A 288,358-nucleotide genomic window follows, 5' to 3' on the forward strand; every position below is an offset into this window, starting at 1 on the left:
GCCTCATCGGAAATAGGCCTCATCTCGCCTGGAAGGGAGAACTTCCTGGATTTTCTCGAGTTGCGGCAGGTGTTCTCGAGTTACGACGGGGACCTCAGGGACCCGCCCTGGTGGCCTCAGGAGAGGCCAGTCCCCATGCGAGTTGCTAGGGGGCCACTCGGGATTCCTCTCCCGTCGATACCGGGGCCAAAAACCTTGTGTGGAGTCAGGGCTGGAACCGAGGATTCCTCTCAGGGGCTGACATGGATCTTTGGGTACTTCTGGAGTCTCCCCAGGGGAGTCAGGCCTCGTCTCGAGTGGGGGCATGCACGTGCGCTTTCCTTCCAGGCTGTAGCAGCAATGTCACGCTTCCCGTCGCGTGGATCAAAGGATCTGTGGTTTTCCCTCCAGGCTTTCCCTCGAGGCTTTCCCACAGGGCTGTCCCACGTGCCACCGTGGTGTGAGTCGATCCTCGGCGTGAAAGATGAGCCAGTGCAGGGCAAAGAGGTTCCTCTGGAATGGACTGAGACATCTGGGGGACTCTTGGAATGGTGGTACGACCTTGGAGTTCCTCTCGCCTTTCCTGTTGAGAGTGCCTCCTCTTGAGATGCGACGGGAACGCCGGGAATTCTTTCCCGTTGAAAGCAGGGAAAGGATCCCTCATCTCGAGCTCCGAGGGGGAAACGGGGCTCCTCTGGATGTGGGCGGAATCATCGTGCTTCCTCTCGAGTGGAGACGGGTATGGCGGTGAACTTCTTGAGTTGCAGCAAGGGTGTGAAAGACCCTTTCGAAGTTCCAGAGGTTAGGTGTCATTAGTCTCCAGACGCCTCATCGGAAATAGGCCTCATCTCGCCTGGAAGGGAGAACTTCCTGGATTTTCTCGAGTTGCGGCAGGTGTTCTCGAGTTACGACGGGGACCTCAGGGACCCGCCCTGGTGGCCTCAGGAGAGGCCAGTCCCCATGCGAGTTGCTAGGGGGCCACTCGGGATTCCTCTCCCGTCGATACCGGGGCCAAAAACCTTGTGTGGAGTCAGGGCTGGAACCGATGATTCCTCTCAGGGGCTGACATGGATTTTTGGGTACTTCTGGAGTCTCCCCAGGGGAGTCAGGCCTCGTCTCGAGTGGGGGCATGCACGTGCGATTTCCTTCCAGGCAGTAGCAGCAATGTCATGCTTCCCGTCGCGTGGATCAAAGGATCTGTGGTTTTCCCTCGAGGCTTTCCCTCGAGGCTTTCCCACAGGGCTGTCCCACGTGCCACAGAGGTGTGAGTCGATCCTCGGCGTGAAAAATGAGCCAGTGCAGGGCAAAGAGGTTCCTCTGGAATGGACTGAGACATCTGGGGGACTCCTGGAATGGTGTACGACCATGGAGTTCCTCTCGCCTTTCCTGTTGAGAGTGCCTCCTCTTGAGATGCGACGGGAACGCCAGGAATTCTTTCCAGTTGAAAGCAGGGAAAGGATCCCTCATCTCGAGCTCCGAGGGGGAAACGGGGCTCCTCTGGATGTGGGCGGGACCATCGTGCTTCCTCTCGAGTGGAGACGGGTATGGCGGTGAACTTCTTGAGTTGCAGCAAGGGTGTGAAAGACCCTTTCGAAGTTCCAGAGGTTAGGTGTCATTAGTCTCCAGACGCCTCATCGGAAATAGGCCTCATCTCGCCTGGAAGGGAGAACTTCCTGGATTTTCTCGAGTTGCGGCAGGTGTTCTCGAGTTACGACGGGGACCTCAGGGACCCGCCCTGGTGGCCTCAGGAGAGGCCAGTCCCCATGCGAGTTGCTAGGGGGCCACTCGGGATTCCTCTCCCGTCGATACCGGGGCCAAAAACCTTGTGTGGAGTCAGGGCTGGAACCGAGGATTCCTCTCAGGGGCTGACATGGATTTTTGGGTACTTCTGGAGTCTCCCCAGGGGAGTCAGGCCTCGTCTCGAGTGGGGGCATGCACGTGCGATTTCCTTCCAGGCAGTAGCAGCAATGTCATGCTTCCCGTCGCGTGGATCAAAGGATCTGTGGTTTTCCCTCGAGGCTTTCCCTCGAGACTTTCCCACAGGGCTGTCCCACGTGCCACAGAGGTGTGAGTCGATCCTCGGCGTGAAAAATGAGCCAGTGCAGGGCAAAGAGGTTCCTCTGGAATGGACTGAGACATCTGGGGGACTCTTGGAATGGTGTACGACCATGGAGTTCCTCTCGCCTTTCCTGTTGAGAGTGCCTCCTCTTGAGATGCGACGGGAACGCCAGGAATTCTTTCCAGTTGAAAGCAGGGAAAGGATCCCTCATCTCGAGCTCCGAGGGGGAAACGGGGCTCCTCTGGATGTGGGCGGGACCATCGTGCTTCCTCTCGAGTGGAGACGGGTATGGCGGTGAACTTCTTGAGTTGCAGCAAGGGTGTGAAAGACCCTTTCGAAGTTCCAGAGGTTAGGTGTCATTAGTCTCCAGACGCCTCATCGGAAATAGGCCTCATCTCGCCTGGAAGGGAGAACTACCTGGATTTTCTCGAGTTGCGGCAGGTGTTCTCGAGTTACGACAGGGACCTCAGGGACCCGCCCTGGTGGCCTCAGGATAGGCCAGTCCCCATGCGAGTTGCTAGGGGGCCTCTCGGGATTCCTCTCCCGTCGATACTGGGGCCAAAAACCTTGTGTGGAGTCAGGGCCGGAACCGAGAATTCCTCTCAGGGGCTGACTTGGATCTTTGGGTACTTCTGGAGTCTCCCCAGGGGAGTCAGGCCTCGTCTCGAGTGGGGGCATGCACGTGCGCTTTCCTTCCAGGCTGTAGCAGCAATGTCACGCTTCTCGTCGCGGGGATCAAAGGATCTTTGGTTTTCCCTCGAGGCTTTCCCTCGAGGCTTTCCCACAGGGCTGTCCCACGTGCCACCGTGTTGTGAGTCGATCCTCGGCGTGAAAGATGAGCCAGTGCAGGGCAAAGAGGTTCCTCTGGAATGGACTGAGACATCTGGGGGACTCTTGGAATGGTGGTACGACCATGGAGTTCCTCTCGCCTTTCCTGTTGACAGTACCTCCTCTTTAGATGCGACGGGAACGCCGGGAATTCTTTCCCGTTGAAAACAGGGAAAGGATCCCTCATCTCGAGCTCCGAGGGGGAAACGGGGCTCCTCTGGATGTGGGCGGGACCATCGTGTTTCCTCTCGAGTGGAGACGGGTATGGCGGTGAACTTCTTGAGTTGCAGCAAGGGTGTGAAAGACCCTTTCGAAGTTCCAGAGGTTAGGTGTCATTAGTCTCCAGACGCCTCATCGGAAATAGTCCTCATCTCGCCTGGAAGGGAAAACTACCTGGATTTTCTCGAGTTGCGGCAGGTGTTCTCGAGTTACGACGGGGACCTCAGGGACCCGCCCTGGTGGCCTCAGGAGAGGCCAGTCCCCATGCGAGTTGCTAGGGGGCCTCTCGGGATTCCTCTCCCATCGATACCGGGGCCAAAAACCTTGTGTGGAGTCAGGGCCGGAAACGAACATTCCTCTCAGGGGCTGACATGGATCTTTGGGTACTTCTGGAGTCTCCCCAGGGGAGTCAGGCCTCGTCTCGAGTGGGGGCATGCACGTGGGCTTTCCTTCCAGGCTGTAGCAGCAATGTCACGCTTCCCGTCCCGTGGATCAAAGGATCTGTGGATTTCCCTCGAGGCTTTCCCTCGAGGCTTTCCCACAGGGCTGTCCCACGTGCCACCGTGGTGTGAGTCGATCCTCGGCGTGAAAGATGAGCCAGTGCAGGGCAAAGAGGTTCCTCTGGAATGGACTGAGACATCTGGGGGACTATTGGAATGGTGGTACGACTATGGAGTTCAACTCGCTTTTCCTATTGAGACTGCCTCCTCTTGAGGTGCGACGGGAACGCCGGGAATTCTTTCCCGTTGAAAGCAGGGAAAGGATCCCTCATCTCGAGCTACAAGGGGGAAACGGGGCTCCTCTGGATGTGGGCGGGACCATCGTGCTTCCTCTCGAGTGGAGACGGGTATGGCGGTGAACTTCTTGAGTTGCAGCAAGGGTGTGAAAGACCCTTTCGAAGTTCCAGAGGTTAGGTGTCATTAGTCTCCAGACGCCTCATCGGAAATAGGCCTCATCTCGCCTGGAAGGGAGAACTTCCTGTATTTTCTCGAGTTGCGGCAGGTGTTCTCGAGTTACGACGGGGACCTCAGGGACCCGCCCTGGTGGCCTCAGGAGAGGCCAGTCCCCATGCGAGTTGCTAGGGGGCCTCTCGGGATTCCTCTCCCGTCGATACCGGGGCCAAAAACCTTGTGTGGAGTCAGGGCCGGAACCGAGGATTCCTCTCAGGGGCTGACATGGATCTTTGGGTACTTCTGGAGTCTCCCCAGGGGAGTCAGGCCTCGTCTCGAGTGGGGGCATGCACGTGCGCTTTCATTCCAGGCTGTAGCAGCAATGTCACGCTTCCCGTCGCGTGGATCATAGGATCTGTGGTTTTCCCTCGAGGCTTTCCCACAGGGCTGTCCCACGTGCCACCGGGGTGTGAGTCGATCCTCGGCGTGAAAGATGAGCCAGTGCAGGGCAATGAGGTTCCTCTGAAATGGACTGAGACATCTGGGGGACTCTTGGAATGGTGGTACGACCATGGAGTTCCTCTCGCCTTTCCTGTTGAGAGTGCCTCCTCTTGAGATGCGACGGGAACGCCGGGAATTCTTTCCCGTTGAAAGCAGGGAAAGGATCCCTCATCTCGAGCTCCGAGGGGGAAACGGGGCTCCTGTGGATGTGGGCGGGACCATCGTGCTTCCTCTCGAGTGGAGACGGGTATGGCGGTGAACTTCTTGAGTTGCAGCAAGGGTGTGAAAGACCCTTTCGAAGTTCCAGAGGTTAGGTGTCATTAGTCTCCAGACGCCTCATCGGAAATAGGCCTCATCTCGCCTGGAATGGAGAACTTCCTGGATTATCTCGAGTTGCGGCAGGTGTACTCGAGTTACGACGGGGACCTCAGGGACCCGCCCTGGTGGCCTCAGGAGAGGCCAGGCCCCATGCGAGGTGCTAGGGGGCCTCTCGGGATTCCTCTCCCGTCGATACCGGGGCCAAAAACCTTGTGTGGAGTCAGGGCCGGAACCGAGGATTTCTCTCAGGGGCTGACATGGATCTTTGGGTACTTCTGGAGTCTCCCCAGGGGAGTCAGGCCTCGTCTCGAGTGGGGGCATGCACGTGGGCTTTCCTTCCAGGCTGTAGCAGCAATGTCACGCTTCCCGTCCCGTGGATCAAAGGATCTGTGGATTTCCCTCGATGCTTTCCCTCGAGGCTTTCCCACAGAGCTGTCCCACGTGCCACCGTGGTGTGAGTCGATCCTCGGCGTGAAAGATGAGCCAGTGCAGGGCAAAGAGGTTCCTCTGGAATGGACTGAGACATCTGGGGGACTATTGGAATGGTGGTACGACTATGGAGTTCCACTCGCCTTTCCTGTTGAGAGTGCCTCCTCTTGAGATGCGACTGGAATGCCGGGAATTCTTTCCCGTTGAAAGCAGGGAAAGGATCCCTCATCTCGAGCTCCGCGGGGGAATCGGGGCTCCTCTGGATGTGGGCGGGACCATCGTGCTTCCTCTCGAGTGGAGACGGGTATGGCGGTGAACTTCTTGAGTTGCAGCAAGGGTGTGAAAGACCCTTTCGAAGTTCCAGAGTTTAGGTGTCATTAGTCTCCAGACGCCTCATCGGAAATAGGCCTCATCTCGCCTGGAAGGGAGAACTTCCTGGATTTTCTCGAGTTGCGGCAGGTGTTCTCGAGTTACGACGGGGACCTCAGGGACCCGCCCTGGTGGCCTCAGGAGAGGCCAGTCCCCATGCGAGTTGCTAGGGGGCCACTCGGGATTCCTCTCCCGTCGATACCGGGGCCAAAAACCTTGTGTGGAGTCAGGGCTGGAACCGAGGATTCCTCTCAGGGGCTGACATGGATCTTTGGGTACTTCTGGAGTCTCCCCAGGGGAGTCAGGCCTCGTCTCGAGTGGGGGCATGCACGTGCGCTTTCCTTCCAGGCTGTAGCAGCAATGTCACGCTTCCCGTCGCGTGGATCAAAGGATCTGTGGTTTTCCCTCCAGGCTTTCCCTCGAGGCTTTCCCACAGGGCTGTCCCACGTGCCACCGTGGTGTGAGTCGATCCTCGGCGTGAAAGATGAGCCAGTGCAGGGCAAAGAGGTTCCTCTGGAATGGACTGAGACATCTGGGGGACTCTTGGAATGGTGGTACGACCTTGGAGTTCCTCTCGCCTTTCCTGTTGAGAGTGCCTCCTCTTGAGATGCGACGGGAACGCCGGGAATTCTTTCCCGTTGAAAGCAGGGAAAGGATCCCTCATCTCGAGCTCCGAGGGGGAAACGGGGCTCCTCTGGATGTGGGCGGAATCATCGTGCTTCCTCTCGAGTGGAGACGGGTATGGCGGTGAACTTCTTGAGTTGCAGCAAGGGTGTGAAAGACCCTTTCGAAGTTCCAGAGGTTAGGTGTCATTAGTCTCCAGACGCCTCATCGGAAATAGGCCTCATCTCGCCTGGAAGGGAGAACTTCCTGGATTTTCTCGAGTTGCGGCAGGTGTTCTCGAGTTACGACGGGGACCTCAGGGACCCGCCCTGGTGGCCTCAGGAGAGGCCAGTCCCCATGCGAGTTGCTAGGGGGCCACTCGGGATTCCTCTCCCGTCGATACCGGGGCCAAAAACCTTGTGTGGAGTCAGGGCTGGAACCGATGATTCCTCTCAGGGGCTGACATGGATTTTTGGGTACTTCTGGAGTCTCCCCAGGGGAGTCAGGCCTCGTCTCGAGTGGGGGCATGCACGTGCGATTTCCTTCCAGGCAGTAGCAGCAATGTCATGCTTCCCGTCGCGTGGATCAAAGGATCTGTGGTTTTCCCTCGAGGCTTTCCCTCGAGGCTTTCCCACAGGGCTGTCCCACGTGCCACAGAGGTGTGAGTCGATCCTCGGCGTGAAAAATGAGCCAGTGCAGGGCAAAGAGGTTCCTCTGGAATGGACTGAGACATCTGGGGGACTCCTGGAATGGTGTACGACCATGGAGTTCCTCTCGCCTTTCCTGTTGAGAGTGCCTCCTCTTGAGATGCGACGGGAACGCCAGGAATTCTTTCCAGTTGAAAGCAGGGAAAGGATCCCTCATCTCGAGCTCCGAGGGGGAAACGGGGCTCCTCTGGATGTGGGCGGGACCATCGTGCTTCCTCTCGAGTGGAGACGGGTATGGCGGTGAACTTCTTGAGTTGCAGCAAGGGTGTGAAAGACCCTTTCGAAGTTCCAGAGGTTAGGTGTCATTAGTCTCCAGACGCCTCATCGGAAATAGGCCTCATCTCGCCTGGAAGGGAGAACTACCTGGATTTTCTCGAGTTGCGGCAGGTGTTCTCGAGTTACGACGGGGACCTCAGGGACCCGCCCTGGTGGCCTCAGGATAGGCCAGTCCCCATGCGAGTTGCTAGGGGGCCTCTCGGGATTCCTCTCCCGTCGATACTGGGGCCAAAAACCTTGTGTGGAGTCAGGGCCGGAACCGAGAATTCCTCTCAGGGGCTGACATGGATCTTTGGGTACTTCTGGAGTCTCCCCAGGGGAGTCAGGCCTCGTCTCGAGTGGGGGCATGCACGTGCGCTTTCCTTCCAGGCTGTAGCAGCAATGTCACGCTTCTCGTCGCGGGGATCAAAGGATCTTTGGTTTTCCCTCGAGGCTTTCCCTCGAGGCTTTCCCACAGGGCTGTCCCACGTGCCACCGTGTTGTGAGTCGATCCTCGGCGTGAAAGATGAGCCAGTGCAGGGCAAAGAGGTTCCTCTGGAATGGACTGAGACATCTGGGGGACTCTTGGAATGGTGGTACGACCATGGAGTTCCTCTCGCCTTTCCTGTTGACAGTACCTCCTCTTGAGATGCGACGGGAACGCCGGGAATTCTTTCCCGTTGAAAACAGGGAAAGGATCCCTCATCTCGAGCTCCGAGGGGGAAACGGGGCTCCTCTGGATGTGGGCGGGACCATCGTGTTTCCTCTCGAGTGGAGACGGGTATGGCGGTGAACTTCTTGAGTTGCAGCAAGGGTGTGAAAGACCCTTTCGAAGTTCCAGAGGTTAGGTGTCATTAGTCTCCAGACGCCTCATCGGAAATAGGCCTCATCTCGCCTGGAAGGGAGAACTACCTGGATTTTCTCGAGTTGCGGCAGGTGTTCTCGAGTTACGACGGGGACCTCAGGGACCCGCCCTGGTGGCCTCAGGAGAGGCCAGTCCCCATGCGAGTTGCTAGGGGGCCTCTCGGGATTCCTCTCCCATCGATACCGGGGCCAAAAACCTTGTGTGGAGTCAGGGCCGGAAACGAACATTCCTCTCAGGGGCTGACATGGATCTTTGGGTACTTCTGGAGTCTCCCCAGGGGAGTCAGGCCTCGTCTCGAGTGGGGGCATGCACGTGGGCTTTCCTTCCAGGCTGTAGCAGCAATGTCACGCTTCCCGTCCCGTGGATCAAAGGATCTGTGGATTTCCCTCGAGGCTTTCCCTCGAGGCTTTCCCACAGGGCTGTCCCACGTGCCACCGTGGTGTGAGTCGATCCTCGGCGTGAAAGATGAGCCAGTGCAGGGCAAAGAGGTTCCTCTGGAATGGACTGAGACATCTGGGGGACTATTGGAATGGTGGTACGACTATGGAGTTCCACTCGCCTTTCCTGTTGAGAGTGCCTCCTCTTGAGATGCGACTGGAATGCCGGGAATTCTTTCCCGTTGAAAGCAGGGAAAGGATCCCTCATCTCGAGCTACGAGAGGGAAACCGGGCTCCTCTGGATGTGGGCGGGACCATCGTGCTTCCTCTCGAGTGGAGACGGGTATGGCGGTGAACTTCTTGAGTTGCAGCAAGGGTGTGAAAAACCCTTTCGAAGTTCCAGAGGTTAGGTGTCATTAGTCTCCAGACGCCTCATCGGAAATAGGCCTCATCTCGCCTGAAAGGGAGAACTTCCTGATTTTCTCGAGTTGCGGCAGGTGTTCTCGAGTTACGACGGGGACCTCAGGGACCCGCCCTGGTGGCCTCAGGAGAGTCCAGTCCCCATACGAGTTGCTAGGGGGCCTCTCGGGATTCCTCTCCCGTCGATACTGGTGCCAAAAACATTGTGTGGATTCAGGGCCGGAATCTAGGATTCCTCTCAGGGGCTGACATGGATCTTTGGGGAATTCTGGAGTCTCCCCAGGGGAGTCAGGCCTCGTCTGGAGTGGGGGCATGCACGTGCACTTTCCTTCCAGTCTGTAGCAGCAATGTCACGCTTCCCGTCACGTGGATCAAAGGATCTGTGGTTTTCCTTCGAGGCTTTCCCTGGAGGTTTTCCCACAGGGCTGTCCCACGTGCCACCGTGATGTGAGTCGATCCTCGGCGTGAAAGTTGAGCCAGTGCAGAGCAAAGAGGTTCCTCGGGAATGGACTGAGACATCTGGGGGACTCTTGGAATGGTGCTACGACTATGGAGTTCAACTCGCTTTTCCTATTGAGACTGCCTCCTCTTGAGGTGCGACGGGAACGCCGGGAATTCTTTCCCGTTGAAAGCAGGGAAAGGATCCCTCATCTCGAGCTACGAGGGGGAAACGGGGCTCCTCTGGATGTGGGCGGGACCATCGTGCTTCCTCTCGAGTGGAGACGGGTATGGCGGTGAACTTCTTGAGTTGCAGCAAGGGTGTGAAAGACCCTTTCGAAGTTCCAGAGGTTAGGTGTCATTAGTCTCCAGACGCCTCATCGGAAATAGGCCTCATCTCGCCTGGAAGGGAGAACTTCCTGGATTTTCTCGAGTTGCAGCAGGTGTTCTCGAGTTACGACGGGGACCTCAGGGACCCGCCCTGGTGGCCTCAGGAGAGGCCAGTCCCCATGCGAGTTGCTAGGGGGCCTCTCGGGATTCCTCTCCCGTCGATATCGGGGCCAAAAACCTTGTGTGGAGTCAGGGTCGTAACCGAGGATTCCTCTCAGGAGCTTACATGGATCTTTGAGTACTTCTGGAGTCTCCCCAGGGGAGTCAGGCCTCGTCTCGTGTGGGGGCATGCACGTGCGCTTTCCTTCCAGGCTGTAGCAGCAATGTCACGCTTCCCGTCGCGTGGATCAAAGGATCTGTGGTTTTCCCTCGAGGCTTTCCCTCGAGGCTTTCCCACAGGGCTGTCTCACGTGCCACCTAGGTGTGAGTCGATCCTCGGCGTGACAGATGAGCCAGTGCAGGGTAAAGAGGTTCCTCTCGAATGGAATGAGACATCTGGGGGACTCTTGGAATGGTGGTATGACCATGGAGTTCCTCTCGCCTTTCCTGTTGAGAGTGCCTCCTCTTGAGATGCGACGGGAACGCCAGGAAATCTTTCCCGTTGAAAGCAGGGAAAGGATCCCTCATGTCGAGCTACGAGGGGGAAACGGGGCTCTTCTGGATGTGGGCGGGACCATCGTGTTTCCTCTCGAGTGGAGACGGGTATGGCGGTGAACTTCTTGAGTTGCAGCAAGGGTGTGAAACACCCTTTCGAAGTTCCAGAGGTTAGGTGTCATTAGTCTCCAGACGCCTCATCGGAAATAGGCCTCATCTCGCCTGGAAGGGAGAACTTCCTGGATTCTCTCGAGTTGCGGCAGGTGTTCTCTAGTTACGACGGGGACCTAAGGGACCCGCCCTGGTGGCCTCAGGAGAGGCCAGTCCCCATGCGAGTTGCTAGGGGGCCTCTCGGGATTCCTCTCCCGTCGATACCGGGGCCAAAAACCTTGTGTGGAGTCAGGGCCGGAACCGAGGATTCCTCTCATGGGCTGACATGGATCTTTGGGTACTTCTGGAGTCTCCCCAGGGGAGTCAGGCCTCGTCTCGAGTGGGGGCATGCACGTGCGCTTTCCTTCCAGGCTGTAGCAGCAATGTCACGCTTCCCGTCGTGTGGATCAAAGGTTCTGTGATTTTCCCTCGAGACTTTCCCTCGAGGCTTTCCCACAGGGCTGTCCCACGTGCCACCGTGGTGTGAGTCGATCCTCGGCGTGAAAGATGAGCCAGTGCAGGGCAAAGAGGTTCCTCTGGAATGGACTGAGACATCTGGGGGACTCTTGGAATGGTGGTACGACCATGGAGTTCCTCTCGCCTTTCCTGTTGAGAGTGCCTCCCCTTGAATTGCGACGGGAACGCCGGGAATTCTTTCCCGTTGAAAGCAGGGAAAGGATCCCTCATCTCGAGCTACGAGGGGGAAACGGGGCTCCTGTGGATGTGGGCGGGACCATCGTGCTTCCTCTCGATTGGAGACGGGTATGGCGGTGAACTTCTTGAGTTGCAGCAAGGGTGTGAAAGACCCTTTCGAAGTTCCAGTGTTTATGTGTCATTAATCTCCAGGCGCCTCATCGGAAATAGGCCTCATCTCGCCTATAAGGGAGACTTCCTGGATTTTCTCGAGTGGCGGCAGGTGTTCTCGAGTTATGACGGGGAACTCAGGGACCCGCCCTGGTGGGCTTATGAGAGGCCAGTCCCCATGCGAGTTGCTAGGGGGCCTCTCGGGATTCCTCTCCCGGCGATACCGGGGCCAAAACCTTTTGTGGAATCAGGGCCGGAACCTGAAGATTCGTCTCCGGTGCACACATGGATCTTGGGGTACTTCTGGAGTCTACCTAGGGGAGTCAGGCCTCATCTGGAGTGGAGGCATGCACATGCGCTTTCCTTCCAGGCTGTAGCAGCAATGTCACGCTTCCCGTCACGTGGATCAAAGGATTTGCGGTTTTCCCTCGAGGCTTTCCCACAGGGCTGTCCCTCGTGCCACCGTGGTGTGAGTCAATCCTCGGCGTGAAAGATGAGGCAGTTCAGGGAAAAGAGGTTCCTGTGGAATGGACTGAGACATCTGTGGGACTCTTGGAATGGTGGTACGACCATGGAGTTCCTCTCACCTTTCCTGTTGAGAGTGCCTCCCCTTGAGATGCGACGGGAACGCCGGGAATTCTTTGCCGTAGAAAGCATTGAAAGGATCCCTCATTTCGAGCTTTGAGGGGGATACGGGGCTCCTGTGGATGTGGGCGGGACCATCGTGCTTCCTCTCGAGTGGAGACGGGTATGGCGGTGATCTTCTTGAGTTGCAGCAAGGGTGTGAAAGACCCTTTCGAAGTTCCAGAGGTTAGGTGTCATTAGACTCCAGACGCCTCATCGGAAATAGGCCTCATCTCGCCTGGAAGGGAGAACTTCCTGGATTTTCTCGAGTTGCGGCAGGTGTTCTCGAGTTACGACGGGGACCTCAGGGACCCGCCCTGGTGGCCTCAGGAAAGGCCAGTCTCCATGCGAGTTGCTAGGGGGCCTCTAGGGATTCCTCTCCCGGCAATACCGGGGCCAAAACCCTTGTGTGGAATCACGGCCGGAACCTGAGGATTCGTCTCCGGTGCTGACATGGATCATGGGGTACTTCTGGAGTCTCCCGAGGGGAGTCAAGCCTTGTCTCGAATGGCGGCATGCACGTGTGCTTTACTTCCCGGCATTAGCAGCAATGTTACGCTTCACGCCGCATGGATCAGAGGATCTGTGGTTTTCCCTCGAGGCTTTCCCTCGAGGCTTTCCCACATGGCCGGCCCACGTGCCACCGTGGTGTGAGTTGATCCTCGGCGTGAACGAGGAGAGAATGCAGGGAAAAGAGTTTCCTCGGGAATGGACTGAGATACCTGGGGGACTCTTGGAATGGTGGTACGACCATGGAGTTCCCCTCGCCTTTCCTGTTGAGAGTGCCTCCTCTTGAGATGCGACGGGAACGCCCGGAATTCTTTCCTTTTGAAAGCAGGGAAAGGATCCGTCATCTCGATCTACGAGGGGGAAACGGGGCTCCTCTGGATGTGGGCGGTACCATCGTGCTTCCTCTCGAGTGGAGACGGGTATGGCGGTGAACTTCTTAAGTTGCAGCAAGGGGGTGAAAGACGCTTTCGAAGTTCCAGAGGTTTGGTGTCATTAGTTTCCATGTGCCTCATCGGAAATAGGCCTCATCTCGCCTGGAAGGGAGAACTTCCTGGATTTTCTCGAGTTGTGGCAGGTGTTCTCGAGTTACGAATGTGAACTCAGGGACCCGCCATAGAGGCCTTAAGAAAGGCCAGTCCCCAGGCGAGTTGCTATGGGGCCTCTCGGGATTCCTCTCCCGTGGATACAGGGGCCATAAACCTAGTGTGCAGTCAGGTCCGGAACCTGAGGGTTCCTCTCCGGTGCTAACATGGATCTTGGGGTACTTCTGGAGTCTCCCCAGGCGAGTCAGGACTTGTCTCGAGTGGGGGCATGCACGTTGGCTTTCCTTCCAGGCTGTAGCAGCAATGTCACCCTTCCCGTCGCCTGGAACATAGGATCTGTGGTTTTTCCTCGAGGCTTTCCCACAGGTCTATCCCACGTCCCACCATGGTGTGAGTCGATCCTCGGCGTGAAAGACGACCCAGTGCAGGGAATACAAGTTCCTCTGGAATGGACAGAGTCATCTGGGGGACTCTTAGAATGGTGGAACCACCGTGGAGTTCCTCTCACCTTTCCTGTTGAGAGAGCCTCCTCTTGAGTTGTGACGGGAACGCCGGAAATTCTTTCCCGACCAAGCAGGGAAAGGATCCCTCATCTCTATCTACCAGGCAGAAACGGTGCTCCTCTGGATGTGGGCGGGAGCCTCGTGCTTCCTCCGAATGAAGAAGGGTATGTCGGGGAACTTCTTGAGTTGCAGAAAGGGTGTGAAGGACCCTTTCGAAGTTCCAGATGTTCGGTGTGATTAGCCTAGATTGGAAATGGGCCTCATTTCTCCTTGAGGGGAGAACTACCTGGATTTTCGCGAGTTGCGGCAGGTGTTCTCGAGTTACGACGGGAACCACTGGGTCCTGCTCTGGTGACCTCAGGAAGGGCCATCCCCATGCGAGTTGCTAAAGGGCCTCTTGGGATTCCTCTCCCGTCGTTGCCGGGGCCTAAGACCTTGTGTGAAGTCAGGGCCGTAAACTGAGGATTCCTCTCCGGTGCTGACATGGATCTTGGGGTACTTCTGGAGTTTCCCCAGGGGAGTCAGTCCTCGTCTCGAGTGGGGGCATGCATGTGCACTTTCCTCCTGAGCTGTAACAGCAGTGTCACGCTTCCCATTGCGTGAACAAGGGATATGGGGCTTTCCCTCTAGGCTTTCCCACGAAGCTTTCCCACAGGGCTCTGCCACGTGCCACCGTGGTGTGAGTCGATCCTCGGTGTGAAAGACGAGCCAGTGCAGGGAAAAGAGGTTCCTCTGGAATGGACTGAGACATCTGGAGGACTCTTGATATGGTGGCATGACCCTGGAGCTTCTCTCGCCTTTCCTGTTGAGATGGCCTCCTCTTGAGATTCGATGGGAATGCCGTGAATTTTTTCCCGACGAAGCAGTGAAAGGATCCCTCATCTCGAGCTAAGAGGCTGAAACGGGGCCCCTCTGGATGTGGGCGGGTCCCTCGTGATTCCTCTCGAGTGGAGAGGGGTACGTCGGGGAACTTCTTGAGTGACAGCAGCGTGTCAAGGACCCTTTTGAAGTTCCAGATGCTACGTTTGATTAGCCTCAGGACCCATCGGGGAAATGGGCCTCATCTCGCCTGGAGGTGAGAACTTCCTGGATTTTCTCGAATTGCGGCAGGTGCTCTCTAGGTAGGACAGGGACATCAGGGACCCTCTCTGGTGGCCTCAGGAAAGGCCTGTCCCAATGCGAGTTGCTAGGGGGCCTCCCGGGATTCCTGTCCCGTCGATGCCGGGGCCTAAGACCCTGTGTGGATTCGCGGCCGGAACCTGTAGATTCCTTTCCGGTGCTGACTTGGATCTTGGGGTTCTTCTGGAGTCTTCCCAGGGGAGTCAGTCCTCGTCTCGAGTGGGGGCATGCACGTGCGCTTTCCTCCCTAGCTGTAGTAGCAGTGTCACGCTTCCCGTCGCGAGGATCAAGGAATCGGTGGCATTCCCCTGAGGCTTTCCCACGAGGCTTTCCCACAGGGCTGTCCCACGTGCCACAATGGTGTGAGTCGATTTTCGGCGGGAAAGATGAGCCAGTGCAGGGAAAAGAGGTTCCTCTGGAATGGACTGAGACATCTGGGGGACTCTTGGAATGGTGGCACGACCCTGGAGTTCCTCTCGCATTTCCTGTTGAGAGCACCTCCTCTTGAGATGGGACCGGAACACTGGGAATTCTTTCCCAACGAAGCAGGGAAAGGATCCCTCATCTCGAGCTACGAGGGGGAAACGGGGCTCCTCTGGATGTGGGCGGGACCCTCGTGCTTCCTCTCGAGTTGAGATGGGTATGGCGGCGAACTTCTTGAGTTGCAGCAAGGGTGTGAAGGACCCTTTTGAAGTTCCAAAATTTAGGTGTGATTAGCCTCGATGCGCCTCAGCCAAAATGGGCTTCATCTCGCCTGGAGGGGAGAACCTCGTGGATTTTCTCGAGTTGCGGCAGGTGTACTCGAGTTACGATGGGGACCTCAGGGACCCGCTCTAGTGGCCTCAGGAAAGTCCATTCCCCAGGCGAGTTGCTAGGGAGCCTCTCGAGATTCCTCTACCGTCGATGCCGGGCCCTAAGACCTTGTGTGGAGTCGGGACCGGAACCTGGGGATTCCTCTCCAGTGCCGACATGGATCTTGCGGCATTTCTGGAGTCTCCCCAGGGGAGTCAGTCCTCGTCTCGAGTGGGGTCATGCACGTGTGCTTTCCTATCAGGCTGCAGCAGCAATGTCACGCTTCCTGTCCTGTGGAACAAAGGATCTGTGGTTTTCCCTCGAGGCTTTCCCACAGGGCTGTCCCACGTGCCACCTTGATGTGATTCGATCCTCGGCCTGAATGCCGAGCCAGTGCATGGAAAAGAGGTTCCTTTGAAATGGACTGAACGTCTGGGGGACTCTTGGAAAGGTGGCATGACACTGGAGTTCCTCTCGCATTCCTGTTTAGAGCACGTCCTCTTGAGTTGTGATGGGAACGCTGGGAATTCTTTCCTGACGAAGCACGGAAAGGATCCCTCATCTCGAGCTACCAGGTGGCATCGGGGCTCCTCTGGATGTGGGCGAGACCACCGTGCTTCCTCTCGAGTGGAGGCTGGTATGGCGGGGAACTTCTTGAGTTGCAGCAAGGGTGTGAAGGACCCTTTCGAAGTTCCAGTGGTTAGATGTGATTAGCCTCGAAACGCCTCAGTAGAAATGGGCCTCATCTGGCCTGGAGGGGAGAACTTCCTGGATTTTCTCAAGTTGCAGCAGGTGTTCTCGAGTTATGACTGGGACCTCAGGGACCCGCTCTGATGACCTCAGGAAAGGCCATTCCCCATGCGAGTTGTAGGGGGCCTCTCGTGATTCCACTCCCATTGATGCCGGGGCATAAGACCTTGTGTGGATTTAGGGCCTGAACCTGAGGTTTCCTCTCCGGCTCTGAAATTGATTTTGGCTTACATCTGGAGACCCCCCAGGGGAGTCAGGCCTTGTCTCGAGAGGGGTCATGCATGTGGGCTTTCCTCCCGAGCTGTAGCACCAATGTCATGCTTACCGTCACGTGGATCAAGGGATCTGTGGCTTCCCTCGAGGCTTTCCCACGAGGCTTTCCCAAAGGGCTGTCCCACGTGCCACCGTGGTGTGAGTCGATCCTCGGCGTGAAAGATGAACCAGTGCAGGGAAAAGGATCCCTCATCTCGAGCTACGAGGCAGAAATGGGGCTCCTCTGGACGTGGGCGGGACCCTCACGCTTCCTCTCGAGTGGAGACGGGTATGTCGGGGAACTTCTTGAGTTGCAGCAAGGGTATGAAGGACCCTTTTGAAGTTCCAAAATTTACGTGTGATTAGCCTCGAGGCGCCTCAGCCTAAATGGGCTTCATCTCGCCTGGAGGGGAGAACCTTGTGGATTTTCTCGAGTTGCGGCAGCTGTTCTCGAGTTACGATGGGGACCTCAGGGACCCACTCTGGTGGCCTCAGCAAAGGCCAGTCCCCATGCGAGTTGCTAGGGGGCCTCTCATGATTCCTCTCCCGTCGATGCCGGGCCCTAAGACCTTGTGTTGAATCGGGACCGGAACCTGGGGATTCATCTCCAGTGCCGACATGGATCTTGGGGCACTTCTGGAGTCTCCCCAGGGGAGTCAAGCCTTGTGTCGAGTGGGGGCATGCACGTGCGCTTTCCTCCCTAGCTGTAGCAGCAGTCTCATGCTTCCTGTCACGTGGATCAAGGGATCTGTGGCTTTCCCTTGAGGCTTTCCCACCAGGCTTTCACACAGGGATATCCCTCGGGCCACCATGGGGTGAGTCGATCCTCGGCGTGAAAGACGAGCCAGTGAAGGGCAAACAGGTTCCTCTGACATGGACTGAGACATCGGGGGGACTCTTGGTATGGTGGCAAAGGATCCCTCATCTCGAGCTATGAGGCGTAATCGGGGCTCCTCTGGTTGTGGGCAGGACCCTCGTGCTTCCTCTCGAGTGGAGACGTGTATGTCGGGGAACTTCCTGAGTTGCAGCAAGGGTGTGAAGGACAACCTGATAGTGTCGTCTCCTTGGAGCCCAGCTCCATTTTTTTTTTGTGGGGGGAGGAGTCTTCTGTTGGACTCGTCCTCTTGCGCAGTTGCTCCTCTGGGTCTTCTCATGTCTTCACTAACTTTAAGGCCTGACACTTTTTGATTGTTTTTGTTTTCCATGAGAGGGTGGATCTGAGTAACCTACCCTCCAATCATCAAAGCAGAACTGTGAATGAATACATGTCTTTTATTCCTTCAAGAAGCCATGCCTTAGGAACCAGACCCTATGCTGAAGCTGAGGGGTAAATGTGCCCCAGCCAGTCCTGCAGCCCCAGCTCCCTGAGAGACTGCATTCTGGGTCCTGACTCACTGGAGACAGTCAAGGGTACCATGTCCAGGATGTGGAGAAAGCATGCTTATGCCAGCACCCCATGTGACCACTCCTCTTGTGTGGTGCAGACATGGTCAGCAGGAACCACAGAGCAGAAATGCCTCCCTGCAGACCCTTTCCCAGGGACTGAGCACTTTGCTGTCCTCTTCAGGCGCCGTCCAGGTAGAGGGCAGGCGTGAGCAAGTCAGGGTCAGCCCCCAGGGCAGTCCCAGCCTGCCTCCTCGTCCACGAGTATTAAAATGAACCCAAGGATGCTGCCAGAGGTTGGGGAAGGACCTCAGGAGCATTCTCGGCCTGCACACAGTAGGAACTCAGCAGGACTGTGCCCCCGGCCCCATGGATCACTCAGCAAATATCCTCAACCAAGGCTCCTATGAGATGACACGTTCAGGTGACCCAGAAAGGGGCCCTGTCTTGCAACTCCGGGAGCTGGAAGGAGGGTGGTCCTGGCGCTGATCAGAAGGAGGGGATGAGGCCCACCCCATGCCAGACGCTCTCCCTCCCGGGGGGCACGTCTGTCACCTAAGCAGAGAGACTCAGCCTGGAACCAGCCTTTCAGCTCACACCCACGTAGGACCCGGGTGCCAACAGGAAGAGCAGGCAGGACCCAGGGCTGCCAAGAATGCACCCGGTCCTTAGGGACAGACCAGCCATCACGTGCCTTGAACACATTGGAGGAGAACACGGCCTCTCCCACAGAGCGGCCCTGGCATCAGAGGCCCTCCGAGTGGTGGTATTATCCTTAGAGCTGAGGAAGCCGAGGGCACAGTGGGGAGGTTGACCAGTCCCCTGTGGTGGTCAGAAGTCCGACGCAAGCTTCCCACCAGGGCTCTGCGGCTTCCTGGCCCGGCGGTGCTCGGAAGCCATCCTGTGTGTCCCTGCCATGTACACACGCTCCCCACAGCTCCTGCTGGACCATGAGCCAGTTGGGGTTCACACACAAGATGGCATGGAAGCGCGCCCACCACCCTCAGGCCTGAGATGTGGCACCCCTAATTCCTTGATGGCAGTGACGGGGCCCTCTGGGGTGGGTGGCAGCTGTGGGGTCAGGGTGGGTTGGGGAGGTGTGCTGCCCGGGAGCCCTCTGGGGGGAGCTAAGGACCCCAGGCTTGGCCTCATTGAGGCCAACCTTCCAACAAACTAGGAGGCTGCCCTTCAGCGAAGATGGGTGACTGTGACATATAACATGGCGGCTCAGGCAGCCGTGGGGACGAATAGGGGCCCTTGGCATCCTCGACCACAAGGAATCCCCACGGGGACGTTTTTGCTTGTTCTGTGATTCCCTTCTTCCTTCTAAAAGGAAAGTGCTGGAAACAACTATGGTGAGGTCGCTGTTCCTGTGAGTTGAGCCAGGAGTGGAGGTTTAAGCCAGTCCAGTCTGTGCTGGGCGAGCCTCCCCTTCCCCTCCCACACCTCGGATGGCACAGACCTGGTCACTCTTCTGGGCCTTCTTGGTTCTTTAGGAACTTTAAGGTATGACATTTGTTATTTCTTGTCTTTGTCCAGCATTTGGCGGCGGTCCACTGCAAGGGCCCTGACCCTGTCCTCTCCCCGAGCCCCTTGGCCCTTCCCAAGCCCACGCCCACGCCAAGACTCAAGTCCCCTGTAGTTCTGTGGCCTCCAGACTCCCCACCCGAGGCACCAGTCCGGCCAGAAGCCACCGCTCTGGGGCGTCCTGCTGGCGGAGGGGACCAGCATCTTATGGTTTCTTCCTGCTGGGAGCAGACTGCTGTCAGGCCAGGCACCAGGGTTTAAAACATCCTATATGTGTAAGAACGAGGACATCCCATACGTCCACCGAGTCCCACGACCCTTTCCCAATCCTGCCAGATGTTTTACTTGGAGGGACCCTGTGGCTTACATAAACAGCTGAGCGTGTTTTCCCAGGGATGTGGCCCCGGCACTGCTTCTTGACCACCATCGAGAGAAATCTCCATGGACTCGGAGGAATATATTTTGGGTCTTTGCATGTGGCTGAACAGAACGCATAGAAATAAACGGGAGCTGTAACAGGAAAGACGGGGTTGGCCGTATGGGACCATCCATGGTCATTCCCACTGCCCCATGTGGTCAACCCCGCGCCCAGGAGCCCCCAGGCTAGAGGCGTTGCTGCCTCTTGGGTCTCGGTGCCTCACGGCTTCCTATGGTAGGGGAAGCGGCTTCCAGCTTCTTTGCAAAGAGAGTCTGTGCAGGGGTGGACTTAGCGGCTTCAAGGTCGTGGAGATATGGCATATCCTCTGCCATGGGGTTGGGCGGGGATGCTGAGAGCACCAAGATCTCCCCTCAACTGTGAAGCAAGTCACATATGGCAAAGATTTGCAGAGGAGCAATAGATGGTCTCAGAGAGGCTGAGTCACTCGCCAGAGACAGCACAGCAGCAGACCGGGACTGAGACCCCTGTCGTTTAAACTGCGGCTCCCTCCAGTGCCCATCTGACCTGCCCCTTGAGGGCAGCAGGAAGATCTGGGCTTCCCCGGCCTGAGCGCCCATGCCTGCCTCCCCTCGTCTGTGCTGGGATGTGTCCATTCCCAAACCCATGCGCTATGTCCCCTGGCCCTGGGCTGTCATGTCAGGCTCCAGGTTCCCTGCAGGAGAGCCCCACGCCAACCAGCACACCTTGGAGCCCTGCTCACCTGTTCTCTGTGCCCAAATGTCCTGATCCTAACTGTCTTCTTGAGGCAGCCTTAGGACTGAAGTCCTGGAGCCCTGCTTCTTCGAAGCTCCCTGCACCAAGCCCAGTGAGGCTCTGCCCGGTGGCCTCACGACCAGTATGGTGGTTTGAGTGGTGGCCCCGAAAGCCATCCATCCTTCCACAGCCTGCAAATGTGACCTTATTCCTATGAATGGTCTCGGCAGATGGAAATGATTTACTGACCTCTGCACCAAATCCCCCGGGATGGATGTGGACCCTAAATCCAATGGCAGGTGTGCTTGGAAGAGAAGAGGGAGTGATCTGAAGCACAAAGCCACCCCGGGGAGAAGGTTTGGCACATGGACGCAGAGGTCGGGGTGATGTGGCCACAAGCCCAGGGAGGCCTGGGGTCCCCCAAGAGCTGGACCAGGCCAGAGGGACCCTCCCCTGGAGCTTCTGGAGGGAGCTGAGCCCTGCCCGCACCTTGATCACAGGTTTCTGACTCCAGAACTGGGGGCGAATGAGTTTGTGTTAAAGCTGTCCAGTCTGTGGCCAGTGGCTGCAGCCACCCCTGGACACTGAGAGTGAACTTGCCGGATCCAAGGTGAGAACAGTGGCAGGACCGGCCCCTGACCCCCACACACAGACACACAACCTTGTCATGAGGTTAAATGAGTTAATATGCACAGATGCCTGAATCAGGGACTGACACTTGGACCTTCGCCCCCTTCACCTCTTCCTCCTCGTCGTCATCTCTGTCATTGTTAGGGGCCCTCATCCACTCATTCAGTGGACCCACAGTGCTCCTGCACAGCCCTGATATGAGCAGCAAGGCCAACGAGCTGGGAGGCTCCGCACAGGACTCACCCTGCCTGCTGGGGCCACGTGGACAAGGCCTGTGCTGTGACACGGAGGCCCCGGGAGAGGCTGGATCCTCTGGTCGTGGGAGTCACGGGGGCGTCAGCATCAGAAGTGGAGGGGTGAGCCGGGTTCATTCACGGGGGTGCAGCCCTTCATTCAAAGTGGGGGAAGAATGCCATGTGTCACCCTGTGTCCGGGAGGCTGCCCTTGCCCTGGTGGGCTGCAGGCACAGCCTTGGATGACCAGGAGTCTGCATCTCAGTAGGGGCCGAGGCTGGCACTGAGTGAATCTTCAGTGAGGTTTTTTTCCTTAAAAACCATGCCAAGTGACTTTGGCTCCATTGCTTTTTGCCAGATACCCAGAATGACCCCAAGAACTTTGTACACTCCAAGGGTGGTGACTGGGTGTGGAGCCCAGCACAGACCTGAGTCAGTCCTGCCCTGCATCCCACACCATCCCCCTTCCATGGCCTGGCTTTCTTCTGCCAGGACCTTCAGAATGGTGGAAAGGCAAGTGTGGCCTCAAGCTGGGGGCCCCAGCGTGGGCTCCTAGCCCCTGGGGGTCCCCTTGGGACACCTGGGGGACCATAGTCCCCACTGCCGTCGGGCAGCTCTGTCTCGGGAATGTCGAGTTTCTTTGCTTTTCTGTGTGATGCAGCACCCAGGGGTGATTGGGAAGTCTGCTGGTGTTACATGCTCCTGCCTTAAATGGGGAAACATTCTTGCTGCATTGACGCTGCTCACTCAATGCTGGGAATCTGTTAAACACAAATGGCAAGGGGAACAGAGGAAAACAGAAAAAGAAAAATGGAGAGTGGCTTGGTTGCTTCAGGTCTCACATGTGATTAAGAGAGTGTACAGCCTGCACATGAACCCGAGTTCCCACACCTGCCAGCTATAAGGTGCCAGGCCCTGATTTTAGAACCCTAGCTTCACTAAGCAGTCAGTGACAGAGACAGTTTTTGTGTATTTCAGGTCTACACTGTGATGACTTGATGCCCAAAGACATCATGCAATGATTGCTCAACATACGCATCACCTCACACAGTGAACTCTGTGTGTGTGTGTGTGTGTGTGTGTGTGTGTGTGTGTGTGTGTATCTTTAATGTTCCTATAATCCATGGAGAAGGCAATGGCAACCCACTCCAGTACTCTTGCCGGGAAACTCCCATGGACGGAGGAGCCTGGTGGGCTGCACTCCATGGGATGGCTAAGAGTGTGACAGGACTGATCGACTTCCCTTTCACTTTTCACTTTCATGCATTGGAGATGGAAATGGCATCCCACTCCAGTGTTCTTGCCTGGAGAATCCCAGGGACAGGGGAGCCTGGTGGGCTGCCGTCTGTGGGGTCACACAGAGTCGGACACGTCTGAAGTGACTTAGCAGCAGTAGCAGTATGCTAGTCTTCGAAAACAAGGTGGAGAGTGTTCCTTGTTTACCCTGAGAGTTCATGTGAGATTGCTGTTTTCTTCCCTAGATTTTTGGAAGAATTGATTGACAAAACCAGTTGGTTTCATTGCGGGGAGGCTTTTAATTTCAGATTTAGTTTTTTTCATGCAAATAACATTTTCTGATTTTGTATGTCTTCCTGGGTATGTTTAGGTAAGGCATTTCCCCTTTGCTAGGCCCATAGACTTTCCTATGAGTAAGTGGACTGTGGTTCACACTATCTTTCTTTTCTGTAAGATGTGTTGTGCCCCGTTTTAAAGATCCTTGATACTGGTGATATGTGCTCTGTCTCTTTCTCTAACCAGTCTCCCTAAGGGTTTATCAGGTTTATCGGTCCTTTCAAAGAGCCGACGTCTGGCTTGTTTAAACAATTCCCTGTTTGCCCTGTGTTTCCTCATTTCCTGCTCCTTTTCTCCCATCCACCTTGTGCTCCACTCGCTGTGCTTTCTGTCTGGATTTTTGGGAGGAGGCTCAGCTGATTTCGGCCTTCCTTCTTTTCCAGTATATGTGTTTAAGGCTTTAGGTTACCATCTAAACATAGTTGGCTGGGTCCCACACGTTTGAATATGCCAAATTTTCATTATCTTGTATGTAAAAGTATTTTCTAATTTACATTGTGCTTTTTAAAATTATTATTCATGAAAGTCTACGAGAAGTCTGTGATTTATCTTCCCAATGTTTGGGGAGGTTTTTCTGGTGACCCTTTTTTGATCTCTGTTAATTCCATGAAGAGCCCCGTCTCGGTCTTTAGGGGCTACTGTTATGAATACCGTAGACCAGCTGATAAACAACAGAAAGTTGCTTCTTATAGTACCGGAGCCTGGGAAGTCCCAAGATCACCAGCAGGTGCCGCGTCTGGTGAGGCCTGTTTCCTGGTTCCTAGACTGCCTGCTTCTTCTCCCTGTCCTGGCAGCACGGGAGCCCATTCCCTCCTGACCTGAGCTCTCCCAGAGTCCCTGCCTCCTGGTATCATCACCACATGCAGGGTGAAATTTGAGGGCACATAAGCCATCAGCCCATTGCAATCCGTAAGTATACCCTGCATTATCTCAGTCCTCTGAAATAATTTGAGCTTTCCTAAGGGCTCAATATATATTCATTTTGTTATATGTTCCTTGGGCTCTTGAAAATAATATCTATCAGTGGGAATGCAGTGTTACTTGTGTATCAGTTAGATCAGATTTGTCAATCATAATTCAGATTTCGGTAGCCACGTTGAGTAAAGCAGAAGTAGGTGAAGTTACCTGTAATACATTTTATTTTAACATTCCCAAAATATTGTCATTTCAGTGTGTAATCCACCTGATAAAACCTAATGAAATATTTTACATTCGTTTTCTCATGCTAAGTCTTTAAAATCCAGTGTGTGTTTCAGGCTTGCAGCACATCTCATTGTTGAGCCAGACACATTTCAGGTACTTCGTGGCTGCAGGTGACGACGTCCCAGGGAGCCCAGTTCCCCGAGAGATGTGTCTTTAACGTATCCCACTGCAATTGTGAACTTGGCTGTGACTGCTCTTCTATTTCTGTCAGTTTGTATGTATTGATGTTTTGAGGTTATGTTATTAGGGACATTCAGATTTAGAATCCTCATCGTCTTGGCAGACTGGATTTGCATGAGCATGAGATGCTCCTCTTTATCACTAGTGATGCTTCTTACCTTAGACTCTCTCTGACAGTGATGTTGCCACGTCAGGTTTCTGCCCTTGTTCGCCTGGGCATCTTTTACTCTCACCTGTCTGTGGTCTTCCATCTTAATATGTGCCTCTGGGAACAGTGTGTGGCTCTAATCTTAATCAGGGTGACGCTTTTATCTTTTAATGAGGACATTTGCTCTGTTTATAACTTTGATGTTTCCGTCCGTAGACACCGTGTTGCTGTGTGTTTTCTGTTTGTCCCACCTGTTCCGTGTTCTTTTCTCTTGCCTTCTTTTAGAAGGATGAGGTGTTTCTCTAGTTCTGTGCTCCTCTGCCAGGTTGGTGGGTGCACATTCGCAGACACAGCCTGTGTTTTACATTGAAGTCTAACTTAGTACATTTACTGCCTCCCTGACACGACTGTTTCCTCCTTGTCACTGTTATCCTTTAAAACTTTAGATATATTGTCGGCGTTATCATCACTGTAGCATTAATATTTACCCTGACAGTTACCTCATTGTTGGTCTTTACTTGTTTTTTATATTTCAGTCAGAGACGACTTTTCTTTCTCCCAAAGCACTGCCTTAATATTTTTTTAGTCATGTTGTGGTTGATGAATTGTCTCATTTCCATTTGCCCTACAAGTCTTTATTTTGCTTGCACTTTCGAAGAGTGTTTTTGTTGGGTATCGAATTCCAGGTTGGTGGTTATTTGTTTTTCAGCATTTTACAGATGCCAGTCCATTATCTTCTGACTTCCTTTTTCTTGAAAAGTCAGCTCTCAGTGTTGCTGTGCCATTAAAAGCCACAGCTTTTTTCCTCTGAGAGCTTGAACATTTTCTTCTTGCCTTAGGCACCTGCAGAGCTGCTGAAACCAATGTGTGGTTTTCATTTTTGAGTCAATGCTCTGATTCTTGAAGCAACTCTTGCCACTGTCCCTGTCAGTCAGTTCAGTTGCTGAATATCTGACCCACTGCGACCCCATGGACTGCAGCCCGCCAGGCTTCTCTGTCCATCACCGATTCCTGGAGCTTGCTCAAACTCATGTCCATTGAGTCGGTGATGCCATCCAAGGATCTCATCCTCTGTCTTCCCCTTCTCCTCCTCCCTTCAGTCTTCCCCAGCATCAGGTTCTTTTCCAAAGAGGCAGTTCTTCACATCAGGCGGCCAAAGGATTGGAGCTTCAGCATCAGTCTTTCCAATGAATATTCAGGACTGATTTGCTTTAGGATTGACTGGTTGGATCTCCTTGCAGTCCACGGGGCTCTCAAGAGTCTTTTCCAACACCACAGTTCAGAAGCATCGATTCTTTGGCGTTCAGCCTTCTTCATGCGCCAGCTCTCACATCCATACATGACTACTGGAAAAACCATAGCTTTGACTGAATGAACCTTTGTCAGCAAAGGAATGTCTCTGCTTTTTAATGTGCTGTCTAGGTTTGTCATAGCTTTCCTTCCAAGGAGCAAGCGTCTTTTCATTTCACCGTCTGCAGTAATTTTGGAGCCCAAGAAAATAAAGACTGTCACTGTTTCCGTTGTTTCCCCATTTATTTGCCATGAAGTGATGGGGACGGCTGCCATGATCTTCATTGTTTGAATGTTGAGTTTTATGCCAGCCTTTTCACTCTCCTCTTTCACTTTCATCAAGAGGCTCTTTAGTTTCAGCCCCTGGAGGCATTTCTTATTCCCCTGACTGTCTTTTCTCCACCATGAGGGGCCCCATTTATAGTTTTTAACAATGTAGTTTAACAACGGGTTCCTTCGCTATATTCTATACTTTTTTCCCTCATATATATATATATATATATATATATATATATATATATATATATATATATATATTTTAACCGATCTATTCCTCAGTTCACTGATCCTCTCTTCAGCTACATCCAACTTGATGTGAAGCCCAGAGACTGAGTTCTTAAATTCAGTCACTGTTATTTGAAAGTTCTAGAATCGGTTTTGAGTCTCAGAAAGTTTTCCTTTTGTCAAGTATATTTTTGAACTGGTGAAGTTTGGATCTGATTCCTCTAGCATACCTCTGATATGCTGATACACATCAGATACCTCTGGACCTGTTTCCATTCTTTTTCTCTTGGTCTTATTTGTTGTTACACCCTTATTTGCTTTTTTGGTTGCATGGTGGACATTATCTATGGAAACCCCTAGAATTTCTGGTGATGCTATCTTCTCCAGAGGTTCCTCTGATGTAGACCTCTAGTGAGGACAGAGCTGTCTGTTCACTCAGGGTCTGAGTGACTTGAGGCTGGGGTGTCTTTGTAAGCTGAGTCTCAGCAGCCTTCACCCACCTTCCCCCCCTGACCCCAGGGAGGAGCCCTCCAGCATCTCCATCTGGATGCCTGGGGTGCCTCCCATGGCTCCCTCCCTTCTGGGCCGGTCCTGAAGCCCACCGTCTGTCTCCCGAGCACCACAAGGTGATTGATACTCAGCGCTCAGCCGGTTTGGGCAGAGTGCTGGGTATGTTTTCTGTGCCTCCCGTTTCTTGGGGAGCTCAGTCTCTACCATCCGGACTGACTTGTCAGGCCTGTGGTTGGATTTTTGTCTTCCCAGCCCAAGGAAGTGTCCAGAGCTGTTAGCCAGTCCCCTCTGCTTGACTTTTTCCCTGCCTTTTCTTCCCAGAGTCAGTTTTGTTCTGATGCCCCGAGGGAAGGAGCGGCCCTCTCAGTCTCCAGCTCCCTCACTGGGCTTTTGCTAACACCTATCCTACTCAAACTCTTCCAGAAAATTGCAGAAGAAGGTAAACTTCCAAACTCATTCTATGAGGCCACCATCACCCTAATACCAAAACCTGACAAAGATGTCACAAAAAAAGAAAACTACAGGCCAATATCACTGATGAACATAGATGCAAAAATCCTCAACAAAATTCTAGCAATCAGAATCCAACAACACATTAAAAAGATCATATACCATGACCAAGTGGGCTTTATCTCAGGGATGCAAGGATTCTTCAATATACGCAAATCAATCAATGTAATTCACCACATTAATAAATTGAAAAATAAAAACCATATGATTATCTCAATAGGTGCAGAGAAGGCCTTTGACAAAATTCAACATCCATTTATGATAAAAACTCTCCAGAAAGCAGGAATAGAAGGAACATACCTCAACATAATAAAAACTATATATGACAAACCCACAGCAAACATTATCCTCAATGGTGAAAAATTGAAAGCATTTCCCCTAAAGTCAGGAACAAGACAAGGGTGTCCACTTTCACTGATACTATTCAACATAGTTCTGGAAGTTTTGGCCAAAGCAATCAGAGCAGAAAAAGAAATAAAAGGAATCCAAATTGGAAAAGAAGAAGTAAAACTCTCACTGTTTGCAGATGACATGATCCTCTACATGGAAAACCCTAAAGACTCCACCAGAAAATTACTAGAGCTCATCAATGAATAAAGTAAAGTTGCAGGATATAAAATCAACACACAGAAATCCCTTGCATTCCTATACACTAATAATGAGAACGTAGAAAAAGAAATTAAGGAAACAATTCCATTCACCATTGCAACGAAAAGAATAAAATACTTAGGAATATATCTACCCAAAGAAACTAAAGACCTATATATAGAAAACTATAAACACTGATGAAAGAAATCAAAGAGGACACCAATAGATGGAGAAATATACCATGTTCATGGGTTGGAAGAATCAATATAGTGAAAATGAGTATACTACCCAAAGCAATTTACAAATTCAATGCAATCCCTATCAAGCTACCAGCCTTATTTTTCACAGAACTAGAACAAATAATTTCAAGATTTGTATGGAAATACAAAACACCTCGAATTGCCAAAGCAATCTTGAGAAAGAAGAATGGAACGGGAGGAATCAACTTGCCTGACTTCAGGCTCTACTACAAAGCCACAGTCATCAAAACAGTATGGTACTGGCACAAAGACAGACATATAGATCAATGGAACAAAATAGAAAGCCCAGAGATAAATCCACACACATATGGACACCTTATCTTTGACAAAGGAGGCAAGAATATACAATGGAGTAAAGACAATCTCTTTAATAAGTGGTGCTGGGAAAACTGGTCAACCACTTGTAAAAGAATGAAAGTAGATCACTTTCTAACACCGCACACAAAAATAAACTCAAAATGGATTAAAGATCTAAATGTAAGACCAGAAACTATAAAACTCCTAGAGGAGAACATAGGCAAAACACTCTCAGACATAAATCACAGCAGGATCCTCTATGATCCACCTCCCAGCATTCTGGAAATAAAAGCAAAAATAAACAAATGGGATCTAATTAAAATTAAAAGCTTCTGCACAACAAAGGAAAATATAAGCAAGGTGAAAAGACAGCCTTCTGAATGGGAGAAAATAATAGCAAATGAAGCAACTGACAAACAACTAATCTCAAAAATATACAAGCAACCCCTGCAGCTCAATTCCAGAAAAATAAACGACCCAATCAATAAATGGGCCAAAGAACTAAATAGACATTTCTCCAAAGAAGACATACGGATGGCTAACAAACACATGAAAAGATGCTCAACATCACTCATTATCAGAGAAATGCAAATCAAAACCACAATGAGGTACCACTTCACACCAGTCAGAATGGCTGTGATCCAAAAATCTGCAAGCAATAAATGGTGGAGAGGGTGTGGAGAAAAGGGAACCCTCCTACACTGTTGGTGGGAATGCAAACTAGTACAGCCACTATGGAGAACAGTGTGGAGATTCCTTCAAAAATTGCAAATAGAACTACCTTATGACCCAGCAATCCCACTGCTGGGCATACACACCGAGGAAACCAGAATTGAAAGAGACACATGTACCCCAATGTTCATCGCAGCACTGTTTATAATAGCCAGGACATGGAAACAACCTAGATGTCCATCAGCAGATGAATGGATAAGAAAGCTGTGGTACATGTACACAATGGAGTATTACTCAGCCGTTAAAAAGAATTCATTTGAATCAGTTCTGATGAGATGGAAGAAACTGGAGCCGATTATACAGAGTGAAGTAAGCCAGAAAGAAAAACACCAATACAGTATACTAACACATATATATATGGAATTTAGAAAGATAGCAATGATGACCCTGTAGGCAACACAGGAAAAAAGACACAGCGGTGTATAACGGACTTTTGGACTCAGAGGGAGAGGGAGAGGGTGGGATGATTTTGGAGAATGGCATTCTATCATGTATACTATCATGTGAGAATTGAATCGCCAGTCTATGTCTGACGCAGGATACAGCATGCTTGGGGCTGGTGCATGGGGATGACCCACAGAGATGTTATGGGGAGGGAGGTGGGAGGGGGTTCATGTTTGGGAACACATGTAAGAATTAAAGATTTTAAAATTAAATTAAAAAATTAATTTAAAAAAAATGAAATCTTGGATTGTGGCTGCCTAAGGACCTCTTTTGAAATGTATTTAGCTTCTCTAGCTCTTGGTAGGCTGACCCACAAGCTGCTTGCATCTATAACTGGTAGTGGGGAAGCCCCAGGTGTCTTCTCTCATCTGAAGCCACATGTAAAATTTACAGTAATTATATTGATCATCTTTGGTACTGGGGTAAACAAGAACCAGCGGCCCTTGCTCATTACCCACGACTGTGTTTCTGATCAGAATCCCCTGCTTGCCTGGGCTGTTTCAGTGCCACTTGAACTTGGGAAGAAGGTGGGGCAAGCGGCCCATGCGGCCTGGGGACAGAGGAGCCAGTCTGCCCTCTTCCCTTGCCCCTGCCGGCCCAGGGCAGGCCTTGTGATGACAGGCGGCTGGTAGTGGAGGAGAAGGCTGAGGAGGAAGGGGTTGCATGAACTGTATTCTGTGATGTGGTCAGGTGTGGGTTTCCTTTTTCAGTGTGAAAAAATGACTGCTTTGACTCTTCTCTCCAGTTTCACTTTAAGGTTGAAAATGAAGATTTTATCCTTAAAGTTGAGCACAGTGATTTTACAGTCTTTTTGAAAGCAACAGTTGAGGTTTTCAAAAGACATCTCAGAGAACTCTAGCAGATAAAGCGAAAAAAAGAGAATGTGTTCAGGGTGAACTGCAGGCAGGACCCCAAACCGTACTCTGTATCTTCCAGAGTCTGTAACTGCTGAGATGGGTGGATATGGGGCCTCAAGCCCCCGGGGGACGGAGGTCCTCAAGTGACAGCAGAGACCCCGGCTGAGCCAGAAGCAGTATGGCCTGTGCACTGGAGAGTGGAGAGCCGCGAGGCTGGGAGTGGGGCCAGGAGAGGGGGTGGGAGACTCGGGCGTGGAGGGAGGGGCAGCACCTGGCGGGGTCTGGGAGGCGCTGGCTGTCGCGGCTCAAGGCAGGGACACCCCTGAAGCTCCACCGTGCAGCCCCCACGGGGCAGAGTTGTCTGGCAGCCCAGGGTCAAAGTGAAGAGGGCGAGTTCACAGCAGATTGACCGAAGCCCTGTACCCACTGTGAATTCATTTTAAGTGCCTGGAGCGAGGTTGGTCAAGCCCTTGCTGAGCTAGAGTGAGGGAGTCAATCAGGGAGGACGGAGCTCAGGGTGAGTGAGGGGCAGCTAGTGCAGTGAGTCCTTGTCACCCGGGTGGGTTCTGGGGACACCCTTGAGTTCAGTGGTGCCCTTTCAGTAGCCTCCCTGGAGGCTTGTTTGGGGGCTAGAGGAGGCAGAAGCCCACTTAGAAGACATGCTCATTCCTAGTGGTGGTGGTTTCTGAAGCAGTTTCTACTATTTGGTTCGACTGTGAACCAGTATCCTTGCAGGGTCATGTTTGATGGTGGGCCTGAGCTGTGGGCACAGCCTTCCTTCTCCTGCACCCCACACTCATCTGCCATCTTTTGGGCAGCCCCTCCCCCCTCTCTGCACCCTTGATGGTGGGCCTGAGCCCAGCCCCCGTGTTACCATGGAGCCCCTTATGACCCAGTGGGTTCCAGGTGCCAGGCTCCTGGGAGACGTGCTGGAGGCAGAGCCTTCGTGCCATTTCTTCTAGAGACAGCAGCGCTGATGGTCATAGTGTGAGAGTGGTGGTCCTAGTGTGAGAGCAGTGTGTCTGAGAGTGGTGTGTGAGAGTGTTGTGTGTGAGAGTAGTGTGTGAGAGTGGTGTGTGAGAGCAGTGTGTGTGAGAGCGGTGGTCGTAGTGTGAATAGTGGTGGTCGTAGTGTGAGATCGGTGGTGATAGCTCGGGTGCTGAGGAATCTAACCGTGAAACAGCAGTTGCCCCTGAGTGGGGGGCTGCCCCCATCCGCGAGGATGGGTCGCAGGAGGGCCCGCCTATGGGCGCTTTTCCAGTGCTGCATCCCCAAGGCAAAGGCCAAGACAAGGAAGAACTTGGCCTCGGCCCAAGTCCTGGAAGCAGAGCGGCCTGAGGTGAGAGCAGCCGGGGGCTGGGCCTGTCGGATTGGCCTTCACCCGGTGAAGCGTTGGAGCTGTGTTTCATTTTGTTAGCATGGTTGTGGGCCCTGCCGGCCAGGGCGTTTTGGCCTTCTGGGCAAGATCGACCCCAGCAGGTTGACCTTGTAAGTGGTTGTGCAGGGGCTGCGTGGAGGACGGGCGGGGGCCCCACAAGAAGGGAAACACTGTCTGGAGGAGTCACTGGGGCACGTGGATTGAGCTATAGAGTCAGTCCTTGAAGCAGAAAAGCTAAGCCCCTTAACATCTCCCATCTTACAAAGCACAGAACAGTGTGTCCAGTATCTTAATGACAGGTACCTGCTGCTTATGTGTATAACATACACCCTCATAGCTTCACATGTCTACTACATGCCTCTTAACAAGTGTTGGGCAGTGTCTAGACGCTGAATACTCAGTATGTAGTAGGGGATATGTAGCCCAGGATTTTTTTATTTGTGTAAAGAAAACTAGAAGAATGAAAGATGTGGTTCAGTTTGAGCAAGTTCACCATGTGGACGGCACCGCGTGCATGAAAATTGTGATAAAATACATAAAACATGAATTTAACATTTTCTCCAGTTTATTGAATGACTGGGTGACTTCAATGGAGTCAGGCTAACAGATGGCCTTGGGGTGCCATCAGCCTTTTTCCCAGAGGAACACTCCAAAGCCTGATGGCCTTGTAGATCTTCCCTTTCTTCCTCACTCTTCCCAGCGGTTCTAGGTCACTTGTCTGTGTGTCGTTTAAGAATCTCTTTATCCACTTTGTTGTTAGGTTTATGTTTAGGGAAGTTTCTCAGACGTTCCTGGGTCTTGAGAAGCCAGGCTTGGATTCCGGGTTCTCCCCTGCCGCATGCCTGCCAGGTCGAGGTGGAGGCTGAAGGCCGGTCTGAGTTGTGGTGGTCTGTGTGGTCTTGGGGTCAGTGGACCCCCTCTTCTCTGGAGGGGCAGGGAGACCCTTTGTGTGGAGCCTGGAAAGACTTGACAGGGTCAGTCTTCAGAGTCTCACTCTCTTTTTAATTTGTGTTTGCATTTAGTTACTTACCCATTTCACTGTTTTCTAGGAGTTGGCAACATCTACGGAAGAACTCAATATATGCTGGGAACAGCTTCTTGCAAGAGAAGAAGAAATAGCTCTGCTGAAAGCAGAGAGGAATAACATCATGGTCAGTAGGGGAATTCTCACATGTTGACATTTGCCCCTCGGGGGCCACCGCTGGGCTCCGTGTTGCTGTCTTTAAACTCTGTCTGGTTTTCAAGTCATTTTTCACATCTTCCCATGGAGCAGACCAGGGTGGATCAGTTTGGGGTTCTCATACTTTTCTTCAAATTTATGATGAGAGCTACTATAATTTTAGTACATTTAAGGGGGGAGTTCTCTTAACCTACAATTTTGTCCATGCTACAGTTTGTGTGGGGTCTTAGTTCCCTGACCAGGGATTAAAACCCATGACCCCTGCAGAAGTGTGGAGTCTTAACTACTGGGCCACTGGGGAAGTCCACTCTAACTTTAGACTGAAGTGGCGGGATTCCGACTTGCCTTAGCTACTTGCCGGAAGGCTGTAGCATGAGGCTGAGAGGGGTTGTCGGCCCTGAATTCAAGCATGAGGTTGACGGTGCTCCTTTGGCCCTGCCCTGCAGCTGCTGCTGGAGCACCTCGAGTTCCTGGTTTCCCGGTATACACCGTCCCTCCAGACGACGGCGGGCAAGTGGCAGGCGCAGTCCCCAGTCGGCATGACCAGCGAGCTGAAGGTGATCAAGTTACTGAAATCACTCTTTGAGCACCACAAGGCCCTGGGCAAGAAGGTACCAGCCACCCGGCCATCCTGGATTTGTACACTTGCAGCCTTGTTAGGTGGATGATGCATGTATTTATGTAACTAGTTGACTTTTGAGCTTCTTGAATTCTTGTAAATACTTTTTTTCTGTAAGAAGTCAGAGTTTTATATGGTTAAAAAGTGTTGCCTACATGTATGCTCAGTCATCTCCGAGTCTTTGCGACCCTGTGGACTGTACCCCACCATGCTCCTCTTTTCCTGGGACTTCCCAGGCAAGAATACTGGAGTGGGTGGCCATCATCTACTCCAGGGTATCATCCTGACCCAAGAATCGAACCTGCCCTCTTGTACTGCCAGGTGGATTCTTTATCATAGGTCCACCTGGGAAGCCACCAGTTAAAAAGTATTAGTTGGTATAAATGTCTCAAGATTTATTATATTCTGTATATCAATTTGCAATTAAAAACTAAATAATAGAATTATTTTAGGATAACATTTCTTTCCCTCTCAAACTTAGAATTTAAAGCTGTTAATAAGCAGATTTTTTGATGTGAAGATCAATGAGATACATTAAATGTATTCTGTTATAGTAGCCGCGTATTAGGGTGAGTATACAATGGCAACCCACTCCAGTACTCCTGCCTGGAAAATCCTATGGTTGGAGGAGCCTGGTAGGCTTCCGTCCATGGGGTCGCGAAGAGTCAGACACTGCTGAGCAACTTCACTTTCACTTTTCCCTTTCATGCACTGGAGAAGGAAATGGCAACCCACTCCAGTGTTCTTGCTGGAGAATCCCAGGGACTGGGAAGCCTGGTGGGCTGCCATCTATGGGGTCGCACAGAGTCGGACGCGATTGGAGCGACTTAGCAGCAGCAGCAGCATACACTAAGAAGTGCACTCACGTATATACACACATCAACACACGAGGAGCACTTGAAAGGTGTAGTTTGTTAGAAGAATTAGGTGCCACACATAACAAGGTAAGTTGGATCATTCATCGTGCAATTTCAGTTAGTTCAGTTCAGCTCAGTCACTCAGTCGTGTCCGACTCTATGCAACCCCATGAATCGCAGCACGCCAGGCCTCCCTGTGCATCACCATCTCCCGGAGTTCACTCAAACTCACGTCCATCGAGTCGGTGATGCCATCCAGCCATCTCATCCTCGGCCATCCCCTTCTCCTCCTGCCCCCAATCCCTCCCAGCATCAGTCTTTTCCAATGAGTCAAGTCTTCCCATGAGGTGGCCAAAGTACTGGAGTTTCAGCTTTCGCATCATTCCTTCCAAAGAAATCCCAGGCCTCATCTCCTTCAGAATGGACTGGTTGTATCTCCTTGCAGTCCAAGGGTTTGTCATTTGTATCCTTTCATTTTAAAAAAGTATGAAGGCTGTAGTGGTGGACATCAGATGTTCTTTATCTTTCTGATTGAGGACCAGCCCACCTGGGTTATTTTAATGACTAGTAAACTAGACTTGTGGCTCAGAGCTGCAGGATCTCTTAAGCACCCCTTTGTCCAGGAGGAGACAAATTCTGACTCGAATCACCTGGTTCTATTCGAGATGGATAGCATCACCATGTATTTTCTTTTTATGCTGTATTTTCAGTTTTGAGTTGAGTTTTTCCAAATGGAGTTTTGCTGTCTTTACTTATTTCTTTATTCTGATTCAATGTTTTGGTTTTCACTGATGATTCTTAAAGAGAAGAATAACCTGAAAAAGATACTAATGGATGGGGTGCTTGATGTAAATCACAAGCAAGAAAACATGCCAAGCGCCAATAGAAAGGCATGTCCTCGGTTTCACTCTCTGTCTGGTTCTCGTCTTACTATCCAGTCTGTGCGGGGCTGTTGAGACCTTTCACCAATGCATCATGTAGGTCTGAGTGGCTGTAAGGGACGTGTGAGCTCCAGAGCGCAGAAGGCAGTTTTGACTTCACCGATTTCCCGGAAGTGCTGCGTTCCCTCCCTCCCAAAACAAGGCTGTCTAAGGTTTCCTTTCCCCCATTAGAGAACCCGCGACGCAGACCTGGCTCCGGTGATCGAGCTCCAGGAAATCATCGAGAAGAAGTCACGGGAGCAGAGAGAGATGAAGGACCGCCTGGCAGCCCTCTCTGCCCACGTAACAGAGCTGGAGAAGGACCTGGACACGGCCAGGAAGGACCTCCTCAAGTCCAAGGAAGTAAACGTGAAACTACAGCAGGACGTCCGTGAAGTGAGTGACAGTGGACGTGTCTGTTGTCCTGAGGCGGAATGTGGGTCCCTTGTTCTCCCCGTGATCTCAGCCTTGGCATGGCTGTGTGAGCAAGAGCAGAGCACTGGCGAGACCGCCACTGGCTGCCTTCCCGCCTCTGCGTCGAGGTCTCTAGGGTAGAAGAGGCCTGGTCCAGGCGGCCCGTTGGCAGTAGACTAACATGGCTGTGCTGCACCCTGGGTGTGGACTCCTCATTTCCACAAGTTCTAGGGGGCCTAGTGTGTTCCTTTTTTAAAAATTCATTCATCCACTCATTCATTTATTGGAGTATAGTTGCTTTACACTGCTGTGTCAATTTCTGCTGTACAGCAATGTGAACCAATCATATAAATATATACAAACACACACACACAAATCTCCCTGTGTTTTAGGTTTCCTATCCATTAACTTCACCACAGAGCACTGATAGAGTGCCCTGTGCTGTTCAGTAGGTCTTCACTCGTTGGTGACTTGATGCATAGTATCAGTAGTGTATATATGTCAACTGCAGTCTCCCAGTTCATCCCCCTACCTGCCTGCTGAATATATTCCCAATGATGCTGAAATTTCCTTCTGATTCACTCAGGTGAGTCTGAACGTCTGTGGAGCCCATTCTCCCGGAGAGATGGGAACATGCTGTGTGGGATCTGCTGAGGCAGCTTGCCTGGCCATCTTCTCTAGTTTTCTGAGGTTCCACTCCTTGAAAGGATGTGTGACAGTGATACCAGTGGTCAGACAAGTCGAGTGGCATTTGCTCACCCTCAGATCCTCAGGCCCGTGCTGTGTAACCAGGCAGAATCAGGATGTTTCTGGCGGTCGTGTCTGCTGGTGTTGTGATTTATGAGAAGCTCCCTAACGGTCACTGTGAAAACAGAAGAGAGCTGGGGGCTCAGGCCTCCTCCCGTGAGCCTCGCCTCTCCTCTCTGTGCAGACAGACAGTGCCCACCCTGCCCCACCCCTCCCCCATGAGACTGTCTCGGAGTGCACCCCTCCAACATGTGGTACAGCAGGTGTACTTGTTTAGTAGCTCGGTGTGAGTAATTCTGTGTGAGAACTCAAAACAGAAATATTTGCACATGTTTGTATAACGTGTTCACACTACTCTTTGGCAACAGGAGGAGATTAGGTGGCAGAGATTAATACACAGAGAATTCTGGAAAAAGCGTTTTTAAGACCTTGCACTTTTCATGTTAGGACAACATCGGTTACTTAGTGAGCACGGAGGGACCTGACATGGATTTTGAGCCAGCGGACAGGAGTCGCATCGGCAGCAAGCTCTGCTCCTGGTTTGAGCGTTTCCTACATGTGGTGTAACTGCTTGAGAAGAACTAGGCTTGAGAAGGCTGCTCCCAGTTGTGTAACACGTTTACTTCTGTTTCTACTCATTAATATTCTTATTTAATTTTGAGGAAATTGCATGAGATTTTTCCAACTTTTACCTGAGGAAATGAGCCTCAGAGCTCCCAGTAGGATCTGTTGAAGGTCCCTCCCTGTTCTGGGTCAAGCCCACCTGTATGGTGTAGGAGACAGAGATCCTCATTTCATGCCAGATACCTTCCCTTCTGGAATTCTTGCAATGACAGAGTAGTTTAGTGTACTTTTTGTTTGCTGGTTGGGTTTATGATGTAGAAAAGAAGCTTGGTAAATCGAGTGGCCAGACAGACATTAAGACAGATGGGTTCCATCGTGGCAAATGTGACATTTGAGGTAGGCGCGTTTTGGCTCACATCTCAGAAAACTGCCATGTCTAGGACTTTAATTTTGAGGATGCTAATTTTATGTTTGATTTGAAACTTAGGATTTAGTCCAGCTTTTTTACTCTTAATTGTATCACAGTATTCTATGATAATGACTTACCTTTTCTCCTCTGCAATGCCTGGTGTAGGCTATGGCCCAAAAGGAGGACATGGAGAAGAGAATCATTACACTTCAGAAACGCTACCTCGCTGCACAGCGCAAAGTCATCTCTGTGCACAACCTCGATGATAAACTTGAAAATGAAATCGCAAATAAGGATTCTATGCATCGACAGGTAATGGCTTTTCCTGAACTGTGTCTGACTTCTGTAGTAGTGAATACTGAGGAAGGAAGGTAAAGACCTTTTCATGTGACTCCCATGTTGGAAATCAAGTCTCAGTGTAAAGTTCTTATGACCCTAAAGTACTGCGTTCAAAAGTGTGGATGTACATCATGATAAATCAGCTGTACTGAAAGGAAATACATTTTTTAAAAATTGAGGCTGACTGCAACTTACAGGTTTGAATTATTTGGGATTTGGGTTAACCATTTTGTGGAATTCCACTCCTGACTCTTGTTTTACTTGACTTGAATCTGTTGGCTTGTTAGCATTTTTCCTGAAAGAGCAGAGAGCAGCAGGGAACTTCACAGCAGCTGGCTGCCTGTTGGGAACTGGGTTCACTGTAACAAAAGGCAGGTTTAGAGCTCCAGTCTGATTAGGGTTTGTACTTCCTGTGGTTTGGTGAGCTTTACTTGCTCCTGTTCCTGTGTGGTCTCACATAATCAGGACTTAATCAGGAAAACCAAATCTGGCTTCTCCAAAACAAAGTGAGTCAGTCTGGTGTGTGAAAAAGTGTATCATTGGCCCCACTACAAAAATAAAATACTAGAAAGCCATTGAAATGTATGATGTGGAATGCTAATTAAGAGCATTCTGATATACAGAATAATGGCTGTAAAAGGCAAATCAGAAAATACTACGTTGTTGTTTTCTGAGGGTTTTAAAACACATCTTATTGTTTATGTATGTATATAGAGTAATACACACACAGAAAAAATAAGAAAGCTGCTTAGAAATAAATGCTAACCTCTCAGGAACCCGAGCGTATAGATCATTTCATTTTTTTTTTCTTTTAAAAAAAAAGAATCTGTCTAAATGTTCTACACTGAAAGTTTTCAGAGTAAGAAGATCTGTTAAAAGAATAATTATGCATTTACAAATATTAGTTGACTGGCATTTCCCCAGGCACACTCTGATCAGGTCTGTATTTCAGAGGAGATGAAAGCCATATTTTGGCTTACAAGCCCATGGCCGTCTGGGTTGGTAGGGTTCCCTTCAAATGATGATTCTGGTGATGTTTTAAGAAGGGTCAGTACTGACCCTTAACTTGTCAAGATGAATGAATAAGCTTCTACAGAAACCTGATCTTCTTTAATATATAAGAACTTTTTTTTTAAGACTTCTTTGGAGACGTTTAGGAAGAGCAAACACTCTGGCAGGAGGTGTTCTGCCCACTGAGACCAAGCCCAGGAACACAGAGAGAAAAATTACCGTGACGTGGCTTCCGAAGCAGAACTAATCCTGTAGACACACGCATTTAGGTTTTGTCTCAGCTTACTAACAATGGCAGAGGCTACACCGCTTGGCCCATTTTGATGTTCTGCTCTCCCTTTGTAGAAGGAGGATAAAGACCGACAGCTGCAGCTGTGCCTGGAGCTGGCAGAGCAGAAGCTGCAGCAGATGCTGACAGAAGTGGTGGCTGAGCTGGCTCAGCGGGGAGCTGCACTCTCCAAGATGCTGCTCTTGGTCCCCGGGGGACGGGCACGGGGAGGGCCTGTTCCCTTGTTGTCCCACTGTGCCCCTCCCCATGCTGCTCAGTCCGCAAAGGAGCGCAGACGCAGGGGTCGTGCTGCCCGTCTGAGATGGGAGTGCTCCCTGAGTGTCGGACAGTCCCCGCTCCCGTGTCATCCCTAGGTTAATTTCCCTCCGGTTTTGTCCTGTGCTCTGTGTGTCCCCAGGATGCTTCAGCTCCGAGTTACTGCTGCTCAGAGTTCAGTCAGCAACTCAAAGCCTAGCAGGATACAGAACGAGAAAAATCCCATTCTCGTTAAGAGATGGCCAAAATAGCTCTGTCATGAACAGAGTTTTAAGTCTTTATTCATACATTGTTGAATAAGTCACAGCGGGGCACGGTGCAGACCCAGGGCCCCACTCCCAGCTTGCAGTCCCCGGGAGCCCATGGGTGAGAGGCCACGTCCAGGCGACGTGGCGCTGCTGGGGATATGGTGCCCACAGCCAGCCAGCCACCCCGTCCTTCTGGTGGGAAAGGTGTTGCCTTGCACTGCTGCTGGGCACTGGCTGGGCATGGAGAGGCGGGTCGGGCCTGTGCTGGCCTGGCTGTTGGAGCTTTGCCTGGAGCTCAGGGAGCGCCTGAGGGGCCGGCCGGTTTCCTGAGGCGGGTGATGTCCTGTGCTCGCAAACCCTCCCCAAGCAGGGTCACTAACAGCCGCCAGGGGGCGCCCTTCTGCCTGTGATCTTCTCCTCAAGGGCTGGTTTCTTCTCTGCCCTGGCATCTTTGCTGTCTGTCCCCGGTCGGCCTTGTAGTCTGAACTTTTGTCTTCCAGAAGCTCTGCCACTAAGGAGGCGAAACTGTTCGAACTTACCTCCCAGCTTAGGAAGGAAGAACGTGTGCCCTCGTGTGTCCCGTGCTTGCCACTGCCTGCTGCCCGCGCTGGCTCACCCCAGGCAGTCTGAGGAAGGGGCCTGGGGCCAGGGGGAGCACCTCTCCTCTCACGAGCCGGTCACCAGCACCCTCTGTCACCCACGTGTCACACACGAAGCCGCGCTGGCTGCGTGAGCAGGCGTGCGGGTGTGCCCCCCGTGAACCCAGGGCCAGTGGTCCACACAGAGCATGGCCTGCTTGCCGCCCCTGCAGTCACAGCCCGCGTGCCATCAGGACAGGGTCGTTGAGAGTGGAGCTGACACTGTTCTTGGCTGACAGGCGGGAGAGAGACACAGCAGCATGGAGGAGAGGGGCGTGTGGGCCGGAGACGCGGCTGGGCAGGGCCGGCACTGCCTTTCTCTGCCGCTCCCGTCTCTGCCGTCCAGTGTGCATGTGTGGCCCTGTCTGCTGATCCAGGCACCCAACCTCGGGAGCAGGGCCAGATGTGGTCGCCCGTAGGTGGTGGGCAGGGGCCAGGGGGTCCCCACTCTCAAGAAGGACGCTTGTTGCTCTGACCAGCCAGGCCAGGGAGCTGCTCAGCATACAGTTGGACCTTACGAGTGTCCCTCAAACCTGAGGGAGCCAGCCCGAGGCCCGTGAAATGGAAGGCATGGTGCCCAGATGTGGAGGTGCTTGCCTCGGACGTGGCACTGGAGTCCCACATGCCAAACTGCCGGTCCAGATGTGGGGTGTGTATGTAGGATGGCTGCTCCTAGGCAGGAGGAGAACCGAAGTTGCACTGCGACAGAAGACGCTCCAGGAAAGGGCGATGGTGGATGCTCGCATCAGAGAGCCCTGAGAGTGGTTTCCCGGAAGGGTTGGCCACACAGCGGTACCTACCATCCAGGAAATGGAGTGGGGATCCCAGGTCCAGCCTCAGGGGTCAGTACTATCCCCACCATAGCAGTGTTCTTGGGCCTGGAGTGCAGAGCCTCACATGTGGGCTCCCAGGGGGCTGTGGTTCTGACTCCCATCATGAGACCTCAGTGAGGCTCCCTCTCTGCTTAAGTAGAGGGCTCAGTGTCTCCCGATCAGGGGTGCACTTCCTTACTTTCAGAACTGCTGCTCAGAGGCTGTTGAGATCGGGGTGCTGTTTATGACTAAGCCAATTCAAAGTAAACTTTTGTTTTGCTTTAAAAATATTTGAATGCTGATGCCTTATGCCTTCATGCTAGTCAATAAGCGTGACAGCATCCACAGGCAGTGTGTAAAGGAACAGACATAGATGTGTGCCCGCAACCCTTCCAGAAAGCGTTAGGCGGAATCACCAGTGGCCCCTATGTTACCAGCCGCTGTGCTAGAACATTCTTCTAGGTCCACCCTCACCCCTTCGTTTCTTTCTTAGAAGTTTATTTCTGGGGCTTTGCTGGCAGTCCAGTGGCTGGGAGCCTGCCTTGCAAGGTCAGGGACGCAGGTTCGATCCCTGATTGGTGAGCTAAGATTCCACGTGCCATGCGGCAATCACATCAAAGGAATCGCTCGTGATGCAGCTAAGGCCCGATGCAGCCAAATCAATAAGTTTAGTTCAGGATCTTTTATATAATGTGATAGAAAAGATTGAAGCAAGTAAAAGCAAGCAATCTCATATTCCAACTCCAGCCATCTCTCTTTTTATTTGCTTTGGAAAATGTCTTAGAACCTCTATCAGAGCAGCTCAGTGGGCAACAGTCTGGTTGAGGTTCAGGGAAAACCTGTCCCAGCTGCACCGGTGCCCTAAAGACGAGGCCCAGAACCTTCGCCGAGGTTGACGCTTGGGCAAGGCTTGTCTGAGAGAGACCCATGGTCACTACAAGTTCTGCGGCACATTTTTCCCCCACAAAACCCATGATACCCACACCTCACTAGAGAGCTCTCTTCACCCTGACCTGTGGGCTGGCCCTGAGGTGGAGATAGTTTTGGCTCAGGTTTGAATGTTACATGTGAAACCTGCGCCAGTTTCCTGAGTGACCACTGAACTGCAAAAGCTGAAAGCAAGTATAAAGCAGTTTCACTTACCCCAGGGACCTGGCCTCCTTGGATCTAGAAGATCAGTCGGGGAAGGAGGAGTTTTTCTGTGTACAAGTTAGTGTTAACAGTTGTCATCCGGCTTCGTGCCGACACTTCGCTCTGGGTGCGAGGTCCACCCCTCATCCCGAGGTGCTTTATGCTTTCAGACAGGAGAGTAGCCATCCCGCAGTCCACGCAAAGTCTGTTAAGAATTGACTCTAAAGCACTGTATGTATCTTTTTCAGAATCCTCTCCTATGGGAAGTTGAAAATGCAAAAAAGCATTTAGAAGAAATGCAAAATGACAAGGTCCTTAAATCTCTAAATCCTTTAGAAATGTGTTAAGAGCTGAACTGAGGCGGGTTCACTGTTACAGTTACTGCAGATGCTTCGCGGAAGTGGAGTTACATTTTCCTTATGGCTAGTCCACTGCTGTAACATGTATAGCATTTCTGGTTTTGAACATTGAATGTGATTTGCATTATAGGTGGATTTAGAGTGTGTGGCCATTGTGTGTGGTTCAGAATTCTAAGTAGTCCTTTCTGGGTTCACCCGAAAGCTGACACAAAGCATGAGCCTTTCATGTGGACAGTGCTGTCCGTCAGAAAGATAATACGAGCCACATACACAATCTAAAATTTCCTAAAAATGAGCGGGCTGCTTTACATGCTTTTTTCACTGCGAGTCTTGAAATCTGTGTGATTTCCACATCGAGCTTTGCACCGGCCTGCGTCACATCCTCAGTGTGCTGCACAAGGCGAGTGACTGCCGTGGCCAACAGCGCAGAGCTGCCAGGTTGAGTCGAGTGACTCGGAAACTTGGCCGTTTGACTTGTTTTACCCCGTGAGGAAGTGAAGTGGGGTGTAGAGGAATGAATGTGAGCAATGCCCAGGAATGAATGTGAGGTCCATGGAGACAGTCTAAAGCAATGAGAGGAGTGAGGGCAATAGAGTGAGTCCTGTCCCCCACCACCCGAACCCCGACCCCAAGTCCAGCTTCTCTCTATAGACTTTGTTGTCGTCAATGGCTTGCCATGTTTCCTCCAGAAGCTTTTCTACACCTGAGATGTGACTTCTTATTCATTATGGTTTATAAGGGTTAGTATTGCTCTGAGTGTTTCTATTTGCTATGGAACACTTAGAGTACAATTTCTCAGAATGAAAATGTTCAAAAATGTGCGATTTTAAGGCGAGAGAATGGAGAGGATGTGCTGATCGGGCTGATGGGGGTGAACCCATAGGCAGCTAGTTCGCCAGAGCGGAGCAGGAATGATGGCAGGTGGTCCTGGAGCCAGGAAGAGGGGTGGCCCAGCCCTGGGGAGGGGTCGTGATGAAGACAGAAAGCGAAGGTACTGGCCATGGGGGACAGGGAGCAGGCAAGCCAGCAGCTCGAGGCTGCCCCTCTGTTGCTTTGAGGTCATCTCTGGGAAAACAAGGCAGGACCTGGGTGAGAGTGGGGCGGGGGGAGATTTGCGGAGAGAAGGGTGTGAGGTGTGAGAGCGGGAGGGCGGCACGGGGCCCAGCAGGCACTCTTGCATGCGTCTCAGATGACAGAGGCACCCTTGCGGTGTGTGGGGCCATCCCCAGAACAGCCCGAGGGCCTGTCCCCTGAGAGGAGAGCCACGGGAGGCTGGCCCTCCTGTCCCCTGGCTGCCCCTGCTCACTCCTGCCTGTGCGTGTTCAGACCAGCCTGGAAAACGGAGGGCTGGCAACCCACGAGGACGGCACTCCTTGGCGAACTAGTACCAGTGATGACCGGTGGGGTGGACCCAGTGGCTGCAGAGCTGAAGGTTTTTTGTTTTGTTTTGTTTTGTTTTTTTCTAATTTTCCTTCAGCCTGGCTGATGGAAGCAAGGATATATTTTTGTAATTTTCGGTTTTTGTCTCTGAGTCCATCAGCCCACCCTTGTGAATAACCTCATAGGATTGCCTTCCGTCCAGGCTGAGACCTGAATGTCACCAGGCCATCTAGGAACTGGATTCTCCTCCTGCCTGTTTCTTCAGTACTGCTCGCTTAAGAGATGGCAGTGTCTCATAAGCAGGGCCCATTTGTCCAAAGTCAGGGCTTCCATGTAAAATTGTGTTCAGTTCCTGATAGACTTGATGTGCCCAGAATTTTGCTGACGAGACGTGGTCCTCTCATGCCCAGGTGCAGCCCCTGAAAGATCAGGACTGGGAGCGCAGGCACCAAGCCAGCATGCTGGCCAACGTGGGCCAGGTGTTCAAGAGTGACAAGGGCGTGTCAGACGGCATGGGCAACCAGGTCACCCTTTTCAGCGCGCCCGCTCTGCTGTCGCCCAGCGGCCAGACCGATGCCAAGACTCCGGCCGGGAGGATTCAGAAGCAGCTGGACAGGATCAACGAAGAAAGCTGGTGGGTGCACCTGAGCCCAGCTCCCCGGAGACTCGGCTTCTCTGAGGAGCTGTCTCCTGCTTAGAGAAGTCTGAGTGTTCCATAGTGAGAAAACTGACTTCAGGTCTGCTTCAGGAATTTTCAGTTCTGAGATTGCCCTTGATTATAGAGCTCAGTCAGCCAGGGCTTTCTGTCCACAGTGTGGTGTAAGCACTCTGTGGGGTGGTGTTGTGGGGTGTCCCCCCCTCAGCTCTGGGCCCCAAGGTGGGTGAGGTGCCGAGGTGGTGTCCCCTGTGGCCCGTGCACCCTCCAGCACTGAGGGTTCACCCTCGTGTGTCCCTTGGAGCCTAGTACGTTCTGGTGAAAAGCCACCTGGTACAGAAAAGATGGGGTTCTGGGCTTGGCAAATTCCCACTCAGATCTGCATTTCCCTTTGTAACTTAATACATTGTGAAGATTGGCTTGGTGTAAGACAGTGATCCAAGGACATGTGTTTGAGTTTTTCTCATCTCATCAGTATATTTAAAATGTTTTCTTTAGACCCAGTCTTGGCAGTTAGAACAGTTTACAAAACAGGATAGAACCCAAAGGCCCGCCTGTGGTGAGCAGGGGGCCCTGGGTCTGGGTACAGCCGGGTGGCTGGGGCCCTGAGGCCTGCCTGGTGCCACACCAGCACAGCTGTGCCTCCTGTCCCGAGTCCACGTTCAGAGTGGCCGCAGGCTGGTGACCCTGCACAGGACCTGGCAGAGCTGCTGCTCAGATTGTTCTCATCACATCACCCCTGCCCGAGGTGCCCGTTCCTGCCGGTCGAGTGTGGGGGGCTCGGGGAAAAGGCAGGGGTGAATGGCACAACCAGCAAACGCAGATGGTGCCGCCTGTACTTTTGACGCTGAGACAGACTGCTTTGTGGGCCGTGTTTGAGCACAGACAAGCTCAGAAAGATTGTCTTTCCTCATCCCCATAGGAAATTTGGAACAGTTATGTGTTAATATTTTTATTTTTAGAGCAAGTTGTCAGGTAAAAATGATTTTTCCTTATGAAACAAGTTGACTTGATGTAAATGGTAAATTCTGTCCATCAACTTGTCAACAGTGAAAAACTTTCAAGATGTATAAGTAGAAGTGAAACTGCAGAGTTTACTACCTGTAAGGATCTTGTATTTTTATGGGAAAATCATTTTATTTGCATAATCATGCATGTAATCTGTATATAAAATCATCCATGACACATTAGGGGAGAAGAGCAGTAACTGTGAATTCTAGGTTAATGCAGCACATTGACCTGAATCCAGAAACTCACACAAAGCTGGTGGAGAAATTCATCAAGTGATGCGTTTGTACATACACAAGCTTAAAACAAAATGAAAAGTTCAACTCAGCACTTCATCTGGTCTGGAGACTTGTGTTTAGAAACTCCAGCATGCTCGTGAATCGCTGTTTTGGTTATACGGAGTTCCGGATTCCCAGTGGAAAAGATCTGAGGCACTGACGTGCATCTCTGCCCTGAGAGCAGGGAAGGTAAAGGTGGTCAGCTTCAGGTATCTCCTCACAGGGAGTAACCTCCCAGCCCCCATCAGAATGTTAGAGTAAATAAGTCAAATCAAACGTGAATGATGAGGGGCCACTTTGTAAGACTCAATGATAAGTTATTCTCAGTTTGAGAATATTCCAAAGAGGGAAAGCTGAACCTTTTTGCTGAGATGTTAATTGAGCAACTCTTCCTGGAATTTGCTAATCGTGATACAGAATGCAAGCCCACATTTGCTGTCCAGACATGTTCCTCTGCTGACAAAGGCAGGTGATGATTTTATTCTGTTTTAGGTTGATCCAAAAAGACAAGGAGAACACGGATCAGCGGGCGGAGGGGATTGAGAGCAGGGTGGGCAGTGGGAGCTTCAGCAACCTTCGGCGCTTTAAATCCTCGGACTCCCTCAACCTGGATTTCGCCTCCTCACATGCCGGCTCCTTCCCGCCCAGCAGAGGGCGCTCCATGCCCGAAAGGAGGCAGCCCAGCCCTGAGCCAGAAGAAGACAAGATGGGCTTCATGACTCTGGTATGTGTCTACCTCCTCCCTGCCGCGTCCCTCCCCGAGCACACTGGTTTTCTTTTGTTTGTTTGTTTTTTTCTCTTTTTACCCAGAAGAAAATCAGGTACGTTTGCTACCCTCAGAGGTCTAAGATTTTTAAAACTGCCTAGTCTTGAATCGGGCTTCCCTAGTGCCTCAGACGGTAAAGCGTCTGTGTGCAATGCAGGAGAGCCGGGTTCGATCCCTGGGTTGGGAAGATCCCCTGGAGAAGGAAATGGCAGCCCACTCCAGTATTCTTGCCTGGAAAATCCCATGGACCGCGAAGCCTGGTAGGCCACTGTCCATGGGGCCGCAAAGAGTCGGACGCCACTGAGCGAAATCATTCCATAATCACACAGCGACAAATGAGTCTTGATATTTGGACCCCTGGCTTAGGAATCTCAACTGGTCTGCTGGCTGATGGGCCTGGCCGCGCGCTCAGGCCAGCTCTGCGTGTGAAACCAGGTTCAAAGCCCGGTGCCCCAGGGCCCCAGTGAAGAAGTCAGGCTTCCTCACTCTTCCGAGTCTGAAAACGGGATGACGACCTAGGGCTTTCGGTGACAGAGTGTGCGGCTCTAAAGCACATGTTCCAGCTTTCTTCCATGTTTAGTTTAGGTTTTGCGAGTGCATTGCTGTTTACCCCATGAACTCATGTTTACAACAGTCTGCTTTGTAACTGCACTTGTATTTTCACTTTTTTTTGGTTACCACCCGTTTCATGTTAGCTGCATTGTTAGTCGGCATATAATTAAATTAACTGTGAATCATTTAGCGGCATGTGAAGTGGTAACTAGTCCATTTTGTGGTCTTTGGAGACACTGTTTTTATAATTTGCATCGTTGGCTAATTAGTTGATATTTAAAATTCTTTGACGATTTCTCTGTAGTTTCACGATTGATTTCTTTCCGAGTGTTTGTAAAAGAACAGTTCTGTATATTTTGTCCTGCTGTTGGAGTTCTCTGATGGTGTGTCTGCTTTCATCATTGGTTTTGATTTCCTGGCTCATTCTGTTGCCTGCTCAGTGATTGTCAATCAGACCCCAGCTTCCCACCACTGCCCCGCCTCGCCCCCGAGGCTGCAGTTGACCCATCCATCTGCCCTTCCCCGTCCTCCCACCTGCTCTGGTCATAGCAGTGCTGTGGTCCACAGCAGGCGTCCCCTTAGTCGGGTTTGTGCTTTGTCTTCATGTCTCATCAAATGGTGTTTTTCCCCCATAGCAGTAAGTTTGAATTAGCATATCACTATGCAGTTACAACCATAATGTAGATGGATCCTAAACCGCATATCATGTGTCATTCATAAATGAGATTATCTTTACCTAAAGAAATGATCTTCTTAAGTGTAGAATTAATGGACTTTTGACACAATATCCTTTCTGTGTCGGTGCTTGTTTTTAAGACTATAAATCTCATCAGCTTTTGCACAGTGAATGTCTCTACTAGACTCTTTAAAAAGCATCTTCTATGGTTAATAAAATGTAAAGACTGCACCTGCTATTATGCAAGCTTTCTTTCTTACATATTTTCACAGGGAACCTGCTTTAATACATTTATTTTGAGAACTTTTAAATCAAATTCTAGGTAAGCATTTTATGTTAATATCCAATAGGTGGTTTGATTTGTTCAGTGTTCAAATAGGTATTATGGTAACTTCCTCATCAGTTAAATTACTATTTTAAAGTATAACATGTTTTTTATGAAGAGAACCTAACTTATAGAGAAGTTTGGCTGAGAATAGACAACTGTTAAGGGGCTTTATTGTACAGAATGCTGTGCTTTAATAAATCATGATGTTGTAATAGAATTGTATCTTCCTGAGTAATAATTTATAGTGTTTCTCTAGTAAATCTTGAATAGCTTATTTAATTTCTGTGGTCAAAAGAAATGTTCTGTTTCCAGTTACATGTTCTCTAAGTCTTCATCTCACTTATATGTTTGCCATCATTTTTGCTATACTGTGTTTGTCTGTACTGATTCTTGAATTTTTAGCTTCAAAGTTGCAAGAAATCTGGTTTCTCTTCATTCCTTTGCATGCATCTATCAGCCTAGTGATTTAAGAAAGCATTGTCAAAAGGTAAACTATTTAGTAATTTAGCATGCCTCTGTTTCTCTGTGAAGTATTACAGAGTCCTTATCATTTTACATGAATGAACACTTTGTGGTTGTGTACTGGTGAATAATTGACATTTTAATGGAAGTAATGAAACTCACCCACCACTTAAAGTATGCTGATGGTTCTGTTGGAAATAGGTCATTTGATGGGACAATTGTAACAGTTTGCCCATCTCCCACTTGTTTGCCTTCTAATCATCTCATGCTTATTTATAATAGACATAGTATTATTTATTATTTTAAAATTTGTCTTTACTTATTTTTTTGGCCATGCTGCACAGCTTATAGGATCTTAGTTCCACAACCAGGGATCATACCAGTGTCCTGGCAGTGAAAGTGGCAAGTCCTAACATCTGGACCACCATGGAATTTCCGCTTAGAGTATTTTTTTAAACAAATGACTGAATCAGAGCTATAGAAGTTAGATTTGGGGGAAGCCAATTTAATGACGGTGGGTAGCAGTGTGCAGGAGACTCTGTGCACCAGGCACTGTGTGGAGTGCTTTCCGAGTCTGTCATCTAATCCCGCAGACGCCAGGTGAGGTCCAGGCTGCTGTTATCCCCATTCAGCAGACAGGGACACTGAGGTTTAGAGAGGCTGAACACTGTGCCCAGGCTCCCACACCCAGCAGTGTGGTTCGGACTGGTCTGATCAGAGCCTGGACACTTCCTGTGGTGCCGTCCAGCCCGCTTTGCTCCAGAGGCTCTCGTGTCCATCACGGCATCCCTGATGGAGGGAGCTCGCTGCCTCTCCCGTTTGGTCACTTGGTTGAGCCCCTGTTGTTGGAGTCCAGTGCCCCGAGGGCTGGCCTTCCTTGTCCCTCTCCCACTCCCAGCCCGCTGATGGAGCACTCCTGCAGGACTCGGGCAGCTGTGCTCCAGTTCAGGCAGCTCAGTGCCCGGGAGCCCTTCTGCTGGGCACAGCAGAGCAGCGCCATCACCCTGGGGTTGGTGACCTGGGTGTGCTGCTCGCCCGCTCTGTGGCCTGCTTTGCCCTCCTGGTAAGTGAGGACACGGCACCGCCCATCCTAGTCACGTGGGCACCAGTGGGGCGGCTCCCACCCTGGGGGAGGGCGGCCAGGCTGCGGACCCAGAGCCTTCCTTAGGAGGAGGCCCGGGGGAAGGGGCTGGCCATGGTCCCTGACTCTAAGGCAGGTGTTTGTCTCCACTGAGTCCATAGTCAACCCAGGTGTGTCACTTCCCTGCTCTGTTCTTTGTTGTTTTCTGATTTTTATAAGTGCTTATTTTAACTTGAATTTGAGATTGATCCCTGTTCAATTCCATGTGGATAATTTCTAGCCTTTGTAGCCTTCTGTTGTCTGAGGTTTCTTGGTAGAGGTCAGGGGAGGGTGCCCAGTTTATCCAGCTGCTGTTAAATGAGTTCAGCTGAATTTTGCACTAAGTCACTTTGTTGTCACCAAGCTCCTGTGGGGCTGCGTGGGATCAGTATTCTTTACAGAATCCCATTAAAAAAGGACTGGTTAGTTGGTTAAAACAACACACTCATTGTTTATAAAAATACTTGCCATGCATGTTTCCTCAAACCTCCCCTGCTTAACCACACACCCAAATGTGTAAGTGAGACCTGTCTGGACCCCGAGGGGTTCATCTGTTCCCCACACTATTGCCACCAGTGTCTTTCCTATCTTCAGACCCAGGACTAGCGGAAGAACTGGGAGTCCAGGCGAGATCATCTTTTTCCTTTTTTTAATTAGTTTATTTTTTAATGGAAGGATAATTGCTTTACAGAATTTTGTTCTTTTCTGTCAAACCTCAACATGAACCATCCATAGGTACACATACATTCCTTCCCTTTCAAACCTCCCTCCCATCTCCCTCCCCATCCCACCCCTTCTAGGTTGATACAAGATTATTTCTTAGTGAAGACCTAGGAGAGCTTCATGTAAACCCCAGGGAGCAAATGACACTCAAACTGGGTGTAAGCACTTCAGTGTGTAGCCCCCGGTCTGTATGTTACTGAGAAATACAAGCCAGACATATGGTGTTCGCATGGAGGGCTTAGGTACCTTTTCTGTGTTTAACTTGTCGTCCTGGGCTCAGTAACCTGCATCATCACTACAGATGATCTTGGGTGGTGGTACAAGCTGTTTCCTTTCCTCCTTCAAATCGAAAGGTCTGGATGGCTTTGCTGAGAGGTTTCTTACTCTTGCTAGTGGTGCTTATGAGCAGCATCTGGCGATGAGCACAGTCCTTTCATCAGGGCAGTTCATGCCATGCAGGGTTCACAGTGCTGGCGTGGCTCTGCTGTCCTGCCTGGCAGGGCCATCTGTTCGCTGGATTTCAGGGAGTGCAGAGCCCGGCTGCAGGGAGGCTCCTGTCCATGGTCTCTGCAGTCAGTGGGGTGCTCTCGCTGCTCCACGGCCCCGCTTCTCTTGAACAAACAATCCTTTAAGATGGCATTAAGCTAGAACAAGGCATTTTTTGTACTTGGCGGATAGCATAGCTAATATATTTTCAAGTTTAAGTTTCTGGTTATAATGTAAAGCCTGTGTGATTGCCTTTTTCGACACAGTCTATTGTTAGCCAATTTTACACTGACCTCACTCCCTCAGCTGCCAGCCATACAGGAAGAGGTAGAAGATGACACCATCAAATGTGAAACCTCGACCTCCACCTCGATGCGGTCCTTTCGGCTGGACCGGCTCACGGGCTCACTGCGCACAGCCAGCGATGAGGATATCAGGGACGCCCGCAAGTAAGGGGCCTGCTCGCCTCGTCGTCAGTTTCAGGAGCCCTGTGGCTCTTGTCTTGAAAGAGTTGCAAGGATGGTTGTAAAGGAATCCCACTGGATTCGGTTCCTGTGTTTAGTGGTGAACTTCAGGTGCTGGGGTAGAAGAGCTCAGTGACCTCAGTGATTTTAGAAAACATCTGTCTCTACGTGTTGACTCCCATGGGAGGTCTCTTCCTGCTCTAGCTAGAGGTCTGCCAGGCCTGGGGCGCGTTCCTGATGGTTACGACTCCATGCCTCTTGGCTTTGCTCTTGAGGGTCCCTCCCTTTTCCTCAGGGGTCTCCTCTCAGGAGACTGTCTGTCCCCTCCTGTGACTGACACTGTCCTCATTCAGAGCCCAACCTGCTGAGCTCCCGTCGTGAGCCAGGCAGCACTTGTTGGAGGGCACATGTGGTCACCTGCCCAGCAGCCCTGCACAGTGACCGTCGCTCTCCTGCCACGGCCGAGGACGGTCACTCTGCAGGAGGTGGGGGGGAACTGCCCAGAACTGGGGAGCTCGCCTTCTCTGGGAGCATTGTCACCTGCCGAGCAGAGACCCTGAGGGAGGGTTGGGGCGCCCTCTGTACCAGCTCGTCTGGAGTGAAGACCTTCCTCCTTGGGGGAGGGCTCCAGTCAGAGAATCTCAGCTTCCTGGGGCCATCGGTTGTGGCTAGAAGCCTGCATCGCTCATGTGGAGTGTGGTTGGTGAAGGAGACCCCACTATCTGCTGTGAGGTTGAGGCGTGGGTGTTGCTAGGTGTCCGGTTCTATCAGTAGGTCTTATGGAGGGGTGTGTGTTTGCACAAGGGTGCCAGTTAAAGGTCATTTTCTCTTCCCGAAGCACGACAGGCTCTCAGGACGGTCTCGGGAGCAACCCCAGCAACAGCAACAGCATCCAGGACTCGCTGCAGAAAGCCCCAAAGAAGAAGGGCATCAAGTCCTCCATCGGTCGTTGGTTTGGCAAGACGGAAAAGGGCCGGCCTGGACACACCAGCAAGGAGGCGTTAGGACCAGGTGGGTGCTTCCCATTCAGAGGGAGGAGGGTCTGCGTGTATGTCCCTTCTGTGTCTCCCCCACTGTCCCCACGAGGCTCCTGTCACTTACGCTGGGTGTCCTCCTGGGAGGAGCGGAGGAGGCGTCTGTCTTCTCTAGGGTCCGAGATGATCAGATCAGTTGATAAGTAGATGGGTGGACGGGTGGATGAACAGATGGCTGGCTGGATGGGTGGGTGAATGGAGCATGGAATGAGTAAAGCAGATGCTTACTCCGATGAGAAACGTATTCTACGAAACGGGTTGAGTAGGAGCCGGGCAATGACTGTTTCCTCCAGAACAGTGACAAGCGTTTGGAAATGGCCTAAGTGCTCATCAGAGAGGAGTGAGGTACAATCTGTGGGCACCCCACAAGGAACAGCATCCCCTCCTTCCTGCCACTTTCCCCATCCCCAGGAGCTCATGAGGGGTTCTGCCCATGCCCCCCCACCCCAGCCCACAGCCACGCAGGTCCTCCTGGGGTCTCCTCATCACACAGTGTTATCATCAGGCCCCCGTCTCGCTCGGTTTCATCTCCTTAAGGACAGGGTATGTTCCTGCCTCTTCAGCCAGATATTTGTTGAGTGTCTTCTTTTTGCTGGGTGTGGGATTTACAGGGTGAGTAAAACAGATGTGGTCTGGAGCACAGTGAAGGGAGAAGAGAGAAAAAGGAGCAGATTATTCAATGCTATCCCTCTTGTTAGTAAATACAACACTGAGCTGGATGGTGCATTGATTGTATACCAGATGCTGTGTGTGCCCCTTACCAAGCAGGTGCTGCCACCTCCCGATTTACAGGGGAGGAGACAGTGATGGTCACGCGGTGAGGCAGTGGTGAGGGCAGGTTCACATCCACGCAGTGGGACCATGCACTTTGCCGAGCCCCAGCCACCTCTCTGGTGGATGCAGCAGGAATGAGATGGTTCTATGGCATCACTGATTCGATGGACATGAGTTTGAGCAAACTCCAGGAGACAGTGAATTACAGCAAAGCCAGGAGTGCTGCAGTCCACGGAACGGCAAAGAGTTGGACACAACTGAGTGACTGAACTAAACGCTGAGTGTGTGCTAAACTGCTTCAGTCGTGTCTGACTCTTTGTGACCCCAGGGACTGTAGCCCAGTAGCTCCTCTGTCCGTGGGATTCTCCAGGCAAGAATACTAGAGTGGGTTGCCATGCCCTTCTCCAGGGCATCTTCTCAACCCAGGGATCGACCCCACATGTCTCGTTATCTCTTGCAGTGGCAGGCAGGATGTTTACCGCTAGCGGCACCTGGAAAGCCCCAGGGAACGCTGACAACTAGGAAATGCAGAAAATCAGGGGGCTGCTCCTAAGTTAAACTGGAAGAGCAGCAAGCACAGGATGAGAAGAGGAAAACACACGAAGAGCAACAACAGTGCCGACAGAGACAAGCCGGGATGTGTTCACCCACAAAGAAAGTATCTATGCCATTCGGAGGAGGAGCCCACCAGCCCTTGGAGGGACAGTCGGAACCGGAATGAAAACCGAGGCCATGGTCAGCAGTGCCCACCCACACGGCCTGAGTGGCATGGTGTCACTCACCGGCTTCCTGTGTCCCCAGAGCTGCTGGAGTGACATCTGAGTGCTGAGGCCAGGCAACGTTCCCAGGTGAGCTAAGGCATCCCTGCTCTCCTTCCAGTGCTGCTGTGGGGCTCTCTGTGGGCGGCCACCCTCATCGCCTGCTCTGCCACCTGCTGGGGCCCGGCTGTCCCCCTGGGATCCTTTCAGCCCTTGAGCTTGGATGTTCCCAGCCCTCTGCCATGCCGGACTGGGACACAACTCAGGACTTGGGCTTGAGATATCAAGGAGACCGTGAATCTGGAAGGACACAGCCCTGGGGCCCTGGAGTGACCATGTGAGAAGAGCAGGAGAGCAAAGCCCCCTCGGGGAGGCAGCAGAGCTGGGGAACGTGCCCACACCCACCGCTGCCTCTGGCACAAGTGCCTCTTCTTTGCCTCTCCTTGGCGTGAAACAGACCCCAGCTGCTGCTGCTCTGCAGGTGATTCCTAAAGATGCACATCCTGCAAGAGCTATTGTCCCGCTGCTCTGGGGCTGCCTAAGTGTGCTCAGGAGCGTCAGACAAGTGGGGCTGCCACGCCTGATGCTGGGGGAAGGCCTGATGTTGGGGGAAGGCCTGATGCTGGGGGAGGGCCTGATGCTGGGGGAAGGTCTGATGCAGGACTAGGGCCTGATGCTTGGGGAGGGCCTGATGCTGGACTAGGGTCTGATGCTGGGGGAGGGCCTGAAGCTGGACTAGGGTCTGATGCTGGGGGAGGGCCTGATGCTGGGGGAGGGCCTGATGCTTGGGGAGGGCCTGATGCTGGGGGAAGGTCTGATGCAGTACTAGGGCCTGATGCTGGAGGAGGGCCTGATGCTGGAGGAGGGCCTGATGCTGGACTAGGGTCTGATGCTGGGGCAATGTCTGATGCTGGGGGAGGGCCTTATGCTGGGGCAGGGCCTGATGCTGGGGGAGGGCCTGATGCTGTGGGAGGTCCTGATGCTGGACTAAGACCTGATGCTGGAGGAGGACCTTATGCTGGGGGAGGCCCTGATGCTGGGGCGGGAACATCTAATGCTGGACTAGGGTCTGATGCTGGGGGAGGTCCTGATGCTGGACTAAGGCCTGATGCTGGGGGTTAAACATCTGATGCTGGTGGGAAGGTCTGATGATGGTGGGCAGCCTGCTCCCAGATGTACACAGAGTTGTGATTATAAATCTCTCTGAGAAATCTTTTTTTCATACTTTCCTGACCACCTTGCTATGTTCTTTTTTTCTGAAGCATAATTGCTGTGCAATATAGGTTTGATTTCTGCCGTACAGCAACATGAATTAGCCATAGGTGTACGTGTGTCCCCTCCCTCTTGAATCTCCCTCCCACCTCCCCCTGCTACATTCTTGTTTCTATGGATATATGAATAATAAAGACTGTTGACAAAAATAACATGAAAAGCTCCCACACACAAGTGTGCACATGTACACTCCCTAGTGCATCATTCGGGTCCACGTCAGGGTTGCCCTCGGCCACCCCACCCTGGGATCCACGGTGAGCCTCGACACCTGCACTTTGTTCCCACCCTCGGCCCGCTGCCCATGCCTCAGCAGCAGAGGGGCCCTATCCCCGCAGGTGCTGAAGTGATGGAGTCCCTTGTCTCTGAAGCCAAGGACATGAATACCAGGTTGGTTGTCCTTTGGGGACACCTATACTTCCGCCTTCTAGCCTTTCCATTGTATCCATCCGTTTCTCTTAACAGAATGTCCATGTGATGACACGGGCTCCCATTACCAGCTCTGGTCTGTTCTCATTGAGAATACACTCAACACTCTTACCCTCGACACTCTTTATTGGCAGTGGGACATTTTGCTTCAGTACTTTATTGAAAGAAAGCAATAAATAATACTGTGGTAAAAAATAGTTCAAAAGTAGACTGTACATACTTTGTCACATATTCAGGAAGTTCACAAAAGATAGAAAATTAGAATGTTAACAATGAGTTGTACAAGGAAAGGCAGAAGACACATGTAAAGAGACATGCCGTCTGTGTCTGCTGAGATATCAGCTGCATAATAAGGCACCATGACCTGAATGCATCTCTTGCTGGCTGCTTTAATGTGCTGCTGAAAAAGTAAAAGTTACATTTGCTACTTATACTATCCAAAATGGTTATGTCATCAAAATCTAAAAATGTATGCCTAGGTCCATTCTTTAAACATGTTTACAAACAGATGTAAAAAGATGATTTACATCAGAAAAATAAGGCCTTTGTCAGAGCTGCACTATGCTGTCTGTCTGTCGGGGATGTGGCGTCCTCACTGTCCAGCTCGATGGCTCCACAGCGGGTGCAGGGCATCGCGATTGGTCCTCGAAGAGTCTCACTGGAGAGGAGGGATCTGGGTCCACAGAGACTGGGTTACAGGAGAGATTTTCATAGTCGTCTCCTAGTTATCCTTTCAGCCCAAATTTCATTAGAAGCTCACAGTTAACACCCAGTACTTTTAAATGGCTTCATGCTGCAGACAAAAAGCATTTCTTCCCAGAAACAAAGTACAGTTTAGGTCAGTTGTTAAAATACAACAATTGGTTGAAATTCAGTTTGCTCATTTCAGAGTGATTGTTGGAGAGCTTGGTTACATTCTGGAAGGATAATGCACACTGTCATGATGATTTTACAATCGCAGTAAAACCCCTTCTCTCATGGCTTAACATTTAAAAATTAAACAAGAATAATGACAATAAATGTATCATTTGCAAAAGCCCTATATTTGTTCATAGGATTTATACAGACAAGTATTACAGTACAATCATTTGAAAGACTAAAATCAGGTATCAGAACATGAACTGATCTGAAAGGATATTCATAGCCTGGATAGACAAGAAAAAGGAAGTATATAAATGAAGTCATAAGTTTACATAAATATAAGAAACATTAAATTTTAAAATATTTTCTCTATGGTATTCATGAATTTTTCACTAATTAAAAACTCTAATAAAATATCTTATGGTCCATATAACAAGTATTGACAGATTAAAGATTACATCAAGTTCAAAATGTAGCCTTTGTCGTATTCTGGACGCTGTATAATCACCTACAGAAGTAGTGCGGGTAAACTGGAAACAAACACATAGACGAGTCAGTCCTGGGATGGCAGCTGGTGCCCGAGCCCCTCCTCTCCAGACACCCCACCCCACCCCATTCTGGGCTTCAGCTGCTTTGAGAATTCAGAGAAATGTGAAGGACCAAGCAGATCAAGGAGAGAACTCTGTGGCTGACTTTATTCTGACATAGGCTAAAAGCTGCTGGTAAAAAAACTTAAAACCCAATCCAGCTTTCTAGCTGAGATGTGAACAGGACAGAGCAGACAGCCTCCTGCTCTCAGAGTGGCTCGAGCAGGGCTGGGCTCCCGGGCTGGACCCACCAGAGGACCGCCCAGAGCAGCACCTGCAAGGGAGGGTGGCCCCTCAGCGGTGGCTGACCCCCATATGCCAGGGCACTTCTGTGTTAAACACTGGCCTCTGGATGAAGAGGCCCAGGGCAGGGCAGCCATGTGAACCCTGATGCTCTGGGCCCTGTTCCCTCTGAGAACATGCACGCAGGGCATGGCCAGCAGCACTGCTGCTGTGGGAGGGACACCCGTGTGTACGGACGCCAGGGAGACTCGGGCCATGTTTTACAGGATAGGTAAGAGCACGTATTAGTGGAAATTACCCTAAAACTTGGTGTTTTAAAACTACAGCCTTATTCTTGTTGTCCAGTCACTCAGCTGTGTCTGACTCTTTGTGACCCCGTGGACGGCAGCATGCCAGACCTCCCTGTCCTTCACCCTCTCTCAGAGTCTGCTCTAACTCACGTCCACTGAGTCGGTGATGCCATCCAACCATCTCATCCTGTCGACCACTTCTTTTCATGCCTTCAATCTTTCAAGCATCAGAGTCTTTTCAAGTGAGTCAGCTCTTCCCATCAGGTGGCCAAAGTATTGGAGCTTCAGCTTCAGCATCAGTCCTTCCAATGAATACTCAGGGTTGATTTGCTTCAAGATTGACTGGTTTGATCTCCTTGCTATCCAAGGGACTCTCATGAGTCTTCTCCAGCACCACAGTTAAACAAAGCATCAGTTCCTCGGTGCTCAGCCTTCTTTATGGTCCTACTTTCACATCCGTACTTGACTACTGGAAATACTATAGCGTTGACCAGACGGATCTTTGTCAGCAAAGTGATGTCTCTGTTTCTAATACGGCATCTAGGTGTGTCACAGCCTTTATTACATCACCATTTCTCATGGTTCAGTGTAGTTTGGTTCTCTGATACTGAGTCTCACCAGATTGGGGCTGTGGTCCCTTCAAGGCCTGAATGGAAAGGACGTGCTTCCAAGCGTACACATGAGGTGGGGGCTGGATTCAGCTCTTGGGGGCAGTTGGCAGGAGGCTGTCCTTTGTCCTTGTGACGTGGGCCTCTCCGTTTATTGTTTATTGTGATGTGGGCCTCTCCATTTATTATTTGTTAGTCACTCAGTCATGTCAGACTCTTTGCAACCCCATGGACTGTAGCCTACCAGGCCCCTATGTCCGTGGAGTTCTCCAGGCAAGAATACTGGAGTGGGTTGCTATTTCCTTCTCCAGCAGACTTTCCCAACCCAGGGATCAAAGCCAAGTCTCCTGCATTAGCGGGTGGAGTCTTCATGGCTGAGCCACCAGGGAAGCTCAGTCCTCTCCATATGTGTGTATGTACATGCTAAGTCGCCTCAGCTGTGTCCGACCCTTGGCAACCCTGTACGAGGCTCCCTCTGTCCATGGGATTCTCCAGGCAAGAATACTGGAGTGGATTGCCATGCCCTCCTCCAGGGGATCTTTCCAATTCGGGGACTGAACTGGCCTCTCTTGGGTCTCTAGCAATGGCAAGCAGGTTCTTTACCCCCAGTGCCACCAGGGAAGCCTGGGCCTCTCCATAGGGCTGCACAAAACATGGCAGCTTGTTTCATCAGAGCAAGTGAGCGACTGGAGGTGGGGGAAGTCACCATCCTTTTACCCTGATCTTGAGACATCCCACTGCTTCTGTTGATCCATTTCTCGGGATTTTGTCTGAAATTCTGACAGGTCTGAGATCCTACTTCTGAGTTAATGAGTTACCTTACCACAGTTATTTATATAAGTCTTTATGAGTGTGCACGTATACCTGGGTAGCATGTATTTATACCAGTATGCAAGTGTATATGTATGCATACAAACATACATGCTAGCCAACTGTATACACACCAGCCCGTCATGAGATCTCTGGATCAAGCATCAGACTGTTTCATTGCCGAATAAACGTAGCCCTGGTTCCCCGCAGGGGGAGAGGGTAGAGGCATGTGTACCTGTGTGTGCAATGGGGTTTATGCATAAATTCCAGGTTATGAAACTCAGAGCTTAAATAGATGGCTGACACATCTGCTCCTGCTCTCCTCCTCAGTAGGAAAGATCCTGTATTTTCTTCTGGAATAGAAACAAAGCCTCTTTTGGAGGAAAGAAGCCTAGAATGTGAGTACATGGCCCTGATCGGCAGGGGACAACCTCTAGCCCCTACAAGGCAGTAGCCAACCTCTCCCTTCTAAGGCGTGTCAACTATTTGTGCTTGTTGCATGCTAAGTCGCTTCAGTCATGTCTAACTCTTTGCAACCTATGGACCTTCGCCCACCAGGCTTCTTTGTTCATGGGATTCGCCAGGCAAGAATAATGGAGTGGGTTGCCATGCTCTCTTACAGAGGCCCTTCTTGGCCCGGAGATGGAACCAGCATCTCTTAGGTCTCCTACATTGACAGGGAGGGTTCTTTACCACTAGCACTACCTGAAAAGTCCTGTTAACCCTTCAAACAGCCTTTAAGCAAAGTTGGCCACAATCTTTGCTCAAAGAACTTAAACTTTAAGCAAATCTGAAAAATGTCATGTCCATTTTATAAATTGAAAATAATAGGATTAAAGGCCAGAAATTTGTCCCCAGTAGTAAAGATAAGCAGGGTGCACACAGTCTCTCTGCCTGGATATTAAACATTCACTCTATAGAATTTCATTAAATACATATAAACTTTTAAAGATTCTTTGACATCCCCCAATAGTTTGAGTTGGACAAATAGAAAATACAAAACTCAGTTTTTGGAATAGATTCCACACAATCGTGAAGTGACTTTTCACCCATCCCTTTCCTGGGTCCTGAGTCATCTTGGCCTTTTTTTTTCTTGACTCCTCAGACTCGGGTTTTACCGTGTCTCAGCACTTGAGTGTCTTCCTCTGGATTCTTTTGTCTGTTCTGTCCTCTTGGGCACACCTCATGCTCTCCCTGCTGAATCACAGCAAAAGGTCTCCAGCTTTGACAGCTGTTTCTGTCCTCCATTATGCTACCATCCCACAGGTGTCTGGAATCTTCCTGATGCAAACCACTTCCCAGGATTTCCACCTCTCCCTCCCTGGAGAGTGTCCAGACAATGTCTAATGAAGCACTTGGCTTTTGCTCCATTCTCTGAGTTGCTGAAACCATTTCCACACAAACGATCATTTTAGTCTACCTCTTAGCCTTGTTCAGTAATCATGGATTTTAGAGACATTTGGGCTTCCTCGGTGGCTCAGATGATGAGGAATCTGCCTGCAATGCAGGAGACCTGGGTTCAACCCCTGGGTTGGGAAGATCCCGTGGAGAAGGGAATGGCAACCCATTCCATTGTTCTTGTCTGGAGAATCCCCTGGACAGAGGAGCCTGGCAGGCTACAGTTCGTGGGTTGCAAAGAGTTGGACACAACTGAGTGACTAACACGCATATAGACATTCATGTGACAAAATGTTTTTGTAGTATTATTCAAATGTCAAAAACTTCAAAATAATTAAAATGTTCCCAGTGGGATTCTGGTTAAGTTACTGGTGTTAGACCCATACAGTATGTTAGGGAGTTATCAAAAGTAACATTGTAGCAAAATAATTAGTGAAATGAAAAAGTGTTTAAAAATGTTTAGAGGGAAAAACAGGATTATTAATAGTAGTTACCTGTGGTGGTTTTAAGGCAGGTGCACAAATTATTTGATCTTTTTCTTTCAAGATACATAGCTGAACATGGGGTGCAATTAGTGACCCATCTGTAATCATGAGGACATGGCAGAGGTGGCTATCCATGAGCAGCTGCTAAAACTAGCATCTTTCTTCCAGATCGAAGGGCCAGCAACAAGCCATCACAGCAAACAGTTCCTCAGGACAGTGCGGTAACCATCTTTTAGGTCACGCAGCCATGTCAAAGGGGTCCCTGTCCACGTAGGGCATTAGGCCCAGAGTCAAAAGCTAGCTCCCACAGCCTCCCTCTGAAGGCACACAGGTCACTGGCACTGGAGAACTCGTTATTAACCAGACTTTCAAGGGCCATCCACCAAACCCGCCTGTTCTCATTGTCCCCCAGGCAATGACAGAGTCCATGGGGAACACGTCTCTGCAGACAGCATTGTCTGCGATCTTAACTTGAAGTGTGTCCTCAGCGACACGGTTCCTAACAGCCACATCTTGGTGGATGACTTCTCTGCTGGGCAGATGGCTCATTCCTCAGGCAATCTGAACAGTCATGTGAACCAAGTCTTGTTGAGAAACCGCCTGTGGATTATGGGCCTCAACTAATTGGCGTTGCCATAAAAACAATCTAAGATTCCCCCAGTTCATGTAAGCCAATATCCCCAAGGGCTTTTCTCCTTCTATACACACCCTGGTGACAGGAAGAAGATTTCTGTGATGGAGACCGCACAGCTTACAGCTCTCAGTGAGCATCATTGTCACCAGAATTTCAGAACTTGATCTTTATCCATCTTTACAAATACTTTCTTTTCTTTATCTGGATCTTTTTCTTTTTTTCCTTTAGCCACAGACTTTATTGCTTGAATATTTGCAACTATTATTCTATACACTTTTAATTTCTTCCAAAACTCTATGCTCCATATTTGCTAGGTCACTTCACTCTCCGTTTTATTCTACATTTCCATAAAGCAGTGTTTCCCCAAATCACAATCTGCCTGGTTGTGTATTGTTGCTGTTCAGTTGCTAAGTTGTGTCTGTCTCTTTGTGATGCCATGGACTATAGGCCACCAGGCTCCTCTGTCCCAGGCAAGAATTTCCCAGGCAAGAATACTGGAATGGGTGCCATCCCTTCTCCATATTTGGATCTTTTTCATCTACTAAGATCCCATGGAAAATATGCTCAAAAGTGCCTTATTGAAGTCCATCTTTTAGAATTATCCTCTCCCTGAATATTGCAATATCCTTCACCTGAGCGCTGGCCTCCAAAAGAGTGACACTTCTCAGGTCGTTCTTCTGTCTTCTACCCAGCTTGAGTGAAAATAAAAACAAAAAACCAAACTCTGTCGCTATGTCAGATACGATATCATCAACACAGTTCAGAAGTGACAATGCAAAACAATTTTTTTTAAACAAAAGCATGTTCATTATGCAATCTGAGACAAAGTGCAATCAGGAGGGAGCCTGATTATACTTTAAAAGAAAATGCACTCGGGAGTGAGTCTGGAATCAGAATCAGCTTTGGTATTTGTTGGACTGTGATCCTCAGCCACTTTTGCCTAAACACACAGAATGGATGGGTCTGGTGCCCTGTGTGCTGGGCTGCAGGCCCAATTTCTTAACACAGGTCAGATGAACTGGGCCCACCACCCCTGTGCTCAGTGGGCAAAGCTGAGTCGCTCTCTTGTCCTCATGGGGCTAGCGGGAGGGACTGACTGAAGACAAAGTGCCATGGGTTACACTGCAGAGGGGTGTGATGCAGGAGAAGGGTGCCGATTTTATTGATGGCAGCCCCATCCACTTCTTCTTCCATCTTCCTGGCTTCCTCCAATTCTCCTGGATTTAACACGAATTAACCTCAACTTCAACCCCTTACCTAGATTTCTCAAGAATTTCATGTGTGTATAAATAGGAGGAGGGAAAAAAAAAATGAACCTTTTTTGCTGTGCTCAAAGACTCAGCATAAAAATCCTGTTTTTAAAACAGAGTATAGCACCAGAACACTACACCTTATTCCCTTTCATTTCCTTTTATAATAGTTGAAAATCACACGAGGTGCTTTGACCAAAAGTCAAGCTTGTTCTAGACCTGTTCAGTTCAGTTTAGTCGCTCAGTCATGTCCGACTCTTTGCGACCCCATGAATTCCAGCACGCCAGGCCTCCCTGTCCATCACCATCTCCCGGAGTTCACTCAAACTCACATCCATCAAGTCCGTGATGCCATCCAGCCATCTCATCCTCTGTCGTCCCCTTCTCCTCCTGCCCCCAATCCCTCCCAGTATCAGGGTCTTTTCCAATGAGTCAACTCTTCTCATGAGGTGGTCAAAATACTGGAGCTTCAGCTTTAGCATCATTCCTTCCAAAGAACACCCAGGGCTGATCTCCTTTAGAATGGACTAGTTGGATCTCCTTGCAGTCCAAGGGACTCTCAAGAGTCTTCTCCAACACCGCAGTTCAAAAGCATCAGTTCTTCAAGGCTCAGCTTTCCTCAAGGTCCAATTCTCACATCCATACATGACTACTGGAAAAAACATAGCCTTGACTAGATGGACCTTTGTTGGCTAAGTAATGTCTCTGCTTTTGAATATGATATCTACGTTGCTCATAAATTTTCTTCCAAGGAGTTAGCATCTTTTAATTTCATGTCTGCAGTCACCACTTGCAGTGATTTTGGAACTCCCCAAAATAAAGTCTGACACTGTTTCCACTGTTTCTCCATCTATGTGTCATGAAGTGATGGGACCAGATGCCACGATCTTAGCTTTCTGAATGTTGAGCTTTAAGCCAACTTTTTCACTCTCCTCTTTCACTTTCATCAAGAGGCTTTCTAGTTCCTCTTCACTTTCTGCCATAAGGGTGGTGTCATCTGCATACCTGAGTTATTGATATTTCTCCCGGAAATCTTGATTCCAGCTTGTGCCTCTTCCAGCCCAGCGTTCCTCATGATGTACTCTGCATAGAAGGTAAATAAGCAGGGTGACAATACACAGCCTTGACGTACTCCTTTTCCTATTTGGAACCAGTCTGTTGTTCCATGTCCTGTTACTTCCTGACCTGCATATAGGTTTCTCAAGAGGCAGGTCAGGTGGTCTGGGATTCCCATCTCTTTCAGAATTTTCCACAGTTTATTGTGGTCCACACAGCCAAAGGCTTTGGCATAGTCAATAAAGCCAAAATAGATGGGGTTTTTTTGGAACTCTCTTGCTTTTTCCATGATCCAGAGGATGTTGGCAATTTGATCTCTGGTTCCTCTGCCTTTTCTAAAGCCAGCTTGAACATCTGGAACTTCATGGTTCACATAGTGCTGAAGCCTGGCTTGGAGAATTTTGAGCATTACTTTACTAGCGTGTGAGATGAGTGCAATTGTGCGGTAGTTTGAGTATTCTTTTCCTTGCCTTTCTTTGGGATTGGAATCAAACTAACCTATTCCAGTCCTGTGGCCACTGCTGAGTTTTCCAAATTTGCTGGCAAATTGAGTGCAGCACTTTCACAGCATTGTCTTTCGGGATTTGAAATAGCTCAACTGGAATTCCATCACCTCCACTAGCTTTGTTCATAGTGATGCTTTCTAAGGCCCACTTGACTTCACATTCCAGGATGTCTGGCTCTAGGTGAGTAATCACACCATCATTTTTATCTTGGTCGTGAAGCTCTTTTTTGTACAGTTCTTCTGTGTATTGTTGCCACCTCTTCTTAATATCTTCTGCTTCTGTTAGGTCCATACCATTTCTGTCCTTTATTGAGCCCATCTTTGCATGAAATATTCCCTTGGTATCTTTAATTTTCTTGAAGAGACCTCTAGTCTTTCCCATTTTATTGCTTTCCTTTATTTATTTGCATGAATCACTGAGGAAGGCTTTCTTATCTCTCTTTGCTCTTCTTTGGAACTCTGCATTCAGATGCTTATATCTTTCCTTGCAGATGGTGATTGCAGACATGAAATTAAAAGATGCTTACTCCTTGGAAGGAAAGTTATGACCAACCTAGACAGCATATTCAAAAGCAGAGACATTGCTTTGTCAACAAAGTCTGTCTAGTCAAGGCTAAGATTTTTCTAGTAGTCATGGATGGATGTAAGAGACAGACTATAAAAACAGCTGAGCAGAGAATTGATGCTTTTGAACTGTGGTGTTGGAAAAGACTCTTGAGAGTCCCCTGGACTGCAAGAGATTCAACCAGTCCATCCTAAAGGAAATCAGTCCTGGGTGTCCATTGGAAGGACTGATGTTGAAGCTGAAACTCCAATATTTTGGCCACATGATGATGAAGAGCTGACTGATTTGAACAGACCCTGATGTTGGGAAAGATTGAAGGCAGGAGGAGAAGAGGATGACAGAGGATGAGAAGGGGATGACAGAGGATGAGATGGTTAGGTGGCATCACCGACTCAATGCACATGAGTTTGGGTAAACCCCGGGAGTTAGTGATGGACAGGGAGGCCTGGTGTGCTAGGGTTCATGGGGTTGTAAAGAGTCAGACACGACTGAGCCACTGAACTGAACTGAATAGATACACAGATGTAGAGGAAGGACTTGTGAACTCAGCTGGAGAAGGGGGGGACAAATTGAGAGAGTAGCATTGAAACATAGCCACTACCATATGCAAACTAGCTAGCTAGTGGGAAGTTGCTATATAACATAAGGAGCCCAGCAGGGAGCTCTGTGACGACCTAGAGGGTGGGATGGTGGGAAGTGGGAGGCAGGCTCACCAAAGAGTGGATAATATACTTATGGCTTACTTGTGTTGTTGTATGAGGAAAACCAACCAAGCATTGTAAAGCAGTTATTCTTTAATTAAAAATAAATAAATACAATCTGAAAACTATCATTCAACACATATGCAATGTCATTAAACCTATATGGGATCATCTTCTCTTCCTAGTTGTTTTTCCACTATAAGTACTTATAAATGTCATTAAAGGTTTTGAAAATATGATTTTAATATCCACACAGTATTGCTTAATACATATACATAAATACTGAAATTTCAGTCTCGACATAGAAACATAATACCAAAAAAAGTTTCCATTCTAAACTAAAGTTTGCATTTTAATTCAGCTTAATGAGAATTCCTCTGAAGATCTAAAATTCTTATGAAAAGTAAATTATGTGGAGTCCTTTTTGCTTTCATCTGTTATACCTTATTGTCATTTATTTCTAAGGACTCTTTGACTTTTGACATTTTGTATTTGACTGTAATTTTTGACTGAGAGAAAATCTTAAATTTAGATATTAAGAATGTCAAAAAGTAGTCTTGTAAGTGTGAATCGTTCAGTCATGTCCAGTTATTTGTGACCCATGGACTGTAGCCCACCAGGTCCTCTGTCCAGAGAATTTTCCAGGCAAGAATATTGGAGTGGGTAGCCATTCCTTTCTCGAGGGGACCTTCCGGACCTAGGGGTCAAACCTAGGTCTCCTGGGTTGCAGGCAGATTCTTTACCATATGAACCACCAGAGAACCCTGACTCTGCTGTACATGGATGTAAAAATCCTTAAAAGTATATTAGCAAACCAAATTGATGAATACATTAAAAGAATCATACACTATGATCAAATGTAAGTTATTCTATGCCTGCAAGCATGATTTATGATCTGCACATCAATCACTGTGATACACAATATAAGCAAAATTAAGAATAAAATCACATGATCTTCTCAATAATTGCAGAAAAAGCTTTCGACGAAGGGTAACATCAATTTGGATACAATCTCTCAGTACAGTGGCTATACATGGAACATACTAAAGGGTATATAAGACAAGCCCACGGCTAACATCCAACTCAGTGGTAAAGAGGTGAAAAGTGACAGTGAAGTCTGTCGGTTGTGCCCGACTCTTGCCGACCCCATGGACTGTAGCCTACCAGGCTCCTCCGTCTATGGGATTTTCCAGGCAAGCGTACTGGAGTGGGTTCCCATTTCCTTCTCCAGGGGATCTTCCCAGCCCAGGGATCCAACCTGGGTCTCCCACACTGTAGGCAGATGCTTTACCAACTGAGCCACCAGAGGTTTTCCTGAAAGATCAGGAAAGAACAAGGATGTCCAGTCTCACCTATCTTGCTCATCATAGCAGTGGAAGTGTCCTTCCCAGAGTAACTAGGCAAGAAAAGGAAATTAAAGGCATCCCCATCAGAACAGATGAAGTTACACTGTCACTATTCTATTACAACAGGATTTATATGTAACCTTAAAAACTCCACCAAGTAACAACTATTAAAACTAATAAACTCAGCAACATAGCAAGATATGAACCATTAGAAAGAGAACAGAACAGTCCCATATACAAATGCATCAAAACAAAACAAAACAAAACAAAACAAAACAAAACAAAAACACTGAAATAAATTTAACTGAGGGGCAGAAATACCTGTACAGTCACGGGCTCCAAGACCTAGAGTCTGGGTTCAAATCCCAGTTCACCCACTCACCTGCAGAGTGACCCAGGGCAAATCACACAATGATCTGAGGCTCAACATATTCAACTGTAAAATGAACACAAAACCAGTGTCTCCTCCCAGGGCTGTGAAACTCCAAGGAAATGCTTATTTAGGCCGAGGGGTTGGAGTGTCTCCAGGAGCCTCTCCTTGTATGAAACTCCTTTAGAACGGGCTCTCCTGATCCTGTGGGCGAGGGTCAAGGGTAGAGCCTGGGAGCGGAACGGGACTGGACAAGGACGAGGACAAAAAAATACTAGTTCTGTGTCAATGAGGGAAGCCACCTCCTTTCCAGATCTCAGAGTGGGGCCTGCACCGAGGGTCATGCACAATCAGAAGTGATAACTCTGAACCCCCCACAGCAGGGATGGAACCTTCCTGGCAAGAACCTTCTCTCTGGTCCAGGCTCCAGTGTGACGTAGTGTTGCTCCTTGAGTTCTCCATGTCTCCACCAGGCAAAGAGCTCTTGGGAGCTGGAGGTCTATTAAACCACAGGGGCCTGAGGGTCAGAATGACACAAGGACGGACAACATTGAAAACTAGCTAAATTTTTAAAAAATGACAGAAGTACAGACGAGGCAGGGGATGAGAAGCAGAAAGACTGACGACCTCTCAAGCTTTTAGCAGAAATATCTCCACACCAGCTCAGCAGAGCCTACAGGAGGAAAATATAATGGAAAAGCAAGCTATGGATATATCTCTACACTGCTGGACCCAGAGATCCAAGTCCCAATCCACCGACATCGTTCTGCATATCCAGACACCAAGAGGAAGAAACACAGACTTTGCCTTAGGAGGTCTCAGCCAGACTTAATATTGGGGTTGCTGAGCATGGTCACATGGTCACTATGGACTCAGACCCTCCTCCATGCTCACATCCTCTGTTCTCACAGAAACATACACGGTTCACTACAGAGAACCCTCTGAGGGTACTTGTGTATACTAGAAACTGGCAATGGTGAAATGCTAAGAAAAGATCCAGAAATGGAAACATGCCTCTGGGGAGCTCTACAAATTAAAAAAAGATCTGAAGCGCTTGATACTTGGCATTTTTAAAAAAGCTTTTTTAATATGCAAACCCAGAAAGGACATTTCCAGGAGAAAGGACAAAAGAATCATCCCACTGGGGCAATTTGGTATCCATATGGGAAAGTAAGTTGGATTCCTACCTCACAAAACACCACCAAATTAATTAGAAAGATACTAACAACCAAATAGATTTAAGGGACTAGATCTGATAGATAGAGTGCCTGATTAACTCTGGACTGAGGTTCGTGACATTGTACAGGAGACAGGGCTCAAGACCATCCCCATGGAAAAGAAGTGCATGAAAGCAAAATGGCTGTCTGGGGAGGACTTAGAAATAGCTGTGAAAAGAAGAGGAGCGAAAAGAAATGGAGAAAAGGAAAGATATAAGCATCTGAATGCAGAGTTCCAAAGAATAGCAAAAAGAGATAAGAAAGCCTTCCTCAGTGATAAATGCAAAGAAATAGAGTAAAACAACAGAATGGGAAAGACTAGAGATCTCTTAAAAAAATTAGAGATACCAATGGAATATTTCATGCAAAGATGGGCTCGAAAAAGGACAGAAATTGTATGGACCTAACAGAAGCAGAAGATATTAAGAAGAGGTGGCAGGAATACACAGAAGAAGTGTACAAAAAAGAGCTTCACGACCAAGATAATCACGATGGTGTGATTACTCACCTAGAGCCAAACATCCTGGAATGTGAAGTCAAGTGGGCCTTAGAAAGCATCATTATGAACAAAGCTAGTGGAGGCGATAGAATTCCAGTTGAGCTATCTCAAATCCTGAAAGACAATGCTGTGAAAGTGCTGCACTCAATTTGCCAGCAAATTTGGAAAACTCAGCAGTGGCCACAGGACTGGAAAAGGTTAGTTTTCATTCCAGTCCCAAAGAAAGGCAAGGAAAAGAATGCTCAAACTACCACACAATTGCACTCATCTCACACACTACTTAAGCAATGCTCAAAATTCTCCAAGCCAGGCTTCAGCACTACATGAACCGTGAACTTCCAGATGTTCAAGCTGGTTTTAGAAAAGGCAGAAGAGCCAGAGATCAAATTGCCAACATCTGCTGAATCTTCAAAAAAGAAGAGTTCCAAAATAACCCATCTATTTCTGCTTTATTGACTCTGCCAAAGCCTTTGACTGTGTGGACCACAATAAACCGTGGAAAATTCTTCAAGAGATGAGAATACCAGACCACCTGTCCTGCCTCTTGAGAAACCTATATGCAGGTCAGGAAGCAACAGACTGGACAGGGACAACACACTGGTTCCAAATAGGAAAAGGAGTACGTCAAGGCTGTATATTGACACCCTGCTTATTTACCTTCTATGCAGAGTACATCATGAGAAACGCTGGGCTGGAAGAAGCACAAGCTGGAATCAAGATTGCTGGGAGAAATATCATAACCTCAGATATGCAGATGACACCACCCTTATGGCAGAAAGTGAAGAGGAACTAGAAAGCCTCTTGATGAAAGTGAAAGAGGAGAGTGAAAAAGTTGGCTTAAAGCTCAACATTCAGAAAACAAAGATCATGGCATCTTGTCCCATCACTTCATGGGAAATAGATGGGGAAACAGTTTCAGATTTTATTTTTCGGGTTCCAAAATCACTGCAGATGTTGACTGCAGCCATGAAATTAAAAGACGCTTACACCCTGGAAGAAAATTTATGAGCAATGCAGATATCATATTCAAAAGCAGAGACATTACTTAGCCAACAAAGGTCCGTCTAGTCAAGGCTATTGTTTTTCCAGTAGTCATGTATGGGTGAGAGAGTTGGACTGTAAAGAAAGCTGAGCACTGAAGAATTGATGGTTTTGAACTGTGGTGTTGGAGAAGACTCTTGAGAGTCCCTTGGACTGCAAGGAGATCCAACTAGTCCATTGCAAAGGAGATCAGCGCTGGGTGTTCTTTGGAATGAATGATGCTAAAGCTGAAGCTCCAGTATTTTGGCCACCTCATGCAAAGAGTTGATCCTTTGGAAAAGACCCTGATACTGGGAGGGATTGGGGGCAGGAGGAGAAGGGGACGACGGAGGATGAGATGGCTGGATGGCATCACGGACTTGATGGATGTGAGTTTGAGTGAACTCCGGGAGATGGTGATGGACAGGGAGGCCTGGCGTGCTGCAGTTCATGGGGTCGCAGAGTTGGACACGACTGAGCGACTGAACTGAAATGAACTGAAATGAACTGAAATGAACTGAACTGAATTGAACTGAAGAACCAACGACTGAAAGAAAAACTTTACAGAATTTCGAACAATTTTGGATGAAGGAATATCTTTTAAGTTCAGGTATTGTTAATTTACAATAATTTGTTTGTTTAAGGTGTATAGCAAAGTGATTCAGTGATTCAGCCTCTCAGGTGCTTCCTTGGACAAAATGCATTCCCTTTGGGAGGCCCGTGGGCCATGCCCTCAACTCAGAACAGCTAAGAATCCTGAATATGCAAAGCAGCATGTGGTGGTGCTTGTGGGGGTTTTTAGACTGAATAAATTATTCTAACATGATACAAGTACCAAGCCCAGAGGTCAAGAGAGGATCTCATAACCTATCTTCAAACAGAAGGGCCTGCTCCCTTGAATGTGGGTGCGTGAAACAGTGCTTGGGAAGGAAAGAGGTGTGTCATGAATATTTTGCCTGCAGAGGACAAAGTGGTGTGTAGAGAGGATGTGCAGGCACGTCCCAGGACACTGAGCACACGGACACAGTGACTGGACTCTCAGCCCTGCTCTTGGGCATCTCACTGTCTCCACCGCTGACACAGGGGGAGCAACTCACCCGTGTCCTGGAGAGTATGGTCACGTGACCTGAACCTGGCCAATCGGTGTGTTCTATCCCTCCTGGCCACCGTGATTGGCTCAGGACTGGTGCAGTGACCAATCGGGGCCCAGGGCCGGGCCTCTCGCTGGAAGCGAGGGAAGAGGAGCTCGCCTTCTGCCAGAAGGGGTGGGGCTGGGTGAGGTCAGGCTCCAGCAGTGGGAGGGGCGTGAGGTCAGCCTGGGGCAGTTGGTGACCTTCCTGAGCCCATGAGGGCAGAGCTGCTGGCCTGAGAATGAGGGCATTGCTGAGCCCAGGGGTTGAGAGCGCCAGTTCCTGCTGTGGTCCCAGAGCTCCACCTGAAACCGGAGGGAAGCGGTCTGCCTGTGAGTTCTCTCCTGCTTGCCTGTCAGCTTGTTTGAACCATGTTGGGTTTTCTGTCCAGCTGGCTAAGTGGAGACCCTGGAAATGCAGCTGTGTGGGTTTTGGCTGGCTTCAGGGAAGAAATGCCAGATGACACTTGGAGACGCCAGTTTAATCTGGATTCAGGTCATATCTCTTGAAAATGAAGTGAAAGTCCCTCATTCGTGTAGGATTCTTGCGACCCCATAGGCTATACAGTTCATGGAATTCTCCAGGCCAGAATACTGGAGTGGGTAGCCTTTCCCTTCTCCAGGGGATCTTCCCAGTCCAGGGATTGAACCCAGGTCTCCTGCATTGCAGGCAGATTCTTTACCAGCTGAGCCACAAGAGAAGCCCATGAATACTAGAGTGGGTAGCCTGTCCCTTCTGCAGTAGATCAGGATTCCCAACCCAGGAATCAGACCTGGGACTCCTGCATGGCAAGAGGATTCTTTACCAGCTGAGCTATCAAGGAAGCCCAGTATCTCTTAAGGCCAGCTATTCATTGATATCTCTTAAGGCCAGCTATTAATTGTAGGATTACCCTAATTAGTCTTCACAGGATTAAGGTAGCAACCTGCTAAGGTAGCAATCGATGTCTTTTTTCTAGAGGACAAAACTGGGGCTCAGAGAAGCGGGTAACAGGTAACACAGCTACAGCAAGGAAGTGTGAACCTAGACAAACTCCCCAGATCCTGCTGTTAGAACCCAGGGAAGCCATATGGTGTGGCTTGTCCATGTGACAGGGGCTAAGGCACCCAGCCCACACTGGATACTGTGGGGACCTGACTCGGTAACTGCTGTCTGGAAGCTCTGAGACTCACAAAAGCAATTTGCACTGAAGAGAGGAAGGACACCTCCCTTCATCCGCCCCACCACACCCTCCGGGTTCTCCCATACCCTGCCCCATTTCTCTTGCTTTGTGAGGGAATAAGACTCACACTCATGTGACCACATTGGCTGTCCACTGTTCACGAGCTACCAAGTGGAGCTGCTACAGGAGAGGCCATGAGCCTTTGCCCCTGAGTACCTCTCTTTCCTTTGCACCGTGGGAGCCCTCCTCCACACATGCACACCAGAGGCCTTTTCTGAGACACGTAGGGACCCTCCCTCAGTTTGCAACAGGTTGCATCCATCGCTGTCCTTTCAATGCCTCCCTTGAAACTCAGCTCATGAGCTCCTTTGTCTGCATTGTGGCCCACCTGGCTGCCACGGGAGGGACAGAGCTGACAATGAATCCAAAGCTTGAATCTCACAGCCAGGAATCTGTGTATAAAGGACCTGATTATTCACACTGTAGAGGCTGTAGTAGGTTGCAGGGATCCGTAACCAGGGCTTAGGCCAAAGTGACTCCACAGCTGTTTTAATGCCTGGGGAGGGTTCTGGCTATAGTGTGGGTGGGGTGAGTCTCCTGAGGTTCTGAAGGCCCCCTGTGTGCAGGTTCATGGTGCAGAGAGAAGAGAAGGTGGAGTCCTTCCCTGGAGGTGGTCACAGCTCATGGACGAGCCAGACAGGCAGGCAGGGCTCGATAGCACCTGAGCTGCCTTCATGAGTGAATGGTGTGGGGGCAGAGGAAGAGAATCAGGTCTGCTCCCTTATGTGGTGCCCAGGGCAGGTTGTCACCAGAGTAAACACTTACTATGGTGATGACCATCACTGCTGTCTGCAGAGGGTTTACACTGGTGTGTGTCTACATCTGAGCAGTCAGGACGTTGCTAAACCACACTGGCCATGGGCATTGCCTCTCCTTAGAACTTGATATGTTTCGTCTCTTCCTTACTGAACATTCATTGCCAAGAGGGTTTTGGGGCCACAAGGATGTTGGGTTTTTCTCTAGCTTTGTCTCATGAGGGATGAGTTTCTGGTTGTTGGTGTGGTTTGTTTTTCCAGCTCCCTTTCTTGGCTTATTTTGTGAATTTGTTTCTGCCAGAGGAAGGGCTTAGGATCTGGCTTCTGGCTGAGATGTGACACTTACCACAGCAATGCCGACCTGGAGATCATGACCACATTTGCCAAAATGGCTTTGTTTTGCAGAATACATCTCGAAAGTACCTACACTGTCCTTTCAGATACGCAAAGGCTATTTGAAATGAAATAAAAAACAAGAATTCTCAAGTTGACTCTTACAATATGCGGGGAATCAGAAAAATCCCCTGGAGAAGGGAAACACTACCCACTCCAGTATTCTGGCCTAGACAATTCCTTGGAGTGTATAGTCCATGGGGTCACAAAGAATCAGACAAAATCGGATGACTGAACAACAACAGCAATGGTGTCTCACCATTTGTCAAACAGAGATACCAACAGTATTTGCACGACTGTGTGCATGTTCAGGTGCTCATTCGTGTCCAACTCTTTGCAGCCCTGTGGCCTGTAGCACCCAAGATCCTCTATCCGTGGAATTTTTCAGGCAAGAATATGGAAATGGATTGCCATTTCCACCTCCAGGGGATCTTCCCCACCCAGGGACTGAACCCAGGTCTCCTGCATTTCACAATCTACACTGGCTGGCGGGTTCTTTTCTGCTGAACTGTCTGGGAAACAACTCATTACCTCACTGGGTTATTCTAAAGTACTTCACTTAGAGTCTGGCACTCGGAAAGTTCTCATTGGTGATGTGAATATTCAGTCATGTATCATTATTGCTCATATGATAATGGAATGGCCACGCTCACAAAGGAGAAAGAAGAGCCTTTCCAAGTCCAGTTAAATCCTTCACCACACATATCTTCTTTAAATCTTCTGACTTTGAAATAAACATCAAGCATAAAGACATTGGTTATGGCCACCAGGAAAGATCGAGTTCTACTAGGAAGTGACGAGGCTTCTTCCAGTTCCAACATGCATGTGTTGTTTCCCCGGCATCACCCAGCACTTCTGTGACAGCAGCTGGGGGTCCTGCAACTTAACTCAGTGTGGACCCTGCCTATCTGGAGGTAGTTCCAGACCCCACAGGTTAAAGGCCCAGCCCTACAAGACTCTCCCCCCACTCCAGCCATCATTTGCAAGCCCAGATTGTCACCTGCGCTCTGACCCACTGGCTACCCGTTCAGAGGTTCTAATGACTTTGGGTTCTATTAATTTTTTGAGTGGTCGCAGAACTCAGAGAAACATGTTGCCTAGTAGATCACAGCCTTATTGTAAAAGGTAATAAACTCAGGAACAGCAGATGGAGGGGGATACATAGGACAGGGTGTGTCGGGGGGGGGGGGAGGCACGGAACTTCACGGTCTCCGAGCCTCACTTTCCCCAAATCTGCATGTGTTCCTCAACCCAGAAGCTGTCCAGACCCTGTTTGGGGATTTTTATGGAGGAGTCATCACACAAGCACAATTGATTAAATCAGTGGCTGTTGGTGACTGCTTCAACCAGAAGCCCTTTTGGCTTTCCCAGACATGGTCAGGGGAGGAGCGGGGCAGAGGAGGGACCGGAAATTCCAGTCCTTAACCATGTGCTTAGTTGCCCTGGCAAGCAGCGCCCCCCTTTGGAAAGGAGGCACTCTCCGAAAAGCCACCTCATTCACCTAACAAGAGACACCTTGACTGCTCTCCCCACTTCGGTAATTGCCAGAGTTTTAGGAGCTCTGTGCCAGGACAGGGGGCAAAGACCAAGAATGTATTTCTTATTATTAATACAAATCACAAGGTCACGGTGACCCCAAACATCAGTGATAATTTGGTTCTATAGCTTAAAAGTTTTTCAGCAGTTGAGTGGGCTTTTTTAAACAAAATTTGGGGGCCACACCTCGAGGCATGCGGTGATCTTAGTTCCCCAACCAGGGACTGAACCCACTCTCCCTGCATTGGAAGGCAGAGTGTTAACCGCTGGACCACCAGGGAAGTCTCTGATTGGGCCCTTTTTAGGTGAAACTGTTATTGGCATAAACTAAATGGTTCAAGATTTCAAAAAGCTGGAGCTGAGCATGAGCCATCTTCCTGTGGGTGTCTTCATATCATTACCGACTTTTCCATGGCCCCTGCAACCCTCAGCTTTCCCCTGAGATGAATCAGTCCCCAGGAAGCCTGTTGCCTGCCCCTGCTCGAGACCAGAGTCTATTCAGCTGCCACTGGGCACAGGCAGCGTGCGGGGTGTGTGTGGGTCCACTCCAACCTGAGTAGTGGAGAGATGTCAGGGAAGACTCATTCCCGGGTGTGCTCTGATTACAAGAAGTGAGAAGGTTTGGCGAACAAAATAGCCTCGGAGAGAGCCCAGTCACACTACCTTGCCCACTGTGAAACAAAATTGGGGCTTCTGCATGCTTCCCCGGGGAGAAAGAAATCCATGGACTCCACTAGATACTCAAACAATGACCTCCAAAAGATGAAGAGTCTTAAAGTGGGATTTCTCAGCCTTGGTGTTGTTGGCATTTAATATCTTGCAGCATTCATAAATGCAACTGAAAATGTCCCCAGATGTCACCAGTGTCCCCCGGGCCCAAACATGAGGGCCAGCTGGACAGGCTGGACCAGGAGCAAGGATGAAGGAAATGAAAGTCGCTCAGTCATGTCTAACTCTTGGCGACCCCATGGGCTACACAGTCGATGAAATTCTCCAGGCCAGAACACTGGACTGGGTAGCCTTTCCCAGGAGACCGAACCCAGGTCTCCTGCATTGCAGGCAGATTCTTTACCCGCTGAGCTCCAAGGGAGGCCCAAGGGAAGCCCAGAAGCAGGGGTGGGGGGATGCAAAAGGACAGGGAAGCAAGAGCAGTGGGGGCAGATAAGCAAGTCTGCCCTCCTGAAATGTCTGCTGGCCCAGTCGTCTGCAGTTATGACTGGGCAGGGTGTGGAGGGCACAGGGGCTCAGAGATGTGTGACCCCCTTTGCTCCCCCTGGGCCAGCAGGTGTGTGAGGCTGAGCCGCTCTGAGGCAACATGGGCTTTGAGCCCCACACAGATGGGGCCCCTGTGTGCAGCGTGAGCCTTTCTCCCGAGTCAAGAGGTTTATTGTTGAGAAGACATCCGGTTATGACCGGGGGAAGACTGGCCTGGCTGAGGTAGCGGTCGATTGGTGGATCTTAGGGACACAGAACATTGAGTGTCCCAGGTGGGGCTTCTGATACCGACGACCACAAACTGGGGTGGTGGGGAGGCTTAAAACAATACTAATCGACAATCTCCCAGTTCTGGGGGCCAGAAGTCTAAAGTCAAGGGTCAGGAGGACCAGGCCCCCCGACCTGGGCTCTGGAGGAGCGTCACTCCCAGCTCTTCCAGTTTCTGGGGCTCCAGGTGTTCCTGGGTTTGTGGCCACATCCCCTAAGCCTCTGCTTCCTCCTCACATGGCCTCCTCCTCTCTGTGTGTCTCTTCTCTTCTTATAAAGACACCCATCATTCTGCATAAGGCCCACCTAATCCACTGTAACCTTATCTAACTTGATTTCCTCTGCAATGACCCGATTTATGAATAAAGGCCCCCTGGCAAATATGGGGAGTTGGGATGTGGGTGTCTCTTTTGGAGGGCACCATTCACCCCGCTACAAAGCTGAGTCTTTACACACAAGCAGTTATCCCAGGAATGGGGGGAGCTCACGCAGGACCCTTCGAGTACAGCCATGGATGGGTGTGGTTGGAGAGCTGAGCAGGGCAGGTGGTCTGGTGGGGACCAAGCCTTGGCCTGGCTGCCTCGGTGCAGGGTCCTGGGGTGTGCACGGAAGCCCCTGAGGTCGTCAAGATGCAGGTTCTGACTTTTAGCAGGTCTAGGAGTGCCCCCACAGTGCGCTTCTCAGCTGGTCCCAGGGTGTATAAACTGCTGACCCTGGTCCATGCTTAGAGGTGCGAGGAGCGTGCAGGCCTGTTTCCCAGGAACTGTCAGAAACTTCCCCAAGGAAGCCCCCCCCCCTCCAGTGTCTATGCAAGTCCCCAATCCCCTGTCCAGTGCCCCAGATGTACCCCAGGCAGAGACCCATACACAGCACTGGGTGCCTGGGTCAGGAACCCAGTGGAGGGGGAAGTGGTGGGTCTGGAAGAAACATGCTCATAACTTTGCGTATAGGATGGATGGAGGCTGAGCCTGGCCAACTGGCTGTGACCACAGGTGACCCACTTGCCCCCCGACCCTCCACCAGGCACCGTGGGCCCAGAGGACCTCAGCTTAAAAATTGCTTCCCCAGCCACCAACGAGAGGGGCCCTCATTGTCAAATCAGGATCTGACCCCTTAATCCAGAGACGACCCCCGAAGTCAGTTTCACACATGAGGGTCCAGGAGGGATGTCATGTCAGAGACCCCTGGGACAGTAGACAGGATGGAAATGGTAGGAAAAGGTCCTGGAGGCAGGTGGCCCAGGCCTGCCTTCTGCAGGAGCGCCTCTTCCGCCCATTCCCCACTGCTCTGTCCCTCCGATGGCTGTGGGGTTAGCGGCCAGGGTTCCCAGGAAATGGACAAGAGCAGCTTGTGGGCCAACATGTTTCCTTGTAACTGAAACCCATCAGCATTTTTCAAGGGCAGACTCAAAGCCAGGGCATTATGTATGTCCACTGGTAATTGCTGAAAAGCCACACAGGAAAATCCCGCCTATGTACTGGGGGTGACCGAGGCCCACACCTCCCTGATGTTGAACTTGACTCCGGATTTGGCCAATTGTTAAGGCCGCAGACATGTGAACCCTACAAGGTCAGTTTGCTTTCAAGCTGCCGTTCAGGGCTCGCCACCGCACCCCACGGCTGGCAGGCTGTAGTTTCTCCTCATTCCTTCCCGGAGTTGGTGTGGGCTGTGGCGGTATCTGTTTCCCGTCTTTTGGATATTGCTTTTTGGAAAAGCAAGCAAGCAACTGCCTACTGGAGGACGGGAGCCACCTCCACACCTGACTCCAGGATGGCTGGTCAGGCGGTAAGGGTACCTGAGCTCCCAGAGGGGCTCAGACCCCACACAGCCCGTGTGGCCATGTGTGCAGGTCCAGACCCAGCCCGGCCACTTCCTGAAGGCTGAGCAGCCTCAGGCAAGTGGCTTCCCCACTCGGGACCGTGGTTTTTCCACCTTAGAATGGAGGGGCTTTAACCTGCTGGGGGGTGGGCAGGGTTGCCTTGGACATGGGACAGGGGAGAGGGGCATGTTTCTTGCAGTTTCCAGCTGAGGCTTTGTGGGCATGAGCTGGTGTCTGAGACAGTTCCCAGACTTGGCTAAGTGTGGTGATGAGCATGGAGTTGGGAGTGGGGGTCCGTCCCCATAGCCTGGACATTGGAGTGGGGGTTCTCGACTTAGGGGCACCTCAGGTCAAATTTCAACAACTCCGTATGTAAGGATAATGCAGCAACAGATGTTCTCAGGGACTTGTCAGCCTGGATGCAAAGCCCCATCCCCACCCCACCTTCTGTGGGCATCCTGACCTGGCTTGGTAAAAGGGTCAGATCCCTTTACCCAAGGAAGGAACTGAGGCTCTGAGAGGTGGGGCAAGGAGATCAAGGCCACTGGGCCCGACAGGGGCAGTTGAACGTGGGTGCTAGGTTCTCACGTCAGACTCTTTGCCCTGAACCGTGAGAACCGCACTGTCGGGAGGGTTGAGTGCCAAAGAATTGATGCTTTTGAACTGTGGAGTTGGAGAAGACTCTTAAGAGACCCTTGGACTGCAAGGACATCAAAGCAGTCAATCCTAAAGGAAATCAACCCTGAATATTCATTGGAAGGACTGATGCTGAAGCTGAAGCTCCAATACTTTGGCCAACCCGTGTGAAGAGCTGACTCATTGGAAAAGACCCTGATGCTGGGAAAGATTGAGAGCAGGAGGAAAAGGGGGCATCAGAGGATGAGATGGTTTGATGGCATCACGGAGTCAATAGACATGAGTTTGAGTAAGCTCTGGGAGGTGGTGAAGGACAGGGAAGCCTGGTGTGTTGCAGTCCATGGGATCTCAAAGAGTCGGACGTGACTTAGTGACTGAACAACAACAAAATGTTGTCTTCAGCCTCCATCTCACTCCTACCCCCAGGCTTAGTGCCTATGCCATGAGCCTCTCCTACAGTGAGGTGTCAGGGGCCATTGTCTAGTCCCGAAGCTATTCATATCTCTATTCATAATTCCACCATTACACATTCATTTCTTTGGCTGTAAAGTTTTTATGTCTCTTGAGTCTTAAGTGCTGAGGCTTTTCTACACCCCACCTGGCTCCCTCTGGGCCTCTCCTGGTTTTGTGGTAGCGTACTTGTTCTAAACTGGAGAAGGAAATGGCAAAGTTATCAAGTGAATTCTGGACATGTTTTAAGAGTCTTGTCTTTAAAGTTCCCCAAGGACGACTCTTCCCTGGTCCTAGGTAGTCGGGCTGAAATCTGTGCCCCTCTGGTTGCGGTTTTGATGTCCTCCCATGTCTCTAGGCCGGTTGTGTGCCAGAGTCAGCTCTCTCTGGCTCATCGGGAATACTGCCAGCCGGGTGTTAACCCTTTGGTACATGAAACAGGCCACAGCAGGAGAATTTACACCACGAAAATTGGCAAATGATGCAGCTACAGATCAGGGTTCCTTCCTGGAGAGCAGGGGGTTGGGCAGGGGGCTGCATACATTATCAGCATGCCCCTGCTGAGTGGCCACGTGTCTCCTTTTCCTGAAGAGGCCAAGTGTCTTCAAACGCGTCTATTGTATTTTCACTTCTCGTTATGACACTTTTTTATTTCTGCTCGTTCTGTTTGGATCTTTTCCAAGAAGGCTGTGTCATTTTCTTTAATGTTTTCCTGTCCTTGGCAGGACCTTTCTATCTTGAGGTTCATTTCTCTAAATGAGATGAGCTTAGCTGATTTATTAGATTTATTATCCATCAAATCCTCTCAGAATCCCAAAGCTGAGGGGGACACTTCTGCTGGTTCTCCTCCAGCTGTCTTTCATCCTGGTGTGCCTGGCGCTCTTCCATAACGGCAACCACTCTTCCATAACCCGTGGGGCAGTTTCCAAGCCTGGGAAGAAGGTGTCCTTATCCAGAAAGACTTGGCACTTGCATTCTCCACTCATCTGAGGGTGTTATGTATAGGGTTACCTTGAACCAAGGTCACTGGACCCACTGGGGTCCTCACCTGCTCTGTCCCATTCGAAGTCCCAAAGGTTGGGTGTGATTTGCCTAGAGGGAAATGGGCCTCATTTCTCCTGGAGGGGAGAACCGCCTGGATTTTATCGAGTTGCAGCAGGTGTTCTCGAGTTCCGACGGGGACCTCAGGGACCCGCTCTGGTAGCCTCAGGAAAGGCCAGTCCCCATGCGAGTTGCTAGGGGGCATCTCGGGATTTCTCTGCCGTCTATGCCGGGGCCTAAGACCTTGTGTGAAGTCGGGGCCAGAACCTGAGGATTCCTCGTCGGTGCTGACATGGATCTTGGGGTATTTCTGGAGTCTCCCCAGGTGAGTCAGTCCTCGTCTAGATTGGGGGCATGCACGTGCGCTTTCCTCCAGAGCTGTAGCAGCAGTATCACTCTTCCTGTCGCGTGGATCAAGGGATCTGTGGCTTTTCCTTGAGGCTTTCCCACGAGGCTTTCCCACAGGGCTGTCCCACGGGCCACCATGGTGTGAGTCGATCCTCGGCGTGAAAGACGATCCAGTGCAGGGAAAATAGGCTCCTCTGGAATGTACTGAGACATCTGGGGGACTCTTGGAATGGTGGCACGACCCTGGAGTTCCTCTCGCCTTCCCTGTTGAGAGCGCCTCCTCTTGAGATGTGATGGGAATGCTGGGAATTCTTTCCCGACGAAGCAGGGAAAGGATCCCTCATCTCGAGCTACCAGGCGGAAACGGGGCTCCTCTGGACGCAGGCGGGACCCTCGTCCTTCCTCTTGAGAGGAGACGGGGATGTCGGGGAACTTCTTGAGTTTCAGAAAGGGTGTGAAGGAACCTTTCGAAGTTCCAGAGGTTAGGTGTGATTAGCCTGGAGATGCCTCAGCGGAAATGGGCCTCATCTCGCCTGGAGGGGAGAACCTCCTGGATTTTCTCGAGGTGCGGCTGGTGTTCTCGAGTTACGACGGGGATTTCAGGGACCCACTGTGGTGGCCTCAGGATAGGCCAGTCCACATGCGAGTTGCAAGGCGGCATCACGGGATTCCTCTCCTGTCGATGCCGGGGCCTCAATCCCTGTGTGGAGCTGGGGCCGGAAGCTGAGGATTCCTCTCCGGTGATGACATGGATCTTGGGGTACTTCTGGAGTCTCCCCAGGGGAGTCAGTTCTCGTCTCGAGTGGGGGCATGCACGTGCGCTTTCCTCCCGAGCTGTAGCAGCAGTGTCATGCTTCCAGTCACGTGGATCAAGGGATCTGTGGTTTACCTAGAGGCTTTCCCACGAGGCTTTCCCACATGGCTGCCCCACCTGCCACCGTGGTGTGAGTCAATCCTCGTCATGAAAGACGAGCCAGTGCAGGGAAAACAGGTTCCTTTGGAAAGGACTGGACCTCTGGGGGACTCTTGGAATGGTGGCACCACCCTAGAGTTCCTCTCGCCTTTCCTGTTGAGCGAGCCTCCTCTTGAGATGCGATGGGAACGCCGGGAATTCTTTCCCGACGAAGCAGGGAAAGGATCCCTCATCTCGAGCTACGAGGCGGAAACGGGGCTCCTCTGGATGTGGGCGGGACCCACGTGCTTCCCCTCGAGTGGAAACGGGTATGTCGGGGAACTTCTTGAGTTGCAAAAGGGTGTGGAAGAACCTTTCAAAGTTCCAGAGCTTAGGTGTGATTAGCCTAAAGACGCCTCAGCAGAAATGGGCCTCACCTTTCCTGGAGGGGAGAACTTCCTGGATTTTCTCGAGTTGCGGCAGGTGTTCTTGAGTTACGATGGAAACCTCAGGGACATGCTCTGGTGGCCTCAGGTAAGGCCAGTCCCCATGCGAGTGGCTAGGGGGCCTCTCAGGATCCCTCTCCCGTCGAAGCCTGGGCCTTAGACCTTGTGTGGAGTCGGGCAGGAACCTGAGGATTCCTCTCCAGTGCTGACATGGATCTTGGAGTACTTCTGGAGCCTGCCCAGGGCAGTTAGGCCTCCTCTCGGGTTGGGGGCATGCACGTGCGCTTTCCTCCCTAGCTATAGCAGCAGTGTCACGCTTCCCGTCATGTGGATTAAGGGATCTGTGGCTTTCCCTCGAGGCTTTCGCAGGATGCTATCCCACAGGGCTGTCGCATGTGCCACCATGGTGTGAGTCGACCCTGGCATGAAAGACATGCCAGTGAAGGGAAAACAGGTTCCTCTGGAACGGACTGAGACATCTGGTTGACTCTTGAAATGGTGGCACGACCCTGGAGTTCCTCTGGCCTTTCCTGTTGAGAGCGCCTCCTCTAGAGATGCGACGGGATCGCCGGGAATTCCTTCCCGATGAAGCAGGGAAAGGATCCCTCATCTCGAGCTACAAGGCGGAAACGGGGCTCCTGTGGAAGTGTGAGGGACCCTCCTGCTTCCTCTCGAGTGAAGACGGGTATGTCAGGGAACTTCTTGAGATGCAGCAAGGGTGTGAAGGACCCTTTTGAAGATCCAGAGGTGAGGTGTGATTAGCTTCGAGACCACTCACCGGAAATGGGCCTCATCTCGCCTGGAGTGGAGAACCTCCTGGATTTTCTCGAGTTGCGGCAGGTGTTCTCGAGTTATGACGGGGACGTCAGGGACCACCTTTGGTGGCCTCAGGAAAGGCCAGTCCTCATGCGAGTTGCTAGGGGTCCTCTCGGGATTCCTCTCCCATCGATGCCGGTTCCTCAGACTTTGAGTGGAGTCTGGGCCGCAAGCTGAGGATTCCTCTCCGGTGCTGACATGGATCTTCGGGTACTTCTGGAGTCTCCCCAGGGGAGTCATGCCTCGTCTCGAGTGGGGGCATGCACGTGCGGTTTCCTCCCGAGGTGTAGCAGCAGTGTCACGCTTACAGTCGCGTGAATCAAGGGATTTGTGGCTTTCCCTCGAGGCTTTCCCACGAGGCTTTCCCACAGAGCTGTCCCACGTGCCACCGTGGTGTGAGTCAATCCTCGGCGTGAAAGTCAAAGGAGTGCAGGGAAAACAGGTTCCTCTAGAATGGACTGAGACCTCTGGGGGACTCTTGGAATGGTGGCACGACCATGGAGTTCCTCTCGCCTTTCCTGTTGAAAGCGCCTCCTCTTGAGTTGCGACGGGAACGACGGGAATTTTTCCCGACGAAGCAGTTAAAGGATCCCTCATCTCAAGCTACGAGGCAGAAACGGGGCTCCTCTGGACGTGGGCGGGACCCTCGTGCTTCCCCTCGAGTGGAGACAGGTATGTCCGGGAACTTCTTGAGTTGCAGCAAGGGTGTGAAGGACCCGTTCGAATTGGCCTCATCTCCCCTGGAGGGGAGAACTTCCTGGATTTTCTCCAGTTGGGGCAGGTGCTCTCGAATTACGACGGGGAACTCAGGGACACGCTCTGTCGACCTCCGGAAAGGCCAGTCCCCATGCGAGGTTCTAGGGGGCTTCTCGGGATTCCTCTGCCGTCTATGCCGGGGCCTCAGACCTTGTGTGGAGTTGGGGCTGGAACCTGAGGATTCCTCTCCGTTGCTGACATGGATCTTTGGGTACTTCTGGAGTCTCCCGAGGGGAGTCAGTCCTTGTCTCGAGTGGGGACATGCACGTGCACTTTCCTCCTGAGCTGTAGCAGCAGTTTTATCCTTCCCGTCACGTGGATCAAGGGATCTGTCGCTTTCCCTCGAGGCTTTCCCACGAGGCTTTACCACAAGGCTGTGCCACGTGCCACCGTGGTGTGAGTCGAATCTCAGTGTGAAAGACGAGCCAGTGCAGGGAAAGAGGTTCCTCTGGAATGGACTGAGAAATCTGGTGGACTCTTGGAATGGTGTCACGAACCGGGAATTCCTCTGGCCTTTCTTGTTGAGAGCCCCTCCTCTTGAGATGCGACAGGAACTCCGGGAATTTTTCCCGAAGGAGCAGGGAAAGGATCCCTCATCTCGAGCTATGAGGCGGAAACGGGGCTCCTCTGGATGAGGGCGGCACCCTCGTGCTTCCTCTCTAGTGGAGACGGGCATGTCGGGGAACTTCTTTATTTGCAGCATGGGTGTTAAAGACCCTTTCGAGGTTCCAAGGTTAGGTGAGATTAGCCTCGAAATGCCTCAGCGAAAATGGGCCTCATCTCGCCTGGACGGGAGAACCTCCTGGATTTTCTCAAGTTGAGGCAGGTGTTCTCAAGTTACGACGGGGACCTCAGGGTCCCGCTCTAGTGGCCTCAGGAAAGGCCAGTCCCAATCCAAGTTGCTAGGGGACTCTTGGGATTCCTCTCCCGCCGATGCCGGGGCGTAAGACCTTGTGTGGAGTCGAGGCCGGAACCTGAGGTTTCCTCTCCAGTGCTGACATGGATCTTGAGGTACTTCTAGAGTCTCCCCAGGGGAGTCAGGCCTCTACTCGTGTGGGGGCATTAACGTGCGCTTTCCTCCTGATCTGTAGCAGCAGTATCACGCTTCCCGTCACGTGGATCAAGGGATCGGCGGCTTTCCCTCGAGGCTTTCCCACGAGGCTTTTCCACAATGCTGCCCCACGTGCCACCATAGTCTGAGTCGATCCTCGGCGAGAGGGTCGAGCCAGTGCAGGGAAAAGAGATTCCTCCGGAATGGACTTAGACGTCTGGGGGATTCTTGGAATGGTGGCACGACCCTGGAGTTCCTCTCGCCTTTTCTGTTGAGAGTGCCTCCTCTTTTAATCAGACAGGAACGCCGGGAATACTTTCCAGACGAAGCAGGGAAAGGATCCCTCATCTCGATCTACGAGGCGGAAACGGGGCTTCTCTGGATGTGGGCGGGACCCTCGTGCTTCCTCTCGAGTGGAGCCGGGTATGTCGGGGAACTTTTTGAGTTGCAGCAAGGGTGTGAAGGACCATTTCAAAGTTCCACAGGATAGGTATGATGAGGATCGATATGCCTCAGCGGAAACGGGCCTCATCTCGCCTGGAGGGGAGAACCTCATGGATTTTCTCGAGTTGCGGCAGGCGTTCTCCAGTTACGTCAGGGACCTCAGGAACCCTCTCTGATGGCCTAAGGAAAGGCCAGTCCCCATGAGAGTTGCTAGGTGGCCTCTCGGGATTCCTCTCCTGTCGATGCCGGGGCCGAAGACCTTGTGTGGAGTTGGGGACGGAACCTGAGGATTCCTCTCCAGTGCTGACATGGATCTTGAGGTACTTCTGGAGTGTCCCCAGGGCAGTCAGGCCTCCTCTCGGGTTGGGGGCATGCATGTGCGGTTTCCTCCCGAGCTATAGCAGCAGTGTCACACTTCCCGTCACGTGGATTAAGGGATTTGTGGCTTTCCCTCGAGGCTATCCCAGGAGGCTTTCCCACAGGACTGTGCCACGTGCCACCGTGGTGTGAGTCGGTCCTCACCGTGAAAGACGAGAAAGTGCAGGGTAAAGAGGTTCCTCGGGAATGAACTGAAACATCTGGGGGACTGTTGGAATGATGTCACAACCCTGGAGTTCCTCTGGCCTTTCCTGTTGAGAGCGCCTCCACTTGAGATGCGACGGGAACGCCGGGAATTCTTTCCCATCGATGTAGGGAAAGAATCCCACATCTCGAGAAACGAGGCGGAAATGGGGATCCTCTGAATGGTGGCGGGAGCCTCGTGGTTCCTCTCGAGTGGAGAAGGGTATGTCGGGGAACTTCTTGATTTGCAGCAAGGGTGTGAACGACCCTTTCGAAGTTCCAAAGGTTAGGTGTGATTAGCCTCGAAACGCCTCATCCGAAATGGGACTCATCTCGCCTGGAGGGGAGAACTCCCTGGATTTTCTCGAGTTGCGGCAGGTGTTCTCGAGTTATGATGGGACAACAGGGACCCGCTCTGGTGGCTTAAGGAAAGGCCAGTTCCCATGAGAATTGCTAGGGGGCCTCTCGGGATTCCTCTCCCGTGGATGCTGGGGCCTTAGACCTTGTGTGGAGTAGGGGCCAGAATATGAGAATTCCTCTCCAGTGCCGACATGGATCTTGGGGTACTTCTGGAGCCTCCCCAGGGGAGTCAATCCTCGTCTCGAGTGGGGGCATGCACGTGTGCTTTCCTCTGGAGCTGTTCCAGCAGTATCACTCTTCCCGTCGCGTGGATCAAGGGATCTGTGGATTTCCCTCGAGGCTTTCCCAGGAGGCTTTCCCACAGGGCTTTCCCACGGGCCACCGTGGTGTGAGTCGATCCTCGGCGTGAAAGACGAGCCAGTGCAGGGAAAAGAGGTTCATCAGGAATTGACTGAGACATCTGGGAGACTCTTGGAATGGTGGCCTGATCCTGGAGTTACTCTGGCCTTTCTTGTTGAGAGCGCCTCCTCTTGAGATGCGACGGGAATGCCGGGAATTTTTTCCCAACGAAGCAGGGAAAGGATCCCTCATCTCGAGCTCCAAGACAGAAACGGGGTTCCTGTGGATGTGGGCGGGACCCTCGTTCTTCCTCTCGAGTGGAGACAGGTATGTCGGGGAACTTCTTGAGTTGCAGCAAGGAAGTGAAGAACCCTTTGGAAGTTCCTGAGGTTGGGAGTGATTAGAATCGAGTCGCCTCAGCGGAAATGGGCCTCATCTTGCCTGGAGGGGAGAACCTCTGAGATATTCCCGTGTTGCCGCAGGTGGTCCCGAGATAAGACGGGGATCACAGGGAACCGCACTGGCGCCACGGAAAAGACCATTCCCCATGCGAGTTGCTAGGGGGCTTCTCGGGATTCCTCTCCCGTCAATGCCGGGGCCTAATACCTTGTGTGGATCGAGGCCGGTACCTGAGGATTCCTCTCCAGTGCTGACAGGGATCTTGGGTTACTTCTGGAGTCTCCCCAGGGGAGTCAGGCCTCGTCTCGAGTGGGGGCATGCACGTGCGCTTTCCTCCCGAACTGTAGCATCAGTGTCACGCTTCCTGACGCGTGGATCAAGGGATCTGTGCTTTTCCCTCGAGGCTTTCCCACAAGGCTTTCCCACAGGGCTCTCCCACGTGCCACCGTGTTGTGAGTCGATCCTCGGCGTGAAAGACAAGCTAGTGCAGGGAAAAGAGTTTCCTCTGGAATGGACTGAGACATCTGGGGGACTCTTGGAATGGTGCACGACCCTGGAGTTCCTCTCGCCTTTCCTGTTGAGAGCCCCACCTCTTGAGATGCAACGGGAACGCTGGGAATTGTTTCCCGACGAAGCAGGGAAAGGATTCCTCATCTCGAGCTATGAGGCGGAAAAGGGGCTCCTCGGGATGTGGGCAGGACCCTCGTGCTTCCTCTTTTGTGGAGACCTGTATGGCTGGAAACTTCTTGAGTTGCAGCAAGGGTGTGAAGGACCCTTTCGAAGTTCCAGGGTGTAGGTGTGATTAGCCTCGAGACTCATCAGTGGCAATGGGCCTCAACTTGTCTGGAGGGGAGAACTTCCTGGATTTTCTCGAGTTGCGGCAGGTGTTCTCGAGTTACGACGGGGAGCTCAGGGAACCGCTCTGGTGGCCTCAGAAGAGGCCAGTCCCCATGCGAGTTGCCAGGGGGCCTCTCGGGATTCCTCTCCCGTCAATCCCGGGGCCTTAGAGCTTGTGTGGAGTCGGAACTGGAATCTGAAGATTCCTCTCCAGTGCTGACATGGGTCTTGATGTACTTCTGGAGTCGCCCCAGGGGAGTCAGTCCTCGTCTCCAGTGGGGGAATGCACTTGCACTTTCCTCCCGAGCTGTAGCAGCAGTGTCACCATTCCATCGCATGGATAAAGGGATCTGTGGATTTCCCTCGAGGCTTACCCACGAGGCTTTCCCACAGGGCTGTCCCACGTGCCACGGTGGTGTGAGTCGATCCTTTGTGTGGAAGACGAGCCAGTGCAGGGAAAAGAGGTTCCTCTGGAATGGACTGAGACATCTGGGGGAATCTTGGAATAGTGGCACGACCATGGAGTGCCTCTCACCTTTCCAGTTGAGAGAGCCTCCTCTTGAGATTTGACCGGAATGCAGGGACTTCTTTCGCAAAGAAGCAGGGAAAGGATCCCTCCTCTCGAGCTACGAGGCGAAAACGGGGCTCCTCTGGATGTGGGTGGAACCCTCGTGCTTCCGCTGGAGTGGAGACGGGTAAGTCGGGGAACCTCTTGATTTGCAGCAAGGGTGTGAAGGATGCTTTCTACGTTCCAGAAGTTAGGTGTGATTAGCCTCGGAACGCCTCATCGGAAATAGGCCTCATCTCGCCTAGAAGGGAGAACTTCCTGGATTTTCTCGAGTTGCGGCAGGTGTTCTCGAGTTACGATGGGGACCTCAGGGACCCGCTCTGGTGGCCTCAGGAAAGGCCAGTCCTCACGCGAACTGCGATGGGCACTCTCGGGATTCCTCTCCGTCTATGCCGGGGCCTAAATCCTTGAGTGGAGTCAGGGCCGCAACCTGAGGATTCCTCTCCGTTGCTGACATGGATCTTGGGGTACTTCTGGAGTCTCCCCAGGAGAGTCAGGCCTCGTCTGGAGTGGAGGCATGCACGTGCGCTTTCCTCCCGAGCTGCAGCAGCAGTGTCACGCTTCCTGTCATGTCAATCTAGGGATCTGTGGTTTCCCTAGAGGCTTTCCCACGAGGCTTTCCCACAGAGCTGTCCCACGTTCCACCGTGGTGTGAGTCGATCCTCGCCGTGCAAGACGAGCCCGTGCAGGGAAAACAGGTTCCTCTGGAATGGACTGAGAACTCTGGGGGATTCTTGGAATGGTGGCACGACCCTGCAGTTCCTCTCGCCTTTCCTATTGAGAGTGTCTCCTCTTGAGATGTGACGGGAATGCCGGAAATTCTTTCCGGTCGATGCAGGGAAAGGATCCCTCAATCGAGCTAAGAGGCGGAAACGGGGCTCCTCTGGATGTGGGTGGGACCCTCGTGCTTCCTCTCGAGTGGAGACGGGTATGGCAGGGAACTTCTTCAGTTGCAGCAAGGGTGTGAAGGACCCTTTCGAAGTTCCAGAAGTTAGATGTGATTAGCCTCGAGACGCCTCAGCAGAAATGTACCTCATCTCTTCTGGAAGGGAAAACTTCCTGGATTTTCTCCAATTGTGGCAGATGTTCTTGAGTTACACCGGGGACCTCAGGGACCCCCTCTGGTGCCTCAGGAAAGGCCAGTCCTCATGCGAGTTGCTAGGGGGCCTCTCTGCATTCCTCTCCCGTCGATCTCGGGGCCTTAGACCTTGTGTATAGTCGGGACCGGAACCTGAGGATTCCTCTCCGGTGCCGACATGGATCTTGGGGTACTTCTGGAGTCTCCCCAGGGGAGTCAGTCCTCGTCTCGATTGGGGGAATGCAAGTGCGCTTTCCTCCCGAGCTGCAGCAGCAATGTGACGCTTCCCTTCACTTGGATCAAGGGATCTGTGGATTTCCCTCGAGGTATTCCCACGAGGCTTTTCCACAGGGTTGTCCCACATGCCACTGTGGTGTGAGTCGATCCTCAGCGTGAAAGACGAGCCAGTGCAGGAAAAACAGGTTCCCCTGGAATGAACTGAGACATCTGGGGGAATCTTGGAATGGTGGCACGACCCTGGAGTGGCCCTCGCCTTTCCTGTTGAAAGCGCTTCATCTTGAGATGCGACGGGAACCCTGGGAATACTTTCCCGACGAAGCAGGGAAAGGATCCATAATCCTGAGCTACGAGGAGGAACCAGGCTCCTCTGGATGAGGTCGGGACCATCGTGCGTCCTCTCGAGTGAATACGGTGATGGCGGGGAACTTCTTGAGTTGCAGCAAGGGTATAAAGGACCCTTTCGAAGTTCCAGAGGTTAGATGTGATTAGCCTTGAGACGCCTCAGCGGAAATGGGCCTCATCTCGCCTGGAGGGGAGAGCCTCCTGGATTTTCTCGAGTAGTGGCAGGTGTTCTTGCGTTACGACGGAGACCTCAGGACCCCCTCTGGTGGCCTCAGGAAAGGCCAGTCCCCATGCGAGTTGCTAGGGGGCCTCTCGGGATTCCTCTCCCTTCGATCCAGGGGCCTTAGAACTTCTTTGAGACGGGTCCAACCTGAAGATTCCTGTCAGGTGCTAACATGGATCTTGGGGTACTTCTGGAGTCTGCCCATGGTAGTCAGTCCTCGTCTCCAGTGGGGGCATGCTCGTGCGATTTCCTCCCGAGCTGTAGCAGCAGTGTCATGCTTCTGGTCGCGTGGAACAAGGTATCTGTGGCTTTCCCTCGAGGCTTACCCACGAGGCTTTCCCACAGGGCTGTCCCACGTGCCACCGTGGTGTGAGTCGTTCTTCGGCTTGAAAGACTGGCAAGTGCTGGGAAAAAAGGTTCCTCTGGAATGGACTGAGACATCTGGGGGACTCTTGGAATGGTGGCACGACCCTGGAGTTCCTCTCGCCTTTCCAGTTGAGAGCACCTCCTCTTGAGATGCGAAGGGAACGCCGGGAATTCTTTCCCGACGAAGCAGGGAAATGATCCCTCTTCTCGAGCTAGGAGGCGGAAACGGGGCTCTTCTGGATGTGGACGGGACCTTCGTGCTTCCTCTCCAGTGGAAGCGGTATGGCGGGGAACGTCTTGATTTGCAGCAAGGGTGTGAAGGACCCTTTCGAAGTTCCAGAAGTTAGGTGTGATTAGCCTCGAGACGCCTCAGCAGAAATAGGCCTCATCTCGCCTGGAGGGGAGAACTTCCTGGATTTTCTCGTGTTGTGGCAGGTGTTCTCGAATTACGACGGGGACCTCAGGAACCTGCACTGGTGGCCTCAGGAAAGGTCAGTCCCCATGCAAGTTGCTAGGGGGCCTCTCGGGATTCCTCTCCCTTCGATGCCAGGGCCTTAGACCCTGTGTGGAGTCAGGGCCGGAACCTGAGGATTCCTCTCCGGTGCTGACATGGACATTCGGGTGCTTCTGGAGTCTCCCCAGAGGAGTCAGTCCTCATCTCGAGTAGGGGCATGCACATGCGCTTTCCTCCCGAGCTGTAGCAGCAGTGTCACGCTGCCCGTCGCGTGAATCAAGGGATCTGTGGCTTTCCCTCGAGGCTTTCCCACGTGGCTTTCCCACGGGGCTGCCCATGTGCCACCGTGGTGTGAGTCGAGCCTGGGCGTGAATGGAGAGCCAGTGAAGGGGAAACAGGTTCCTCTGGAATGGACTGAGACATCTGGTGGACTCTTGGAATGGGTGCATGACCCTGGAGTTCCTCTCGCCTCTCCTGTTGAGAGCGCCTCCTCTTGAGATGCAACGCGAACGCCGGGAATTCTTTCCCAAAGAAGCAGGGAAAGGATCCCTCATCTCGAGCTACGAGGCGGAAACGGGGCTCCTCTGGATGTTGGCGGGACCTTCTTGCTTCCTCTCGAGTGGAGGCAGGTATGGCGGGGAACTTCTTGAGTTGCAGCAAGGGTGTGAAGGACCCTTTTGACGTTCCAGAGATTAGGTGTGATTAGCCTCGAGAAGCCTCAATGGAAATAGGCCTCATCTCGCCTGGAGGGGAAAACTTCCTGAATTTTCTCGAGTTGTGGCAGGGGTTCTCAAATTACCATGGAGACTTAAGAGACCCGCTCTGGTTGCCTCAGGAAAGGCCAGTCCCCATGCGAGTTGATACGGGGCCTCTCGGGATTCCTCTCTGGTCGCTGCCGAGGCCTTAGAATTTGCGTGGAGTTGGGGTCAGAACCTGATGTTTCCTCTCCGATGCTGACATGGATCTTGGGGCACTTCTGGGGTCTCCCCAGGGGAGCCAGTCTTCGTTTCGAGTGGGGGCATGCACGTGCGCTCTCCTCCCAAGCTGTAGCAGCAGTGTCACGCTTCCCGTCACGGGGATGAAGGGATCTGTGGCTTAGCTCGAGGCTTTCCCACGAGGCTTTCCTAAAGGGCTGTCCCACGTGCCACCGCAGTGTGAGTCGATCCTCTGCGTGAAAGACGAGCCAGTGCAGGGAAAAGAAGTTCCTCTGGAATCGACTAAGACATATGGGGGATTCTTGGAATGGTGGCACGACCCTGGAGTGCCTCTCACCTTTCCTGTTGAGAGCGCCTCCTCTTGATTCGCGACGGAAACGCCGGGAATTCTTTCCCGACGAAGCAGGGAAAGGATCCCGGATCTCTAGCTATGAGACGGAAATTGGGCTCCTCTGGATATGGGCGGGACCCTCGTGCTTCCTCTCAAATTGAGACGGGTATGTCAGGGAACTTCTTGATTCGCAGCAAGGGTGTCAGGACCCTTTCGAAGTTCCAGAGTTTAGGTGTTATCAGCCTCGTGACGCCTCAGAGGAAATGGGCCTCATCTCGCCTGGTGGGGAGAACATCCTGGATTTTCTCGAGTTGCGGCACGTGTTCTCGAGTTACGATGGGAACCACACGGACCCTCTCTGGTGGCCTCAGGAAAGGCCAGTCCCCATGTGAGTTGCTAGGGGGCCTCTCAGGATTCCTCTCCGGTCGATGCTGGGGCCTAAGACCGTGTGTGGAGTCGGGGCTGGAACCTGAGTATTCCTCTCCGGTGCTGACATGGATCTTGGGGTACTTCTGGAGTCTCCACATAGGAGTCAGTCCTCGTCTCGACTGGGCGCATGCAAGTGTGCTTTCCTCCCGAGCTGTAGCATCAGTGTCAAGCTTCCCATCGCGTGGATCAAGGGATCCGTGGCTTTCCCTGGAATCGTTCCCACGAGGCTTTCCCACAGGGCTCTCAAACGTGACACAGTGGTGTGAGTCGATCCTCGGCGTGAAAGTCGAGGCAGTGCAGGGAAAACTGCTTCCTCTGGAATGGACTGAGACATCTGGGGGACTCTAGGAATGGTGGCACGACACTGGAGTTCCTCTCGCCTTCCTGTTGAGAGTGCCTCCTCGAGATGCGACAGGAACACCGGGAATTCTTTCCCGACGAAGCAGGGAAAGGATCCCTCATCTCGAGCTACGAGGCCGAAACGGGGCTCCTCTGGATGTGGTCGGGACCCTCGTGCTTCTTCTCGAGGGGCGACGGGTATGTCGGGGAACTTCTTGAGTTGCAGCAACGGTGTGAAGGACCCTTTCCAAGTTACAGAGGTTGGGTGTGATTAGCCTCGAGACGCCTGAGTGGAAATGGGCATCATCTAGCCTGGAGGGGAAAACCTCCTGGATTTTCTCGAGTTGTAGCAGGTGTTCTCAAGATACGACGGAGACCTCAGGGACCTGCTCTGATGGCCTCAGGAAAGGCCAGTACCCATGCGAGTTGCTAGGGGGCCTCTCGGAATTCCTCTCCCGTTGATGCCAGGGCTTAAGACCTTGTGTGGAGACGGATCCGGAACCTGAGGACTCCTCTCTGCTGCTGACATGGATCTTGGGGTACTTTTGGAGTCTCCCCAGTGGAGTCAGTCCTCGTCTTGAGTGGGGGCAAGCACCTTCGCTTTCCTACGGATCTGTAGCAGCAGTGTCACGGTTCCCGTCACGTTGACCAAGGGATCTGTGGCTTTCCCTCCAGGCTTTCTAACGAGGCTTTCCCACACGGCTGTCACACCTGCCAACGTGGTGTGAGTCGATCCTCTGCGTGAAAGACGAGCCATTGCAGGGAAAAAAGGTTCCTCTGCAGTGGACTCATACATCTGGGGGACGCTTGGTATGGTGGCACGACCCTGGAGTTCCTCTCGCCTTTCCTGTTGAGAGCGCCTCCTCTTGAGAAGCGACAAAGCAGGGAAAGGATCCCTCATCTCGAGCTACGAGGCGGTAACGGGGCTCCTCTGGATGTGAGCGGGACCCTCGTGCTTCCTCTCGAGTGGAGACGGGTATGTCGGGGAACTTCTTGAGTTGCAGCAAGGGTGTGAAGGACCATTTCGAAGTTCCAGAGGTTAGGTGTGATTAGCCTCGAGACGCCTCAGCAGAAATGGGCCTCAAATCGCCTGCAGGGGAGAACCTCCTGGATTTTCTCGAGTTGCGGCAGGTGTTGTCGAGTTACGACGGGAACCTCAGGGTCCCGTTCTGGTGGCCTCAGGAACGGCCAGTCCCCATGAGATTTGTAGGGGACCTCTCGGGATTCCTCTCCCGTCGATTCAGGGGCCTAAGACCTTGTCTGGAGTCGGGGCCGGAACCTGAGGATTCATGTCATGTGCTGACATGGATCTTGGGGTACATCTGGAGTCTCCCCAGGGGAGTCAGTCCTCGTCTCGAGTGGGGGCATGCACGTCCGCTTTCCTCCCGAGGTGCAGCAGCAGTGTCATGCTTCCCGTCGCGTAGACCAAGGGATATGTGGCTTTCCCTCGCGGCTGTCTCACGAGGCTTTCCCAAATGGCTTTCCCACTTACCACCGTGGTGTGACTCGAACCTCGGCGTGAAAGACGAGCCAGTGAAGGGAAAAAAATTTCCTCTGGAATGGACTGAGCCATCTGGGAACCCTTGGAACAGTGGAACAACCGTGATGTTCCTCTCGCCTTTCCTGTTGAGAGTGCCTCCTCTTGAGATACGACGGGAACTCGGGGTATTCTTTCCCGACGAAGCAGGGAAAGGATCCCTCATCTAGAGCTACGAGGTGGAAACGGGGCTCCTCTGGATGTGGGCGGGACCCTCGTGCTTCCTCTCGAGTGGAGACGGGTATGTCGGGGAACTTCTTGAGTTGCAGCAAGGGTGTGAAGGACCCTTTAGAAGTTCCAGATGTAAGGTGAGATTAGCCTCGAGATGCCTCAGTGGAAATGGGCCTCATCTCGCCTGGAGGGGAGAATCTCCTGAATTTTCTCGAGTTGCGGCAGGTGGTCTCGAGTTACGACGGGGACCTCAGGGACCCGCTCTGGTGGCCTCAGGAAAGGCCAGTCCCCATGCGAGTTGCTAGAGGGCCTCTTGGGATTCATCTTCCGGCGATGCCGGTGCCGAAAACCTTGTGTGGAGTCAGGGCCGGAACCTGAGGATTCCTCTCCGGTGCTGGCATGTATCTTGGGGTACTTCTGGAGTCTCCCCAAGGGAGTCAGTCATCGTCTCGAGTGGGGGAATGCACGTGCGCTTTCCTCCCGAGCTCTAGCAGCAGTGTTGCGCTTCCCATCGCGCGGATCAAGGAATCTGTGGCTTTCCCTCTAATTTTTCATATGAGGCTTTCCCACAGGGCTGTCCCACGGGCCACCGTGGTGGGAGTCGATCCTCGGAGTGAAAGACGAGCCAGTGCAGGGAAAACAGGTTCCTCTGGAATGGACTGAGACATCTGGGGGACTCTTGGAATCGTGGCACGACCCAGGAGTTCCTTTCGCCTATCCTGTTTAGAACGCCTCCTCTTGAGATGCGACGGGAACGCCGGGACTTCTTCCCGCCGAAGCAGGGAAAAAATCCCTCATGTCAAGCTACGAACGGAAACGCGGCTCCTCTGGATGTGGGCAGGACCCTCCAACTTCCCCTCGAGTGGAGACGGGTATGTCGGGGAACTTCTTGAGTTGCAGCAAGGGTGTGAAGGACCCTTTTGAAGTTCCAGAGGTTAGGAGTGATTAACCACGAGACGCCTCAGCGGAAATGGGCCTCATCTCGCCGGGAGGGGAGAACCTCCTGGATTTTCTCGAGTTGCGGCAGGTGTTCTCGAGTTACGACGGGGACCTCAAAGACTCGCTCTGGTGACCTCAGGAAAGGCAAGTCAACATACGAGTTGCAAGGGGGCCTCTCGGGATTCTTCTCCCGTCCATGCAGGTGCCAAAGACCTTGTGTGGATTAGGGGCTGGAACCTGAGGACTCCTCTCCAGTGCTGACATGGATCTTGGGGTACTTCTGCAGTCTCCCCAGGGGAGTCAGGGCTCGTCTCGAGTGGGGGCATGCACATGCGCTTTCCTCCCTAGTGGTAGCAGCAGTGTTACACTTCCCGTCGCTTGGATCAAGGGATCTGTGGCTTTCCCTCGAAGCTTTCCCACGAGGCTTTCCCACAGGCCTGTCCCACGGGCCACCGTGGTGTGAGTCGATGCTCGGCGTGAAAGATGAGCCTGTGCAGAGAAAATAGGTTCCTCTGGAATGGACTGAGACATCTGGGAGGCTCTTGGAATGGTGGCACGACCCTGGAGTTCCTCTGGCCTTTACTGTTTAGAGCGCCTCCTCTAGAGATGCGATGGAAACGCCGGGAATTTTTTCCCGAAGAAGCAGGGAAAGGATCCCTCATCTCGAGCTACGAGGCGGAAACGGGGCTCCTCTGGATGTGGGCGGGACCCTCGTGTTTCCTCTTGAGTGGAGACAGGTATGTCGGGGAACTTCCTGAGTTGCAGTAAGGGTGTGAAGGACCCTTTCGAAGTTCCAGAGGTTAGGTGTGATTAGCCTAGAGACGCCTCAGCTGAAATGGGCCTCATCTCGCCTGGATGGGAGAACCTCCTGGATTTTCTCTAGTTGCGGCTGGTGTTCTCGGGTTACGAGGAGACGACAGGGACCCGTTCCGGTGGCCTCAGGAGAGGCCAGTCCCCATGCGAGTTGCTAGGGGGTCTGTTGAGATTCCGCTCCCGTAAATGCCAGGGCCGAAGACCTTGTGTGGAGTCGGGGTCGGAACCTGAGAATTCCTCTCCTTTGCTGACATCGATCTTGGGCTACTTCTGGAGTCTCCCCAGGGGATCATTCCTCGTCTCGAGTCAGGACATGCATGTGTGCTTTCCTCCCGAGCTGTAGCAGCAGTTTCAAACTTCCAGTCAGGTGGACCAAGGGATCTGTGGCATTGGCTAGAGGCTTTCCCACGAGGCTTTCACACACGGCTGTCCCACGAGCCACCATGGTGTGAGTTCATCCTCGCCCTGAAAGACGAGCCAGTGCAGGGAAAAACGGTTCCTCTGTAAATGAATGAGACCTCTGGAGGACTCTTGGAATGGTGGTACGACACTGGAGTTCCTCTCGCCTTTCCTTTTGAGAGTGCCTCCTCTTGAGATGCGACGGGAACGCCGGGAATTCTTTCCCGACCAAGCAGGGAAAGGATACCTCATCTCGAGCTACGAGGCAGAAAAGGGGCTCCTCTGGATGTGGGCGGGACCCTCGTGCTTCCTCTCGAGTGGAGACGGGTATGTTGGGGAACTTCTTGAGTTGCAGCAAGGGTGTGAAGGACCCTTTCGAAGTTCCAGAGGTTAGATGTTATTAGCCTGGAGACCCCTCATCGGAAATGGGCCTCATCTCGCCTGGAGGTGAGAACGTCCTGGATTTTCTCAAGTTGCGGCAGGTATTCTCGAGTTACGATGGGGACCTCAGGAACCCGCCCTGTGGCCTCAGGAATGCCAGTCGCCATGCGAGTTGCTATGTGGCCTCTCGGGATTCCTCTCCTATCGATGCCGGGGCCTAAGACCGTGAGTGGAGTCGGGGCCGGAACCTGAGGATTCCTCTCCAGTGCTGATATGAATCTTATGGTACTTCTGGAGTCTCCCCAGGGGAGTCAGGCCTCGTCTCGAGTGGGGGCATTCACGTGCGCTTACCTCCCGAGCTGTAGCAGCAGTGTCACGCTTCCCGTCATGTGGATCAAGGGATCTGTGGCTTTCCCTCGAGGTTTTCCCTGGAGACTTTCCCACAGGGCTGTCCCACGTGCCACTGTGGTGGGAGTCGATCCTCGGCATGACAGACTGGCCAGTGCAGGGAAAAGAGGTTCCTCTGGAATGGACTGAGACATCTGGGGCACTCTTGGAATGGTGGCACGAACCTGGAGTTCCTCTCGCCTTTCCTGTTGAGAGCGCATACTCTTGAGATGCGACAGGAATGCCGGGAATTCTTTCCTGACGAAGCAGGGAAAGGATCCCTCATCTCGAGCTACGAGGCGGAAACGGGGCTCCTCTCGTTGTGGGCGGGACCTTCGTTGTTCCTCTCGAGTGGAGACGGGTATATCGGGGAACTTCTTGAGTTGCAGCAAGGGTGTGAAGGACCCTTTCGAAGTACCAGAGGTTTTCTGTGATTAGCCTGGAGACGCCTCAGCGGAAATGGGCCTCATCTCGCCTGGAGGGGAGAACTTCCTGGCTTTTCTCGAGTTGCGGCAGGTGTTCTAGAGTTTTGACGGGGACCTCAGGGACGGGCTCTGGTGCCCTCAGGAAAGGCCAGTCCCCATGCAAGGTGCTAGGGGGCCTCTAGGGATTCCTCTCCGATCGATGCCGGGTCCTTAGACCTTGTGTGGAGTCGGGGCCGAATCCTGAGGATTTCTCTTCGGTGCTGACAGGGATCTTGGGGTATTTCTGGAGTCTCCCCAGGGGAGTCTGTCCTCGTCTCGAGTGGGGGCATGCACGTGTGCTTTCCTCCCGAACTGTAGCAGCAGTTCATGCCTCTCGTCGCTTGGATAAAGGGATCTGTGGCTTTCCCTCGAGGCTTTCCCAAGATGCTTTCCCACAGGGCTGTTCCACGTGCCACCGTGGTGTGAGTCGATCCTCGGCTTGAAATTCCAAGCAGTGCCGGGGTAACAGGATCCTCTGGAATGGAATGAGACCTCTGGTGGATCTGGGTATGGTGGCATGACCCTGGAGTTCCTCTCGCCTTTCCTGTTGAGAGTGCCTCCTATTGAAGTGCAAAGGAAACGCTGGGAATTCTTTCCCGAAAAAGCAGGGAAAGGATCCCTCTTCTCGAACTACTAGGTGGAAACGGGGCTCCTCTGGATGTGGGCGTGACCCTCGTGCTTCCTCTCGAGTGGAGACGGGTATGTCGGGGAACTTGATTTGCAGCAAGGGTGTGAATGAACCTTTCGAACTTCCAGAGGTTATGTGTGATTAGCTTCGTGAAGTCTCAGCGGAAATGGGCCTCAACTCGCCTGGAGGGGAGAAGCTCCTGGATTTTCTCAAGTTGCCCCTGGGGCACTCGTGTTAAGACGGGGACCTCGGGACCCGCTCTGGAGTTCTCAGGAAAGGCCTCTCCCCATGTGAGTTGCTAGGGGGCCTCTCGGGATTTCTCTCCCGTCAATGCTGGGGCCTAAGACCTTGTGTGGAGTCTGGGCTGGAACCTGAGTATTCCTCTCCGGTGCTGACATGGACGTTGGGGTACTTCTGGAGTCCCCCAAGGGGAGTCAGTCCTCGTCTCGAGTTACGGCATGCACATGCGTTTTCCTTCGGAGCTGTAGCAGCAGTGTTACGCTTCCCATCACGTGGATCAAGGGGTCTGTTGCTTTCCCTCGAGTGTTTCCCAAGAGGCTTTCCCAAAGGGCTGTCACACGTGCCACCATGGTGTGACTCGATCCTCGGCGTGAAAGTCGAGGCGGTGCAAGGAAAAGAGGTTCCTCTGGAATGGACTGAGACATCTGGGGCACTCTTGGAATGGTGGCAGGACCCTGGAATTCCTCTCGCCTATCCTGTTTAGAGCGCCTCCTCTTGAGATGCGACGGGAACGCCGGGAATTCTTTCCTGACGAAGCAGGGAAAGGATCCCTCATCTCGAGCTACAAGGAGGAAATGCGGCTCCTCTGGATGTGGGCGGGACCTTCTTGCTTCCTCTCGAGTGGAGATGGGTATGTCGGTGATCTTCTTGAGGTGCAGCATGGGTGGAACGGACTCTTTCGAAGTTCCAGAGGTTAGGTGTGATTAGCCTTGAGACGCCTCAACGGAAATGATACTCATCTCCCCTGGACGGGAGAACTTCCTGGATTGTCTCCAGTTATGTCAGGTGTTCTAGACTTATGACGGTGACCTCAGAAACCTGCACTGGTGTCCTCAGAAAAGGCCAGTCCCCATGTGAGTTGCTAGGGGGCCTCTCGGGATTCCTCTCCTGTTGATGCCAGGGCCTAAGATCTTGTGTGGAGTCGCGATCGGAACCTGAGGACTCCTCTCCGGTGCTGACATGGATCTTGGGTTACTTCTGGAGTCTCCCCAGGGAATCAGGCCTCATCTCGAGTGGGGGCATGCACTTGTGCTTTCCTCCCCAGCTGTAGCAGCAGTGCCACGCTTCCCTTCAGGTGGACCAAAGGATCTGTGGCTTTGCCTCGAGGCTTTCCCAGGAGGCTTTCCCACACGGCTGTCCCACGTGCCACCGTGGTGTGAGTTGATCCTCGCCGTGAAAGACCAGCCAGTGCAGGGAAAACGGTTCCTCTGGAATGGAATGAGACATCTGGGGGACTCTTGGAACGGTGGCACGACCCTGGAGTTCCTCTCATCTCTTCTGTTGAGAGCGCCTCTTCTTGAGATGCGATGGGAACGCCCGGAATTCTTTCCCGACGAAGCAGGGAAAGGATCCCTCATCTCGAGCTACGAGGTGGAAACGGGTCTCCTCTGGATGTGGGCGGGACCCTCGTGGTTCCTCTCGAGTGGAGACGGGTATGTCGGGGAACTTCTTGAGTTGCAGCAAGGGTGTGAAGGACCCTTTCGAAGTACCAGAGGTTAGGTGTTATTAGCCTCGAGACGCCTCAGCGGAAATGGGCCTCATCTCGCCTGGAGGGGAGAACTTCCTAGATTTTCTCGAGTTGTGGCAGGTGTTCTCGAGTTACGATGGGGACCTCAGGGATCCACTCTAGTGGCCTCAGGAAAGGCCAGTCCCCATGCGAGTTGCTAGGGGGCCTCTCGGGATTCCTCTCCCATCGATTCCGGGGCCTAAGACCTTTTGTGGTGTTGGAGCCAGAACCTGAGGATTCCTCTCCAGTGCTGACATGGATCTTGGGGTACTTCTGGAGTCTCCACAGGGGGGTCAGTCCTCGTCTAGAGTGGAGGCATGGACGTGCGCTTTCCTCCTAGCTGTAGCAGCAGTGTCAAGCTTCTCGTCGCTTTGACTTAGGTATTTGTAGCTTTTACTCGAGGCTTTCCCATGAGACTTTCCCACAGGGCTGTCCAACGTGCCACCGTGGTGTAGTCGATCTTCATCATAAAAGTCAAGGCAGTGCAGGGAAAGCAAGTTCCTCTGGAATGGACTGAGACTTTTAGGGGTCTATTGGAATGGTGGCACGACCCTGGAGTTCCTTTCATCTTTCCTTTTGAGAGCGCCTTCCCTTAAGATGCGATGGGCTTGCAGGGAATTCTTTCCTGACGAAGCAGGGAAAAAATTCCTCATCTGGCGCTTCGAGGCGGAAACGGGGCTCCTCTGGATGTGGGCGGGACTCTCATTCTTCCTCTCGAATGGAGACGGGTTTGTCGGGGAACTTCTTGAGTTGCAGAAAGGGTGTGAAGGACCCTTTCAAAGTTCAAGAGGGAAGGTGTGATTAGCCTCAAGACGCCTCATCAGAAAAGTGCCTCAGCTCTCCTGGAGGGGACAACCTCCTTGATTTTATCGAGTTGGGGCAGGTGCCTCTCCAGTTACTACGGGGACCTCAGGGACCCGCTCTTGTAGCCTCAGGAAAGGCCAGTCTCCATTGGTGTTGCTAGGGGGCCTCTCGGGATTGCCCTCCAGTCGATGACGGCGCCTAAGGCCTTGTGTGGAGTCGGGGCCGGAATCTGAGGATTCCTCTCCAGTGCTGACATGGATCTTGGGGTACTTCTGGAGTCTTCACAGGGGAGTCAGTCCTCATGTCGAATGGGGGCTTGCACATCCGCTTTCCTCCCGAGCTGTAGCATCAGTGTCGCTACTCGCATCGCGTTAACTTAGGGATCTGTGGCTTTCACTCCAGGCTTTCCCAAGAGGCTTTCCTACAGGGCTGTCCAATGTGCCACCGTGGTGTGTGTTGATCCTCTGGGTGAAAGTCGATGCACTGCCAGAAATTGAAGTTCCTGTGGAGTGGACTGAGACATCTGGGGGACTTTTGGAATTGTGACACGACCCCTGGAGTTCCTTTCGACTTTCCTGTTGTGAGCACCTCCTCTTGAGATGAGACGGGCACGCCGGGAATTCTTTCCTGACGAAGCATGGAAAGGATCCCTCATGTCGAGCTACGAGGTGGAAACGGGGCTCCTCTTTACGTGGGCAGGACCCTCGTTCTTCCACTCGAGTTGAGACAGGTATGTCGGGGAACTTCTTGAGTTGCAGCAAGGGTGTGAAGGACCCTTTGAAAGTTCAACAGGGAAGATGTGATTAGCCTCAAGACGCCTCATCTGAAATGGGCCTCATCTCGCCTGGAGGGGAGAACCTCGTGGATTTTCTCCAGTTGAGGCAGGTGCTCTCGAGTTACAACGGGGACCTCAGGGACCCACTCTGCTGGTCTCAGGAAAGGCCAGTCCCCATGGGAGTTGCTAGGGGGCCTCTCGGGATTCCTCTCCAGTCGATGCCGGGGCCTAAGACCTTGTGTGGAGTAGGGGCGGGGACCTGAGGATCCTCTCAAGAGCTGACATGGAACTTGGGGTACTTCTGGAGTCTCCACAGGGGAGTCAGTCCTCGTCTCGAGTGGGGGCATGCACGTTCGCTTTCCTCCTGAGCTGTAGCAGCAGTGTCGCCCTTGGCGTCTCATTGATATAGGGATATGTGTCTTTCACTCGATGCTTTCCCACAAGGCTTTCCCACAGGGTTATCCCACGTTCCTCCGTGGTGTGAAAGTCGAGACAGTGAAGGGAAAACAGGTTCCTCTGGCATGGACAGAGACATTTGGGGGACTATTTGAATGGGGGCACGACCCTGGAGTTCCTCTCATCTTTCCTGTTGAGCGAACCTCCTCTTGAGATGTGACGGGCACGCCAGGAATTCTTTCCTGATGAAGCAGGGAATGGATCCCTCATCTCCAGCTACGAGGTGGAATTGGGGCTCCTCTTGATGTGGGCGGGATCATTGTTATTTCTCTCTAGTGGATTCGGCTATGTCGAGGAACTACTTGAATTGCAGCAAGGATGTGAAGACCCTTTCGAAGTTGAAGAGGGAAGGTTTGATTTGCGTCGAGATGCCTCAGCCCAATAGGGCCTTCTCTATCCTTTAGGAGAGAACCTCCTGGATTGTCTCGTGTTGTGGCAGGTCCCTCTCGAGTTACGTAGGGGACCTCAGGGACCCGCTCTTTTCTCCCCAGGAATTCAAGTTCTCCATGCGACTTGCCAGGGGCCTCTCAGGATTCCTCTCCAATCGGTGCCGGGGCCTAAGACCTCATGTGGCTTTGAGGCTGGACCCTGAGTATTCCTCTCCTGTGGTAACATGGATCTTGGGTACTTCTGGAGTCTCCACAGGGGAGTCAGTCCTCGTCTCGAGTGGCGACATGCACGTCCGATTTCCTTCAGAGCTGTAGCAGCAGTGGAAGGCTTCACGTCGTGTTGATACAGGAATCTGTGGCTTTCCCTGGAGGCTTTCCCACGAGGCTTTCCCACAGGGCTGTCACCCGTGTCACCGTGGTGTGAGTCGATCCTCGGGGTGAAAGTCGATGCACTGCCGGAAATTGAAGTTCCTGTGGAGTGGACTGAGACATCTGCAGGACTTTTGGAATTGTGACACGACCCCTGGAGTTCCTTTCGACTTTCCTGTTGAGAGCGCCTTCTCTTGAGATGCGACAAGAACGCTGGGAATCTTCTCCTGAAGAAGCAGGGAAAGGAACCCTCAAATAGAGCTCCGAGGCGGAAACGGTGGTCTTCTTGATGTTGGCGGGACCCTCGGTGGTCCACGCGAGGGAAGATGTGTATGTCGGGTAAGTTCTTGAGTTGCAACACGGGTGTGAAGGACCCTTTCGAATTTCAAGAGGGAAGGTATGATTTGCCTAGAGACGTCTCGGCGGAAAATTGCCTCATCTCGCCTGGAGGGGAGAACCTCCTGGATATTCTCGAGTTGTGGCAGATTCCTCTCAAGTTATGACGGAGACCTCAGGGACCCGCTTTTGGGGCATCAGAAAAGCCAGTCTCCATGCGAGTTTCCAGGGGCCTTTCTGGATTCCTCTCCCGTCGGTGCCAGGGCCTAAGACCTCAGTGGAGTCGAGGCCATTACCTGGGGAATCCTATCCAGTGCTGACATGGATCTTGGGGTACTTCTGGAGTCTCCACAGGGGAGTCTTTCCTCGTCACCAGTGGGGACATGTATGTCCGCTTTCCTCCCGACCTGTAGCAGCAGTGTCAGGCTTCCGGTCGCGTTGATAGAGGGATCTGAGGTTTTCCCTCGAGGTTTTCCCTCTAGGCTTTCCCAGGAGGCTTTCCCACAGGACTGTCACACTTGGCACCGTGGTGTGAATCGATCCTCGGCTTGAAAGTCGAGGCAGTGCAGTGAAATCAGGTCCCTCTGGAGTTGACTGAGACATTTGGCAGACTTTTGGAATGGTGGCACGACCCCCGGTGTTCCTCTTGTCTTTGCTGTTGAGAGAGCCTCCTCTTGAGATGCGACGGGAACGCCGGGAAACCTTTGCCGACGAAGCAGGGAAGGGAACCCTCATCTCGAGCTATGAGGCGGAAACGGGTCTCTTCTTGATGTTGGCGGGAGCTTCGGTGTTCCTCTCAAGTGAAGACGGGGATGTGGGGAAGTTCTTGAGTTTCAGCAAGGGTGTGAAGGACCCTTTTGAAGTTCAAGAGGGAAGGTTTGATTTGCCTTGAGATGTCTCCGCGGAAAAGGGCCTCATTTCCACTGGACGGGAGAACATCCTTGACTTTCTCAAGTTGCGGCAGGTCCCTCTCGAGTTACGATGGCAAACTCAGGTACCCGCTCTGGTGGCCTCAGGAAAGTCCAGTCTTGATGCAAGGGAGGGGCCTCTCGAGATTTCTCTCCAGTCGGTGCCAGGGCCTAAGACCTCGTGTCGAGTCGAGGCCAGAACCTCTGGATTCCTCTCCGGTACTAACATGGATCTTGGGGGTACTTCTGAAGTTTTCACAGGGGATTCAGTCCTCGTCTCCAGTAGGGGCATGCACGTCCACTTTCCTCCCGAGCTATAGCTGCAGTGTCAGGCTTCCCATCGCATTTATACTGGGATCTGTAGCTCTCCCTCGAGGCTTTCCCACAAGTCTGTCACAGGTGCCACCATGGTGAGAGTCGATACTCAGCAAGAACATCGAGGTAGTGCAGGAAAATCAGGTTCCTCTGGAGGGAATGAGACATTTGGGGGACTTATGAAATGGTGGCACGAACCCTGGAGTTCCTCTCGACTTCTGCTGAGAGTGGCTGCTCTTGAGATGCGACTGGAATGCCGGGAAACCTTTCCCGACAAAGGAGGGAAAGGAACCCTCATCTCGAGCTACGAGGCGGAAACAGGGCTCCTTTTCATGTTGGTGGAAACGTTGGTGTTCCTCACGAGTGGAGACAGGTATGTTGGGGAACTTCTTCAGTTGCAGTAAGGGTGTGAAGGACCCATTCGAAGTTCAAGAGGAAAGGTTTGATTTGCATCGAGACACCTCAGCCCAAAAGGGCCTCCTCTAGCCTGGAGGGGAGAACCTCCTGGATTTTCTCGAGTTGTGGCAGGTCCTTCAAGAGTTTCGACAGGGACCTCAGGGACCCGCTCTTGTGGCTTGAGGAATGGCCAGTCTCCATGAGAGTTGTGAGGGGCCTCCCGAGATTCCTTCCAGTCAGTGCCTGGGCCAAAGTCCTCGTGTGGAGACGAAGCCCAACCCTGAGGATTCCTCTCCAGTGCTGACCTGGATCTTGGGGTAATTCTTGAGTCTCCATAATGGAGTCAGTCCTCGTCTCGAGTGGGGACATGCAGGTCCTCTTTCCTCCCGAGATGTAGCAGCAGTGTCAGGCTTCCAGTTGGGTTGATACAGGGATCTGTGGCTTTCCCTCGAGGCTTTCCCACGAGGCTTTCCCTCAGGGCTGTCGCACGTGCCACCATGGTGTGAGTCAATACTCGGCTTGAATGTCGAGTCAGTGAATGGTTGCACGACCCGTGGAGTGAGTTCCTCCCGACTTTCCTGTTGAGGGCGCCTCCTGTTGAGAAGCGACGGAAATGCTGGGAATCCGTTCCGGAACAAGCATGGTAAGGAACCCCCATCTCGAGCTACGAGGTGGAAACGGGGCTCCTCTTGATGTTGGCGGGACCCTCGGTGTTCCTCTGGACTGGAGACGGGTATATCGGTGAAATTCTTGAGTTGCAGCAAGGGTGTGAAGGACACTTTTGAAGTTCAAGGAAGGTGATTTGCGTCGAGACACCTCAGCACAAAAGGGCCTCCTATAGCCTGGAAGGGGAACCTCATGGATTGTCTTCAGTTGCAGCAGGTCCCTCTCGAGTTTCGACGGGAACTTCAGGAACCCGCACTTGTTGCCCCAAGAAAGCAAATCTCCATGCGAGTTGCCAGGGGCATCTCGGGATTCCTCTCCAGTCGGTGCTGGGGCCTAAGACCTCGTGTGGATTTGAGGCCGGACTTGAGGATTTCTCTCCAGTGCTGACATGGGTCTTGGGGTATTTCTGGAGTCTCCAGAGGCGAGTCAGTCCTCGTCTCGAGTGGGGATATGCACGTCCGATGTCCTTCCGAGCTGTAGCAGCAGTGTCACGCTTCATGTTGCGTTGATACAGGAATCTGTGGCTTTCCCTCAAGGCTTTCCCACAGGGCTATCACACATGCCACTGTGATGTGATTAGATCCTCGGCAAGACCGTCGAGGAAGTGCAGGCAAATCAGGTTCCTCTGAGAAATTTGGGGAACTTTTGGAACCGTGGCACGACCACTGGAGGTCCTCTCGAATTTCCTGTTGAGAGTGCCTCCTCTTGAGATGCAACAGGAACGCCGGGAGTCCTTTCCTGACAAAGCAAGGAATGGAACCCTCATCTCGAGCTACGAGGCATAAACGGGGCTCCTCTTGATGTTGGCGGGACCCTTGGTGTTCCTCTCGAGTGGAGACGGGTATGTCGGGGATCTTCTTGAGTTGCAGCAAGGGTGTGAAGGACACTTTTGAAGTTCAAGAGGGATGGTTTGATTTGCGTCGAGACACCTCAGCCCAAAAGGGCCTCCTCTAGCCTGGAGGGGAGAACCTCCTGGATTTTCTCGAGTTGCGGCAGGTCCCTCTCGAGTTTCGACGGGGACTTCAGGGACCCACTCTTGTGGCCTGAGGAATGGCCACTCTCCATGAAAGTTGTGAGGGGCCTCCCGAGATTCCTTCCAGTCAGTGCCTGGGCCAAAGATCTCCTGTGGAGACGAGGCCCGAACCTGAGGATTCCTCTCCAGTGCTGACTTGGTTCTTGGGGTACTTGTGGAGTCTCCACAGGGGAGTCAGTCCTCGTCTCGAGTGGGGGCATGCATGTCCGCTTTCCTCCCGAGCTGTAGCAGCAGTGTCAGGCTCCCCGTCGCATTGGTACATGGATCTGTGGCTTTCACTCGAGGCTTTCCCACGAGTTTTTCCCACAGGGCTATCACACGTGCCAATGTAATGTGATTAGCTAATCAGCAAGACCGTTGAGAAGGTACAGGCAAATCAGGTTCCTCTGGAATGGACTGAGAAATTTGGGGGACTTTTGGAACCATGGCACGACCACTGGAGGTTCTCTCCAATTTCCTGTTGAGAGCGCCTCCTCTTGAGATGCAACCAGAAAGCTGGGAATCCTTTCCCGACGAAGCTGGAAAAGGATCCCTCATCTCAAGCTACGAGGCAAAAACGGGGCTCCTTTAGATGTTGCCGGGACCCTCGGCATTCCTCACAAGTGGAGACAGGTATGTCAGGGAACTTCTTGAGTTGCAGCAAGGGTGTGAAGTACCATTTCGAAATTCAGGAGGGAAGGTTGATTTGCGTCCATACACCTCAGCCCAAAAGGGCCTTCTCTAGCCTGTAGGGGAGAACCTCCTGGATGTTCTCAAGTTGCGGCAGGTCCCTCTCGAGTTACGACGGGGACCTCAGGGACCCGCTCTTGTGGACTCAGAAATGGCCAGTCTCCATGAGAGTTGCGAGGGGCGTCCCGAGATTCCTTCCAGTCGGTGCCTGGGCCAAAGACCCCGTGTGGAGATGAGGCCCGACCCTGAGGATTCGTCCCCAGCGCTGACCTGGATCTTGGGGTACTTCTTGAGTCTCCAAGGTGGAGTCAGTCCACGTCTCGAGTGGGGACATGCAGATCCTCTTTCCTCACGAGCTGTAGCAGCATTGTCAGGCTTCCAGTTGCATTGATACAGGGATCTGTGGCTTTCCCTTGAGGCTTTCCCACGAGGCTTTCCCTCAGGGCTGTCACACGTGCCACCATGGTGTGAGTCAATACTCGGCGTGAATGTCGAGGCAGTGAATGGTTGCACGACCCATGGAGTGAGTTCCTCTTGACTTTCCTGTTGCGTGTGCCTCCTGTTGAGAAGCGACGGGAAGGCCGGGAATCCTTTCCTGAACAAGTATGGTAAGGAACCTCCATCTCGAGCTATGAGGTGGAAACGGGGCTCCTCTTGATGTTGGTGGGACCCTCTGTGTTCCTCTCGAGTGGAGACCGGTATTTCAGGGAACTTCTTGAGTTGCAGCAAGGGTGTGAAGGACCCTTTCGAAGTTCAAGAGGGAAGGTGTGATTTGCCTGGAGACACCTCAGCAGAAAAGGGCCTCATCTCTCCTGGAAGGGAGAACCTACTGGATTTTCTCGAGTTGTGTCAGGTCCCTCTCGAATTACGACGGGGACCTCGGGGACTGACCCTTGTGGACTCAGGATAGGCCAGTCTCCATGCCAGTTGCGAGGGGCCCCTCGGGATACCTCACTAGTCGGTACCGTGGCCTAAGTCCTCCTGTGTAGTCGAGGCCAAAATCTGAGGATTCCTATCCAGTGCTGATATGGACCTTGGGGTATTTCTGGAGTCTCCAAAGGGGAGTCAGTCCTCACCTCTAGTGGGGACATGAACTTCCGCTTTCCTCCCAAGCTATAGAAGCACTATCAGGCTTCCCGTCGCGTTGATACAGGGATCTGTGTCTTTCCCTCGAGGATTTCCCAAGGGCTGTCACACATGCCACCTTGCTGTGAATCGATCCTCGACGTGAAAGCCGAGGCAGTGCAGGGAAATCAGGTTCCTCTGGAGTGGACTGAGACATTTTGAGGACTTTTGGCATGGTGGAACGAACCCTGGGGTTCCTCTCGACTTTCCAGTTGAGAACACTTCCTCTTGAGGTGCGTTGGGAACGCCGGGAATCCTTTCTCGATGAAGCACGGAAAGGATCCCTCATCTCGAGCTAAGAGGCGGAAACGGGGCTCTTCTTGATGTTGATGGGACCCTCAGTGTTCCTCTCAGGTGGAGATGGGTATGTTGGGGAACTCCTTGATTTACAGCAAGGGTGTGAAGGACCCTTACGAAGTTCAAGAGGGAAGGTGTGATTTGCCTGGAGACGCCTCAGGGGAAAAGGGCTTCCTCTCGCCTGGAGGGGAGAACCTCCTGGATTTTCTCGAGTTGTGGCAGGTCCCTCTCGAGTTACGACTGGGACCTCGGGGACCCGCTCTTGTGCCCTCAAGAAAGGCCAGTCTTCATGTGATTGTGAGGGGCCTCTTGGGATTCCTCTCCAGTCGGTGCCAGGGCCTAATACCTCGTGTGCTGTTGAGGTCAGAACCTGAGGATTCCTCTCCAGTGCTGACATGGATCTTGGGGTACTTCTGGAGTCTCCACAAGGGAGTCAGTCCTTGTTTCGAGTGGGGACATGCACCTCCGCTTGCCTCTGAGCTCTAGCAGCAGTGTCAATCTTTCCGTCTGGTTGACAGGGATCAGAGGCTTTCCCTCAAGGCTTTCCCACGAGACTTTCCACAGGGCTGTCACACATGCCACCGTGGTGTGTGTCGATCCTCAGCGTGAATATCCAGTCAGTGCAGGAAAATCAGATTCCTCCGCCGTGCACTGAGACATTTGGGGGACATTTCGAATGGTGTCTCCACCCGTGGATTTACTCTCGATGTTCCTGTTGAGAGCGCCTCCTCTTGAGATGCGAAGGGAAAGCCGAGAATATGTTTCCAAACGATGCAGGGTAAGGAACCCTCATCTCAAGCTATGACGTGGAAACAGGGCTTCTCTTGATGTTGGCGGGATCCTCGGTGTTCTTTCGAGTGGAGATGGGTAGGACGGGGAGCTTCTTGAGTTGCAGTAAGGGTATGAAGGACCCTTTCGAAGTTCAAGAGGGAAGGTGTTATTTGCCTCGAGACGTCTTAGCTGAAAAGTGCCTCATCTCACCTGGAAGGGAGAACCTCCTGGATGTTCTCGAGTTGTGGCAGGTTCCTCCCGAGATACGATGGGAACCTCAGGGACCCGCTCTTGTGACCTCAGAAAAACCAGTCTCCGTGCGACTTGCGAGGGGCCTCTCTGGATTCCTCTCCAGTCGGTGCTGGGGCCTAAAACCTTGTGTGGAGTAGAGGCTGGAACCAGGGGATTCCTCTCCAGTGCTGACATGGATATTAGGGTACTTCTGGAGTCTCCCGAGGGGAGTCAGTCCTCGTCTCCAGTGGGGACATGCATGTCCGCTTTCCTCCCGAGGTGTAGCAGCAGTGTCTCTCTTCCCGTTAGGTTGATATAGTGACCTGTGGCTTTCCCTTGAGGCTTTGCCACGAGGCTTTCCCACAGAGCTGTCACACTTGCCACCGTTGTGTTAGTCGATACTTGGTGTGAAAGTCGAGGCAGTGGAGGGGAAACAGTTTCCTCTGGAATGGACTGAGATATTTGGGGGACTAATGGAATGGTGGTACGACCGTGGAGTTCCTCTCGTCTTTTCTGTTGAGAGCACCTCCTCTTGAGTTGCGATGGGAACGCCGGGAATTCTTTCCTGATGAAGCAGGGAAAGGATCCCTCATCTTGAGCTAGGAGACGGAAACGGGGCTTCTCTTGATGTGGGCGGGACCCTCGTTCTTCCTCCTGAGTGGAAACGGGTATGTCGGGGAACTTCTTGAGTTGCAGCAGGGGTGTGAAGGACGGTTTCGAAGTTCAAGAGGGAAGGTGTGATTTGCCTGGAGATGCCTCAGCGGAAAAGTGCCTCATCTCGCCTGGAGGGGAGAATCTCCTGGATTTACTAGAGTTGTGGCAGGTCCTGCTGGAGTTATGACACGGACCTCAGGGACCCGCCCTTGTGGCTTCAGGAAAGGCCAGTCTCCATGTGAGTTGCAAGGGGCCTCTCGGGATTCGTCTCCAGTCGGTGACGCGCCTAAGACCTGGTGAGGAGACGAGGATGGAACCTGAAGATTTCTCTCCTGTGCTGACATGATTCTAGGGGTTCTTCTGGAGTCTCCACAGAAGAGTCAGTCCTCATCTTGAGTGGGGACATGGACGTCAGTTTTCCTCCCGCAATGTAGCAGCAGTGTCAGGCTTCCCATCGCGTTGATACAGAGTTCTCTGGCTTTCCCTCGAGGCTTTCCATCGAGGCTTTCCTTCGAGGCTTTCCCACAGGGCTGTGGCACGTGCCACCATGTTGTGAGTCGATCCTCCGTGTTGAAGTCGATTCAGTGCAGGGAAATCAGGTTCCTCTGGAGTGAACTGAGACTTTTGAGGGACTTTCGTATGGTGGCATAATCCCTGGAGTTCCTCTCGACTTTCCTGTTGAGAGTGCCTCCTCTTGAGATTCGAAGGGAACACCGGGAATCCTTTCCCGATGAAGCAGAGAAAGGAACCCTCTTCTCGAGGTACAAGGCGGAAACGGGTCTCCTCTTGATTTTGCCGGGACCCTCGGGGTTCCTCTCGAGTGGAGACGTGTATGTCGGGGAACTTCTTGACTTGCATCAAGGGTGTGAAAGCCCCATTCGAAGTTCAAGAGGGAAGGTGTTATTTTTCTCGAGACTCCTCAGCTGAAATGGGCCTCATCTCGCCTGTAGGGGAGAACCTTCTTGATTTTTTCGACTTGCAGCATGTTCCTCTCTAGTTATGACAGTGAGCTCTAGGACCTGCTGGTGTGGCCTCAGTAATAGCCAGTCTCCATGCGAGTTGTGACGGGCCTCTCAGGATTCCTCTCCAGTCGGTGCCAGGGCTTAAGACCTCGTGTGGAGTCGAGGCGGGACCTGAGGATTCCTCTCCAGTGCTGTTATTGATCTTGAGGTAACTCTGGAGTCTCCACAGGGGAGTCAGGCCTCGTTTCGAATAGAGCCATGTATGTCCGCTTTCCTCCCGAGCTGTAGTAGCAGTGTCAGGCTTCCCCTCACGTTGACACAGGGATTTGTGGCTTTCCCTTGAGGCTTTCCCACAGGGATGGGACACGTACCCCCGTGGTGTGAGTCGATACTTGGTGTGCATGTCGAGGCAGTGCAGGGAAAGCAGGTTACTCTGGAGTGGACTGAGATATTTAGGGGACTTTTGGAATTGTGGCACGACCCCTTGAGTTCCTCTTGTCTTCCTGTTTAGAGCGCCTCCTCTTGAAATGCGACGGGAATGCAGGGAATCCTTTTCCATCGAAGCCAGGAAAGGAATCCTCATCTCGAGCTAGGAGGCGGAATCGGGGCTCCTCTTGATGTTGGTGGGACCCTCTGGGTTCCTCTCGAGTGGAGAGTGCATGTCGGGGAACTTTTTAATTTGCAGCAAGGATGTGAAGGACCCTTTTGAAGTTCAAGTGGAATGTGTCATTTGCCTCCAGATTCCTCAGCGGAAAGGGGCCTCATCTCGCCTGGAATGGAGAACCTCTTGGATTTGCTCAAGTTGCGACAGGTTCCTCTTGAGTTCCAACGGGAACCTCAAGGTTCCCCTCGTGTGGCCTCAGGAAAGGCCAGTCTCCATGCGAGTTGTGAGGGGCCTCATGGGATTCCTCTCCAGTCAGTGCCAGGGCATAAGACCTCGTGTGGAATCGAGGCCTGAACCTGAGCTTTCCTCTCCAGTGCTGACATGGATCTTGGGGATCCTCTGGAGTCTCTACACGGGAGTCCGTCCTCGTTTCGGGTGGAGTCATGCATGTCTGCTTTCCTCCCATGCTGTAGCTGCAGTTTCAGGCTTCCCGTCGGGCTGACTCAGGGATCTGTGGCTTTCCCTCGAGGCTTTCCCACAGGGCTGTCACCCGTGCCACCGTGTTGTGATTCAATACTCAGCGTGAAAGTCGAGGCAGTGCAGGCTAATCAGATTCCTCTGGAGTGGACTGAGACATTTGGGGGACTTTTGAAATGGTGGCACGACCCCTCGAGTTCCTCTTGACTTTCCTGTTGAGACGGCCTGCTCTTGAGATGCGACAGGAACACAGGGAATCCTTTACTGACGAAGCAGGTAAAGGAACCCTCATCTCGAGATACGAGGTGGAAACTGGGCTCCTCTTGATTTTGGCAGGACCCTCGGTGTTCCTGTCGAGTGCAGTCTGGTATTTCAGGAAACTTCTTGAATGCCTCAAGGGTGTCAAGGACCCTTCGGAGGCTCAAGAGGGAAGGTGGTATTTCTCTCAGGACGCTGCAGCGGAAAAGGGCCTCATCTCGCATTGAGGGGAGAATCAACTGGTTTTTCTTGAGTTGTGGATCAAACCTGGTGTTCCTCTCGAGTTATGACAGTGACCTCAGGGACCTGCTCGTGGGGCCGCAGGAAAGTCCAATCTCCATGCGAGCTGCGCAGGGCCTCTCGGGATTCCTATGCAGTCACGGCCGGGGCCGAGGTCCTCATCTGGAGTTGAGGCCGGAACCTCAGGTTTCCTCTCCAGTGCCATCATGGATTTCGGGGTTGCTCTGGAGTTTCCACAGGGGAGTCAGGCCTTGTCTCTTGTGGAGACATGCAAGTCTTCTCCCCTCTCGAGCTGGAAAGGCAGTGTCAGATTTCCTGTCGGGTTGACATAGGGATCTGTGGCTTTCGCTCAAGGTTCCACAGGGCTCTCACAACTGCCATCCTGTTTTGAGTCAATCCTCGGGGTGACCGTCGATTCATTGCAAGGGAATCAAGTGTATCTGGAGTGAATTGGGACATCAGGGTCTTTTGGAATGGTGGCAAGATCCCTGGAGTTCCTCTCGAGTGTCCAGTTGAGACTGCCTCCTCTTGAGGTGTGAAGGGAACACCGGGATTCCCTTCCCGACGAAGCAGGGAAATGGACTGTCATCTCGAGATGAGGAGGGAAAACCGGGCCTCTTCTTGCGTTGTGGCAGGACACTTGGTGTTCCCCTCGAATGGAGATGGGTATGTCGGGGAACTTCTTGAGTTGCCTCAACGGTGTCAAGGACCTTTTCGAGGTTCAAGAGGGAAGGTGGGAATTCTCTTGAGATGCCGCAGCAAAAAATGGCCTCATCTGGCGTTGAGAGGAGAATCTCTTGGTTTTTCTCGAGTTGCGGCAGGAAATTCGGGGTTCCTATCGGTTTACGATGGTGAACTCTGGGACCCGCTCGTGTTGCCTCAGGAAAGTCCAGTCTCCACGCGAGTTGCGAGGAAGCCTCTCGGGATTCCTCTCTAGTCGCTGCCAGGGCCGAGGTCCTCACCTGGAGTTGAGGTCGGGACCTCAGGATTCCTCTCCAGTGCTGACATGGATCTCGGGGTTCCTCTGGAGTTTCCACAGGGGAGTCAGGCCTCGTCTCTTGTGGAGACATGCAAGTCTGCTCTTCTCTTGAGCTTGAAAAGCAGTGTCAGGCTTCCTGTCAAGGTGACATAGGGAACGGTGGCTTTATCTTGAGGTGCCACAGGGCTGTCACACGTGCCATCTTGTTTTGAGTCGATCCTCGGGGGTGACCGTGGAGTCAGTGCAGGGGAGTCAGGTGTATCTGGAGTGGATTCGGGCATCAGGGTTTTTTGAAATCGTGGCACGAGCCCTGGAGTTCCTCTCGAGAGTCTATTTGAGACTGCCTTCTCTTGAGGTGCGATGGGAACGCCAGGATTCATTTCCTGATGAAGCAGGAAAAGGGATCTTCATCTCGACATGAGGAGGGGAAAACGGGGCTCTTCTTTCGTTGTGGCTGGACCTGCAGTGTTCCTCTTGAGTGGAGACGGGTATGTCGGGGAACGTCTTGAGTTGCATCAAGGGTGCCAATGATCCTTTCAAGGCTGAAAGGGAAGGCGGGATTTCTCTTGTGATGCCACAGCAGAAAAGGGCTGCATCTCGTGTTGAGGGGAGAACCTCCTGGTTTTTTTTAAGTTTTGGCCGGAAACTTGGGATCCCTCTCGAGTTACGATGGTGACATGAGTGACACGCTCATGTGGCCTCAGGAAAGTCCAGTCTCCATGCGAGTTAAGAGGGGTCTCTTGGGTTTTCCTCTCTAGTCGGTGCTAGGTCCTAGGTCCTCATCTAGAGCTGAGGCTGCAACCTCAGTCTTCCTCCCAGTGCTGACATGGATCTCGGGGTTCCTATGGTGTTCCTGAGGTGGAATCAGGCCTCGTCTCGTGTGGCGACATGCAAGTCCTCTTTCCTCTTGAGCTGTAACAGTAGTGTCAGTCTTCCTGTCGAGTTGACACAGTGATCTGTTGCTTTCCCTCGAGGCTTTCCCACAGGGCTGTGACACGTGCCACCGTGGTGTGAGTCGATACTCGGGGTGACAGTCGAGGCAGTGCAGGGGAATCAGGTGTATCTGGAGTGGACTAGGACCTCGGGGTCTTCTGGAATGTTGGCACGACCCCTGGAGTTCCTCTCCGCTTTCAAGTTGACACTGCCTCTTCAGGTGCTAAGGGAATGCCTAGATTCTTTTCCTGATGAAGCAGGAAAAGGCACCCTTCACTGGAGATGAGGAGGGAAAAATTGGGCTCTTGTTGAGTTGTGGCGGGACCCTCGGTGTTTCTCTTGAGTGGAGACTGGTATGTTGAGGAACTTCTTAAGTTGCCTCAAGCATGTCAAGTACCCTTTCGAGGCTCAAGTAGGACCATAGGATTTCTCTCGAGACGCCACAGCACAAAAGGGCCTCATCTCGTGTTGAGGTGAGAATCTCCTAGTTTTTCTCGAGTTGCGGCAAGAAACTTGGGGTTCCTCTGTAGTTACGATGGGGGCCTCAGGGACCCACTCGTGTTGCCTCAGGAAAGGCAAGTCTCCATGCGAGTTGCGAGGGCCCTCTTGGGATTCCTCTGCTTTTTGGTGCTGTGTCCTAGGTCCTCATCTGGAGCTGAGGTCAGAACCTCAGTGCTGAGAGCCAAAGTGAGGAACTCTGCCCATGGCAAAAGTCATGAGGAAGGAGGCTTCAGCATACGCAAAGGCGGGATCGAGTCCCAGGATGCCCCCTGTTCCCGAGCATCTACCCTCCAAACCAAAGTCTACCTGCTTTACTGCTTTATGCTGTCACCTACACCTCTGACTTTACTGGGGGCTGTCCCCCACCTCCTCTCTCAGAGAAATATTTAACTTGCAGCACCAGTCAATAAAAATTCCTGGGCGTGACAAGAGTGTTTCAACGTACAAACTCCTCTGAAGTTTCTCTAGCCTGCCTGAGCAGGTTCGTCCAGCCACATGTGATTGTTTACCGCCTCCCAACCGTGAGAGGCACGAGATGCTTTAAACTTTCTAAATACAGATTCTTTTGAGAAGTTAGAAGTTATTAGTATATTGGGTTGGTGAGAAATTATACTGGTGAAGGGTTTTCATTTGTTGGGCCAATATTTGCTGCTAAGTCTCCATATTCTTTGCCTTTATACACATTAATGAATATCACTAGCATATAAGAGAATTGTATTAACCTTTGGTATTAATCACGTTAAACTTTAGACTAAGTAAATGCCTTTCTCGATTGTAACCCATTGCACCTTCACCCTATAGGAATGCAACTTTATCTGATACCTTCGGAGAGTGGCGCCTGGTTTAAGAAAATTCACCCCTGGAAAATAGGTTTTCTTGTTGACTGACCGTTATCAGAAAGAAAGGGTCATAAAATGTCAGCAGGCCTCATGGCCAGAAGATGATGTAAAGCCTCCTAAGACCTTTTGTATACATTTATATGAAGCATCTGATTTTGATAAAGGTCAGATCTGCTGACCCCATGTGACTTTGTATTCTATCTCTATGTATAACAAAAAATATATAAGCATATCTGAAACATAAAGAAAACGGACCAGTTCCTGGAAAGACTGGTTTCCCCCATGTGGTCTTTTCTCGTTCTCTTATTTTCTGGCTGAATTCCCTTCTGGAGCATGGAGGCTCATCATGTATACTTCCTTGCCCTGGCTTCTAAGACCCACAGGAGAGGGAGCTGAAGGTGGGGCATACTCCGCTATTCAAGCAGGTGCCGGTGGCCTACGTAAATGGTTCAGATGCCGTGTCTTGGAGTTTATTTGTTTTCCACGTAAACCAAGTTATTCAGCCTCTTTTCTCCACTAATTTTCCTACTACACTATTATTTTTGAATCTCTCTATATATTTTGATCAAATAGATTTTTCCTAGGATGACGACTCCATCTCTCCTTTGAATTACCCTGGATCCACTAGGGCTGGACCCCGGCATATAAGGTTCCTCTCCAGTACAGACATGTATCTCGGGGTTTCTATGGAGTTTCAACAGGGGAGTAGGGCCTCATCTTGTGTGGAGACATGCAAGTCCGCTTTCCTATCAATCTGTAACGGTAGTGTCAGGGTTCCTGTCCAGTTGACATAGGGATCTGTGGCTTTCTCTCGAGGTGCCACAGGCCTTTCACACGTGCCATGGTGTTCTGAGTCGATACTCGGGGTGATAGTCGAGTCAGTGCAGGGGAATCAAATGTATCTGGAGTGGATTGGACATGTGTGTCTTTTGGAATGGTGGCACCACCCCTGGGTTCCTCTCGACTTTAAAGTTGAGACCACCCCATCCTGAGTTGTGATGGGAACACAGGGATTCCTTTCCCAACGAAGCAGGGAAAGGGACCCTCATCTCGAGATGAGGAAGGAAACCGGGGCTCTTCTTGAATTGTGGTGGGGCCCTTGGTGTTCCTCTCGAGTGGAGTCGGTATGTCGGGGAACTTCTTGAGTTGCATCTAGGGTGTCAAGGACCCTTTTGAGGCTCAAGAGGGTAGGTGAGATTTCCCTCGAGATGACGCAAAAGAAAAGGTCCTCATCTCTCATTGAAGGGAAAATCTGGATTTTCTCGAGTTCAGTTCAGTCAGTTCCTTTGCTCAGTCATGTCCGACTTTTATCGACCCATGGATCACAGCACGCCAGGGCTCCCTGTCCATCACCAACTCCCAGAGTTCACTCAGACTCACGTTCATTGAGTCAGTGATGTCATCCAGCCATCTCATCCTCTTCTTTCCCCTTCTCCTCCTGCTCCCAATCTCTTCCAGCACCAGTCTTTTCCAATGATTCAACTCTTCACCTGAGTTGGCCAAAGTACTGGAGTTTCAATTTAGCATCATCCCTTCCAAGGAAATCCCAGGAATGATCTCCTTCATAATCGACTGGTTGGATCTCCTTGCAGTCCAAGGGACTCTCAAGAGTCTTCTCCAACACCACAGTACAAAAGCATCAATTCTATGGCGTTCAGCCTTCTTCACAGTCCAACTCTCACATCCATACATGACTACTGGAAAAACCATAGCCTTTACTAGACGGACCATACTCGGTAAAGTAATGTCTCTGCTTTTGAATATGCTATCTAAGTTGGTCATAACTTTTTTTTTTTTTTTCCCCAAGGAGAAAACGTTTTTTAGTTTAATGGCTGGAAAATTGGGGTTCCTCTCGAGTTACGACGCGGACCACAGGGACACTTTCAAGTTGCTTCAGGAAAGTGCAGTCTCCATGCTAGTGGCGAGGGGCCTCTCAGGATTCCTTTTCAGTTGGCGCCGGGTCCTAGATTCTCATCTGGAGCTGAGGCCAGAATGTCAGGATTCCTCTACATTGCTGACATGGAACTCAGAATTCCTATGGAGTTTCAACAGGGGAGTCAGGCCTCGTCTCATGTGGAGACATGCAAGTTCACTTTCCTCTCAAGGTATAATAATAGTGTGAGGCTTCCTGTCGAGTTGACATAGGGATCTGTGGCTTTCTCTCGAGGTGCAACAGTGCTGTCACACATGCCATCATGTTTTGAGTCAATCTCGGGGTGACAATCTAGTCAGTGCAGGGGAATCTGTTGTATCTGGAGTGGAATGGGACATCAGGGTCTTTTGGAATGGTTGCACAACCCCTGGAGTTCCTCTCGACTTTCAAGTTGAGAGTGCTCCCTCCTGAGGTGTGACGGTTAATTCAGGATTCCTTTTCCGATGAAGCAGGGAAATGGAACCTCATCTTGAGATGTGGAGGGAAAAACGAGTCTCTTCTTGAGTTCTGGCGAGATCAACAGTTTTCCTCTCAAGTGGAGATGGGTATGTCGGGGAACTTCTTGAGTTGTCTCAAGGGTTTCAAGGACCCTTTCGAGGCTCAAGAGGGAAGGTGGGATTCCTTTCGAGGCACCACAGCGGAAAAGGGGCTCATCTCACATTGAAGCGAGAATCTCCTGGTTTTTCTCAAGTTGTGGCAGGAAAAGTGGAGCTCCTCTCAAGTTATGACAGGGACCTCAGGGACCCGCTCGTGTTGCCTCAGGAAATTCCAGTCTACATGCGAGTTGCGAGGGGCCTCTTGGGATTCCTCTCCAGTCTGTGCCAGGTCCTAGGTCCTCATCAGGAACTCAGGCTGGAACTTCAGTGTTCCTCTCAATTGCTGACGTGAATCTCGTGGTTCTTATGGAATTTCCACAGGGGAGTCAGACCTTGTCTCGTGTGGAGACATGCAAGTCCGTTTCCTCCCGAGCTGTAACAATAGTGTAGGTCTTCCTGTCGAGGTGACATAGGGATCTGTGGCTTTCTCTAGAGGTGCTACAGGGCTGTTGCCAAGGTCCAGCCCCGGTGAGTCCAGGGAATTCAAAACAAGGACAGAGTTGGAGTCTGGGAAAGGACTATTTAATTAGAAATATAAGAGAGATTAGGAAAAAAATAGTGTAGTAGGAAAATTTAATGGAGCAAAGAGTCTGAATAACTTGGTTTACACAGAAAACTAATAAAACCTTGAGACAAGAGATTTGCACCATCAACGTTAGGCTACCGGCGCCCACTTGAGGGCAGAGGGTGCCCCACATTGGGCTCCCTCTCACGTGGGTCTTAGATGCCACGGCAAGTAAGTAGACGTGGTGAGCCTCTGTGCTCCAGAAGGGAATTCAGCCTGAAAAGGAGAAGGAGAGAGAGGGAAAAAGAAAGAGAGAAGAAGTTGACATGGGGGGAGCCAGATTTCCAAGAAACCAGTTCCAGAAGTTGGACTGAGAAACTGGTGCGTCCTTTATTGTCCAGAAAAGCTTTTTATACCTTTGGTTGTACATAGAGATCAATGGATAATCCGAAATTATGCAACGTCAGCAGCCCTGACTCTTATCGAGACCAGGCTTTCTCTCTGCATACCTAGCTGTATACACAAGTCTTAGGTGATTTACATCATCTTCTGGCCAGAGGGCCAATTAACATTTTACGGCCCTTTTCTGATAAGGGTCTGTCAACCAGAAAACCTTAACAGTGTTGTTCTTTCCAAAGTCTGGTGCCACTCTCAGAAAGCACTGAATAAATTTACATTCTTAAATAGCAAGGGCATAACATAACAAAGAAAGAGGAGTACAGTGATTTATAACAAAGAGAAAAGTAATTAACTCAAAAGTCTAGTGTTGCTAACATGAAAACTATGATTTTCCTTTTTCTATATCCCAATTATATTGATTAATATCCTTCAGGTGCCTAAATAATAAAGAATATGGAGGTCTAGCAGCAGTCATTGACTCAGCAGTGAAATCATTCACAAATATAACTTTTAGCTTAATAGAAAAGGCTCTGTATCTTTAAGATGTTTTAAATTTCATGCCTCTCGCGGTTGGGGGTTGGTAAACAATCACAACTTGTAAAAGTACGGGGGAACCTGTCAGGCAAGTTAGAGAGCCATCAGAGGGATTTGAGCTGAAACATTCCTTTCATATGCAGGAGACTGGATGGAGCTCTGAGTTAACATTTTCCAGATAAAGGTGGTGTGGGACATTCCCTGTTAATGTCATAAGAGTGGAAAGCACAGTACAATAAGGCAGGCAGACTCTGGTTTTGGGGGGTAGATGCTCAGGAAAATCCAGGTGGAACCCCTGAAGCCATATCACTCCTTTGCATATGTCCAGATTCCTTCCTCATGACTTCTGCAACGGGTGGGATTGCTCATGCTGGCTCCCGGCAGGCTGTCACACGTGCCATCGTGTTGTGAGTCAATAGTCAGGGTGACAGTCGAGTCAGTGCAGGGGATTCAGGTATATCTGGAGAGGACTGGGACATCAGGGTCTTTTGGAATTGTGGCATGACCCCTGGAGTTCCTCTCGACTTTCAAGTTGAGACCACCTCCTCTTGAGGTACAAGGGGAAGGTCGGGATTCCTTTCCCAATGAACCAGGGAAAGGAACCCTCATCTCAAGCTGAGGAGGGGACAATGGGGCTCCCCTTGAGTTGTGGTGGGACCCTCGGTGTTCCTCTCGAGTGGAGACTGGCATGTTGGGGAACTTCTTGAGTTGCAGCAATGGTGTCAAGGACCCTTTCGAGGTTCAAGAGGGACCATGTGATTTCCCTCGAGATGCCACAGTGGAAAAGGGCCTCATCTCGCCTGAAGGGGAGAATCTCCTGGTTTTTCTCCAGTTGCGGCAGGTTTCTTTCGAGTTACGATGGGGACCTCAAGGACCCGCTCGTGTGGGCTCAGGAAAGTCCAGTCTCCTTGCGAGTTGTGAGGGGCTTCTTGGGATTCCTCTCTGTCGGTGCCGGGTCCAAGGTTCTCATCTGGAACTTAGGCCACAACCTCAGGGTTCCTCTCCACTGCTGACATAGATCTCGGGGTTTCTATGGAGTTTCCACGGGGGAGTCAGGCCTTGTCTCAAGTGGAGACATGCAAGTCTGCTTTCCTCTCCAGCTGTAACAGTAGTGTCAGGCTTCCTGTCTAGTTGACATAGGGAGTTTTGGCTTTTTCTAGAGGTTCCACAGGGCTGTAACACGTGCCATCTTGTCTTGAGTCAATTCTCAGGTTGACAGTCGAGTCAGTCCAGGGGAATCAGGTGTATCTGGAGAGGACTGGGACGCCGGGGTCTTTTGGAATGGTGGCACGACCCTTGGAGTTCCTTTCGAGTTTCAATTTGAGACCACCTCCTCTTGTCAGGCAACAGGAATGCCGGGATTCTTTTCCCAAAGAAGCAGGGAAAAGGACCCTCATCTCGAGATGAGCAGGAAAAAGGGCCTCTTCTTGAGTTGTGGCTGGATCATTGGTTTTCCTCTCGAGTGGAGATGGGTATGTCTTCGTCGATAAAGGAATCCCGGGGTTACCATCACTCCTCAAGTGGAGACAATGTCAACTTGAAACACGAAAGGAACTCCAGGGGTCGTGCCACCATTCCAAAAGACCCTGCAGTTCCAGTCCACTCCAGTTACACCTGATTCCCCTGCACTGAGTCCACTGTCACCCCGAGTATCGACTCACAACACGATGACACGTGTGACAGCCCTGTGGCACCTCAAGATACAGCCACAGATCCCAACGTCAACTCGACAGGAAGCCTGACACTACTATTACAGATCGAGAGGAAAACCGACTTGCATGTCTCCACATGAGACGAGACTGGACTCCCCTGTTGAAAGTCCATAGAAACCCGGAGACCTTGTCAATGCTGGAGAGAAACACTGAGGTTCTGGGCTCAGCTCCAGATGAGGATCTAGGACCTGCCACCGACTGGAGAGGAATCCCGAGAGGCCCTTCGCAACTCGCATGGAGACTTGACTTTCCTGAGGCAGCATGAACATGTCCCTGAGGTCCCCGTCGTAACTCGAGAAGATTCCCAAGTTTCCTGCAGCAACTCGAGAAATTCCAGGAGATTCTCCCCTCAACACAAGATGAGGCCCTTTTTTGCTGCAGCTTCTCAAGGGAAATACCACCTTCCCTCTTAATCACGAAAGGGTCCTTGACACCCCTGATGCAACTCAAGAAGTTCCCCGAAATACCTGTTTCCACTCTAGAGGAACCCCGAAGTTCCCGCCACAACTCAAGAAGAGCCCCGATTTTCCTTCCTCAACTTGAGATTAGGTTCCATTTCACTGCTTCGTCGGGAAAAGAATCCCGGTGTTACCATAACACCTCAAGAGGAGGCGGTCCCTACTTGAAAGTCGGGAAGAACTCCAGAGGTCGTACCACCATTCCAAAAGACCCCGATGTCCCAATCCACTTCAGATACAACTGGTTCCCCTGCACTGACTCGACTGTCATCCCGAGTATTGACTCTAAATACGATAGCACTTATGATAGCCTTTGACATCTCGAGACAAAGCCACAGATCCCTAAGTCAACTCGACAGGAAGCCGGACACTACTGTTACAGCTTGAGAGGGAAGCAGACTTGCATGTTTCCACACGAGACGAGGCCTGATGCCCTTTTGAAACTCCATAGGAACCCCGAGATCCACATAAACACTGGAGAGGAAACCTGAGGTTCTGGCCTCAGCTCCAGATGAGGACCTAGGACCCAGCACCGATTGAAGAGGAATCCTGAGAGGCCCCTGCACCTCACATGGAGACTGGAGTTTCCTGAGGCAATTTGAGCAAGTCTCAGAGATCACTGTTGTAACTCGATAAAAACCCCAAGTTTCCTGCCGCAACTGTATTAAAACCAGAAAATTCTCCCCTCAACGTGAGATGAGGCTTTTTTCCACAGTGGTGTCTCAAGACAAATCCCACCTTCCCTCTTGAGCCTCGAAAAGGTCTTTGACACCATTGATGCAACTCAAGAAGTTCCCCAAAATACCCGACTCAACTCGAGAGAAACACCAAGTGTCCCGCCACAACTCAAGATGAGCCCTGTCTTTCCCTCCTCATCTTGAGATGACATTCCATTTCCCTGCTTCGTCAGGAAAGGAATCCTGGCATTCCCGTCGCACCTGAAGTGGAGGAGGTCTCAACTTGAAACTCGAGAGGAACTCCGGGGGTTGTGCTACAATTAAAAAAGACCCCGATGTCCCAATCCACTCCAGATAATCCTGATTCCCCTACACTGACTCGACTGTCACCCCAAGTGTCGACTCAAAACACGATGGCAGGTGAGACAGCTCTGTGACACCTCTAGAGAAAGCCTCAGATCCCTATGTCAACTCGGCTGGAAACCAGAAACTACTTTTGCAGTCCGAGGGGAAAGCGGACTTGCATGTTTCCACATGAGTTGAGGCCTGGATCCCCTGTTGAAACTCCATAGGAACCCTGAGATCCATTTCAGCCCTGGAGAGGAACCCTGAGGTTTGGCCTCAACTCGAGATAAGGACCTAGGCCCTGGCACCGACTGGAGAGGATCCTGAGAGCCCTCTCACAACTCGCATGGAGACTTGACTTTCTTGAGGCAACACGAGCGGATCCCTGAGGGCCATGTTGTAACTTGAGAGGAACCCCATTTTTCCTGCCGCAACTACAGAAAAAGCAGGAGATTCTCCCCTCAATGCAAGATGAGGCCCCTTTCGCCTGTGGTTTCTGGAGAGAAATTCCATCTTCCCTCTTGAGCCTCAAAAGGCTCCTTGACACTCTTGATGCAACTTAATAAGTTCCCCAATGTACCCTCCCCCACTCGAGTGTAACACTTAGGGTCCCACCACAACTCAAGAAGAGCCCCGTATTCCCTCTTCATCTAGACATGAGGGTCCATTTCCCTGCTCTGTAGGTAAAGGAATCCCAGCATTCCCATTGCCTTTCAAGCGGAGGTGGTCTCAACTTGAAACTTGAGAGGAACTCCAATGGTTTTCCCACAATTCAAAAAGACCCTTGGAGGGGGGGGTCCTAAGATGGTGGAGGAATAGGACGTGGAGACCACATTCTCTCTCACAAATTCATCAAAAGAAAATTTCAATACTGAGTAAATTCCACAGAACAACTTCTGAATGCTGGGAGAGGACATCAGGCACCCAGAAAAGCAGATCATTTTCTTCAAAAACAGGTAGGAAAAAATATAAAAGATGAAAAAGGAAACAAAGGAGGTAGGGAAGGAGCTCCATCCCAGGAAGGGAATCTTAAGAAGAGAGGTTTCCAAACTCCAGGAAACACTCTCGCTGCCGAGTCTGAGGAGAGCCTTGGAAGCACAGAGGGCAACATAACAGGAAGGGAAAATAAATAATTAAAACCAACAGATTACGAGCCCAACAGTAACTCCCCCAGTGGAGAAGCAGCACAGACGCCTGCATCCGACACTAGCAAGTGGGGGCTGGGCAGGGAGGCTCAGGAGGTGTGGGCAGTCGTGTTTTGTAAGATTCTGGCTGGAATGCCCCGCACATAACCAGAGCAAACTAACTTGGGCTAGCAAACAAGACTGTGGGAGAGCTACCACGCAAAAAGCTTGAACATAAGACACCGCCAGGACTGCGCACAGAACAAAGGATGGAACAGAAATAGCCGGCTGCCCTCTGGTGACAAGCAGCCAGAGCCGTAAAGGCTGGAAGGGGGCAATTGCATCCCAAGAGAGGCATTACCTACCAAAATGCAAGCAGGCTTCTTAGCTAACTAAGACTTCTGGGGTTCTGGACAGTCATCATTTGCCTGAGAAGGGACGCCAGTGATACACTCAGAAAACTAAGCAGCAGAGATGGGAAAGGCGATAAGTCGCAGCAACTGCACTCACCAAACACCTGAGCTACTCGGTCCTGGGAAGGGCACAAAACACAGGCCCAACCAAATCTGCGCCTCTGAGGGCTACCTGAGTGCCAAGCCTGAGCGGCTTAGACTGGGGAAGTGCATGCAGCCTAGGGCCAGCCTCAGATGTTTCCTGGTGGAGCAACGTAGAGCCTGAGCGGTGTGTGCCATGAGCAGGGGCAGGCCCAGTGGGGCTGAGACACTGTGAGCACACAACAGTGTTATTTGTTTGCAGCATCCCTCCCTCCCCACAGTGCAACTGAACAAGCGAGCCTAAAAAAAAAAAAAAAAAAGTCTCCACACCACCCCCCTGTGTCAGGGTGGAAACCAGACACTGAAGAGACTAGAAAACAGAAGTTAAACAGCGGGAACCGCTTTGGAAGTGACCACATGGCCCACAACACCAGAGAAAGGGTCAGATATATCTTTACTATTTTTACAACCATTCTTTTTGTTGTTGTTATTGTTGATATTGTTGTGTGATTGTTTATTTCTTTTCTTTTTCTTCTTTTTTTAACCTTTTTAAATTTTTAAGTCCTCTATTTCTCCTTCAGTTTTTATTTTTATAACCTACTAATACTTAAAAAAAAAGACCCTATTTTTAAAGCAAATGCCATATATAGTCTTTTTGTGGTTGTCGTTGTTTTTTAATAATTCCTGTGGCTTTTTTTTCTTCTCCTTCTTAGTCTTTTCTTTAATATTGTATTTTTGAAAATCCAAGCTCTACTCTAAATTTATAATCTTTGCTTTTTGGTATTTGTTGTCAATTTTGTACATTTTAAAACCCAAACTTCAGTATCCAATTTTACCTGAGAGTGAGATTACTGGGTTGACCACTCTCTCCTCCTTTGGACTCTCCTTTTTTTCCACCAGGTGGCCCCTGTCTCTTCCCTCCCCCTTCTCTTCTCTACCCAACTCGGTGAATCTGTGTGTGTTCCAGACAGTGGAGAACACTTAGGGAACTGGTTACTGGCTGGGTCTCTCTCTCGATTTTCATTTCCCTCTTTTATCCTCCTGGCCACCTCTGTCTACTTCCTCCCTCTCCTCTTCCCTGTATAACTCCGTGAACACCTTTGAGCAGACCAGACTGTGGAGTATACATAAGGAAGTGATTACTGGATAGCTTGCTCTATCCTCTTTTGATCCCACCTCATCTCATTCCAGTCACCTCTAACTACCCCCTCCCTCTTCTCTTCTCCATGTAACTCAATGAACCTCTCTGGGTGTCCTTCAATGTGGAGAAACTTTTCATCTTTAACCTAGATGTTTTATCATCAGTGTTGTGTAAATGGATAAGTCTTGAGGCTACTGTAAAAATAAAACTGAAAACCAGAATCAGGAGGCTTAAGTCCAAATCCTGAGAACATCAGAGAACTCCTGAATCCAGGGAACATTAATCAATATGAACTCATCAAACACTACCATACCTACACTGAAACCAAGCATCAGCGAAGGCCCAACAAGTTCCAGAGCAAGACATACCACGCAAATTCTCCAGCAACATAGGAACACACCCCTGACCTTCAATATGCAGGCAGCTCAAAGTTACTCCAAAACCAATGATGTCTCATAACCCATTACTGGTGACTTCATTGCACTCCAGAGAGAAGAAATCCAGCTTCACCCACCAGAACTCCAACACAAGCCTCCCTAACCCAGAAACCTTGATAAGCCACTGATACAACCCCACCCACAGGGAGGAAACTCCACAATAAAAGAACTCCACAAATTCCCAGAACATAGAAAGGCCACCCGAAATGCAGCAATATAACCAAGATGAAGAGAGAGAGGAATACCCAGCAGGTAAAGGAACAGGATAAATGCCCACTAAACCATACAAAAGAGGAAGAAATAGGGAATCTACCTGAGAAAGAATTCTGAATATTGATAGTGAAAATGATCCAAAACCTTGAAAGCAAAATGGAATCACATATAAATAGCCTGGAGACAAGGATTGAGAAGATGCAAGAAAGGATTAACAAGGATCTAGAAGAAATGAAAAAGGGTTGATATATAATGAATAATGCAATAAATGAGATCAGGAACACTCTGGAGGCAACAAATAGTAGAACAATGGAGGCAGGAGATAGGATTAGTGAAATAGAAGATAGAATGGTAGAAATAAATGAATCAGAGAGGAAAAAAGAAAAATGAATTAAAAGAAATGAGGACAATCTCAGAGACCTCCAGGACAATATGAAATGCTCCAACATTCGAATTATAGGAGTCCCAGAAGAAGAAGACAAAAAGAAAGACCATGAGAAAATACTTGAGGAGATGATAGTTGAAAACTTCCCTAAAACAGGGAAGGAAATAATCACCCAAGTCCAAGAAACCCAGAGAGTTCCAAATAGGATAAACAAAAGGCGAAACACCTCAAGACACATATTAATCAAATTAACAAATTTCAAACACAAAGAACAAATATTAAAAGCAGCAAGGGAAAAACAACAAATAACACACAAGAGGATTCCCCTAAGGATAACTGCAGATCTTTCAATAGAAACGCTTCAGGCCAGGAGGGAATGGCAAGACATACTGAAAGTGATGAAAGAAAATAACCTACAGCCCAGATTACTGTACCCAGCAAGGATCTCATTCAAATATGAAGGAGAAATAAAAAGCTTTACAGACAAGCAAAAGCTGAGAGAATTCAGCACCACTAAACCAGCTCTCCAACAAATGCTAAAGGATATTATCTAGACAAGAAACACAAAAAGGGTGTATAAACCCGACCCAAAACAGTAAAGTAAATGGCAACGGGATCATACTTATCAATAATTACCTTAAACATAAATGGGTTGAGTGCCTCTACCAAAAGGCAAAAACTGGCTGAATGGATACAAAATCAAGATCCCTATATATGCTGCCTACAAGAAACCCACCTCAAAACAAGGGACACATACAGACTGAAAGTGAAGGGCTGGAAAAAGATATTCCACCCAAATGAAGACCAAAAGAAAGCAGGAGTAGAAATACTCATATCTGATAAAATAGACTTTAAAACAAAGGCTGTGAAAAGAGACAAAGAAGGCCACTACATAATGATCAAAGGAACAAATCAAGAAGAATATATAACAATTATAAATATATACGCACCCAACATAGGAGCACCACAATATGTAAGACAAATGCTTACAAGTATGAAAGGGGAAATTAACAGTAAGACAATAATAGTGGGAGACTTTAATACCCCACTCACATCTATGGACAGATCAATTAAACAGAAAATTAACAAAGAAACACAAACTTTAAATGATACAATAAACCAGTTAGATCCAATTGGTATCTATAGGACATATCACCCCCAAACAATGAATTTCACATTTTTCTTAAGTGCACACGGAACCTTCTCCAGGATAGATCACATCCTGGGCCATAAATCTAACCTTGATAAATTCAAAAAAATCGAAATCATTCCAAGCATCTTTTCTGACCATAATGCATTAAGATTAGATCTCAATTACAGGAGAAAAACTATTAAAAATTTCAACATATAAAGGCTGAAGAACACGCTTCTGAATAACCAACAAATCACAAAAGAAATCAAAAAAAGATATCAAAATATGAATAGAAACAAACGAAAATGAAAACACAACAACCCAAAACCTGTGGGACACTATAAAAACAGTGCTGAGAGGAAAGTTCATAGCAATAGAGGCATACCTCAAGAAACAAGAAAAAAGTCAAATAAATAACCTAACTCTACACCTAAAGGAACTAGAAAAGGAAGAAATGGAGAACCCCTGAGTTAGTAGGAGGAAAGAAATCTTAAAAATTAGGGCAGAAATAAATGCAAAAGAAACAAAAGAGACCATAGCAAAAATCAACAAAGCCAAAAGCTAGTTCTTTGAAAGGATAAATAAAATTGACAAACCATTAGCCAGACTCATCAAGAAACAAAGAGAGAAAACTCAAATCAATAAAATTAGAAATGAAAATGGAGAGATCACAACAGACAACACAGAGATACAAAGGATCATAAGAGACTACTATCAGCAATTATATGCCAATAAAATGGACAACGTGGAAAAGATTGACAAATTCCTAGTAAAGTACAACTGTCCAAAACTTAACCAGGAAGAAATAGAAAATATTAACAGACTCATCACAAGCATGGAAATTGAAACTGTAATCAGAAATCTTCCAGCAAACCAAAGCCCAGGTCCAGTCGGCTTCACAGCTGAATTCTACCAAACATTTAGAGAAGAGCTAATACCTATCCTACTGAAATTGTTCCAGAAAATTGAAGAGGAAGGTAAACTCCCAAACTTATTCTATGAGACCACCATCACCCTAATACCAAAACCTGACAAAGATGCCACAAAAAAGAAAACTACCGTCCAATATCACTGATGAACATAGATGCAAAAATCCTCAACAAAATTCTAGCAATCAGAATCCAACAACACATTAAAAAGATCATACACCATGACCCAGTGGGCTTTATCCCAGGGATGCAAGGATTCTTCAATATCCACAAATCAATCAATGTAATTCACCACATTAATAAATTGAAAAATAAAAGCCATATGATTATCTCAATAGATGCAGAGAAGGCCTGTGACAAAATTCAGCATCCATTTATGATAAAAACTCTCCAGAAAGCAGGAATAGAGGGAACATACCTCAACATTATAAAAGCTATATATGACAAACCCACAGCAAACATCCTCAATGGTGAAAAATTGAAAGCATTTCCCCTAAAGTCAGGAACAAGACAAGGGTGCCCACTTTCACCGCTACTATTTAACATAGTTCTGGAAGTTTTGGCCACAGCAATCAGAGCAGAAAAAGAAATAAAAGGAATCCAAATTGGAAAAGAAGTAAAACTCTCACTGTTTGCAGATGACATGATCATCTACATAGAAAACCCTAAAGACTCCACCAGAAAATTACTAGAGCTAATCAATGAATATAGTAAAGTTGCAGGATATAAAGTCAACACACATAAATTCCTTGCATTCCTATACACCAATAAAGAGATAGTAGAAAAAGAAATTAAGGAAACAATTCCATTTTCCATTGCAACGAAAAGAATAAAATACTTATGAATATAGCTACGTAAAGAAACTAAAGACCTATATATAGAAAACCATAAAAAAAACTGATGAAAGAAACCAATGAGGACACTAATAGATGGAGAAATATACCATGTTCATGGATCAGAAGAATTAACATAGTGAAAATGAGTATGCTACCCAAAGTAATCTACAGATTCAATGCAATCCCTATGAAGCTACCAGAGGTATTTTTCAAAAAACTAGAACAAATAATTTCAAGATTTGTGTGGAAATAAAGAAAATCTCGAATAGCCAAAGCAATCTTGAGAAAGAAGAATGGAACTGGAGGAATCAACCTGCCTGAGTTCAGGTTCTACTACAAAGCCACAGTCATAAAGACAGTATGGTACTGGCACAAAGACAGAAATATAGATCAATGGAACAAAATAGAAAGCCCAGAGATAAATCCACACACATATGGACACATTATCTTCGACAGAGGAGGCAAGAATATACAATGGAGTAAAGACAATCTCTTTAACAAGTGGTGCTGGGAAAACTGGTCAACCACTGTAAAAGAATGAAACTAGATCACTTTCTAACACCACACACAAAAATAAACTCAAAATACATTAAAGATCTAAACGTAAGGGCAGAAACTATACAATTCCTAGAGGAGAACATAGGTAAAACACTCTCCGACATAAATCACAGCAGGATCCTCTATGATCCACCTCCCAGAATACTGGAAATAAAAGTAAAAATAAACAAATGGGATCTAATTAAAATTAAAAGATTCTGCACAACAAAGGAAACTATAAACAAGGTGAAAAGACAGCCTTCTGAATGGGAGAAAATAATAGCAAATGAAGCAACTGACAAACAACTAATCTCAAAATATACAAGCAACTTATGCAGCTCAATTCCAGAAAAATAAATGTCCCAATCAAAAAATGGGCCAAAGATCTAAATAGACATTTCTCCAAAGAAGACATACGGATGGTTAACAAACACATGAAAAGATGCTCAACATCACTCATTATCAGATAAATGCAAATAAGGACCAAAATGAGGTACCATATCACACCAGTCAGAATAGCTGCAATCCAAAAGTCTACAAGCAATAAATGCTGGAGACGGTGTGGAGAAAAGGGAACCCTCTTACACTGTTGGTGGAAATGCAAACTAGTGCAGCCACTATGGAGAACAGTGTGGAGATTCCTTAAAAAATTGCAAATATAACTGCCTTATGACCCAACAATCCAACTGCTGGCCATACACATCAAGGAAACCAGAATTGAGACACATATATCCCAATATTCATTGCAGCACTGTTTTTAATAGCCAGGACAAGAAAACAACCTGGATGTCCATCAGCAGATGAATGGATAAGAAAGCTGTGGTACATATACACAATGGAATATTAGCCATTAAAAAGAATACATTGGAATCAGTTCTAATGAGATGGATGAAACTGGAGCCGATTATACAGAGTGAAGTAAGCCAGAAAGAAAAACACCAATACAGTATACTTACACATATATATGGAATTTAGAAAGATGGTAAGGATAACCGTGTATGCAAGACAGCTAAAGAAACACAGTTGTATAAAATGGACTTTTGGATTCTGAGGGCGAGGGAGTGGGTGGGATGATTAGGGGGAATGGCATTGAAACATGTATACTATCATGTAAGAAACAAATCGCCAGTCTATGTTTGATATAGGATACGGAATTATTGGGGCTGGTGCATGGGGATGATTCAGAGAGATAATATGGGGTGCGAGGTGGGAGGGGGTTCAGGATTGGGAATCCATGTACACCCGTGGTGAATTCACGTCAATGTATGGCAAAATCAATACAGTATTGTAAAGCAAAATATAGTAAAAATAAAAATTAAAAACAAAAACAAACAAACAGAAAAAGACCCTGATGTTCCAATCCACTCCAGATACAACTGATTCCCCTGCACTGACTCAACGGTCACCGCGAAAATCAACTCAACAGACGTTGACAAGTGTGACAGCCGGGTGGCACCTCGAGAGAAAGCCACAGATCCCTATGTCACCTCGGCTGGAACTTGACACTACCTTTATAGCTCGAGAAGAATGCAGACTTCCATGTCTACACACAAGACGAAGCCTGACTCCCCTTTGCAACTCCATAGGAACCCGAGATCCATGTCAGCACTGGAGAGGAATCTTAAGTTTTGGCCTCAACACTTAAAGAGGCCATAGGCCCCTGCACCGACTGGAGAGGAATCCCGAGAGGCCTTTTGCAACTCGCATGGAGACTTGACTTTCCTGAGGAAACACGATCGGGAACCTGACATCTCCATCGTCACTCCAGAGGAACACCAAGTTTCCGGCCGTAACTCAAGAAAAATCAGGAGATTCTCCCCTCCACGCGAAATGAGGCCCTTTTCTGCTGCAGCGTCTCAAGGGACATTCCACCTTCCCTCTTGAGCCTTGAAAGTGTCTTTGACACCCTTGATGCAACTCAAGCAGTTTCCCTTCATTCCCGTCTCCACTCGAGAGGAACCCCGAGTGTCCTGCCACAACTCAAGAAGAGCCCCGTTTTTCCCTCTTCATCTTGACATAAGTTTCTGCCTTGAGCCAGCACGGAGATCCTACCCATGACAAAGGTCATGAGGACGAGTCCTTACAGGTAAAGTTGACTCAGTACTTGTGGGATCCTCTGGACCTTCTCAAGCATCTACCCCAAAACCAAAATCTGCCTGTCCTGCTATTTTTCACCAACTCCTCTGTTACCAAGATGGAGCTGTCCCCGACCACCTTTTTCTAAAGAAAATTATCTTAGAGCTCTAGTTTATAAGTCTCCTGGGCATGTAATTGGAATGTTTCAATTCAAACACCTCTGATAGCTTTCTAACTTGCCTGACAGGTTTATCCAGACTTTTTCAACTAAGCATGTGATTGTTTACAGCCTCCCAACCGTGAGAGGCACAGAAATCTAAAACATTCTAGGAATGTAGAGCCTTTTGAGGAGTTAAAAATCATTAGAATAGAACTGGTTAAGGGTTTCATTATTGAAGCAATACTTGCTGCCAAGTTTTCATATCTTTTATGTGTTGATATAGTTGGTATATAGAGAAAAACGGGTAGTAGCCCTGGCATCAGCAACATTAGATCTTTGAGTTAAGTACTTTGTTGTAACACATTGTACCTTTGTCCTATAGGAATGTAACTTCACTTTATTTAGTATTTTGAGGGTGACGCTGATTAAAGAAAAAAACACTTCAAGGGAAAATGAGTTTTTTGATTGATTGACATTCATCAAGGAAAAGAGCCATAAAATGTTAACAGGCCTCTTGGCCAGAAGATAATGAAAATCACCTGAGACCTTTTGAATATGGAAAAGTATACAGAAAGAAAGCCTGCTATCGATAAGGGTCAGAACTGCTGCCCCTGCATGACTCTGCATCTTCCATTATATAAAACTTAGGGTATATAAGCTCCTTTTGAAAATAAAGCTACGGATCTTGCACAAGCTTGGACTCCCCGTGTTGAACTTTCTTTCTTTGTTTACTTCTTTTTCAGGCTGATCCCTCGGGATGAAGGGGTCCTTTGTTTTCACTTCTCTGCCTGGGCTTCTAAGACCCACGTGGGAAGGACCCCAAGATGGGGCACCCTCCGCTACTCAAGCGGGCACCAGTGGCCTACGTAAATGGTATAAGTCCCTTGTCTTGGGACTTTATTCACTTTCTGTGTAAACAAAGGAATATCAGTCTCTGTTCTCTCCTCTATTCTCTTAACAGCAAATTCTTTCCTTATCTCTCTCTATATCTATATATCTCTCTGGCCTCACCCTCCATGCTTCGGATACCCTGGATCCAACCGTGGCTGGACCCTGGTAAGGGTCCATTTCCCTGCTTGGTCAGGAAAGAAATCCAGATTTCTAGTTGCAACTCAAGAGAAGGCAGTCTCAACATGAAACACGAGAGGAACTCCAGGGGTCGTGCCACAATTCAAAAAGCCCCTGAAAGCCCAATCACTCCAGATGTAACTGATCCCCCTCATTGGTGTGACTGTCACCCTTAGAATTGATTCAAAATATGATGGCAGGAGTGACAGTCCTGGTCACCTGGAGAGAAAGCCACAGATCCCTATGTCAACTCCACAGAAAGCCTGACACTACTTTTAGGGCTCGAGAGGAAAGCGGACTTGCATATCTCCATACGAGATGAGGCCTAACTCCCCTGTTGAAACTCTATAGGAATCTCTACATCCATGTCACCACAGCAGAGGAATCCTGAGGTTTCGGCCTAAACTCCAGATGAGGACCTAGGCCCAGGCATCGACTGGAGAGGAATCCCGAGAGCCCCTCACAACTCGTATGGAGACTTGACTTTCTTGAGGCCACACGAGCAGGTCCCTGAGGTTCCCGTTGTAATTTGAGAGGAACCCCAAGGTTCCTGCCACACCTCGAGGAAAACCAGGAGTTTCTACCCTAAACACGACATGAGGCCTTTCTCTTCTGCAGCCTCTCAAGAAATCCCACATTCACTCTTGAGCCTCGAATGGGTCCTTGAAACCCTTGATGCAACTCAAGAAGTTCCCCGTCGTACCTGTCTCCACTTGAGAGGAACACCGTGTGTCCCACCACAACTCAAGTAGAGGCCCTTTTTCCCCTCCTCATCTCGAAATGAGGGTCCATTTCCCTGCTTAGTCAGAAAAGTAATCCCGGCGTTCCCATCACACCTCAAGAGAAGGTGGTCACATCTTGAAACTAGAGAGAAACTATAGGGATCATGGCACAATTAAAAAAGACCCCAATATCCCAATCAACTCCAGATACACCTGATTCCCCTTCACTGACACGACTGTCACCCCAGTATCAACTCAAAACACGATGGCATGTGTGACAGCCCTTGGCACCTCAGGAAAAAGCCACAGATCCCTATGTCAACTTGACAGGAAGCCTGAAACTATTTTTACAGCTCTAGAGGAAAACAGGCTTGCATGTCTTCACATGAGACGAGGCCTGACCCCTGTGGAAACTCCAGAGGAACCCTGAGATCCATGTCAGCACTGGAGAGGAATCCAGAGGTCCCTGCCGCAAATCCAGATGAGGACCTAGGACCCGGCACCAACTGGATAGGAATCCCGAGAGGCCCCTGGCAACTCGCATGGAGACTGGACTTTCCTGAGGACACATGAGCAGGTCCTTCAGGTTCCAGTCATAATTCGAGAGGAACCACAAGTTTCCTGCCGCAACTCAAGGAAAACCAAGAGATTCTCCCCTCAACGCGAGATTAGGCCCTTTTCTGTTGTGGCATTTTGAGAGAAATCCCACCTTCCCTCTTGAGCCTCGAAACATCCCTTGACACCCTTGAGGCAACTCAAGAAATTTCCCCAACATACCTGTCTCAACTAGAGTGGGACACCCAGTTTCCCATCACAACTCAAGAAGAGCCCCGTTTTTCCCTCCTCATCTCGACATAAGGGTCTGCCGGGAGCCAGAACGGGAGATCCCACCCATGACATAGGTCATGAGGACGAGGCCTTACAGCAAAGACAACTCAGAACTTGAGGGATCCTCTGGACCTGCTCGGGCATCTACCCCAAAACCTAAATCTGCCTGTCCTGCTATTTTTCACCAACTCCTCTGTTACCAACGAGGGGCTGTCCCTGACCAACTTTCTCTGTAAAAAAAAAAAAAAAAAAAAAAAAAAAAAACTTAGAGCTCTAGTTTATAAGTCTCCTGGGCATGTACTTGGAGTGTTTCAATTCAAACACCTCTGATAGCCTTCTAACTTGCCTGACAGGTTTATCTGGACTTTTTCAACTCCTCATGTGATTGTTTACAGCCTCCCAACCGTGAGAGGCACAGAAATCTAAAACATTCTAGAAATATAGAGCCTTTTGAGGAGTTAAAAATCATTAAATAGAACTGGTTAAGGGTTTCATTGTTGAGCCAATACTTGCTTCCAAGTTTTCATATGTTTTATTTGTTGATATAGTTGGTATATAGAAAAAACAGATAGTAGCCCTGGCATCAGCAACATTTGATCCTTGAGTTAAGTACTTTGTTGTAACCCACTGCACCTTTGTTCTATAGGAATGCAACTTAACTTTATTACTACTTTTAGGGTGATGCAGATTTTAAAAAAAAATCACTTTAAGGGAAAATGTGTTTTCTGGTTGATTAATATTCATCAAGGAAAAGAGATATAAAATATTAACAGCCAGAAGATAATGTAAATTACCTGAGACCTTTTGCATGTGGAAAACTATGCAGAAAGAAAGCCTGGTATCGATAAAGGTCAGGACTGCTGCCCCTGATGACTCTGCATCTTCCATTATGTAAATCATAGGGTATGATTTTGAAAATAAAGCTCCTTTTGAAAATAAAGCTATGGGTCTTGCACAAGCTTGGCCTCCACGTGTTGAACTTTCCTTCTCTGTTTACTTCTTTTTCAGGCTTATCCCTTGGGGTGCAGGGGTCCTCCGCGTTCACTTCTCTGCCCAGGCTTCTAAGACCCACGTGAGAAGGAGCCAAGGTGAGGCACCCTCCACTATTAAAATGGGCGCCGGTGGCCTACATAAATGGTGTAAGTCCCTTGGCTTGGGATTTTATTGGCTTTCTGTGAAAACCACAGTATATCAGCCTCTGTTCTCTCCTCTATTCTCTTAATTGCAAATTATTTCCTTACCTCTCTCTATATCTATATAACTCTCTCTCCTCACGGTTCAAGCTTCAGATACTCTGGATGCAACTGGGGCAGGATCCCAGTAAGGGTCCATTTCCCTCCTTGGTCGGGAAAGGAATCCAAGCATTCCTGTCACACCTCAAAGGAACACAATCTCATGTTGAAACTTGAGAGGAACTCCAGGGATCGAGGAACGACTCAAAAAGACCCTGAGTCCCAATCCACTCCAGATACACCTGATTCTCATGCACTGACTTGAGTGTCACCCCGAGCACCGACTCAAAACAAGATGGCATGTGTGACAGCCCTGTGGCACCTCAAGAGAAAGCCACAGATCCCTATGTCAACTTGACAGGAAGCCTGACATTATTTTTACAGCTCTAGAGGAAAGTGGACTAGCATGTCTCCACAGGAGATGAGGCCTGACTCCCCTGTTGAAATTCCATAGGAACCCTGAGATCCAGGTCAGCACTGGAAGGGATCACTGAGGTTCCGGTGGCAACTCCAGATGAAGACCTAGGACCCGGCACCGACTGAAGAGGAATCCAGAGAGACCCCTCGCAAATCGCATAGAGATTGGATTTTCCTGAGGCAACACGAGCGGGTCCCTGAGGTCTCCATCGTAACTCGAGAGGAACCCCAAATTTCCCGCTGCAACTCAAGAAAATACAAGATATTCTCCCCTTAACGTGAGATGAGGCCCTTTTCCACTGTGGCGTCTCAAGAGAAATCCCGCTTTCCCTCTTGAGCCTCGAAAGGGTTCTTGACACCCTTGTTGCAACTTAAGAAGTTCCCCAACATACTGGTCTCCACTCGAGAGGAACACCGAGGGTCCCCCCACAACTCAAGAATAGCCCCGTTTTCTCCTCCTCATCTCGAGATGAGTGTCCATTTCCCTGATTCGTTTGGAAAGATATACCGGCATTCCCGTCGCACCTCAAGAGGAACAGGTCTCAACTTGAAACTCGACAGGAACTCAGAAGTCTTGCTACCGGGGTCCAGCCCCGGTTGGTTACAGGATATCTGAAGCATGGATGGCTAGGCCAGAGAGGTATATAGATATAGATTTATAGACTTAGAGCTATAGAGAGAGGTAAGAGAGCCATTAAGTAATTAGAGGAGAGAAAGAGGCTGATATTCCTTGGTTTACACAAATAGCTAATAAAGTCTCAAGACAAGAGACTTGCTCTGTTCTCATAGGCCACAGGCGCCCACTTGAATAGTGGAGGTTGCCCCTCTTTGGGCTCCCTCTTTCGTGGGTGTTACAAGCCCGGGCAAAAAAGTGAACACATAGAGCCTCTGTCTTCCAAGGGATCAGCCTGAAAACGAGAGGGAGTGAGAGGGAAAAAGAAAGAAAGAATTGACATGTGGGAGGTCAAGCTTGTGCAAAAACCCCATAACATTAATTTCAAAAGTTTCTTATATACCCTAAGTTTTACATGACGGAAGATGCAGAATCATGAAAGGTCAGCAGTCCTGACCCTTATTGATATCAGGCTTTCTTTCTGCATACCTTTCCGAATACAAAAGGTCTCAGTTGATTTACATTATCTTCTGGCCAGGAGGCATGTTAACATTTTATGGCATTTTTCCTGGATAAATGTTAATCAACCAAAAAACTCGTTTTCCCTTGAAGTGTTTTTTATTTAATCTGTGTTGCCCTCAAAGTACTAAATAAAGTTACATCCTTATAGAACAAAGGTGCAGTGAGTTACAACAAAGAAAGTACTTATATCAAAGATCTAATGTTGCTACTTGTTTTTTCTATATACCAACTATATTATTTAATGCAATCCTGTGTACACAACAAATAAAGGATATGAAAACTTGGCAGCAAGTATTGGCTCAACAATGAAACCCTTAACCAGCTCTTTTCTAATGATTTTTTAACTCCTCAAAACGCTCTACATACCTAGAATTTTAAAGTATCCTGTGTGTTTCACGGTTGGGCAGCTCTAAACAATCATATGTGTATTAGTAAAAGATTGGTTAAACCTGTCAGGCAAGTTAGAAAGCTACTAGATGGGTCTGAATAGAAACACTTCAATTAGGCCCAGGAGACTTATTAAATAGACCTCTGAGTTAATTTTATTCAGGGAAAGGTGGTCGGGGAGAGCCCCCCATTAATATCAGAAGTGTAGGTGAGAGACATGAAATAATAAAACAGACAGATTCTGGTTTTGGGGCAGATGCTCAGGCAGAGGACCTCTTGAGACCTGATCAGACTTGCACTGTTCAGGATCTTCGGCATGACCATGTCATGAGTGGAATCTCACATACAGGCTCCCGGCATCGTGCCACAATTCAAAAAGACCCAGATGTCCAAATCAACTCGAGATGAACCGGATTCCCCTGCACTGACTCGACTGTCACCCCGAGTATCAACTCAAAACACGATGGCACATGTGATAGCCCTGTGGCACCTCGAGAGAAAGATGCAGATCCCAATGACAACTGGTCAGGAAGCCTGACACTAATTTTCCAGCTCGAGAGGAGAGCAGAATTGCATGTCTCCATAGGAGATGAGGCCTGACTCCCCTGTTGAAACTCTATAGGAACCCCAAGATCCTTATCAGCACTGAAGAGGAAACCTGAGGTTGTGGTATAAACTCCAGATGAGGACCTCGGCCCTACCACCAAATGGAGAGGAATCCCAAGAGGCCCCTCTGAACTGGCATGGAGACTTGACCTTCCTGAGGCAACACGAGTGGGTCCCTGAGGTCCCTGACGTAACTCGAGAGGAACCCCACGTTTCCTGCCGCAACTTGAGGAAAACCAGGAGTTTCTCCCCTCAACATGAGATGAGGCCCTTCTCCTCTCTGGCCTCTCGAGAAAACCCACCTTCACGTTTGAGCCTCGAAAGCATCCTTGATACACTGATGCAACTCAAAGTTCCCCCACATATCCATCTCCACTAAAGAGGAACAACATGGGTCCTGCCGCAACTCAAGAAAGGCCTTATTTTTCCCTCCTCATCTCGAGATGAGGGTCCATTTTCCTACTTCATCGGGAAAGGAATCCCAGCGTACCCGTCGAAGCTCAAGAGGAGGCGGTCTCAACTTGAAACTCAAGAGGAACTCCACGGGTCATGCCATAATTCTGAAAGACTCCAATGTCCAAATCCACTCCAGATACACCTGATTCCCCTGCACTGATTCAACTGTCACCCCGAGTATCGACTCCAAACAAGATGGGAGGTGTGACAGCCCTGTGGCACCTTGAGAGAAAGACACAGATCCCTATGTCAACTCGACAGGAAGTCTGACACTACTTTGACAGCTTGAGAGGAAAGCGGACATGCATGTCTCCACACGAGACGAGGCCTGACTCTGATGTGGAAACTCCATAGGATCCCCGAGATCCATGTCAGCACTGGAGCGGCACCCTGAGTTTCGAGCCTCAACTCCAGGTGAATCCCTAGGCCTCAGCACCAACTGGAGAGCAATACCTAGGGGCCCCTCGCAACTGGCATGAAGACCTGACTTCCCTGCGGAAACACAAGCAGGTCCCTAAGGTCCCTGCCGTAACTCAAGAGGAGACCCATATTTCCTGCCACAAGTCGAGAAAAACCGGAAGATTCTCCTCTCTTTGCGAGGTGAGGCCCTTTTCCCCTGCTGGGTCGCGAGAGAAAGCACATCTTCCTTCTTGAGCCTCCAAAGGGTCCTTAACACCCTTGATGCAAATCAAGAAGTTTCATGACACAACCATTTCCACTGGAAAGGAAACCCGAATGTCCCGCCACAACTCAAGGAGAGCCCTGTTTTTCCCTCCTCATCTCGAAATGAGGGTCCAATTCCCTGCTTCGTCAGGAAAGGAATCCCTGCGTTCCCATCGCACCTCAAGAGGAGGTGGTCTCAACGTGAAACTGGAGAGGAACTCCAGGGGTTGTGCCACCATTCCAAAAGACCCTGATGTCCCAATCCACTCCAGATACACCTGGTTACCCTGCAGTGACTCGACTGTCATCCTGAGCATCGACTCAAAACACTATGGCATGTGTGACAGCCCTGTGGCACCTTGAGGGAAAGACACAGATCCCTATGTCAACGCCAGGATTTTTTTCACGAAGAAGCACGCAAATGGACCCTCATCTCTTCTTGAGTTGTACCAGGACATTAAGGGTTCTTCCCGAGTGGAGACAGGAATGTTGGGAAACTTCTGGAGTTGCCTCAAGTGTCTCAAGGACCTTTAGAGGCTCAAGAGGGAAGGTGGGATTTCTCTCGAGACGCTGCAGCAGAAAAGGGCCTCATCTCCCGTTGAGGGGAAAATCTAATGGTGTTTCTCGAGTTTCGACAGGAAACTGGGGTTCCTCTCGAGTTACGATGGAGACCTCAGGGACCCGCTCGTGTTGCCTCAGAAAAGTCCAGTCTGCATGAGAGTTGCGAGAGGCCTCTCTGGATTCCTCTCCAGTCAGTGCTGGGGCCAAGGTCCTCAACTGGAGTTGAGGCCAGAACCTCAGGATTCCTCTCCAGTGCTGACATGGATCTTGGGGTTCCTATGGAGTATCAGCAGTGATGTCAGTCCTCGTCTCTAGCGGAGACATGCAAGTCCGCTTTCCTCTCAAGTTGTAAAAGTAGTGTCCAGCTTCCTGTAGAGTTGACATAGGGATCTGTTGCTTTCTCTCGTGCCACTGGGATGTCACACTTGCCATCGTGTTGTGAGTGGATACTCGGGGTGACAGTCGAGTCAGTGCAGGGGAATAAGTTTTTCTGGAGTGGATTGGGACAGCAGGGTCTTTTTTGAATTGTGGCTCGACCCCTGGAGTTCCTTTCTAGGTTAAATTTTAGACCACCTCCACTTGAGATGTGATAAGAACGCCAGGATTCCTTTCTCGATGAAGCAGGGAAATGGACTCTCATCTTGAAATGAGGAGGGGAAAACGGGGCTCTTCTTGAATTGTGGTGGCACTCTCAGTGTTCCTTTCAAGTGGGGGTGTTTATATAGGGGAATTTCTTGAGTTGTATCAAGGGTGTCAAGGAACCTTTCGAGGCTCAAGAAGGAAGGTTGGATTTCTTTCAAGACACCACAGAGGAAAAGGGCCTCATCTCTCATTGAGCAGTGAATCTCCTGGTTTTTTCTCGAATTGTGGCAGCATACTTGTGTTTCCTATCGAGTTATGATGAGGACTTCAGGGACCCGCTCGTGTTGCTTCAGGAAAGTCAAGTCTCCATGCGACTTGTGAAGGGCCTCACGGGATTCCTCTCCAGGCGGTACAGGGGCCTAGGTCCGCATCTGTATTTGAGGCCGAAACCTCATGGTTCGTCTCCAGTTCTAACATGGATCGTGGGATTCCTATGGAGTTTCAATACGGGAGTCATGCCTCGTCTCTTGTGAAGACATGGAAGTTCACTTGCCTCTTGAGCTGTTAAAATATTGTCAGGCTTCTATCGAGTTGACATAGGGATCTGTGACTTTCTCTCGAGGTGCCAACGGGGCTGTCACCACTCCCATCATGTTTTGAGATGATAATTGTGGTGACAGTACACTCAGTGCAGGGCAATCAGGTGTATCTGGCTTTGACTGTGACATCAGGGTCTTTTTGAATTGTGGCACGACCCCTGGAAATCCTCTCGAGGTTCAAGTAGAGACTGACTCCTATTGACGTGCAAGGGGAACACTGGGATTCCTTTCACGATGAAGCAGGGAAAGGTACACTGAACTCGAGATGAGGAGGGAAAACAGGGCTCTTCTTTAGTTGTGGCGGGTCCTTCGGTGTTCCTCTCGAGAGGGGATGGGAATATTGGGGAATTTCTTACGTTGCATTAAAGGTGTCAAGGACACGTTCGAGGCTCAGGAGCGAAGATGGGATTTCTCTGGAGACGATTCAGCAGAAACGGGACTCATCTCGCTTTGAGGGGAGAATATCCTGGTTTTTCTCGAGTTGCAGCAGAAAACTTGGGGTTCCTCTCAAGTTAAGATTGGGACATCAGGGACCGGCTCAAGTTGCCTCAGGAAAGTCAAGTCTCCATGAGATTTGCGATGGGCCTCTAGGGATACCTCTTCAGTCGGTGCAGGGGCCTAGATCTTCATCTAAACTAGATGCTGGAACCTCAGGATTCCTCAAAGTGAAGACATGGATCTCGGGGCTCCTATGGAGTTTCAACAGGGGAGTCATGTTTCGTCTTGCGTGGAGAGAAGGAAGCCCGCTTTCCTCTCAAGCGGCAAAAGTAGTCTCAGACGTGGTGATAATTTCCCTGACATTTTCCTAGGTCCAAGAGCCCATCCACGCCTGTATCTGCTCCACTGTGTGCTAGGTCAGCCATGTATTGAATCTTGCCTTTGGAAAGTCCCAGGGTACAAGCTCCATGTGATACCAGCCCCAGGTTGAAAGGCATGTAGGTACTGTAGGCTGACAGACAAAGACATTAGATGAGAGATTGACCCACTCTGCAGATGGAGAGACTAGGGAAACCCTGAGGGGCATATGGCTTGCCAAGGGCCACAACACAGAGGAGAAGAAGGAGCCTGTCTGAAAGAGCTGTGTTTTCAGAGCTCAGGCCCTGGCTTCACCCAGGCCTTCCAAAGCTGTGAGGTGAGCAGTGTGGGTGTCACTGTGCCTGCACATGGCCTAAGGGTGTGGGTGAACAGACAGAAACCCAGAGGTTCGCTTGGGGAGCTTGGTAAGAGACATGGGCAAGGAACTTAGGAAATGACATCACTTCCTGGCAACAGAACCCAACAGGACATGGAAACCGATCTCCAAGCCTCACAGCAGAGAGGAGACCCCAGCAAGTTGGCAGACAGCCAGGATGCTTTGCTGTTTGCCCCTTCCCAGAAGCTGGGGACTCGGGAGAGCTCACTGGCCAAATGTGTGGGAACGCAGTCAGTGCTGCCTCAGGTACTGCCCGAGAGGCCTCTGGCCCTTTGCCTGAAGAAATGGAAAGGTAACAAGGGAGCTCCCGCCAGGGTAAGGTCCCCTCTCCGATCCCACCCGGGTAACCCTGAGTCCTTTCCCTGTGTTTGTGGATGGAGGTTTCCTCGGGTATCTCTGCCGCAAGCAAGCCCCTGTGGATGTAGCTCACAAGTCTGTAGGCTGAGTGTGTCCACACCCCAGGGGAGACTAGGCTGGGTGGAATGGGAGGAGTCCAGGCAGCACCTGGCGCCCAGGAAGACACCACACCCTCAGGGGCATCTCCTTCATCCAGGGTGGGTACCTGAGCAGACACATGTTTCTGCTGGCAGCAGAATTTCGAGCAGGCAGAAGCAGCTGCCATACTGGTCAGGCCCAGGTCAGTAGAATCCAGGCAGGGCTGGCTGATGGACCGTGTCATTTCAGAGCTTCCCAGTCGATGTGGCTGGTGAGGGGGCACCCCATTCATCTCCCCGAGGTGTCGATACACCACACCCCTGCCGTGAGGCCCAGTGCAGGCTCCAGGTGAGCTTGCCCATGTAGGGATCAACCCAACTGGGAATGAAGAGGAAGCGGGGAAGGCCTGCTCCACACACTCCACCCAGGACACACCGCGGGGCCCAGTCTCAGGCTGCCATGGGCTCAGCACACCCGGCTCTGGCCCTGAGCCCAGAGAACACCTGCCTCTGAGGCAGCAGGAGGACCTGGAGCCCAGCACGGCAGAGCACAGAGGTGAGGAGGCTGGGGCTGTGTATGTGAGTGTGTGGGGAAGGGATGCTGAGCTACACAGAAGTCCCCCAGAACTAGGTCTGGGCCTGGAACAAAGGCTGGCCTCACACCACCCATCTTTCACACTGCAGTCAGAGTGCATCCTATGCTGGTATTCTTTGTGATTCTCTGGAAAGCTTTCTGTCCCCATATACACACATCAAAATACTGATGATGGGGAACCTTCCCTTCTCTCACAGCTCTTGCACTGGCCTCTCATTACAGCCAGACTCCACTTCCAAGTCCTGTCCCTACAGCAGTGGGTGCTACAGGTGCAGGACCCATGCATCCACTGAGGGGAGATCGAGGCCTGAGACTTCCCCTCCTGCAGACACCGGGCGAGCTGGGTACTGGCCAGCACAGTGGGCATATCGGACCTCTGTGACTGCAGGACCCCCAGCCACAGGCACCGATGTCCCACCACCTCAGCGAGAACATCCACCTCCACCTGCACCTGTACTTTCTCGGGCTTTGGAAGGAGAACCCGAGTCAGGGGATGAGGCACCACCTCTGCAGGGAGAGCCTGCCCTGGGTTCTGCCCAAGACCCAGATGCCCACCGTGACTGACCCACCCCTGCAGCGAGAACGGGCCCCCACTCTGGACAGAGACCCAGAGCCCTTTCTGGAAACACCTCGTCCAGGGGAGCGGTTGGCTCTGCAGCCTCCATCCCTGCCTGCTTCCCATGGATGCCATCAACTCGCTCCCCACCCAGCGCAGATTGAATGCCCTTCCCCTGAGCTTATGTGCATCTCGTGTGTGTGTACCTTTCCTGTGATGTTTAATTTTTTTATGGCTTTATGTATTTTTTTCTGTTAGGTTTCTGTTAGTAAAGTTTACTTTAATTGATGCAGTTTGGGAATATTAAGGCCTCTACAGTGCTGTGTAACCATCACCAATGTCTACATTCACACCTTCTCATTCTATCCCCCCACTTCCCAGCAAATTCATGTCAAGCACTCCCCTTTTCTGTCTAGCACTCCCCATTCCTCCTCCCCCAACCGGACAACGTTTAGTCTTCCTCTTTCTCCACCTCTTTCCATTATTTTGGTGTTCACAATCAATATCAAACACTGAAATGATAGAAAAACAGATTATTATTTTTTTTTTTTTTCCTAACAGAAAGGGAACGTTATATGCGCTTAGTCATGTTAGACTCTTGCAGTCCCATGGCTTTTACAGTTCATGGGGTTATCTAGGCCCTAAAACTGGAATGGGGAACTTTTCCATTCTCCAGGGAATTTTCCTGACTCTCCACATATTATAAGATTAAACTTAAGAATTCTCTTTTTTATTTCATTTGAAGTTACCATTGGGTAACTGAAAGGACAGTGTAGGTACTTTCAGGATGTCATCTACAAAACCAAACCTTTTCGGCAAATGTGGTCCGAATGTTCCAGGCAGGCATTGCTGTTGTAAATGTGACATCTCAGCCAGAAGGGAGATGCGAGCTCTTCCTGTTCCACAAACAAATTCACAGAAAAAGCCAAAAGAGAGAGCTTGAAAATGAACAACACCAACAAGCAAACAGCGTTCCTCATTGGACAAAGCTAGAGAAAACTCAACATCCTATGGCCCAAAAACCCTCTTGGAAATGAGTGTTCAGTAAGGAAGAGAAGAAACATGTGAGGGTGGACAGGCCATGCCCATGGCCAGTGTAATTTCGAGATGGCCTGACCTCTCAGATGAAGACACGTGCCAGTGTAAACCCTTTGCAGACAGCAGCAATGGTCTTCACCGTGTAAGTGTTCAGTCTGGTGTCAACATGCAGAATGTACCACACGAGGGAGGAGACCTGGGTCCCTTCCTCTGCCCCACATCCCACCCTGAGGAAGGCAGCTGGCTCAGCCATGAATTGCGACCACATCCAGGTTAGACTCCACCTTTTGTTCTCTATGCACCGTGAACCTTCACACAGTGGCCCTTCAAAAGCTTAAGAATCTCGCCCCATACCCACTAGAGCCAGAAGCCTCACCTGGCATCCAAACGCCTGTGGAGTCACTTTGGCCCAAGCCATAGTTCTGGACCCCTGGAGCCTACTTCAGCCTTTCAGTTCAGTTCAGTTCAGTCTCTCAGTTGTGTTCGACTCTGCGAACCCATGAATCGCAGGATGCCAGGCCTCCTTGTCCATCACCAACTCCAGGAGTTCACTCAGACTCGCGTCCATTGAGTCAGTGATGCCATCCAGCCATCTCATCCTCGGTCGTCCATTCTTCTCCTGCCCCTAATGCCTCCCCACATCAAAATTTTTTCCCATAAATCAACTCTTTGCATGAGGTGGCCAAAGTACTGGAGTTTCAGCTTTGGCATCATTCCTTCCAAAGCAATCCCAGGGTTGATCTCCTTCAGAATGGACTGGTTGGATATCCTTGCAGTCCAAGGGACTCTCAAGAGTCTTCTCCAACACCACAGTTCCAAAGCATCAATTCTTCGGCATTCAGTTTTCTTCACAGTCCAACTCTCACATCCATACAAGACAACTGGGAAAACCAGAGCCTTGACTAGATGCAACTTTGTTTGCAAAGTAATTATTGTCTCTGCTTTTGAATAAGCTACCTAAGTTATTCATAACGTTCCTTCCAAGGAGTAAATGTCTTTTAATTTCATGGCTGCAATCACCATCTGCAGTGGTTTTGGAGCCCCCTCAAAATAATGTCTGACACTGTTTCCACAATTCCCCATCTATTTGCCATGACGTGATGGGAGAGAGGCCATGACCTTAGTTTTCTGAATGTTGAACTTAAAGCCAACGTTTTCACTCTCCTTTTCACTTTCACCAAGAGGCACTTAAGTTCCTCTTCACTTTCTGCCAGAAGGGTGTTGTCATCTGCATATCTGAGGTTATTGACCGTTCTGCCAGCAATCTTGATTCCAGCTTCTGTTTCTTCCAGCCCAGCCTTTCTCATGATGTTCTCTGCATATAAGTTATAGAAGCAGGGGGACAATATACAGCCTTGAAGTACTCCTTTCTGTATTTGGAACCAGTCTGTTGTTCCATGTCAAGTTCTAACTTTTGCTTCGTGATTTGCATATAGGTTTCTCAAGAGGCAGGTCAGGTGGTCTGGTATTCCCATCTCTTTAAAAATTTCCAACACTTTATTGTGATCCACACAATTAAAGGCTTTGGCATAGTCAATAAAGCAGAAATAGATATTTTTCTCGAACTCTCTTGTTTTCTCGAGGATGCAGCGGATGTTGGCAATTTGATCTCTGCTTCCTCTGCCTTTTCTAAAACCAGCTTGAATATCTCGAAATTCATGGATCACGTATTGCTGAAGCCTCACTTGGAGCATTTTGAGCGTTATTTTACTAGCGTGTGAGATGAGTGCAACTGTGCGGTAGTTTGAGCATTCTTTGGCCTTGGAATGAAAACTGACCTTTTCCAGTCCTGTGGCCACTGCTGAATTTTCCAAATTTGCTGGCATATCGAGTGCAGCACTTTCAAAGCATCATCTTTCAGGATTTGAAAGAGCTCCACTGGAAATCCGTCACCTCCACTAGTTTCTTCATAGTGATGCTAAGGCCCACTTGACTTCACATTCCAGGATGTCTGATACTAGGTGAGTGACCACAGCATCGTTATTATGTAGGACGTGAAGATCTTTCTGGTACAGTTCTTCTGGGAATTCTTGCCACTTCTTAATATCTTCTGCTTCTGTTAGGTCCATACCATTTCTGTCTTTATCAAGCCCATCTTTGCATGAAATGATCCCTTGCTATCTCTAATTTTCTTGACCAGATCTCTAGTCTTTTCCACTCTGTTGTTTCCCTCTATTTCTTTTCACTGTTCGGTCCTGAAGGCTTTCTTATCTTTCCTTGCTATTCTTTGGAACAATGCATTCAGATGCTTATATCTTTCCTTTTCTCATTTGCTTTTCTCTTCTCTTCTGTTCACAGCTATTTGTAAGGCTTCCTCAGACAACCATTTTGCTTTCTCGACTTTCTTTTCCTTGGAGATGGTCTTGATCCCTGTTCCTGTACAATGTCACGAACCTTGGTCTATTGTTCATCAGGCACTCTATCAGATCTAATCCGTTAAATCTATTTCTCACTTCCACTGTATAATCATCAGGGATTTGATTTAGGTCATACATGAATTGTCTGGTGGTTTTTCCTTCTTTCTTCAATTTAGGTCTAAATTTAACAATAAGAAGTTCATGGTCTGAGCCAGTCAGCTAGTGTGCGGCTTCACCTTTGGCTGCAAAGAATGTAATCAGTCTGATTTCAGTGTTGACCATCTGATTATGTCCATGTGTAGAGTCTTCTCTTGTGTTGTGGGAAGAGGTTGTTTGCTATGACCAGTGCACACTCTTGACAAAATTATTTTATTTGCCCTGCTTCATTTCGTACTCCAACGCCAAATTTGCCTATTACTCCAGGTGTTTCTTGCCTTCCTGCATTTGCATTCAAGCCCCCTAGAACAAAAAGGACAATTTTATTTGGTGTTAGTTCATAAAGGTCTTGAAATTCTTCATAGAACCGATTAACATCAACTTCTTCAGCATTACTCATTGGGGCTTGGATTACCTGATATTGAGTGGCCTGCCTTGGAAAGGAACAGAGATCATTCTGTCATTTGTGAGAGGACATCCAAGTACTGCATTTCCGATTCTTTATGACCATGATTGCTACTTCATTTCTTTTAAGAGATTCCTGCCCACAGTAGGAGATATCATGGTCATCTGAGTTAAATTCACCCATCCCAGTCCGTTTTAGTTCTCTGATTCCTAGAATGTCAGTGTTCACTCTTGCCATCCCCTGCTTGACCACTTCCACTTTGCCCTGATTCCTGAACCTAAGTTACCAGGTTCCTATGCATTATTTCTGGTTACAGCATCAGACCTTGCTCTTTTCACCAGTCACATCTACAACTGAGTATTGTGTTTGCTTTGGCTCCATCCCTTCAGTCTTTCTGGAGGTATTTATCCACTGATCTCCAGCAGCATATTGGGCACTAACCGACCTGGGAGTTTCTTGTTCAGTATCCTCTTACTTTACCTTTTCATATTGTTCATGGGGTTCTCAAGGCAAAAATACTGAAGTGGTTTGCCATTGCCTTCTCCAGTGAACCACATTCTGTCAGCCCTCTCCATCATGACCCAGCTGCCATGGGTGGCTCCTCACAGCATGGCCTAGTTTCATTGAGTTAGACAAGACTGTGGTCCATGTGATCCGATTGACTAGTTGTCTGTGATTATGGTCTCAGTGTGTCTGCCCTCTGATGCTTTCTCACAACACCTACCGTCTTACTTCGGTTTCACATACCTTGGTTGTGGGGTATCTATTCACAGCTGATCCAGCAAAGTGCAGCCACTGCTCCTTACCTTGGACGAGGGGTATCTCACCAGGGCCGCCCCTCCTGACCTTGAATGTGGAGTAGCTCCTCTCGGCCAACCTGCACCTGCACACAACCTTTAGTGGTGTTGAAACTACAAATCTGTGTGCCAACCACAAATAAATTGAAGTGGCTCAGTCATGTCCGACTCTTTGTCACTCCATGGACTGTAGACCACCTGGCTCCTCCATCCATGGAATTTTGTAGGCAAGAGTACTGGAGTGGGTTGCCATTTCCTTCTCCAGGGGATCTTCCCATCCCAGCGATAAACTCAGGGTCCCCCATTGTGGGCAGACATTTTACCATCTGAGCCACCAGAGAATCAAGCTTTCACAAATCAAAAAGATAATAAACTGTATACAAGAGATGACTTGCAAGTGATATATCTGATAAGCGGACCCTATGTAAAATAGACTAAGAACAAACAGCACTCAAGTCCCTAAGAAAAACACACCACCCTTGTCCCATCCCCCAACATCAACTCCAACCTAAACACTTGATCTCACTCTAACCTATCCCTAAAACCTATCCCCAAGCAAATAATATACATGTGCATTCAAAGGCATCCATCCATCCACAGAAGAGACCGAAAGAGAGAAAGGAAGACAGAGACTGAATTTCTAAAGGAAAAGAAAGACATGTCTAGAGATAAACACTGAACAAGAGAGAGGAAATGAGTAGATTTTACAGACCTCTTCATAAATCTATCTGGAAGTTTGAAGCAATGAGAGTGCCCATCCACTATAGAAATGGGAAAATGACCCAAGCTTATGAGAGTAAAGGAGAAGAAAGAAGGGAGCCATTATAGGCTCATCCACCCACAGAATCCGAGATGGGGCACTTCAACCAGAATCTCAATGGAAAAAGAGGACCAGAAAGTTGGGTCCTCTTTTAAGTAAGAGAAGGTGACCTTCCAGTCTTCCTTTCAGTCCTCCATTGGAGGAAGGGGGAACGCTGGGTCCCAAAATAGGCAGGAAGGGGGGTGCCTTTAGTGAGGTCCCAGAGCCCATCCAGGCCTGTTTCTGCCCCATTCTGTGCTAGGTCCACCATGTATTGAATCTTGCCTTTGGGAAGTCCCAGGGCACAAACTTCTTGTGATACCAGGCCCAGGTTGAAAGGCATGTAGGTGCTGTAGGCTGACAGGCCAAGGCATTAGATGAGAGATTGACCCCACTCTGCAGATGGAGAGACTAGGGAAACCCTGAGGGACATATGGCTTGTCAAGGTCCACATCACAGATGAGAAGAAGGAGCCTGTCCGAAAGAACTGTGTCCTCAGAGCTCAGGCCCTGTCTGCACCCAGGCCTTCCAAAGCTGTGGGGTGAGCAGTGTGGGTGTCACTGTGCCTGCAGATGGCCTAAAGGGATGGGTGAACTGACAGAAACCCAGAGGTTCGCTTGGGGATCTTTGTGTAAGGGACCCCGGCAAGGAACCCAGGAAATGACGTCACTTCCTGGCAACAGAACCAAACAGAACATGGAAACCAGATCTCCAGGCCTCACAGCGGAGAGGATCCCCCAGCAAGTTTGCGGGCAGCCATGATGTTTTGCTGTTTGCCCCTTCCCAGAGGCCAGGGCCTCGGGAGAGCTCACTGGCCGGGTGTGTGGGAATGCAGTCGGTGCTGCCTCAAGACACCCCCCAAGAGGCTTCTGGCCCCTTGTCTGAAGGAACAGAAAGGTAAGAGTGGAGCTCTAGCCCAGGCCAGGTCCCCTCTCCCATCCCACTCTGGTAATCTTGAGTCCTTTCAGTTCTCTATTGGGGTGGGCGGTGGGGTCCCAAAATAGGCAGCAAAGAAATGCTGTCGAGTTGCCATAGGGATCTGTGGCTTTCTCTTGAGGTGCCACAAGGCTTTCACGTTGGCCATCATGTTTTGAGTTGATACTCGGCGTGATAGTCAAGTCAGTGCAGGGGAATCAGGTGTATCTGCAGTGGACTGGGACATCGGGGTCTTTTGGAATGGTGGCATGACCCCTGGCATTCCTCTTGACTTACAAGTTGAGAGCGCCTCCTCTTGAGGTGTGACAGGTACGCCAGGAATCCTTTCCTGATGAAGCAGGGAAAGGGACCCTCATCTCGAGATGAGGATGGAAAAACGGGGCTCTTCTTGAGTTGTGGTGGGACCCTCGGTGCTCCTCTCTAGTGGATATGGGTATGTCGGGGAAATTCTTGAGTTGCATCAAGGGTGTCAAGGACCCTTTTGAGGCTCAAAAGGGAAGGTGAGATTTCTCTCAAGATGCCATAGTGGAAAAGGGCCTCATCTCGCATTGAAGGGAGAATCTCCTGGTTGTTCTCAAGTTGTGGCAGGAAACTTGAGGTTCCTCTTGAGTTACAAATGGGACCTTAGGGACCCGCTCGTGTGGCCTCAGGAAAATCCAGTCTCCATGCGAGTTGCGAGGGTCCTCTTGGGATTCCTCTCCACTTGGTGCCAGGTCCTAGGTCCTCATCTGGAGCTGAGGTCGCAAACTCAGGTTTCCTTTCCAGTGCTGACATAGATCTCGGTGTTCATATGGAGTTTCCACAGGGGAGTCAGGCCTCGTCTCTTGTGGAGACATGCAAGTCCGCTTTCCTCCCAATCTGTAACAGTGGATTCAGGCTTCCTGTCGAGTTGACATAGGGATCTCTGGCTTTCTCTCAAGTCGCCACAAAACTGTCACACATGCCATCGTTTTGTGAGTTGATACTTCAGGTGACAGTTGAGTCAGTGCAGGGGAATCAGGTGTATCTGGAGTGGACTGCGACATTGGGGTCTTTTTCAATGGTGGCATGACCTCTGGAGTTCCTCTCGACGTTCAATTTGAGAGCGCCTCCTCTTGAGGTGCAACGGAAAACCGGGATTCTTTTCCCGACGAAGCAGAGAAAGGGACCCTCATCTCGAGATGAGGACGGAAAAGGTGGCTCTTCTTGAGTTTTGACAGTACCCTCTGGATTACTTACGATTGGAGATGGGTATGTTAGGGAATTTCTTGAGTTGCATCAAGGGTGTCCATGACCCTTTCGAGGCTCAAGAGGGAAGGTGGTATTTCTCTCGAGATGCCTCAGTGGAAAAGGGCCTTATCTCACGTTGAGGGGAGAATCTCCTGCTTTTCCTCAGTTGTGGCAGGAAAATTGGGGTTCCTCTCGAGTTATGATGGGGACCTCAGGGACCCGCTTGTGTGGCCTTAGGAAAGTCCAGTCTCCATGCGAGCTGTGAAGGGCCTCTCGGGATTCCTCTCCAGTTGGTGCCGCGTCCTAGGTCCTCATCTGGAGCTGATTCCATAACCTCAGGTGTCCACTCCAGTGCTAACATTTATCTTGGGATTCCTATGGAGTTTCCACAGGGGAGTCATGCCTCGTCTCGTGTGGAGACATGCAAGTCCGCTTTCCTCCTGATCTGTAACAGTAGTGTCAGATTTCCTGTCAAGTTGACACAGGGATCTGTGGCTTCCTTTGAGATGCCACAGGGCTGTCCTACGTGCCATCGTGTTTTGAGTCCATCCTCGGGGTGACTGTTGAGTCAGTGCATGGGACTCAGGTGTATCTCGAGTGGACCCTGACATCGGTGTCTTTTTGAATGGTGGCAGGACCCCTGTAGTTCCTCTCGACTTTCAAGTTGAGAGCGCCTCCTCTTCAGGTGCGATGGGAATGCCGGGTTTCCTTTCCCAATGAAGCAGGGAAAGGGACCCTCATCTCGAGATGAGGAGGGAAAAATGGGGCTCTTCTTGAGTTGTGTCGGGACTCTCGGTGTTCCTCTCGAGTGGAGACGGGTATATTGGGGAACTTCTTGAGTTGCATCAGGTGTGCCAAGTACCCTTTCGAGGCTCAAGAGGGAAGGTGGGATTTCTCTTGAGATGCTGCAGGTGAAGGGCCTCATCTCGTGTTGAGGGGAGAATCTCCTGGTTTTTCTCAAGCTGTGTCAGGAAACTTGGGGTTCCTCTCCTGTTATGACGGGGACCTCAGGGAACCAATCGTGTGGCTGCAGGAAAGTCCAGTCTCCATGCGAGTTGCGAGTGACTCTAGGAACTCCTCTCCAGTCAGTGCCGAGTCCTGGGTCCTCATCTGGAGCTGAGGCCGGAACCTCAGGGTTCCTCTCCAGTTTTCCTATGGAGATTCCACAGTGGATTCATGCCTCCTCTCCTGTGGAGACATGCACGTCCGCTTTCTTCTCGAGCTGTAACAGTAGTGTCAGTCTTCCCGGCGAGTTGACATAGGGATCTGTGGCTTTCTCTCGAGGTGCCACAAGGCTGTCACACGTTCCATCATGTTTGAGTCAATACTTGGACTGACAGTCGAGTCAATGTAGGGGAATCTGGTGTATCTGGAGTGGATTGAGATATCTTGGTCTTTTGGAATTGTGGCAGGAGCCCTGGAGTTCTTTTCAACTTTCAAATTGAGACTGCTTCCTCTTGAGGTGCGTCGGGAATGCTGGCATTTGCTGGCAGCCAGCATGGGGAATACCGACCGTGGCAAAGGTCTTGAGGTTAAGGGTCCAATAGGCAAATGCAAGTCGCGCCTTAAGGAAGCATCACTGAATTTTCTCGAACATCTACCCCAAAACCATATTCTGCCTGCCTTACCTCATTATGCTTTCCACCTATTTTTCTGACATTACAGTGGGCCTATCCCCGACCACCTTTCTCTGGAAAAAGTTAACTTAGAGCTCCAGTTAACAGTCTCCTGCATATAAAAGCAGTGTTTCAGCTCAAACCCTTTGATGGCTCTCTAACTTGCCTTACCCAGACTTTTACAACTACACATGTTATTGTTTACACACTCCCAACTGTGAGAGGCATGGGAATCCTAAAACATAAGCCTTTCAAAGAGTTAAAATTTATTAGAATAGTGCTGGTGTGGGATTTCATTATTGGGCCAATGCTTGTTGCTAAGTCCCCATATCTCTTATCCACTGTGCACCTGGGAGTACATTTGTTAACATATTTAGAATGTAAGAAAAAACAAATGTATCCTTGAAACTAACCACATCAGACCTTTGACTTAATTGGTTCTTTCTTGGTTGTAACTCGCTGCACCTTTGCTTCGTGAAAATGTAACTTTGTTTGATACTTTCTGAGGCTGGCATATATTAGAAATATAAATAAAAAACACTTCAAGTGAAAATAAGTTTTCTCGCTGAGCAGTCCTTATCAAAAGTGAGTCTTAAAATGTTTCACAGGCCTCCAAGGCCAGAAGATAATGTAAACAACATCATTTGTGGAAAATGTATAAAAGTCCTTTTGAAAATAAAGTTATTGGGCCTCACTCATCGAAGCAGCTTGATCTCTCCGTGTCAATCATTCTCTCTCTCTCCCTCTCACTCTCTTTTTCAGGCTGATCCCTTAGAGCATAGAGGCTCCATATGATCAGTTATCTGTCCTGGTTTCTAAGACCTGAACAGGAAGATGTTCTGCATCTTCACTCCCTCGAGAGACCAGGAGGGCACCTGTGGCCACCGTGAACAGGTCAAACTTCTCGTCTCGAAGTTTTATTGGTTCTCTATGTAAGCCAAGGTCTTTCTCTCCTCCATTTTCTTATCTACAACATTCTTTCCTTATGTCTCTCTAAATCAATCACCCACTCCATCCTCGCATCAAATTACCATGGATCCACAGGGTCTGGCCCGGCAGGATTACCTTTCCCAAAGAAGAAGGGAAATGGATCCTCATCTCGAGATGAGGACGAAAAAACGGGGCTCTTCTTGAGTTTTGACTGGACTCTCGGTGTTCCTCTAGGTTGGAGACAGATATGTTGGGTAACTTCTTGAGTTGAATCAAGGGTATCAAGGACCCTTTCGAGGCTCAAGAGGGAAGGTGGGATTTCTCTCGAGAAGTCGCAGTGGAAAAGGGCCTTATCTCACGTTGAGGGGAGAATCTCCTGGTTTTCCTCAGTTGTGGCAGCAAACTTGGGGATCCTCTCGAGTTACAACGGGGTCCCCAGGGACCCGTTCATGGGCCTCAGGAAAGTCCAGTCTCCATGCGAGTTGTGAGGGGCCTCTCGGGATTCCTCTCCAGTCGGTGCCGGGTCCTAGGTCCTCATCTGGAGCTGAGGTCGGAACCTCAGGCTTCCTCCCCAGGGCTGACATGGAACTCGGAAATCTGCTGGAGTTGCAATAGGGTGTCAGGACTCGTCTCATGTACAGACATGCAAGTCCTCTTTCCTCTCGAGCTGTAACATTAGTGTCAGGCTTCCTGTGGATTTGACATAGGGATTTGTGGCTTTCTCTTGAGGTGCCACAGGGCTGTCACACATACCATCGTGTTGTGAGTCGTTACTAGGGGTGACAATCGAGTCAATACATGGGAATCAGTTGTATCTGCAGTGGATTGGGACATTGTGGTCTTTTGGAATGGTGGCATGACCCCTGGCATTCCTCTCCACTTTCAGTTTGAGACCGCCTCCTCTTGACTTGCCCCGGGAATGCCGGGATTCCTTTCTCAATGAAGCAGGGAAATGGACCCTCATCTCAAGATGAGGAGGGAAAAACGGGGCTATACGTGAGTTGTGGTGGGGCCATTGGTGTTCCTCTTGAGTGGAGATGGATATGTCGGGGAACTTCTTGAGTTACATCAAGAGTGTCAAGGACCCTTTCCAGGCTCAAGGGGGACGGTAGGATTTCTCTCGAGATGCCGCAGTGGAAAAGGGCCTCATCTTGCATTGAGGGGAGAATCTCTTGGTTTTTCTCCAGTTGTGGCAGGAAAGTGGATTTCCTCTCAAGTTATACCGGGGAACTCATGGACCCGCTCTTGTTGCCTCAGGAAAGTCTAGTCTGCATGGGAGTTGCAAGGGGCCTTTCAAGATTCCTCTTCAGTCGGTGCCAGGTCTTAGGTTCTCATCTGCAACTGAGGCCAGAACCTTGGGTTCCTTTCCAGTGCTGACGTGAATCTCGGGGTTCCTATGTAGTTTCAATATTGAATCAGGCCTCGTCTCGTGTGGAGACATGCAAGTCTGCTTCCCGCTCGAGCTGTAACAGGAGTGTAAACTTCGTGTTGAGTTGACATAGGGATCTGTGGTTTTCTCTCGAGGTGCTACAGGGCTGTTGCCAGGGTCCTGCCCCGGTGGATCCTGTGAATTCAAAGCAGGGACAGAGTCAGAGTCTGGGAAAGGACTATTTATTTAGAAATATATGAGAGATTAGGAAAAAATAGTGTAGTAGGAAAATTTAATGGAGAAAAGAGGCTGAATATCTTTGTTTATGTGAAAAACTAATAAAACCTTGAGACAAGAGGTTTGCACCATCTACGTTAGGCCTTCGGAGCCCACTTGAATAGCGGAGGGTGCCCCGCCTTGTGCTCCCTCTCGGGTGGGTCTTAGAGGCCAGGGAAAGTAAGTAGACATTGTGAGCCTCTGCGTTCCAGATGGGAATTCAGCCTGAAAAGGAGAGGGAGGGAGAAGGAGAAAGAGAGAGAAGGGAAGTCGACATGTCGACATGGGGGGAGCCAGATTTCCAAGAAAACAGTTCCAGAAGCGGGTCTGAGAAACAGGTCCAGCCTTTATTGTCCGGAAAAGCTTTTTATAACTTTGGTTGTACATAGAGAACAATAGATAATCCAAAATTATGCAGCGTCAGCAGCCCTGACTCTTATCAAGACCAGGCTTTCTCTCTGCATACCTAGCTATATACACCAGTCTTAGGTGATTTGCATCATCTTCTGGCTAGAGGGCCAATTAACATTTTACGGCCCTTTTCTGATAAGGGTCTGTCAACAAGAAAACCTTAAAATTGTTGTTCTTCCCAAAGTCTGGTGCCACTCTCAGAAAGCACTAAAAAGAGTTACCTTTTTATGTAGAAAGGACACAACAATTTATAAAAAAGAAAGTGGAGTACAGTGTTTTATAACAAAGAGAAAATTAATTAACTCAGAAGTCTGGTGTTGCTAACATAAAAACTACTATATTCCTTTTTCTACATCCCAATTATATTGATTAATATCCTTCAGGTGCCTAAAAGATAAAGAATATGGAGGCATGGCGGCAGTTACTGACTCAACAGTGAAACCCATCACCAATAAAATTTTTAGCTTTTTAGACAAGTCTCTGTATCTTTAAGATTCTTTAAGCTTCGTGCCTCCCACGGTTGGGGGGCTGTAAACAATCACATCATGACCAGAGGTCTGACAGAATGTGGTCCAGTGGAGAAAGAAATGGCACACCGCTTCAGTATTCTTGCCTTGAGAACCCCAAGAACAGTATGAAAAGGAAAAATAATAGGATACTGAATGAGGAACTCCCCAGGATAGTAGTTATCCAATATGCTACTGGAGATCAGTGGAAAAATAACTCCAGAAAGAAAGAAGGGATGGAGCCAAAGCAAAAACAATACCCAGCTGTGGATGTGACTGGTGATAGAAACAAAGTCTGATGCTGTAAAGAGCAATATTGCATAGGAACCTGGAATGTCAGTTCCATGAATCAAGGCAAATTGGAAGTGGTCAAACAAGAGATGGCAAGAGTGAACGTCGACATTCTAGGAATCAGCGACCTAAAATGGAATGGAATGGGTGAATTTAACTCAGATGACCATTATATCTACTACTGTGGGCAGGAATCCCTCAGAAGAAATGCAGTAGACATCATGGTCAACGAAAGAGTCCAAAATGCAGTACTTGGATGCAACAACACAAATGACAGAATGATCTCTGTTCTTTTCCAAGGCAAACCATTCAATATCACTGTAATCCAAGTCTATGCCCCAACCAGTAACGCTGAAGAAGCTGAAATTGAACAGTTTTATGAAGACCTACAAGACCTTGTAGAACTAACACCCAGAAAAGAAGTCCTTTTCATTATAGGGGACTGGAATGCAAAAGTACGAAGTCAGGAAACACCTGGAGTAACAGGCAATTTTGGCCTTGGAATGCGAAATGAAGCAGGGCAAAGGCTAATAGAGTTTTCTCAAGAAAATGCATTGGTCATAGCAAACACCCAATTCAAAAAACACAAGAGAAGACTCTACACATGGACATCACCAGATGTTAAGAACAAAATCAGATTGATTATATTCTTTGCAGCCAAAAATTGAGAAGCTCTATACAGTCAGCAAAAACAAGACCGGGAGCTGACTGTTGCTCAGATCATGAACTCCTTATAGCCAAATTCAGACTTAAATTGAAGAAAGTAGGGAAAACCGCTAGACCATTTAGGTATGACCTAAATCAAATCACTTATGATGATACAGTAGGCATGAGAAATAGATTAAAGGGCCTATATCTGATAGATAGAGTACCTGATGAACTATGGAATGAGGTTCGTGACATTGAACAGGAGACAGAGATCAAGACCATCCTCATGGAAAAGAAATGCAAAAAAGTAAAATGGCTGTCTGGGGAAGCCTTACAAATAGCTGTGAAAAGAAGAGAAATCAAAAGTAAGGGAGAAAACGAAAAATATAAGCATCTGAATGCAGAGTTCCAAAGAATGGCAAGAAGAGATAAGAAAGCCTTCTTCAGCAATCAATGCAAAGAAATAGAAAAAAAAAAAAAAAACAGAATGGGAAAGACTAGAGATCTAGTCAAGAAAATTAGAGATACCAAGGGAACATTTAATGCAAAGATGGGCTTGATAAAGGACAGAACTATTATGGCCCTAACAGAAGCAGAAGATATTAAGAAGAGGTGGCAAGAATACACAGAAGAACTGTACAAAAAAGATCTTCACGCCAAAGATAATTACGATGGTGTGATTACTCATCTAGAGCCAGACATCCTGGAATGTGAAGTCAAGTGGGCCTTAGAAAGAATCACTACCAACAAAGCTAATGGAGATGATGAAATTCCAGTTGAGCTATTTCAAATCCTGAAAGATGATGCTGTGAAAGTGCTGCACTCAATATGCCAGCAAATTAGGAAAACTCAGCAGTGGCCACAGGACTGGAAAAGGTCAGTTTTCATTCCTATCCCAAAGAAAGGCATTGCCAAAGAATGCTCAGACTACCTAACAATTGCACTCATCTCACATGCTAGTAAAGTAATGCTCAAAATTCTCCAAGCCAGGCTTCAGCAATTTGTGAACCGTGAACTTCCTGATGTTCAAGCTGGTTTTAGAAAAGGCAGAGGAACCAGAGATCAAATTGCCAACATCCGCTGGATCATCGAAAAGGCAAGAGAGTTCCAGAAAAACATATTTCTGCTTTATTGACTATGCCAAAGCCTTTGACTGTGTGGATCACAATAAACTGTGGAAAATTCTGAGAGAGATGGGAATACCAGACCACCTAACCTGCCTCTTGAGAAATCTGTATGCAGGTCAGGAAGCAACAGCCGGAAATGGACATGGAACAACAGACTGGTTCCAAATAGGGAAAGGAGTGCATCAAGGCTGTATATTGTCACCCTGCTCATTTAATTTATATGTAGAGTACATCATGAGAAACGATGGACTGGAAGATACACAAACTGGAATCAAGATTGCCGGGAGAAATATCAATAACCTCAGATACAGAGATGACACCACCCTTATGGAAGAAAGTGAAGAGGAACTCAAAAGCCTCTTGATGAAAGTGAAAGAGGAGAGTGAAAAAGTTGGCTTAAAGCTTAACATTCAGAAAACGAAGATCATGGCATCCGGTTCCGTTACTTCATGGGAAATAGATGGGGAAACAGTGGAAAAAATGTGTCAGAATTTATTTTTCTGGGCTCCAGAATCAATGCAGATGGTGACTGAAGCCATGAAATTACAAGACACTTACTCCTTGGAAGAAAAGTCATGAGCAACCTAGATAGCATATTCAAAAACAGAGACATTACTTTGCCGACTAAGGTCAGTCTAGTCAAGGCTATGGTTTTTCCAGTGGTCATGTATAGATGTGAGATTTTGACTGTAAAGAAGGCTGAGTGCTGAAGAATTGATGCTTTTGAACTGTGGTGTTGGAGAAGACTCTTGAGAGTCCCTTGGACTGCAAGGAGATCCAACCAGTCCATTCTGAAGGATATCAGCCCTGAGATTTCTTTGGAAGGAATGATGCTAAAGCTGAAACTCCAGTACCTTGGCCACTTAATGCAAAGTTTTGACTCATTGGAAAAGACTCTGATGCTGGGAGGGATTGGGGGCAGGAGGAGAAGGGGACGACAGCGGATGAGATGGCTGGATGGCATCACTGACGTGATGGACGTGAGTCTGAGTGAACTCTGGGAGTTGTTGATGGACAGGGAGGCCTGCTGTGCTGCAATTCATGACGTCGCAAAGAGTCGGATAAGACTGAGTGACTGAATTGAACTGAACTGAAACAATCACAAGTTGTAAAAGTGCCAGAGAACCTGTCAGGCAAGTTAGAGAGCCATCAGAGGGATTTGAACTGAAACATTCTTTTCACATGCAGGAGACCGGATGGAGCTCTAAGTTAACTTTTTCCAGGGAAAGGAGGTGGGGGACAGCCCATGTTAATGTCAGAAGAGTGGAAAGCACAGTACAATAAGGCAGGCAAACTCTGGTTTTGGGGGGTAGATGCCCAGGAAAATCCAGAGGGAACACCTGAAGCCAGAATACACCTTTGCGTATGTCAGGCTTCCTTCTTCATAACCTATGCCATGGACGGGATTCCTCAAGCTGACTCCCGGCAGGCAGTTACGCATGCCATCGTGTTGTGAGTCAATAATCGGGCTGATAGTCAAGTCAGTGCAGGAAAATCAGGTGTATCTGGAGTGGATTGGGACAGCGGGGCCTTTTGGAATGATGGCACAAGCCCTGGAGTTCCTCTCGACTTTCAAATTTAAAGCGCCTCCTCTTCAGGTTCGATGGGAATGGTGGGATTCCTTTCCTGACTAAGCAGGGGAAGGGACCCTTATCTCGATATGAGGAGGGAAAAACGGACTGTTCTTTAGTTGTGGTGGAACCCTCGGTGTTCCTCTCGAGTGGAAACGGGTATGTCAGGGAACCTCTTGAGTTGCAGCAAGGGTTTCGTGGACCCTTTCGATGCGTACGAGGGAAGGTGGAATTTCTCTCGAGACGCCGCAACAGAAAAGGACCTCATCTCGCGTTGAGGGGAGAATCTCCTGGTTTTTCTTGAGTTGCGGCTAGAAACTTGGGGTTCCTCTCGAGTTACGAGGGGGACCTCAGGGACCAGCTCGTGGGGCCTCAGGAAAGTCCAGTGTCCATGCGAGTTGCAAGGGGCCTCTCGGGATTCCTCTCCAGTCGGTGCCAGGTCCTAAGTCCTCATCTGGAACTGAGGCCTCAAGCTCAGGTTTCCTCTCCAGTGCTGACATAGATCTTGGGGTTACTATGGAGTTTCCAGAGTGGAGTCCGGCCTCGTCTCTTGTAGAGACATGGAAGTCTGCTTTCTTCCCAAGCTGTAACTGTAGTGTCAGATTTCCATTCGTGTTGACATAGAGATCTGTGACTATCTTGAGGTGCCACAGGGCTGTCACACATGCCATCATGTTGTGAATCAACACTCAGGGTGACAGTCAAATCAGTGTAGGGGAATCAGGTGTATCTGGAGTGGACTCTGATACCGTGGTCTTTTGGAATGGTGGCACAACCCCTGGAGTTGCTCTCGATTTTAAAGTTGAGAGCGCCTCCTCTTGAGGTGCAATGAGAATGCCAGGATTCCTGTCCCAACTAAGCAGGGATAAGGACCCTCATCTCCAGATGAGGAGGGAAAACGGGGCTCTTCTTAAGTTGTGGTGGGACTCTTAGTGTCCTCTCAAGTGGAGACCGGTATTTCGGGAACTTCTTGAGTTTCATCAAAGGTGTCAAGGACCCTTTCGAGGCTGAAGAGGAAAGGTGGGATTTCTCTCGAGACGCCACAGTGAAAAAGGGCTTCATCTCGCATTGAGGGGAGAATTTCCTGGTTTTTCTTGAGTTGTGGCAGGAAACTTCGGGTTCCTCTTGAGTTAAGAAGGGGACCTCAGGGACCCGTTCATGTGGACGCAGGAAGTCCATTCCATGCGAGTTGCGAGGGGCCTCTCGGGATACCTTTCCAGTCGCTGCTGGGTCCTAGGTCCTCATCTGGAGCTGAGGCCTCAACTTCAGGGTTCCTCTCCTGCCAGGAGCCAGCCTGAGGTATCCCTCCCATGGCAAGGGTCATGAGAAAGAAAGCCTGACAAAACCCAAATGCTGCGGTCAGGCTTCAGGGGTTCCCCCTGAAGTTTCCTGAGCATCTAATTCCAAAATCAGAGTCTGCCCGCTTTACTATATTATGCTTTTCTCCTACTCTTCTGACATTAACAGGGGGCTCTCCCCCAGCTCCTTTTTTAGGAAAAGGTTAATTTAGAACTTTTAGATAGTAAGTCTCCTGAAATAATAAGAGTATTTCAATCCCCAAACCCCTCTGATGGCTGTCTAATTTGCCATACCCAAAATTTTACAACTACACATGTTATTGTTTACACCCTCCCAACTGTGAGAGCTACGGAAAGCCTAAAACATAGAGCCTTTCAAAGAGTTAAGAAGTTGTTAAAGAGTATTGCTGGTGTAGGATTTCATTATTGGGCCAATGCTTGTTGCTAAGTTCCCATATCTCTTATCCACGGTGCACCTGGGAGCACATTCATTAACATAGATAGAATGTAAGAAGAAACAAATGTAGCCTTGAAACTTATCACATCAGACTTTTGATATAATTGGTTCTTTCTTGTTGTAACTCGCTGCACCTTTGCTTCATGAAAATGTAACTTTGTTTGATACTTTCTGAGGCTGACATACATTAGAAATATAAAGAAAAAAACACTTCAAGGAAAAATAAGATTTCTGGTTAAGCAGCCTTTATCAAAAAGGGTCTTAAAAAGTTTCACAAGCTTCCAAGACAAGAAGATAATATACACAACATCATTTGTGGGAAAGGTATAAAAGGCCTTTTAAAAAATAAAGTTACTGGGGCCTCGCTCACCGAAGCAGTTTGGTCTCCCCATGTCTTCTTTATTTTATTTTCTGGCTGATTGCCCATCTGGGGCATGGAAGCTCACCATGTTTATTACTTTCCCTGGCTTCTGAGACCCACGTGAGAGGGAGCCAAAGGCCGAGAAACCTCCACTATTCAAACAGGTGCCGGTGGCCTAATGTAGATGGTGAAACCGCTTGTCTCGAGGTTTTATTAGCTCTCCCCGTAAACCTAGTTGTTCAGTCTCTTTTCTCCACTTAATTTTCGTACTACACTATTTTTCCTACTCTGATCTTATATTAGTAAATAAATAAGTTTTTCTTCACCTACTCCGTCCACCCTTTGAATTCCGTGGATCAACTGGGGCTGGACCTGGACACTCTCCAGTGCTGACATGGATCTCGGGATACCGATGGATTTTCCACAGGGGAGTTAGGCCTCGTCTCGTGTGGAGAAATGCAAGTCCGTTTTCCTCCCAAGCTGTAACAGTAGTGTTAGGCTTCCTGTTGAGTTGACATAGAGATATGTGGCTTTCTCTTGAGGAACCACAGTGCTGTCACATGTGCTGTTGTGCTGTCAGTGGATACTTGGGGTGACAGTCGAGTCAGTGCAGGAGAATCAGGTGTATCTGGAGTAGACAGGGACACTGGGATCTTCTGGAATTATGGCATGGCTCCTGGAGTTCCTTTCGAGTTTCAAGTTGAGAACGCCTCCTGTTGAGGTGCGACGGGAACGCTGAGATTCGTTTCCCAATGAAGCAGGGAAAGAGACCCTCATCTCGAGATGAGGAGGGAAAAATGGGGCTCTTCATGAGTTCTGGTGGGACCCTCGGTGTTCCTCTAGTGTGTAGATTGTTATGTTGGGGAACTTCTTGAGTCGCAGCAAGGGTGAATCTTTCAAGGCTCAAGAGGAAAGGTGGGATTTCTCTCGAGACGCTGCAGCGGAAAAGGGCCTCATCTCTCATTGAGGGGAGAATCTCCTGGTTTTTCTCGAGTTGCGGCAGGAAACTTGGAGTTCTTCTCAAGTTACGATGGAGACCGCAGTGTCCCACTCGTGTGGCCTCTGGAAAGTCCTGTCTCCATGCTACTTGCGAGGGGCCTCTCGGGATCCTCTCCAGTCGGTTCCAGGTCCTAGGTCCTCATCTGGAGGTTTTCTCCAGTGAAAACCATCAGGTTTTCTCCCAGTGCTAACATGGATCTTGGGGTTCCTATGGAGTGTCCAGAAGGGAGTCTGGCCTCATCTCGTGTGGAGAAATGCAAGTCCGCTCTCCTCCAGAGCTGTAAGAGTAGTGTCAGACTTCCTGCCGAGTTGACATAGGGATCTTTGTCTTTCTCTCAACGTGCCACAAGGCTGTCACACATGTCATCATGTGGTGAATCGACACTCAGGGTGACAGTCGAGTCAGTTCAGGGGATTAAGGTTTATCTGAAGTGGACTGGGACACTGGGGACATTTGGAATTTTGGCACGACCCCTAGAGTTCCTCTCGACTTTCAAGAGGAGAGCACCTCCTTTGAGGTGCGACAGAAATGGCGGGATTCCTTTCCCGAAGAAGCAGGAAAAGGGACCCACATCTCGAGATGAGGAGGGAAAAACGGGGCTCTCCTTGAGTTGTGGTGGGACACTCGGTGTTTCTCTCGAGTGGAGACAGGTATCTCGTGGAACCTCTTGATTTGCATCAAGGCTGATACTTTCGAGGTTCAAGAAGGAAGGTGCCATTTCTTTGGAGATGCATCAGTGGAAAAGTGCCTCATCTTGCTTTGAGAGGAGAATCTCCTGTTTTTTTTCTTGAGTTGAGGCAGGAAACTTTGGGTTCCTCTCGACTTACGACGGGGCTTCAGGACCCGTTCACATTGGCTCAGGAAAGTCCAGTGTCCATGTGATTTGCGAGGTGCCTCTCGGAATTCCTCTCCAGTCCCTGCTGGGGCCGAGGTCCTCATCTGGAGCTGAGGTTGGAACCTCAGGGTTCTTCTCTAGTGCTGACATGTATCTCGGGGTTCCTATGGAGTTTCCAGAGGGTAGTCTGGCCTCGTCTCTTGTGAAGACATGCAAGTCCGCTTTCCTCTAGAGCTGTAACAGTAGTGTCAGGCTTCCTGTCGAGTTGACATAGGGATCTGTGGCTTTCTCTCGAGGTGCACAGGGCTGTCACACGTGCCATCGTGTTATGAGTCGATATCCTGGGTGACAGTAGAGTCAGTACAGGGGGATCAGGTGTATCTGGAGTGGATTGGGACATCAGGTGCTGGGGTCCAGCCCCGGTGGATCCAGGGAATTCAAAGGGGAGATGGAGTTGGCATTTAAAAAAATTATTTGATTAGAAATATAAAGATTAGGATAGAATAATATAGTAGGAAAATTAGTGGAGAAAAGGGGCTGAATAACTTGGGTTATGCAGATAGCTAATATATCCCAGAGAGAAGAGTTTTGAACGGTCTACTTAGGCCTCCTGCACCCACTTTAATAGCGCAAGATGCCATGCCTTGGGCTCCCTCTCACGTGGGTCTTAGAAACCAGGGCAAGAATTAGTCATGGAAAGCCTTAACGCCCAAGATGGGAATTCAGCCTGAAAAGGAAAGTGAGGGAGAGGGAGAAAGAGAGAGAGATCCAGTCTTTCCAGTGACTGGCCCACCTTTTTTGTCTGGAAAGGCTTTTTATACTTTCGGTTGCACATAGAGATCAAAGGATAATACAAAATTATGCAGCGTCAACAGCCCTGACTCTTATCGAGATCAGGCTGTCTCTCTGCATACCCAGCTGTATACACAAGTCTTATGTGATTTACATAATCTTCTGGCCAGAAGGCCAATTAACATTTTACGGCCCTTTTCTGATAAGGGTCTGTCAACCAGAAAACTTATTTGCCTTAATAGTGCTGTTCTTCCCAAAGTTTGGTGACATTCTCAGAAAGTACTAAATAAAGTTACATTGTTTCATAGCAAGGACACAACAGTTTATAACAAGGAAATGGGAGTACAGTGATTTATAACAAAGAGAAAATTCATTAACTCTAAAGTCGAGTGTTGCTAACATTAAAACTACTGTGTTTCTTTCTCTATATCCTAATTACATTGATTAATATCTTTCAGGTGCCTAAAAGATAAAGAATATGGAGGCCTGGCAGTAGTCATTGACTCAAAAGTGGAACCCATCACCAATATAATTTCTAGCTTTTTAGAAAAAGACTCTATATTTTTAAGGTGCTTTAAGCTTCATGTCTCTCACGGTTTGGGGGCTGTATAAAAAGTTGTAAAACTCCTGGGGATCCTGTCAGGAAAGTTAGAGAGCCATCAGATGGATTTGAGCTGAGACACTCCTTTCATATGCAGGTGACCAGTTTTAGCTCTAAGTTAACTTTTTCCAGAGAAAAGTGACTGGGGATACCCCCTGTAATGTCAAAGAGTATAGTATAGCAGACAGTAAATAGACAGATTTTGGTTTCAGGGTAGATGCTCAGGCAGCGGAACCCTTGAGAACTGACTCGCCTTGCCCCATCAGGTCTCTCCACATGACCTTGTCCTGAGTAGGATCTCCCATGCTGGCTCCCGGCAATCGAGGTCTTTTGGAATGGGGGCAGGACTCCTGGAGTTCCTCTCGACTTTCAAATAGAGACCACCTCCTCTTGTGGTGCGACGGGCAGGCCAGTATTCCTTTCCTGACAAAGTAGGGAAATGGACCCTCATCTCGAAATGAGGAAGGAAAAACGGAGCTCTTTTTGAGTTGTGTTAGGACCTTTGGTGTTCCCCTCGAGTGGAGACGGGTATTTCAGGGAAATTTTTGAGTTGCATCCAGGGTGTCAAGGACCCTTCAAGGCTTAAGAGGGAAGCTGGGATTTCTCTTGAGACACTGCAGTGGAAAAGGGCCTCATCTCGCATTGAGGGGAGAATCTCCTGGTTTTTCCCGAGTTGCAGCAGGAAACATGGGGTTCCTCTGGAGTAATCACGGGGACATCAGGGACCTGCTCGGTTGACTCAGGAAAGTCCAGTCTCCATGCGAGTTGCGTCCAGACTCTCAGGATTCCTCTCCAGTTGGTGCCGTGTCCTAGGTCCTCATCTGGAACTGAGGCCTCAATCTCAGGCTTCCTCTCTAGGGCTGGCATGCATCTCGGTGTTCCTATAGAATTTCAACAGGGAAGTCAGACTTCATCTCGTGTGGAGACATACAAGTCTGCTTTCCTCTCGAGCTGTAACAGTAGTGTCAGGGTTCCTGTCGAGTTGATATAGGTATCTGTGGCTTGCTCTTGAGGTGTCACAGGGCTATCACACGTGCCATCATGTCATGACTCGATACTCGGGGTGACAGTCGAGTCAGTGCAGGGAAATCAGGTGTATCTGGAGTGGATTGGGACATTGGGGTCTTTTAGAATGTTGGCAAGACCTCTGACCTTCTCTCGGCTTTCATCTTGAGACTGCCTACACTTCAGGTGTGATGTGTACGCCAGGATTCCTTTCCCAACGAAGCAGGGAAATGGACCCTCATCTCGAGATGAGGAGGGATAATCGGGATCTTCTCGAGTTGTGGCGGGACCCTTGGTGTTCCTCTCGAGTGGAGACAGGTATGCCGGGGAAATACTTGAGTTGCCTCAAGGGTGTCAAGGACCCTTTCCATGCTAAGTGGGAAGGTGGTTTTTCTCTTGAGACGCAGCAGAGGAAAAATACCTCATCTCGCGTTGAGGGGAGAATCCCCTGCTTTTTCTAGAATTGCGGCAGGAAACTTGCGGTTCCTCTCGAGTTAATACGGTGACTTCCGGAACCCCCTCGTGTTGCCTCAGGAAAGTCCAGTCTCCATGCGAGTGTTGAGGGGCCTCTCGGGATTCCTCTCCAGTCACTGCCGGGGCTGAGGTCCTCATCTGGAATTGAGTCCGGAACCTCAGGGTTCCTATCCAGTGCTGACAGGGATCTTGGGATTCCTATGCAGTATCAACAGGGGAGTCAAGCCTCGTTTAGTGTGTAGACATGCAAGTTTCTTTCCTCTCGAGCTGAAAAAGCAGTGTCAGGCTTCTTGCCGAGTTGACATAGGGATCGTTGGCTCTCTCTCCAATTGCCACAGGGCTGTCACACCTGCCATCCTGTTTTGAGTTGATCTTCAGGGTGACCGTCGAGTCAGAGCAGGGGAGTCGGGTGTATCTGAAGTGGATTGGGGCATTGGGGTATTTTGGAATGGTGGCATGACCCCTGGAGTTCTTCTCATCTTTCAAGTTGAGACCGCCTCCTCTTGAGGTGCGACGGGAATGCTGGGATTCCCTCCCCGACAAAGCAGGGAAATGGACCCTCATCTCGAGATAAGAAGTGAAAACCGGAACTCTTGTTGAGTTGTGGCAGGACCCTCGGTGTTACTCTTGAGTGGAGACGGGTATGTCGGGGAACTTCTTGACTTGCCTCAAGGGTCTCAAGGACCCTTTTGAGGCTCAAGATGAAAGGTGGGATTTCTCTCAAGACGTCATAGCAGAAAAGGGCTTCATCTCACGTTGAGAGGAGAATCTCCTGGTTTTTCTCGTGTGACGGCAGGAAACTTGGGGTTCCTCTTGAGTTACAATGGGGACATCAGGGACCTGCTCCTGTTGCCTCAGGAAAGTCCAGTCTCCATGCGAGTTGTGAGGGGCCTCTCGGGATTCGTCTCCAGTCGGTGCCTGGTCCAAGGTTCTCATCTGGAACTGAGGCAGCAACCTCAGGCATCCACTCCAGTGCTGACATGGATCTAAAGTTTCCCATGGAGTTTCAACAGGGAAGTCAGGCCTCTTCTCATATGGAGACATGCAACTCCACTTTCCTCTCGAGCTGTAACAGTAGTGTCAGACTTCCTGTCGAGTTGACATAGGGATCTGTGGCTTTCTCTCGAGGTGCACAGGGCTATAATATATGGCATTGTGTTATGACTCGATACTCGGGGTGACAGTCGAGTCATTGCAGGGGAATCAGGTGTATCTAAAGTGGATTGGGACATCAGGATCTTTTAGAATGGTGGCAAGATCCCTGGTCTTCCTCTCGACTTTTAATTTGTGACCACCACCTCTTGAGGTGCAACGGGAACGCCAGGATTCCTTTCCCGTCGAAGCAGGGAAATGGACCCTCATCTCAAGATGAGGAGGGAAATTCGGGGCTCTTCTTTTGTTGTGGTGGAACCCTCGGAGTTCCTCTCATGTGGACACGGATATCAGGGAACTTCTTGAGTTGCATCCTGGGTTTCAAGGACCCTTTCGAGGCTCAAGAGGGAAGGTGGGATTTTTCTTGAAATGTTGCAGTGGAAAAGGGCCTCATCTCGCATTGAGGAGTGAATTTCCCATTTTTTTCTTGAGTTGCGACAGGAAACACGTGGTTCCTCTCGAGTTTTGACTGGGACCTGAGGGGCCCGCTCTTGTTGCTTCATGAAAATCTAGTCTCCGTGCGAGTTGCGAGGGGCCTCTTGGGATTCCTCTCCAGTCAGTGCCGGGTCCTAAGTCTTCATCTGGAGCTGAGGCCGGAACCTTAGGCTTCCTCTTCAGTGCTTATGTCAATCTCGCAGTTCCTATGGAGTTTCCACAGAGGAGTCACGCCTCGTCTCGTGTGGAGACATGCCATCCGCTTTCCTCTCAAGCTGTAACAGCAGTGTCAGCCTTCCTCTCGATTTGACATATGGATCTGTGGCTTTCTCTCGAGGTGCCACAGGGCTGTCACACGTGCCATCATTTTGTGAGTCGATACTCAGGTTGACAGTCGAGTCAATGCAGGGGAATAAGTTGTATCTGTAGTGGATTAGGACATTGTGTGCCAGGGTCAGCCCCGGTGTATCCAGAGAATTTGAAGGGAGATGGAGTTGGTGTCTTAGAAAACATTATTTAATTAGAGATATAAAGATTAAGATAGAATTGTGTAGTAGGAAAATTAGTGGAGAAAAGAGACTGAATAACTTGGGTTATGCTGAGAGCTAATAAAACCCTGAGACACAAGGTTTGCACCATCTATGTAGGCCACCAGTGCCTGCTTGAATAGCGGAGGTTGCCCCGCTTTGGGCTCCCTCTCACGTGGGTCTTAAAATCCAGGGCAAGTAAGTATACATGGTGAGCCTCTATGCCACAGATGTGAATTCAGCCTGAAAAGGAGAGGGAGAGAGTGGGAGAAAGGGAGAGAGTGGGAGAAAGAGAGAGAGCGTCAACACGGGAGAAACCAGTCTTTACAGTGACTGGCCCATCTATTAATGTCCAGAATGGCTTTTTATACTTTTGGTTGTACATAGACATCAATGGATAATACAAAACTATGCAGCATCAGCAGCCCTGACTTTTATCGAAATTAGGCATTCTCTCTGCATACCCAGCTGTATACACAAGTCTTAGGTGATTTACATCACCTTCTGGCCAGAAGGCCAATTAACATTTTATGGCCCTTTTCTGATAAGGGTCTGTCATCCAGAAAACTTATTTGCCTTAATAGTGTTATTCTTCCCAAAGTCTGGTGCCACTCTCAGAAAGCACTAAATTAAGTTACATTCTTACATTGCAAGGACACAACAATTTATAACAAGGAAAGAGGAATACAGTGATTAATAACAAAGAGAAATTCATTAACTCAAAAGTCTAGTGTTGCTAACATTAAAACTACTGAATTCCTTTTTCTATATCCCAATTACATTGATTAATATCCTTCAGGTGCCTAAATTATAAAGAATATGGAGGTCTGACTGTGTCATTGACTCAACAGTGAAACCCATCACCAATATAGTTTCTAGCTTTTTAGGAAAGGCTGAATATATTTAAGATGTTGAAGCTTCATGCCTCTCGTGGTTGGGGGGCTGTAAACAATTCACAAGTTATAAAAGTCCGGGGGAACCTGTCAGGCAAGTTAGAGAGCCATCAGAGGGATTAGAGTTGAGATATTACTTTCATATGAAGGAGACCAGTTGCAGCTGTAAGTTAACTTTTTCAAGAGAAAGGTTGTTGGGGATAGCCCCGTGTAATGTCAAAAGACTGCAGTATCAGTTCAGTTCAGTTCAGTTCAGTCGCTCAGTCGTGTCCGACTCTTTGAAACCCCATGAACTGCAGCACACCAGGCCTCACTGTCCATCATCAACTCCCGGAGTTCACTCAGACTCATGTCCATCGAGTCTGTGATGCCATCCAGCCATCTTGTTCTTTGTTGTCCCTTCTCCTATTGCCCCCAATCCCTCCCAGCATCATAGTCTTTTCCAATGAGTCAACTCTTCGCATGAGGTGGCCAAAGTACTGGAGTTTCAGCTTTAGTATCATTCCTTCCAAAGAACACCCAGGGCTGATCTCCTTCAGAATGAACTGGTTGGATCTCCTTGCAGTCCAAGGGACTCTCAGGAGTCTTCTCCAACACCACAGTTCAAAAGCATCAATTCTTCGGTGCTCAGCCTTCTTCACAGTCCAACTCTCACATCCATACATGACCACTGGGAAAACCATAGCCTTAACTAGACGCACCTTAGTCGGCAAAGTAATGTCTCTGCTTTTGAATATGCTATCCAGGTTGGTCATAACTTTTCTCCCAAGGAGTAAGCGTCTTTTAGTTTCATGGCTGAATCACCATCATCAGTGACTTTGGCGCCCAAAAAAATAAAGTCTGACTCTGTTTCCACTTTTTCCCCTTCTATTTCCACTTTTTCCCCTTCTATTTCCACTTTTTCCCCTTCTATTTCCCATGAAGTAACGGGAATTGATGCCATGATTTCGTTTTCTTAATGTTGAGCTTTAAGCCAACTTTTTCACTCTCCTTTATCACTTTCATCAAGAGGCTTTTGAGTTCCTCTTTACTTTATTCCATAATGGTGGTGTCATCTGCATATCTGAGGTGATTGATATTTCTCCCAGCCATCTTGATCCAGCTTGTGCTTCTTCCAGTCCCTCCTTTCTCATAATGTTCTCTGCATATAAGTTAAATAAGCAGGGTGACAATATACAGCTTTGATGCACTCCTTTTCCTATTTGGAACCAGTCTGTTGTTCCATGTCCAGTTCTAACTGTTGCTTCCTGACCTGCATACAGATTTCTCAAGAGGCAGGTCAGGTGGTCTGATATTCCCATCTCTCTCAGAATTTTCCACAGTTTATTGTGGTCCACACAGTCAAAGGCTTTGGCATAGACAATAAAGCAGAAATAGATATTTTTCTGGAACTCTCTTGCTTTTTCGATGATCCAGCTGATGTTGGCAATTTGATCTCTGGTTCCTCTTCCTTTTCTAAAACCAGCTTGAACATCAGGGAGTTCAAAGTTCACATATTGTTGAAGCCTAGCTTGGAGAATTTTGAGCATTACTTTACTAGTATGTGAGATGAGTGCAACTGTTCGGTAGTCTGAGCATTCTTTGGCATTGCCTTTCTTTGGGATTGGAATGAAAACTGACCTTTTCCAGTCCTGCGGCCACTGCTGAGTTTTCCCAATTTGCTGGCATATTGAGTGAAGCACTTTCACAGCATCATCTTTCAGGATTTGAAATAGCTCCACTGGAATTCCATCACTTCCACTAGTTTTGTTCGTAGTGATGCTTCCTAAGGCCCACTTGACTTCACATTCCAGGATGTCTGGCTCTAGATGAGTGATCACACCATCGTGATTATCTTCGTCGTGAAGATAATTTTTGTAGTTCTTCTGTGTATTCTCGCCACCTCTTCTTAATATGTTCTACTTATGTTAGGTCCATAGCATTTCTGTCCTTTATCGAGCCTATCTTTGCATGAAATGTTCCCTCGGTATCTCTAATTTTCTTGAAGAGATCTCTAGTCTTTCCCATTCTGTTGTTTTTCTCTATTTCTTTGCATTGATTGCTGAAGAAGGCTTTCTTATCTCTTCTTGCCATTCTTTGGAACTCTGCATTCAGATGCTTATATCTTTCCTTTTCTCCTTTGCTTTTCACTTCTCTTCTATTCACAGCTATTTGTAAGGCTTCCCCAGACAGCCATTTTGCTTTTTTGCATTTCTTCTTTTCCATAGGGATGGTCTTGATCCCTGTCTTGTGCAATGTCAATAACCTCATTCCATAGTTCATCAGGTACTCTATCTATCAGATCTAGGCCCTTAAATCTATTTCTCACTTCTACTGTATAATCATAAGTGATTTGATTTAGGTCATACCTAAATGGTCTAGAGGTTTTCCCTACTTTCTTCAATTTAAGTTTGAATTTGGCAATATGGAGTTCATGATCTGAGCCACAGTCAGCTCCCCGTCTTATTTTTGCTGACTGTATAGAGTTTCTGTATCTTTGGCTGCAAAGAATATAATCAATCTGATTTTGGTGTTTACCATCTGGTGACGTCCACGTGTAGAGTCCTCTCTTGTGTTTTTTTTTAATACGGTGTTTGCTATGACCAGTGCATTTTCTTGACAAAACTCTATTAGTCTTTGCCCAGCTTCATTCCACATTCCAAAGCCAAAATTGCCTGTTACTATGGTGTTTCTTGACTTCCTACTTTTGCATTCCAGTTCCTTATAATGAAAATGTGTGCTTTTTTGGGTGTTTGTTCTATAAGGTCTTTTAGGTCTTCATAGAGCCGTTCAACTTCAGCTTCTTCAGCATTACTGGTTGGGGCATAGACTTGGATTATGGTGATATTGAATGGTTTGCCTTGGAAACGAACAGATAATTCTGTCATTTTTGAGACTGCACCCAAGTACTGTATTTCAGACTCTTTTGCTGACCATGATGTCTACTGCATTTCTTCTGAGGGATTCCTGCCCACAGTAGTAGATATAATGGTCATCAGAGGAAAGTCCAGTCTCCAAGCTAGTTGCAAGGGGCCTCTCGGGATTTCTCTATAGTCCATGCCAGTTCCTAGGTTTTCATCTGGAGCTGTGGCCGGAACCTCAGGGATCTTCTCCATGGCTGACTGGATCTCGGGGTTCCCCTGGAGTCTCCAAAGGGGAGTCAGGCCTCGTCTCGTGTGGAGACATGCAAGTTTGCTTTCCTCTCGAGCTGTAACATTACTGTCAGGCTTTCTGTTGAGTTGACATAGTGATCGGTGGCTTTCTCTCGAGGGGCCACAGGGCTGTGATACCTGCCATCGTGTTTTGAGTCGATACTCAAGGTGACCATTGAGTCAGCGCAGGGGAGTCAAGTGTATCTGGAGTGGATTGGGACATCAGGGTCTTTTGAAATTGTGGCACGACCCATAGAGTTCCTCTCGAGTTTCAAATTGAGACCACCTCCTCTTGATGGGCGACGGGAATGCTGGGATTCCTTTCCCAACGAAGCATGGAAATGGAAACTCGTCTCTCTCGTGATGAGGAGGGAAAATTGGAGCTCTTCTTGAGTTGTGGCGGGACACTCAGGGTTTCTCTCGAGTCTTGATGGGTATGTCGGGAAACTTCTTGAGTTGCCTCAAGGGTGTCAAGGACCCTTTCGAGGCTCAAGAGGGAAAGTGGGATTTGTCTCGAGACGCCGGAGCGAAAACAGCTTCCTCTCTGTTGAGGGGAGAATCTCCTGGTTTTTCTCAAGTTGAGGCAGGAAACTTGGGGTTCCTTTTGAGTTATGAAGGGGACCTCAAAGTCCCGCTTGTGTTGCCTCAGGAAAGTCCAGTCTCCATGCCAGTTGTGAGGGGCCTCTCGGAATTCCTCTCCAGTCGTTGTCGGGGCTGAGGTCGTCATTTGTAATTGAGGCCGGAATCTCAGTGTTCCTCTCCAGTGCTGACATGGATCTCGAGTTTCCTCTGGAGTTTCCACAGGGGAGTCAGGCCTCGTCCTGTGTGGAGACATGAAAGTCCATTTTCCTTTCGAGCTGGAAAAGCAGTATAAGGCTTCCTGTTGAGTTAACATAAAGATAGGTGGCTTTCTCTCAAGGTGTCACAGGGCTGTCACACCTGCCACCTCAGTGTGACCATTGAGTCAGTGCGGGTATTCAGGTGTATCTTGAGTGGATTGGGACATCAATTGCTGGGGCCTAGTCCAGCTGGATCCAGGGAATTTGAATGGTGGATGGCGTAGTCAAGGAAATCTTGTTTATTTAATTAGAAATATAAAAGAAATTAAGAAGAAATAGTATAGTGGGAACATTTAGTGGAGATAAGAGGCTGAATAACTTGGTTTACATGGAAAGCCAATAGAGTTCCAGAAAAGGAATTTGTACAATCATCATTAGTCGAGCGACATCCTCTTGAATAGCGGTGGGTGCCCCACCTGGTCCCCCTCTTGCATGGATCTTAGAAGCCAGGGTAAGTAAGTATACTTGGCAAGCCTCCACGCTCCGGATGGGAATTCGCCAGAAAATAGAGTAAAGAGGAGACATGGGGAAAACCAGTCCAGCAACTGGCCCATCCCCTATTATTCAGAAGGCCTTTTATACTTTTTGATTGTACATAGAAATTAATGGATAATATAAAATTATATAGCATTAGCAGCCTTGACTCTTTTCGAGACCAGGTTTTTTCTCTGCATACATAGTTATATACACAAGTCTTAGGTAATTTACATCATCTTCTGGCCAGAAGGTCAATTAACATTTTACAGCCTTTTTCTAATAAGGATTTGTCAATAGAAGACTTATTTGTGTTGTTTTTCCCAAAGTCTGGTGCCACTCTCAGAAAGCACTAAATAAAGTTACATTCTTACATAGCAAGGTCACTAAAGGTGTGCAGTGATATATAACAAGGAAAATTCATTAACTGAAAAGTCTAGTGTTGCTAACATCAAAACTTCTATATTCCTATTTCTATGTCCAAATTATATTGATTGATATCCTCCTAGGTGCCTAAAAGATAAAGAATATGGAGGCCTGGCAGCAGTCATTGAGTCAACAGTGAAAACACATCACCAATATAATTTTTAGCTCTTTAGAAAAGGTTCTGTATCTTTAGGATGCTAAGCTTTGTGCCTCTTGCATTTGGGGGGGCTGTAAACAATGCACAAGTTGTAAAAGTCCCCAACTGTTAGGCAAGTTAGAGAGCCATCAAAGGGGGTTCAGACCGAGACATTCTTTTTTCATGCAGGAGACTGTTAACAGGAGCCCTAAGTTAATTCCTTTTAGAGGCAGAAGAGAGGAAAGCACTGTACAATAAAATCAGCTCAACTCTGATTTTTGGGGGTAGATGTTCAGGAAAAGTCAGAGGGAACCCCTGAAGCCAGATTACACCTTTGCGTTTTGTTGGGCTTCCTTCCTCATGACATTTGCCATGGGCGGGATTCCTCACACTGGCTCCCGGCATCTCCGTCTTTTTTTTTTTTTTTTTAACAGCCAGGTGTAATTCAGTTGCGAGTCTCTGAATACTCTGCTGAAGAATCCTGACAATACAAGGAAGAATGATTATGAGGAGCAAGATTAGAGCACCCATAGCAACATAGCTGAAAACAGTAGAGCAAATATTATTTCCAGAAATGAAGTTGGAGAAGGTGGGGAAAAAGTCATTATCTCCTTCTGTGGCAATAAAATCTAATTAGGAGTGTTCCATGGTCTCTATCTGACTGTGAAGTTTTCCCAAATCCAAACTAATGTTGGAGCCATTCTATACCCTCAAAACGTGATTCCCAATTCCCTCCTGGCCACAATCCGTCTCATTTACCCTCAGGGGTGTCACATAAATCTACAAGACAATGTTAACTCTACTTTCAAAACATACAATTCAGTCCCAACATGCATCATCGCCTCTTCTAGGGCATCCACCCCCACTTCTCACTTCCCTTCTACAACCTCCTGTGTTGCCAACACCAAAGAAACATTTCCAGGCATAGTATCAACATATCAGGCAGTATACACTTGTTGAGTCAATGATATTGCTGCCACAGTAACAAAAACAATAATAGTAACAATAATAGTTATTGTAACACAGCAAGACCATAACAAACATTATATTGAAGAGTTAAACAAGATGAAAGCATACATTGTTCACAGGACACTACATTAGGTTCATTTGCACATTAAGTTTTCCAGAATCACTGGTGAAAAGAAAAACATAAGGAGAAGATAAACAAGCCAAAATAGACTAACAGAGTCATTTTCTGGTCAGATTTTGTGCTGCAGCAGCTGTCAGTCCCACCCGGATATCGATGTTTATCTTGCCTCTCCTGCCGGTGTGTGTGGCGGCCCTCACCCCGCCCTCTGCTGAACCCGTGTTGGCGAGACAAAAATTTGTGCAAATAGTATACAATTTCTATATATCTTTTTTCCCAATCAACCCTTTATCCCATAGTTTCACAGACATATGCTGGCGGGGCTACCAGCTGCAAGCGCAGTGCACTAGGTCCCGTCAGTCAGGCTGGCCCCGCCCATGGCTCCCAGCATGTGGCTGTTTCGCGCGATGGTGGCAGAGGAGTTTCCTTTTTGTTTTCTGTGGTTGCGGTAGTGGAGGAACCAGTTGCCTGGGGGACTGCGACATGACCAATCAGCCTGTCTGGAATCCAAATTGGCGAATCTACATCCTATGGAAAAAGTATAACCACCTCCTCGAATGCCAGTTAATATTGGGTCTTTACCTTTTTATTTGTCTGGAGAGGAGGTCTTTCCATTTTACCAACGGCTTTACATTTTATTGTTCCAGACAAATCAGTATTTATTACAAGAGAACATGTTGTAAAATCTGATGGGGGAAAACTATACTTAAATTCTTTTTTAATTTTTGAATTGACAAAGCATGTGAGGGTAAATGATGCAAGATTTGACCACAGTAATTTCCTATAGCAATCTGCCAATCATCATCAAACATTTGAAAAGCATCAAGTTGTTGTCTGTTATATGGAATTGCAATTTTTGATGGTTCTTTACCAAACAATTTAATAAATCAATATACTTGAATTAATCTTTATAATTACCACATTAATTAATATATATTGCAGCAATACAACATGCACACAAATAATACCAACCAACACAAACCAATGCATTGTAATAATACATGTCTCACACACACAATATAATTATACAGTATATATAGCATATGTTATCACAGCACACCAATCTATACCAATTAATATCAGCCACATACATATTATATTATTGCAATATATACATTATGTATATATAATTATACAATATATTCAATATGTATATATAGTATACATATTAATTTATATATGAATTAAGTATAGTTCTATAAATAGAATTAGGTATACCCCCTTTTTTTTTTTCACTGTGTAATTCCTTTATATTTCTGCATATTAGTGCTTTACCAACACTACAATAATAAAGAACACAATTCCAAGTACTGTACTTTTTAGTTTGGGGAGATCACAGTCTACAGACTCATTTACTTATATTAGACGAGATAAACCCATTCAACTTATTGCAGTTTTTAAATGCACATAAAATACAGAAATTTATGCAATTAAACAAAATCTTCAGGATCTTATTTTTTAAATTCTTAGGTTCTAATTTTTTTTTTTCTGCAAGCTTAATTACCAGTCCCCATGATCACCAATGGTTATGGCTCAATTTACACCAATTTATCAACCTCTTATATCCTTAAAGATAACATAAGTGAAAATTACAATTACTTATCAAAAGATTTAGGGTTTTCCAAATTTTAAATATTTGTTCTCCCTCCTCCCTCCACCTTAAATCATTTCAAATAAACTAAAAATAACATCTCACCTGCAACATTCCTTAGCAATCATGTGATGTATACAATTTTAACTATGCCCCCAGTTATTTTAAGACACAAAATTGGCTGCCTACCAATCTGTCTTGTCACAAGTTAGAAATACTACATTTAAGAATTAACATGAGGATTTCAAGTTTTTTCCAGTTTAGACATTTATAGCTTTGTGCTTGTCACTTCCGGATGTTACTGTAACATTGATATTTGTATAACCCATGTTTATGCACCTTATATGTAATCCTTTAAAACATTAGAAATTTAAAACACTAGTAGGTATACCTTTATTATATTTTATTATATATCTTTATTATATATCTATTATATATCTTTATTATAAATCTTTTGATAAGAAATTGTAATTTTCACTTATGTTATTTTTAAGGATATACCCATACCCAATCAGCAAACTGTAATTAGGCAAATGTATTTATATTATGCATTTATATCAATGTATTAAGTATTGTTAATTGTACCACCTATTGAGAACTAAGAAATTGAGAAATCCCGTTTCCAAGCAACTCCTATTTGAAACACCACGTCTCTCCCCCATAGGGTAAAGAGGAGCAAAGGAACTATATAGAGTTAGAAAAGTTTCACAGGTATCCTCAAACTGTCAAGCTAACATTTTTGAACTTTTAACTACTGTGGGGGCTTGAGGGCAAATGAAACAAAATCATCACTATTTTGTAAAAGACTTGCAGTTGATCCTTATTTAATGGAATTATTTTTTTTTTTACTCCTTTTCCAAAAAGTTCCACACTTCTTTATCTTCCTTTTAAAATTAATTGTGCCACCAAGTTTGGATAAGATAAAACTATTTTTCTTGGGGTCACTGGTAGATGGAACCAATGGGCCTTCTTATCATAAGCATCCTGTTTTGTGGCAAGAATAATTTAATCTCATCCTTTGTCAATATTAATCTTAATTAACTGATCATTTAAAGCCTCATTCACTTTAACAAAAGCCAACTCTGTCTCACTAGTCAACTTTTTCCTAGAATTGGGATTAGAATTGTTTTTTAAGCAATCAAACGAAAGGCTTTAAATCTGCAGTAGTCAGTTTTAAATGTGGGCATATCCAATTAATATCCCCTAATCATTTCTGGAAATAATTTAAAGTTAGTGAACAATCTCTCCACAGCTTTAAAGGGACATTATCAGTTTTCAAAACTTTTGGCAGACCTAAATATGAGAAGCAAGTAGAGAGGTGTTGCACAATATATTTATAAGCTTCTCCAGTTATCCTTCCATAACCTAAATCTGGTCTATAGCTTTTTTGATGACAAGAAATCATCTAATCTTTGCTTGAATACATCCAGCAACGGGGAACTCACTACTCTCCTAGGTCCTCAACTCTCTCTCACCTTTTCCTCTACAGCACTTCCATCCTGCATACCACTTTCTCTAATCCCACCAACTTATTTTCAGTAGTATGTGTTGGCCAGGAGCTGGACCAGTCTTTCCCAGCAATGTAAGAAACATCTGTTCTAGTGTCTAACAACCCTGGTATTTTATTTCCTTGAATTAAAACATCTTTTAAAGGCCTAGAAGCTGTAATTTCCTGCATCTAAAAGCTAGATCACTAGATCCAAATCCTCTGGGGCCCCTAGCTTGAGAAGTCAAGGTTTTTCTGTCTGATAATAAGGTAAAAGCAAAAGCTGTGCTATTCTATAACCTTTATTAATTTACAGATTTAGCAGGCGGCAAGATCAAAACTTTAATTTCTCCAGTATAATCAGAATCTACTATACCAGACACCAGCGAAATTTTTAGAAAAGAAAGCGAGCTACACCCTAGCACAAGTCTTACAATGTCCTCAGGCAGGGGGCCAGCCACTCCCGTTGGAATTGGGGTAACCGGCACATCAGGGGTTAATGTTGCCTTGGTGGAGCTGAGGTCTAGTCCTGAGTTACCTGGGGTTGATTGGCACAGCTTGTCGTCTCTGTTTAGCAGGACATTGACGGCAAAAATGTTCCATTTGGCCACAGGAGAAACATTTTCTATTTGTAAAATCCTTCTTATTATGATTATTTTTATTTCTTTTTCTCTCTTTTTTTTAAATTTTCTTATTCTCTCCTCTCTCTCTTCTTATCTTTTTTGTTTGGGTGAGCCCCCCCCCCTCCCCAGGGGGGTTTCTGCAAGGAGCAGGCTCTGTTTTAAAAGCTCCTTTTTTTTTTTTTTATTTTCCCTATCTTTTTCAACCTTAGGCAATGTTCTGGGGAGGCTTTGGAGGCAAAGTGGGGAGTTTTTAAGCCCTGGGGAGGCGCAAGCAGAGATTGCAGTGGTCACCTTAAATCAGATAAATTTTTAAAGGTTTTAGATTTTTAAAGGTTTGCATAGAGGGGGAGGGGGCTCGACAGGGCACCCGGCCATAGTGTCTTGTAAACCCTCTCCTTCCTCGGGAGATAGAACACAGTCTCCCTCTTTTTGTTTGTCAATGGCAGAAAAATATGATCTGCGTAGAAGGTGGAGACTCACCACCATCCACCACTATAGCCTCTCCCATAGGCTATCTAACAGCCTCATGACGGGAGTCCAGAACATTTCTAATCATATTTCACAGAGCAAAAGCATTTACAGAAACTTCTTTTTGGTTCATGTAAAGTATTGTAAGTTTTTAGCTGTTTTGCTAGCTTCACCCAAGTAACCAAATTAACAGCGTCCTTTTATGGAAAGCAAGGACATTGCTCTTATACAAATTTTAAAAAGGATTTGAACACTAGCCTTTTTAACTTTAATTTCTCTTTTGTTTAACAGTTGCACAATTACACAGAGATATTATGGGGAGGGAAGTGGGAGGGGGGTTCATGTTTGGGAACACATGTAAGAATTAAAGATTTTAAAATTAAAAAAATAAAAAAACAAAATTATATAATTTAAAAAAATAAAACAAAAAAGAGTTGTTTTTTGTTGTTGTTTTTTTTTTGACTCATTGTTACCCGTGTCAGAAAATTAAGATTTATAGAAAAGTCTGCCTTGTCAAGGTTTTACTCTAGCCAAGGGGTGTTTTCTTTTCAATCCATAAAAGTATGCCTAGTCAAGGTTTTTACCCTTGCCAAGGGGGGCTTCTTTCAACACGTCTACCCTTCACTAAGGGGGGTTTCTATCAACCCACTGGTTTCTTTCAACCCTTCAACTGGGTTTCTTTCAACCCAAAACTTCCCACCATTCTTTCCCTACCTATCTTATGCATGAGGGTCCACGACACCCTGAGTGGGGTCCTAGCCATCCCGAAAATGGCACACTGGTGGAGACCTACCTTCGAATAGCCTGTTCTGGGTGCCACTTGCTGGGGTCCAGCCCCAGTGGATCCAGGAAATTCTAAGGGTGAATGGCGTAAGTGAGGAAAGATGATTTACTTAATTTGAAATATAAAAGAAATTAAGAAGAAATAGTATAGTAGTAACACTTAGTGGAGAAAAGAGGCTGAAAAACTTGGTTTATGTGGAAAACCAATAAAGTTCCAGACAAGGAACTTACACCATCTACGTTAGGCCACCGGTGTCCTCTTGAATAGCGGGGGGTGCCCCACCATGGACTCCCTTTCACGTGGATCTTAGAAGCCGGGGAAAGTAAGTAGATATGGCGAGCCTCAATGCCCCAGATGGGAATTTAGCCAGAAAATAGACTAAAGAGGAGATATGGAGGAAACCAGTCCAGCGACTGGCCCATCCCTTATTGTTCAGAAGGCCTTTTATACTTTTTGATTGTACATAGAGATTAATGAATAATATAAAATAATGTAGCATCAGCAGCCCTGACTCTTTTCGAGACCAGGCTTTTTCTCTGCATACATAGTTATATACACAAGTCTTAGGTGATTTACATCATCTTCTGGCCAGAAGGCCAACTAACATTTTACGGCCCTTTTCTGATAAGGATTTGCCAACCAGAAGACTTATTTGTGTTGTTTTTCCCAAAGTCTGGTGTCACGCTCAGAAAGCACTAAATAAAGTTACATTCTTACATAGCAAGGACACAAGAAGAGTGCAGTGATATATAACAAGGAAAATTCATTAACTCAAAAGTCTAGTGCTGCTAATATCAAAACTACTATATTCCTATTTCTATATCCAAATTACATTTATTGATATCCTCCCAGGTGCCTAAAAATTAAATAATATGGAGGCCTGGCAGCAGTCATTGAGTGAACAGTGAAAACACGTCACCAATATAATTTTTAGCTCTTTAGAAAAGGCTCTGTATCTTTAGGATGCTTTAAGCTTTGTGCCTCTCACGCTTGGGGGGCTGTAAACAATGCACAAGGTGTAAAAGTCCCCAACTATTAGGCAAGTTAGAGAGCCATCAAAGGGGGTTCAGACTGAGACATTCTTTCTACATGAAGGAGACTGTTAACTGGAGCCCTAAGTTAATTCCTTTTAGAGGCAGAAGAGAGGAAAGCATAGTACAATAAAATCAGGCCGACTCTGGTTTTGGGGGTAGTTGTTCAGGAAAAGTCAGGGGGAACCCCTGAAGCCAGATCACACCTTTGCGTTTTGTTGGGCTTCCTTCCTAATGATGTTTGCCATGGGTGGGATTCCTCACGCTGGCTCCCGGCAATCGGGGTCTGTTGGAATTGGGGCAAGACCCCTGGAGTTCCTCTTGAGTTTCAAGTTCAGACCGCTTCCTCTTGAGGAGCGATGGGAACGCCTGGATTTCTTTCCCAATGAAGCAGGGAAATGGACCCTCATCTCGAGATGAGGAGGGAAAAACGGGGCTATACGTGAGTTGTGGCAGGACCCTCGGTGTTCCTCTCGAGTGGAGACTGGTATGTCGGGGAACTTCTTGAGTTACCTCAAGGGTGTCAAAGACCCTTTTGAGGCTCAAGAGAGAAGGTGGGATTTCTCTCGAGATGCTGCAGTAGAAAACAGCTTCATCTCGCGTGGATGGGAGAATTTCCTTGTTTTTCTGGAGTTGTGGCAGGAAACTTGGCGTTCTTCTCGAGTTACAATGGGGACCTCAGGGACCCTCTCGTGTTCCCTCAAGAAAGTCCAGTCTCCATGCGAGTTGCGAGTGGCCTCTCGGGATTCCTCTTCAGTCAGTGCCGGGTCTTACGTCCTCATCTGGAGCTGAGGCGGGAACCTCAGGGTTCCTCTCCATTGCTGACATGGATCTCAGGGTTCCTATGGAGTATCAACAGGGGAGTCAGGCGTCATTGCGTGTGGTGACAAATAAGTCCACTTTCCTCTCCGGTGGTAACAGTACAGGCAGGCTTCCTGTCGAGATGACATAGGGATCTGTGGCTTTCTCTCGAGGTGCCACAGGGTGGTCACACGTGCCATCATGTTGTAAATCGATACTCGGGGAGACTGTCGAGTCAGTGCAGGGGAATCAGGTGTACCTGGAATAGATTGAGACATCAGGGTCTTTTGGAATGGTTGCACGACTCCTGGAGTTCCTCTCGACTTTCAAGTAGTGACCGCCTCCTCTTGAAGTGGCACAGGAACGCCTGGATTCCTTTTCCGATGAAGCAAGGAAATGGCCCCTCATCTCGAGATGAGGAGGGAAATTCGGGCCTCTTCTCGAGTTGTGGTGGGAACCTCGGTTTTCCTCTCGAGTGGAGACGGGTATGTAGGAGAATTTCTTGAGTTGCATCAAGGGTTTCAGAGACCCTTTCGAGGCACAAGAGGGAAGGTGGTATTTCTCTCGAGATGCTGCAGTGGAAAAGAGCCACATCTCGCATTGAGTGCAGAATTTCTTGATATTACTCGAGTTGCCCCAGGAAATTTGTGATTCCTCTCGAGATAGGACAGGCACCTCAGGGACCCACTCGAGTGACCTCAGCAAAGTCCAGTTTCCATTGGAGTTTCGAGGGGTCTCTCGGGATTCCTCTCCAGTCGGAGCTGGCACCTAGGTCCTCATCTGGAACTGAGGACGCAACCTCAGGCTTCCTCTCCAGTGCTGACATGGATCTCGTGGTTCCTATGGAGTTTCCACAGCGGAGTCAGGCCTGGTCTCATTTGGAGACATGCAACTCTGCTTTCCTCTCGAGCTGTAACAGTAGTGTCAGGCTTCCTGTCGAGTTGCCATGAGGATCTGTGGCTTTCTCTCAAGGTCCCAAATGGCTGCCACACGTGCCATCATGTTGTGAGTTGACACTCGGGGTGACAGTCGAGTCAGTGCAGGGGAATCAGGTGTAACTGAAGTGGACTGGGACATTGGGCACTTTTGGAATGGTGGCATGACACCTGGAGTTCCTCTCGACTTTGAAGTTGAGACCGCCTCCTCTTGAGGTGTGACGGGAACCCTGGGATTCCTTTCCATAAGATGTAGGGAAATAAGCACTCATCTTGACATTAGGAGGGAAAAACAGGCTCTTCTTGAGTTGTGATGGGATCCACGGTGTTCCTCTCTAGTGGAGACGGATAAGTCGGGGAAATTTATGAGTTGCACCAAAGGTGTCAAGGACCTTTTTGAGACGCAAGAGGGAAGGTGGGATTTTTCTCAAAATGCCACAGCGGAAAAGGGCCTCATTTCGCATTGAGGGGAGAATCTCCTGTTTTTTCTCGAGTTGCGGCAAGAAACATGGGGTTCTTCTCGAGTTACAACCGGGACCTCAAGGACCATTTCGTGTGGCCTCAGGAAAGTCCAGTCCCCATTCGAGTTGGGAGGGGACTCTCGGGATTCCTCTCCAGTTGGTGCTATGTCTTAGGTCCTCACCTGGAAATGAGGCCGCAACCTCAGGCTTCCTCTCCAGTGCTGACTTGGATCTGGGGGTTCCTATGTAGTTTCCACAGGGGAGTCAACCTCATCTCGTGTGGAGACATGCAACTCCGCTTCGACTTGCAAGGGGCCTCTCATGAAGCCTCTCAGGATTCCTCTCCAGTTGGTGCTGGGTCCTAGGTTCTTATCTGGATCTGAGGCTGCAACTTCATGCTTCCTCTCCAGTGCTGATGTGGATCTCGGGGTTCCTATGGAGTTTCCACAGGGGAGTCAATTCTGGTCTCATGTGGAGACATGCAATTCTGCTTTCCTCTCGAGCTGTAACGGTAGTGTCAGGCTTCCTGTTGAGTTAACATGAGGATATGTGCCTTTCTCTCAAGGTCCCAAAGGGCTGTCAAACATGCCATTGTGTTGTGAGTCGATATTCCGGGTGACAGTCGAGTCAGTGCAAGGGAATCAGGAGTATCTGTAGTGGATTGGGACATCGGGGTCTTTTGGAATGGTTGCACGACCCCTGGAGTTCCTCTCGTCTTTGAAGTTGAGACTGCCTCCTCTTGAGGTGCGACGGGAACGCTGGAAATCCTTTCCATAAGAAGTAGGGAAAGGGTCCCTCATCTCAAGATGAGGATGGAAATACGAGGCTCTTCTTGAGTTGTGGCGGGACCCTTGATGTTCCTCCCAGGTGGAGACAGTTATGTCAGGGAACTTCTTGAGTTGCATCAAGGGTATCAAGGACCCTTTCCAGACGCAAGAAGAAAGGTCGGATTTCTCTCCAGATGCCACAGCAGAAAAAGCCCTAATCTCGCCTTGAGGGGAGAATCTCTTGGTTTTTCTCGAGCTGCAGCAGGAAACTTGGGGTTCCTCTCGAGTTACGAAGGGGACCTCAGGGACGCGATGTGTGGCCTCAGGGAAGTCCAGTCTCCATGCGAGTTGCGAGGGGCCTCTCGGGATTCCTCTCCAGTCACTGCTGGGTCCTAGGTTCTTATCTGGAGCTGAGGCAGCAACCTCAGGCTACCTCTCCAGTGCTGACATGGATCTGGGGGTTCCTATGGAGTTTCCACAGGGGATTCAAGCCTCGTCTCGTGTGGAGACATGCAACTCCGCCTTCCTCTTGAGCTGTAACAGTAGTGTCAAGCTTCCTGTCGAGTTGACATTGGATTTGTGGCTTTCTCTCGAGGTTCCACAGGGCTGTCAAACATGCCATTGTGTTGTGAGTCAATACTTGGGGTGGCAGAGCAGGGAAATGAGGTGTATCTGGAGTAAACTGGGACAATGGGGTCTTTTGGAATGGTGGCACGACCCCTGGAGTTCCTCTCATCTTTCAAGTTGAGACCGCCTCCTCTTGAGGTGTGACAGGAACACCGGGATTCCTTTCCATAAGAAGTAGGGAAAGGGACCCTCGTCTCGAGATGAGGAGGGAAAAACTGGGCTCTTCTTGAGTTGTGACGGGACCGTCAGTGTTCCTCTCGAGTGGAGACGGGTATGTTGGGGAACTTCTTGAGTTCCATCAAGGGTGTCCAGGACCCTTTCAAGGCACAAGAGGGAAGGTGTGCTTTCTGTCGAGACACCGCACTGGAAAATGGTCTCAGTCCTTTTAAGGGGAAAATCCCCTGGTTTTTCTCTAGTTGTGGCAGGATACTTGGGGTTCCTCTCGAGTTACGACGAGGACCTCAGGGACCGGCTCGTTTCACCTCAGGAAAGTCCAATCTCCATGCGAGTTGTGAGGGGCCTGCAGTATTTCTCTACAGTCAGTGCTGGGTCCTATGTCCTCATCTGGACTTGAGGCTGCAAACTCTGGCTTCCTCTACAGTGCTGACATTGTTCTCGTGGTTCCTATGGAGTTTCCACAGTGGTTTCAGGCCTCGCCTCGTGTGGAGACATGCAAGTTCTCTTTCTTCCCAAGCTGTAACAGTAGTATCAACCTTCCTGTTGACTTGAAAAGGCATCTGTGGCTTTCTGTCTAGGAGGCACAGGGCTGACACATGTGCCATCATGTTTTGGGTCGATACTCTGAGTAACAGTTGAGACAGTGCAGGGGATTCTCATGTATCTGGAGTGGACTGGGGCAGCATAGACTTTTGGAATGGTGACACGACCCCTGGAGTTCCTATCAACTTTCAAGTTGAGACTTCCTCTTCTTGAGGTGCAATGGGAATGCCGAGATTCCTTTCCTGACGAAGCAGGGAAAGGGACCCTCATCTCGAGTTGGGGAGGGAAAGTGAGGCTCTTCTTGAGTTGTGGTGGGTCCCTTGGTGTTCCTCTCGGGTGGAGATGATTATGTCAGGGAATTTCTTGAGTTGCCTCGGGGGTGTCAAGGACCCTTTTGAGGCGCAAGAGAAAAGGTGGGATTTACCTCGAGATGTCGCAGAAGTAAAGGTCCTCATCTCGCGTTTAGTGCAGAATCTCCTAGTTTTTCTGGAGTTCTGGTAGAAAACTTGGTGTTCCTCTCGAGTTACGATGAGGACCTCAGGGACCCAGTCATGTGGCCTCAGGAAATTCCAGTCTCCATGCGAGTTCCGAGGGGCCTCTTGGGATCCCTCTGCATTCGTTGTCGTGTCCTAGGTCCTCATCTGAGCTGAGGCCGCATCCTCAGTATTCCTTTCCAATGCTGACATGGAACTCGGAATGACCCTGGAGTTTCAATAGGGGGTCAGGCCTCATCTCGTGGGCAGACATGCAAGTTCTCTTTTCTCTCGAGCTGTAACAGTAGTGTCAGGCTTCCTGTAGAGTTGGCATATGGATCTGTGGCTTTTTCTTGAGGTGCCACAGGGCTGTCACAAGTGCCATGTTGTTGTGAGTTGATACTCGGGGAGACAGTCAAGTCAATACAGGGGAATGAGATGTATCTGGAATGGATTGGGACATCAGGGTCTTTTGGAATAGTGTTACTTTCCTCTCGACTTTCAATTTGAGACCACCTCCTCTTGACATGCTTCGGGAATGCCGGGATTTCTTTCTCGACGATGCAGGGAAATGGACCCTCATCTCGAGATTAGGCAGAAAAAACGTGTCTCTTTTTGAGTTGTGGCGGGACCCACAGTGTTCCTCTCGAGTCGAGATGGGTATGTAGGGGAACTTCTTGAGTTACATAAAGGGTGTCAAGGACCCTTTCGAGGCTCAACGGGGATGGTGGGATTTCTCTTGAGATGCCTCAGTGGAAAAGGGCCTCATTTTGCATTGAGAGGAGGGGAGAATCTCCTGTTTTTGTTTTTGTTTTTTCGAGTTGAGGCAGGAAACTTGGGGTTCCTCTCGTGTTACGCCGGGAACCTCAGGGACCCACTCGTGTTGCCTCATGAAAGTCCAGTCTCCATGCGAGTTCCAAAGGGCCTCTTGGGATACCTCTGCAGTTGGCGCCAGGTCCTAGGTCCTCATCTGGAGCTGAGGCTGAAACCTTGGGTTTCCTCTCCAGTGCTGACATGGATCTCGGGGTCCCTACATAGTCTCAATATGGGAGTCAGGCCTCGTCTCCTGTGGAGTCATGAAAGTCCACTTTCCTCTCGAGCTGTAACAGTAGTGTCAGGCTTCCTGTCGAGTTGACTAGGGATCTATGTCTTTCTCTCGAGGTGCTAAAGGGATGTTGCCAGAGTCCAGCCCCGGTTAGTCCAGGGAATTCAAAGCAGGGAGTGAGTCGAAGTCTGGGAAAGGATCATTTAATTAGAAATAGAAGAGAGAATAGGAATAAATAGTGTGGTAGGAAAATTTAAGAGAAAAGATGCTGAATAATTTGGTTTATGCAGAAAACTAATAAACCTCGAGACAAGGGTTTTTCACCATCTACTTTGGTCCACCAGCGCCCGCTTGAATAGCAGAGGGTGCCCCGTCTTGGGCTCCCTCTAACGTTGGTCTTAGCAGCCAGGGCAAGTAAGTAGACGTTGTAAGCCTCCTTGCTCCAGATGGGAATTCAGCCTAAAAAGGAGAGGGAGAGAGAGGGAGAAAGAGAGAGAGAGGAAGTTGAAATGAAGGGGAGACAGTTTTCCAAGAAACCAGTTCGACAAGCTGCTCTGAGAAACTGGTTCATCCTTTATTGTCAAGAAAATCTTTTTATACTTTTGGTTGTACATAAAGAACAGTGGATAATACAAAATTATGCAGCATCAGCAGCCCTGACTCTTATCAAGACCAGGATTTCTCTCTGCATACCTAGCTTTATGCACAAGTCTTAGGTGATTTGCATTATCTTCTGGCGAGAGGGACAATTAATATTTTATGGCCCTTTTCTGATAAGGGTCTGTCAACAAGAAAACCGTAAAAGGTTTTTTCTTCCCAAAATCTGGTGCCACTCTCAGAAAGTATTAAATAAATTTACATTCTTACATAGCAAGAACACAACAATTTATAACAAAGAATGAGGAGTACAGTGGTTTATAACTAAGAGAAAATTAATTAATTCAAAAGTCTAGTGTTGCTAACATCAAAATATTATATTCATTTTTCTATATCACAATTATATTGATTAATATCATTCAGGTGTCTAAAAGATAAAGAATATGGAGGCCTGGCAGAGGTCATTGACTGAACATTGAAACCCATCACCAATATAATTTTTAGCTTTTTAGAAAAGGCTCTGTATCCTTAAGATGCTTTAAGCTTCATGCCTGTCTTCTGGGGAGGCCTTACAAATAGCTGTGAAAAGAAGAGAAGTGAAAAGCAAAGGAGAAAAGGAAAGATATAAGCATCTGAATGCAGAGTTCAAAAGAATAGTAAGAAGAGATAAGAAAGCCTTCTTCAGCAATCAATGCAAAGAAATAGAAAAAAAAAAAACAGAATGGGAAAAACTAGAGATCTAGTCAAGAAAATTAGAGATACCAAGGGGACATTTCTTGCAAAGATGGGCTCGATAAAGGACAGAAATGCTATGGACCTAACAGAAGCAGAAGACATTAATAAGAAGTGGCAAGAATACACAGAAGAACTGTACATAAAAGATCTTCACGATGAAGATAATCACGATGGTGTGATCACTCATCTAGAGCCAGACATCGTAGAATGTGAAGTCAAGTGGGCCTTAGAAAGCATCACTACCAACAAAGCTAGTGGAGGTGATACAATTCCAGTGGAGCTATTTCAAATCCTAAAAGAAGATGCTGTGAAAGTGCTGCACTCAACATGCCAGCAAATTGGGAAAACTCAGCAGTGGCCACAGGACTGGAAAAGGTGAGTTTTCATTCCAATCCCTAAGAAAGGCAATGCCAAAGAATGCTCAAACTACTGCACAATTGCACTCATCTCACACACTAGTAAAGTAATGCTTAAAATTCTCCAAGCCAGGCTTCAGCAATTCATGAACCGTGAACTTCCTGATGTTCAAGCTGATTTTAGAAAAGGCAGAGGAACCAGAGATCAAATTGCCAACATCTGCTGGATCATTAAAAAGGCAAGAGAGTTCCAGAAAAACATCTATTTCTGCTTTATTGACTATGCCAAAGCCTTTGACTGTGTGGACCACAATAAACTGTGGAAAATTCTGAGAGAGATGGAAATACCAGACCACCTGACCTGCCTCTTGAGAAATCTGTATGCAGGTCAGGAAGCAACAGTTAGAACTGGACATTGAACAACAGACTGGTTCCAAATAGGAGAAAGAGTGCATCAAAACTGAATATTGTCACCTTGCTTATTTAACTTATATGCAGGTTACATAATGAGAAATGCTGGGTTGGAAGAAACACAAGCTCGAATCAAGATTGCCAGGAGAAATATCAATAACCTCAGATATGCAGATGACACCACCCTTATGTCAGAAAGTGAAGAGGAGCTAAAAAGCCTCCTGATGAAAGTGAAAGTGGAGAGTGGAAAAAGTTGGCTTAAAGCTTAACATTCAGAAAACGAAGATCATGGCATCCAGTCCCATCACTTCATGGGAAATAGATGGGGAAACAGTGGAAACAGTGTCAGGCTTTATTTTGGGGGGCTCCAAAATCACTGCAGATGGTGCTTGCAACCATGAAATTAAAAGACACTTACTCTTTGGAAGAAAAGTTATGAGCAGCCTAGATAGCATATTCAAAAGCAGAAGCATTACTTTGCCGACTAAGGTCCGTCCAGTCAAGGCTATGGTTTTTCCAGGGGTTATATATGGATGTGAGAGTTGGACTGTGAAGAAGGCTGAGCGCCGAAGAATTGATGCTTTTGAACTGTGGTGTTGGAGAAGACTCATGAGAGTCCCTTGGACTTCAAGGAGATCCAACCTGTCCAATCTGAAGGAGATCAGCCCTGGGATTTCTTTGTAACGAGTGATGCTAAAGTTGAAACTCCAGTACTTTGGCCACCTCATGCGAAGTGTTGACTCTTTGGAAAAGACTCTGATGCTGGGAGGGATTGGGCACAGGAAGAGAAGGGGATGACAGAGGATGAGATGGCTGGATGGCATCACTGAGTCGATGGACGTGAGTCTGAGTGAACTCCGAATGTTGGTGATGGACAGGGAGGCCTGGCGTGCTGCAGGTCATGGGGTCGCAAAGAGTCGGGCACGACTGAGCAACTGAACTGAACTGAACTGAACTGAAACAATCACAAGTTGTAAAAGTCCGGGGAAACCTGTCAGGCAAGTTAGAGAGCCATCAGAGGGATTTGACCTGAAACATCCCTTTCATATGCAGGAGATGGGTTGGAGCTCTAAGTTAACTTTTTTCCAGAGAAAGAAGGTGGGTGACTGCCCCTGTTAATGACAGAAGAGTGGAAGTCACAGACAATAACGCAGGCAGACTCTGGTTTTGGGGGGTAGGTGCCTAGGAAAATCCAGGGGTAACCCCTGAAGCCAGAAAACAACTTTGTGTATGTCAACCTTCCTTCCTCATGACCTTAGCCATGGGCAGGATTCGTCACGCTGCCTCCCGGCAGGCTGTCACACATGCAATCGTGTTGTGAGTCGCTACTTGTGGTGACAGTTGAGTCAGTGCAGGGGAATCAGGTGTATCTGGAGTGGATAGGGATATCAGGGTCTTTAGGAATAGTGGGACGTCCCCTGGAGTTCCTCTCGACTTTCAAGTTGAGACGGCCTCCTACTGAGGTGCAATGGGAAAGCCGGGATTCCTTTCCCGACAAAGCAGGGAAATGGACCCTCATCTCCAGATGAGGAGGAAAAAATGGGGCTCTACTTGAGTTGTGGCGGGACCATCAGTGTTCCTCTCGAGTGGAGACAGGTATGTCAGGGAAGTTCTTGAGTTGCATCAAAGGTGTCAAGGACCATTTTGAGGCTCAATAGGGAAGGTGGGATTTTTCTTGGGATGCCACAGTGGAAAAGCCCTCTATTCGCCTTGAGTGGAGAAACTCCTGATTGTTTTCGAGTTGCAGCAGGAACATTGGCGTTACTCTCATTTTATGATGGGAACTTCAGGGACCTACTCCTGTGGCCTCAGGAAAGTCCAGTCTCCATGGGAGTTGTGAGGGGCCCCTCGATATTCCTCTCCAGTCGGTTTCAGGTCCTAGGTCCTCATCTGAAGCTGAGGCCGCAATCACAAGTGCTGGGGTTCTGCCCCAGTGGATCTAGGGAATTCAAAGCAGAGTCAGCGTAGGCGAGGAAAACATTTATTTAATTAGAAATATAAGGAGAGATTAAGAAAAAAAATAGTATAGTAGGGAAATTAGTGGAGAAAAGAGGCTGAATAACTTGGTTTACAGGGAAAGCTAATAAAACCTCAAGACAAGAAGTTTGTGCTATCTACCTTGGGCTTCCAGCGTCCGTTTGAATAGCGGAGGGTTCCCTGCCTTGGGCTCCCTCTCTCACCGATCTTAGAAGCCAGGGCAAGTAAGTATACATGGCGAGCCTCCCTGCTCCAGATGGAAATTCAGTCTGAATATAGAGTAAGAATTACACAGAGGTAAGCAAGTTTTCCAGTGCCTGGCACATCCTCTATTGTTGTAAAGGTTTTTTATACCTTTTTTTGTACATAGAGATCAATGGATAATATAAAATTATGCAGTGTCAGCATCCCTGACTCTTATCGAGACCAGGCTTTCTCTCTGCATACCTAGTTGCATACACAAGTTTTAGGTGATTTACATCATCTTCTGGCCAGAAGGCCAATTAACATTTTATGGCCAATTTCTGATAAGTGCTTGTCAACCAGAAAACTTATTTGCCCAAACAGTGTTGTTCTTCCCAAAGTCTGGTGCCACTCTCAGAATGCACTAAATAAAGTTACATACTTACCTAGCAAGGATACAACAATTTATAACAAGTAAAAGGAGTACAGTGATTCATAACAAAGAGCAAAGCAATTAACTCAAAATTCTAGTGCTGTTAACATCAAAACTACTATATTCCTTTTTCTATATCCCAAATACATTGATTAATATCATTCAGGTGCCTAAAAGATGAAGAATATGGAGGCTTGGCAGCAGCCATTAACTCAACAGTGAAACCCTCTACCAATATAATTTTTATCTTTTTAGAAAAGGCTCCGTATCTTTAAGGTGCTTTAAGCTTCGTGCCTCTCGTGGTTGGGGGCCATAAATAATTCACAAGTTGTAAAAGTCTGGACAGACCAGACATTCTTTTTCAGGACTCTGTTAACTGAAGCCCTGAGTTAACATTTTCCAGAGAATGTCAAAAGAGTGGAAAGCACAGTACAATAAATCAGGCAGACTCTGGTTTCGGGGATAGATGTTTAGGAAAATTTGGGGCAAACCTGGAAGCCAGATCACGCCTTTGCGTTTTGCCGGGCCTCCTTCCCCATGACCTTTGCCATGGGCGGGATTCCTCAGGCTGGCTCCTGACACTCAGGGTTCCTATCCAGTGCTGTCATGGATCTTGGGGTTCCTATTGAGTTTCCACATGAGAGTAAGGCCTTGTCTCTTGTGGAGACATACAAGTCCGCTTTCTTCCCGAGCTGTAACAGTAGTGTCAGGCTTCGTGTCGAGTTGACATAGGAATCTTTGCCTTTCTCTCGAGGTGCCACAGGGCTGTCACACGTGCCATCGTGTTGTGAGTCGATACTCGGTGTGACAGTCAAGTCAGTGCAGGGGAATCAGGTGTATCTGGAGTGGACTGGGACATCAGGGTCTTTTGGAATTGTGGCATGCCCCTGGAGTTCCCCTCGACTTTCAATTTGAGACCCCCTTTTCTTGAGGTGAGACAGGAACGCTGGGATTCCTTTCCCAAAGAAGCAGGGAAAGGGACCCTCATCTTGAGATAAGGAGGGGAAAACGGGGCTCTAGTTGAGTTGTGGTGGGACCCTAGGTGTTCCTCTCGAGTGCAGACGGGTATGTCGGGGAACTTTTTGAGTTGTCTCAAGCTTGTCAAGGACCCTTTTGAGGCTCAAGAGGGATGGTGGGATGTCTCTCGAGATGCCACAGCAGAAAAGGGCCTCATCTCGCGTTGAGGGAAGAACCTGCTGGTTTATCTCGAGTTGAGACCAGAAACATGGGGTTCCTCTCTAATTATGGCAGGGACCTCAAGGACCCGCTCATGTGGTCATAAGGAAGTCCAGCCTCCATGTGAGGTGCAAGGGGCCTCTCCGGATTCCTCTCCAGTCGGTGCCGGGTCCTGGGTCCTCATCTGGAGGTGAGGCCGCAATCTCAGGGTTCCTTTCAAGTGCGGACATGGATCTCGAGATTGCTGTGAAGTTTCCACAGGGGAGTCAGGCTCGTCTTGTGTGGAGACATGCAAGTCATTTTTCCTCCCGAGCTGTAACAGCAGTGTCAGGTTTCCTGTCGAGTTGACATAGGGATCTGTGGCTTTCTCTCGAGGTCTCACAGGGCTGTCACACGTGCCATCATGTAGTGAGTCGATACTCGTGGTGACAGTCGAGTCAGTGCAGGGGAATCAGTTGTATCTGGAGTGGACTGGGACATCAGGGTCTTTTGGAATGGTGGCAAGTGCCCGGGAGTTCCTCTCGACTTTCAAGTTAAGAGCGCCTCCTTTTTAGGTGCGACAGCAACACCTGGATTCCTTTCCGGACGAAGCAGGGAAATGGACCCTCATCTCGACATGAGGAAGGAAAAACGGGGTTCTTCTTTCGTTGTGGCGGGACCCTTGGTGTTAGTCTTGAGTGGAGATGGGTATGTTGGGGAACTTCTTGAGTTGCATCAAGGGTCTCAATGATCCTTTCGAGGCTCAAGATGGAAGGTGGGATTTCTCTCATGATGCTGCAGCGGAAAAGGCCTTGAGGGGAGAATGTCCTGTTTTTTCTCAAGTTGCAGCAGAAAATTTTGGATTCCTCTCGAGTTACAACGGGGACCTCAGGGACCCTCTCATGGGGCCTCAGGAAAGTACAGTCTCCATGCGAGTTGAGAGGGGCCTCTCGGGATTCCTCTCCAGTCGGTGCTGGGTCCTAGGTCCACATCTGGCACTGAGGCTGCAACCTAAGGGTCCCTCTCCAGTGCTGACATGGATCTCAGGGTTCCTATGGACTTTCCACAGGGGATTCAGGCTTCATCTCGTGTGGAGTCGTGCAAGTCCGCTTTCCTCCCAAGCTGTAACAGTAGTGTCAGGCTTCCTGTCCAGTTGACACTGGGATCTAAGGCTTTCTCTTGAGGTGCCACGTGGCTGTCACACGTGCCATCGAGTTGTGAGTCTATAATCCAGATGACAATCGAGTCAGTGCAGGTGAATCAGTTGGATCTGGAGTGGACTGGGACATTGGGGTCTTTTGGAATGGTGCCTCGACCCCTGAGTTCCTCTCGACATTCAAGTTGAGACCACCTCTTCCTGAGGTGCGATGGAAACGCCGGGATTCCTTTCCTGATGAAGCAGGGAAATGGACCCTCATCTCAAGATAAGGAGGGAAAAACGGGGCTCTTCTTGAGTTGTGGTGGATCCTCTGTGTTCCTCTCGAGTGGTGATGGGTATGTCGGGAAACTTCCTGAGTGGCATCAAGGTGTCAAGGACCCTTTCGTGGGTCATGAGGGAAGGTGGGATTTCTCTTGAGATGTCGCAGCAGAAATAGGCCGCATCTCGCATTGAGGGGAGAATCTGCTGTTGTTTCTCGTGTTGCAGCAGGAAACTTGGGGATCCTCTTGAGTTATGACAGGGACCTCAGGAACTGCTAGTGTGGCTTCAGGAAAGTCCAGTCTCGATGCGAGTTGTCAGGAGCCTCTTGGGATTCCTCTCCAGTCGGTGCCGGCTCCCAGGTCCTCATCTGGAACTGAGGCCAAACCTCAGGTTCCTCTCCAGTGCTGACGTGGATCTCGGGGTTCCTATGGAGATTCCACAGGGAAGTCAGAACTTGGCTCGTGAGGAGACATGCAAGTCCGCAATCCTGCTGACCTGAAACAGTAAAGTCAGGTTTCCTGTCGAGCTGAATTAGGGATCTGTGTCTTTCTCTCTAGGTGCCACAGGGTTGGCACACATGCCATCGTGTTGTGAGTCAATACTCAGGGTAACAGTCTTGTCAGTTCAGGGGAATCAGGTGTATCTGGAGTGGAATGGTACATCAGGGCCTTTTGGAATGGTGGCACGACCCCTGGAGTTCCTCTCGACTTTCAAGTTGAGAACACCTCCATTTAAGGTGTGAAGGAAACACCAAAATTCCTTTCCTGACGAAGCAGTATCAGGGACCCTCATCTTGAGATGAGGAGTGAAAAATGGGGCTCTTCTTGAGTTGTGGTGGGACCCTCGGTGTTCCTCTCGAGTGGAGACGGGTATGTTGGGGAATTTCTGTCATCAAGGGTGTCAAGGACCCTTTCGAGGCTCAAGAGGGAAGGTGGCATATCTCTCGAGATGCCACAGCAGAAGAGGGACTCATCTCGCCCTGAGGGGAGAATCTCCTTGGTTTTCTCGAGTTGCAGCAGGAAACATGGGGTTTCTCTTGAGTTATGATGGGGACCGCCAGAACCCGGTCATGTGGCCTCAGGAAAGTCCAGTTTCACTGCGAATTTTGAGGGGCCTCTCAGGATTCCTCTGCAGTCGGTGCTGGTTCCTAGGTCCTCATCTGGAACTGAGGCTGCAACCTCAGGCTTTCTCTCCCTTGTTGACATGGATCTCGGGGTTCCTATGGAGTTTACACAGAGGAGTCAGGCCTCATCTCGTGTTGAGGGGATAATTTCCTGGTTTCTCTAGAGTTACGGCATCAAACTTGGGGTTCCTCTCGAGTTACAACTGGGACCTCAGGAACCCGCTTGTGTTGCCTCAGGAAAGTCAATTCTCCACATGAGTTGCGAGGGGCCTCTTGGGATTCCTCTCCATTAGGTGCCGGGTCCTAGGTCCTCATCTGGAGCTGAGGCTGGAACCTCAGGTTTCCTCTCCAGTGCTGACATGGATCTCGGGGTTCCTATGGAGTTTCCACAAGGGAGTCAGGCCTCATCTCGTGTGGAGACATGCAAGTCCGCATTCCTCTCGAGCTTTAGCAGGAGTGTCAGGCTTCCTGTCGAGTTGACATAGGGATCTGTGACTTTCTCTTGAGGTGCCACAGGGCTTTCACACCGGCCATGGTGTTTTGAATCTATACTCGGGGTGACAGTCGAGTCAGTGCAGGGGAATCAGGTTTATCTGGAGTGCAGTGGGACATCGGGGTCTTTTGGAATGGTGAGACGACCCCTGTAGTTACTCTCGACTTTCAAGTGGAGATCACCTCCTCTTGAGTTGCCACAAAAACGTCGAGATTCTTTTCCCGACAAAGCAGGGAAATGGACCCTCATAGCGAGATGAGGAGGGCAAAATGGGGCTCTTTTTGAGTTGTGGCAGGATCCTCGGTGTTCCTCTTGAGTGGAGATGGGTATGTTGAGGAACTTCTTGAGTTGCCTCAAGGGTGTCAAGGACCCTTTCGAGGCTGAAGAGTAGGGTGGGATTTCTCTCGAGATGCCACAGCGGAAAAGAGACTCATCTCGCGTTGAGGGGAGAATCTCCTGGTTTTTCACAAGTTGTGGCAGGAAATTTGGGGTTCCCATCAAGTTACTTTGGGGATCTCAGGGAGCTGCTCGTGTAGCCTCAGGAGAGTCCAGTCTCCATGAGAGTTGTGAGGGGGCCTCTCGGGATTCCTCTCCAGTCAGTGTTGGGTCCTATGTTCTCATCTGGAGCTGAGGGCAGAACCTCAGGTTTCCTATCCAGTGCTGACGTGGATCTCGGGGTTTCTATCGAGTTTCCACAGGGGAGTCAGGACTCATCTCGTGTGGAGACATGCAAGGCCGCTTTCATCTCAAGCTGTAACACTAGTGTCAAGCGTCCTGTCGAGTTGACATAGGGATCTGTGGCTTACTCTCGAGGTGCCACTGGGATATCACACATGCCATCATGTTGTGAGTCGATACTCGGGGTGACTGTCGATTCAGTGCAGGGGAATCAGGTGTACCTGAAGTGTATTGGGATATCGGGGTCTTTTGATATGGTGGCACAATCCCTGGAGTTCCTCTTGACTTTCAAGTTGATACCGCCTCCTCTTGAGGTGCGATGGGAACACCTGGATTCCTTTCCTGACGAATCAGGGAAAAGGACCCTAATTTCGAGATGAGGAGCGAAAATTGGGCTCTTCTTGAGTTACTGCAGGACACTCTGCGTTCCTCTTGAGTGGAAACGGGTATTTTGGGGAACTTCTTGAGTTGCATCAAGGGTTTCAATGACACTTTCGTGGCTCAAGAGGGAAGGTGGGATTTTTCTCAAGACGCTGCAGCGGAGAAGAGCCTCATCTCACATTCGGGGGAGAATCTCCTAGTTTTCCTCAAGTTGCAGCAGGAAAGATGGGATTCCTCTCGAGTTACATAGGGGAACTCAGGGAACCACTCGCGTTGCCTCAGGAAAGTCAGGTCTCCATGCGAGTTGTGAGGGTCCTCTCAGGATTCCTTTCCATTAGGTGCCAGGTCCTAGGTCCTCATCTGGAGCTGAGCCTGGATCCTCAGGGTTCCTCTCTAGTGCTGACATGGTTCTTGGGGTTCCTATGGAGTTTCCACAGGAGAGTCAGGCCTTGTCTCGTGTGGAGACACGCAAGTCTGCTTTCCTCTCGAACTGTAACAGTAGTGCCAGGCTTCCTGTCTAGTTGATATAGGTATCTGTGGCTTTCTCTCGATGTGCCACAGGGCTGTCACACGTGCCATCAAGTTTTGAGTCGATACTCGAGGTGACAATCGAGTCAATACACGGAAATCAGGTGTATCTGGAGTGGACTGGGACATCTTGGTCTTTTGGAATGGTGGCACGACCCCTGGAGTTACTTGTCATTCAAGTTGAGACCCCCTCCTTACTGAGGTGTGACGGGAACGCCAGTATTCCTTTTGTGACGAAGCTAAAAAATATACCCTCATCTCGAGATGAGGTGGGAAAAACGGGGCTCTTTTTTTTTTTTTTATGGCGGGACTTTTGGTGTTACTCTCTAGAGGAGACGAGTATTTTGGGTAACTTTTTGAGTAGCATCAAGTGTGTCAAAGACCCTTTCGAGGCTCAAGAGGGAAGATGGGATTTCTCTGCAGACGCCGCAGCAGAAAAGGTCCTCATCTTGTGTTGAGGGGAGAATCTCCTGGTTTTTCTCGAGTTGTGGCAGGAAACTTGGGGTTCCTCTCGAGTTAGGATGGGGACCTTATGGACCCAGTTGTGTGGCCTCTGGAAAGTTCAATCTCCATGCGAGTTGCAAGGGGCCTTTCGGGATTCCTCTCTACTCGTTGCCAGGTCCTAGGTCCTCATCTGGAGTTCCTCTCCATTTCTGACATGGATCTCGGGGTTCCTATGGAGTTTCCACAGGGGAGTCAGGCATTGTCTTGTGTGGACACATCCAAGTCCATTTTCTACCTGAGTTGTAACAGTAGTGTCAGACTTCCTGTCGAGTTGACACAGGGATTTGTGGCTTTCTCTCAAGGTGCCACAAAGTTTGTTGCCAGGGTCCAGGCCTATTGGATCCAGGGAATTCGAAGCGGGGATGGAGTTGAAGTCTGAGAAAGGACTATTTAATTAGAAATATAAGAGAGATTAGAAAAAATAGTGTAGTAGGAAAATCTAATGGAGAAAAGAGGCTGAATAACTTGGTTTGCGCAGAAAACTAATAAAACCTCGAGACAAGAGGTTTGCACCATCTACATTAGGCCACTGGTGCCTGCTTGAATAGCAGAGGGTGCCCTGCCTTGGGCTCTCTCTCACGTGGGTCTTTGAAGACACTGCAAGTAAGTAGAAATGGTGAGCCTCCATGCTCTAGATGGGAATTCTGCCTGAGAAGGAGAGGGAGGGAGAGGGAGAAAGAGAGAGAGAGGAAGTCGATACAGCGAGAGCCAGATTTCCAAGAAACCAGTTCGAGAAGCTGGTCTGAGAAACTGGTCCATCCATTATTGTCTGGAAAATCTTTTTAAACCTTTGGTTGTACATAGAGATCAATGGATAATACAAAATTGTGCAGTGTCAGCAGCCCTGACTCATCGATACCAGGCCTTCTCTCTGCATACTTAGCTGTATACACAAGTCTTAGGTGATTTACATCATCTTCTGGCCAGAGGGCCAATTAAAATTTTATGGCCATTTTCTGATAAAGGTCTGTCAACAAGAAAACCTTATAAGTGTTGTTCTTCCCTCAGCCTGGTGCCACTCTCAGAAAGCACTAAATAAAGTTACATTCTTACAGAGCAAGGACACAACAATTCATAACAAAGAAAGAGGAGTACAGTGATTTATAACAAAGATAAAATTAATTATCTCAAAAGTTTAGTGTTGCTAACATCAAAATTACTATATTCCTTTTAGTATATCCCAATTACATTGATTGATATACTTCAGGTGCCTAAAAGATAAAGAATATGGAGGCCTGGCAGCAGTCATGGACTCAAGATTGAAACCCATCACCAATATAATTTTTAGCTTTTTGGAAAAGGCTCTGTATCTTTAAGATGCTTTAAGCTTTGTGCCTCTCGCAGTTGGGGGGCTGTAAACAATCACAAGTTGTAAAAGTCCAGTGGAGTCTGTCAGGCAAGTTAGAGAACCATCAGAGGGATTTGAGCTGAAACATTCCTTTCATATGCAGGAGACTGGTTGGAGCTCTAAGTTAACATTTTCCAGAGAAAGGTGGTGGGGGGACAGCCCCTCTTAATGTCAGAAGAGTGGAAAGTACAGTACAATAAGGCAGGCAGAGTATGGTTTTTGGTGGTAGATGCTCAGGAAAATCCAAGGGGAACCTCTGAAGCCAGATCACGTCTTTGGGTATATCAGACTTCCTTCCTCATTACCTTGGTCACAGGTGGAATTCCTCACGCTGGATCCTGGCAGGCTGTCACACGTCCCATCGTGTTGTGAGTCGATTCTTGGGCTGACCATCGAGTCAGTGCAGGGGAATCAGGTGTATCCCAGTGGGTTGGGACATCGGGGTCTTTTGGAATGCTGGCAGGACCCCTGGAGTTCCTCTCGACTTTCAAATTGAGACCGTCTGCTCTTGAGATGCAATGGGAACGCCAGGATTCCTTTCCTGATGAAGCAGGGAAATGGACCCTCAACTTGAGATGAGGAGGCAAAAACGGGACTCTTCTTGAGTTGTGCCGGGACCCTTGGTGTTCCTTTCGAGTAGACACAGTAATGTCGGGGAACTTCTTGAGTTGCATCAAGGGTGTCAAGGACCCTTTTGAGCAGCAAGAGGGAAGGTGGGATTTCTCTCGAGATGTTGCAGCAGAAAAGGGTCTCATCTTACATTGAGGGGAGAATCTCCTGGTTTTTCTCGAGTTGCCACAGGAAACTCAAGGTTCCTCTCAAGTTAAGACGGGGACCCGCTCGTGTTGCCTAAGGAAAGTCCACTCTCCATGCTAATTTGGAGGGTCCTCTCGGGGCACCTCTCCAGTCGGTGCCGGGTCCTAGGTTCTCATCTGGAGCTCTGGCCATAAGGGTTCCTCTCCAGTTTTGACATGGATCTCACGGTTCTTATGGAGTTTCCACAGGGGAGTCAGGCCTGGTCTTCTGTGGAGACATGCAAGTCCACTTTCCTCTCGAGCTGTAACAGTAGTGTCAGGCTTCCTGTCGAGTTGCCATAGGAATCTGGCTGTCTCCCGAGGGGTCACATGGCTGTCACACGTGTTTTGAGTCGATTCTTGGGGTGAAAGTCGAGTCTGTGCAGGGTATTCAGGTGTATCTGGAGTGGATTGGAACAATGGGGTCTTTTGGAATTGTGGCACGACCCTTGGTGTTCTGCTCAACTTTCTATTGGAGATCGCCTCATCTTGAGGTGGGACAGGAACACCGGGCTTCCTTTCCCGACAAAGCAGGGAAATGCACCCTCATCTCGAGATGACAAGGGAAATACAGGCTCTTTTTGAGTTTTGGCGGGACCCTCGGTGTTCCTCTCGAGTGGATACGGGTATGTTGGGCACTGCTTGAGTTACATCAAGCGTTTCAAGGACCCTTCGAGGCTCAAGAGGGAAGGTGGGTTTTCTCTCCAGATGCTGCAGCTGAAAAGGGCCTCATCTCGCGTTGAGGGCAAAATCGCCTGGTTTTTCTCGAGTTGCGGCAGGAAACTTAGGGTTCTCTCAAGTTACAATAGGGACTTCATGGACCCGCTTGTATTGGTTTAGAAAAGTCCAGTGTCCATGCGAGTTGTGAGGGGCCTCTCTGGATTCCTCTCCAGTCGGTACGGCTTCTAGGTCCTCACCTGGAGTGGAGGCCAGAACCTCAGGTTTCCTCTCCTGTACTGACAGGGATCTTGGTGTTCCTATGGAGTTTCAACAAGGGACTCAGGCCTCGTCTCCTATGAAGACATGCAAGTCCGCTTTCCTCTCAAATTGTAATAGTAGTGTCAGGCTTCCTGTCGAGTTGACATATGGATTTGTGGCTTTCTCTCGAGGTGCCACAGGGCTGTCACAATTGCCATCTTGTTTTGAGTCGATACACGGGGTGACAGTCGAGTCAGTGTAGGAGAATCAGGTGTATCTGGAGTGGATTGGGACACTGGGGTCTTTTGAAATGGTGGCACGACCAGTGGAATTCCTTTCGACTTTCAAGTTGAGACCACCTCCTCTTGAGATGAGTCGGTAATGCCGGGATTCCTTTCCTGACCAAGAAGGGAAATGGAACCTCATCTCGAGATGAGGAAGGAAAAACGAGGCTCTTCTTGAGTTTTGGCCGAACCTTGCTGTTCTTCTCGAGTGTAGACGGTTATGTCGGGGAAGTTCTTGAGTTGCATCAAGGATGTCCAGGACCATTTCTAGGCTCAAGAGGGAAGCTGGGATTTCTCTCGAGACGCCGCATTGTAAAGGGCCTCATCTCGCGTTGAGGGGAGAATCTCCTGGTTTTCTCGAGTTGCGGCAGGAAACTTGGGGTCCTCTCCAGTTACAATGGGGACCTCAGGGACACGCTCGTGTGGCCTCAGGAAAGGCCAGTCTCCATGCGAGTTGCTAGGGGCTTTTCAGGATTACTCTCCAGTCGGTGCCGGATCCTAGATCTTCATCTGCAACTGAGGCCGCAACCTCAGTGTTCCTCTCCAGTGCTGACATGGATCTCAGGTTCCTATGACGTTTCCACAGGGGAGTCAGGCCTCATCTCGTGTGGAGACATGCAAGTCTGCTTTCTTCTCAAGCTGTAACAGTAGTGTCAGGCTTCCTGTCGAGTTGACATAGGGATCTGTGGCTTTCTCTCGAGATGCCACAAGGCTGTCACATGTGCCATCATGTTGTGAGTCAACACTCTGGGTGACAGTCGAGTCAGGGCAGGGGAATCAGGTGCATCTGGAGTGGAATGGGATATTGGGGTCTTTTGGAATGGTGGCACCACCCCTGGAGTGCCTCTCGACATTCAATTTGAGACTGCCTCTTCTGAGGTGTGACGGGAACACAGGGATTCCATTCCCAACGAAGCAGAAAAATGGACCCTCATCTCGAGATGAGGAAGGAAAAACGGGGCTCTTGTTGAGTTGTGGCTGAGCCCTTGGTGTTCCATTCGAGTGGAGACGGATATGTTGGGGAACTTCTAGAGTTGCATCAAGGGTTTCAAGGACCCCTTCGCTCACGAGGAAAGGTGGGATTTCTCTCGAGACGCCGCAGTGGAAAAGTGCCTCATCTCGCTTTGAGGGGAGAATCTCCTGGTTTTTCTCTAGTTGCGTCAGGAAACTTGGGGTTCCTCTTGAGTTATGATGAGGACCTCAGGGACCTGCTCGTGTTGCCTCAGGATAGTCCAGTCTCCATGCGAGTTGCAAGGGGCCTCTTGAGATTCCTCTCCAGTCGATTTCGGGTTCAGTGTCTTCATCTGGAGGTGAGGCTGGAACCTCAGTGTTCCTCTCCAGTGCTGACATGGATCTCAGGGTTCCTCTGCAGTTTTGCCAGGAGCCAGCCTGAGGAATTCCACCCGTGGCAAAGGTCATGAGGAAGGAAGCCTGACATACACAAAGACATGATCTGGCTTCAGGAGTTTCCCCTGGGTTTTCCTGAACATCTCCCCTAAAAACCAGAGTCTGCCTGCCTTAATGTACTCTGCTTTCCACTCTTCTGACGTAAGAGGGGGCTATCCCCGACCACCTTTCTCTAGAAAGAGTTAACTCAGAACTCCAGTTAACAGTCTCCTGCATATAAAAAGAACGTCTTGGTTTAAACCCCATGAATGGCTTTCTAATTTACTTGACCGTTCTGCCCGGACTTTTACAACTTGTGATTGTTTACAGTCCCCAACTGCGAGAGGCACAAAGCTTAAAACATCTTAAAGTTATAGAGCTTTTTAGAGCTAAGTATTATTTTGGTGAAGAGCTTCATTTTTGAGTTAATATTTGTTGCCAGGCCTCCATATTGTTTATCTTTTATGCACCTGAAGGATATTAACCAATGTAATTGTGATATACAAAAAGGAATGCAGTTGTTTTGATGTTAGCAACACTAGACTTTTGAGTTACATAATTTTCTCTTTTTTATAAATAACTGTACTCCTCTTTCATTGTTATAAATTGTTTTGCCCTTGCTATGTAAGAATGTAACTTTATTTAGTGCTTTCTGAAAGCAGTATCAGACTTTGGAAAGAACAACACTTTTACGTTTCCTGGTAGACAGACACTTAATCAGAAAAGGGCCGTAAAATGTTAATTGGCCTTCTGGCCAGAAGAGGATGTAAATCACCTAAGACTTGTGTATATAGCTAGGTATGCAGAGAGAAAGCCTGGTCTCGATAGGAGTCAGGGCTGTTGATGGTGCATAATTTTGTATTATCCACTGATCTCTATGTACAACCAAAAATATAAAAGTGTTCCTGAACAATAAAGGATGGGCCAGTCACTGGAAAGACTGGATTCCCCCATGTCGAATCTCTCTCTCTTTTTCTCCCTCTCCCTCCGTCTCCTTTCCAGGGAAAATTTCCATTCGGGGCGTGGAGGCTCGTCATCTCTACTTACTTGTCGTGGCTTCTAAGACCCATGTGAGATGGAGCCCAAGAAGGGGCACCCTCCACTATTCAAGCGGGCACCGGTGGCCTAACCTAGATGATGCAAACCTCTTGTCTCAAGGTTTTATTAGGTTTCTGCATACACCAGATTATTCAGCCTATTTTTCTCCACTAATTTTCCTAACATACTATTTCTTCCTAATCTCTTTTTATATTTCTAAATAAGTAAGCTTTTCCTCCCCATGCCTACACCCCTTCAAATTACCCTGGACCCACTGGGGCTGGACGCTGACAGTTTCAAAAGGGGAGTCAGGCCTCTTCTCGTGTGGAGACATGAAAGTCCGCTTTCCTCTCAAGCTGTAACAGTAGTGTCAGGCTTCCTGTTGAGTTGACATAGGGATCTGAGGCTTTCTCTCGATGTGCCACAGCGCTGTCACACGTGCCATTGTGTTTTGAGTTGATACTTGGGATGACAGTCAACTCAGTGCAGGAGAATAAGGTTTATCTGGAGTGGATTGGGACATAGGAGTTTTTTGGAATGGTGGCACGACTGCTGGAGTTCCTCTCGACTTTCAAGGTGAGAGCACCTCTTCTTGTGGTGCGATGGAAAGCCGGGATCCCTTTCCCAATGAAGCAGGGAAATGGACCCTTATCTCGAGATGAGGAGGGAAAAACGGGGCACTTTTGAGTTGTGGCGGGACACTCGGTGTTCCTCTCGAGTGGAGATGGGTATGTTGGGGAACTTCTTGAGTTGCATCAAGGGTGTCAAGGACCCTTTCAAGGCTCAAGAGGGAAGTTGGGATTTCTCTCAAGCCGCCGAAGCAGAAAAGGGCCTCATCTTGGGTTGAGGGGAGAATCTCCTGGTTTCTCTCGAGCTGTGGCAGGAAACTTGGGGTTCCCCTTGAGTTACGACGGGGACCTTGGGGACCCGTTTGTGTAGCCTTAGCATAGTCCAGTCTCCACGCGAGTAGCGAGGGTCTCTGGGGATACCTCTACAGTCAGTGCTGGGTCCTAGGTCCTCATCTGGAGCTGAGGCCAGAACCTCAGGGTTCCTCTCCAGTGCCGACTTGGGTTCCGCTGTTCCTATAAAGTTTCAACAGGGGAGTAAGTTCTCGTCTCGTGTTGAGACATGCAAGTCCGCTTTCCTCTCGAGGTGTAAAAGTAGTATCAGGCTTCCTGTTGAGTTGACATAGCAATCTGTGGCTTTCCCTCAAATTGCCACAGGGCTGTCACACGTTCAATCGTGTTTTGAGTCAATTCTTGGGGTGACAGTTGAGGCAGTTCAGAAGAATCAGATGTATCTGGTGTGGATTGGGACATCGCCATCTTTTGGAATGGTGGCACGAGCCCTGGACTTCCTCTCGTGGTCCAAGTTGAGACCACCTCCTCTTGAGGTGTGAAGGGAACGCCAGGATTCCTTTCCCAACTAAGCAGGGAAATGGACCCTCATCTTGAGATGAGGAGGCAAAACGGGGTTCTTATTTTTTTGTGGTGGGACCTTCGGTGTGACTCTCCAGAGGAGACAAGTATTTTGGATAAATTCTTGAATAGCATCAAGGGTGTCAAAGACCCTTTCGAGGCTCAAGAGGGAAGGTGGGATTTCTCTCGAGACACCACAGCGGAAAAGGTCCTCATCTCGTGTTGAGGGGAGAATCTCCTGGTTTTTCCCGAGTTGAAGCAGGAAACTTCGAGTTCCTCTCGACTTACGACGGCAACTTACGACGGATCCACTCGTGTTGCCTCAGGGAAGTCCAGTCTCCATGCGAGTTGTGTGGTGCCTCTCCAGGTTCCTCTCCAGTCGGTGCCGGGTCCTAGGTCCACATCTGTAGCTGAGGCTGGAATCTCAGAGTTCCTCTCCAGTACTGACATGATTCTTGGGGTTCCTATGGAATTTCAACAGGGGAGTCAGGCCTCGTCTCCTGTGGAGTCATGCAAGTCCGCTTTCCTCTAGAGCTGTAACAGTAGTGTCAGACTTCCTGTCAAGTTGACATAGGAATCTGTGGCTTTCTCTCCAGGGGCCACATGGCTGTCACACGTGCCATTGTTTTGTGAGTGGATATGCGGGGTTACAGTCTAGTCATTGCAGGGGATTCAAGTGTATCTGGAGTGGATTGGGACATTGGGGTCTTTTGGAATGGTGGCACGACCCTTGGCGTTCCTCTGGACTTTCAAGTTGAGACCTCCTCCTCTTGAGGTGCGACGGGAATGCAGGGATCCTTTTCCCGACTAAGCAGGGAAATGGACCCTCATCTTGAGATGAGGAGGCAAACCCGGGTCTCTTCTTGAGTTGTGGTGGGACCCTCGGTGTCCCTCTCGACTTTCAATTTCAGAGCGCCTCTGCCGGGAGTCAGCACATGGAGTCCCGCCCCTGGCAAACGTCATGAGGTTAAGGGGTCCGACAGGCAAAAGTGAGTCAGGCCTTAAGAGTGCCTCGCTGAATTTTATCGAGCATATACCCCCAGAATCCAGAGTCTGCCTGCCTTATTGTACTGTGATTTCCACTCTTCTGACATTAATAGGGACTATCCTCAACCATGTTTCTCTGGAAAAAATTACCTTACAGCTCCAACTGGTCTCCTGCATATGAAATGAATGTTTTAGATCAAATCACTCTGATGGCTCTCTAACTTGTCTGGCAGGTTCCCCAGACTTTTGCAACTTGTTATTTTTTACAGCCACCACCCATGGAAGCTACAAAGCTTGAAACATCTTAAAGATACAGAGCCTGTATTAAAGAGCTAAAAATATATTGGTGATGAGTTTCACTGTTGAGTCAATGACTGCTGCCAGGCCTCCATATTCTTTATATTTTAGGCACCAGAAGGATATTAATAAATGTAATTGGTATATAAAAAAGTAATATAGTAGTTTTGATGTTAGCAACACTAGACTTTTGAGTTAAATGATTTTCTCTTTGTTATAAGTCACTGTACTTCTCTTTCATTGTTGCGTCCTTGCTATGTAAAAGTGTAACTTTATTTAGTGCTTTCTGAAAGTGGCACCAGTCTTTGGGAGGAACAACACTATTAAGGCAAATAAGTTCTCTGGTTGACAGACCCTTATCAGAAAAGGGCCTTAAAATGCTAATTGGCCATCTGGCCAGAAGATAATGTAAATCACCTAAGACTTGTGTATACAGCTAGGTATGCAGAGAGAAAGCCTGGTCTCGAAAGAGTCAGGGCTGCTAATGCTGCATAATTTTGTATTATCCATTGATCTCTATGTACAACCAAAAGTATCAAAGCGTTCCTGAACAATAAAGGATGGGCTAGTCACTGGAAAGACTCGTTTCCCCCATGTCAAATATCTCTCTCTCTTTCTCCCTCTCCCTCCCTGTCCTTTTCAGGCTGAATTCCCATCTGCAGCGTGGAGACTCACCACCTCTACTTACTTGCCCTGGCTTCTAAGACCCACGCGAGAGGGAGCCCAAGGCTGGGCACCCTCCACTATTCAAACGGGCACTGGTGGCCTAACATAGATGGTGCAAACCTCTTGTCTTGAGGTTTTATCAGTTCTCCACATAAACTAAGTTATTTAGCCTATTTTCTTCAATAAGTTTCCCACTACACTATTCTCTCCTCTATTCTCTTAACTACAAACTCTTTCCTTATCTCTCTCTAAATCTATACATCTCTTTCACCACACAGTCACTGCTTTGAAATACCTTGGATAAACCGGGGCTGAACTACGGCAAGTCTTGAGATGTGACAGGAACGCTGGGATTCCTTTCCCGATGCAACAGAGAAATGGATCCTCATCTCGATATGAGGAGGGGAAAACGAGGCTCTTCTTTAGTTATGGCAGGACCCTCAGTGTTCCTCTCAAGTGGAGACAGGTATGTCGGGGACTTCTTGATTTGCATCAAGGGTGTCAAGGACCCTTTCAATGCTCAAGAGGCAAGTTGGGATTTCTCTCGAGATGCCACAGAGGAAATGGGCCACATCTCAAGTTGAGGGGATAATCTCCTGATTTTTCTCGAGTTGCGGAAGGAAACTTGGGGTTTCTCTTGAGTTATTATGGGGACCTCAGGGACCCTCTAGTGTGGCCTCAGGAAAGTCCAGTCTCCATGCGAGCTGCGCGGGGCCTCTCGGGATTCCACTCCAGTTGGTTCGGTGCCAGGTACTAGGTCCTCATCTGGACCTGAGGCTGGAACGTCAGGGTTCCCCTCCAGTGCTGACATGGATTTCGGGATTCCTCTGGAGTTTCCACAGGCGAGTCAGGCATCATCTTGTTTGGAGACATGCAAGACCGCTTTCCTCTGGAGCTGTAACAGTAGCATTAGGCTTCCTGTCGAGCTGACATAGGGATCTGTGGCATTCTCTCGAGGGTCACAGGGTTGGAACATGTGCTATCGTGTTGTGATTCGATACTCGGTTTAAGAGTCAAGTCAGGGCAGGGGAAACAGGTGTATCTGGTGTGGACTGGGACATTGGGGTCTTTTAGAATGGTGACACGATCCCTGGAGTTCCTCTCGACTTTCAAGTAGAGACTGCCTCCTTTTGAGGTGTGACAGGAACACCGGAATTCCTTTCCCGACGAAGCAGGGTAATAGACCCTCATCTTGAGATGAGGACGGAAAAACAGGACTCTTTGTAAGTTGTGGTGGGACCTTCGGTGTTCCCCTCAAGTGGAGATGGGTATGTCGGGGAACTGTTTGAGTTGCATCAAGGGTCTTAAGGACACTTTCGAGGCTCAAGAGGGAAGGTGAGATTTTCGAGACGCCACAGCGGAAAAGGGCCTCATCACACATTGAAGGGAGAATCTCCTGGTTTTTCTCGAGTTGCTGCAGGAAACTTGGGGTTCATCTCGAGTTACAATGGGGACCTCAGGGACCCGTTCGTGTGGCCTCAGAGGTATTCCTGTCCAGTCGGTGCTGGCACCTAGGTCCTCATCTGAAGCTGAGGCGGGAAATTCAGGGTTCTTCTCCAGTGCTGACATGGATTTCGGGGTTCCTGTGGAGTTTCCACAGCAGTTTCAGGCCTCGTCTCGTGTGGAGACATGGAAGTGTGCTTTCCTCTCGAGGTATAAAAGTAGTGTCTGGCTTCCTGTCAAGTTGACATACTGTTCTGTGGCTTTTGAAGAGCTAAAGGGCTTTCACACCTGCCATCGTGTTTTGAGTTGGCACTTGGGGTGACAGTCGAGTCAGTGCCAGAGAATAAGGTTTTTCTGGGGTGGATGGGGACAACAGGGTCTTTTTGAATTGTGGGACGACCCGTGGAGTTTGTCTCAAGGTTAAAGTTCAGACCTGTGTTCGACCCCTGTGTTTGGAAGATCCCCTGGAGAAGGGAAAGCCTGCCCACTCCAGTATTCTTGCCTGCAGAATTCCATGGATCCTATAATCTATGGGTTCTCAAACAGTCGGACACGACTGAAGGACTTGTCCCTTCACTTGCAAGAGCTATCCGCTGAATCCAGATTAGACTGGAGTCCTCTAGTGCCATCTGGTGTTTCTTTCCTGAAGCCACCCAAAACCCACACACTTGCTTTTGCAGGGTCTCCATTTAGCCTGCTGGACAGAAAAACCAGCGTGGTTCCACAAGCTCACAGATAAGCAGGAGGATTCCCAGGAAGACGGCTTCTCTCTGGTCTCAGGTGGAGCTTCGGGACCACAGCAGGAGCCAGGCTCTCAAAACCTGGGCTCAGCAGGGCCCTCATTCTCAAGCCAGTGTCTCTGCCCTGACGGGAGCAGAAAGGTCACCAGTCGCCCCAGGCTGACCTCATGCTCCTCCCGCTGCTGTAGACTGACCTCACCAGCCCCACCACTTCCAGCAGAACCAGAGCACCTCTTCCCCTTGATTGCAGCCTGAGTCCCAGTCCTGGATCCAGATTGGTCACTGCCCAAGTTCTGAATCCATCACGGTAGCCAGGGAGGAAGGAACACACAGATTGGACAGATTCAGGTCGTGTGCCCATACTCTCCAGGACACCAGTGAGGGACTCACTATATGTCAGGGGTGGAGACAGTGCGATGCCCCAAGATCAGGGCTGAGAATCAGGTCACTGTGTCCTTGTGCTCCATGTCCTGGGATGAGCTTGTACAATGTCTCTACACAGCACTTTGTTCTCTGTAGACAAAATATTCATGACACACCTCTTCCCTTCCCAAGCGTAGTTTCACGCAATACTATTCAAGGGAGCAAGGCCTCCTGTTTGAAGATAGGTTTGGAGATCCCCCTCCTAGCATCTAGGCTTCTTCTGTGTGTCATAGTAGAATAATTGATTCAGTGAAAAAATACCCACTAGTACCACCACATGCTGCTCTCTGTTTACTGGATTCTGGCCTGTTCTGAGTAGAGGACATTGTCCAGGGCCCCTCAAATGGAGTGAATTTTGTCCGAGGAAGCCCCTGAGACACTGAATCCCTCAATAAGGTTGCTGTCCACCTTAAAGTAACAAATCTTTAAAAATGCATAATACCTCGATTATAAAGTAAGGTATTCACTCATCAGAAATTGTTATAACATTTGTCAAGTTTTCTTTTCAATTGTTGGTTCTTCGTATGTGTCTTAATTGCTCTGGTGGTGTTTTGTGAGGCAGTGATCCAATTTACTTTCCCAATGGGTGCAAAATAGCCCCAATATGCCTCATCTATTCCTTTACATTTTCAGTTGAGTTCAGTCGCTCAGTCGTGTCCGCGTCTCTATGACCCTGTGAATTGCAGCACGCCAGGGCTCCCTGTCCATCAGCAACCCTCAGAGTCCACTCAGACACATGCCCATCGAGTCAGTGATGCCATCCAGCCATCTCATCCTCTGTCATCCCCTTCTCCTCCTGCCCCCAAACTTTCCCAGCATCAGAGTCTTTTCCAATGAGTCAACTCTCCTCATGAAGTGGCCAAAGTACTGGAGTTTCAGAGTTAGCATCATTCCATCCAAAGCAATTCCAGGGCTTCCCTCCTTCAGAATGGGCTGGCTGGATCTCTTTGCAATCCAAGTGACTTTCAAGAGTCTTCTCCAACACCACAGTTCCAAACCATCAATTCTTTGGCACTCAGCTTTCTTTACAGTCCAACTCACACATGCATACACGACAACTGGGAAAACCATAGCCTTGACTAGACGAAACTTTGTTGGCAAAGTAATTAATGTCTCTGCTTTTGAATATGCTATCTATGTTGGTCATAACTTCCCTTCCAAGGAGTAAGTGTCTTTTAATTTCATGGCTGCAGTCACCATCTGCAGTGATTTTGGAGCCCCCTCAAAATAATATCTGACACTATTTCCACAATTTCCCATCTATTTGCCATGGCATGATGGGACAGAGGCCATGATCTTAGTTTTCTGAATGTTGAGCTTGAAGCCAACGTTTTCACCCTCCTCTTTCACTTTCATCAAGAGGCGCTTTAGTTCCTCTTCAATTTCTGCCATAAGAGTGTTGTCATCTGCATATCTGAGGTTATTGATAGATCTCCTGGCAATCTTGATTCCAGCTTGTGCTTCTTCCAGCCAAGCCTTTTTAATGATGTTCTCTGCATATAAGTTATAGAAGCACGGGGACAATATACAGCCTTGACGTACTCCTTTCCGTACTTGGAACCAGTCTGTTGTTCCATGTCAAGTTCTAACATTTGCTTCGTGACCTGCATATAAGTTTCTCAAGAGGCAGGTCAGGTGGTCTGGTATTCCCATCTCTTGAAAATTTTCCAATGCTTTATTGTGATCCACACAGTCAAAGGCTTTGGCATAGTCAATAAAGCAGAAATAGATGTTTTTCTAGAACTCTCTGGCTTTTTTGAGGATGCAGCAGATGTTGGCAATTTGATCTCTGCTTCCTCTGCCTTTTCTAAAACCAGCTTGAATATCTGGAAGTTCACGGTTCATGTATTGCTGAAGCCTCACTTGGAGAATCTTGAGCATTACTTTACTAGCGCATGAGATGAGTGCAACTGTGCGGTAGTTTGAGCATTCTTTGGCCTTGGAATGAAAACTGACCTTTTCCAGTCCTGTGGCCTCTGCTGAGTTTTCCAAATTTTCTGGCATATTGAGTGCAGCACTTTCACAGCATCATCTTTCAGGATTTGAAAGAGCTCCACTGGAAATCCATCACCTCCACTAGTTTCTTCGTAGTGATGCTAAGGCCCACTTGACTTCTCATTCCAGGATGTCTGATACTAGGTGAGTGACCACAACATCGTGATTATCTGGGTCGTGAAGGTCTTTTCGGTACAGTTTTTCTGTGAATTCTTGCCACTTCTTCTTAATATCTTCTGCTCCTGTTAGGTCTATACCATTTATGTCTTTGTCGAGCCCATCTTTGCATGAAATGATTCCTTGGTATCTCTAATATTCTTCATGAGATCTCTAGTCTTTACCACTCTGTTGTTTTCCTCTATTTCTTTGCATTGTTTGCTCCTGAAGGCTTTCTTATCTCTCCTTGCTATTCTTTGGAACAATGCGTTCAGATGTTTATATCTTTCCTTTTCTCCTTTGTTTTTCTCTTCTCTTCTGTTCACAACTATTTGTAAGGCCTCCTCAGATAGCCGTTTTGTTTCTTGCCTTTCTTTTTCTTGGGGATGGTCTTGATCCCTGTTCCTGTACAATGTCACGAACCTCGGTCTATAGTTCATCAGGCACTCTATTGCATCTAATCCGTTAAATCTATTTCTCACTTCCACTGTGTAATCATCAGGTATTTGATTTAGGGCATACCTGAATTGTCTAGTGGTTTTTCCTGCATTCTTCAATTTAAGCCTGAACCAGTCAGCTCCCTGTCTTGTTTCTGCACACTCTATGGAGCTTCTTCACCTTTGGCTGCAAAGAATGTAATCAGTATAATTTCAGTGTTGACCATCTGATGATGCCCATGTGTAGAGTCTTCTTTTATGTTGTGGGAAGAGGCTCTTTGCTATGACCAGTGCATTCTCTTGGCAAAATTCTATTATTTGCCCTGCTTGATTCTGTACTCCAAGGCAAAATTTGCCTATTACTCCAGGTGTTTCTTGACTACGTTTGCATTCCAGTCCCCTAGAATGAAAAGGAAAACTTTATTTGGTGTTAGTTCGAAAAGGTCTTGAAATTCTTCATAGAACCTTTCAGTGTCAACTTCTTCAGCATTACTCGTTGGGGCATAGGCTTGGATTACCTGATGTTCAGTGGTTTGCCTTGGAAAGGAACAGAGATCATTCTGTCATTTTTGAAAGGGCATCCAAGTACTGTATTTCCGATTCTTTTTTTGACCATGATGGCTACTCCATTTCTTCTAAGGGATTCGTGCCCACAGTAAGAGATATAATGGTCATCTGAGTTAAATTCACCCATCCCAGTCCATTTTAGTTCTCTGATTCCTAGAATGTCAATGTTCACTCTTGCCATCCCCTGTTTGACCACTTCCACTTTGCCTTGATTCCTATGCAATATTGCTCTTTACAGCATCGGACCTTGCTTGTTTCACCAGTCACATCCACAACTGGGTATTGTGTTTGCTTTGGCTCCATCCCTTCATTCTTTCTGGAGGTATTTCTCCACTGATCTTCAGTAGCATATTGGGCACTTATGACATCAGATTGCTGGCAGGAGGAAAAGGGGATGACCAAGGATGAGATGGCTGGATGGCATCACTGACATGATGAACACGAGTCTGAGTGAACTCTGGAAGTTGGTGATGGACAGAGAGGACTGGCGTGCTGCAATTCATGGTGTCACAAATAGTCGAACACGATTGAGCAACTGTAATGAACTGAACCGAACCGACCTGGGAGTTCCTCTTTCAGTATCCTCTCATTTTGCCTTTGCATACTGTTCATTGGGTTCTCAAGGCAAGAATACTGAAATGGTTTGCCATTCCCTTTTCCAGTGGACCACATCATGTCAGCCCTCTCCATCATGACAGCCGCCTTGGGTGGCCCCTCGCGGCATGGCCTAGTTTCATTGAGTTAGACAAGGCTGTGGTGCATGTGATCAAACTGGCTAGTTGTCTGTGATTGTGGTCTCAGTGTGTCTGTCCTCTGATGCCATCTCACAACACCTACCTTCTTACTTGGGTTTCTCTTACCTTGGTCATGGAGTATCTATTCACAGCTGCTCCAGCAAAGTGCAGCCTCTGCTCCTTACCTTGGAAGAGGGGTATCCCATCAGGGCCACCCCTCCTGACCTTGAACATGAAGTAGCTCCTCTCAGCCCTCCTGTACCTACACACAACTTTTAGTGGTGTTGAAACTACAGATCTGTGTGCCAACCACAAGTAAAATGACGTGGCTCAGTCGTGTCTGACTCTTTGTCACTCCATGGACTGTAGCCCACCAGTCTCCTCCATCCATGGAATTTTCTAGGCAAGTGTACTGGAATGGTTGGCCATTTCCTTCTCCAAGGGATCTTCCCGTCCCAGGGATCAAACCAGGGTCCCACATTGCGGGCAGACGCTTTACCATCTGAGCCACCAGGGAATAATGCTTTCACAAATCAAAAATATAGTAAATTGAACATAAGAGACGACTTGCAAGTGATGTATCTGATAAGCGGTTCCTATGTAAAATAGACTAAGAATAAACAGCACTCAAGTCTCCAAGAGAAAATACACCACCCTTGTCCCATGCCCCAACATCAGCTCCAACCTAAACACTTGATCTCACTCTAACCTATCCCTAAAACCTATCCCTAAGCTAACAATATCCATGTGCATTCAAAGGCATCCATCCATCCACAGGAGAGACAGAAAGAGAAAAAGGAAGACAGAGACAGAAATTTGAAAGGAAAAGAAAGACATGTCTAGAGAGAGACACTGAACAAGAGAGAGGAACTGAGTAGATTTTACAGACCTCTTCATAAATCTATCCGGAAGTTTGAAGCAATGACAGTGCCCATCAACTACAGAAGTGGGAAAATGACGCAAGCATATGGGAGTAAAGGAGAAGAATGCAGGGAGCCATTATAGGCTCAGCCACCCAAAGAAGCTGAGATAGGGCACTTGAACCAGAATCTCAAAGGAAAAAAGAGGAACAGAAAGTTGGGTCCTCTTTTAAATAAGAGAAGGTGACCTTCCAGTCTCCCTTTCAGTTCTCTATTGGAAGGAGAGGTAGGGTCCCAAAATAGGCAGCAAAGGGAGTGCTGTCGAGTTGTCATAGGGATCTGTGGCTTTCTCTTGAGGTGCCACAGGGCTGCCACACCGGCCATCGTGTTTTGAGTCAATACTCGGCGTGATAGTCGAGTCAGTGCAGGGGAATCAGGTATATCTGGAGTGGACTGGGACATCAGAACTTTTGGAATGGTGGCACGACCCTTGGAGTTCCTCTCTACTTTCAAGTTGAGAGCGCCTCCTCTTGACTTGTGACAGGAACACCAGGATTCCTTTCTCGATGAAACAGGGAAAGGGACCCTCATCTCTAGATGAGGAGGGAAAAACGGGGCTCTTCTTGAGTTGTGGCGGGACCCTCAGTGTTCCTCAGGAGTGGAGATGTGTATGCCAGGGAACTTCTTGAGTTTCATCAAGGGTTTCAAGGACCCTTTCGAGGTGCAAGAGGGAAGGTGGGATTTTGCTCGAGACCCGCAGTGGAAAAGGGCCTCATCTCTCGTTGAGGGGAGAACTCTTGGTTTTTCTCGAGTTGCCCCAGGAAACTTGGGGTTCCTTTCGAGTTACGATGGGAACCTCAGGGACCCGCTCGTGTGACCTCAGGAAACTCCAGTCTCCATCCGAGTTGTGAGGCACCTCTCGGGATCCCTCCCCATTCAGTGCCGGGTCCTAGGTCCTCATCTGGAGCTGAGGTCGGAACCTCAGACTTCCTCTCCAGTGCTGACATGGAACTCGGAATTCCCCAGAAGTTTCAATAGGGGGTCACTGCTTGTCTCTTGTGCACACATGCAAGTCCTCTTTCCTCTCGAGCTGTAACAGTAGTCTCAGACTTCCTGTTGAGTTGACATAGGGATCTGTGGCTTTCTCTTGAGGTTCCACAGGGCTGTCACACGTGCCATCATGTTATGATTCGATCCTCGGGGTGACCATCCAGTCAGTGCAGGGGAATCAGGTGTATCTGGAGTGGATTGGGACATAGGGTTCTTTTGTAATGGTGGCATGACCCCTGACATTCCTCTCGACTTTCAAGTTGAGACCGCCTCCTCTTGACTTGCAACAGGAACATCAGGCTTCCTTTCCCAAAGAAGCAGGGAAATGGACCCTCATCTCGAGATGAGGAGGGAAAAACGTGGCTCTTCTTGAGTTGTGGTGGGACCCTCGGTGTTCCTTCGAGTAGAGACAGGTATATTGGAGAACTTATTGAGTTACATCAAGGGTGTCAAAAACCCTTTTGATGTTCAAGGGGGATGGTGGGATTTTTCTCGAGATGCTGCAGCGGAAAAGGGCCTCTTCTCGCATTGAGGGGAGAATCTCCTGGTTTTTCTCGAGTTGCAACACTAAACTTTGTGTTCCTCTCGAGTTACAACAGGGACCTCAGGGACCTGCACGTGCTGCCTCAGGAAAGTTCAGTCTCCATGCAAGTTGCGAGGGGCCTCTCCAGATTCCTCTGCAGTCAGTGCCAGGTCCTATGTCCTCATCTGGAGCTGAGGCCGGAATCTCAGTGTTTGTCTCCACTGCTGATATGGATCTCGGGATTCCTATGGCGTTTCAACAGGGAAGTCAGACCTCGTCTCATATGGAGACATGCAAGTTCTCTTTCCTCCCGAGCTGTAACAGTAGTGTCAGGCTTCCTGTCGAGTTGACATAGGGATCTGTGGCTTTCTCTTGAAGTGCTACAGGGCTATTGCCTGGGTCCTACCCGTCTGGATAGAGGGAATTCAAAGTGGGGATGGAGTCAGAGTCTGGGAAAGGGCTATTTAATTAGAAATATAAGAGAGATAAGGAAAAAATATTATAATAGGAAAATTTAATATAGAAAAGAGGCTGAATAACATGGTTAACGTGGTAAACTAATAAAACCTCAAAACAAGAGGTTTGCACCATCTATGTTAGGCCACAGGCGTCCACTTGAATAGCAGAGGATGCCCTGCCTTGGGCTCCCTCTCGCGTGGGTCTTAGCAGCCAGGGCAAGTAAGTAGACGTGGTGAGCCTCCACGCTCCTGAAGGAATTCAGCCTGAAAAGGAGAGGGAGGGAGAGGGAGAAAGAGAGAGAGAGGAAGTCAACACATGGGGACCCAGATTTCCAAGAAACCAGTACTAAAACCTGGTCTGAGAAACTGATCCATCTTTTATTGTCCAGAAAAGCTTTTTATACCTTTGGTTGTACATAGAGATCAATGGATAATCCAAAATTATGCAACATCAGCAGCCCTGACTCTTATTGAGACCAGGCTTTCTCTTTGCATACCTAGCTGTATACACAAGTCATAGGTGATTTACATCACCTTCTGGCCAGAGGGCCAATTAACATTTTACAGCCCTTTTCTGATAAGGGTCTGTCAACCAGAAAACATTAAAAGTGTTGTTCTTCCCAAAGTCTGATGCCACTCTCAGAAAGCAGTTAATAAAGTTACATTCTTACATAGCAAGGACACAACAATTTTTAACAAAGAAAAAAGGAGTACAGTGATTTATAACAAAGAGAAAATTAATTAACTCAAAAGTCTAGTATTGCTAACATCAAAACAACTATATTCCTTTTTTTGTATCCCAATTATATTGATTAATATCCTTCAGGTACATAAAAGATAAAGAATATGGAAGCCTGGCAGCAGTGTTTGACTCAACAGTGAAACCCATCACCAAAATAATTCTTAGCTTTTTAGAAAAGGCTCTGTACTTTAAGATGATTTAAGCTTCGTGCCTCTCACGGTTGGGGGGCTGTAAACAATCAAAAGTAGTAAAAGTCCAGGGGAACCTGTCAGGTAAGTCTGAGAACCATCAGAGGGATTTGAGCTGAAACATTCCTTTCATATGCAAGAGACCAGTAGGAGCTCTAAGTTAACTTTTTCCAGATAAAGGTGGTGGGGGAAAGCCCATGTTGATGTCAGAAGAGTGGGAAGCACAGTACAATAAGGCAGGCAGACTCTGGTTTTAGGGGGTAGAAGCTCAGGAAAATCCAGGAGGAACCTCTGAAGCCAGATAATGCCTTTGCTTATGTCAGGCTTACTTTCTCATGACCTTTGCCATGGGCAGGATTCCTCACATTGGCACCCGGCAGGCTGTCACACGTGCCATCGTGTTGTGACTTGCTACTGGGGATGATACTCAAGTCAGTGCAGGGGAATCAGGTGTATCTGGAGTGGATTGGGACATTGGGGTCTTTTGGAATGGTGGCACGACCCCTGGAGTTCCTCTCTACTTTCTAGTGGAGACCGCCTCCTCTTGAGGTGCAAAGGGAACGTCGGGAAACCTTTCCCGACAAAGCAGGGAAATGGACCTTCATCTCAAGATGAGGAGGGGACAATGGGGACTTCTTGAGTTGTGTCAGGACAATGGGGGTTCCTCTTAGTGGAGAAGTACATGTCAGAGAACTTGTTGAGTTGCATCAAGGGTGTCAAGGACCCTTTCGAGGCTCAGGAGGGAAGGTGGGATTTCTCTCGAGACGCAACAGCGGAAAAGGGCCTCATCTCGCGTTGAGGGGAGAATCTCCTGGTTTTTCTCGAGTTGCAGCAGGAAACTTGGGCTTCCTCTCCAGTTACAACCGGGACCTCACAGACCCACTCGTGTTGTCTTAGGAATGTCCAGTCTCCATGCAGGTTCCAAGGGGCCTGTCAGAATTCCTCTCCAGTTGGTTCTGTGTCCTAAGTCCTTATCTGGAGCTGAGGCCAGAACCTCAGGTTTCCTCTCCAGTGCTAATGTGGATCTCGGAGTTCCTATGGAGTTTCAACAGCGGAGTCAGGCCTCACCTCCTGTGGAGACCTGCAAGTCCGCTTTCTTCTCTAGCTGTAACAGTAGTGTCAGGCTTCTTGTCAAGTTGACATAGGGATCTGTGGCTCCCTCTCGAGGTGCCACCAGGCTGTCACACGTGGAATTGTGTCTTTCGTTGATACTCGTGGTGACAGTCGAGTCCCTACAGCAGAATTAGGTGTATCTGGAGTGGATTGGGTCATCAGGTGTATCTGGAGTGGATTGGGACATTGGCACGAGCCCTGGAGTTCCTCTCGACTTTCAAGTTGAGACCACTTCCTCTTGAGGTGCGACGGGAATGCCAGGATTCCTTTCCCGATGAAGCTGAGAAATGGACTCTCATTTCGAAATGAGGAAGGAAAAACGGGGCACTTCTTGAGTTGTGCCGGGACCATCGGTTTTCCTCTCATATAGAGACAGGTATGTCGGGGATCTCTTGAGTAGCATCAAGGGTGTCAAGGACCCTTTCGAGGCTTAAGAGGGAAGGTGGGATTTCTCCCGACATGCCACAGCAGAAAAGGGAGTCATCTCACTTTGAGGGGAGAACCTCCTGGGTTTTCTCGAGTTGCGGCAGGAAAATTGGGGTTCCTCTCATGTTACGACGTGGACCACAGGGACCAACTGGTGTTGCCTCAGGAAAGTCCTGTCTCCATGTGAGTTGTGACGGGCCTCTTGGGATTCCTCTCCAGACAGTGTTGGATCCTACATTATCATCTGGAGCTGATGGTGGAACCTCAGGTTTCCTATCCAGTGCTAACACGGATCTTGGTTTTTCTATGGAGTTTCAACAGGGGAGTCAGACCTCGTCTCGTGTGGAGACATACAAGTCCGCTTTCCGCTCGAGCTGGAAAAGCAGTGTCAGGCTTCCTGTCAAGTTGACATAGGGATAGGTGTCTTTTTCTCAAGAAGCCACAGGGCTGTCACACCTGCCATCGTGTTTTGAGTCTATCTTCGGGGAGACCATCAAGTCAGTGCTGGGGAGTCAGGTGTATCTCTAGTGGATTGGAACATCAGGGTCTGTTGGTATTGTGGCACGACCCCTGGAGTTCCTCTCGAGATTCAAGTTGAGATCGCCTCCTCTTGAGGTGTGACGGGCACTCCGGGAATCCTTTCCCAACGAAGCAGGGAAATTGACCCTTATCTCGAGATGAGGAGGGAAAATGGGGGCTCTTCTTGAGTTACATCGGGACCCTCGGTGTTCCTCTCAATAGGAGACGGGTATTTCTGGGAACTTTTTGACTGGCCTCAAGGGTGTTACGGACCCTTTCGAGGCTCAAGAGGGATGGTGAGATTTCTCCCAAGACACCAGAGTGGAAAGGGGCCTCATCTTGCGTTGAGGGGGAAAATCTCCTGTTTTTTCTCAAGTTGCAGCAGGAAACTCGGGGTTCCCCTCGAGTTAAGATGAGGACTTCAGGTAACCGCTCATGTTGCCTCAGGAAAGTCCAGTCTCTATGCCAGTTGCGAGGGGCCTCTCAGGATTCCTCTCCGGTTGCTGCTGGGGCTGCTTTCTTCATCTTGAGTTGAGACCGGAACCTCAGGTTTCCTCTCCAGTGCTGACATGAATCTGGGATTCCTCTGGAGTCTCCACAGGGGAGTCAGGACCCATCTCGTGTGGAGTCATGCAAATCCAATTTCCTCTCGAGCTGGAAAAGCAGTGTCATGCTTCCTGTCTAGTTGGCATAGGGATCGGTAGCTTTCTCTAGATGTGCCACAGGGCTGTCTCACCTGCCATCGTGTTTTGATTCAATGCTTGAAGTGACTGTTGAGTCAGTGCAGGGGAGTCAGGTGTGTCTGGAGTGGATTGGGACATCAGGGTCTTTTCAAATTGTGGCACGACCCCTGGAGTTCCTCTCGAGTGTCAAGTTGAGACCGCCTACTCTTGAGGTGCGACGGGAATGCCGGAAATCCACTCCTGATAAAGCAGGGAAATGGAAACGTATCTCGAGATGAGGAGGGAAAACCGGGGATCTTCTTGCGTTGTGCCGGGATCCTCAATGTTCCTCTTGAGTGGAGACGGGTATGTCGAGGAACTTCTTGAGTTGCCTCAAGGGTGTCAAGGACCCTTTCTCAACTCAAGAGGGAAGATGAGATTTCTCTAGAAGCCACAGCGCAAAAGGGCCTCATCTCTCATTAAGGGGAGAGTCTCCTGGTTTTTCTTGAGTTGCGGCTGGAAACTTAGGATTCCTCTCGAGTTACGTCTGGGACCTCAGGGACCCGCTTGTGTTACCTCAGGAAAGTCCGTTTTCCATGTGCGTTGTGAGGGGCCTCTCGAGATTCTTCTCCAGTCGGTGCAGCAGCCGAGGTCCTCATCTAGAGTTGAGGCCAGAATCTCAGGTTTCCTCTCCAGTGCTGGATCTCATTGTTCTTAGGGTTCCTCTGGCGTTTTCACAAGGGAGTCAGTCCTCGTCTCCTTGGAGGCATGGAAGTCTGCTTTCCTCTCGAGCTGGAAAAGCAGTGTCAGGCTTCCTGGCGAGTTATCATAGGGATCACTGGCTTTCTCTCTAGGTGCCACCAGGCTTTCATAACTGCCATTGGGTTTTGAGTCAGTCCTCGGGCTGACCGTCAAGTCAGTGCAATGGAGTAAGGTGTATCTGAATGGATTAGACATCAAGGTCTTTTGGAATTGTGGCACGAGCCCTGGACTTCCTCTCGTGGTCAAAGTTGAGACCACCTCCTCTTGAGGTGAGACGGGAAAGCCAAGATTCCTTACCCAAAGAAGCAGGGAAATGGACCATCATTTCAAGATGAGGAGAGAAAACCGGGGCTCTTCCTGAGTTGTGGCAGGACTCTCGGTGTTCCTCTCGAGTGGAGACGGGTATGTCGTGGAACTTCTTGAGTTGCCTCAATGGTGTCAAGGACCCCTTCAGGGCTCAAGAGGGGAGGTGGGTTTTCTCTCGAGATGCCACAGGGGAAAAGGACCTCAACTCGCCTTTGTTGAGAATCTCCTGGTTTTTCTCAAGTTGTGTCAGGAAACATGGGGTTCCTCTCGAATTATGATGGGGACCTCAGGGACCCGTTCGTGTTGCCTCAGTAAAGTCCAGTCTCCATACGAGTTGCAAGGGGCCTCTTGGGATTCCTCTCCAGTCGCTGCTGGGCTCGAGGTCCTCATGTGAAGTTGAGGCCAGGACCTCAGGGTTCCTCTCCACTGCTGACATGGATCTTGCTGTTCCTCTTTAGTTACATATGGTAGTCAGGCCTCGACTCGTGTGGAGACATGCAATTCTGCTTTCCTCTCGAGCTGGAAAAGCAGTGTCAGGCTTCCTGTCAAGTTGACATAGGGATTGGTGGCTTTCTCTCGAGGTGCCATAGGGATATCACACTTGCCATCGTGTTTTGAGTCGATGCTCAGGGTAACCGTTGAGTCAGTGCAGGGGAGTCAGCTGTATCTGGAGTGCATTGGGACATCGGGGACTTTCGGAATTGTGGCAAGATCCCTGGAGTTCCTCTCGAACTTCAAGTTAAGACCACCTCCTTTGAGCGGTGATGGGAACGCTGGGATTACTTTTCCGATGAAGCAGGGAAATGGACCTTCATCTCGAGATGAGGAGGTAAACGGGGGCTCTTCTAGAGATGTGCCAGGACCCTCCGTGTTCCTCTCGAGTGGAGACGGGTATGTCAGGGAACTTCTTGAGTTGCCTCAAGGGTGTCAAGGACCTTTTCGAGGCTCAAGAGGGAAGGTGGGATGTCTCTTGAGATGCTGCATCGGAAAAGAACCTCATCTCTCATGGAAGGGAGAAGCTCCTGGTTTTACTCGAGTTGCAGCAGGAAAATTGGGGTCCTACTCGAGTTAGAAAGGGGACCTCAGAGACCCACTCATGTTGCCTCAGAAAGACCAGTCTCCATGTAAGTTGTGACGGGAATCATCCCACACTGTCCGGAGTCACCCTACTATTAAGGCACAGCCCCTCTGCAGGAGCCAATGCCCCAGCCCCACAGCCATTCAAGCTCAACGAGCCTCCTAGATGAGCTCTTGGCGGCCAAGGGCGTCTCAGACATGAAGGCGCCATCCCCGGCGGCCGCAGCCAACCAGTGGGTGGACCCTGCCCTCCCAGGCACAGCCAGCCTCTTAGATGAGGTCTTGGCAGCCACGAGCATCCCGGCCTCACCGAGGCCTTCCCTGGGGGCGGCTGCTGACCAAAGGGTGGACCCTGCCCTCCCAGGCACACCAAGCCTCCCAGACGAGCTCTTGGCAACCACGGGCTGGGGCCTTCCCTGGAGGGCTCTGCAATCGTAGCACAACAAGAAGCTTACGCCGGCACACCCAGCCTCTTAGAGAAAATCTTGGCTGCCATCGGCATCCGAGCCATGCCGGGGCCTTCCCTGGGGCCCTGTGCTGATGAACAGCACAACTCGCCCTCCCAGGCTCACCCAGCCTTCAAGATGAGCTCCTGGCTGCCCCGGGCATCCTGGGCTCGCTAAGTCCTTTTCCGGGGTCTTCTCCTGTCGTTGCAGGGGCCCACCCAGCCTTCCACAGGTCACCCGGCCTCCTAGAGGAAATTTTCGCTGCCACGGCCACCTGGGAAACGCCCCAGTTTTCTCAGAGTGATTCTGTGGGGGACGAGGGAGTTGAGGCCATCCTGGAAGCACCCCTCAGTGAGGAGGATTACCAGGCCCTCCTTGACATGCTGTCAGGCTCCGTAGGCCCTCAGGCTTAGAGGGAGTGGAAGGGAGGGGCACCTTCTTCCCCTATCCATGTTCAGGTCTCCTTGCTTGGGATGCTCCGGGAAGGGGGAGTGGATTTGTGTGTGGGAAGAGGAGAGAATACCGATGGGATGTCTACAAACAACTGTGGGGAAAAACCCGACAGCTGGACCTTTGGGAAGCTGAGCCCCACCCCCTAACAGGGACACTCTACCTGAAGCCTCAAGTAATCCCTACATGCCATTGACCAAGAGGCTGCCTCAGAGGGAACATTCCATGGACCCAAGAGAGAAACCCCGTACCCCACACAGGTGCTTTGGGTCTGGCCCTTCTGTTTTCTGGTCCCACCCTCCCAGCAGTCCACCAAGGAGAAATCCTTCCCTATGCCAGGGGCAGCAGAGGGAGAGGGAGCATGAGACAGGGGAATGAAAATTTGGAAAGGTTGAGAGATGCAAGGAGGAAGGGGGTGAGTGGGTGGCGGCAGTGAGTGGGGGCATAGGGAGAGAGTGGGGATGAAGGAAGAGAGGGAGAGAGAAGGAGGGAGAGAGAGGGAGGGAGGGAGGCAGGGAAAGTTGGGTACAGTGGGAGGAAGAGAGGGGTTGGGGGAGGGGAGGGGGCAGAGCCCACAACTGGGACTCAGCGTCAAGCCCCGGGCAAACCCTGCAGCTATCCCTAAAATGCTTCGTCAGGGACACATTGCCCTCGGTTTCAAGGTGCCTGCTCTGGGCGGGTATCCGAGGTCAGAGCCTCTGAGCCATCAGTAGGGACCTACCCACACAACCACTTTCTCGACCAGACTCGACCCAGTTCATGTGTACACACATGCCCAGTATATCAGCAAAGGCCAGTCATCTCCATGTCTCGCTCTGACCCTCCCAGTATGGGTTGACTGAGCTCACCCTGCCGACAGAATCCTCCCATCACCCACAGACATACAGACGTGCTTTACTTGCAAACCCGTTCCTGAATTCATCGACCAAATGGTTTTGAAGTCCATATGAACCCGTGCCTGTTCCCATGTGAACCCTCATAATAGGTTTAGAAACCTGGGTGGCCAAAGAATACACTGCCCAAGACGGTTGGGGGTGTGCTACTGGGGTTCGTCCATTCCTCTTCAACTCACTTTTTTCTCCCTGTTTACAGCAAAAAGAGACGTGCTGCTCATTGTCCATCCCCCGTGTTGCTTCACGCGGCCTTCTTCCTTTTTTGTCTGCTTTGGCCTCCAGATTCCCTCCTCGTCCTCCTCATCCTCCTCCTCTTGCTCGCTGCCCTCTGTCACTCTGAGAAACCACACACTCTTTCCATGTCTCATTGTTGGCATAGGTCAGGGCTCCGTGCTGTCCAGTACGTCCATGCTTCCTTCCTTGGCTTAGTGGAACCTCCTTCCCAACAGTAGGGGGGTACACTCTCCCCTTTGGCGGGTATCTCCAGGGCATTTGGGCTGTGGGGTTGCCTGGGGAGGTGCGGGCCTCAGGCTCCACATGAGAAAAGCCCCAAGTGGCCTGAGCTCCCTTTCCAGATGCTGGCCCTTCAGGTCTCTGACCGGAGCCTTGGGCTCCAGGCAACTCAAAGCCCTCGGGGGTGGTGGTCTGGGACTGCTGTAGGGAAAGGACCCCAAGAGGGCACAGAGGAGCTGGGAAGGGGTGGGGGGAAATGGAGGCAAGGACAGCGAGTGATCTAGGAGGAGGCACTGGAGAGAGCATCCAGTGGCCCGGAATGCCTTGGAGGAGCCGGCAGGGGGCAATTGAGGCCAAGGGATCTGTGGAATGTGAAAAGGCGGGAAACCCCAGAGCAGTTTGGAAGGCAAGGCAGGCTGGGAAAGGGGGCGTGGGCGGCCACTTCTATGGGACCTAGGGGAGTTCCTGGGCTGTTAGCTCTCTTGGCACTGCTGAGGGCCCCTGATTGATCAACCTGGGGTTTAGCCCACTCCCCACTGCGTGGGAGGGCCAAAAACCAAAGCCCCCGAACTGCCCACCCACCCCAAGGGTACCTTGGGGGTCTGCGGCACGGTCCGTGCCCAGGAAAGCCCACTCACTCCAAGGGACTCCATCCTGGGTTTCTGCTTGGAAAGAGGCCAGGGGCTTCCCCTCCATCTATGCACCCAAACCTTATTTACATAAATAGGGATGGAGCCACCTCCCACTCTCCAAAGTCCTCAGCTGCAGGGTCCCAGCCAGCTGTCTAGGCCAGAAGTCTGCAGCACTCGTGCGGCTCTCCCACAATGGCTTCGTCCGGCTCCTCCAGCACCTCAAGCAGTTCGTTTGCCCTCGGTCCCTGGAGTCGGATCATCTTTCAGGGGATTTGCGGTCGGCCCGGTCAAGGGTTCTCAGCAAACGTGTCAACCCACCACCAAGAATGGCGGGTACTGATTGGCCAGGCCCATGGTTCCCAGGCGTCAGGTATGACCAAAGGGGGCATCATTCATTCATCTTGCTCCTTTGGCACACACATGGCTTCTCCGTTCTCTTTTCTGGGAAGATGGTGCTGTGTCAGGTGGGCTGTGTGGGGTCCGGGGGTCCGTGGGTGGGTGTTGGAAGTGGGTGTTGTGCTGGGATGAGGCCCTTTATCCTCACATCTTCCTGTGGGAATGGGAGTCGGGGAGCTCTGAGGCTTGCTGCCTTCAGTGGCTTCCTCTCCACAATGGCCTAGTGCCTTCTGCCTTCCGTCAGGCGTTACGTGTTTGGGCTTCACTTCGGCTTCCTTTCCTTTCCATTCCTTTTCCACTAGTGACGGCAAACATGGCCTTTGCTCGTGTCAGCCCCGGGAAGCCAGGCTCCCTCCCACTGGCGTCGTGATGGAGGGAAATCTGGGAGCAGTCCCACTGAGACATCTCCCCAGTATCTCCCACAGACTGGTGGAAACATCCAGTGGGATAGTGTCATGTTCTTCGGTGCGTGGATGTCTTGCCGCCTATGTTTTGGGGCTAGGTTTGGTTTCCTTTCTGCTTACTGGTGTTTCTTGCATTCTGGCATGTGATGGGGGTGGGTGATATCCCCACCGCCCTTGCCTCTCAGCCTGGCTGTTGGGGTGTAGCCAAGTGACTTCCAAATACCCCCCCTCCCCGGGCTCCCAGCTTTGCTCAGGCACAGGGGCAAGTCCCCTGGGCGGGGAGCACACTTGGGCTCATCTGTCCAGTCCTCCCCCATGTGCTCTGAGACTTTGCCCTTCCTGCTCTTCTTCCACAGGCCCCGTTGCCACAGGGTCTCGAAGGAAGAGGCTCATTCTGAAGCTGAGCCAGAAGGACACCCTGAAAGCACTCTTTCAACAGAACCCCTACCCTGGGATAGCGACCAGAGAACGGCTGGCCTGGGAGCTTGGCATTGCCGAAAGCAGAGTTCAGGTAGGCCCCAGTCTCTGCCCCTGTTCTCCCTTTCAGGCTCTCCATGCCAATCCGAGTAAGCTGAAAGCACCTGACAGCCTTTCTTCTGAGAAGGAATTCTCTCTGTTTGCCTCTAGGTCTGGTTACAAAACCAATGAAGAAGACGGCTAAAGCAGAGCTGATCACTGTCTGAATATGTGCACCAAGAAGGGGAAGGGGGGTCAATGTCCATGCCCACACTACCGTCGCCCCCGCCTTGACCTCAGTCTTCCTCTCCAGGTAATTTAGCCTGCGTTCTCCGAAAGCAAGTCCCCTGAGAGGGTCCCCAACCCTCCCCCTCTTGCCAGAGAATTCTCTCTGCTGGTGAATGGCCACGGGAGGTCTAGAAAAACCAAGGGGGCAGGGGGGTGGTGGTGGGGGGAAGACGGGGAAGAGGAGGAAACCAGGCTATCTGATACTGCTGCCTCCACCAGTGTCCCAGATCCAGACATGACGCCCCCAGTTGGCATGGGCGGGCAGCACTGGGTCCACCTTTGGACCCCCTCCCCAGCCCCCGTCAGGAACTTTAGGCTCCAGCTGCCCAGATAACTTTGGCCAAGGGGCATGCTTCAGGACAATCAGCAGCAAGACAGGAGTAAGAAGGAGACACACAGGGACAGGCATGTGTGGGGAGTGTGCACGTGTGCGCACGCTCGCATGCCTCCACGATGGATCCAGGCACCCGATCCATCTGTGTGTGTGTTTTAGAGCCCTGCCTTGGCTGCAGAGCCACCTGTGGTGATTCAGGTGTGTGAGACTCTACCTCTACTCCACACCGTCTAGGGTATGTGTGCTGTAACCATTCCATGGGCCATAACGTCCTCTCCTCTCAGTGTTTTCTTTCTTTGGTAGGAGACTCGGCCAGAGAGGCCCAGAGAAAGAGGACAGTCTTCTCTCCTTCTCAAACAAGGATCCTTGTGCAAGCCTTCACGAGGGATCATTTCCCGGGGATTGCTGCCAGGGAAGTACTGGCTCGTCAGATGGGAATCCCTGAACCTCGAATCCATTTAAATTCTCCAGCCAGTACATGGGCCCAGGATGTGGCCCAGTAGTCAGGATGGTTCAGCCCTGCCAAGCGTTTGGAGCTGGATACACATAGGCTTAGGCTGGGGATGGGTCTTTGGGGGAGGGGCCCGAAAGTTGGTGGGCTGAGTGGAGGGTTTGAGGCCTCGTTTCCCAGGGCTTAGGGAAGAAGAAAACGACCCTGAAAGAGCTGCCCTGGGCCTGAAAGACCAGAGGCTGGGCCTGCAGGCAGGCTGTCAAATGTGCACTACGGAGGCGCCAGCATGGTGATCTGTATGGTCACAACTTCTGATGTGCCTGTCTGCCTTTTGCTCCCCTACATATGGTTTCAAAACCGAAGAGCTCAGCACCCCCATGGAGAGCTCTGTTGGGACCTAACAAACGTCATGATAGGCTTCAGGAACTAAGGTAGGACTCACGGGAAAGGCTTAGTCATTGCCCAGTGAGGTCATCCCCGTGGATGCCAAGACTTGTCTAATCAGCATACTCCCCGTAACCTGGTTTGAATTTATCAGGACGTAAAAGACATCCCCCTGCAACCAATCAGCCCTTGCCAACTCTCTGTTCTAAAACCTATAAATACTGCTGTAAATCTGGGCTCGGGGCTCCTCGCTCCACTCCACTGTGTTTGATGCGGTGGGAGCCCTAGCTCGAGCTAGAAATAAAACCCCTTCATGCTTTTGCATTGCTGTGGACTTCTTATTCCCTCAGTTTTGGGGACTCAGACTCTGGGCATAACATTTGGGGGCTCGTCTGGGATCCCTTTAACTGGGAAGAATAACACTCTCCCGGTAGAAGAGGTTTCCTCACTAGGAGGAAAGATATTTGAACACCGGTGTTAAGTCTGGTTAAGTCCAGTGTAAGGCCGAGGCCCAGCATTCACGCCGGAAGGCAGCTGGTTTTGTGAGGGACTGGGAAGGAACATCTCTCCCGACTCCGAATCTGGTGGGCAGTGGACGCCCTTCAGTGAGATAACATTGAGAAACAAGACAACAGTAACCCAGGATAGACCTAGTTCTGTGTTTTCTGCCGATATTTGCTTGTCTTCTGTCTATCACCTTTCTTTGTGTGCCAGCGCCATTTTTGCTTTTTTGTGTGTTCATTGTGAGCTCCGTCATTATGGGTCAAAGCTCTTCCACCCCTTTGTCTGTAATGACTGACCATGAAGATCAGGAGAGTCAGAAGAAGAAGCCAATACTCCAGGAATCCTCTTTATATCCTAGCCTGACTGACTTAGACACTGAAATCTCACCCCCCCCCCCCACATATGCAGCCACCCTTGCCCCCGCAGGTACCGCAGGTGTCATCCGTAGAACAAAGGAGGGACCCAGAACACTCGGCTCGGCCATGAGAAGGGGGGCTGGCCCAAGGAACTCATGGAAGGACTCGAAGGGGTGGAGACTTGTCTGAGGACGGAAGCTGGGAGGCTTCTTCATCCACCGTTTGGGCATTCCCTGTCTGGGTGGGGTCAGAAAATCCCGGTGGGGAGCGAACATACCAGTACTGGCCATTTTCTACGAGTGATTTATATAACTGGAAAACTCAAACCTCTTCTTTTTCTGAAAAACCCCAAGGTCTTATTGATCTCTTAGATTCTATCTTGTTTACTCACAATCCTACTTGGGATGATTGTCAGCAGCTGTTGCAGGTGCTCTTCACCACAGAGGAATGGGAGTGAATTCTATCAGAAGCATGAAGACATGTCCCAGGAGTGGATGGAAGACCCACCACACAGCCTCACCTAATTGAGGAGGGGTTTCCTTTGATGCGACCAAACTGGGATTTTGAACGCGCTGAAGGTAGGGAGCGTCTCTGAGTGTACTGCCAGACTCTGATGGCTGGCCTCCGGGCAGCTGCCAGGAAACCAACGAATTTTTCTAAGGTAAATTTGATAAGGCAGGAGCCAAATGAGAGCCCGGCAGCCTTTTTAGAGAGGTTAATGGAGGCTTTCGGGCAGTATACGCCCATGGACCCTCAGGCTGATGAGTCATGCGCAGCAGTCTTGCTAGCCTTTGTTAATCAGGCAGCTCCAGATATCAGGAGGAAGTTACAGAGGATAGAGAGACTGGGAGAACAGTCAATACAGGATCTGGTGAGGGCAGCTGAGGCTCAAATTTTCTTTGGGGGGACGAGACTGGGACCTGATTCCCGGAAGACTTGAGACACCCAGCCAAAAGGAAGGGAGAAACCAGCCAGCCCAACCCTAAAGAGAGACCAATGCGCCTATTGCAAAGAGCAAGGGCACTGGAAAAATGAGTGCCCCAAGAGAAACCTGAAAAAAAGGACTGTAAGAAAGGAAGAGTCTCCCTTGGGTACTCACATTTTATATGCAGGAGAAGAAAGTGATTAGGGGGGTCAGGGCCCGGCACCCTTCCCCGAGTCCTGGGTAACTATTAATGTGGAGGGGAAACTGGTCAGCTTCATGGTAGATACGGAAGCCCAATACTCGGTCCTCAATCAAAAATTCGGGCCGAAGTCCAAGAAGACTAGCTTGGTCCAGGGAGCCACCGAGATAAAAAGATATTACTGGACTACTAAATGAAAAGTGGACTTAGGAGCCCAACAGGTGTCCCACTCATTTCTGGTGATCCCAGAATGTCCAGCCCCTTTATTAGGAAGAGATCTACTGTCCAAAGTCAATGCACAGATTCACTTTGACTCTGGAGGGATATCAGTCACAGACAGGCTTGGACAACTGATTCATGTTTTATCCCTGGCACTGAGAGATGAATACAGGCTATATTCACCAAAACCCCTTGCAGCTGTGGACCCGGCTATGCTACAATGGATCCAAAAATACCCTCTGGCCTGGGCCGAGACGGCAGGAGTAGGACTGGCAAAACAAAGACCTAAGACCTAAGATAAAGCAGTACCCCATGAGTCAGGAGGCCCGGCAAGGAATCACACCACACATACAGCGCCTCCTGAAGGTAGGGATTCTTTAAAAGTGCCGGTGCCCATGGAATACTCCCCTGCTGCCTGTGAAAAAGCCCAGGGGAATGGACTTTAGACCCGTCCAAGATCTTCGTGAAGTCAACAAACGGGTGAGTGACATTCATCCCACTGTCCCTAACCCATACACCCTCCTGAGCGGCTTGCCACCAGACTACATCTGGTATACAATCTTGGACTTAAAAGATGCCTTTTTCAGTTTGCCTCTGGCCCCCCAGAGCCGAGAGATCTTCACATTTGAATGGACTGACAAAGACAGTCAAACTGTAGGACAGCTGACCTGGACTCGCCTTCCACAGGGATTTAAAAACTCGCCAACATTGTTCAAAGAGGCTATAGGTGAGGACCTCTGTGAGTACCAGACTAGCCACCCCGACGTTGTCCTATCGCAATATGTGGATGACCTGATGATGGCCGCTACTATCAAGGAGGTATGCCTAGAGGCCACAGGCGACCTCCTTCAGACTTTGGGGACATTGGGGTATCGGCCGAGTGCAAAGAAGGCCCAAATTGCTAAACAGGAAGTCGTTTACTTGGGGTACAAAATAAGAGGGTTAAAGATGGTTTACTCAGGCTATGAAAGAGACTATTTTACAGATCCCCAAGCCAAAGACTCCTCGGCAAGTGAGGGAGTTCTTATGGACTGTTGGGTACTGCAGGATATGGATCCTGGGGTTTGCTGAAAAGGCCCGGCCTCTATATGAAGGAAGTAGAGAAAATAAGAACTGGACTTGGACTGAGCCAATGAGGCGGGCGTTTCAGGAACTCCAGCGGGCATTGCTAGAAGCCCCGGCCCTAGCTCTCCCTGACCTGGCTAAGTCATTTCAACTATTTGTGGATGAAAAGCAGGGAATGGGAAAGGGAGTCCTGACACAGCAATGGGGACCTTGGAGGCGGCCTGTGGCATACCTCTCTAAACGACTGGACCCGGTAGCTGCTGGATGGATGCCCTGTCTCCGTATCATCGTGGCTGCTGCTCTCCTTGTCCATGATGCTGACAATTTGACTTATGGACAGCGCCTCCTGGTCTACACTCCCCATGCCATAGAGGGGATCCTCATACAGCCACCGGGTAAGTGGATTTCTAACGCTTGCTTAACCCATTACCAAGCCCTGCTGTTGGATGCTCCCCAGATACACTGTCAGACACCTTGTTTTCTAAATCCTGCTACTCTCTTGCCCATCCCAGAGGAGGATGGGCCTCTCCATGACTGTGTTGAAGTATTGGCTGAGGCAACCGCCATATGAAGAAACCTCAGCGACATACCATTAAAGGACAGTGAGCTGATATGGTTCACAGATGGGAGCAGTTATATAAAGGATGACCAGAGAAAAGCAGGGGAAGCCATAGTAGATGACACTGGGAGGGTCGTCTGGGCTGAGGCATTGCCCCCTGGAACATCCGCCCACAAAGCAGAATTGATAGCTGTGACACAAGCACTAGAGAGGGCAAAAGGAAAAAAGATCATCATTTACACTGACAGCCGGTATGCATTCGGCACCATGCATATTCAAGGCCCTATATATAAAGAACGGGGGTTCTTGACGGCAGAGGGAAAAGAGATTAAGAACCCACCTGAAATATGCAGACTCTTGGCAGCGGTCCACTTGCCCCAGGGCGGTATCCATAGTACATGTCCCAGGACACCAGAAAGGAGAAGATGCCAGGGCCCAAGGCAACCGTGCTGCTGATGCAGCAGCCCACGAGGTGGCTGCTGGATACTGTCAAGCTCATGTGCTGGCTGTAGGATTACCACCACCGGGGATGGGGACTCTCCCCCCAAGCCCCATATACTCCCCCTCCAATTTAAGCTGGATGCAGGATAACCCCAACCGCCCTGCGGGCAAGGACAGATGGTATCGGGACCAGGATGACAACCTGTTGCTTCCTGCCAACCTGGGCAGACATCTCTTTACCCATTTACATCAAACCACCCATTTGGGAGAGAAAAAGACTGACGCTTCTACAAGCAGTGCAGCTGCGGTTTCCCTGACAAAAGAAAACCATACAGGACATAGTCCGCACCTGCAAGGCCTGTCAGATGATGAGACCAGGAAAAGGACAGCACACGGGTGTAAGATACCGGGGGGAAAGGCCAGGACAGCATTGGGAGATAGATTTTACAGAGGTAAGTCCAGGCAAGTATGGCTATCGTTACCTGTTAGTTTTGGTTGATACCTTTTCTGGGTGGGTAGAATCTTACCCCACTTAAAAGGAGACAGCAATAATAGTGGCTAAGAAGCTCCTAGAAGGGATAATATCTAGGTTTGGGCTGCCAGCATCTATTGGCTCTAATAATGGACCTGCATTTGTGAGCAAAATTGTTAAAGGACTGGTCTCAGCCCTGGGGACCAAATGGAAGCTACATTGCGAGAGCTCAGGACAAGTAGAAAGAATGAATTGGACCCTAAAAGAAACTTTAACAAAGCTGACAATAGAGACTGGCGGGAACTGGGTAACCCTCCTTCCCTTTGCACTTTTTCGGGAGTGCAATAACCCCTATAAACTAGGTTTGATTCTCTTTGAAATTGTATATGGAAGTCCACCCCCCATTTATTCAGTGTTTGAAGGAAAGACTAAACCATCTCTCTCGCTACACACATTCCAACAAGAGATGCTGGCTTTAAGTAAAGTGCATAAACATATCTGGTCACTGATACGAGAAGTTCATGAGGGCCAGAGTAAAGGAACAATCCCGTCCCATGATATGGGCCCGGGAGATTGGGTCTGGGTTAAGAGACACCAGTCAAAAACCTTAGAGCCAAGATGGAAGGGCCCCTATGTTGTTCTCCTTACCACCCACACTGCCCTAAAGGTGGACAGAATTGGACCCTGGGTGCACTGCACCCACGTGCGTCGTGCCACCCCAGAGGAATAAGAAAAGGCCCAAAAAGAATGGAAGGTGATGCCGCATCCCACCAACCCCTTAAAAATGAAGCTCGTCCACCAGCTGGCCCCAGACAAATTCCCCTGACTCTCCTGTTGGTGGCCCTCCTCCACTCCGGAACTGCCAGTGCTAACCCACATCAACCTGCTAAGATCACCTGGACGCTTCGTAATGGACTAACCCATGAGGTACTCAATTCGACTATGGGAATCCCCCCAATACTTGGTGGCCAGATTTATTCTTTGACCTTGGACCTTTGTAAAAAGAACATATCAGTAGAGTTTAAGGGATGATGCTGAGACAACAATATCAGGAAATGTCTCAGAATGAAGAGGAGGATTCCTCTCCATGATCAAAGGACAGGGGGGAATGTTGGGACCTAACAAATGCCATGATAGGCTTCAGGGACTAAGGTAGGACTCACGGGAAAGGCTGAGTCATTGCCCAGTGAGGTCATCCCCGCAGATGCCAGGACTTGTCTAATCAGCATACTCCCCGTAACCTGGTTTGAGTTTATCAGGACATAAAAGACATCCCCCTGCAACCAATCAGCCCTTGCCAACTCTCTGTTCTAAAACCTATAAATACTGCTGTAAATCTGAGCTCGGGGCTCCAGTGCGTTGGATATGGTGGGAGCCCTAGCTCGAGCTAGAAATAAAACCCCTTCATGCTTTTGCATTGCTGTGGACTTCTTACTCTCTCAGTTTTGGGGACTCAGACTCGGCATAATAAGCTCAAGCAGGCCTGGCAATGGCTGGGCTCAAGGGCCAGGCAGTGCAGCAGCCACAACTACTCCTGCTCCAGATGACTGAAGGGGCCCACCTGTTGTCCAGAGCACCTCTACTCCCCTTCGCCCCTCTCCACCACAGGAGAGCATGCCACCCTTGGCAGGTGCAGCTGCTCTTTTTGGGGCGCCCACATTCTGGGTGCCCGGGATTGCCTCTGGGGTCTGTGTGGGCCAGCCGTTGAGGATCTTCATGGTCCAGCCCAGCCCGGTGGCTCTCCAGCCAAGTGTGAAGACACCAGCTCCTCTCCAGATAGCAGTTCCTGGACCACGTGCTCCCCTGCCTTCACAGCCCCCAGGCAGCCTGGACAAGGGGCCATCCTGCCACCTGGGCAGCTGGAGGCACACATCCCGCACTGGCCTGAGTCAAGCTATGGTTATGGCATGGCCCCTCCACTACAGCAACAGTTCCAACGCCACAGACTTCCAAGCTTGACAAGCCTCCTAGACAAGCTCTTGGCAGCCAAGAGCATCTCAGCCTCGCTGGGGCCTTCCCCTGTGGCCGCTGCTGACCAAGGGGTGAACACTGACCTCCCAGGCAAACCCAACTTCCTAGATGAGCACTTGGCACTCGCAGGTGTCCTGGCCTTGCCGGGGCCGTCCCCAGGGTCCTCTGCAGTTGCAGCACAACAACATGCTCTCACCGGCACACCCAGACTCTTAGAGGAAATCTTGCCTGCCACCAGCATCCGTGTCAGGCCTGGGCCATCCCTGGGGCCCTGTGCCGATGAACGGGCACACCTTGCCCTCCCCGGTTCACCCAGCCTCCAAAACGAGCTCCTAGCTGCCCTGGAAATCCTGGGCTCACTGGGTCCTTTTCCGGGGTCCTCTCCTCTGGTCGCAGGGGCCCACCCAGCCTTCCCTGGGTCACCCAGCCTCCTAGAGGAAATCCTGGCTACCATGGCCACCCGGGACATGCCCTGGTCTTCTCCGGAGGCCCCTGTGGATGAAGAGGGATTTGAGGCCATCCTGGAAGCACCCCTCAGTGAGGAGAATTAAAAGGCCCTCCTCGACATGCTGCCAGGGTAAGGCTTAACGTTGAGTTGACACAGGGATCTATGGCTTTCCCTCCAGTTGCCACAGGGCTGTTAAATGTGCCACCGTGGTGTTAGTCAATACTCGGGGTGACAGTCGAGGCAGTGTAGGGAAATCAGGTTCATCTGGAGTGGACTGAGACATTTCGGACTCTTTCGGAATGGTGGCACAACCCCTGGAGTTCCTTTCGACTTTCCTGTTGAGAGCGCCTCCTCCTGAGATGCGACGGGAACACCGGGAACCTTTCCCAATGAAGCACGGAAAGGAACCCTCAGCTCCAGCTGAGGAGGGAACAACAGGGCTCCTCTTGAGCTGTGGTGGGACCCTCGGTGTTCCTCTTGAGTGGAGAGGGGTATGTCAGGGAACTATGTGAGTTGAAGCAAGGGTGTGAAGTATCCTTTCGAGGTCCAAGAGGAAAGCTGTGATTTCACTCGAGACGCTGCAGCGGAAAAGGGCCTTATCTCTCCTGGAGGGGAGAATCATCTGGTTTTTCTCGAGTTGCGGCAGATCCCTCTCAAGTTATGACTGGGACCTCAGGGACCCGCTTGTGTGGCCTCAGGAAAGGCCAGTCTCCATGTGATTTGTGTGGGGCCTCTCGGGATTTCTCTCCAGTGGATGCCGGGTCTTAAGTCCACGTCTGGAGCTGAGGCCGGAACATGAGGTTTCCTCTCCAGCGCTGACATGGACCCTGGGGTTTTTCTGCAGTCACTGCAGGAGAGTTAGGCCTCGTCTCGAGTGGAGACTTGCATGTCCGCTTTCCTCCAGAGCGGTACCAGCAGTGTCAGGCTTCTTGGCGAGTTGACACAGGGATCTGTGGCTTTCCCTCTTGTTGCCACAGGGCTGTCACACGTGCCACTGTGGGGTTAGTCGATGCTCGGGGTGACAGTCGAGGCAGTGCAGGGAAATCAGGTTCCTCTAGAGTGGACTGAGACATCTGGATGTCTTCTGGAATGGTGGCATGACCCGTGGAGTTCCTCTCGACTTTCCTATTGAGAGCGCCTCCTCCTGAGATGCGACGGGAACACTGGGAATCCTTTCCCGACGAAACAGGTAAAGGAACCCTCATCTCGAACTGAGGAGGGGACTACTGGGTTCCACTTGAGTGGTGGTGGGACCATTGGTGATCCTCTCTAGTGGAGACGGGTATATCGGGGAACTTCTTGAGTTGCAGCAAGGGTGGGAAGGACCTTTTGGAAGTCCAAGAGGGAAGGTGTGATTTCCCTCAAGATGCCACAGAGGAAAATGGCCTCATCTCTCCTGGAGGAGAGAATCTCCTGGTTTTTCTCAAGTTAAGGTAGGTCCTTCTCGAGTTATGATGGGGACATTAGAGACCCACTTGTGTTGCCTCAGGAAAGGCCAGTCTCCATGTGAGTTGTGAGGGGCTTCTAGGGACTCCTCTCCAGTCAGTGCTGGGGCCTAAGTCCTCGTCTGGAGATGAGGCCAGAACCTGAGGTTTTCTCTCCTGTGCTGACATAGATCTTGGGGTTCCTCTGGAGTCTCCACAGGGAGGTCAGGCCTCTTCTCGAATGGAGACATGCACGTCTGCTTTCCTCCAGAGCTTTAGCAGCAGTGTCAGGCTTCCCAGTTATTTGACACAGGGATCTGTGGCTTTCCCTCGTGGTGCCAGAAGGCTATCACACATGTCACTGTGGTGTGAGTCGATACTCAGGAAGACAATCGAGGCAGTGCAGGGAAATCATGTTCTTCTGGAGTGAACTGAGATATTTGGGGGTCTTCTGGAATGGTGGCATGACCCCTGGTTTTCCTCTCGACTTTCTTATTGATAGCACCCCCTCCTGAGATGCAACAGGAACGCCAATAATCCTTTGATGATGAAGCAGGGAGAGGAACACTCATCTTGAGCTGAGGATGGGACAACTGGGTTCCTGTTGAGTGGTGGTGGGACCCTTGGTGTTCCTCTCGAGTGGAGACGGGTATGTCGGGTATCTTCTTGAGTTGCAGCAAGGGTGTGAAAGACCCTTTCGAGGTCCAAGAGGGGAGGTGTGATTTCCCTCAAGACACCGCAGTGGAAATAGCCTCATGTCGCCTGGAGGGGAGAATCTCCTGGTTTTTCTCAAGTTGCGGCAGGTCCCTCTCGAGTTATGACTGGGACCTCAGGGACCGGCTTGTGTGGCCTCAGGAAAGGCCAATCACCATGCTAGTTGTGAGGGGCCTCTCGGGATTCTTCTCCAGGGGGTTCTGGGTCCTAAGTCATCATCTGGAGTTGATGTCGGAACCTGAGGTTTCCTCTCCAGTGTGACATGGACCTTGGGGTGCCTCTGGAGTCTTCACAGGGGAGTCAGGCCTCGTCTTGAGTGGAGACATGCACGTCCTATTTTCTCCCGAGCTGTAGCAGCAGCGTCAGGCTTCCTGGCGAGTTGACACAGGGATCTGTGGCTTTTCCTTGAGGTGCCACATGGCTTTCACACGTGCCACCGTGATGTGAGTCAATACTCGGTGTGAGAGTCAAGGCAGTGCTGGGAAATCAGGTTCCTGTGGAGTGGACTGAGACTTTTCAGGGTCTTTTGGAATGGTGGCATGACCCCTGGAGTTCCTCTCGACTTTCCTGTTGAGAGCGCATCCTCCTGACATGCTACGAGAATGCTGGGAATCCTTTCCCGATGAAGCATGCAAGAACCCTCATCTCCAGCTGAGGAGGGGACAACGGGGCTCCTCTTGTGATGTGGCGGGACCCTCGGTGTTCCTCTCGAGTGGAGATGGTTATGTTGGGGAACTTGTTGAGTTGCTTAGCCTTCTTCACAGTCCAATTCTCACATTTATATATGACTCCTGGAAAAACCATAGCCTTGCCTTAGTCGGCAAAGTAATGTCTCTGCTTTTGAATAAACTATCTAGGTTGGTCATATTTTTTCTTCCAAGGAGTAAGAGTCTTTTAATTTCATGGCTGCAATCACCATCTGCAGTGATTTGGGAGCCCCCAAAAATAAAGTCTGACACGCTTTCCACTGTTTTCCAATCCATTTCCCATGAAGTGATGGGACAAGATGCCATGATCTTCATTTTCTGAATATTGAGCTTTAAGCCAACTTTTTCACTCTCCTGTTTCACGTTCATCAAGAGACTTTTTAGTTCCTCTTCACTTTCTGCCATAAGAGTGGTGTCATCTGCATATCTGAGGTTATTGATATTTCTCCCGGCAATCTTGATTCCAGCTTGTGTTTCTTCCTGTCCAGGTTACTTATGAAGTACTCTACATATATGGTAAATAAGCAGGGTGACAATATGTGGCCTTGACGTACTCCTTTTCCTATTTGGAAACAGCATGTTGTTCCATGTCCAGTTCTAACTGCTGCTTCCTGACCTGCATACAGATTCAAGGTGGTCAGGTGGTCTGGTATTCCCATCTCTCTCAGAATTTTCCACAGTTTATTGTTATCCACACAGTCAAAGGCTTTGGCATAGTCCATAAAGCAGAAATAGACGTTTTCCTGAAACTCTGTTGCTTTTTCCATGTTCCAGCAGATGTTGGCAATTTGATTTCTGGTTCCTCTGCGTTTTCTAAAACCAGCTTGAACATCTGGAAGTTCATGGTTCACGTATTGCTGAAACCTGGTTTCGAGAATTTTGAGCGTTACTTTACTAGCATGTGAGATGAGTGCAATTATGCGGTAGTTTGAGCATTCTTTGTCATTGCCTTTCTTTGGAATTGGAATGAAAACTGGCCTTTTCCAGTCCGTGGCCACTGCTGAGTTTTCCAAATTTGCTGGCATATTGAGTGCAGCACTTTCACAGCATGATCTTTCAGGTTTTGAAACAGCTCAGCTGGAATTCCATCAGCTCCGCTAGATTTGTTCATAGTGTCACACACCCCCTTATATGGAATTCCCATTAGATAAATAAGCTGGTATGCCAGAAAGCCAAATTATTAATATGTTATACTCTACTTAAGAAGCTACTTATAATTTGGAAAGAAACTGGAAACTGTGCCCTGAATACACTATTTAAAATGGCAACCAGTTAATCCTTCAAGAAAAAGATCTACCTCATACATAATGCTAAAGGAAGTCTCTCAGGCTGAAACAAACAAACAAGCAAACAAAGAAAACACTGAGCAGTAGCTGGAAACCATATGAAGAAATAAGCAACAGTGATGAAGATAACCACATATAAGTAAACATGGGAATTTTGATCCCTGGGTTGGTAAGATCCCCTCGAGAAGGAAACTGTATTTGTTGGTGGTACCTCATCACTCATGAGTACAGGATATGAAATGATAATAAAGAAATGAGAAGCTGCCTCTTGTAGGAAAAAATTAGAAACATTCTAGAGAGTGGAATTCTAGATATGAAAAAGAGCTCTTAGAATTGAAACTATGAATGAGAAAAGTATAAAACAGGAGTCAAGAGAGAATGGAAAGAGGATGTTATGAAGGCAAATATCCACATACAGCTAAGGATTTAAATGGTATAGAGTTCTTGAAAATTGACTTTTCCTTGCTTTATGCCTTCCTCTATCCTTGGGAGTTAGTGCTCACTAGAATTTCCTCTACCTCAATACCTATAGACCAGTGTTTTGCTACCTTTCCTCATTTTTCTCCCTTTGGGAAACTTTTTAGGCACTTTTTCCAAATGTCTCCCCATTCTTGAAATGTTAACACCACAGATATATCATTCATTTGTTAATGCACATTGGTGTTTAAGGGAGACACAGATCATTTTTCTATGTTTCTTTCACTCTGTGGAAAAATATACTTTTAGCTTCTTAGGGTGTTTTCACCTCCATTAAGAATGCATGCTCTTGACACAACACTTATTGGGCTTTTCCACCCCAACTGTATCCATAATTCAAGGAATGCATTTCACTATTAATTTCTGAGCAGTTGTTTCTTGTTTGGGATGGAACTCCACTGTCAGGAAGGGGAGAAGATGATAGTGGGCATACTTTAGGTGGACCACAATGGTGTCCCTGAAAGGCACAAGTATGTTAATTCTCATTTTTGGATTTGCAGTATGCAGAATATGGGCATTGTGTCATATGTGCAATATTATGTCTTCTGTAGTTATGTTTTCTTTACCACCCAATAAATAACTTGTCTTAGTGTTATGATAGACGTTGAGCAATGTGGCTTATGGAGAGCAAGTGGACCAAAGCCTATAGGAAGTTTGGTTGCTCACTGAATTATTCTACTTACTCATGTAAGTCCACAGACACAAGTTGTTGTTGTTGTTGTTATTGTGTCTTTTAAATTTTATAGGTATCACTTCTTTAGTTTTTACCTCCACTGTTAAGAATTCCAAAAGAAACAATCTCAGAGTCCCTGAGCTGGCATTTCTCCACACTCAAAGGAAAGGAGACACCCATTGGTTCAAAAATCACTGAGATTCTGATCCCTTCATTCAGAGGTATGGCAATCCCTTCTTAACACACCCAATCTTACCTGAGAAAACCCCAAGAGCATTCCCATGGCTCTCATGATGATCCACTAAGAGAGAACCCTCAAAACAGGGAAATCATTTAGGTGAGAGATACTGACTGGATTCAATGGAATTATCTCGGAACCTTGCCAGTAAGGTGTACCACCCATCTGGAATGTGGTAATAATGTCTTCAGGTTACTAAATTTGCAGGGCAGGGGGTGGGCAGATATTTTCTTATCAAATTCGTAGATGGGTATGTTAAAAAAAAAAAAAGCTCCATGAAATATATGGAGACAGGTCATCTAAAAACCTTAATTTGAATATTAAAGCAGGATCAAATAGACATGTGTTAATTAGAGCCACTAAATTAATGTTAATAGAGGAAATTGTCCTCTATATAAGGAAGTATAGTTTTAACTACTTGGGCATCTGAAAGCTCTTATCACCCAGAAGGTATTTACACCTGTAAATTTGGCCTCAGCTTGCTGCTGATTTTTTTTCCAAAATATCTTATTACCGTAGCCATCATGTAATGTCCCTGTCTCAGCTCTACCTCAGTGTGAATATTATCACATATGAAGTCTCTACCATACATTAAGAAATACTTCAAGAACTTTAAAGTGTTTTTTGATTACTTAAAGGGAACTGGCTGGAAACAGTGCTCTCTTCATCACACAATGTGACTGTTTTACAAGAGTTAGGAAGATCAATGTCCTTTTGGCTTTAGTGTCAAGAAAGGTCATGCTTTTATCAAGCAATTGCTTGTCTTCATGTTACTAATACTTCAGTATTTTGACATTGGTCCTTATAGACTGTCTACCCAAAATTTTCTTTCCCTTCTTCCTTATTAACAGAATCTCATTTGGAATTGGCCATATACTAGGGAAATAAAATAATTAGCCTTGTTTAGGCTTCAGAGACAAAGCAGAGCTGGCCTCTGACCTTGCTTCTAACCTGCCTGGACACTGCCTTGACTAGGCATAACAAGAAGTGAATGCCTGCTTAAGTGCAAGATTTGCAGGACCATGGATAAGATGGGGGAGGAATCTTGAGATTGTTGAGCCGCCGAAGAGGGCCTGGCCAACCAAGCACCAGGCTTAACAATATTCCAAGTTTTATAAGACAAAACAAACAGCACTAACATGAAATCAGGCTTGCAATTTGGTTACAGATTGATGATGATATCATTTTTCATCAATACTGGGATTATAAATGGGAAACTCAAACGGCAATCCTTGAAGTCTCAACCATGGAGCAGATGCACTGCCTGGGACCCTTTCCCAACTGTGATTCTAGATGTGCTGTGACACAAGGCTTTCCAGCACTGTTTAAGTCTGGATGTTTGGTCAAAACCCAATTGGTGACATATTCTCTGCTCTTTCTATTTTTCTTTTCTTGTAAAGTTAGTATATTGAAACTAAGCTATATAATTATCTATTAAATAATTGTATCAATTAATGAGTGGCTTATATTGTTAACAAATCTTTTGAACATGGGACAGAAGTGAAAACTTTCGCAAAACACCGTATGCCTGGCGAAAATTTCATATTTTCCACATTATATTCAATTGCAGATATTTATGGATAATATATATTCACTAGACTATTCAGGTATGACTTAAATCAAATCCCTTATTAGTATACAGTGTAAGTGAGAAGTAAATTTAAGGGACTAGATCTGATAGACACAGTGTCTGATGAACTACGGACAGAGGGTCGTGACATTGTACAGGAGAAGGGAATCAAGACCATTCCCAAGAAAAAGAAATGCAAAAAAGCAAAATGGTTGTCTGAGGAGCCCTTACAAATAGCTGTGAAAAGAAGGGAAGCGAAAAGCAAAAGGGAAAAGGAAGATATACCCATTTGAACGTAGAGTTCCAAAGAATAGCAAGCAGAGATAAGAAAGCCCTCTGCAGCTATCAGTGCAAAGTAAATGGAGAAAAGCAATAGAATGGGAAAGACTAAGGATCTCTTCAAGAAAATTAGAAATACCAAGGGAATATTTTATACAAATATGGGCTCAATAAAGGACATAAGTTGTAGGGACCTAACAAAAGCAGAAGATATTAAGAAGAGGTGGCAAGAAGAATTGTACAAAAAAGATCTTCATGATCCAGATAATCACAATGGTGTGATCATTCACCTAGAGCCAGACATTCTTAATATGAAGTCACGTGGGACATAGGAAGCATCACTACGAACAAAGCTAGTGGAGGTGATGGAATTCCAGTTGAGCTATTTTAAATCCTGAAAGATGATGCTGTGAATGTGCTTCACTCAATATGCCAGAAAATTTGGAAAACTCAGCAGTGGCCATAGGACTGGAAAAAGTCAGTTTTAATCCCAATCTCAAAAAAAGGCAATGCCAAAAAATGCTCAAAGTACCACACAATTGCACTCATCTCACATGCTAGTAAAGTAATGCTTAAAATTCTCCAAGACAGGCTTCAGCAATACATGAACCGTGAACTTCCAGATGTTCAAGCTGGTTTTAGAAAAGGCAGAGGAACCAGAGGTCAAATTGCCAACATCCTCTGGATCATGGAAAATGCAACAGAGTTCCAGACAGACATCTATTTCTGCTTTATGGACTATGCCAAAGCCTTTGTGTGGATCACAATCAACTGTGGAAAATTCTGAAAGAAATGGGAACCCCATACCACCTGACCTGCCTGCTGAGAAACCTTTCTGCAGGTCAAGAAGCAACAGTTATAACTGGACATGGAACAACATGCTGTTTCCAAATAGGAAAAGTAGTATATCAAGGCTGTGTATTGTCACCCTGCTTATTTAACTTATATGCAGATTACATCATGAGAAATGCTGGGCTGGAGAAAGCACACGCTGGAATCAAGATTGCCAGGAGAAATATCAATAACCTCAGATATGCAGATGACACCACCCTTATGGCAGAAAGTGAAGAGGAACTAAAAAGCCTCTTGATGAAAGTGAAAGAGGAGAGTGAAAATTTGGCTTAAAGCTTAATATTCAGAAAACTGAGATCATGGCATCTGGTCCCATCACTTCATGGGAAATAGATGGGGAAACAGTGGAAACAGTGGCTGACTTTATTTTTCTGGGCTTCAAAATTATTGCAGATTGTGATTTCAGTCATGAAATTAAAAGACAGTTACTCTTTGGAAGGAAAGTTATGACCAATCTAGACATCATATTAGAAAGCAGAGACATTACTTTGCCAACAAAGGCCTGTCTAGTCAAGGCTATGGTTTTTCCAGTAGTCATTTATGGATGTGAGAATTGGACTGTAAAGAAAGTTGAACTCCAAAGAATTGATACTTTTAAACTGTGGTGTTGGAGAAGACTCTTGAGAGTCCCTTGGACAGCAAGGAGATCCAACCAGTCCATTCTAAAGGAGATCAGTCCTGGGTGTTCATTGGAAGGACTGATACAGAAATTGAAACTGCAATACTTTGGCTAACTGATGAGAAGAGCTGACTCATTGGAAAAGATCCTGATGTGATGTTGGGAAAGATTGATTGCAGGAGGAGAAGGGGATGACAGAGGATGAGATGGTTGGGTGGCATCACCGACTCAATGGATATGGGTTTTGGTGGACTTTGGGAGTTGGTGATGGACAGGGAGGCCTGGTGTGCTGTGGTTCATGGGGTCACATAGAGTCAGACACGACTGAACAACTGAACTGAACTGAACTGAATTGATTGATAATATGTCAAGTTATTGGGTGGAAATATTGAAATGCTCCCAAGAAGCCTTTTCTTGTCTGGAATTTGCACAAGACAAAGAAGCTCTTGAATCTGACAAATTTTGGAAAATACGACAGAATGAACCCTAAAACTCTTGTTAGCATGGAGATATCATGCTCTACTCCTTTTTATGTGGGGGAGAAACTCTCTTTGGATAGTAACACTTTTACATTTTCTATTTATGTAGCCAAACTTTATCCTAAGAGTTCAAAGGAATTCCTTTGATTTCACCACAATTCTCAAAGTTGTATCAGGATCCCAATTTTGGCAACTGTTAACATTTCATTGAATATATTTTTTTTTATCATGTAACTAGTTGTATTTCTTTCTTCTGCCACATTATTTCTCTTTCTGTATATATTTACGGTGTTTGGCTTTGTTTCATGTGCTGTGTCGTTTCCTTAAATTTCTTTTAAACCAGTTTATGTGACTGAGTGAATAAATGATATTTTTTCAAAAGACACTAGGTCCTAAAGACTAGTCAATTATGTGCATAGCTCTGTAATAATTGTTTCAAACTTCCTTATACTCACTCTTGTGCTCATAAGAAATCTATCTGAACAATATAAGACATATTTTCAGATCCCACTGTGTGCTAGATAGAAAAGATTGAATTAGAATCACCCCTCCATCACTCCAAGTCAGGTCCCTTCTCATTCTGCAGGGATGCCTTAGTGATGCTTTTCAAATAGGAGCAAATGTTCATTTTGAAACAATACAGAAGCCCTAGAGTTGAGGAGATATAAAGGAGGTCCAGTTCATGCTAAGGGAGGAGAGGGGGCTTGAAATTTTGTTTCAAGACGGGAAATGAGAAGAAGGAGACTCAGAAGGAATATACTACAAGATTTCCCTTCAGAACCAGGAATATGAACTGTGAAGAATCTTGAACTTATCTGTGTCACACTCTTTCTCTGTTCCACCAGAAGACTCAGTTAATAAAATATTTCCTTCCATCTGTACTACATTCCCACAGTCCATACTGGACTACTCTGGCATCCCTTAATGGCATCCCTTGAAGAATTTGGCACTACTGGCCCTTCCTGCCATGGACAATGGGTGGATAAAGGTTGGGTAATGCATTCCCTGCACTGCTTTTCCAGAGTGATTGCATATATCAGAGAAGCAGAGAGAGAATGCTCTTATCCTGGGGCTGATGAGCTGCAGGTGAACTCTGCAGAGACTGAATTCTCAGAGCCCTCGTTAACTGAATCATTTCACTGTTGCTCAATTCCCTAAGCAATTTAGCTCCACTGAAATCAAGAGAATATAAAACAGGAAATTTTTCTGCCTGTTCAGTCTCCATGGTTTCACCTTGGGGGCCAGATACACATTCCCTCCCTACTGATGGGACCATCTCTCCTGGAATGATCATCTCCCCCATATATGTAACCTCTCATGCAGAGTACTTTGAAAAGATCATCCTGTGAGCTGCTACACTGCTTGTGGCAATGCATCTCTCCAGACTTAGCTGTTGCTTGACCACAGCCATCCTAATACAATTATCCCTGGAACTTCAACCTGAAATCTGTTTTGAAACCTGGAAATGCATTTTGAAGAAAATGCATATACTATTTCACTTGATGGAGAGTAAATTTTTTTGACTGCTGAAGTAGAGCCTTTATACAATTTCCACAAATCCAGTTATTTAGCTTTTCAACAGGAGTAAATGAATTCACATCTTTAAATTCACATGGGTAATTTTTCTGGCTATATGCCAGGGGGCAGGATGGTTATTCAGATCATTCCTTTCAAATGAGAAAGAGTACTTTGAGCATTAAATAGTACTTATGGTGACTTAGAACAGGCATTGGCAAAAACATTCATAAAGGGCTAAACAATAAATACTTTATGTATCGTGGGGATTCAGTTGCAGTACTGTTAAGTCTCTTGCGGTGATGTTAAATGTCCCTTTTTTTATCTTGAAAGCAGTTGTAGGCAATACTTATGCAAATGAGATTGCTGTAGCTATTCCTTTTTTTGTGACTGCTGTGACAACTAACCAGTAACTGGATGGCTTAAAACAATAGGAATCTATTCCATCTATCTTTTTGAGGGGGCTCCAAAATCACTGCAGATGATGATTTCAGCCATGAAGTTAAAAGATGCTTATGCCTTGGAAGAAAAGTTATGATCAAAATGGACAGCATATTAAAAAGCAGAGACATTACTTTGCCAACAAAGGTCCGTCTAGTCAAGACAATATTTTGTTTTGTTTTGTTTTTTCAGTAGTCATGCATGGATGTGAGAGTTGGACTACAAAGAAAGCTGAGGGCCAAAGAATTGATGCTTTTGAACTGTGGTGTTGGAGAGGTCTCTTGAGAGTCCTCGGACTGCAAGGAGATCCAACCAGTCCATTCTAAAGGTAATCAGTCCTGAATATTCTTTGGTGGGACTGATGTTGAAGCTGAAACTCCAATATTTTGGCCAGTTGATGCAAAAAACTGACTCATTAAAAAAAAAAAAAAAAACCTGATACTGGGAATGACTGAAAGCAGAAGGAGAAGGGAACGACAGAAGATAAGATGGTTGGATGGCATCACTGACTCAATGGACATAAGTTTGAGTAAACTCGGAAAGTTGGTAATAGACAGGGAGGCCTGGTGTACTGCATTCCATGGGGTCGCAAAGAGTCAGAGACGACTGAGTGACTGAACTGAACTGAACTGAACAGTTCTGGAGGCTGGAAGTCTAAAATCAAGAGACCAGCAGGGTTTATTTCCCTCCAAAATTCTATGGGAGATTCCATGCCTTGCTTCTTCCTTCTTTCAGTGACTTCAAGCATTCCTGGGGTATGTGTCTGTATGACTTCAACCTCTGCTTCCATAGTCACAAGATCTTCTTATCTCTGGCTGCTCTTGACTCTGTCCCTTTTAAAAGTCAAATGATTTAGAGTCCATTTGAGAAATCTAGGTTGATATCACCTTAAATCCTTAGCTATACCTGAAAAAAAGAATGTTCTTCCTGAATAAAATCACATTCACAGGTATTAAGGATTAATATGTAGACATATATTTTTGGAGGCCACTATGCAACACTATTGAATAGTATTTCATTAAAGCTTCTTTACAAAAACAGGCTGAGTGGAATTTGTTCTCTGGGTAACAGTTTCCTTAATCCTGATTTAGAGTGTTGTTGCCACTATTTTTCTGCTTCTGCTAGGTCCATACAATTTATGTCCTTTATTGTGCCCATCTTTGCATGAAATATTCCTTTGGTATCTCTAGTTTTCTTGAAGAGATCTCTAGTCTTTCCCATTCTGTTGTTTTCCTTTATTTCTTTGCATTGTTCACTGAAAAAGGCATTCTATCTCTCCTTGCTATTCTTTGGAACTCTGCTTTCAAATGGGTATATCTTTCCTTTTCTTCTTTGCCTTTCATTTATCTTATTTTCATAGCAATTTGTAAGGCCTACTCAGACAACCATTTTGCCTTTTTGCATTTATTTTTCTTGGGTATGGTCTTTATCCCTGCCTCCTGTACAATGTCACCAACCTCCAACCATAGTTCTTCAGGCACTCTGTTTATCAGGTCTAATCTTTTGAATCTATTGCGCACTTACACTGTATAATTGAGTAGTCATACATGAATGAGAAAGTTGGACTATAAAGAAAGTTGAGCACCAAAGAATACATGCTTTTGAACTGTCGTGTTGGAGAAAATGATTGAGAGTCTCTTGGTCTGCAAGGAGATTCAACTAGTCCATCCTAAAGGAAATCAGTCCTGAATGTTCATTTGAAGCACTGATGCTGAAGCTGAAACTCCAATATTTTGGCCACCTGATGTGAAGAACAGACTCATGTGAAAAGACCCTGATGCTGGGAAAGATTGAGGGCAGGAGGAGAAGGGGGATGACAGAGGATGAGATGGCTGGATGGCATCACTGACTCAATGGACATGACTTTGAGTAAACTCCAGGAGTTGGTGATGGACGGGGATGTCTGGTGTGCTACAGTCCATGGGGTCACAGAGAGTCAGACACGACTGAGCAACTGATCTGAACTGAACTGACTGCTGCTGTTCACTCTAAATTGTGTCTTCCTCTTTGCAACACTATGGACTGCAGCATTCCAGTGTTCCTTGTACTTCACTGTCTTCTGAAGTTTGCTCAAACTCATATCCACTGAGTCAGTGAGGCCATCCAAATATCTCATCCTCTGTTGCCCCTTCTCCTCCTGCCCTCAATCTTTCCCAGTATCAGGGTCTTTTCCAATGAGCTGGCTGTTCTCATCAGGTGGCCAAAGAAATGAAGCTTCAGCTTCAGCACCAGGCTTTCCAGTGAATATTCAGCATTGATTTCCTTTAGGATTGGCTGATTTGATTTCCTTGCTGTCCAATAAACTCTCAAGAGCCTTCTCCAACACCACAATATGAAAGCATCAGTTCTTGGGAGCTCAGCCTTCTTTATGGTGCAACTCTCACATCCATACGTGATTACTATGCCTCTGCTTTCTAATACACTGTCTAGGTTAGTCATAGTTTTTCTTCCAAGGACCAAGCGTCTTTTAATTTCCTGACTGTAGTCACCATCTGCACTGATTTTGGAACCCAAGTAGATAAAATTTGTCACTGCTTCCACGTATTTTCCTTTCTATTTTCCATAAAATGATGCGACCAGATGCCATGATCTTAGTTGTTTTCTTTTTCTTTCTTAATGTATTGCATATTGAGTTTTAAGCCAGTTTTTTCAGATTCAGGCAAAAGGAGTAAGTAGGGACGGTGGTGCCCAATGGGCTGCCATCTGTGGGGTCACACAGAGTCAGACACGACTGCAGCAGCAAACCTACATTGTAAATTGGAAAGAACATTAAATATAGATTATTTACTGCTAGTGTGTTTCACCTCTAGAGGTGAAATTGAGTAGAATGCTGAGGATTAGTCCAGGCCCCAGTTTTTTTATGTTCCTTGCTTCTTATTTGTAGGGAAAAAAATCTCCTAGCTTTTCTCCAAGTTTCAAAGAGTAGACTCAAACATTGATAATTAGAGCGGTGGAGGATGTTGACTGCAAGGTGTATATAAGCAAGTAGATGCTAAATTTTTTGAACCAGATGACTGATGGTTAACGTCCCAAGACATCACCCTGTTACCTCACCACCAGCCATTAAGAATAATGTCTCTGAGTTGATCACACATCCTGTAACCATAACTTCTAACACTGCCTTTCATTGCAGCACTGTTTACAATAGCTAAGACATGGAAGCAACCTAAATGTCCATTAACAGAGAATTGCACATAGAAGATGTGGTACACACATGCAATAGAATATCTTTCAGCCATTCAAAAGAATGAAATAATGATATTTGTAGCATCATGTATGGACCTAGAGATTGTTGTACTGAGTGAAGTAAGTCAGACAGAGAAGGAGAAATATCATATGCATCCCTTATATGTGGAATCTAAAACAAAATGGTGCAAATGAACTTGTTTACAAAACAGACACAGACTCACAGACTTAGAGAAGGAACTTATGGTTGCCACGAAGGAAAGGTGGAGGGAAGGAATATTTAGGGAATTTGGGATCGACATGTAAACACTGTTATATTTAAAATGGAAAACAAACAAAGACCTACTATAAAGCACAGGGTACTTTGCTCAATATTATGTGGCAGTCTTGATGGGAGGGGAGTTTGGGAGGGAATGGATAGATGTATATGTATGTCTGAGTCCCTTTTCTATTCACCTAAACTATCACAGCACTGTTAATCAGTTATACTCCAATATAAAATTTAAAAAGCTAAAACACAAACAAACTCTTGTCTAAAATCCATTGGGAAGTTTTGATCTGTGAGAATTAGGTGTTCATTCTCCTTTCTTGCTGCCCTGAAAATAAATTCTACTATTGTTCATCCCTACCTGTTGTCAATAGACTGGCTTTGCTGTGTAGCAGGTAAGCAAATCTATGTTGGGTATGGTAACAGAAGATTCAGGAGATTTATATCATTCATGCTCTACACAGTCTTCCTAGAGCACCTCTGATCTGTCAGATCCATCTGCCATCCTAACCATCTTTGAAACATAACTGCTTCCTATGCCAATGTACTCTATTAAAGTCAATCTGCTGCTGCTGCTGCTAAGTCGCTTCAGTCGTGTCCGAATCTGTGCGACCCCATAGACGGCAGCCCACCAGGCTCCCCCGTCCCTGGTATTCTCCAGGCAAAAACACTGGAATGGGTTGCTATTTCCTTCTCCAATGCATGAAAGTGAAAAGTCAGAGTGAAATCGCTCCGTTGTGTCCAACTCTTCGCGATCCCATGGACTGCAGCCTACCAGGCTCCTCCATCCATGGGATTTTCCAGGCAAGAGTACTGGAGTGGGGTGCCACTGTATTAACTCTAGTAAAGGTGGTGGAGGTCCAGGTATGTGCTGTCCTTAGATTCTTGTACTGAAGGTTCCAACAGCCTAACAAGCAATTCTCTGACCAAAGTACTTGACTGTAGCCCTTCAGACATCAGAGCATAGTGTATGGAGCACAGAACACCTGATTTAATTTATGGCAGCCCTAACACTTGTGTTTCTTTGGACATGGTTGTAATCTCTGAGCCTGTTTTCTTATCTATTAATGAGAATTAAAATGATATTTGCTTTTTTAAGTAAAATGTGAGAATCAGTAAAGAATCACTAGTAAAAGAGCTTAAGCAGTATGTAGAATATTATCAGTATTCACTGAATTATTTACTATTTTAAATCTGTGGGGAGTAGGTGCTATTCTTTCAGCTAATTGATGGTATTATTCAGCAATTACACCAGGAACTGAGGCATCTGTGCTTCCTGCTTGGATGCCCTGGAGGGGTTCTACTCTGTGTGTAATCAATGAGTTTACCAGGGCAAGTTCTTCTTGCTAAAGTTGCAGAGACTTTTTTTGTTTTGTTTTGTTTTGTTTTATATGAGCTATTTACTTGATGTCCTTTAACTTTTATTGGAGTATAATTGCTTTATATTGCTGTGTTAGTTTCTACTGTATGGCAAGGTGAATGAGCTACACGTATACATATAAACAACTTTTATGGATTTCCTTCCTATTTATGTTACCACAGAGCACTGAATAGGGTTCCATGAGCTATACATTAGGTTCTTATTTATTATCCGTATTACACATAGTATCAATAGCATACATATGTCAATCCTCATTTCCCAATTCATCCCACCCTACCTTCCCCGATTTGTGTCTGTATGTTTGTTCTCTATATTTGTGTCTGTATCTCTGTTTGCAAATAAGGATGTCTATATCATTCCTCTAGATTCTATATATATATGCATTAATATACATATGTGTTTTTCTCTTTCTGATTTACTTTATTCTGTATGGCATTCTCTAGGTCCATCCATGTCTCTACAAATGACCCAATTTTGTTCCCTTTTATAGCTGAGTGATAGCCCATTGAATATATGTATCACATCTTCTTTGTCATTTCCATTGTTGATGGATAATTAGGTTTCTTCTATGTCTTGACTATTTTAAATTGTGCTACAATGAACATTATATGCATGTGCCTTTTTTTGATTTTTTTTTTTCCTGAGTATGTACCCAGGAGTGGGATTACTGGGTCATATGGCAGTTCTATTTTTAGTTTATCAAGTAACCTTCGTTCTTTTCTCCATAATGGCTCTATCAATTTACTTTCCTACCAACAGTCCAAAAGATTTCCCTTTAGTCCACCCCCTCACCGACATGTATTGTTTGTAAATTTTTTAATGATGCCCTTTCTGATGGAGATGAGGTGATACCTCATTGTAGTCTTTTTTTTTTTAAGATAACAATGAATTATATATCTTTATTTCTTCATCTGTCAGAAGTTTTACAAAAGGTCAAGGACAGGATTCTAAAACATTTGCTGCTTGACTCAGATTTTTCTAGTCAACAATCTTTGGCACACTTGCTCGATTCTCTTTATATTTCCTGATAACTATAAACATCTAGTCCATTTTTATTGAACTTGTTGCTAGGATGGATTTTAACATTGGATATTTTTTAAAAAACATTTTGACATAGATATTTTGAAGAGGCCACATTTGTGTACCTATTTTAAAACTATTATTGTCCTCATGAGATTATGTCATGTGGTCATTTTGACTTAAGGATACTGTGACACAGACTTAAAAAATTAAAATGTCATTTTTTTTTTAATTACCAGTTAGGTAAAAATGAGAAATAGGCATCTCTATAGTTCTTATACTTGTCATCCTATTTTCCCCTGAACCCCTCATCATTAGCATGGAGTTGAGAAAGGGGAAATGACAATGAATTTTTCTCATTTGCATAATATTTAGTAAGCAAAAACCAACAAAGGGTATTTTATTTTATTTTTTTTCAAGTTGAGAGATTTGTTTTTTTTTTTTTTTTTTGGTTTGTTTGTTTACCTCTTTATTTTTTTTTAATTTAAATTTTTATTTTTACTTTATTTTACTTTACAGTACTGTATTGGTTTTGCCATACATTGACATGAATCCACCACGGGTGTACATGAGCTCCCAAACATGAACCCCCCTCCCACCTCCCACCCCACATCATCCCTCCGGATCATCCCTGTGCACCAGCCCCAAGCATCCTGCATCCTGCATCGACATAGACTGGCGATTCGTTTCTTACATGATAGTATGCATGTTTCAATGCCATTCTCCCAAATCATCCCACCCTCTCCCTCTCCCTCTCCCTCAGAGTCCAAAAGTCCGATCTACACATCTGTGTCTCTTTTGCTGTCTTGCATACAGGGTCATCATTACCATCTTTCTAAATTCCATATATATGTGTTAGTATACTGTATTGGTGTTTTTCTTTCTGGCTTAGTTCACTCTGTATAATCGGCTCCAGTTTCATCCATCTCATTAGAACTGATTGGTTGTACTCTTTTATTTGTTTTTCTCTAATAGTTAGTGACGTTGGGAATCTTTTCATGTGCTTGTTGGCCATCTGTATGTCTTCTTTGGGGAAATGTCTGTTTAAGTTCTGCAGTCATTTATGTATATATGTGTATATATATATATATATATATATATATATATATATACATATATATATATATATATATATATGAGCTGCATGAACTGTTTGTACATTTCGGAGATTAATCCTCTGTCAGTTGTTTCATTTGCAAACATTTTATCCCATGTTGAGGATGATCTTTCAGTCTTATTCTTTCCTTTGCTGAGTAAAAGCTTTTGAGTTTAATTAGGTTCCACTTGCTTTGTTTTCTGTTTTTATTACTCTAAAATGTGGGTCAAAAAAGATCCTGCTGCAATTTATGTCAAACAGTGTTCTGCTCGTGTTTTCCTCTAAGAGTTTTATAGTGTCTGGTCTAACACTAAGGTCTGTTTAATCCATTTTTATTTTATTTGTGTATATGGTATTAGGGAGTATTCTAATTTCATTATTTTATATGTTGCTGTCCAGTTTTACCAGAACCACTTACTGAAAAATAGAAGCCAGTTGAATAGAATAACCCTGAGTTTATATATATATATATATATATATAATATATATTATATATATATATATATAAAGTTCATTTTAATTGGAAGAAAATTGCTTTACAAAGTTGTTTTGGTTTCTCCCAGACAACAATTTGAATTAGTCATAATATGCATCCCTTCCTCTTGAGCTTCCTTCTGTTCTCCCCACTTCACCCAACAAGTCTAGGTCATCACAGAATACCAGGCTAGGCTCCCTGTGTTATATAGTAGCTTCCCACTAGCTATCTATTTTACACATTATCATAGATGTATGCCACAACTACTTTTTCCATTTCTCCCACATTCTCCTTTCTCCACTGTGTTCACTAGTTCATTCTCTATGTCTGCATCGCAATTCCTCCCATTCATCATTGTAACAAAAAGGAATTAAATACCTAGGAATAAACCTACCTATAGAAACAAAAGACCTGTATGCATAAAACTATAAGACATTGATGAAATAAATCAAAGATAGCATAAACGGATGGAGACATATACCGTATTCTTACATTGGAAGAATCAATATTGGGAAAATGACTATATCTGAAGCAATGTAAGATTCATTGCAATCCCTATAAAATTACCAATAGCATTTTTCACAGAACTAGAGCAAAATATTTTACACTTTGTGTGGAAACACAAAAGAACCTGAATAGTCAAAGCAATCTTGAGAAAGAAAAATAGAGATGGAGGAATCAATCTTCCTGACATTAGACTATACTTCAAAGCTATAGTCATCAAGACAGTATGATATTGACACAAAAGTAAATATAGACCAATGGAACGCGATAGAAAGATGAGAGATAAACCCACACTCCTATGGGCACCTTATCTTTGGCAACAGAGGTGAGAATATACAATGGAGAAATTATAGCTTTTCAAAAAGTGGTGCTGGGAAAACTGGACAGCTATGTGTAAAACAATGACATTAGAACATTTCTTAACACCACAAATAAAGATAAACTCAAAATGGGTTAAACTTCTAAATGTAAAGCCAGAAGTTATAAACCCCATAGAGGAAAACCTAGCAGTACACACTTTGACATAAATTGTAGCAAGATCCACTTTGAACTACCTCCTAGAATAATGGAAATTAGTTCAATTCAGTTCATTCGCTCAGTCGTGTCTAACTCTTCGTGACACCATGAACTGCAGCACGCCAGCCCTCCCTGTCCATCACCAACTCCCGGAAATTACCCAAACTCATGTCCACTGAGTCGGTGATCCCATCCAGCCATCTCATCCTCTGTCATCCCCTTCTCCTTCTGCCTTCAATCTTTCCCAGCATCAGGATCTTTTCAAATGAGTTGGCTCTTCGCATCAGGTGGCCAAAGTATTGGAGTTTCAGCTTCAACATTAGTCCTTCTAATGAACATTCAGGGCTGATCTCCTTTAGTATGGACTGGTAGGATCTCCTTTCAGTCCAAAGGACTCTCAAGAGTCTTCTCCAATACCACGGTTCAAAAGCATCAATTCTTCGGCACTCAGATTTCTTTACAGTTCAACTCTCACATCCATACATAACTACTGGAAAAACCATAGTCTTGACTAGATGGACCATTGTTAACAAAGTAATGTCTCTGCTTTTTAATATGCTGTCCAGGTTGGTCATAACTTCCCTTCCAAAGGGTAAGCGTCTCTTAATTTCATTGCTACACAATTGCACTCATCTCACACCCTAGTACAGTAATGCTCAAATGAATAATGGAAATAAAACCAAACACATGAGACCTAATTAAGCTTAAAAATTTTTGCACATCAAAGAAAATTATAAATAAGATGAAAAGGCAAGCCCCAGAATAAGCAAAAATAATTGTAAGTGAAATAATTGACAGAAGATTAATCTCCAGAATACATAAGCATCTTATACATCCCAGTATCAGAAAAACAAATAATCTAATCAAAAGATGGGCAGAAGAACTAAAGTGACTTTTCTCAAAAGAAGACATACAGAGGATCAATAAATACATGAAAAGATGCTCATCACTTATTATTAGAGCAATGCAAATTGAAAGTACAATGAGGTATCACCTCACACTCATCAGAATGGCCATCACCAAAAAATCTACACACAATAAATACCATCGAGGATGTGGTGAGAGAGAATGTGCACTGTTGGTGGGAATATCACCATATCAATTGATATCACTATAGCAATTAATATAGCTCCTATGGAGAACAGTATAGAGATAACTTAAAAAACAAACAAACAAACAAACTAGGAATTAAACTCTCATATGTCCCAGCAATCCCATTCCAGGGCTTATAACCCTGGAAACCCTTATAAGCTGAGAAAGCCATAATACAAATAAAATATGAACTCCAATGTTCATTGCAGGACTATTTACAACAGCTAGGATATGGAAGCAACCGAAATGTCCATTGAAAGATGGATGGATAAAGAAGCTGTGGTACATATGGCACTTCACTTCAGTTCAGTTCAGTCGCTCAGTCGTGTCCGACTCTTTGCAACCCAATGAATCTCAGCATGCCAAGCCTCCCTGTCCATGACCAACTCCCGGAGTTCACTCAGACTCACGTCCATTGAGTCAGTGATGCCATCCAGCCATCTCATCCTCTGTCATCTCCTTCTCCTCCTGCCCCTAATCCCTCCCAGCATCAGAGTCTTATCCAATGAGTCAACGCTTCGCATGAGGTAGCCAAAGTACTGGAGCTTCAGCTTTAGCATCATTCCTTCCAAGGAAATCCCAGGGCTAATCTCCTTCAGAATGGACTGGTTGGATCAACTTGCAGTCCAAGGGACTCTCAAGAGTCTTCCCCAACACCACAGTTCAAAAGCATCAATTTTTCAGTGCTCAGCCTTCTTCACAGTTCAACTCTCACATCCATACATGACTCCTGGAAAAATCACAGTCGTGACTAGACAGACCTTAGTCAGCAAAGTAATGTCTCTGCTTTTGAATATGCTATCTAGGTTGGTCATAACTTTTCTTCTAAGGAGTAAGCGTCTTTTAATTTCATGGCTGCAGTCACCATCTGCAGTGATTTGGAGCCCCAAGAAAAATAAAGTCTGACACTTTTTTCACTGTTTCCCCATCTCTTTCCCATGAAGTGATGGGACCAGATGCCATGATCTTCGTCTTCTGAATGTTGAGCATTAGGCCAACATTCACTTTCATCAAGAGGCTTTTTAGCTCCTCTTCACTTTCTGCCATTAGGGTGGTGTCATCTGCATACCTGAGGTGATTGATATTTCTCCCGGCAATCTTGGTTCCAGCTTGTGTTTCTTCCAGTCCAGCGTTTCTCATGATGTACTCTGCATATAAGTTAATTAAGCAGGGTAATGTACCCCTTTTCCTATTTGGAACCAGTCTGTTGTTCCATGTCCAGTTCTAACTGCTGCTTCCTAACCTGCATACAGATTTCTCAAGAGTCAGGTCAGGTGGTCTGGTATTGCCATCTCTCTCAGAATTTTCCAGTTTAATGTGATCCACACAGTCAAAGGCTTTGGCATAGTCAATAATGCAGAAATAGGTGTTTTTCTGAAACTCTCTTGCTTTATCCATGGTCCAGCAGATGTTGGCAATTTGATCTCTGTTCCTCTGCCTTTTCTAAAATCAGCTTGAACATCAGGAAGGTCACAGTTCACGTATTGCTGAAGCCTGGCTTGGAGAATGTTGAGCATTACTTTACTAGTGTGTGAGATGAGTGCAATTGTGCGGTAGTTTGAACATTCTTTGGCATTGCCTTTCTTTGAAATTGGAATGAAAACTGACCTTTTCCAGTCCTGTAGCCACTGCTGAGTTTTCCTAGTTTGCTGGCATATTGAGTGCAGCACTTTCACAGCATCATCTTTCAGGATTTGAAACAGCTCAATTGGAATTCCATCACCTCCACTAGCTTTATTCATAGTGATGCTTTCTAAGGCCCACTTGACTTCACATTCCAGGATGTCTTGCTCTTGATGAGTGATCACAACATCATGATTATCTGGGTCATGAAGATCCTTTTTGTACAGTTATTCTGTGTATTCTTGCCACTTCTCCTTAATATCTTCTGCTTCTGTTAGGTGCATTCCATTTCTGTCCTTTATCGAGCCCATCTTTGCATGAAATGTTCCCTTGATATCTCTAATTTTCTTGAAGAGATCTCTAGTCTTTCCCATTCTGTTGTTTTCCTCTGTTTCTTTGCATTGATCGCTGAAGAAGGCTTTCTTATCCTTTCTTGCTATTCTTTGGAATTCTGCATTCAGATGCTTATATTTTTCCTTTTCTCTTTTGCTTTTCTCTTCTCTTCTCTTCACAGCTATTTGTAAGGCCTCCCCAGACAGCCATTTGCCATGGGGTTGTTCTTGATCCCTGTCTCCTGTACAATGTCACGATCTTCATTCCATAGTTTATCAGGCACTCTATCTATCAGATCTAGGCCCTCAAATGTATTTCTCACTCCCACTGTATAATCAGAAGGGATTTGATTTAGGTCATACCTGAATGGTCTAGCGTTTTTCCCTACTTTCTTCAATTTGAGTCTGAATTTAGAAATAAGGAGTTCATGATCTGAGCCACAGTCTGGAGTGGGCTGCCGTTTCCTTCTCCAGAAGCTCTTCCCCACCCAGGGATCGAACCTGGATCTCCCACATTGTAGGCACACGCTTTACCATCTGAACCACCAGGAAGCGCACATATGGCACTAGTGATAAATAAACTGCCTGCCAATGCAGGGGATCTAAGAGATGCAGGTTCAATCCCTCGGTGGGGAATATCCCTTAGAGAAAGCATGGCAACCCACCCCAGCATTCTTGCCTAGGGAATCCCATGGGCAGAGAAGCTTGGCAGGCTATGGTCTACTGGGCCCCTGAGATGGACACAACTGAAACAACTTAGCATGCACACACAGGTATGCAACTGAATATTAATTTAAGTCAGTTTTATTGAAGTGGATGAACTTGGAGTCTGTTATAAAGAATGAAGAAAGTCAAAAAGAGAAAAACAAATATTGTATAGTAAGAAATAAATATAGAATCTAGAAAAATACTACTGATGAATCTTTTTTCATATTTCTAAGTGTTTAAATTTTCCTTTTTAGAATTTTAAATACCTAAGCAGAGTATTGTCATATCAGTCATTGATATGACAGAATAAACATCCAGCTGTCTATAGCACTAGTTATATAGTAAGTTGAAAGTGAATTATTCTTAGAGCAAACTTATTTCTTATTTCCTACTACATGGAGCCTCCCTCACAGAAATAATGGCAGTCTTCAGAGTACAGTGGAAATATCCAAGACTACTTAAAGTTGACTTTCAGATTCAGGATACTTGGTGGAGAAGATGCCAAAATAACTGTATCTGCCTGTAACACTGAAACCTTGGTGCTCAAAGAGTGGCCCATAGATCAGTTTACAGAGTCAATATTAACTGGGAGCTAGTTACCAATGAAGAATCTCTGGGTCTGTGTTGTGTGTACATGCTAAGTCAGTTTAGCTGTGTTCAACTCTTTGTGACCCTATGGACTGTAGCCCACCAGGCTCTTCTGTCCATCCAGTCCTCCAGACAAGAATACTGGAGTTGATTGCCGCGAACTCCTCCATGGGATCTTCCCGACTCAGGGAATGAATTCAGGTCTCCTGCATTGCACAGGAATTATTTTCAACTAGTGCCACCTGGGAAACCTGGGCCCATATTGTGAAAGTGAAGTCACTCAGTCATGTCCGACTCTTTGTGACCCCATGGACTGTAGCCTACCATGCTCCTTCATCCATGGGATTTTCCAAGCAATAGTACTGGAGTGGGCTGCCATTTCCTTCTCCAGGGGGGATCTTCCTGACCCAGGGATCGAACCTGGGTCTCCTGCATTGCAGACAGACGCTTTACCCTCTGAGCCATCAGGGGGCCCATATTAGACCCAACAAATCAAAATCTGCATTTGAACAATATCCCCAAGTAATTCCTATACAATTTGATGTTGGAGAAGTCATGATCTACTTGTCATCTTCACTACTGACAATTGTGCTGTGTAATTCTTTGTGGTGGGTTATCCTGAGCATCATAGGATGTGCAGCAACATCCCTGACCTCAACCAATTAGGTGGCAGTAGCGATTCCCAGGTTCTAATAACCAAAATTGTCTCCATACAATGTCAAGTGTTCCCTGGAGGAAATTCACCCTGTTTGACACCTACTGGCCTAGAGTATGAGAAATGGAAACATCTTGAGGTTTTTCCAATCAAAGCAAATCCATTTCTCAGCTCATTATTTGGGACAGATCCATTAACCCTTGTGAGTTCAATTTCTGCAAGCTGAAAACGAGATTCATTTTAGTACTGGTCATGCAGAATGGACTGTCATAAAAATAGGAGAATCTAAATGAAATTATATTTCCCATGTGTAGTTTTTAAAAAAATCTGGATACATCAAATAATTAACAAAATTTTTAAAAGAGAATGAGTAAATGACAGCTTCAAATTGAAGTCACAAGCATGAATCTCCTGATTTGTCAAAAGTCACATGAAGGCAAGGGTTATATATGGTTTTGTAGCAAAAGGCACACCTCTCTCTTGTTGAAGAACTGTTACCAATATTCTAGAGATATCAGGAACTATTGATCCCTGGAACAAGACAATAATTTGAAGAACCATTGAAATTAGTTAAAATAGGTTCGTCATTTGTAGGTTAGAAGAAAATATTAACTCAAAGTTAGGATAAAGGGCAAGGAGGTTAGACCTTTGGAAGGCAGGTGAATTTATGAGAATTAATATAAATTGTATTTATCTATCGTCTAACCTGGTCTCCTAAGAACAGAGGAATTTTTTTTTGTTATTTTGAATGTCCCACAGGGAGGTGATGTGCTCAGAGGTGGGAGTAATAAACAAAACAGATCCTAAGGAGTAGACATGGGTACAGTAAATAATCTCCTCTGCTGCAGTGCCTTGGACTGTACAACCTTGAACTGCACAGGGTATGTTGAATTCTTCTGGAGACATAACTCTGGTTAGGGGACTGATGCCTCTCTCCTTCCTCTGACCTGCCTGGAAATAGAGTTTAAATCTTAATCATAAACCATCCCTGAAGTAACTTGGATATCCACACTGAGATTTTCCTCTCATAGAAACTATCCAGGTGAGTCTGAAAGTTCAGCAGGTAATTCAGAAAAGTTTCAGAGAGAATGGAAATGGAAAACTTCTATCTGAAGTCACCCAAGAGCCTAATCAGTCTTGTCCAGAGTTGAGATATTTGTCATGCTGTTTTCCAGATTTACTAATTAATATTTAATATTCCCTTGTGGCTCAGATGGTAAAGAATCTGCCAGCAATGCAGGAGACCTGGTTTCAATTCCTGGGTTGGGAAGATCCTCTGGAGGAGGGCATGGCAACCTACTCCAGTATTCTTGCCTGGAGAAGTCCATGGACAGAGGAGACTGGTGTAGCAAAGAGCCAAACACGACTGAAGCGACTTAGAATGCATGCATTCAACTCATTTATAATGTTAAAAAAAGAGAGAAGTTTCTTACAGATTCAGCAATACAAGGACCGTTATTGATGATTAAGTGATGGGAATGGAAGTCCAATTGGAGGAGACCAAGAAAGTAATTGGGAGCATAAATTGGTTCTAGTAAAATCAGAACATTTTAGAGGAATTTTCTAGTTAAGAGAAGTAATAAAATTAGGTTTAGAGGCATATATGATGTGAACTAAAGGTATTTTTAAAGCTAGGATGCATTTAAACATGTTTTGTATTTATTAGAAAGACATAGTCCTATGGGAGTAGATACTACCTGGCAACAGAGGGTTTGTGACATACTTCCACAGTATTTTCTCTCATATTGGGTTTTTGAATGACTAAATCGGATTTAATATGAAAAATGGATATGTTATTGAGCTTTGCTTTATATTTCTTCATCGGAAAAAGGTGGGAAATCATTGAAGAGTTTTGTGAGGTAGAAAAAAAAATCAGACAAATCTCATCACCAATGAAAAGCATTCACTTAGTAGCATGAAACATGATGCTGTTTTTTACAAACATTAACTAAATTTGTCTACCAACATAGAAGGATAGACAGCACTTTCCCCTCCTATTCCACTAAGGATATCAGCATTTAGAAAGGACCTATATTCTCACTAAAGTTCAGACAGCTAATACATGGTTGATCCGAGATTCAGATATTGGTTTTCAGATTCAAAGTATTTTATGTTTAAGATCATTAGAAAATATTTTTACCACTTTTGTTTTAAGTCTTCCTCTATTGTTATGCATTATATATTTTCTGTTGTTAATTTTTTTAACTTAACAGTGGTTTCTAATAAGTGAATAATTTTTAAACAATAATTTATTTTAATTTTATACTACAATGATCACTCAGTAAGATGTTTCATCATCCTAGAGGTAATGACTTATTTTTCCTTTGATAAATTGCTGTAGGCTGCTTCATTAGGTCATCACAATAGTCATCATAGTCTCTCAGGGACTAACTGAGCTAATTGGACCTTGAATTGTAGATGAAGATGTTCAGTGTGGAGCTGACCATGGTGTACATCACTGAAGGTGTCAGATATGTCTGAAAGGGTGAAGTACCTGCATAATTGAGGTGCATACACCAATGCCTGCATCCTAGAACAAAAAGAAACCAGGAAGAGATATGCCCCACAGAAGAACCTTGTTTTCCTCTATGTGTCCTTTTCTTCATTCTTGTCATTTTTTGGACTACTTTTAAACTTTTTTATTTTAATACAGGGCAAAAAAAGGCCATGTTACAATGAAGCCTCATGGGAGTTTTGCCAACTAAAATGTGGGTAATATTTTAAAATGGACTAGGGTAAAGGTAACTTGCCTTGTATCATTCATTTCCTAACTATTGTGTATGGATTTGGGAAGGGCAGATGACACCATCCTTATGGCAGAAAGTGAAGAGGAGCTAAAGAGCCTCTTGATGAACATGAAAGAGGAGAGTGAAAGCGTTAGTTTAAAGCTCAACATTCAGAAAACCAAGTTCATGGCATCTGGTCCCATCACTTCATAGGAAGTAGATGGGGAAACAGTGGAACCAGTGTCAGACATTATTTATTTATTTATTTATTTTTGGTGGGAGTCTCCAAAATCACTGCAGATGGTGATTGCAGCCATGAAATTAAAAGTTGCTTACTCCTTGGAAGGAAAGTTATGACCAACCTAGATAGTATATTAAAAAATAGAGACATTACTTTCCCAACAAATTCCATCTAGTCAAGGCTATGGTTTTTCCAGTGTTCATGTATGGATGTGAGATTTGGACTGTGAAGAAGGCTGAGCTCCAAATAATGCTTTTGAACTGTGGTTTGAAGACTATTGAGGGACGCTTGGACTGAAAGGAGATCCAACCAGTCCATTCTAAAGGAAATCAGTCCTGGGTGTTCATTGGAAGAACTGATGCTAAAGCTGAAAATCCAATACTTTGGCCACCTCATGCCAAGAATTGACTCATTGGAAAAGACCCTGATGCTGGGAGGGATTGGGGGCAGGAAGAGAAGGGGACGACAGAGGATGCGATGGCTGGATGGCATCACCGACTCGATGGGCATGAGTTTGAGTAAACTCTAAGAGTTGGTGATGGACAGGGAGACCTGGCAAGCTGTGATTCATGGGGTCTCAAAGAGTCAGACACGACTGAGAGACTTCACTTTGACTTTTCACTTTCATGCATTGGAGAAGAAAATGGCAACCCACTCCAATATTCTTGCCTAGAGAATCCCAGGGATGTGGGAGCCTGGTGGGCTGCCGTCTATGGATTCGCACAGAGTCAGACACGACTGAAGCGACTTAGCAGTAGCAGCAAAGAGTCGGACACGACTGAGCTACTGAACTGAATTGAACTGGAAAAAAAAAAAAAAACATAGCTTTAACTATAAGGATCTTTGACAGCAAAGTGATGGCTCTTCTTTTTACTGCTTGTCTATGTTTGTCAAACTTTTCTTCCAAGGAGCAAGCGTTTGTTGTCGTTGTTGTTCTTTTACATTTCCTGGCTGCAGTCACTATTTATAGTGATTTTGGAATCCAAGAAAAGAAAACGTCAGTTTTTCTTTCTTCCTCATCTGTTTGTCATGAAGTGATGGGACCTGATGACATAATCTTCAAATTTTGAATGTCGAATTTTAAGCCAGCTTTTTCACTCTCCATTTTCACTGTTATCAAGAGGCTCTTTAGTTCCTCTTCACTTTCTTTCAACAGAGTGGTATCACCTGAATATCTGAGGTTGTTGATATTTCTCCTGGTAATCTTGACTCCTGCTTGTGATTCATCCAGCCTGGCATTTCACATGTCTGACTCTGCATACAAGTTAAATAAGTAGGGTGACAGTTTACAGCTTTGATATACTCCTTTCCTAAGTCAAGTCCCTTGTTCCATGTCTGGTTCTGACTATTGTTTCTTGACCTTCATACAGGTTTCTCAGGAGACAGGTAACATGGTCTAGTTATTCCCATCTCTTGAAGAATTTTCCACAGTTTGCCGTGATCCATGCAGTCAAAGTCTTTAGTGTAGTCAATGAAACAGCTGTTGTTTCTGGAATTCCCTTGCCTTTTTTATGATCCAGCAAATTTTGGCAATTTGATCTCAGGTTCCTCTGCCTTTTCTAAATCCTGCTTGTATATCAGGATGTTCTTGATTCATGTTCTGCTGAAGCCTAGCTTGAAAGATTTTGAGGATTACTTAGCTAGCAGGTGAAATGAATGTAATATTTGGTAGTTTGAACATTCTTTGGCATTGGCTTTCTTTGTGATTGGAATGAAAACTGATCTTTTCCAGCGATATGGCCACTGTTGAGGTTTCCATATGTGTTGATATATTGTGTACTGCACTTTCACAGCGTCATCTTTTACAATTTGAAATAGCTCAGCTGAAGTTCTATCAGCTCCATTATTTTTGTTTGTAGTAATGCTTCCTAAGGGCCACTTGACTTCACAATCCAGGAGGTCTGGTTCTAGATGAGCGACCACACAATTGTGGTTATCCAGGCATTGAAATTTTTTTGTATATTTCTTCTGTGTATTATTGCCACTTGTTTTTAATCTCGTCTGCTTCTGTTAGGTCCTTGCCAGTTTTGTCCTTTATTGTGCTCATCTTCCCATGAAATTTTCCCTTAGTATCCTCAATTTTCTTGTAGACATTTCTAGTCTTTCCCATATATGTTTTTCCTCTATTTCTTTGCATTGTTCATCTAATACAACCTAATTCCTAATCATTCAACAAATAATAACAAAACATCTGCTATATGCCAAAAAGTTTTAGATACATTATCCATTATATTCTCTTAAGCGAAAGTTTTGTCTAAAATGATTATTAAAGTGTGGTGTTCTTGTTTGATTGCTGCTAATGTATATCATGTCTGCATCGGCTTTTGATGTTCCATTTAGCTTTGTTTAATACACAAAATCACTGCAGATGATGACTTCAGCCATGAGATTAAAAGATGCTTACTCCTTGAAAGGAAAGTTATGACCAACCTAGACAGCATTTTTAAAAAGCAGAGACATTACTTTGCCAACAAATGTGCATCTAATTAAAGCTATAGTTTTCCCAGTAATCAGGTATGAATGTGAGAGTTGGACTATAAAGAAAACTGAGTGCCAAAGAATTGATGCTTTTGCACTGTGGTGTTGGGGAAGTCTCTTGAGAGTCCCTTGGACAGCAAGGAGATCCAACCACCCAATCCTAAAGGAGATCAGTCCTGAGTGTTCATTGGAAGGACTGATGTTGAAGCTGAAACTCCAATACTTTGGCCACCTGATGTGAAGACCCTGTGGCCATTTGAAAAGACCTTGATGCTGGGAAAGACTGAAGGTTGGAGGAGAAGAGGACGACAGAGGATAAGATGGTTGGATGGCATTACTGACTCAATGGACTTGAGTTTGAGTAAACCCCAGGGGTTAGTGATGGACAGGGATTCCTGGCATGCTGCAGTCCATCGGGTCACAAGAAGTCGGACATGACTGAGTGACTGAACTGAACTGAATTGGTCTAGAATAAAATTCCTAACTTCTCACTGTTTACTTCTGGATAGTATAATAATTTGTATTGAATGCTGGCCTGCAAACCTCAAAGTTGTTCGGTAGCATCTCTTCAAACAAGCCAAATTTCCTCAGTTGCAAAATCATCTCTGGTTTAGAATCACTCCCAAAGTTTGAGAACTGGAAGCATCCTGAGAGATGCCAATCAAGACCCCATCCCATACCTGATTTAAACTTTTGAGTAGAATTTTAAACCTTTCTGAGTCTATTTCTACAATGGGGAATGATGTACATAGAGTACTATATTACAGAATGAATTTCTATGAAAATTAAATCAGATAATCCTACAATATGTTGAAGTAGGCTCTGGCTTACAAAAATAACTAAATATACCTCATAATTAAAACATTTTATAATGAGGGATTAAATTGCAATTCTTATGATATAAGTAAAAATTCTTACTTGTTTTGGCAAAAGTGTCAGAAAGCCAAACAATATATTGCCCGTGGTTTTGTATGGAAGGATAAAGTCATTTCATTTATAAAAAGGGAAATATTAATAATAGTATTCAAAGAGATACGAGCTCCTATATAGTTAATTACTGGATGGTCTACGGGACCTAACCAAGTAACAATCCTCAGTCTTAGACTCTGAGAAATCTTTAGTTCAGACTGGGATATGGAGCTGGGATGTTTTGATCTCTGGACACAGAGAGTTGATGGAGAAGTAGTATTAAAAACTGAATTCACCTGCTTTGTTATTAATACCTGGTCTCCTAGGAAAAGAAAATAAGCAGGAAATTTTACATTCTGTCCAGACCTGCAGGACAGTTGTGTACACAGATGTGGCAGTTACAACTAAAAGGTGCCGAATGAGATAATAAAGTGGTCTATGAAATCTATCTGCTGCAGTCCCCTCAGCCTGAGAAATCTTGGACTTCACAGGACACATTCCCTTTGAAGACCTAAGTCTGGCTGGGAAATGGATCCCTCATTCCTTTCAGCTGTCTTGTGGGAACACAGCTTTAGTCTCCAATATAAACCATTTAAGAAGCCTTTGAGTTTCCACACAGAGAACTTTCTCTCACAGTTTCCATCCAGGTGAGTCTGAGAGACCAATAGATACTGTGGGAGTGGATTAGAGAGAAGGGAATCCTAGAACATTAATCTGAAGTAATTTGAGAGCTGATCCAGCCTACATCAGATTCCAGAGATTATTGAGCTTTTTGTTGGCCAGAGAAGAAGAAAACATTGACCTTAGTAAGGCAGACAATGTTGCCAGTTGAATGGTAATAATGGAATTCCAATCAGAAGAGAGAATAGGAGGCATAAAGTATTTCCAGAAAAAGTATATCATAAATCTAATTATATTACTTTTAATTTAAATTTATTTATTTTATTTTTAATTTTTTTGTTGGCAAAGTAATGTCTCTGCTTTTTTAAATTTTTTTTTTAACTTTACAATACTGTATTGGTTTTGCCATACATTGACATGAATCCACCACAGGTGTACATGAGTTCCCAACCCAGAACCCCCCTCCCACCACCCTCCCCATATCATCTCTCTGGGTCATCCCCATGCACCAGCCCCAAGTATCCTGTATCCTGTATCGAACCTAGACTAGTGATTCGTTTCTTACATGATAGTATACATGTTTCAATGTCATTCTCCCAAATCATCCCACCCTCTCCATCTCCCACAGATTCCAAAAGTCTGTTCTTTACATCTGTGTCTCTTTTGCTGCCTCACCTATAGGGTTATCATTGCCATCTTTCTAAATTCCATATATATGTGTTTATTTTATATATATATATATTTTTTTTTTATTTTTACATTTTTATTTTTACTTTATTTTACTTTACAATACTGTATTGGTTTTGCCATACATTGACATGAATCCTCCATGGGTGTACATGTGTTCCCAAACATGAACCCCCCCTCCCACCTCCCTCCCCATATTTATTTTAATTGGAGGCTAATTATTAAAATGATATTGTTTTACAAGAGTAGAGAAATAGGAAGGAAAGCTATAGCAAACCTAGAGAGCATGTTAAAAAGCAGAGGAATTGCTTTGTTGACAAAGTTCCATACCATCAAAGCTATGGCTTTTTCAGTAGTCATGTACGGATGTAAGAGTTGGACCATAAAGAAAACTGAGCACCGAATAATTGATGCTTTCCAGTTGTGGTGCTAGAGGACTCTTGAGAGTCCCTTGGACTGCAAGGAGATCAAACTAGTCAATTCTAAAGGAAATTAACACTGAATATTCATTGGAAGGACTGATGTTGAAGCTGAAGCTCCAATATTTTGGCCACCCGATACAAAGAGCTGACTCACTGGAAAACACCCTGATGCTGGCAAAGATTGAAGGCCAAAGGACAAGGGGATGGCAGAGAGTGAGATAGTTAGATAGCATTATTTACTCAAAGGACATGAGTTTGAGCAAACTGAGATGGTGGAGAACTGAGGAACCAGGAAAGCTGCAGTCTATGGGGTCTCAAAGAGCTGGACATGACTTAGCAACTGAACAAAAACAACAGAAAAATAGAGTTTGGAGTGTGGAAGGATATATAATGAAGTCATTTATTAAAATTTTAAGATGGACAATTTTTACTGTTTGCATATTAATGAGAAAGATCCAGGGAGTATTCAAGAAAATATTCCCCTGAAACAGCATTTTGTGAAGCATATATCACAGTATATTCTCTCACTCTGAGAATGCACAGTAAACATATTTTTCATACGGGAAAGTCCTATGAGAAGGGCTTATTTGCATTCATTTCATTACATATATATATATACACACAGTCTCATGTATAATGAAATTATATATATATATATATATATATGCAATTGTTAGACACTTAGTTTCTTAATCAAAAATTGTCCGTGAGAGCACCTTATTTTTATATAGTGGGTTGGAGTGTTTTCCTTACTTTGATCACAGTTTTTTTTTTTTTTTTAATGAATTGGATTTTTTTTTCACAAAGTGATTGCTTGCCATTTAATTCATTCATGTATATATAGATATATTTGTGAGGATGTTTGATACAATATAAATTTTGTGTGGTCAAATCTGTCATTAAGTCATATGATGTTCTTTCCATTACTTTTCTGCCTTTTTTTTTTACTGAGATAATTGAGTTATCACTCTAATATTTGTCACTTGCAAATAAGAGAGAATGTCCTCCTGCATACTTAGTGTAATAATATATTATACTAAGATTAGATATTTTGAACTTTTAATTTCTGATCTGTTTTTCTTTATTACTCCTTTGAGCCTTTCGAGATTAAAAGTATTTCTAAAAATTGTATCATTTTTGGCCATCATCTAGAAGGCATTCTTCTTAACCTTTGGAATAAAAGCCACCTTTATTTTCATAAATGTATTTGAATACAAATATCTTTATACAAGAATAAATTATCGCTTGAATATACCTTCATTCACACATTTTAAAATCTATTATATTATTTCCAAGTCTTTGGCAATTAGATATTGAATTAGTGTCCCATGTTGATATCATTGTTTTTGCTCTTTTATGTTTTAATATATTATTTGTAGATTTTCAGTCAATTGTGTTATATTCACTTATTTTGAAATTGCTATACTTAATTTCACTCTCACTGATATTTTCCCATATATATATGTAATCTTCAAGGCAACAACAGAGATATAGATGTGCAGGGCAGACTTTTGGACAAAGCAGGAAGAAAAAGAAGGCAAATTGACAGGGTAGCATTAAAACATATACATTACCATATGTAAAATTAGATATCCTGCTATATGATGCAGGAAGCTCAAATCTGGTGCTCTGTGACAACCAAGAGGGGTGGGATGGGGTTGGGAGTGGGAGGGAGTTTCAAGAGCGAGGGGACGTATGTATACCTATAGATGATTCATTTTGATATATGGCAGAATTATCCTATATGTTCTTGGTTTCTATTTAAACTTCTCTTTCCATGTTATCTACACATATATTCATACAGTTTTCTACAAATGCCTGAATAAAATTTTATGCACGTCACAGATAATTCTTACATTTCAGTGCAGTCTTTTTTCTACCCATATCTCCTTTTCCTTATATGTCAATAATATCCCAGTGACTTTCTTCCAATCATCTAGTATAATATTAGTTCATTATTTCAATAGCTGTTTAGTATTTCTTAAGCGTCTGTGCTACTCACACTGTAGATACTCTTTCTTAATGTTTCCCTTCCAATTGTTATTATTTCATTGCTACAAAACTATTTGATATTGTTAAACTGTTGTTCTAACAAGAGCAATCTTGTTTCCAAGGGAACACTGAACAGTGCTTGTAGAAATATCTGCCTGTCATACTGAGCAAGGATTCATGGAGGCCAGGGATGCTTTAGACATCCTACAGGCATAGGACAGTCTCCACCACAAAGATGGATCTGCCCTCTGAGAACTGAGAACTGGAGCTGAAAAAACCTTGAGTTAAAGAATATCTGTACTTCTAATAGAAACTCCAATACTTTGGCCAACTGATGTGAAGTGCTGACTCATTTGAAAAGACCCTGATGCTTGGAAACATTGAGGGCAGGAGGAGAAGGGGACAACAGAGGATAGGATGGTTGGATGGCATCCGACTCAATGGACAGGGGTTTGGGTTGACTCCAGGAGTTGGTGATGGACAGGGAGGCCTGACATTCTGCAGTTCATAGGGTTGCAAAGAGTTGGACATGACTGAGTGACTGAACTGAACTGAATAGCTGTACAGTCCTTCAGATTGTTTTTTTTTTTTCTTTCAAAATTGTAAAGATTTACTTTTTTGTCAGGAAAAATAAATAGTACATCTTTGGTACTGTTTCAAGATACCAACTGCACATAGTGTGACAACTCTTTAAGGTTTTTGCCTTTGTGATGGGTGTGGTAAAGACTACTGTTTCTAAACTATTACTAAGTTTGATCAAAGATTCACATATTTGATCCTCATTTTGAATTGCCTGTTATATTTCCACATAGACTTGCCATTATTATATCATTATTAGCATTTCAAATGAGTCTTTAAAAATTATTATTTGTCAGTTGGTATTTGGCGGATGTTCTGGCCATAAAATTTTTCACATTTTATTTCGTTAAATATGTTTGCCTTTTTACTTGCGAGTTTCTTGCCTTAACTAAAATACTTTGCCCCACCCATCAATTGTAATATGTAGTTTTCTAGGTTTTCATCTAAAAATATTGGTTAGTCTTACAATGAGTAAATCATCTCTCTTATTTTTTGTTAACATGATTTTGAAAGTGAAAGTGCAAGTCACTCAGTCATGCCCGGCTTTTTTTGACCCCATGGACTATAGATTCCATGGGATTCTCTAGGCCAGAATACTGGAGTGGGTAGCCTTTCCTTTCTCCAGGGGATCTTCCCAAACCAGAGTTCCAACTCAGATTTCCTGCATTGTAGGTGCGTTCTTTACCAACTGAGCTCTCAGGGAAGCCCTAATATGATTGAGGGAGGGGAAAAATCTCATTTTCTTCCAGGTAGATATCACTTTTGCCAGCTTTTATTCAATAATCTAATCTTGTCAAGTAAAATGAAATACATCTTAGCATATATTGAATATACCCCTATGTACATGCTAAGTCGCTTCAGTCCAAATCTATGTGAGCCTATGGACTGTAGCCTGCCAGGCTCCCCTGTCAATGGGACTCACCAGGCAAAAAAGCTTCCTCCAGATCTTCCTGACCCAGGAATTGAACCCATGTCTCTGATGTCTGGTGCATTGACAGGCAGGTTCTTTACCACTAGCGCCACCTGGGAAGCCCCAGTATACTGAGACCAAACTCCTGATTCATTCAGTAAATAACAATTGAACATCTATTTGTTGATGTTGCTCAGTTGCTAAGTCATGTCCGATTCTTTGCAATCCCATGAACTGCAGTGTGGCAGTCTTTTCTATCCTTCACTATCTCCCTGAGTTTGCTCAAACTCATATCTATTGAGGCACTAATGGTAAAGAACCCACCTGACAATGCAGGAGACGTAAGAGACATGGGTTCTCTCTCTAGTTTGGGAAGATACCCTGGAGAAGGGAATGGCAACCGACTCCAGTATACTTGCCTAGAGACTTCTGTGGATAGGTGAGCCTGGCAGGCTACAGTCCTTGGGGGTCCCAAAGAGTTGGACACAACTGAAGCGACTTAGCACACACATATGTCCATTGAGTCAGTGATGCCATTCAACCATCTCATCCTCTGTCACCACTTCTCTTTCCCTCAGTCTTTCCTAGAAACAGGTTTTTTTCCAATGAGTCATTTCTTCACATCAGGTGGCCAAAGTATTGGAGTTTCAGTTTCAGCATCAGTCCTTCCAATGAATATTCAGGACTGATTTCCTTTAGGATTGACTGGTTTGATCTCCTTGCAGTCCAAGGGACTCTCCAAGAGTCTTCCCTAGCACCACAATTCAAAAGCAGCAATTATTTGGCATTCATCCTTCTTAATGGTCCAACTATCACATCTATATATGACTACTGAAAAATCATAGCTCTGACTACATGAAACTTTGTCAGCAACGTGACATTTCTGCTTTTTAATACATTGTCTAGTTTTCATAACATTTCTTCCAAGGAGCAAGTGTCTTAATTTCCTAGCTGAGGTCACCGTCTGCAGTGATTTTAGAATCCAAAAAAAAAAAGGAAAGAAAAAGAAATCTGATGCTGTTTCCATTTTTTTCCTATCTATTTGCCATGAGGTGATGGGATTGGATGCCATGATTTTCATTTTTTGAATGTTGAGTTTCAAGTCAGTTTTGTCACTCTTCTTTTTCACCCTCATCAACAGGGACTTTAGTTACTCTTCACTTTCTGTCATTAAAGTGGTAACTAAATGGTTACCACTAAAGTGTTTAAACCACTGAAGTGGTTACTCTTTAATTTCTGTCATCTGCATATCTGAGGTTGTTGACATTTCTCCCAGCAATCTTGATTCCAGCCCAGCATTTCACGTGATTTACTCTGCATATAAGTTAAATAGGCAGAGTGACCATATACAGCCTTGACATACTCCTTTCCCAATTTTGAACCAGTTCATTGTTCCATCTCCAGTTCTAACCATTGCTTATTGTCCTGCATACGTCTTTTCAGGAGGCATGTAAGGTGTCTGGTATACCCATCTCTTCAAGGATATTCTGAAAGGTTGCTGCTGTGAGTCATGTGCTACACCAGGATTCGTGACTTACAGAGGAGAGAATTTCAATCCACGCTTGATCACTTCAGATTTTGTGTAACAGAATTTCATTAAAGTATAAGAGATATAGAGAAAGCTTCTGACATAGACATCAGAAGGGGTCAGGAAGAATAGCCTCCTGCTAACTTTTAGCGAGGTGTTTTATGTATGGCAGCAAGCTATTAATCAGATAAGAACAACAACTCAAGGTTAAAGGAGTTTCACTAGGCCCCTTTCCCACAATATGCAATAGTGGTTGTTGAACCATTATCAGCCCAAGGTTTGAGAAAAGCAAAGAAAAAAAAAAAAAAGTTAGTCTTAAGCAGAACCATTTTGAAAAAAGGAAGATTCCAAAGCAAATACATAGTTTAATTAACAGAGCTTAAGAAAAACATTTCCATAAGAGAAACTCATTGGTTAGCCCAAGACAGAACCAGATGTCCTAAACACAGAATTAAAAGAAACGTCTTTTAATTTTCTGTACAGAATGAAAATAACATCTGCCACTTGCAGCTTATTTCCTCCTGCCACTTGGGGACCTCTTGCCTTCCTACCTGTTACGCTCTCAATTTCACAGTTTGCTGTGATTCATAATCAAAGCCTTTAGCATAGTCAATAAAGCAGATGCAATTTTGTGGGTAATTCCTTTGCTTTTCTATGATCCAGCAAATGTTAACAATTTGATCTCTGCTTCCTCTAACTTTTCTAAATCCAGCTTGTACATCTGGAATTTCTTGGCTCAAGTAATGCTGAAGCCTACCTTGAAGGATTTTGAGCATAGTCTTGCTACCATGTGAAATGAATGCAATTGTGCAATAGTTTGAACATTCTTTGGTATTTCCTTTCTTTGGAATTGGAATGAAAACTGACATTTTCCAGTCCTTTGACCACTGTTGAGTTTTCCAAATTTGCTGGCATAGTGAGTGTAGCACTTTAACAGATTCATCTTTTAGGATTGGTGGAAGATTGGTTCCAGGGTGGCCAGTGGCAGCAGAGAGATCATGGAATGCCCTCTTCTCCTGGATGACAGATTGGCCCCCAGGTGACCAGAAGCAGCAGAGAGACCAGGGAGCCCTCCATTCCTGAGCATCTTCCATCAGCTCCAGCCTCCCCTTCCCAGCAGAGCCTTTGCCTCAACCCCAAGCCACATGTTGACTGACACCCGAGGGTCAGTGAAGGTTTACGTACTCAACAAGGACAAGCAGTGAGACAAGCAGGGCACTGGGCATGTCACCCAGCTACATGGAACAGCTAAAGGGCATGTCCCTGCTAATTAGGGCCTGACAAAATGTGGTCCACTGGGGAAGGGAATGGCAAACTACTTCAGTTTCTTGCCTTGATAACCCTGTGAACAGTACGGCAAAAGGATATGATACTTAAAGTTGAGCCCCCCAAGTCAGTAGGTGTTCAATATACTATTGAGGAAAAGCAGAAAAATAGCTACAAGAAAAAAAAAAAAAAGAGTTTGAGCCAAAGTGGAAACAACACCCAGTTGTGGTTGTGTCTAGTGATGAAAGTAAAGTCCAATGCTGTAAAGAACAATATTGTATAGGAACCTGGAATGTGAGGTTCATGAATCAAGGTAAATTGGAAGTTGTCAAATAGGAGATGGCAAGAGTGAACATTGGCATTTTAGGAGTCAGTGAACTCAAACGAACTGGAATGAGCAAATTTAATTCAGATGACAATTATACTACTGTTACTGAGCCCAAGCTCGCTCTATTCACCACATGACAGGCCAATGAATCTGAGAGACCGAGGTGTTGAAGCAAGGGAGAGACTTTAACTGGGGAGCCATTCAGGGACCATTGTTCTTCTTAACATGTCTAATGTAAACCACAAAGATCTTTCCTTCAGGATAGATGAAATATTTCCCACTTTTATAAGCTGCATAACACCAAACACAAAGACGCAGACAAATTCCAACAAAAATGGCACAAACAGATTCCGGCATTGATGCATCCAGGTGAACTGATTCCCAGATATGTAAATAAACTTACCCTATAAAACAAATGAACTAATTCCAACTAGGTTACCCACCCCCACCAGAGCTAGCGTCCAAATGACCTGGTTCCAACTGGACCAGTTCCCAAAGCAGATAAATAAATCTGCCCTACAAATGAGCTAACTCCAACTGGGGTGGGCTTGCCCCACGAAGACTAGTTCCCATAAACTGGTTCAGGGTAGAGTCCCACAACACCTCCCTCTGCAAATGGGTACCAAACCAAATTGGCTAATCCTGTAAAGAAAAACACAGATTGAGGGGAAAAAGTCCCACCAGCTGCTAGGATCTTGTCCCAGTATTCCCTGATAGCAGCTGGCTATCCATGAGCAGCAAGGCTCCTTGCTGGCTAAGCCAAATTGTTACTGAGTCCAAGCTCACTCTGCTTGGTGCACAATAGTCAGCAGACCAAGAAGATGTCAAGCTAGCACCTCAAAATAGCCATCTGATTGGAATCTGGATACCAGGTTTTTTTATAGATTAGCGATGAGGGGAGGTGAGGAAGCAAAGTAAAAAGGCCATTAATCTTTAAAACATCTCTTAGAATGGCAAGTCTCTGGCAGGGGATGTGTTACTTTCTTCCTATCTGCCATCCCCAGATGGACAGGGTTCTGAAAAAAAGGCACTTTAGTTTAACAGTCAGGCAGAGGGGCAGGATTCTCTGAGGCAAAACATTCTGCATGATTATAATAACAAAAGTAGTGAGAAGCAGGTCAAAGAAACAGTTCCAACATGGAGGCAGAATTGGCTTCCTCCCAGCAACACTAATGAGGGCAAGAATCTCTTAGAAAAAATGGAGTATCCCTCATAATCAACAAAAGACTCTGTAATGCACTTCTTGTTTTAAATCTAAAAAAATTAAATTTAATAAAGTGAGCATCTAGTATGTGCCACCATTTCTAGAAATACATTTTATTAAGTCTACATTTTTACCAACTTAATTTTTAATCCATGTGACAATATTAATTCATTACCACTTTTGCCTTCTTTGTGTTTTTTAAACATGAACCGTGAATTTCCTGATGTTCAAGCTGATTTTAGAAAAGGCAGAGGAACCAGAGATCAAATTGCCAACATCCTCTGGATCATGGAAAAAGCAGGAGAGTTCCAGAAAAACATATATTTCTGCTTTATTGACTATGCCAAAGCCTTTGACTGTGTGGATCACAATAAACTGTGGAAAATTCTGAGAGAGATGGGAATAACAGACCACCTGACCTGCCTCTTCAGAAATCTGTATGCAGGTCAGGAAGCAACAGTTAGAACCGGACATGGAACAACAGACAGGTTCCAAATAGGAAAAGGACTATGTCAAGGCTGTTGACACCACCCTTATGGCAGAAAGTGGAGAAGAACTAAAAAGCCTCTTGATGAAAGTGAAAAAGAAGAGTGAAAAAGTTGGCTTAAAGCTCAACATTCAGAAAATGAAGATCATGGCATCCGGTCCCATCACTTCATGGGAAATAGATGGGGAAACAGTGGAAACAGTGTCAGACTTTATTTTGGGGGGCTCCAAAATCACTGCAGATGGTGAGTGCAGCCATGAAATTAAAAGACACTTACTCCTTGGAAGAAAAGTTATGACCAACCTAGATAGCATATTCAAAAGTAGAGACATTACTTTGCCGACTAAGGTTCGTCTAGTCAAGGCTATGGTTTTTCCTGTGGTCATGTATGGAAGTGAGAGTTGGACTGTGAAGAAGGCTGAGCGCCGAGGAATTGATACTTTTGAACTGTGGTGTTGGAGAAGACTCTTGAGAGTCCCTTGGACTGCAAGGAGATCCAAATAGTCCATTCTGAAGGAGATCAACCCTGGGATTTCTTTGGAAGGAAAGATGCTAAAGCTGAAACCCCAATACTTACGCGAAGAGTTGACTCATTGGAAAAGACTCTGATGCTTGGAGGGATTGGGGGCAGGAGGAGAAGAGGAAGACAGAGGATGAGATGCCTGGATGGCATCACTGACTCGATGGACGTGAGTCTGAGTGAACTCCAGGAGTTGGTGATGGACAGGGAGGCCTGGCGTGCTGCGATTCATGGGGTCGCAAAGAGTCGGACACGACTGAGCGACTGAACTGAACTGAGCTGAACTGAACTCTGTGTATTCTTGCCACCTCTTCTTAATGTCCTCTGCTTCTATTAAATCCATCTTTTTGTCCTTTATTGTGACCATCTTTTCATGAAATATTCCCTTGATATCTCTAATTTTCAAGCAATGATCTCTCGTCTTTCCCATTCTATTGTTTTCCTCTATTTATTTGCATTGATCACTTAGGAAGTTTTCTTATCTCTCCTTGCTATTCTTTGAAACTCTACATTAAGATGGGTATATCTTTGCCTTTCTCCTTGGTCTTTCACGTTTCTTCTTTTCTTAGCTATTTTTAAGGCCTCCTCAGACACCCATTTTGCCTTTTTTGCATTTCTTCTTCTTGGGGATGATTTTGGTCACCAACTCCTGTACAATATTATGGACCTCCATCCATAGTTCTTCAGGCACTCTATCTTTTAGATCTAATCCATTGAAACTATTTGTCACTCCAACTGTATAATCATAAGGGATTTGATTTAGATCATACCTGAATAGCCTAGTGGTTTTCTCTACTTTCTTTAATTTGAGTCTGAATTTTGCAATAAGGAGTGGATGATTCGAGCCAGTCAGCTTCTAGTTTTGCGGGGTTTTTTTGTTTTGTTTTGTTTGTCTTGTTTTTTTGCTGACTGTATAGAGTTTCTCCACCTTTGGCTGCAAAGAGTATAATTGATCTGATTTAGTATTGATTATCTGGTGATATCCATGTGCAGAGTCATTGCTTGTATTGTTGAAAGAGGGTGTTTGTTATGACCAGCGTGTTCTCTTGGCAAAACTGTGTTAGCCTTTGCCCTGCTTCATTCTATACTCCAAGGCCAAACTTGCCTGTTACTCCAGGTATCTCTTGATTTCTAACTTTTGCATTCCAATTCCTTATAATGAAAAGGACATCTTTTTTTCTTGGTGAGGGATGGTCCTAAGATGGTAGAGGAATAGATGGGGAGACCACTTTCTCCCCCAGAAATTCATCAAAAGATCATTTGAACGCTGAGCAAATTTCACAAAACAATTTCTGAACACTGGTGGAGGACACCAGGAATCCAGAAAGGCAGCCCATTGTCTTCGAAAGGCACAAAGACAATATGTAAAAGATAAAAAGAGAGACAAAAGGGTTAGGGACAGAGACTCATCCCAGGGAAGGAGTTGTAAAAGAGGAGAAGTTTCCAAACACCAGGAAACCCTCTCACTGATGGGTCTGTGGGGAGTTTTGGAATCTCAGAGGGCAACACAACTGGGAGAAAAAATAAGTAAACAAAACCCACAGATTATTTGCCTAACCACAACTCCCAGTGGAGAAGTAGTCCAGATGCTCGTGTCCACCACCACCAAGCAGGGGCTGAACAGGGAGGTGTGGGGTGCATTGCTTAGGGTAAGGACAGGGCCTGAATGCCCTGAGCACAATCTGAGGGAGTTAATGTGAGCAGCAACCCAAACTATGGGATAGCCAGAGGGAGATAAACAAAAAAAAAAAAAGAAGAAGAAAGAAAGAAAAGAAAAGAAAAGAAAGAAAGAAAGGGAGAACTTTCCCACAAAACACGCTCTAACCTAAGGCATTGCTGGGCCTGCTCACAGAATAAAGGACTGAGCGAACACCAGAGGAGACCTAGCCAGCTGCCTACTGGCCCATCCGCCGCCAGAGGCAGAGAGGTGGGCATGCAACAGACAGAGCCAAAAGGCGAGGGGCAATCTCTGCCCCAGAGATGACATCCTCTACCAAGCTGCAAGCAGGCTCCCAGTTGCTAACCAAGTCTTCTTGGGATACTGGACGGTTGACACCTACCAGGAGGGTCACAGCCAGAGACCAGCTCCCCAGAGGAGACACATGGCATACCTGAGATGGCAATCCCGCTGTGCACCCAGGAAAATGATTGGCTGGGACTGGGGAGGTGATAAGATGTGCCGCCCACCTGGGGAGTGTGCACTCGCCAAACACCTGGTCGTCTCAGCTGCTCGGACCTAAAAGGGCACAAAACGCAGGCCCAACCAAGTCTGTGACTTTGTGGAGTACCCTAGAACCTGAACCTGAGCACCTTAGACCTGGGAAGTGCATGCAACCCAGGGCCCACTTTAGACAGTTCCCCTGCAGAGCAACCTGGAGCCTGGGCAGTGTAGACAGGAAAAGCACACATGTCGTGAGTGGGGGCAAACCCAGTGTGGCCCAGACACTGCAAGCACTCCCCGCACACATCATGGATATTTGTTTGCAGTGTTCCTCCCTCTGCACAGCACAATACAACAAGTGAGCCTAAATGAATGACCACCTTCACTCCCTTGTGCCAGGGTGGAAATTAGATGCTGAAGACACTTGCAAACAGAGGAAGCCAAAATAAACAAAGAAGAGGAAACTTCTTTGGAAGTGACAGGTGCAACAGATTAAAACCCTGCTGTTAGCATCGACTATATTGAAAGTGTCCTATAGATCTCGAGAAGAAGTATAAGCTGGAACAAGGAACTATCTGAAATTGAACTGACCCCACACTGCCCTCAACAGTTCCAAATAAATTTCTAGATATATTTTGCTATTATCATTTTTTTTTGTTTTTTTTTCCTCTTTTTTCTTTTTTTTTTAAAATTTTAAAATCTTTAATTCTTACATGTGTTCCCAAACATGAACCCCCCTCCCACCTCCCTCCCCATAACATCTCTGTGGGTCATCCCCATGCACCAGCCCCAAGCATGCTGTATCCTGCGTCAGACATAGACTGGTGATTCAATTCTTACATGATAGTATACATGATAGAATGCCATTCTCCAAAATCATCCCACCCTCTCCCTCTCCCTCTGAGTCCAAAAGTCTGTTATACACAGCTGTGTCTTTTTTCCTGTCTTGCATACAGGGTCGTCATTGCCATCTTTCTAAATTCCATATATATGTGTTAGTATACTGTATTGGTGTTTTTCTTTCTGGCTTACTTCACTCTGTATAATCAGCTCCAATTTCATCCATCTCATCAGAACTGATTCAAATGAATTCTTTTTAACGGCTGAGTAATACTCCATTGTGTATATGTACCACAGCTTTCTTATCCATTCATCTACTGATGGACATCTAGGTTATTAACTTTTTATTATTTTTAGTTTTAAGTTCTTTATTATTCCTTTAATTTTCATTTTTAAAACCCACTATTGAAAAAAAAGACCCTATCTTAAAGCCAGTTTATATATATATATATATATGTATATAATAATTTTTGTGATTTTTTAAAATATTGTATTTTTGAAAGTCTAACCTTTACTCTAGATTTTTAATCTTTGCTTTTTGGTATTTGTTATCAATTTTGTACCTTTAAGAATACAATCTTCAGTACGCATTTTCACTTCGGAGTGTGATTACTGGCTTGATTGCTCTCTCCCCTTTTGATACTTCTTTTTCTCCCCCAGAACACCTCTATCTCCTCCCTCCCCCTTCTCTTCTCTACTTAACTCTGTGAATCTCTTTGTGTGTTCTAGGCTGTGGAGAACACTTAGGGAACTGATTACTGGCTAGATCTGTCTCTCTCCTTTTGACTCCCCCTCCTTTCCTCCTAGTCTTCTATATCTCCTTCCTCCCCTTTCTCTTCTCTATGGAACTCCATGAACCTCTCTGAGTGTTTCAGACTGTGGAGAGCAAAGAGGGAATTGATTACTGGCTAGATCTGTCTCTCTCTTTTTTATTCCCCCTCTTCTTCTCCTGGTCACCTCTATCTCCCTCCTTTCTCTTCTCTTCTCCATGTAACTCTGTGAACATCTCTGGGTATCTCTCACTGTGGAGAATATTTTCACCATTAACTTAGATTTTTTTATCATTGGTGCTGTATGGATGGAGAAGTCTTGAGGCTACTGTAAGAATAAGACTGATAGCCAGAGGCAGGAGGCTTAAATCCAAAACTTGGGGACACTAGAAAACTACTGACTGCAGGGAACATTAATCGACAAGAGCTCATCCAAAAGCCTCCATGCTGCTACTGCTGCTGCTGCTGCTAAGTCACTTCAGTCGTGTCTGACTCTGTGAGACCCCATAGATGGCAGCCCACAGGCTCCCCTATCCCTGGGATTATCCAGGCAAGAACACTGGAGTGGATTGCCATTTCCTTCTCCAATGCATGAAAGTGAAAAGTGAAAGTGAAGTCGCTCAGTCGTGTCTGACTCTTAGCAATCCCATGGAATGCAGCCTACCAGCCTCCTCCATCCATGGGATTTTCCAGGCAAGAGTACTGGAGTGGGTTGCCATTGCCTTCTCCGAAAAGCCTCCATACCAACACTGAAACCAAGCTCCGCCTAAGAGCCAACAAGTTTGAGGGAAAGATGTACAAGCTAATTCTCCAACAATGCAGGGACATAACCCTGAGCCTTAAAATGCAGGCTGTCAAAAGTCACACCAAACCCACAGACACCTCAAAACTCACTACTGAACACTTCATTGCACTTGAGAGAGAAAAGATCCAGCTCCCACTGGAACATTGACACAAGCTTCCCTAACCAGGAAACCTTGACAAGCCAGTCATCCAACCCCACCCACAGGGAGGAACCTCCACAATAAAGAGGAAGCACAAACTTCCAGCGTACAGAAAGGCCACCCCAAACACAGCAATCTAAACAAGATGGAAAGGCAGAGAAATATTCAGCAGTTAAAGGAACATGATAAAAGCTGATGAAACATGATAAAAGGAACAAACCAAAGCAAAGAAGAGGAGATAGGTAGTCTACCTTTAAAAGAATTCAGAATAATGATCACAAAAATAATCCAAAATCTTGAAAACAAAATTGAGTTACAAACAAATAGTCTGGATACAAGGATTGAGAAGATGCAAGAAAACTTAACAAGGACCTAGAAGAAATAAAAAAGAGTCAATCAATAATGAATAATGCAATAACTGAGATCAAAAGCACTCTGGAGGGAACCAACAGTAGAATAACTGAGGCAGAAGATAGGATAAGTGAGGTAGATGATAGAAAGGTGGAAATAAATAAAGCAGAGAGGGAAAAAAGGGAAAAAAAAAGAACTAAAAGAAGTGAGGATAATCACAGAGACCTCTGGGCCAATGTTAAACACACTAACACCCCAAGACACATAGAAATCAAATTAACGAAGATCAAACACAAAGAACTAATATTAAAAGCAGCAAAAGAAAAGTGACAAACAACACACAAGGGGATTCCCATAAGGATAACAGCTGATATTTCAATAGCAACTATTCAGGCCAGAAGGGAATGGCAGGACATACTTAAAGTGATGAAAGAGAAAAACCTACAACCCAGCTACTACTACAACTCCAGATTACTATACCCAGCAAGGATCTTATTCAAATATGAAGGAGAAATCAAAAGCTTTACACACAAATAAAAGCTGAGAGAATTCATAACCACCAAACAAGCTCTTCAACAAATGTAAAGGATTTTTCTAGACAGGAAACACAGAAAAATTTTATAAACTTGAAACCCAAAAAACAAAGTAAATGGCAATGGAACCATACTTATCAATAATTACCTTTAATGTACATGAGTTGAATTTCACACCCAAAAGACAAAGACTGGCTGAATGGCAATTAAAAAACAAGACCTCTATATTTGCTTTCTACAAGAGACCCACCTCAAAACAAGGTACACATACAGACTGAAAATGAAAGGCGGGGAAATGATATTTCACACAAATGGAGACCAATGAAAGCAAGAGTAGCAATACTCATATAAGATAAAATAGACTTTGAAATAAAGGCCATGAAAAGAGACAAAGGAGGACTCTATATAATGATGAAAGGATCACGTAAAGAAGAAGATGTAGCAATTATAAATACATATATGCATCCAACATAGAAGCACCACAATATGTAAGGCAAATGCTAAGTAGTATGAAAGGGGAAATTAACAGTAACTCAATAGTAGTGGGAGAATTTAATGCCCCACTCACACCTGTGGATAGATCAACTAAACAGAATATTATCAAGGAAGCACAAACTTTAAGCTATACAATATACCAGTTAGACCTAATTGATATCTATAAGACATTTCACGCCAAAACAACAAATTTCACCTTTTTCTCAAGTGCACACGGAACCCTCTGCAGGATAGATCACATCCTGGGCCATAAATCTAGCCTTGGTAAATTCAAAAAAATTGAAATAATCTCAAGCGTCTTTTCTAATTATTGTGTAGTAAGATTATATGTCACTTACAGGGAAAAAATATTAAAAATGCAAACATATGGAGGCTAAACAACACACTTCTGCATAACCAACAAATCACAGAATAAATCAGAAAAGAAACCAAATTTGCATAGAAATGGATTAAAATAAAAACACAACAACCCAAAACCTATGGGATTTAGTAAAGCAGTGCCAAGTGGAAACAGAGTCAGACTTTATTTTGGGGGGCTCCAAAATCACTGCAGATGGTAACTGCAACCGTGAAATTAAAAGACATTCCTTGGAAAGAAAGATATGACAAACCTAGATACCATATAAAAAAGGAGAGACATTACTTTGCCAACAAAGGTCCTTCTAGTCAAGGCTATGGTTTTTCCAGTAGTCATGTATGGATGTGAGAGTTGGACTGTGAAGAAAGCTGAGCACCGAAGAATTGATGCTTTTGAACTGTGGAGTTGAAGAAGATTCTTGAGAGTCCCTTGGACTGCAAGGAGATCCAACCAGTCCATTCTAAAGGAGATCAGTCCTGTGTCTTTTTTGGAAGGACTGATGCTAAAGCTGAAACTCCAATACTCTGGCCACCTCATGCGAAGTGCTGACTCATTGAAAAATACTCTGATGCTGGGAGGGATTGGGGGCAGGAGGAGAAGAGGAAGACAGAGGATGAGATGACTGGATGGCATCACTCACTCAATGGACATGAGTTTGAGTAAACTCCAGGAGTTGGTGATGGACAGGGAGGTCTGGCGTGCTGCAGTTCATGGGGTCACAAAGAGTTGGACATGACTGAGTGACTGAACTGAACTGAACTGAAGGGGATGGTTCATAGCAATACAAGCCTACCTGAAGAAATGGGAGAAAAATCAAATAAATAGCCTAACTCTACAAATAAAGCAACTAGAAAAAGAAGAAATCAAGCACCCCAGGGTTAGTAGAAAGAAAGAAATCTTAAAAATTAGGGCAGAGATAACTGCAAAAATAACAAAGGAGACCATAGCAAAAATCAACTAAAGTTAAACCTTGTTCTTTGAGAATATAAATAAAATAGATACACCACTATCCAGACTCATCAAGGAAAAAAAAAGGGAGAAGAATCAAATCAACAAAATTAGAAATGAAAATGGAGAAATCACAGCAGGCAAGACAAAAATATAAAGAATCATAAGAGACTACTATCAGCAACTATATGCCAATAAAATGGACAACTTGGAAGAAATGGATAAATTCTTAGAAAAGTATGACTTTCCAAAACTGAACCATGAAAAAATAGAAAACTTTAACAGACCCATCACGAGTACAGAAATCAAAACTCTAATCCGAAATTTTCCATCAAAAAAAAAAAAAAAAAAAAAGCCCAGGACCACATGGCTACACAGCTGAATTCTACGAAAAATTAAAAGGAGAGCTAACTCCCATCCTACTCAAACTCTTCAAGAAAACTGCAGAGGAAGGTAAACTTCCAAACTCATTCTATGAGGCCACCATCACGCTAATACCAAAACCAGACAAAGATTCCACAACAAAAGAAAGCTAAGGCCAATATCACTGATGAATATAGATGCAAAAATTCTTGACAAAATTCTAGCAAAGAGAATCCAACAACATATTTAAAAGATCATGCATCATTACCAAGTGGGCTTTATCCCAAGACTGCAATGATTCTTCAACATTCACAAATCAAACAATGTGATACTCCACATTAACAAACTGAAAGTTAAAAACCACGTGATTATCTCAATAGATGCAGAGCAAGCCTTTGACAAAATTCAACAGCAATTTATGATAAAATTCCTCCAGAAAGCAGGCATAGAAGGAACATACCTCAACATAATAAAAGCCATATATGATAAACCCACAACAAACATTATCCTCAATGTTGAAAAACTGAAAGCATTTCCCCTAAAGTCAGGGATAAGACAAGGATGCCCACTCTCATCACTACTATTCAACATAGTTTTGGGAAGTTTTAGCCACAGCATTCAGAGATAAAAAGAATCCAGATTGGAAAAGGAGAAGTAAAATTCTCACTGTTTGCAAATGACATGATCCTCTACATAGAAAACCCTAAAGACTCCACCAGAAAATTACTAGAGCTAATCAATGAATATACTAAAGTGGCAGGATATAAAATTAACACAGAGAAATCCCTTGAATTCCTATATACTAACAATAAGAAAACAGAAAGAGAATTAAAGGAGACAATTCCATTCACAATTGCAACAAAAAGAATAAAATACTTTGGAATAAATCTACCTAAAGAAACAAAAGACCTATATATAGAAAACTATGAAAAATTGATGAAAGAAATCAGAGAGGACAAAAATAGATGGAGAAATATACCATGTTAATAGATTGGAAGAATAAATATAGTGAAAATGAATATACTACCCAAAGCAATCAATAGATTCAATGTAATCCCTATCAAGCTACCAACAGTATTTTTCACAAAACTACATCATGAGAAACGCTGGACTGGAAGAAACACAAGCTAGAATCAGGATGGCCGGGAGAAATATCAATAACCTCAGATATGCAGATGACACCACCCTTATGGCAGAAAGTGAAGAGGAACTAAAAAGCCTCTTGATGAAAGTAAAAGAGGAGAGTGAAAAAGTTAGCTTAAAGCTCAACATTCAGAAAACGAAGATTATGGCATCCAGTCCCATCACTCCATGGGAAATAGATGGAGAAACAGTGGAAACAGTGTCAGACTTTATTTTTGAGGGGCTCCAAAATCACTGCACATGGTGATTGCAGCCATGGAATTAAAAGACGCTTACTCCTTGGAAGAAAACTTATGACCAACCTAGATAGCATATTCAAAAGCAGAGACATTACTTTGCCAACTAAGGTCCATCTAGTCAAGGCTATGGTTTTTCCAGTAGTCATGTATGGATGTGAGGGTTGGAATGTGAAGAAGGCTGAGCACTGAAG

At 47.7% G+C, this 288,358-nt stretch overlaps 1 protein-coding gene across 1 annotated transcript; it reads left to right on the forward strand.

Annotated features, from left to right (window-relative positions):
* Positions 1-31,509: 31,509 nt before the first annotated feature.
* On the forward strand, positions 31,510-228,995 carry LOC138095433 (liprin-alpha-1-like). Its single transcript, XM_068991484.1, has 20 exons — positions 31,510-31,626; positions 32,715-32,816; positions 33,292-33,462; positions 34,022-34,037; positions 34,359-34,407; positions 35,109-35,211; positions 35,434-35,637; positions 37,541-37,687; positions 39,071-39,199; positions 39,998-40,079; positions 40,402-40,508; positions 44,248-44,471; positions 46,271-46,502; positions 48,558-48,587; positions 51,198-51,340; positions 52,194-52,366; positions 225,317-225,501; positions 228,356-228,395; positions 228,691-228,845; positions 228,882-228,995. Exons 1-20 carry the CDS (start codon positions 31,510-31,512, stop codon positions 228,993-228,995), a joined length of 2,523 nt encoding a protein of 840 aa, XP_068847585.1.
* The last annotated feature ends 59,363 nt before the right edge of the window (positions 228,996-288,358 follow it).

The sequence above is a fragment of the Capricornis sumatraensis genome, chromosome 19 (genome assembly GCF_032405125.1).
Source record: "Capricornis sumatraensis isolate serow.1 chromosome 19, serow.2, whole genome shotgun sequence".
Classification (NCBI taxonomy): domain Eukaryota; kingdom Metazoa; phylum Chordata; class Mammalia; order Artiodactyla; family Bovidae; genus Capricornis; species Capricornis sumatraensis.

Coding starts and splice junctions, on each gene's coding strand:
- LOC138095433 (XM_068991484.1), top strand. CDS start 31,510: ATGGGTCGCAGGAGGGCCCGCCTATGGGCGCTTTTCCAGTGCTGCATC. Junction 35,212..35,433: donor TGCCAAGCGCCAATAGAAAG/GCATGTCCTCGG, acceptor TTCCCCCATTAG/AGAACCCGCGACGCAGACCT. Junction 35,638..37,540: donor TACAGCAGGACGTCCGTGAA/GTGAGTGACAGT, acceptor TGCCTGGTGTAG/GCTATGGCCCAAAAGGAGGA.